General features: G+C 38.5%; 1 protein-coding gene and 2 non-coding genes across 3 annotated transcripts; 1 reads left to right on the top strand and 2 right to left on the bottom strand.

The window, feature by feature from the left end:
* Nucleotides 1–9,217: 9,217 nt before the first annotated feature.
* On the bottom strand, nucleotides 9,218–166,790 carry NLK (nemo like kinase). The gene is made up of 11 exons (XM_026016051.2): nucleotides 166,063–166,790; nucleotides 77,369–77,498; nucleotides 68,363–68,418; nucleotides 38,584–38,690; nucleotides 37,046–37,131; nucleotides 32,593–32,802; nucleotides 29,137–29,238; nucleotides 21,090–21,176; nucleotides 14,226–14,424; nucleotides 13,219–13,312; nucleotides 9,218–11,010 (listed from the first exon to the last, which is right to left on the bottom strand). The coding sequence occupies exons 1-11, from the start codon at nucleotides 166,518–166,520 to the stop codon at nucleotides 10,956–10,958; spliced, it is 1,584 nt and encodes a 527-aa protein (XP_025871836.1). The 5' UTR covers nucleotides 166,521–166,790; the 3' UTR covers nucleotides 9,218–10,955.
* On the bottom strand, nucleotides 43,866–43,972 carry LOC112933211 (U6 spliceosomal RNA). The gene has a single exon (XR_003237621.1). It is a non-coding gene; the product is annotated as a U6 spliceosomal RNA (small nuclear RNA).
* Nucleotides 79,100–79,202, top strand: LOC112933198 (U6 spliceosomal RNA). The gene has a single exon (XR_003237611.1). It is a non-coding gene; the product is annotated as a U6 spliceosomal RNA (small nuclear RNA).
* Nucleotides 166,791–252,318: the final 85,528 nt, after the last annotated feature.

The following is a 252,318-nucleotide window of genomic DNA, read 5'->3' as shown; positions in this document are numbered from 1 at the left end:
TCCTGCCATTTCACTAGAACACATTATATATCCTGCTTATGATTTGTGTTCTTCCTAAACCCAAAGATTCCCTATTATGACAAAATCTAGAAAATTTTCATCTATTTAATTTTTACTCTTTTATCTTTGGAACTCCTTTTTTTTTTTTTTTGAACTCCCATTTTATATGGATTTGATCTTTTTCACTATATCCCTCAAGTCTCTTAATATTTTTTATTATCTCCTGTGCATATTTGTGTGTTTCTGCTATATAATAGGTAATGTATTCTTGGTAATCTTTCACAAGTTTTAGTTTTTCCTTTGGCAGTGTTCAATCGAACTGTTTAACTGATTCATTCTATTTTTTTTCCAATGATTTTTTCATTTACATAAATTTATTAATTTTCAAATTTGCCTGGTCATGGTTCAATGACTTTTCTTTCTTGCTTGGCCTTTTTTTTTTTTAAGAGGAAAGAGTGGGGGGATCCCTGGGTGGCTCAGCGGTTTGGCGCCTGCCTTTGGCCCAGGGCGTGATCCTGGAGTTCCGGGATCGAGTCCCATGTTGGGCTCTGGCATGGAGCCTGCTTCTCCCTCCTCCTGTGTCTCTGTCTCTATCATGAATGAATAAATTTAAAAAATTAAAAAAAAAAAAAAAAAAAGAGGAGAGAGTGGGTTGGGAGTGGTAGAGGATATTAAGCAGGCTCCATACCCAGAGCAAAGCCTGATGTGGGGCTCAATCTAATAACCCTGAGATCCTTACCTGAGCTGAAATCAAGAGTCAGACACTTAACTGATTGACCCACCCAGGCGCCCCCCCCAACTGTAAAGTACAATATTATACCTTCATTTCTCTAAAAAATTTAAAGCATAATCATTTTGTATTTTGCATTCAGTACTTCCATATCTTTAGTACTTAGCATTTATTTATTTATTTATTTATTTATTTATTTATTTATTTATTTATGATCTTATTCATTCATTCATTCATTCATGAGAGACACACACAGAGAGAGAGGCAGAGACACAGGCAGAGGGAGAAGCAGGCTCCACGCAGGGAGCCGACGTGGGATTTGATTCCGGGTCTCCAGGATCAGGGCCCAGGCTGAAGGTGGCACTATACTGCTGAGCCACCTGGGCTGCCCCAGTACTTAGTTTTTAATGGTCTCTCCTATATAGTCGCTTATTTCTTTATGTTTTGTAATTTGGGGTTGTGAGCTCATATTTTGGTGTGTTTTATCTATGTTTGCTTTTGCCAGGCACTCCAGGGCACTATTAGCTGGGAGCCACTTTAGTATTTTGATTTGCATTTCCCAGGCTTTGATTGTAGCATAAATCTGAACTCTAAATGATGAGTATGGGTAAACTAAGTATGGTTTAGTATTCTTGTGGAAGACTTCTTTCCCACCAACAGCTAAGGTTGTAACAGATACATTTCCTTGTGACAGGCTGGACTTTGTTTTTTTCCTTTAACTGAAGGAATAGCTCATTGAATATTTCAGCTATATGTGGGAATCTAAATTTTTTTTTAAATTTATTTATTTATTTTTTATTTTTTTTGGGAATCTAAATTTTAATTCCATTTCTTGCTCAGGGTCATGTCTCCTGTCTCCCCCGTGCAGTATTACTAGTCAAGGTTCTAATATGTTCGAGTCTGTGTCTTCCACTGAAAGATGGGACTAAGAATAGTACCCACATTATGGGGTTGTTGTACAATTAATATTTGTATGTTACTTCGAGCAGGGCCTGACATATTATAATCAGTTGATAAATATTAGCTTTAATATTAGCTGCTATATATATATTTTTTTTTTATTAGCTGCTATATTTTTTACCAGTTGGCAAATGACCTTAGGGAAGCCATGGCTCTAGTGTTGTCTGGTTTTGGTCCTTAAAGATTTCCCTTCTTTCTAGAAGTTTGGCTACTTATTGTTATATTTCATCAAGGATTCTTAGGTGTTTGTTTCAGAGTTTTTTAGAATATCAAGTCATCTGTATTGCTGGAAATAAAAACATTTTTGCTGTACTTAAAAAGACATATGAACACAATTAGTTGCAAAACTCAACTTCCCCTGATTCTTGAGTTAGCTGAGAGCATGGATATTAAATATGTGGTCATTCAATTGGCCTTTATTTGCCATATGTATGATGATGTATGTGAAGACATGTTAATTTTCAAGGCCCTTGTTGTTGGTAAAGTAACTGAAGAACTCTTGAATGACATGAGTTTTGGCAAATGAGATGGAAAATGGTTTGTTTATAAAAAATGTGGCTTGAATATTGTCGTTTAAGAGAATCTGTAATAGGGACACCTGGGTGGCTCAGCAGTTGAGTGCCTGCCTTTGGCTCAGGGCATGATCCCGGAGTCCCAGGATTGAGTCCTGCATGGGGGTCCCTGCACGGAGCCTGCTTCTCTCTCTGTGTCTCTGCCTCTCTCTCTGTGTGTCTTTCATGAATGAATAAATAGAATAAAAAAAAAAAAAAAGAATCTGTAATAAAATAAGCAATGATGTAAAAAACATGTACTACTACATATATGCACAATGGCTTACCTGGGAGAAAATTGGGTTAGTTGGTTCTACCTTGAATTATTTGTCCTCATGGAAAACAAATGTCGTGACAAAGGATAAAAACATGGATACAGGATCATTAATTCAAGTTATTCATTATTTACCTTCATAATAAAAAATGTGGCTCAAGTTAGAAGCATTAGCTCTGTAGGTATTCATGTGGAACAATCTTTCACATATATCACATGGAAAAAGGGAGGTGGAAGACAGTGTGCAGATTATGCTATCATTCCTATAAAAATATATAAGCTTGATTATGCAGAGTGTCTCTGGAATGATCCACAGAAACTAGAAATGGTGGTTTGGCTTTAGGGAAAATGATTCCCTTTTCACGTCCTTTTGTAGATTGTGCCATGTGAATGCAATACTAACACACACACACTCTAATGTTTTTAAGAAGAACCTGCAATATTGTCTGTACAAGATTTTTCTTAAGGATAAGCATTCTGAAAGATTCTAAAGCTGTTCATTCTAAAAATTATGATATAGTTGCTACAATTAACAACTGGATGAAGGTAAGTTGGCTGTGAGGATGATGAGCTCTGAAAATTAGTGTTATTATCAAAATAAAAATCAAAATAAACTCAACTGGGTAGCCCGGGTGGCTCAGCGGTTGAGTGCCACCTTTGGCCTGGCGCGTGATCCTGGAGACCTGGGATCGAGTCCCACATCTGGCTCCCTGCATGGAGCCTGCTTCTCCTTCTGCCTGTGTCCGCCTCTCCCTCTGTCTCTCATGAATAAATAAATAAATCTTAAAAAAAAAAAAGTAGGGAAAACAATTATATACCAACAAGCTAGACAACCTAAAAAAAAAATGGATAAATTCCTAGAAACATACAATCTTCCAAGATTGAATCATGAACAAATTGAAAATGTGAACAGACTGATTAGTAGTAAGGAGGATGGAGTAGTAATGAAAAGTCTCTCAACAAACAGAAGTCCAGGACCAGGCAGCTTCACTAGAGATTTCTGCCACACACTCAAAGTTTTTTTTTTTTTTTTTTTTTTTACTCAAAGATTTAATACTTACCTTGCTCAAACTCTTCAAAAAAGAACCAAAGATGAGGGAAAGCTCCTAACACATTTTCCAAGGCCAGCATTACCCTTATACTAAAACCAGGCAAGGACACCCGTAAAAAATTACAGACCAATATATTTGATGAACATGGATGCAAAAATCCTCAACACAATATTAGCAATCCAAGTCCAAAAATACTTTAAAATGATCATATACCATGATCAAGTGGGATTTATTCCAGGGATGCAAGGATGGTTCGACACCTACAAATCAATGTGATAACTCCACATGAACAAAATAAAAGAAAAATCATATGATCATTTCAATAGATGTGGAAAAAGCATTTTATAAAATTCAACATCCATTTATAAAGACTCTCAATGAAGTGGGAATAGAAGGAACATATCTCATAAGGGTCATATATGAGAATCCTATATTAAATTCAGACTCAATGAAAAAAAATCATATTCAATGGTGAAAAGCTGAAAACTTTTCCTCTAAGATCAGGAATAAGACAAGGATGCCACTTTTATTCAACATAGTATTGGAAGTTCTAGCCATGGAAATTAGGTAAGAAAAAGAAATAAAAGTTATCCAAATTGGAAAGGAAAGAAGTGTAACTGCCAGTATCTGCACACATGACTGACTTTCTCTATATCTATATATCCATATATGTCTATATATCTATATCTATATATATAAATAAAAACTACCAAAAATACAATTAGAACTATTAACTTAATTCAGTACAGTTGGAGGTTATAAAATCAATATACAGGTATCTGTGGCATTTTTATACACCAGTAACATGACAGCTGAGAAATTAAGAAAACAATACTGGGATGCCTGGCTGGCTCAGTCAGTAGAGCATGTGATTCATGATCTTGGGGTTGTAAATTTGAGCCCTGCATTGGGTCTAGAGATTACTTAAAAAAAAAAAAAAATTTAAAGTCTGAAGCATTTACAATTGCACCAAAAAGAATAAATTACTTAGAAATAAATTAAACCAAGGAAGTAGAAGACTTGTATACTGAAAACTATAAGATGCTGGGATGCCTGGGTAGCTCAGTGGTTGAGCATCTGCCTTCGGCTCAAGGCATGATCTCGGTCCAGGGTTTAAGTCCCACATCAGACTCCCTGTGAGGAGCCTGCTTCTCCCTCTGTCTGTGTTTCTCTCTCTCTGTCTCTTATGAATAATAAATAAAATTTCTAAAAAAAACAACAAAACTATAAGATGCTGATGAAAGAAAGAAACTAAGAGTATACAGATGGAAAGATATTTTGTGTTTGTAGACTGGAAGACTTAATATTGTTAAAATGTCCATAATACCCAAAGCAATCTACAGATTCAATGCAATACCTATCAAAATTCCAATGGCATACTTCACTTTTATTCAAGAAATAAAAGTTATCCAAAATAATTCTAAAACGTGTATGGAACCACAAAAGATCCCGAATAGCCAAAACAATCTTGAGAAGGAACAATAAAACTGTACATATCAGGCTTCCTGATTTAAAACTATACTACAGGGAGACCTGGGTGGCTCAGTGTTGAGCGTCTGCCTTTGACTCAGGGCATGATCCTGGGGTCTGGGATCAAGTCCCACACTGGGCTCCTATAGAGAGCCTGCTTCTCCCTCTGCCTCTGCCTCTGTCTCTGCCATTCTCTCTCTCTCTCTGTCTCTCATGAATAAATAAAATCTTAAAAAAAAAACTATACTACAAAGCTATAGTTATCAAAACAGTATGGTACTGGTGCAGAAACAGACACACAGATCAATGAAACATAATTGAGAGCCCAGAATAAACTCACACATACATGGACAATTAATCTGTGACAAAGGAGCCAAGAAATACAATGGAGAAAGGATAGTTTCTTCAAGAAGTGGTGCTGGGGAAACTGGACAGCCATGTGCAAAAGAATGAAACTAGACCACTATCTTACACTATACACAAAAATGAACTAAAAATGGATTACAGACTTGAATATAAGACATGAAACCATAAAATTCCAAGAAAACACAGATAGTAAACTCCCTGACATTGGTTTTAGCAGCATTTTTGTGGATCAGATTCCAAAGAAAAGGGAAACTAAAGCAAAAATAAACTAAAAAGCTTCTGCACAGCAACAGAAACCATTATCAAGACAAAATGGCAACCTACTAAATAGAAGGTATTTGCAAACCATTTATGTGATAAGGGGTTATTAGCCGAAATATACAAGGAACTCATACAACTCAACAGAAAAACAAACAACACGATTAAAAAACTGGCACAGGATCTGAATAAACATTTCTTTGGAGAACACATACAGCTGGCCAACAGGCACCTGAAAAGATGTTCAACATCACTAGTTGTTAGGGAAATGCAAATCAACCTCGCAATGTGATATCACCTCAAATCTATTAGAATGGCTACTATTCTAAAAACAACAAAAATAAGTGTTGTAATGGATGTGGAGAAAAGGAAACCCTTGTATGTTATCGGTGGGATTGCAAATTGGTGCAACTACTATGAAAACACTATGGAGAGTTCTCAAAAAATTAAGAACTACCATATGACCTAGCTATTCCAGTTCTAGGTATTTATCTGACAAATATGAATACATGAATTTGAAAAGATATAGGTATTTCTATGTTCATTGCAGCATTATTTACAAAATGCCAAGATATAAAAACAACCTATGTGTCCATCAATAGGTGGGTAAAGAAGATGTGATATATTTATACAATGGAATATTACTCAGCCAATTAAAAAAGCGAAATCTTGCAATGGATGGACCTTGCATGTATTTATTACGCCAAGCAAAAGAAGTCAGATGAAGACGAATGCCATATAATTTCACTCATGTGGGATCTAAAAACAACCAAACCAAACCAAACTCATAGATACAGAGAACAGACTAATGGTTAGAGAAGGTTGGGGGGGTGGACAAAATGGGTGAAGAGGAGCAACCGTTCGGTAATTGATGGTAAACTTAACTTTTGCTGATGATCACTTCGTAGTGTATACAGATGTCAAAGTATAGAGCTGTACACCTGACACATATGTAAAAAAAAAGTGTAGGAAAAATGTCACTACTTATGGATTTGATTCTTAAACTACTTTAATCTTGAGAGAAGAAACAGGATGTTAAGTTCAGCAAGTATTATCAGTTTCTTCAATTCAGCCCTGATTCCCAAAATGGAAAGTTAGATTCAATAGCCTCTAACTCATTAACTAAGAAACTTATTTTTCTTTTATGGCATACCATTTAGAACATTAAAAGAATATTAAAGAATGGAATGCAAAATGTGCATGAATTCTGGAGGAAAGATGGGAGTGAGGAAGACTATGATTTCTGGCTTAAATAATGGGGTGGATGGTGAGGTCCAGGCCCAGGATTGAGGGGAAGGAAGCAGATGGAACACTGTAACTTGAGCCATTGTCTTTTACCTCCTCTTCCAGAAAAAAGTTAAATCAAGAGTACCACCCTGGCACAGGTCCTAACTTAATGTGAAGAGGGTGCTATAGCCTGGGCCAGCTCACAACTCTGTCACTCTTGCCCCCAAACATACAATTCCTTTTTCTTCCACAATTCCTCATGAATTGCTAAGGATGGCCCTAGTCTAGGATGGGGGAAAAGAGAACCAGTATGGAAAAGTGAGAATAATAATAAAGTTGTGTGAGAAACATTAATTTTTTTAATTAAAAAGATCTTATTTATTCATGAGAGACACAGAGAGAGGCAGAGACATAGGCAGAGGGAGAAGCAGCCTCCTTGCAGGGAGCCCAATTTGGGAATCGATTCCCGGACTGGGATCATGCCCTGATTGGAAGGCAGATGAGATGCTCAACCGCTGAGCCACCCAGGCGTCCCTTAATTTCATTTTTGACATGTCTGAAATGCCTACAAGATAACCAAGTGGAAATTTCTAATAGGGACCTAGCAGAAAAATCTGGGTATATAGGTAAGAGATTTGGGGTCATTCTCTTACACTCATTGAGGCCATGAGGGCAGATGAGGTCACAAGATGAGAGTAGTCAACAGTGGATTGTAATCTTAGCTGCACATTGGAATCAACTGGAGAATTAAAAAAAAAAAAATCTCACAACAAAACAAAACAAAACAAAACATAAAACTGATGCCTGACTTTCCTCTAGAGAGAATCTGATTTAATTGGTCTGGGGGTAGCCTAGGCACTAGAATTTCTGATAGTTCTCCAGGTGACTCTACCAAGTAGCCACATCAAAAACCTGTGGCTTTAGAAGCCAGGATTTATCCCTAGCCGAGGGAGCACAACATTATGAGGATTGAGCAGAAAAAGGAGCCTATATAGGCCCCCAAGAAGGGAGAAAAACAGAGTGGTATTATGGAAGACAAGGAAAGAGTATTTAAGGAAGGAGAGGTGGAGAGAAGACTCAAAGTGCTCATTTACTACCCATGGTGTTTAGACACTACTTAGAGCACAGTAGGAAATAGCTCCCCCAAAAGGGGCCTTTATTTCAAAATTCATGCAAATGTCGTATTCTATTATTTAATATATTTTTAATATAAGAGTAGTATTTTAAATGATTTAGCATAGAAGAAAAACAAAATTCCAAACTTTATGAACTATCACAAGAAATTACCTCCATCTTCTGGGTTCTTATACCTAAACTACAAACAAATTGGAGCTGATTAGAGCCCTAACTTATCTGTCCATACTGATTCCACTGACTGTAGAAATTCCACATTTTTGCAATTATCAACAATTTTAAATAAAAAAAAAAACCAAAAAACAAAAAACGAGACACACATCCTTGGTTAGCTGAGCAGGTTCCAGTGGGAACAGGTCAATATATTTTCTCTAATATTTGTGAAGAATTTGTTTCAAACTGTTATATATATGTGCAATTCATATTGTTCTCTTGTAAGTAATAACAACTAGTTTCCTTATTCAAGCTTATTGATAGTAAGTAATTCTTGTATTCAGTAGGTATTCAAAAGTTTATTGGATGTACAAACTAATATGTGTAAGTGTATTAATTTATACGAGTTAGAACAGTCAGTTCCCTCCATGTCAGGAAAAAAATCTATTTTGCTAAATCAAGAAAAGACAGGGGAAATACATGCCATCTACAAACTCAAGAGTCATGTTGCCTTATCTACCACAGGGAAGGTATTCCAAAGTTAGGTAGTCTGGTGTCAGGTCATAATTATACTACCACCCAGTCGGGACTTTGTCCTTCACTGGAATTACCTTTGGGCTGCCGGGGGAAGGAGGCAGAAAAGAAGGGAAGGGTACGGTCAAGTCCTCAGCAGTCTGCTTCATCCAGTTTATGTATTTAATGTTTTGGACTCCAATATATTGAAATTTGGTTTCACATGAAAATAGAGTTCTTTGCTCAAAAAGAAAAAAAAAAGGCTTTTAAACCACTGGATTAGACTCTAAGGTCTGAAAAGACTTTCAAATTATATATATTTGACTCATAATGTCTTTAAACATAAGTTTTTGATATATTTTTGGCAATGTAAAGATTCTGGGAAGATTTTTAAAAACCACAACTAATTTCCTCAAAGATCAAAATAGAAATATGAATAGGAAATGTCTTAAAACTGCAAAATCAGGAATAAAAGCTATACTCAAGAGAAAACAAAGGAAAAGAATTGAAAGAAAACAGATGACACATCTTTTTCGAATGTCACATTTAATGTTTTCACCACTGTACTTCAAATCTACATTGTACAAAGTGACCAGTAAGTGTGCCACGGTAATTGACCAACCTCTGAGATTGTACCTTTCACACCAGTGTCTTCTTGGGCTCTTTTGATACTAAACACGTTTCTCATTCAAGTGAATTGAAATGCTTCAGTTGGGTTGATTCTCAGGAGCCTCATAAAAAAAAAACAAAGATATTGCACCATCTTTGTTTAGTAATTCAATGTTTGTTTCTTTCACAGCAAATAATTACTTCATTGAAGTTAAAACTTCCAAACATAACTTATTAATAGTCTTCAAATTCAGCTCAGATCACTCAAGATGAAAATACTCTGCTAAATACAGATAACTTACAATAACTTTAACAGTTAATTGTCCATAACACACAACAAGGTTTTTTCCTAGACCAATTTTAAGACGATCCATTAGTATTCCTTGTACAGGTGAAAAACAATCTTCAATTTTCTTGTCTTTTTATTTTTAATATAAAAGTTGGAAGGGACATTCAAGTTTCAAGTCTCCACATTGAACTTAAAAAAAAAAAAAATAGTCATCATCAGCATGTGGAGGTAAACAAGCCAAGTTGTATAACTCCAGGAGGTAGAGGCCTTCAATTTTGTATTCATATATACATATGCACAGAAGAATTCAGTGTTCCAACAGAAAAAAGAATTTGTCAAAAAGTAATAAGTTATTTACTACTGTGACATTTCAAGACTCCCACAGCTTTGCCTAAGGACACAAACACATTTGACATAATTCCCTATGTGCCTTTTTTGTGGCTTTAAAATTTTTAAAAATTTGTTTTTGTCTTTATTTATTTATTTTTTTACTGTCCAGTGCAGGAAAAGTCTCACAAAATTTCACAGACCTAAAATGTGCAAGCTAGTTCTCTCTCTATACAGCAATGTTGGGATTCTTTTGAAATTAGCCCAGAAATGAATTATTTACACACATGAAAGATGCATGCTTCGGGGTTTCTTTATGTAAGAAAGAGCAGAAAAACTTCTAATAAAAATAGATTAAATATATATATATATATTTATACTGGGTAAGGAAAACAGAAGTTTCGTCTCTCCTAGTCACAAACTCATTCTCTCTACCCACAACATTGGATTTTAGACAGCACACATCACCGTCACGGCTCTAATGAGAAGCTAATTATAGGGCTTGATCATTAGGTGGCATGCCCCACCCCCCACCCCCCCAGGTGCAGCCACGATCAGCTCATGTGGCTCCATGATTGGTCGCAGGCAAGGTTTCTAGATTCTTTCATTTTAGAAAACCCCAAATTTTCAGGAATGGCTCAAATATCAAAATGTATGACTGTCCTTTATGTGTGTGTATATGTGTGTGAACAATCTCACTTCATTTTAAAAAAAGAAAAACAAAACAAAAACACAAAACCCCCAAATCCCAAATTTGGTTCAATTCTCTTTTGTTCTGAGGTGAGCCATAACAGCTGCACTAAATTCATAAAACATGTGCAACTCTGGGTAAAATATTTTTCTTCTAAAAGCACAACCACTTTACAAGATTAAAAGTCTAGTAACATTTCTAAATATTATTCATATCATACAAGTAGTGGTTGTTAATTTAAAACTTCATTAGTAAAATTACAGTACAAGCATGATTAACCTCCAGAATTGCAAATCCCAGACTCCAGTGGAAAGCTACATTACATCTTCAGTAGTACATTATCTTCCACCGTCACTCCCACACCAGAGGAGATGGGGGCATCTCAGACGGCTGGGCAACAGTGGAACTGGAAGAAAATGGAAATATGGTGAAACCAGCTATTGACACCACAAAAGGCAAAAGGGAGAGTCAATGCTGTGTGTTTTCCTCTCTTCCTTTAAAAAAAATTATAAAGTCCATTTCTGGATTTTATTTAACTTCTCCAAAGCTGTATTTGTTCCAAATTGTTCATTCAAGAATCTGTATCTATAAGCAAGGCAACAGTGATGGGCTTGAGGACGATGTGTCATTTACTTGTGGGACATCGAGGAAATGCCCTCATCTTTCCTCTTTTGGAAAGGGATAATGCCTGCCATCCACCTCATAGGACATTGTGATGAATACATGAGATAATGTAGGCAAAGTGCCTTCCACTGTGCCTACTTTGTAATATAAAGGAAGTAATAATGTCTACAATCAACCGGAAAATAATCTTACAGGATGCAGAATTATCCATTTAAAAGTAGCCTCTCAAAACACAATGACTTTAAGTGGAAACCTATGTGAATGACCCTTATAAGCACTCTTTTATCAAGTGCGAACTCAGTAGTAATAGATAATCATTTAGCATTTGTTATCCATAGATCAATTTTCTCAGTTATTTCATGTATCTAATTTTGTTAACTAGATTATAAACTTGAGGGTGTGTGTGTAACCACTTTGCTTCCCTGGGGCCTGGGATAATGAATAACTTACACCTGAAAGGTATTAAAACACATGATTGCCCGGGTCACTGACTCTTAGGGGAAAATAATAAAGTAATTTTAAACCACAGAGGAATAAACATACAACCTAATTCTTTCTTTCCACAGAAAAATACAAGGAAGAAATGAAAGTCACCCTGATTTAAAAAGTTCTAAACAAAAATTCGTGAAAAATGGATTCAATAAATTTAATCAATTTCAACACCATGTTAAGGCCAATTAAAAGGGAAGCAAGGGGAAGAGAGAAAAGGGAGAGGCAGAAATGCAGGTGGGGAAGAAAGAAGGAAGAGTGTGGCCTCTCAGATATCTAAATCCACCCTTCTCTGTCCTGCCTTGTTATACTGGAGCCACTTACTCACAGTTATCCTTTGCTACTTGGCTTGTGGTGGAAGGATACTGCAAGGCCAAGGCTTCCTAAGCAGCTTTCCTTCCTGGTTCTGGTGTCGGATTTTTTAATGTGGAAGGCCCAGTTTTGTTCTACCCAAATTTTCTGGCAAGTTTCTCTGGGACCCAGCAGGCCTCTCTGATAGACCAATTCCACCCACACCTTTTGAAAAGCATCTTCAGCACTCTCAAACTGTGTGTGTTCTTGTGGCAGCCATATCTTCTACTAAGTGGTCCAAATTTTATTAGGCTTGAGTGGAGGGGTCTCCTCCAAATTTTTAATTTCTTCCTTGTTCACTCTTCCTCAGTCTAAAGGGAGTACCTGCCTTCTGCCTTTGTTACTTTGGGACCCTTCAGAATCTTCTTATATACCTTTTAGAAGTTAACCATCTTTTCTAGTTAATGCTTCTATTAAATTTTCCCTCTTCAGGGCAGCCCCGGTGGCTCAGTGGTTTAGTGCCGCCTTTAGCCCAGGGCATGATCCTGGAGACCCAGGATCGAGTCCCACATCAGGCTACCTGCATGGAGCCTGCTTCTCCTTCTGCCTGTGTCTCTGCTTCTCTCTCTCTCTATGTCTCTCATGCATAAATAAATAAAATCTTAAAAAAAACCTTTTCCCTCTTCACATTTATGGGTGTGGTTTCTTTCTCCTTACTGGACTTTAATTGATGCAAGGAATTAGGGAAAAAGACATTGAGAAGGAAAGGACAAAGAGAGACACAAGCAAATGAGGCTTGTTGGGTTCCAAAGCAGCTATGAAAACTCTAGATAGGACACACCAGCACTATACCTATAAAATAATCTTGCTTGTAGTTATTATTAAGGTGGTGGGGATGGTAGTAGGAACCAAGAGGACCATGTTTAACTCGAGGGCAGTGGCTGCCATGCTGCTGTACGGTGATCATCTGCGAACACAACTGCCAAAGCACCACCCCAAATCAACCACTAAATTGGCATCAGTGTAAAAATGAATGCGTACATTTTTAATTTGCTTTTGACTAAAACCAAAACTTGTAAAAGAAGTTTTATCTATATTTATCTTTTTATCTGTATTATCTAATCTAAATAAAAACAAATATGCTGAACAACCAAATCACAATGGCACCCTTTCAATAATGAGAAAGTAAGAATTATATACATATAGTTACCTAATAAAGCTCTTAAAAGCAGCAGACTGCGGGTTGATGCAGAGAGGCACTCTGTTTCCTTTCTGCTGTTCCAAAATGAATTGGTGAATAATCTCTGTGGAGAAAACAAACATCATATAATTCTTGACAATCTGCAGGCATGGGAGCAGTGGATTCTTGGCTAACTGGCCAGCATTCTGAACAGCATTTCCCACTGATTTAGTTAAGATCAAACGTACAGATCATGTATCAGGCAGGATCCAGTGGAACTTTCCTGAAATCAAAATGACAGTGCCTGCTAAACAGAGGCAACCTCCCCATTTCACCCCACCGACCAAGTGGTGTTATATGGGTTTGAAACCCCATCTGAGGGAGGAGTAAAATGGTCTATAAACTTGAATGATTCCACAGGGTTGGCATTATGAATGAATCTTCTAAATTGTTGATAATTATTACCCTTTTGAAAATCACTTAAAAAAACCACAGCTCGTGTATAGGTACACAATTCTAGGCTGTTTATCTTGGGGACTACTCTCTTCTAAAATGTCTAAAATCATTCAGAATTTTGGATGTCCTTAACCTCCATTCCTACCCCAATAGGAGATCATGTCAGGAAATTTTATGAGTAGACTATCAGAAATTCCCCTCTCTTGTGATCAAAGAATGATTCCCTCACTGGATGTTTATTCTTTTTAAAATTTGCATGTTATATAAGACAGTCCAATATGTTTCAGTGAAATCACACTGAGTGAATACATATTATCTACTTTGAGTCACACTTACTAAGTAAGTCAGTTTGGAAAGCTCCTCTGCCTGACCTACACCACTGAATGTAATATTAAATCAGTGTTTTTATAACACACATAGCTTTCTTGGCATATATGCCCTGGACAAACAGCTATACACAAGGTTGTAAAATAAACGTATGGAGGAACTTTGGTCACCATCCAGACTCAGCTTTTCATGGCCACATAATGGAAAATGTTATTATTCATTCTGCCTGGCCAAGGGCCAAAAAAGATACTCACCTTTAACCTGTCGAACAGAACTGAGGTTCTTCTCAAAAGTGTCATCAAATTTGGGATTGGTGATGGGCTCAAAGTCACTGGTATAAACTCTTCCAGTAGAGGTGGAAAAGCAACATTTACACATACACGTGTGATATCGTAGTCGCCCTTCATCTAGGTAGGGGTGGGCTAAGGCATCCTTAGCGGATATTCTTTTGGACTGAAATCAAATTTGGAGACCAGGACATCAACACTACAGATAAACACGACTGTCCACACAGGATCTTTCATAAGACACAGTAACTGCTCTTCATAGCTTATCCTTAATTTATAATACATCTTGTATAAAGAGGAATGAGTGAATGTATAGGCAGGTAACATAGCAGCAGGGAGTATATAACTCAGGACAACCAACCACCATATACCACCAGAAAGCACTCTGCTAAGATCCTAGAGTTCCTACCTTGAAATAGTTAGATGCATGGTCAAAAGTGGCAAATACCATGACATTTAAATATGCAATGCTTCGAAGGGGATAAGTTTACATTTTAAATAACAGTTATATTTTCTAAATATGTTTCAGCATTTGGTAGAGATGTGATCACAGTGGCAATTTTACAAAGCTGCCTGAAACTTTTATTCTCTTAGAATGCCAAATGAACTTAGGGCAAAAGCCTATGGGGAAAGTGCTAGGGTTGGGCAGCAGATAAGGTCTGAATGCCATGTTGTGGTGGCTAGCACCATCTGAATACCAGTGGTCTGTGGTTTTCTAGCACTTTAGATCAAAATACTTAATGAAGTTTCAGATTTACATAAATCATAAACTCATTTCTCCATTAAGAAAAATTCCTCTTTTTTAGCTCTGTGGACATGTAGGTACATTTTAAAGTATTTAAGGATGGACTCAGTACAGAGCCAGAGAAAAATGAACACTCTACCTCATTTTGAATATAATCAAGCACTTCACATAACACAAATACAAAGAAAACCATTTGGTACTCAAATCAAAACTAACTGGGTCATCCTGACTGGTTCTGGCACCCCAAATAACAAAATGTTAAATATTTTCCATGAACCTGATTTCCCTAAAAACACTTATATCTCTGATTTTTATGCTGATGTTAAAAGGCAAGTCATAACTTTTCAGGATATGATAATCACAAAAGACAGTTGCTGTTTATCTACCACAAACAGAAGAATGTAAAGTTGACAACCTTGATTTTGTGTCTTTCACTACCTTTCATATGGTATATCTGGTGATCCAGCCCTTCTGAAGCCTGACTTGCTGGTACTCTCAGCAAGTAAGTTTCTTCTTTTTTTTCTAAGTGGGTTCAGCTATTCCCGGAGGTTCCACTGGGATCAAGATCTATTATCAGAACCAAAAGAAACAAGCTGGCTGACAGTACCCTTTTCCTGGGACTGGGTCCCTTGAAGGCCTCAGTGCCTCTGGCCAGTCTCATGTGAGGGACTGAGTTCCTTGGCTTTTGCACACTACAACTGGTTCCTGGCCAAGTCTATTTCTGTTTCTGATTGAGCATGGTCAATCGTGAACACACTTGGTGGCAGCAGTGGTTAAATCTGAGTTTTAATTTTATCATCTGACCATTAAGTCATTTCTGTCAGGTGGCAGATGTCAGAAATTGGGCCTCTCTCTCAGTTGCCATGAGCAGCTGGAATCTGGATTCCCTGTTAATTTTTTTGTCTGTGGATTCTGATATATCCTGAAATTTCAGAATACAGGGTTGAAAAGATTTTGGTATTATCCCAACTACTGATAGGATGCTCTGTGTTTGTATGTTCTGTGTGCACCAACATGGGGTCCTCTAAAGTGTCTTAACTAAGGGAAACCTTTGAACAAAAAGTAAATCAAATCCCTACCATGCAATGATCAACTTTCATTTCTCGAAACAAATTAATGTCTCTTTAGAACTTCTGAGACAAGGGTAAAGAAAGGAGACTGTCATTTTGTAAAGGGTATGAACACTTAAAAGAAAGACTGCCTTACTAAATTGAGAAAGAGATCACAAAATTACTCGATTTTCAATAATGTTCTTTGGAAGAATCTAGTGGTGCTTAATTATGTCCTATACTGCCCCCCAAATGATTGATTGATTTGAGAGAGAGAGAGAGAGAGAGAGAGAGAGAGAATGTGCACATGTGAGTGAGGGGAAGGGCAGAAGGGCAGAGAGAGCAGGAGACAAGCAGACTCTCTACTTGAGCAGGGAGCCTGACGGGGGCTCGATCCTAAGACCCTGAGATCATGACCTTTCATGAGCTGAAACCAAGAGTGAGATGGTCAACTGACTAAGCTACCCAGGCATCCCATATCATATATATTCTTAATTACCTATTGTATATATACCTTAACTTATCAACATTTATAATAGAAGTGGATGCTTGTTTCTACCCTAGATTTTGTTATCAGAGTTGGCTCTTTTAGAAGAGTCGATAAAACTTCCCTTTTTACAAATAAAAATATATTTTTAAAAATATTTTATTTATTCATGAGATACACACAGAGAGAGAGGCAGAGACATAGACAGAGGAGAAGCAGGCTCCATGCAGGGAGCCCGACGTGGGACTCGATCCCAGGTCTCCAGGATCATGCCCTGGGCCGAAGACAGGCGCCAAACCACAGCCACCCAGGGACCCCCTATTTCTTTTTTTAAAAAATATTTATTTATTTATTTATTTATTTATTTATTTATTTATTTATTTATTTGAGATACAGAAAGACAGGCAGAGGAGAAGCAGGCTCCTTGTGGGACCCTGATGTGGAACTTGACCCCAGGACCCTGGGATCATGACCCGAGCCAAAGGCAGATGCTCAACCACTAAGCCATCCAGGCATCCCAATAAAAAATATTTCTAAGCAAACACATTGATGTACTTTGTGTATTTCTGAGGGGAGTTAATATATCATGTTATGAGATCTCTTAAAAAGTAAATGTGGCAAACTCCTATTCCAACTGGCTTTTAGAACCAATATCAATATATTAAAGACACATGAAGAAATGAAAAGATTTTTAAAACATTATTCTCCTTATTTATTAAATATTTATTAAAACATTATTCTCCTTATTTATTAAATGGGCTACTGAAAATTTTTTTCATGCTAAAGTTATAAATCAAAGGGGCGCCTGGGTGGCTCAGTCAGTTAAGCTTCTGACTTGATTTAGGCTCAGGTTATGATCTCAGGGTTGTGGGATCAAGCCTTGCTTCAGGCTCTACGCTCATCATGGAGCCTGCTTGTCCTTTTTCCTCTGCTCCTCTCTGCTCTCTTTTTCTCTCTCAAATAAGTAAGTAAGTAAGAAAGTAAATAAATAAATAAATAAATAAAACCTTAAAAAAAAAAGCTATAACTCAAAGATTAAATAAAGCTTTAACTGTAAATTAAAAAGGTATTCTTGGTTAGTAAGTTATAGAGTAAGAAGCAAAATATTTCTCTTAACTTAAAACTTTTAATATCTGGTATACAATTGTGTAAGATAAAGAGGTCATGTGATATTCCTATGCAAGGTGACTCTTTGAACAAATCAGTCCAAGCCAATAGTCATAAAATTATAAATATCTCTGTTTTCTTCCTGATCTTACTGCCATGTACAAGTAATGCCACTACAGCATTCTAGAAGTTTTTGGTTTGTTTTCTCACAAAAAGCCTTATCGTCTTCAATTTGATTTTTTTTCTCTACTGATTTTGCTGGCCAGATAAACTAATATCCCTTTGTATAAGATTACAGAATTGCAAAATTATGTGTTCAACTACATTAGATGAATGATAATAGGTAATGTGCTAAAAAGAAATTAGTTTTTAGAATGCTACAAATCATAAGGACTTAATTTGCCAACTTAAATTTTAATCCGATTCTTAGTTAACATTAAGACCTTAGTAATAATTAATTTGAGTTAATAAACCATGTTTGGATATGTGAACAATATAATTTTAATATACAAAGGCTCTTCATTAATACATTATAGAGGAGCCATCAATAAAGAGTTAAAAAAGGGGTAGCCCGGGTGGCTCAGCGGTTTAGTGCCGCCTTTGGCCCAGGGTGTGATCCTGGAGACCCAGGATCAAGTCCCATGTCGGGCTCCCTGCATGGAGCCTGCTTCTCCCTGTGTCTGTGTGTCTCTCTCTCTCTGTGTCCCTCATAAATAAATAAATAAAATCTTAAAAAAAAAAACGAGTTAAAAAAGCTGTGCAAATTTCTTTGGGTCAATGTAATATGTATTTCTGTAAAAAGTGTAGAAGAGTATGTGATGATAGGAAGATGGGTATGCAAGGTAACAGTTATGTGTCTGGCAAGAGAAAAAAGTGAATAATTTTATCTAAATTCCGAATAATAATTATTATTTTTTAAAAATATTGCTTGTAACTGTTTATTGCATTTAGATAAATTAATGTCTCTGGAGGTTTGTTTAAGCCTTCACTATTTGAGTTAATAGTTAATTACATCTTTATAGACTGATTATTTACTACACCCCATCCTTTCCAATACTGTTGATATTATTGTAATAAAGAGACAGAGACCTTTAACCTTATCCTCTAGTGGTTTCTGCCTTCTCCTTACATTTGCCTAAAGGCTTCTACTTCAAGCTAAGGAATTAAGTTTTCCATGAGAAACATCACAAGAACCCCAGTAGGGGACTGTTAACACCAGATACTTCTGACTACCGAATTCAGGATATAAACATATGGGTATAGCTGATATTATCACCACAGACAGCTATCACCTAGACTACACCAAGTAACTGAGTCAGGATTTTCAGGAATGTGTCAGTCCAGGAGCAGACACGTGGCAGTAGACTGTTTAACCTAAGATAAAAAAAGTACTTAGATAATTATCTCAGACTAACTGGACTAAATAAACGATTTAATTATGGTTAATGTTCTATTTTTAATGGATACTTTTTAAAAACCTCATTTCTTTCTTCTTGCTAGCCCTCAATTTAATAGATTAAAGTCAGAATGAAACATTCTTTAAAAATGGTATCTAGGGGATCCCTGGGTGGCGCAGCGGTTTGGCGCCTGCCTTTGGCCCAGGGCGCGATCCTGGAGACCTGGGATCGAGTCCCACATCAGGCTCCTGGTGCATGGAGCCTGCTTCTCCCTCTGCCTGTGTCTCTGCCTCTCTCTCTCTCTCTCTGTGACTATCATAAATTAAAAAAAAAAAAAAAAGTATCTATTTCTAACTGAAATAGATTTCAAAATCCCTCCGAATTGGAAAGAATCCTTATATCAGTCATAATAAAGCATCAGGCCCATTTAAAAATGATTCTGTAAACAAATAATATATATCAATTGGCTTTGTTCTATAAGACAATGATAAAAATAGGTAAATATTACATAGGGTGGCTTAACAAATTCTTTTAAAAAAATTCTTAAATGACCATGTAGTTATTTACATAGGTCCAATAAGAATCTATCCTTTTTTACCAGATAAATCTTATCTCCTTCTTAGAGATTCATCTAATGTATAACTATAAGCATACCAAAAGTTTCATTTTAATTAGGGTGACAACCCCACTCTTTAGGAAAAAGGACTACATTTCATGTATAGAACTGATGTCTAAAAGGCATCTCAGGAAAACATGCTTGGTATCCACCATATGGCTTACAAAATTCCAGTCTTAGGGTTGTAAAGATTATGAGCTCCTGTCAGGTCAAGATCATTACTAATCATGTGATCTCAGAGAAATAGGACACTTTACAGCTTTAAGTATTGGAAGTAAAACCTGGTACAGGTGAATCATATGGTTCTTGGTTCCTAATCTAAACAGAATAAAGAGTGTAACATATTTCTAACACATAAAAGTAAAATTTAACCTCAGGGCCTTTATAACATCCTCTAGAAGTAGACAGAAATGACCTTGGAAGACTGAAGTTCATGTGGTTCTAGTTTTGTTAACCACAAAAGATATATAAAACATATGTAAAAGGTCATTATGTATTAACATCTCCTGTTGTATATATAGTTTAGCTATGTAGATAAACTTGCCAAATAAAACAAAAAAATCAAACTAATGACCTAAGTCACTAGCTCACTGAACAGGTTATATGGTGGAAACTATCCTTAATGATAGGAACTTGACCACAAAGAGGGAGTGTGGAAACGAGAAGTGCCACTCTGCTTTGTTTCCTAAATCATGAGGCACCTCACATACCAAAATAAACAAATGGAAGCCAAAAAGTAAACACTAAATGAACAAAAAATTCACTCTGTCCCTTGAGATGTAGCTGTTTTCTCATTATGAACATACCAATGTAAACATCACAAATGGTACTTTTGTGGGTTTTTTCCCCCCCTTTAAGTACCTATTGTGTTTTGTACTTGAGGACTTCCTTATACTCTTGGCAAGTAAGATGTTCTTTTCTAAATGTTGTCATTTTTGAGTCTTCTTTGGCAATAGCTACCAGCACAGAGATGAATAATAAATACTCTTTGGATGAGTAGATAAATGAAGACCTGAACTTTGTCCCAGAAGAGTCAAGTCTAGAAATGGCATTTGATAAAGCTACTATCTCAATCACCAAAAGAGTAAAAACAGCTTCTTATACAATATAATGGGCAGATTTTTTTCCAAGAATGTTAAAATTCTTTTCTCCTGATTTACCTTGGTGTCAAACTCCTTTTTCAAATCCTGAGATAAATAAGGATGGTACAGTTCCCCATCTCTCTTCACCTACATATCTATGTGTTAGAAATCAAACTTCTGTGCGATGAGTGAGCAAGTGAGCACGATGATACATATGAAACTGGGGACTGAAGTTTATCTTTGAAAAGTCCTTCTTTATATTGCTCATTTATTTAAAGCCAGGATGTTTTTCTTAGAACACATGTATTTTTAATTCATTAAAAAAAAATAAAAATAAATACTACTTACTGGATCAAAGACCAACATCCTGCAAAGGAGATGAACAGCTTCATGTGTAGCCTGGCTAGACAGGGTATAAAGTACAGGAAGAGATGGCTGTAAAAAAATAAAGGATTAAAATATGTGAGTTTCTGTGAAGATATGGAATACAGCCAATTTATTACAAGGTAAGTACCCAGCTCAAAAAACACGTGCACATATGTCTAACCTCAAAAGGAATGAGTATTCCCCTCATTAACCAATCTTCAGAAGCAACAACTGTCACTGACTTCCAATAGCATATTTTATATTGCAGGATTACCTATTGTAGGTTAGCACACAAAGGAGCCTACAAAAAATGAAAACTAATCCTGTAAATATGGTGCTCCTGTTAGCCTTAAACCATAAATGCTCTGGCAAGAAGGGAAACTAAACATGCCTGGACATGGGAGGCAAAAATATATAAAACCACAGCCACATGCAAAGTTAAGCATGTAAACTGTGCAAAGGAAGCATGTAAACTATGTCTTACATGTCTGCCTACTTTCAACAAAGCCACATAATAAAATCCAGTAAGAATAGCAGCAAGCCATCTCAAAGTCATCAGGAGATAATTATTCACCTCACAGAAGTTTTCTGCAGGATCAAGGACAGAGATGCCATGAGATGAGGGTTCTAATTCTTCTAATTCACTAATTAGATAAATCAACATGTCGGAATCCTTATATCCTTTAGCACAGAACAAGGTGGTTGGACTAAATGATCTTTGAAATTTACTTTAGTTCTAAAATTATATGAAACTAGATAGGATTATGACAGATAAAAAGCATTATGTGCACAGAACCCATTTATAATTGGCACTCAAATATTTGTTTGCAGATAGAGAAGTATTTCTTGTTAAAAATACTTAAGTCTATGGTAGCCTCGAAATGATCTATATTAGTCAAAATAAGGAGTGACGTGTGGAGAGTGAAGGCAAGAGGTTTTAATTTACAACTTAATTTACATATATTTTTTTAATTTACATATTTTCTATAAGAATTTATTTACTGTGTAAAATGAAGTAATTTATAGTTTTGAAAGATTCTGATTCTTAGTTTGACTGCAAATAGCTGGTCTTTTTCAATGGCTTATGCAGGTTGGCAGCCAAATTCCAGCCTATTCTTACTGACTAAAATATCTCACCATAAGCAATTCTTCCCTTTGACTTTTTTTTTTTAATTAAGATTTTATTTTTTAGTAATCTCTACATCAACGTGGGGCTCAAACCCACAAACCTAGGTCAAGAGTTGCATGGTCCATTGACTGAGCCAGGCACCCCTCCTTTCCATTTTCTAAGTGAATTCAACCTTTAATCCTATTTTTCTGGTGGAGGTGTGTTATAGCTTAGGGACAGGAATACTGGGATAAGTACTAGAACAGGTGGGTTCCAATTCTAACTTTGCCAACATTAGACTCAGGTAATTCACTAGAACTTCAGCTTTCTCATTTATTAGACTGTACTGGCACAGAGCAGCCAACTGATCCAAAGCATTGCTAATCATCTATCATCCACCAAATGCCAGGGTTTGGGCTAGGTGTTGGAGCAACAAAGATGAATATCAGGTCTCAGATGGGCAAGGAAAACATATGAACAAACAGTCTTAGAGGATGGAGAATAGAGAACAAATTAGAAGGCAAATTTTTTTGAGACTTGAGGATGACTGGATACATGAGGAGCTTGTGAAAATCAAATGACTGAATGTTAAGGCAACCTGAAATTTTATACCCTCTCCCATCTCATATTTCTTTGTAGAATTATACCCTAACAAACACATTAAAATTAAGGCCAAGTTTCACCACAGCGTGGAGCAGCTATCTTATGTGTTTTCTCCTTTTCTGTGTTTATATGCATGTTAAGAAGGGGGTCAGAGAAAAAGAAGTCAGTTCAGTTATGCCAATACCTCTCCAGAAGGAGCTAATAATTTAGTTCCTAGCACAGGCTCCACAGGAAAGATGCAATACTAGAGATGCTGGTATTTTCTTCCATTTTCTTCCCCTTTAATTCACCAGCCATTATGGTTGAAACCAGTTGGGCACAGGGTATTAGAACTAGACAAGAAGTTTATATTTTTCATGGAGTAAAACAGAATCAATTTGAATAATAAAAAAAAAAACCAGAATGCTTAGAAATATGCCCTAAATATTTCATTTGGGAGAAAATTTTTGTCATTTCCCCCAACATTCACACACATTACTTTTTTTTTTTAAAGATTTTATTTCTTTATTCATGAGACACACACACACACACACACACACACACAGAGAGGCAGAGACACAGGCAGGAGAAGCAGGCTCCATGTAGGGAGCCCTAGGTGGGACTCGATTCTGGGATCCCAGGATCATGCATGAGCCGAAGGCAGATGCTCAACTGCTGAGACACCCAGGCATTCCCATACACATTACTTTTTCCCCTTTAAGACACACCAGTCCATTTTCTGTTTGTTCTGCAAGTTTATAAGCCACTTAGGAGTGAGTGGGTGCCAGTGTTTAATCACGAGGACAGGAAGGGTTATAAAGAGTACTCCATTAATGACTAATGACTATTAGTGAAATGAAGCAAGGATGAGCTTCTGGACACATGAAAGGTGAGGGGTCCTAACTGATTATGTCACAGTCATCAGAAGCCAAGCGCAGAGTGCTCGTCACCACAATAGAGTTGGCTTGGCTGGCTCAGCTCTGTAAGTCCTGTCCTGTAAATTTTCAGCTAGTGGCAAAGAAGCTGTGATCATCAGTCAGCAACATTAATTAAGAATGCACAATGCACAGTGCACTGTATAGTGAGCACTCCGGGGTTATATAAAAGAAATCCCGACCTGAAAAATAATTGGTTTGAACTGAACGAACTCTAACATAATCTATTAAATGTAAGACATGGTTCCTGTCAGGAGATAGAACTATTTTCACTCTAGTGAACATATTACATCTATTTCTGTCATGACTGGTCAGGAACAATCTGAGAAAAAAAGAAAATCTAAACTTTAGACGAACAAAAGACTAAGGGCTGATAATAGACTTTTCAATCCTACCAATAGGTCAGTGCCCCAACAAGTATCTACTTTTTTTTTTCTTTTAAAGATTTTATTTATTTTAGAAAGAGAACAAGCAAGGGGAGAGGGTGAGAGAGAATCTCAAGCAGACTCTGAGTTGAGCACAGAGCCTGACATAGGGCTCAATCCCATGACCCTGAGCTGAAATCAAGAGTCAGCAGCTCTACCAACTGAGCCACCTAGGTGCCCCAACAAGTATCTACTTTAAAAGATACTTGGGCCATGGCAGCTAAGATTGCATTCATCCAAGATTCTGAGTTGTAGAAAAGAAACAACAAATAAAAAATACCGAACAGTGTTTTTGTCTACCCAGCATTCCTTGACTTTTGGGGAACCATTCCCTTTTTACTCATAAATCAAGCCAAGCCTGATTGCAATCTAACTCCAAGAATGGGCACCTGACCCAGGCCTGGCCAATCGAATGAAATATTCCCCTGAACACCTTGACTGGCTCTGGGAAAGACACATGTTCTTAAACATGGGAGAGCCAATGGAAAGGCTAATCCAACACATACCCCCCCATCCTCTTCTCCTATACCCACCTTTATCATAGAGGTTAGAAAACACTCATTTTTTTTAAGCTTGTCTTACATCTGGAAGGTTACATATTACACAGTTCTAGACAAGGACATATAAGCAGAAATTTGCTAGGCAGGCTTCTGGGAAAATAGCCTTTCCTGATAAAAGGGACAGACACCACTAGTGTTCTTTCTTTCCTCTGTTTTCTTGCTTTGAATGTGAATATGATTCCAAGCTATAGCTATTTTGTAGCCAGGAGGAAATAAGCAAGGGGGTATGAAATCAATATTCTACATATGGCAGAGCAGAAAGAAAGAAAAAAAATTAGGTCCTTGATGACACAATTGAGCTGCTGTACCAGCTTCAGGCTGCTTACCTCTGGACCTTCTTGATATGAAAAAAAAAAATGAACCCCTATTTCTTTAAACCATTGGAAGCAAGATTTTTTATTGCTCATAACCAAACATATTTATAACTGAATCAGAGACCTTCCACATATTTTCTCTAGATCTGTTTGAGAAAGCGCTTTCCTGAAGGACTGATATGCTAGTAGAATGTAGGCCTGGACTGCTGGTTCCATTTTTACAAACACACAGGGGAAAAGAAAGCCTGTCTGAAAATGAATCCTGTGAACACACAGGAAAACAGAACAGAGAAAGTCAGATTCCTGGCTCAGAACATCACTTGACTACTTGAGTCTAGCTAGGCCTGCGTCAGCTGTAGACCAACAACTTCATATAAAAAGTTCCATGAGCCAGTAAGTTCCCTTTTTTGCTTAAGCCAGTTTTAATTGAACTTCACTGAAGAGTCCTGACTGATAGAGTGTATGGAAGTATATTAACCAACCACATAAGAAAATTAATTTGAGACAGTAATCTGTGACTATATAATAATAATATATATAATATATATAATAACTATATAATAGCTAATTTGATTCTCCTTTTGTATATGTATGGTTATATTTTTTAAGAAGTCCCAACAAATAATAGTACATATTTCTGTTTGACAAATATGTATAAATAAATGCTTAGAAAAACATGTCTGGGAAGTTACTCTCAAATTAATCCAGAGGTGACAGGGATAGCATGGGGTAGTGATGGATGACAAACTGTTAAAATTTTTATTTTACATGTACTTGCATATTACTTGCATATATACAAATGAAACTAATAAAAAAAAAATCTGCTGTGAAGGTGTATTGTCAGGTAGTGTGCTGTAATCCTTCATTTCCTGTTTGTAAAAAGGAACAAACGGTACATTATAGTGCTATGAGGATTTAATGAACTAATGCGTAAGAAGTGGTTGGGACAGTGGCTAGTGTATAGCAAACTTCTAATTATTGTTAGAAATTATTGTTAGTGATAAAGAATGGTTATTTCCATCTAACTTTGAGTAGCTACTTAAGTGGGAACTACTTGAAAAAAGCTTAGTTTTTCTTTTTTATAGTCCAAACTCAAAAACTTTTATTGAAATTTTAGAAGTATTCCTCATGAGTTTAAATATAGTTCATCTAACTCCTATATCAAGTAATTTAGAATAAGTACCGTAAGGTATAACTTGCCCTGCAAGGGCAATAGACTAAGCAGCTTCATTGAGAATTCAGAGTCCTTTCTAAAAGTTACAGGCTTTTTCTGTGTGCATCCATTTTTATCTCATGTAATTAGTAATGTGTTAATACAGCTCATTCTGCCTTGTTCATGTACTTTTCTATAAATTTATCTAAAGTTTTTTTGTAAAGAACTTTCATCATGGTAATGCATAAAAAGGACCAAACCTACCTAATGCCCTTTCTGCATCAATTGAGATAATCGTGATTTTTCTCACTTAAAATGTAAAAACATATTAATAGATTTTCTGTAGGTGAAACATCTTTGAATCCCTGGGACAAACTCCACTTGATCATAATATTGTTAGTAAAAAAAAAAATCATCACACCCTATATCTAAAAATTTTAGGGTGATAACTTGAATTGTTAATATTTATCAAGTGTTTAGAATGTCAGATACTATTCTAAAGTGAGTTACCGGTTGAGGCAGGTTTCATATTCAGTCTGTCTGAAAACTGTAGCATACAACTCCTGGGACACCGTCAACATGCTGTGCCCTGTGGTGAGCCTGAGACTGCCACCACAGCCTGCACTCTTCATCACTACAGACCAAAGAAATATAAACAGAGTATATATCTGGTGTGGGGTGCTGAGCTAAGAACTATGCCCTTTGCAGAATAGTCATGATGTACAGAACTACACAAGCTATAGTGTATATACTAGACTTGGGACCAAATTTAGAGAGTGGGAAGGGGAAAAGTAGAGTCTGACTCATGGCTTTAAGTAAAGAGCTTCAAGGGTCTGCTAACTTCTAGAGAGAAGTGTTGTATAAAGATCAACTAGCAAATGTAGATGAAAACCTGAATTTCCATACTGGGGGAAAACTGGAACCAAGTAATACGCTAAGTTCATTTACATTCAATTATATATGGTAGATGTAATTTACTCTATACAAATCTACCTGGCTTAGTGTTCAAAGACCATGAACATCTGACTCAGGAGACAATATCTAGCATTGATTAAAAGCATCTAAAGATAAGACTTTAAAGTCTTGTGCAAACTGTATCTATATCTAGACTTTGAGGGAAAAATGGTTGGCTAATTTGTTTCCACTCCACCAGTCTTCTCTTCAAACCAAAATATTACAATAGCAAGGCTAGCCAGGTCTACCCCTAACTTTTACTGTGGTGCTCTCTTAAGGCCATCACTAAATTTAACGATAAGCAAAATAAATTCAAAGAGGCATTACTGTTAAGAGTCCGATTCATGTAAAAATGTATAGGAAAAAATTCTGTTTAACATCTTAACCTATTTTTAACTAGTCAAATAAATATAGGACTTTAAATTTTCCTTTCTTCCCTCCTTTGTTTTAGTTAATAATATGATACTTACTATTATTTTTTATTTAATTGAAAGTTCTAGGTTTTTATGACTAATAGATTTTTAAAATTTCTAGTAGGAAAAGGACTCACTGCCAAGAATATTCAAAGGAGAGCATAGTTACCTTTGGTGTAGTATGTTACATTTTTGAGCTGTTCTAGAAGGCAGGCAGGAAATCCTTAGGAAGCCTTGCTCTCTCGGTTGTAGTTTAGCAGCTCTGACACAAAGGATTAATTAGCTGGCAACCATTATCAATAGTTAAAATTCCTCTAGAGATGGAAGGGTGGCACCAGGGTATGTGATCTTAATCACATTTCATTACTGGCTACCTTTAGCCAGGAAAGATTTACTGACCTAAGATCAGTAAAAGAGGAAAGTTATTTTGCTAGTTACAAGGACACATTTACAATGAAGTATTGATAAATTACTTTAATATTCCTGATAATGGCCAAAAAATAGAACATAACAGATCTTTTGAGTTCTCTCCATTAATACAGAACCTTCCTCTAGGTTAAGACTTACTGTGTGCTGTTCTAAGAGAGTTGGGGCCTCAAATTATTTCATAGTTTATAAACTAAATGCAACAGAAGGAGGTAACTGGCAGGGGGTTATTTAAAATATCAGCATGTACATCTCTATTTTTCTAGTTTGGGCTGGTTTTAGAAGAGAACACACTTTACCTATACAGTATGAAAACGGAAGCTCTGGAGTCACACTGGAATTACAGAGAAAAGGGGAAGAAGACAAGGCCTCACCTAAACGTCTGGCTGGTAATTTGAGAACAGTGTCAAATTTGGTCTGTCATTTGGCCATTGAGATCAATCAGATCATCTAAATGCCTAATTTAAAAAAAAAAACAAGACAGAGCCCAAGAAAATCAGTTGCTGAGTCTTCCTGTTCAATCTTTCTCTTTTCTGTTTCAGTTTGTTGTTTTTAGGAAAACTATTTCCCTTGTTTTACTCTTCACATCATTAAGCTGTTCTGTCCAAAAGAGATTAGGAAAAGTGCTTCTAAAAAATGCTGCTAAACCAACAAGTAGAGATAAAAGCCATCTTGTCTTTCTCTGGTTACAAGCAATACTGTTCAGTGTAAATCTGGCTATCTCACTTCATACTTCTTTTCTATGAGCATTCACATCTGATTCTGTGTTAGTGGCAAGAATGCAACAGAAACAGCTTCATATTCTGAGAAACCAAGTGTTGGCTCAGTATTTAGAAAAGGCATTTTGATATACATGGCACTGAAGTGAAAGCTCCATCCCCAGTAACTTTTCCTAGACACATCAAAAACCAGGAGACAAAAAGCCAGGAGTCATTTCTTAGCAGCTGTGCTACAGAAGTATTTACTTTCTCCCACAGCACTGGGAATGATGATATTTTATTTGGTTTGACAAGTATCTAACATTTTATTTATGACCATGACATAAAAACTAAATAAAACCTGTCAGTAATGTTTTTATTTAAAAAGTCTCAAGGCATTCTGTTGGAAGAGAAGTCCTGCCCAGGTGGTTACCAGTTTCAAGCCCCGCCCTCTCATTTACCTGTTTATGAGGGCCCCTGAGTATGTGCGCCTTAGCGCCTTCACAAGCTGTCCTCATTGCTTCCAGCGATGGTGTGCCCAAAAGATCCGTAATCAAATCCAGCTGCAAGGAAACATGAAACACAGACAGATAGTAAGAGCTCGTAGAAACCACTTTCCATCACTCTTACATCACCACCCTTGGAGATGAGGACCAAAAGTGGGAGGAAAAACAAGCCCTTAAGGCGAGTTACCATGAACTGGTAGAAGCCCCTACTTTCACTTTGCAGACTTAAAGAAGCCAGGAAAATGTTTTTATTAGGAATCCACATGACAGAAATAAAATACACTCTGGCAAGCAGGGCATTCTAAGGCTACAGTAACTCAGGAGTCTGTATCTACCTGGCCTGGGTCTTGATTAGACAGTATCTGTGATCCTTGAAGAGGTGAACTGCTCTTTTGCTCATGGTTACCGACTGTTGTTTTCAAACGTTAATGAATTGATTCTCATGCTTCAGATGGATTTAGGCTCATCAAGGGGCTAATCCATAAACCAAGCAGCTGTGACTTAGTAAATAGTCTGAACATTCACATCTGAAATGAAAGCTAAGCAATTGATGTTTGGGCCAGGACACATTTACATTCTAGTTATGCTAGAAATCTCTTACACTGGTAGAAAATGGCAGTCCTTAGGAATATTGACACTGCATAAGACCACATTTAGTCAGCTGAGCACGACAGAAAACGGTTTTCTCATGAGTCTTGGTAGGTAGGAAGCCACCTTCACAATTTTCTGTGGTGTGAAAACTGCTCTAACTTCATAACCTATTTAGCAGTAACATGTCATTTGGATTCCTCCAGGATGGAAAATTCTTACCTACAGAATACTTCTTTTCCTCGTACTGGGATTGCCAGATACAAAGTACTATTTTCTGCGCTTAATCAAAACTATGAAGTTTAGATAAGGATCCCTGTCCTCCAGGATAATGGATGATCAAGTAGCTTGTTTTCCAAAGAAGATCTCATACAAAGCTTTTTGGGGCAAGTGTGTTGGTGATACTTTTGGACTTCTAACAACTACCCTCAAGGCAGAAGAAAATGACTGGCTCATGAAAACCAATGGAAACATTCAGAAAATTGTCTAAAATGGGTAAGATCCATGAGTGAGAAACATTTTTGTGAAGTCTGCTAGGAACTATAGTTCCTAGGGTTTTTATTTCTCAAAGATACAGAAAAAAATGCTACAGAAATAACTACTTCCATTTAGAAGTTATAGATTCTTTTAGCACTTTAGATCCTTGATTTCTCATCCTAAAATATACTGATGATAGAAAGATATGCATTCTCTGTCAGTGGCTACATCAGACTGGCAAGCTCAGACTTATGTATGCATTTCTCTAGAAAATAAGATATCTGAATCCTATGCCAGTTGCTTCATACTTTATTTATTTATTTTTTTAAAGATTTGTTTATTTAAGAGAGAGCGACTGAGAGCGAGGCTGGGGCAGAGGGAGAAGGAGAGGGAGAATCTTAAGCAGACTCCCTGCTAAGCAAGGAGGCTGATGTAGGTAGGGCTGATCTCAGGACCTGAGTTCATAACCTGAGCCAAACCAAGACAGATACTCAATTGACTGAGCCATCCAGGCATCCTGAAAAACCCCTTAACTTTCATTTAAACTTTTCTGTATGGCAGCTTCTTGTGTCCAGACATGATGGGTCTTATAGGTAAGTCCATTAAAATCTACTTTCTAAAGAAACTGAATAGTAAAGTGGATACTGCTAATAGTACCCAACACTGGGGCAGCCCCGGTGGCCCAGTGGTTTAGCGTCGCATTTCAGCCTGGGGTGTGATCCTGGAGACCCGGGATCCAGTCTCACGTTGGGCTCCCTGCAGAGCCTGCTTCTCCCTCTGCCTGTCTCTCTCTCTCTCTGTCATGAATAAATAAAATCTTAAAAAAAAAATAGTACCCAACATTAAAATTGTATATAATTTTTTGTCACTAAGATAAATTTTTAAGATGTAAACTTGATAAAAATAGAGTATAGCAGAGAAATAATTTCAAATGCTGATCATAGGAATACAGTTTCTAATGTACCAATTAATTCTTTGTAGATGAATATAAAAGAAATAATTCCATTTTGGGTCAAGTACATGAATTATTTACAAAGGTACACAGTAGTCAGGGTGATCTTTTAAAATGTAATCAAATCTTAACACTTCCTTGGTCAAAACCTTCATACAGCTTTCCATTATACTTTGGACAGAATAAAATCCAAAGTCTGCATCTGGTCACCATGCGCGTGTGCACTCTCTCTCTGATCTTGTCTCTTACAATCTCCCCCTTGATCATGCCATCCCTCCAAAGGCCACACCTGCTCTTGCCTCAGAGGCTTACTTATGTTGGTTGTCCCTTTTCCTGAAACATACCAAGTATCTCGCTCCTTCGTTTCACTTGAGTCACTCCTTACATATCGTCCTCTCAGAGAATCCTTTAGCACTGCTCTCTTCAATCATCATTCCCTATCCCTAACCTGGTTCAATTTTTCTTCACAGAATTTATCACTATTTGGATTTATATTTACTTGTGTACATATTTATTTTGTCTTATGTGAAAGTTTCACAAAGGCAGGAACTTTGTCTTCGTCACCACTGCATCCCTAGCATCCTGGCATATCACCACTATCACAGTTACTGATATTTGCTGAGTGCTTACTATGTGCCAGGCCTCATTTTCGTCTTTATTACTTCATTTGATCTGCACAATCCTCAAAATGGTTTAATTTGTTTAAGAATTAATAGATAGTAAGTGGCAGAGCTAGGATTTGAATCTACGAATTTGATTCTGCAGCCTGAGCACACTGTTACATTATTCTCATGCAAACACTATTGTTAAGATTTATGGATAAAAAAAAATACTTAGAAATTATCCCAAGAAAATATGTGGGGTAATGAATTAGCTCTTCGGGCAGATAAAGCATCATGAATGGTTTCCTAAAGCTACATTTTAATAAGCTTCTAATGTTCTCTGTTATATTTAAATATGTTAGCCCAAAAATAAAGGTTAGAAATGTTCCTAAATGTTCAGATTTAAGGAAATCAACACTCAAAATTTATGTCCAAAGCACAAAGTACATTAAGCAATCAAATACATTTTCAAGCCTGACCCATTCAGTCAGGAAGAACAGAGGCCCTCTAACTATGAAAGATGACACCTGTGCAAATTGTTACAGCAGAGTCGGCTGCTATGCATCAGTGCATGTAATAAAGTCAACACCCCCTCTAATAGGTTCGTAAGTTACAAAATGAATCTCTCTGTAATCTTCAACTTCCTAACTTTCTGAATTTTAAGTGAACCTCAATTTGCTGAAAGCAATTTAGACAGTACAACGAATAAGCCCAAGACATGTGTGCAAGACGTTTTTTCCTTTAAAGCTATAATAGAATTGAAAGTTATGAGAGCCTAAAGTAAAATCATACCTGCTGAATGGGACTTTGTGCCTGAAACAGTATTCTTCGTCCTAGTAGTTCTGCAAAGATACATCCGACAGACCAGATGTCAATAGCATTGCTGTAATGACGACTGCCCATCAGGATTTCTGGAGCCCGATAATACTGAGTAACAACTTCCTGAGTCATATGACGGGATTCATCTAATTCCTCCACTCTGGCCAATCCAAAATCACAAATCTAAATAGAAAAGATTATCAAAATATTGTTATAGAGACAAATATATTTACAAATGTAAAGTAAAACAAAATAAGCAAAAAATCAAAATCTTGATATATCTCTGAACTTCAAAAAGTTTTCAATGACACAGGTAGAGTATATTTGTGTCAATATATAATTTGATCTTATTTGCATAAGAGGGATAAAAATCTAAAACTTCCTTATTTTTATACAAAATGATGTATCTTAATAATATTCTTCTGACCTTTAATCTGTTTTCAATTGATAACTAAACCAAAAAGACAGCTCAATGCATATTTCTAGGTTTAATGTAGAAACCAAACTAACTATTTTCAAGGCTTATCGAGAAAGGTAGTATAAGGAAATAAAAATGGGGCCTATATTGAAGACCTCTTGAGCTATGTTCACTGTCTTTATGGGAAACATAATAAAATTTCCTTAAATCTATGGGTTTCAAACTGAATCCTAAACTTCACATGTTCCTCTCTATTTAAAATACTATTCACAAATGTGTATGTTAAAATGTAGCACACTGTAGAATACCAATGCTACTAGGTTCATTCATTTCTTCATGGTGTAAATGTTTAACTGAATGCCTCTTATGTTCTGCACAGTATGTTAGAACCTGGTAACACAACAGTAAATGAGAAAGATTGGTTAATTTATATGCAGACACAGGAATAAATCTTTTCTTGTTATTTCTGTTCAACTGAAAAGTATGCTGAGGTTGCAAGGTGAGCTGTTAGTAGACAGCAGCGGCACAACCACCAGCAACTTCTGCTTATTTTCAGGAATTAAGATTTTCTTAATACTGGGCTACCAAAACAAAAGGTGGGAACACTGGGGTTAAGATAAGAGAGCAATGGCTTTCTAAGCCCCAGCACTCTCAATGATTAATTTCATGAGTCAATATTATAAATAATGAAATAACATTGTTTTCTAAATTGAAGTCCTAGCATAAGATTTTATTTGAAAAAAGGGTCTGACAACTTAAAAAATCTTTGAAAGCCATCCTAAAAAGAAAAAAAAAAAAGCCCTATAAGTTGCTTAGCAAATTCTCCCAAAGGCTAGTGTTCAAACAACACGTATTTTAAAACTCTCTTCCATGGGCCTGACATTTTATGATACTTTTTAAAACAAAATAAAACCAGAGAACTTAAATCCATTTTCCTATATCTTTCTTGTGTTTATGGTAAAAAAACAAAAAACAAACAAACAAACAAAAACCAACCACCCACCGGACAGAAAATGTTTTCTGTTCTAAAGCAAGTCCTTTGTTTTTAAAAACATCAGTCTGTCTGGATTCATTTTTGGCAATTTATCTGGAAGAGAAGCTAAACCCAAAGTAAGAAGCTGATATGATCAGATAACCAAAAAGATAATGAGATATCCAACAAAATTAACAATTTTGTGCTTAATAGGAAACAAAATATATTCACAATATGAAAGGATACTAATTTTAAAAAATGTTTTATCATAATTGTTTTCGATGGATTTGTACATTTGAGAAGAAAGAATTAGTGTCTGTAGGTTGGCACTCCATTCTGGGTTTTAAAAGTAGGCTGCTAAGACAAGTCAAAGGAGTGGACACAATTTCAATTTATCCTGAGCTGTGTATTATTTATTCATAAATGACATTTTTCTCTAGTTACTCATTTGTATAACTATAAGTTACAATGCCATAACAGACAATTTGAAAACACAAACTTCAAGTAGATAATGGCATCAAGCATGACGGGTTCTAAATAAAATGCTTTGTGAAGTTCTCCAACCAAAAACCAAAATAAGAAGAAACTGACTTAAACTGCACATAAAGCTGATTTGGTCTGAACAGAATAAAGAACTCCTAAGGTTTTTAATTTTTTAAAAATTAAAATGAATGTTATGCAGATAGGTTGTTGCTCTCTTTAAAAAGTGGAAAGGTAGCGCGTAAATGAATTCAATGACCTATAGAAGGAGTATTTACTTTAGTGGATACTGGGAACAATTAATTTCTCTGTGGAAAGAGAGTGAACTACAACATTAGTTGTTTTCAGGGAAAATATGAAAGATAGTTTTATTTTTACTTAAAAAATTTTTTTTAAGATTTTATTTATTTATTCATGAGACACCGAGAGACAGAGGCAGAGACACAGGCAGAGGGAGAAGTAGGCTCCACACAGGGAGCCTGATGTGGGACTCCATTCCAGGACTCCGGGGATCATGCCCTGAATCGAAGGCGGACGCTCAACCGCTGGGCCACCCAGGCATCCCATGAAAGGTAGTTTTAAAAAAAATATCTTTCTAGGGTTAAACAGGAACAGTTCTTCAAGGCTATAATGGAGAATTTTTTTCACAGTATAACATACCAGCTTTTTTTTTTTTTTAATTTTTATTTATTTATGATAGTCACAGAGAGAGAGAGAGAGGCAGAGACACAGGCAGAGGGAGAAGCAGGCTCCATGCACCGGGAGCCTGACGTGGGACTCGATCCTGGGTCTCCAGGATCGCGCCCTGGGCCAAAGGCAGGCGCTAAACTGCTGGGCCACCCAGGGATCCCACATACCAGCTTTTAAAGAAAATTTGCCCAGAGTTTAAAGAAAGCATTTAAAATACAAAATGATCTTATTTATATACTTGCTTTTAATATTTAGCTTAACTGCCATCAAGCTAAGTAACAATGACCGCTTGATAACTTATAAAGCAGGCAACATCTAAAACCCAGTTTTCTTGGGGTGCCTGGGTGGCACAGTTGGTTAAGCATCCAACTCTCAACTGAGATCAGTTCAGGACATGATCTCAGGGTTGTGAGACTGAACTCTGTGTCATGCTCTGTGCTCAGCATGGAGTCTGCTTGGAACTCTCTCTGTCTGCCCCTCACCACTGTGCACTCTCTTTCTCTCAAATAAATCTTTATTTATTTAAACATAAACATCAATAAACTTTATTTATTAAAACAGAATAAACACCAATTTTTTCAAATACATCAGTTGGAACGTTAAGAATATTTACAATAGACTGAAGCACCATGTAATACTGCAGCCACTCATATAAAATAAATGGAAATTTAAATTTGCTTACACAGAAATGACAAAGCCCTAGGGCAGCCCTTATCTCTAATTTCTATGATGGGGAAAATATGGTGGGCCTCTCACTAGGAGTTCCACGAAAACATCTATAAATGCACATATGTGGATTTTGTGATTTGTGTGCCACTCTAACAAAAAACAATGAGCAGGGGTTTGGGTGGGTGGGTGGAAATACTAAGGGAAAGTAAAAATTGAAATTGATGGCTTTGAGATTTTGTAATTAAATCCTGTAATTCCTCTTCAGAGGGAGTAGAAGGATTGGCCACTATATATTGTCAAATACATCTGACGCTTTTCTGGCTATTTTCACTTTTAAGTGTTTCTACTTTGCTATCTCAGTCACACAGGGTATAAAAATGTTAGCTGTGTAAAAATATAGACAATCTTGGGGTGCCTGGGTGGCGCAGGATCTTAAGTGTCTGCCTTACATTTCAGGTCATGATCCCAGGGTTGGGATAGAGCCCTGTGGAGCAGGAAGCCTGCATCTCCCACTTCTCCCTCACACTTCTTGTGCGCTCTCAAATAAATAAATAAAATCTAAAAAAACCCCAAACAAACAAACAAACAAACAACCCCCAAACACACACAACAGGGATGCCTGGGTGGCTCAGTGGTTGAGCATCTGCCTTTGGCTCGGGTCGTGATCCTGGGGTCCTGGGATCAAGTCCTGCATCAGGCTCCCTGTGAGAAGCCTGCTTCTCCCTCTGCCTATGTCTCTGCCTCTCTGTGTCTCTCATTAATAAATAAAATCTTAAAAAAAACAAACCAAAAGCAACAACACACACACAACAAACCACAACACAGATGGTGTTAAAATTCATACTTCATTCTCATATAGATAACTTATTGGTCTTTCAGGATATCTTTTGATATATACTTCCTTTAGCAATGGATCAATCAAAAAAGAAATCACCTTCTCTACCTTCTTTCTGGTCACATCATAATTCCAATTTCAGTGTGTCTAAAACATGCAAACTATCATGAAGAAACCATGAGTCAAGACTACAAATTGGCTACTATGGCCATGACTAGCAATTTTGCTAGAGAAAACTCGGTTCTTTAATTTTTGGTAAAGTGATGAAAATAAATTTAACTCTTTCACAAAAACACCTTGTTCTTAAAACTGACTTGGCATTCTAAATTTTTCCCAGATATTTGAATAAACTGAAAACTACCTTTAGAACACAGTTGCTGTTCACAAGGAGATTCCCTGGCTTAATGTCTCGATGTAAAATGCCAGCTGAATGGAGATATTTCAAACCTGAAATAACAAATGGATTTAATTTCAGACATTTAATTCTTTTCAGTCAACCAATGATTTGGGGGAAACAAGAGAAACAGAGAATATAGGATATAAGATTATTCTCTAAATAACAGCATAATAACCATTATGAAAAGCTTGACTTAGTCCCACCTCGAAAAACTGTAATTTTGCAACAGTAAGATAAGTGTCATCAAAGGTTTGCACAACCTATAAATAATGCCTGTAACTCAAAAGATGAATTAGGTTTAAATATAGATAAGCTTTTCAGGCACTGGAATTAAAGTTGATCATACCAATATCCTTGAATGGCTCATAAATGTGGGTGGCTACTGGAGCTCTGCTATGGGTACTCTCAACCTGTGATTCTGGGCATGCTCCAACAAAAATAATTCTCATTACCCGATAGGGAGCCCTTCCCAAGGCAGATTTTCATGGATAAGACTAAAGTCAGCAACCTGCACAGGGTTGTCAGTAGTATTCACCACCCCTGAGATACAAGAGAGTAATCAGTGCCTTTAAAATATTTTTGACATCTTAAAAGACTGAGTTTTAGCACTGGTAGAAAAAGGCTACAGCTTCAAGGCTGAGTCTTTTGAATAAAACACAGCAAATCATATATATATTGTTACAGTGTAAAAAATATTCAATATCCAGCATCTTCATTCTGTCCCCCACCACAGAATATCAACAAATCAATGGAAGGTGAACATCCTAGTTTTAATATTGTGTGTTTTCATTCTGTTGGCAGATGCTTTTTAACCTCTATAAAGAATAACTGAATCCTATGAATCTTGGTGTGGGAGTGGAGCAGGGAGAGTATTTTACTAGATAAGAAAGCTGTTTCAGCCTTAAACAATTCTCCATTTGTAACGGTAAAATGATGGCCAGAAGAAGCTCCAGCAATGTCGGCTCAAACTGCCTCTCTATCAAGTCTCTTTAATGAACCAGTCTGGAGAATTATTTAGCTGGATGTTTCTCAATCTCCTCAATACTTTGGCTTTAAGAGTCATTTTCTTTTTCTAGAGTTGGACTCAGGTATACCAACCAGCCAACATTTTGCCCACACTTGAAGAATAAATGTCATCAATAGGGAACACAGTTACTTTTCAATGGAGTCACCTGATGCCAGCCATATATTTTTACTAAAAGCTGCTTACTAGAAACTTTGTGACAGACCACAGGGTTCCACAAACTATCCTGCTTATTTACCTCCCTAGATTAACCTACTTAATGGAGTAATGAATTAGAGCTCTCTCTTCTATGAGTGAAAATAAGAACCATTTGGACACCTTAAAAACCTCTTAACATCAAATAAATATTCCTTGGTCAAAAGAGAAAAGTCTTTAGGGAAGAAGAAAGCCTTGAAAGGTCAGATTAAAGTTCAAATGAAAAGTAAAACATTTCACTTATACAGTGACACCACCTTTTTCTTCACAAAGAAAAGCTTACCTCGCAAAATCTGATAAAGAAAAACTTTGACATGATCTGAGCTGAGTGGTTGAGGAGAGACGATAATTTTATGTAGGTCACTCTGCATCAATTCTGTGACAACATATCTTGAGGTTTTAAGTTAAGGAGAGTTTCGAGAATTCAGCCCCCAATACCCTCAAAGTAGGCACTAGGTCTAAAGGATAACTTCCATTCTTAGAGCTGGAAAAAGCTTAGGGAAAGGAAGCTTCTAGACAGTATGACATAAGTGAAAATTCCAGCCCTTACAAGATAAAAAATCGCCAAAATTAAAGAATTTACCATTTAAAAGTCTATAATTAGCATTATAAAAGAAAAATAAGGGTAAATATTTTTGAAATTAAATGTTTAATTCTAGGGTAGTTAACATACAGTGTTCAGTTTCAGGTGTACAATACACTGATTACAATACAGTGATTCAACAATTCTATACAGTATTCAGTGTTCATCATGATAGATGCACTCTTAATCCCCTTCATCTATTTCACCCACCCTCCCCCATCACTTCCCCTCTGGTAACTGTTCTCTATAGTTAAGAGTCTGTGTTTTTCCTTTGTTTTGTTTCTTAAATTCCATGTACAAGTGAAATCATGGTATTCGTCTTTCTCCAACTGAGTTATTTTGCTTAGCATTATATTCCCTAGATACATCCATGGTTGTTGCAAATGGCAAGATTTCATTCTTTTTATATTCCATTGTGTATATATGTACCACATCTTTATCCATTCATCTATCAATAGGTACTTGGGCTGCTTCCGTAATTTGGATATTGTAAATAATGCTGCAATAAACATAGGGGTGCATATATCTCTTTTGAATTAGTGTTTTTGTATTTTGGGGGTAAATACCCAGTAGTAAGATACTAGATCCAAGGCAGTTCTATTTTTAACTTTTTGAGGAACCTCCAAACTGTTTCCAGAGTGGCTGCACCAGTTTGCATTCCCACCAAGAAGGTAACAGAGTTCCTTTCTCTACACATCAACACTTGTTATTTCTTCTGTTTTTTATTTTAGCCATTCTGACATGTGAGTTGATATTGCATTGTAGTTTTGATTTATATTTCCCTGATGACAAGTGATGTTGAGAATCTTTTCATGTGTCTGTTGGCCATCTGTATGTCTTCTTTGGAGGAATGTCTGTTTATGTCTTCTGCTCATTTTTAATTGAATTATTTGTTTTTTGGATGTTCAGTTGCATAAGTTCTTTATATTTATTGAATATTAATCCTGAATTGGATATGTCATCGGGAAATATCTTCTCAAAAAGGATAAACATTTTAAATGAAGCCGGACCAGGAAGAACGTGAAGACCAAATAGTCTCAGGGTCTATTCAGACATGTTACTGGAGCATCCTTTGAATCCAAGCAAGAGAGGGTTGGTGGTCTCACACTAAGCCACCATGGCACCAATGAAAAGTATGACAACCTACCCATCAACTATGGGGTTTAAGTTACTTTATAAAGAACAGTACTCCTAGAAATGTGCAAAATGATTAGTTCAAACCCAGTCTATCTACCATCTTAATTCTTTTTTTAACTTTTTCTTTTTTTACATTTATCCTTCCCTTATTAAGTTTTAAGATTCCTAGGCTTTGTATTTTATACACTCAGGGTTTTGTTCATATAACACATGGAGATGATCAAAGGCCGGAGCCTAGGGAGCAATGAGATGTGGAATTCAGAACTCTTAAGAAGGTAACTCTTTTGCTATACCTAGAATAGGGCAAAATCATGCCTTACCCTGCCCACAAAGGACTCATTACAAGTTTGGGTGAATTTTGTGATTTAAATTTAACCTTCCTTAAAACAAGGGGAGAGTACTCTTAACTTTACAAGATGTCCACCAGGCTTCAAACTCTTTTAACACCTTGTGAAAGTTAGTTTCATGTTCTGAGTTAAAACACTAAAACTCCCCTAGCCCTGTACAACTGAAAGCAGGGAAAGGCAAAGCAACAAAGCAGAGATGTTATTGGGCTGCAGGGTTATTCTCCTTTCTTACACAGTTCTTCTGATCCTAACTTTCTTCTTCCAGAATGATATCATGGAATCTTTTGAAAGGACAACTCATCTGACAGCCTATAAAACACCTCTTACATCAGTATTGTCCCATAGCTAATCCTAGAAGATAGGCCATCGTAGGGGCAGCTGTAGTTGTAGGGTGCTTAGCATGAACTATAAATGAACTAAGAGGGTCCCAGGACTCTTATTTTAGCATTTACATTCTCGCTGTAAGGGTGAAGGCTAGGCATACAAAACTAAAGATGAGAAGGGGTTTGCTTTCAAAACTTAAATTTTTCAAAAGTGCTGTTATACTTTGGATTTTACTTTTATGAGCTTTAAAGACTCTTGTAGTCATAATCTGGGGTCATAATCTGGGGAGAATGATAGAATGATTTAAAAACTCTTCTAATTTAACATTCTAGCAAAAGTAAGTAGTAACAACTTGAGAGAGGAGAATTAATAATGATAACACCTGACACACAGTCAAAACACCCTCTGTGAAACATTTTCTTCAAATGGCTTCTAGAATACCCAACTGCTGGCTTTTCTTCTCTCTCACTGGTTGTTCCTTCTCAATCCTCCTTTGTTGTTTCTCTTTTCCAACCATGTAATGTTGAAATGCCCCAAGGTGTGGTCCTCTTGTCTTTTCACACTCAATTTCTTGGGTAATTGAATCCAATTCAATTGGATTGGACTTTAAACAACATATATGCAGATGACTCCCAACTTTTATCTCTAGTCAATCTGGTTTCCTTAAATCCAGCCTTGTTAATCAAATTGTATACTCATCATCTTCTCTGGATGTCTAATTGACATCTCAAAACTGTCCAAACATGTATTCTCCATCCTTCCCCCACCAAATCACTTATTCTAGTTGTAGGCAATGCCACAGCAAACCTATTTTTCCAGCAAGCTGCTTATACCACAAACTACAAACCCTGGAGTCATTTTAGATTTCTCTTTTTCTCTCTTACTCTACCTCCAATCCATTAGAGAATCTTGTTGGTTCTTTCAAAATTTAGCCACAGAATTAAGACTACTTATCATGGCCACTGTTACCTCCCTTGGCCCAAGACTAGATTTCTAAAACATAGCAGCCAGAATAAATTTTTGACTGTTACATTCCTATTTTGTCTACATATTGATAGTTACTTTATGATATAGAAAATATTATTTTTAATGTTTTTATATTCTTAGGTTACTTTTATTTTAGGTTTTATTAGTGGACTTTCTGAAGAATTACATTCTACTCCATAATGAAGGTTAGTGAGGACATGAGATTTTACATGTAGAATTTCCTAAGGACAGTCTTCGGTGATATGCTAGAATCATTCTATAAAATAATACATCTAAGTTAAATTACTATATTATTACCAGGGTTAGATTTAGATTTTTTTTTCTTAATGGCTTAACCTTTTTTCTTACAAAAATTTTTAAACACGTGGAAAACCTGAAAGAATTAAAGTGATCATCCATACACACACACACACACACACACACACACACACACACACCCTAGATTTTACACTTAACATTTTGCAATATTTGCTTTAGTACATGTTTATCCAAGGCTCTTGTCATTCTTCAATTTATCTTATTTTTTGGCTGCATTTCACAGGACATCTTTTTTAATAAAAGCCAGATTATGTCACTCTTCTGCAAAAGTTTCCCATTTCATTTATAGTCAAAGCCAAAGTCCTTAAAATGTCCTCATATGGCCATAAATGATCTGGTCTCCTTACTTCTCTGACCTTTTCTTCTCTGACTTTTGCTATTCTTTAAATATGCTAGATATACTCTGACCTTAGGCCTTTGCTTTAGCTACTCCCTCTGCCTGGAGTGTGTTTTTCTCTCTCACTTCCTTTGTGTTTTTGCTCAAATCTTATCTTTTGAATGAGGCCTATCCTGACCACTCTAATATTACATCTTGCATGCCTTATACAAAAACTACCCCCACGCACAGCTCTTTTTCTTTTTTCCTTTAGTACTTATCCTATGTAATTTACTTACAGTGTTTATTGTTTGTCTCCCCAACTCTGCCCCATGAGGGCAAGGGTTTTTGTCTGTTTTGTTTCCAAGTCTATCTCAAAAGCTCAGAAACAAATGCCTGCATGCAGTTAAGTCTCCTGTAAACATCCATTGAGTGAATGAACTAATACATACTGAGTACCTACTAGGTAAACCAGCACCCTAAGTATTTTAAAAATATCAACTCATTTAGTTTTCATGGCAACCCTACAGGGAAGGAGGTGGTATTCCCAATTATAAATAAGGAAATTAAGGTTAACAGAAGGCAGGTAACCTAAGGTTATACAGAAGTAAAACTGGACTTGACTATGTTGAGGACTGTTTCAATGGTTGGATTTTATCTTCCTTTGAGTTATAATTTTAAAAGCTGTAATAAAATATACTAAATGTTCACTGTATTTTTATAGAAGACTTTCAGCTAAGGGATGAAAGGGATAGACCGATCAGCATTACCTCAAATGACCACTCAACCTTAGCAACACTTAATGTGTGAAAAGACAGCATGTGTCTGTGATATTCACACCACTGCCCGGAAAATATTCATATCTTAAACAAAACAAAACAAAACCTTAATATAGGGGCACCTGGGTGGCTCAGTTGGTTAGGCATCCAACTTTTGATTTCAGCTTGGGTCACGATCTCAGGGTCATGAGATGGATTTCCATGTCTAGCTCTGTGTTGGGCTCAGCACTGGGCATTGAGCCTGCTTAAAATTCCCTTTGCCCCATCGCCTCAGAAAACAAAAAACAAACCTCAATATAATTAATCCTCTAGCTCTAATTACCAGTTTACTAGAAATATAGGGAATAAAAGAACAAGAGATGCCATGAAGAAGCAATCAGCTAAACACACAATGTGGATCATTCCTTAAGAAAATCTCTCCAATAAATGACAAAAAAGTAGGATGGGTATTTAAGAGGAAGGGAAAGTAGGGATGTTTGGAATAAGAGTCTTAAAAGATGTAATAACCAAAAGCAATATATGGACTTTGTTTAGAACCCGATTTAAACAAACTTGATTAAAAAAGAGATCTTTGAGGAAATCAGGGAATAGTAAGGAATTAGCTAATTTTACTAGGTATGATAATGACAATCATTAGGTTTTTTAAGTCCTTATCAGTTAGAAATGCATATTCAAGTATTTATAGGTAAAATAATTTGATGTTTGAGATCTACTTTATTTTTTTTTTCCTTTTTATTTTTTTCAAGATTTTATTTTTATTTTTTTAAGATTTTATTAAATATGGAACGCTTCACGAATTTGCGTGTCATCCTTGCGCAGGGGCCATGCTAATCTTCTCTGTATCGTTCCAATTTTAGTATATGTGCTGCCGAAGCGAGCACTGAGATCTACTTTAAAATAACTCCAGCCTTCCCAATAAAAAGGGAGAGAGGACATGAGATTGGCAAAATGATGAACAATTGTTGAATCTGTGTATTAGGTAAATGAGTTATTGTCTCTACTTTTCTGTATTTTTGAAAATTTCCAAAAAAGTATTAAAAAAAAACCCAAAACAAAACAAAACACTGTAGAAAACTAGGGAAATACAAAAAAGCCAAGGAACAGAATAATTACCCAGAATTCTACCTCTTTGAATGAACCTATAACATCTTTGTGAAAATGTTGTACATGCATATGTATATGTGTATTTAAAATTGGGATTATGGGATCCCTGGGTGGCGCAGCGGTTTGGCGCCTGCCTTTGGCCCAGGGCGCGATCCTGGAGACCCGGGATCGAATCCCACGTCAGGCTCCCGGTGCATGGAGCCTGCTTCTCCCTCTGCCTGTATCTCTGCCCCCCTCTCTCTCTCTGTGACTATCATAAATAAATAAAAATTAAAAATAAAAATTAAAAAAAAATAAAATAAAATTGGGATTATGATGTTACACATGGTGTTGCTACCTGTTTTCTTAACTTAATAAAATATAAGCATTTTCTCCTGTTATTAAATATTCTAATAAACAGAAATTTTGTGACCATAGTGTTCTACCATACAGAATTCATTTAACCAATCTACCATTGTTGAAAATCCAAGTTATTTCTTTTTTTTTCAAGTTATTTCTAATTTTCTTACTTTAAATAAATCTGAGATAAACATATCTCTATCCATATATTTATGTAAATTTGATTATTTCCTAATACATTCCTTAAGCAGAATTATAGTGTTGAAATAGAACTTACTACATATACTTTTTTTTCCCATTTAAAATAACTTGTGAAAAAAAAATAAAATAACTTGTGAACACCTTTCCATGGTATATGTTTCTTTTATATAATTTAAATAGTATTGTGTTATTGAATATGTCATGACTTAAGCAATCCCTATCATTGGATGCTTAGCTTATTACTATGTGACTGTAATGTAGCTCTGTGGGATGGCTTAGTGCTTTATAGTTTTGTTTCATGAGGGATCCTCAATTATGAATAGATGCTTTTCTCTTAAGTTAATCCATTTCTCTGGAGAAGAGTTTTCCAAACTTCTGTCTTAGAAGGCATGGGCCAGGCTGCCAGGGTTCTGTATGAGTTACAGAAGGGGTCAAAGACCCTATAGCTCACTCATGCTGCTTCCAGGAAATAAAGCTTTAGTTTTTTGAAGGATAGAAAAAGATCTGAGTTCTACTATTTCTTTCCTGTACATAAAATTAAAATTTTTTTACCCACTAGGAAATCTTAATCATAGAGACAGGAAAAAAATTTCTACTTGTACCATTAAGCCTTAATCAGAACTCCCAAAATTCTTGAGTTGGCTCCAGAAATCTCAAGGGACTAAAACACAGAAATATTATGAATAAACAACAACAACACAAACAGAAAAACTTTACAACTGCCATCACTGTATTAAGTGTTGTCAACTTGAGATTTTACTCAGGAAAAAAAAAAAATTCCCAAAGACAGTATAAATGCATTTATCTGGGATGTCAGTCATGTCTGCTGAGTCTGAGAACTTTTTGTTCCTGCAAGGATTGAAAAGTTGCATGGAAGTGAAGAGCAGGTTATATTCTATTCTGCCTTTAATATCTACAAACGGGCAGCCAAATTATGATGCCAGAATCCTTACTGTTAGCAATGACAGTTGGTACGCATGCAAGTAGCAGAGAGAAAACATCTTAATTTTCAAGTTATCAGGTTGAATTCATATTGCTGGCACATGAAAAATCTTGCTTTGACTTATAAAACGTATAAACGATACAGAAGCCCAAAACAGAGAGTAAGTATGAAATAACGTCATATGCTTTCTTCTAACAGAGACTACATTTTCAAAGAAAGGGGAGAAGGAAAAAAAAAAAAGAAAGGGGAGAAGGAAAACATTGGCTGGCTGGAATGGCTAAGATTCTATAACCAGATATTTTACAAATAATTATTCATTTCAGAAAAAAATTCCTATATTTCATTTAGCACTTCAAAACATATATTTCCAGATCAGGATGTTGTTCACCCTAAATCTATTGGATTTGAACTGGTAATACTGGACTATTACTGACCAAAAAAATAATAATTTCATATGGTTCAACCCTAACACGGAGCAAAGTGTATCAGGTACCAAAATGAAAAGCAAGGCATTCAAAATGAATATAAAGCATGATTTCAAATGGTAAAGGCAATTCTCTTCTACTAAAACTACATACATATGTGCATAATTTTTCATAAAATATAAACCGGCGGTATTCCCCGGGCTAAACACAAATGACTACATTACCATGTCACTGTCCTCAGGATCTGTGAACCTGAAAAACCTTTTATTCAACTGTCTGTTACAATACTTAAGAAAGGAGAGTGCTACTTTCATACCTTTGGTTAAGATGATGACAAGTTGACTTAAAAGAATGGGGATAGAGCACTAAGTGATGCAGAGAATTACTGAATCTCTATATTGCATACCTGAAACTAATATAGCACAATATTTTACCTACATTGGAATTAAAATAAAACCAATATATATATAAAAAGAATGGGCATAGGTTGATAAACTCTTAAATTAACCAGAAAGTCTAGGGCAAAACCATACAGAGCTTTGTCCACCTTAACCATTTTGCTTATTACCTCTGTGCAGAGATACTTTCTTCTCTTCTAAAATATTTTAAACACAAAAGACTGAAAAATGTTAAATGTATTATTTTTATAATGTGATTAAAACGGCGAATCTGCAGAGAGTAAGTTTTATCAACCTTTAGTTTAGCAAAGTAAATTCATTTACTTTTTACATTTTTCACTCCACATTGAGGAGTTTTTCTTCATAGGAAACAAGCCAACAAACAGGCCAACCTTTAAAAACTTGATTTCTCTGTACAAAGAATTCCTGAATTTGAAGACTTAACAGTACATCTTCAGAAATTTAGAAGCAACACACACCACTTTATGATAAGGTTTCTGCTTTGCTCCAGCATAAATCCTCTGAAGTCTCAATCCCCAGCATAATGTCTCCCAGATGTCTCAACTAGTTGCCATGCCAACTAAAGCAGCTTAAATTAAATGAGGGCCTGAAAAAGCACCTGCATCACTCCAGGTCTGTTGCGCATTAAATAAAGCTCTCTTGACAGGGACTCAGAGGTGCCATTAACTTGAACAGCAGATATCTGATTATTGTTTCTGAGTAATTTAATGAGGGTCTCTAAACAAGAGGGAAAACAGGGTATGCTTTCCCTCTCTTGGTTCTTCTAAATGGGACAGCCTCTCCAACAGCTGGTGTATCCACTAGGTCAATGACTTTGCTATGGCCTTTTAAGTTACCTTTGGCTAAAGAGAAAATACAGGATTAAAGTTATGGTTTTCAGGAGAGTTTTTAACAGATTAACCATTTTCCCCTATTAAAACTTGTCATTGAAAATATGATCATAAAAAACACTGTACGGTATGCCAACCTCAGAGTGATTTGAACAGCCCTGTTATAAAATAAATTGCTGCTGATTGCAGCAATTAGTTAAGTAGCTCCACGAAATATGGATTTCCAAATGTACTGATTTGCCTCAAAAAAATGAATGATGCAAATTAACAATTATAAATTCAAGAGTGGGGGGCAGCTCTGATGCCTCAAGTGCCCAAGACTAACAACAGTGTTTCTGCGTTGTTTAAAAGAGCATTCTGTTGTGGATCTTGTTATTGTTGCTAATGTTGACATTTTAGGAGCTTATTTTTTTTTAAATTTTTATTTATTTATGATAGTCACACACAGAGAGAGAGAGAGGCAGAGACACAGGCAGAGGGAGAAGCAGGCTCCATGCACTGGGAGCCCAACGTGGGACTCGATCCCGGGTCTCCAGGATCGCGCCCTGGACCAAAGGCAGGTGCCAAACCGCTGCGCCACCCAGGATCCCCTTAGGAGCTTATTTTTAACGGGGTAGAAAACAGTCCTTTTGCTGCTTTCTCAAATATTATTAGACACTGGGGGATATCACTTAATAGAAACAAACTCAGACCAGGATTGTTATGTGATTTACCCCAGGTCATATTCCTAGTCTGAAAAAAGCTAGAACTACCTTTGGTTTCCCAATTCCTAGTTCAGTGCACTCTCTACCCCACAAACCTGTTTCCCATAGGAGCCGGCCTATTCCTATTTCTTACCCAAATATCATCAGAGTATGCAGATTACTTTGAAATAAAGAAAAGCTGAATTACATTTTAATATTTTATTTTTAAGTAATCTCTACACCCAGTGTGGGGCTTGAATTTACAACCCTGAGATCAAGAGTTGCATGTCCACTGACTGAACCAGCCAGGTGCCCCCAAATTGCTTTAAATTATGTGCTATGAGGAGAAAAAAAGGAGAAAGGAATCTAACTTTTTGTTGAAGCTTCTATGTACCATTTTATATGTCACCTCATTTAGTTATCATAATAGCCAATTTGAAACTATTCCTATTTAAGAGATGAGCACACCGAGGCTGGGAGAGCTTAAGCTGTGGACACAGAGCTTGGATTCAAACCTAGGTTGTAATGATTCTGCAGTCTGACCTTTTCCATGAAATTTCCCTCACTTTATTTACTATTAAGAGAGAAAATGAAATTCATAAGAATGCCATTACTTGCATGATACAAAACCAAGTTTCTTTTCTTTTCTTTCTTTAAATATTTTATTTATTTATGCACGAGAGACACCGAGAGAGAGGCAGAGACACAGGCAGAGGGAGAAGCAGGCTCCACGCAGGGAGCCCGACGTGGGACTTGATCCCAGGATTCCAGGATCACGCCCTGAGCCAAAGGCAGACGCTTAACCGCTGAGCCACCCAGGTGTCCCCAAAACTAGTTTTCAAACAAAAATCAGAGATTCAATACTACAATACATAATTCATCTTTTAGGACCCCTCTCTTGCCCTGGGTTTTCAAATGGGAAGTCACTCTATTCTTCAACAAATATTCTGACTAGGAGCATGTGCCAGATACTGTTCTAGGCACTGAAAGTGCAATGGTGTGCAAGAATGTCACTGCCTTCACTAGCTTTATAGCCTAACAAGGGAGATGGACAATTAAGCAATTACAATAGATTTACTCAAAGATTACAACAATGCCATGGCTGTTAATCGCATAAAGCCCCGTAGGCACTGTTCTGCAATTGAATATGCCAGACTTGCCATCACATAGCCAACAGAAATAAGACAAACAAAATAGCACAACCAAGAGATGTCCTTAAAGAGAGAAATCGCTAAATTCTTAGGACTACTAAATTCTAATAACTACAGAGATTTAGACCTTTAAACATGTGAGAAAATCCGGGCATCTGGCTGGCTTAGTTGGTAGAGCATGTGGCTCTTGATCTTGGGGTTTTAAGTTCGAGCCCCGCATTGGATGTAAAGACTCCTTAAAAATAAAATCTTAAAAAAAATGTGAGAAAACCATTAAGATTTCTTCAGCTCCTACTGAATTTCTAAATTAGCTGCACATTCTAATTGGCAATTTACCTCTATCTGTAAAAACACTTACATACATTTGACTTCCTTAAAATGGTTCACCTAAAAAAATTTTTTTAAACACAGGAGAAATAATAAAAATAAAAGCAATGAACCACTTACTGAGTTCTTACTAGGCACCGGGCACATTCTAAGCACTTTGAATTATCTCAAAGAATTCTCACAAGTCATAGGCTATTATAAAGAACTAATTGTTCTCTTTTTGAGTTTGTCTTTCCTTTTGGAAGGAACTGAATCCGAAGATGTCTGAAATAATTGCCCAAATCCACACAAGTACTCTTATCATTTCTTCTAGCACCTGAATTAGTCTTAGTTCTGTCACTAGAAGGCCACAACCTCAAGTAAGAAATAACCCCACAATTTGCTAAAGGATTATCTCAGTTTGCTGAAAAGTATATGAGCCTCCAATATGCTATTTTTAAGACAAGTTCCCTTGTAACAGATCTAGACTGGGGGTGCAGAATGTCAGGCTTACAGGTTAAATAATGATTCTCCTTTTGCCATCAACAGAAAAATAAGACAGAAGTTAAAAAATCTCATAGAGGCAAGTTTTTCTACCTCGCATTCTTTGCCTCCGTCTCTTTCTACCTCCTGAATATTTCACTTCATTCAAATCTTACTCCTCTTTCCTTTTAGTCAAATTAAGCTAAAATTGATACTCAATAAACATTTCCTTGTACCTATGAATCATATATGCTTACTTGAAATAGCTTCTTGAATAGCTACATGTTCATTATTAACTTCTTTAAATAGATGAGAATTTTAAAAATCAGCATGTGTATATACGTTAGTATATATTCAATTATGTATTCATAAATATATAAATATAAAAATAATAGGGACCCCCAGCTAACATATTATGTGGGGATAGAGGGTTGGGCTAGCAGCCTTTGACAAGAAAATGGGAAGGAAAAAAAAGAGTCTTCACTCGAGATTGCTGGAATTATAGGATAGGCCTTTGGTAAGAGGTCTAAATTCAGAATATAAATCTGGGAATCATTAGATATGGTAAGAAATAATCTGTATTTTCTACTAAATGAAATCTGCCATAAACAGATTTTTTTGTTGGTTTTACTCTTGGTCACAATCTTTCTATTCTTTTGCACAAAAATTTTTTTAATTATTTTTTTTCATTTTTCCCCTTTTTATTAAAAAAACCCCTAGATATTGAAATTAGGGAAGCGCATCACCATTAGTGAGTTATAAATTCAACCTTAACATCTTAACATTCTTTAGAATAATGCACATCAGTGTCATTAGCAGTTTTTAGTGCATAGTGCCAAAATATAATATGCAGGGCATCCTGCTAGACTTTCACAAAAGTTGCTGAGAATGAAAATGTGTTCATGAAGGACAAACAGAGGGACCCCTGGGTGGCTCAGCAGTTGAGTGTCTTTGGCTCAGGGTGTGATCCTGGTCTGGGGATCAAGTCCCGCGTCAGGCTTCCTGTGAGGAGCCTGCTTCTCTCTCTATGTCTTTGCCTCTCTGTCTCTCATGAATAAATAAATAAAATCTTAAAAAAAAAAAATGAAGGACAGAGACGGAAGCAGGAAAAAAGCAAAATGACTCTTCTAAGGATCAAAGAAATGAGGTGGGAATATATTAAAGATACCAGAGAGGCAGAGAAAGAAGTATTTAGGATTAAAATCAGTTTTGCACGATTTTCTTTGATGCAAAAATGATTATGGGAAAGGCTAGGAAACTAATCTAGAGCCTGGCAGCCCAACATACTCTCAATGGTAAGCCTCCTCTGACCCCCTATTCCAATTAAAACAAATCTGTACTATGATCAATATTTGCTTAACTCACCTCTATGACACTGCATCTATTTTAGGAAGTAACGTAAGAGTGCATGATAATCAGCTTCATGCCAGAAAACCTGACTACTCCGACTGTCAAAGGTAATTCTGCAGAAAAAGTTACACAATCACCACAGAAACAAATGCTGACACCAGATTCTGACCTTCAATTATGAGTAAGATGATTGACTCTTTTTCTGTTCTTAGGAAGTCATGATTATTCAAAGCAGCCTCAGAGGCTGCAGGGCTGGTGCCAGCAGCATCTTTGTGTAACCATCATCATTAGCATCCATAAATACTGACTGGGCACCAAGTGGGTGTACAGCGCATGCCAACTCAATGACAAAATAGTGAAAAAAGATAGATGAAGGCAAGACAACATTCAAGAGGTTAGAAAAGACGGAGATTGATACGTAAAAATCAAGTAGAGAAAACAAGAAAGCAAAAAGATTTTAATGTACTATATATGGCCACAGAAGCTTGACTGGAAAAGAAAAATATTGAGGAAAAAAGTGCTGATATTTATTGAGAGTTTTCTATAGACTAACCATCCAGCTTTAAATTTATTTAGCCTCATGTACTTACTACTAACTACTGCAAGAAATAAGTCCTATCATTGCTCCATTATACAAACAAGTGAAGAGTTAGGAGAGGTAAAGGAACCAACCAAAGATCATAGCTAGTATGCAGCAGAACAAATACAAGATCCTGGCCTTTGTTCTTAACTTGTGCTCTCTTTCAAAGGATAAAGTAAACTTCAGGGAACATGGCTAAAGAAATAATTCTAGTTCAGAAGAGAGAAGACCAAGAGGATGGTTTTTAAAATGAGGAGTTTAACGAATTTAGGCAGTGGGAGGCAGTGTGGTGTAGGCTTTGGAATGAAATACCAGGTTAAAATCTCAACTGCTACTTACTAGCTTGATTACATTGGGCAAATTAAATAACTTCTCTTTGTTTCTCCATTTATAAAATAGGCACAAATGATATCTACCACACAGGGTTACTGCCAGGTTTTGGATGTTGTATGTGAATCACATATAAATGCCTGGCACATAGGGAACAAGAACTACTTGGTAGCTGCTATCATCATCATTGTGATGGGAGGGAGGAAGGGTACTAAATTTATTAAGTATCAATAAGCCAGGCATGGTGCCAAATGTACTACATACACTAATTCACTTATTACTGGAACAGTCCTTCAAAGAAAAATATCTCCATTTATCACTGAAAAAACTGGGAAGAGTAACATGTAACTCAGGGGAAGGTCAAAAGCAAATGGGAGTTCATAAGGATATGAACTCAGGAATGCCCAATATCAGAGTCTATGCCTTTGCCCAAATGTATGACCGTGTTCTTATTCTTTCCAACATTTCCCCCTCCCTGAAGAAAAGGCCAAAAGAATGCAAATACAAAAAAACCCAAAAAACAAAAAGTAGGGGCACTTGGGTGGCTCAGTGGTTGAGCGTTTGCCTTTGGCTCAGGTCGTGATCCCGGGGTCCTGGGTTTGAGTCCTACATGAGGCTCCCTGTAGGGAGCTTGCTTCTACCTCTGCCAATGTCTCTGCCTCTCTGTCTCTCATGAATAAATAAATAAAATCTTAAAAAACAAAAACACAAAATAGGCAACCAGTTTAAAAAGATCTTTTTAGTTACTGATCGTAAAAGGAAAGATCAAGGCAACCTCTAAAGGATATCACCGCTCAAGAGGAAATTTTTAGTCACTTATTAAATGGGGTCTTGTGGGTTTTTGGCACCAAACAGTATGTCAACGATAGTCACATTCCTTCATATGAGGACATAAAAACCTTTTCAGACCAAAAAAAGTTTTCTACAGGGCATATTATTTTTGAGAGAGATGCAGAGTTGGTTTCGGACAGATTGGAAACTCAAGGGAGCAATTATAAAAGTGCTAATCTCTGTGAGACTTTTGAGAACCTCCACACAGGGACCCTGGTTATGGTAAAGGGCTTCTAGTAACCTAATGGGTTTTCTGTCTTGAGCTCAGGGTAGTAAAAATTAGTAACCGATTAGTATTCCACATATCCAAAACAGTAAAAACATACACATGCAAAACAAAACTGCTCAGCTCATGCATAACATATTTCCTCTGGAAAAAAGCCACTTCAACCTAATTCTATTTCTACCATTTGGTTCTCCTGCCACCTTTATAAGTGATGTATCAATAAGAGGGAAAGACTATCAATTAAACATGCAATTATTAAATCCATTACCAACTGCACAAATCAGTGCTCTCAATACTTAATAATGGCATTCATATAGTATGCAGAGGGCAAATATAGTAAGTAGTACATAAATAAATTGTATCTGGCTAAAATACAGATTTGTGCTACTGTGCTGTAACTCTATGAAGTTCCCTGAAGTACTGCTCTCAAATAAATTGCGTTGGTAGCAGAGACTCAGCTGGTCTATGAAGTGGCTAAAAGCCCCACTGCTTCCCCACATCCTCCAATTAAGGCAGGTTTGATATATTTAGTGGCTTCTGAAACCTCTGGGTCTCCACATAAGACATGCCTCCTAGAATCTACCAACCTTAAAAAAAAATAGAAATAAAGTCAGAACAGTGGGATATACAAAAATATCAAATAAATGGTCCTATGAGTCTCCCTAAATTCTCACACTTGAATTAAATGTGTCAAGAGGCTAATAATCAGAAGGTTAAGCAGTTCAGGAGAATGATAATGGGGTTATGAGGCTTTTCAACAGCTCAAATTAGGTGTGGCTTTGTTGTCATCCAATATTACCCTCTAGTAGTTGGGAGGCCTGACAGCATTTCATTCCCACAGCTGGGAAGTTTTAGAGACCTATTTATTTTTTAATGGAGAGGTGAAAAGACTAGATTCAAGCTTTCTTTTTTTTTTTTTTTGCTTCACCTGGAACACAGGTGTTTCAAAGAGCTGGTATGAATAAGTTGGCTCTATCTGTAGCGATTCTCTTCAAAGCAGGGGGAAAAAATGCCAGCTGTGAGTTGGAAGTTTAAACAGTTCTTTAAAACAACCTCATGATTTGCTAATACACTAAAGCCTGGGTAAACTGAATGCAGGCAGGCAGGGGCACTACTAGGAGACGTAACCATGGGGCAGAAGAAAGGGAATGGTTCTTGGGACGTGGGCTAAAGGAGGAAATTGTCATATCTTTCTAATTAACAAGAAAGGTTTGGGAGAGGTACTGGAAAAAGCACTAAGAAACACATAATGTGGATTCAGTCCGAATGGAAGTCTTGGAGGTGTCAGTGAGTTGTACGCTGAATACATTTTTCTGGGAAGAGGAGACCAGGTAAAACATGAGGTACTGAGGTTAACAACCCATCGGTCATTAACAATTCACAGCTTATTTAAAAATAAGAATCCGGGATCCCTGGGTGGCTCAGCGGTTTGGCGCCTGCCTTTGGCCCAGGGCGTGATCCTGGAGACCCGGGATCGAATCCCACGTCAGGCTCCCGGTGCATGGAGCCTGCTTCTCCCTCTGCCTGTGTCTCTGCCTCTCTCTCTCTCTCTCTCTCTCTCTCTCTCTCTGTATGACTATCATAAATTAATAATAATAAAAAAAATTAAAAATAAGAATCCTCTATAAAGACAGGCTATGTTTGTTAATGGTAGGCCATTATGAAAGTCCATTTGTTTGTGATGAGTACTTGCTAATGCCATCTGTTGGTAGTTGGCTTGACACATTTTGTTTGCATCAGAAAATTCACAGCTACCATCTTTCAGCTTCAATAAGTTCTATCTCCTCTATAAGGCCTTCCCTTACAGTTCTCAGTCTGTCAATCTATACCAATTTAATCTTTAAAATAACTCTATGAGATAGGTCATTATTCTCATTTTATTAACCAGGAAATTGAGGCACAGAGAGGTTACAGGCAATAAGATCACAAAGTCACACAGGTAGTAAGAAGTAAAGCTGGAATTCAAATCTAGGTAGTTTGGCTCCAGACTCCACGCTCCTTGCCACTACAACAGATTTTTTCTATTACATCAAGCTAGCAGAATGCTAACTAGGTAGGCCCTGAACTAATCATAAGGATTTTGAAATAAACAGAGGATAAGGACCTCTGTTCTTGTTTCATGATGTGATAGCAAGTCATTAAACTCCAGACCATTACTGTCGGGCAGCAGAACGAAGGGATGATGAGAGTATGGCAGGCAGAAGGATGAGAAGGGTACTGATTATAGAGTGCTTTAAAATCAAGAATATCAACTTAGGCTCTAGTATTTAGTATTGAGGGAGCCATCAAAGCATTGTAGGAGAAGAAATGGAGACACTCAATAGTTTCCTAATATAACAAAAATATAGGAGAAAGTCAACATTCCACATTCCCATATTCAGGCCTGCCAGTCTAGTCTATGACTTAGAATGTTCCCACCTCTCAGACAAAAGAAAAAGAATAAAACCAATTCATTACACAGCTTCTATCAATAAACACTGGGGGAATTTATAAGCTATTAGGAATTAATGTTTACTAATAAAAGTGTACTAATGTCGTAAAAAAAACAAACCACTAAACGGAAACTTTAATATAATAGCGAATCATCCTGGACAGCTCACATTGTATATAAATGAAAATTTGTGATATGGTCTTATGTAAAAAGACTACCTATCAGGTTCAAAAACTCTCACCATCTGCAGTTCAAAACTACAGTGATTTGACCTGCCTGCTCAGTTGAACTCAAGTCTGAGAACACATTTAATGTTTTATGTGCAATGAGCAACTGATTTTGTATGAAAAATTATTAATGATATGTTAAAAGCTTTCAGAAAGCAAAATAGGGTATTTAACTGGTTTAGCTGGATTGGGAGAAGAAAATGGAGAATTTATTGTGTCAAATTATTTCCTACATAATGAATATGGACAGAAAGCTCTGAAAATACAATTTTAATCCCTAAACAGTCTTTATTGATTTCAGATAATGAAAACTGGATCATTCTTTTTTTCCATTGCATATTGGACAAAAATCAACACTAAGCCAGACCAAAAAGAAATCTTGCAACATTAAATATTTATCAAGTAGGCATCATATCGGTCAAAGGTTCTACAATCCTCCCCTTCCTTTTTTAAGAGTCTTCATCTTTGTGATACATAGAACAAACACCAATCAGGTGATTTTTCCAAAAAGACACAGTGAATTTGTGGCTTAATAAATTATAGTATGTAGTTAGTCCTGTCTAGCTCCTCTAGCCAAGAATTCTCTTATATGAAAAGTCCAAGAATGACAGTGAAAACATGCTTAAATTCACATTAAGCATTCATTCTGAAACCTTGCCATTCCTATTTGAAAGAAGAAAATCTCACAACCATAAATATGTGAGACTTAATAGATTCACATCCCACCCCCCCCCAAAATCAGGTCCATAGAGGAGGAAAATTCAACCTAGATCTCAGAATGTAACTGCCTCTGAAATAAAAATGAGGGCATTAAATAGCACGGATAATGAAAATCTAGTTTATGGATATTGTTGATTTCAAACAATGCTTTCCATGTGGAAGAAAAACAGCAATGCATCACAGAGAATTGCTTTCTCCTGTAACAAATGGTCAGCCCTAAATCTCATCATCTTGTTTGCAACAAAAAGCATGGGCGCCTTTGCAACTAGAAAAAAAAATCTGTGTGCTTCAATTAGAATCACTGACCTTTTCTGAAGCATGCCTGTGCTTCTCTATAGAAATCAATGGAATAAAAGGTCACGTTGTTAAAATGTTTGAATACAACAATCTTTCCCAGGCAATGACAAATTCCTTTTCTTTTTAAGGTAATTAATCTGTTGTGTATAGAATGTCAAAAATTTAAAAATTAAAAACTACCTTCAATTTGCAATTTAAAACTAATTAAAAATCAATTCTATCACCAGAAAAAAAGGAAAATCACTGGAAAGATACATACTACATACTTTGTTTTACATACTGTCATAGCCCAGAGGGTTCTGTTGGCTGAGTCCTTGTCACTAAGGCTATAAACACACAGGAATAAAACAGAAAGAGCATCCTAGAGAAAAAGAGGTTATTTCAAACCTCAGCTCTCTTCTTTCCAAAGTGCCCTGAAGAGGCAAGCTTGGTTTGTGTCAAATATAGATAGTAGGGCTTGATGATTTACTAATTTTCCATCATAACCCTCCAAAGTAAATGCACATACACGCAAAAATAAGAGATTAAGAGCCAAGATATAGAAGCCAAAAGAAATGACTGGAATAGTCATTTTTTCTGAACATAAAAAAAAAGATATCTGAAAGAAGAGCCTTCTCCTAGATTAGAAACATTTTACTTTCCAGTTTTTTTAATTCATGAAGAGAAAGGGCAAATTCTTCAATCACTTCTTAATCCATTCAGAAGATAAATGCATGTATCATATAAACTGCATCATGCTTCTTACTGCTATTACAACAAATCTTAATGCTTTCTAAGGACAATGAGCTTTCACATTAGACCCACCAACCTTTCTTAACAAGTCTAAAAAACTTACTTCTGTGTCCAGACAATCTGGTTTCAAATATCCTTCTGCCCAACAGAATTTGAGAGCAATTTATTCCAGTCTGATCTATTGTAAAGCTGCAAGAATGATGTCATTAAAACCTGAGAGCAGATTGCTATCAGTGGTATAAACAACCACAAAACAGCATTCTGAAGGGAAGACAAGCCTCTCAATGTGAAGCTACAGATGCTTCCTTACCTACCCAGTGTTACCCATTACTAATGAAATTCATTTTTGGTTAAAGATTTTAAAAGTCAAAGTTATCAAAAAGAGTTATGGAGGGCAGGGAGGATTCAAAATATACAGAGAACAAAAATCTCTAAGAAGAAAGAAACTAGGAGAGGTATATCAGAGAAGTCAGTACTTTTTATGGCAGTGAAGAAGAGATGAAATAAAATAGTGGTCCAATTAAAGGGGTCTGCTTCTCTGACAAGACAGATTTACTGTATGTCAATTATATCTTTATAAAAAAGTAGAAGATCTGATATAGTGCCTTATTCATCTGTTCAGATGCCCACTTTTTAACATTTATGTAATGAATGATCTAATATACACTTAGATGTGCCACCTATTAGCACTGTTCCACACTATTATAACAGCTATGCAGAGGGAGTTACATGGATTCACAAATATGAAATCAGATACTGCCTAAAACTTTGTGGGAAAATAAAAATTCAACTGGAAATACTAAAAATAGATTTATCCTACTAATAGATCATTGATCTTGTATGGCTCCTATAAGAGAAGGACTAGAGAAAATGTTTTATTCTATGAAATCTTTAAGCATCAGGTAAGTCTTCCAAACTAGTTTCTTGGGAAGGACAGAAAGGCAGAGGTTTTTTTCTGCTTAGAAAATTTGGTTAATTCTCTAGTGTTAAACAGATTACCCTAGTATTCTAATTATCTGAAAATCATCAATCATCCCCAATTGAACCATGAACCCTGTAAGGATAACAGCAATGGTCATTACACATCATACTACCCTACTACTACTACTACTACCTCTGTCTCGAGGGTAAAGTTCTAAAGTTAGGGCATAAAATGAACACTATCACAAAAAATTATCAGGGAAGATGTCATGTTGGAGACCAATATGTCAAACATTAAATTCAACAGTACTGTGTTCTCTGGCATTGAAACAGTGCTGCTTTCTTTTGACTGAACCCCATATGAAGCAGCTGGCTCTTGTTAAAGGGTCATACAATATAAAACTACCTCTCAAAGCATCATGCTCAGTTTGGTGAAATTCTCTCACTAGGGAAGCCTATGGGAGCTGAAATTACCTGAGGGAACAGCACGTTCTTGATTCCTAGCTCATGCTCACTCTGGAAAATCAGCTAAATGAATGGAACTGGACATAAATCAATTATCTCTTTTAGTCTGGTTTAAAAATTGAAAGAATATATGAAACAGATATTTTGGGTGATTAGTTCAAGGCCCCAAGTCAAAGACACATAGCCTTAAACTTCTGATACTTCACTTTAAATCCTTTCCACTGTTGTGTCAGAATGAAAATAAAGTTGGAACTTTTTTCCTAAAATAGAATATATCTAACTTTCTTAAAGATTAAACAGAAGATGAATTATGTCCTGAAGTTTTTAAAGATTGGTAGATCAATCACAGTTAATTTGGTCATCAAAAAGCATTTATGATGAATATATGTGGAGCACAAACATGATTCTGAAAGCAGTCCACATGTAAAGACCTAACAAGTGGAGACAGAGTAAGCTGCTTCCATCTCCCCCATTTTCCAGGCTATGGTTGGTCCCACAGCTATTGCTCAAAGACCTCCCCTTTAAAAAAAAAAAAAAAAAAAAAGAAAACCATACCAGAAATTAATTCCATAGTTTCTTATCCTTGTCTTTTCTAGCAGCTTTTATAACAATCCAGATCTTAGCTAGGTGACACAAACAGCTGGTTCACATGTGCACATTTAAAGTTCCTCACATAGTCACCGTACCTTCAACATTCGTGCTGATAATTATTCTGGTGCTTTAGCCTAGTGGATCCCAACCTGGAGGAGCACATTCAGATCACTGGGGACAGTTTTTCAAAAATACTTACTGATGCTGAGAACCAAACTCAAACCAATTAAATAAAAATGTAGGGTTTGAACTTTTTTTTTTTAAAGCTCCTTAGGTGATTTTAATGTGCAATCAGGGCAGAGAATCTCTACCCCTCAATTTCTCAACCATCTGAACCCTAAGGACTTTATTATTTTACTCCATCCATCTACCTTAAAGCATGGCTCTACTTTCTATCTTGAAGCAACAACTTGTTCTAACTACAATTTCCTTTCTTGGTATACAATCTCCACATTCTAACCACACTATTACTCCTGCTGAACCTGTTGATTGCTAACACCCCAACATCTGTCTTTGGATCTTGCCTCTCCTTTCTCGGAGTACACCAATTCCTCTTCTGATGCCAACTTCTCTGTCAATGTGGCCAGCCATTCTGTGACGTTCTAGGGACGTTCCTCCTGGTTTTTCATTTTCTTGCCAGGCCTCTATGAATATGCAACCAACCATCAATATTAAAGCCCAGGCTGTTGAGTACATGGCTAAAGAGGTCCCAATCAATTGCCAAGAATCCTTCTGTTCAGGGAGCCCCGGTGGCGCAGCAGTTTAGCGCTGCCTGCAGCCCGGGTTGTGATCCTGGAGACGCTGATTGAGTCCCACATAGGGCTTCCTGCATGGAGCCTGCTTCTCCCTCTGCCTGTATCTCTGCCTCTCTCTCTTTCTGAATAAATAAATAAATATTTTTAAAAAATCCTTCTGTTCAACTTTCTTGGTCTACACAACAGTAGCTGCCTCTCAGCCCTAAGAGTTGTGACTTTTTTTTTTATTTTTTTTATTTTTTTGAGTTGTGACCTTTTTAAGGTTTTTTTTTTCTTTTGTAATTGTGGTAAAATATACATAATGTGGTGTCCCACTCCATCAGATGCAGGCTCCCAAATGTGGGACGATGATCAGGTGGAAGCCGGTGGCGCGGGGAATGAAAGGATTCACCCAAGGCAGAACACGGGAGACAGAAGTTTATTGAATATACTGCAAAGTGGTGGAGGGACAGGACAGCAAAGACTGTCTGCAAAGAGGCAGTGAATGGGAGCTGTATTTAAAGTAGGAAGTGAGGAGGTATGGGGACTATGGAATTTTCTCCTTTTGGGTAATTGCACCTGGTTGTAAGTAGCCCATTGGTCAGTTAGGGACTATGGATTTTTTAAGCTGGGTTGCCTGATGGGTCTGTATGTATTCACCAGGTGGTCACTTGGGCCTTTTTACCTTGAGCGAGTTTCCATTACTCAAGTCTGTCGTCTAAAAGTGGCCTCTACCCATAACGTAAAATTTACCATTTTTACATGTACAATTCAGTGGCATTATGTACATTCACAATGTTGTGTAACTATCACCACTAATTCTAGAACTTTCTCATCATCCCAAATAGAAACTTTGTTAAAACAAAACAAAATAAATAAAAAGAGTTAAATTTATAAGTTTTTTTTAAACTTATAAAGGACATTTCCAGTCTTGTCATTCTCATTAAAAAATCTTTCATTGTGCCTTCAAATTCCTACTGAATAAACATAAATTTTCTTAGTTTAACATTCAAGGTCCCCTCCCCATGATTTGCCCCAACTGGTTTAATTTCTCATTATACATGATGCTAAACTCTAGCCAACTGGATGATTTGTCATTCCCTAAAAGATGCTCCTGATACTTAAGTCTCTCCATCTGGAATGAATATCCACCCTCCTCAATGCTACCTATCCAAATTCTTCTCATCTTTCAACCCTCATCTGAAATGCCATTTTCTTCATGAAGTCTTACTGTTTTTAAATTCTGCCTGAAAAATTCTTTCTTTTAAAGTTCCATACCGGGGATCCCTGGGTGGCTCAGCGGTTTAGCACCTGCCTTCAGCCCAAGGTGTGATTCTGGAGTCCCGGGATCAAGTCCCACATTGGGCTCCCTGCATGAAGCCTGCTTCTCCCTCTGCTTGTGTCTCTGCCCCCACCCCTTCTCTCTCTGTGTCTTTCATGAATAAATAAATAAAGATTTTTTTAAAATAATAAAAGTTCCATACCACCTGCCCATATTCTTTTGGCACTTTCTACTATATATGATGATTATTTCTTTACATCTTATCTCACTCCATAGACGCTATTTGTTAAGGAAAGCACTAATAGGCAGCAGGGAATTAAGAGCACTCCTGGTTCCCTGGATCAGCTGTGTCATTTCTTAGTGAATTTGGATGAGTTATTTACCTCTCTGAGCTATAGTTTCTTCATCTGTAAAATGGAGATAAGAGTCAGGTATTTAGAACAGTGCTTGATACATTAAATGCCAAAAAAAATAAATAAATAAACAAATGAACAATTTGTCTTTGTATCTTCCACAGAGATTAGTATAATGTTATGTACAAAGTATTGCTAAATGTTTGGCTGAACGAATAAATAAGGCAGACTAGATACTACATAAGTGACAATTAAAGTCAGGAATTCAACTGGATTTTTCTGGTACCTTTTCCTTTGTTTTGCCTTTCTCTGTTTCTGTCTAGGCTTCAGGGGTAAGGAGCCAGAATTGGTAAGATAGTGGGTAAGCAAGTTTTTGTTTCAAGTCATCAAATGCTTTTCAAGTAATCCAGCTTGGACACTAAAATGGGAATGAGTGAAAATCATACCCCCAATGCTCTCAGAATAGGCTAATTCTTTTATATTGCTATGCTTCCCAATCTATATTATAATTATTATTTATATGATTGTATCCCCTGCTAGATTACAAATTGAAGGGAAGACACTATCTTATTCCTTCATTTAGCAAACATTTATGTTGCACTTACTATATGTTAGGCACTATTCTAATAGTTGGGAATACAACAATAAGCATAATAGAAAAACAAATTCTGGTTCTAGGCACATAGTTGATGCTTAAGTTTACAGAATAAATGAAGAGGAAATTCTAACAATAAGGGAATCCTCAAAGGTCCTAGGATGTAGATTTCTGGTCCTTACACCAGTAAGTACCAACTGTCTGATTGGGAGTAAGAGTGCACTTACATATATATATATATACATATTTCATTTGGTTTGTTCTTTGCAATTCACAGACTCCTAGAATTCCCTGAGGGTTATAGAGCTATTTCATAGCACCAGGGTATCATGTATTGTGTATTCTTTAAATTACAAAATGTTTCTATAAAATACAGTATACAAATACTATCAGTTAAAATTAAATGACTACATCTGAGGAACCCCAAACCACATTACTGCTCACCAAGGATGCTAACTGGTCAAAATAGGCATGGAGGTTCCCCTACTGCCTTTTTGACAAGAGATTTCCCATTTAACAATGCCTACAAAGGCCAAACCTATTATCTGAATAAGGACACTTCTGAAAGTAAAAGGAGGAACTTATTAATTATACAGGACCATCAGGTAAAATCCAGGGGCCCTGACAAACCAGACACATGGTCGCCCATTACACTTCTCATTGCCACTGGGTTTTAGGCTGTAATTGCTTCTAGCACAGAAAACTTGTACTATCCATATTCTTCTCCATAAAACACTAAGATTATGTTTCAAGTCAAAAGTAAACTTTTCCCAAGGCAAGTCAAATTTTTATTTCCAATCCATCAGGTATCCTGTACTTTCTGGGAAAAGGCATGTTTATGTGCAGAATTCAGAATCCTGACTAAAGCATGATAAATGATTTTCAATCAAATAATTACAACTGGTTTCTCTTGGGTCAAATTTCAGTAGGCTCAAAGTAACTAAGTGCCAAAGTGTTTTCATACAGTTTTCCAAACAGAAACTCAAAGTGCAAAACGGATAATGTGATCCTCTAACAGCTAAAAGTTCAGTTAAAAAAATACATAATTTGGGGGGATGCCTGGGTGGCTCATCGGTTGAGTGCTTACATTTGGCCCAGGGTGTGATCCTGGAGTCCTGGGATTGAGTCCCACATTAGGCTCCCTGCATGGACCCTGCTTCTCCCTCTGCTTGTGTCTCCGCCTCTCTTTCTCTCTCTCTGTGTCTCTCATGCATAAATAAAGTCTTAAAAAAAATACCTTGATGGGTTGTTTAAGAAAAAAAATACATAATTTTTCCTACAGAATATATTTTCCAGGTTGATACATCAGATTTTAAAAATATGAAAATAGAAAAGTTACAAGATACAGAGATCATGGTAGATTATTGCTCCTTCCATATTGGACTTCTGCTAAATCTGTTGTACCCTATAGGTAGATTTATAAACAGTCATAATCTAGATAGTTTTTTCAAAAGCTGCTTAAGGAGCTATCTAAAGATGCATGGTCTGAAAACTCAAGCCAAACTTTTGGTGGGCACTGATGCAATCATTTTATTACAGCTTCAGGGAAAAATGTATGATTAACTGTATGATACTATATGCTTATACTCCAATTGTATATATGATTACATCAAAAATTCATAGACTTCAGGTTTTCTAAAATGATATTAACTGTTAAGTCAATGTAGAGAGATCTTAAAATGTTTCTGTACTAACAGTTACATATAGAATATAACAGCACAATTTTTTAATCTTAGAAAAAAGTGCAGTGATATGGTACTGTATATATAATGGAAGGTTACTTAAAATTATTTCTTTCCTTTAACAAATAATAAGATAAATATATATTCTTGACTCTAAAAACGGATTCTTTTATCAGCTAAGTAAATATTAGAACATCCATTAGATGCATAGCAACATACTTAGAACTTACCTAAAATGACAGAGCCTCAAACAGACCTCAAAGTTTCTTCAAAGTATAATTCCATGATTATACATTTAAAACTCAAAATATTATCCGTTCTAAAATCTGCAAAGACACAACAGTCTTCCAATTAAAAAAAAAAAAAAAGCCACAGTCTAAAACCGTGAGTAATGTGTATATGCCATGTTTTTGAGATACTACAGATGGAGCTGCTGACACAGATGAATAATACATTAAGTTGAAAATCAAATACTAACTTGAGGTATTATTAATCTTCAATATTTTTATATTTTGATAGTAAGTTTTCTTATTTCTCAGAGGGAAACTGAGGGAAAAAATTTTTTTGCATTGGCTACAACAAATTTATCTGTATTAAAAAGTACAGGACATAGAAAACTTTCTATTTAGGATATTAAAAGAATCACCAAAGGCAGAGCTTGTATGTAATTCAGGCATTTCTTACATTTCCATTTAATAGCTATTCTAAAACACAAATTTTTTGTATCCTATACTCCAAGCTAAGCCATGCCTCCCAACAAGTCTTTATAATCCTGGGGCAGCTATAGGAATAATTCCTTTTTATGTTAAAAGGATTCAATGTTTTCCAAGTAGCCCCACCCCTGGAAAACACCCTTTTTCTTGCATGATTTTATATATAGCTAAAAATTATACAACAGAAAACAAGAATAGTTGAGGTTTAGGTTTGAAAGACTCTTCTGTAGCTAATTATTATGAAAGCAACAGGTGTCAATTTTTTAACTGGAAGGTAAAAAAACTAAATAAGAGAATAAAACATTTATGTAAATGGTATACCAGATGGTTCCACAAATATTTTATGGCAAAGACTTTTAATTAAACATTCACAAACAATCCTGGGGAGTGGAATTGCATAGAAACATTATGCTAACTAATAAAATGGGCTGAAATCAGCCACCAACAGGTACTATACTACTTATGTCATTTCATGGTTTTTATTCATTTATTTAGTTTTTTTCATTCGTGGTTTTAAACCATAACTATGCTAACTTTCTCTTTGCAAATATTTGAAATAATAATCAATCAAGGATCTCTCAGACTCCAATTATGGTAAATACTAAGTGATTGAGAACTCCTAGCTTTTAGAAGCACAGTTTTTAAAGGAATGACAAACCCAAGTATACAAAATTAATGCCTGATATAAACAATTCATGCTTGAACTCTAAGACAGAAAATGAATATTATGAATTAGCTAAGTACTCAGTGAAGAGAATCTAAATATATCTGGCAGTTATTTAAATATATCCATATTCACCAATTAATTATTTGAAAACATTCTTTCCTCATAGATGGCCTACATGCAGGGGTCAACTCAGTAGCTCTAGGCTGCCCAAACCCCACATATTCCAAGAGTCTTTAGGACTGGCTTAGGACCAACTCCTGGGAAATAATCTTTGAGCCCTTGCAATGTTCTGCCTCATAAGAGTATCATAGTATACTTGGGGCTTTGGTCACATCAGACAGTTTATGCTAACAATATGATTTATGGTGACACCAGTGTTTGTATGCCTGGGGCAGTGGGCCAGCTGTATTAGTTTAACCTCTGGGTGGGGAAAGAGGAGGGCTGCTTGCTGAGTAGCTAAGGTCAGTCATGTAAGTGCTCTAGGCCTACCTGATTAACCTCCAATAAAAACCCTGGACACTAAGGCTCAGGTGAGCTTCCCTGGTTGACAACATTTGTCTGTGTTATCATACACTGTTGCTGGGAGAATTAAGCAAGATCTGTGAAATTCTACCAGGAAGCCAAGTGGAACTTTGCACCTGGTTTCTCCTGGACTTTGCCTTATGTACCCTTTTCCTTTGCTGATTTAATCTGTATCATTTTGTTGTAATAAACTAAAGCCATGATAGAACACATTTCCTGGATCTTGTGAGTTCTTTCAGCAATTTACCTGAGGGTGATCTTGGGGACTCCAACACAACCTATAATACAATAAAATTCTTATTTAATAAAGAAGATTTCTTCTAATTTCAAGGTTTGTTGTCAGCAACCTCATTTCCAAACATGTAGAAATAGCATTACACATCCATAGGAATACCTTCTAATATGTAGGTTCTTTTTTGGCCAACTAAAAGGATAACGGTGACTTGGCCAGGTGTAGGAAGCAACTTCTGATAAATGATGTAAGTATGGCCCCACTACCACTATTTCCCTTCTTCAACGAGGCCCTGAGGAATCTTTAGGGAGTCTTTGGAATAGAATCATCAATGCTTTCTCCTCAGTTGTTACTTCTGATCTGTACTTGAGGAGAAAAGAACTTTCTCAATTCTTCTATCCTCAGGGTAATTCTGTGCTTTTAAAAAACAAAGCATATGTCAAGAACCACCTGACTAGGCCCAAGATCTCAGGTATACAAAGATACTCTTATCAGCCAAAATCTAGTCAAGACACATCCTTTCTCTGGAAAGTGCAGGGTTGGAGCACCCCAAATACACTGAGCTAAGACTTTATTAATTCCATAAAAGATGCATGGGTTAAAATAGCACCAAGGATTACAGCATTCAAGAGCTTTAGGTTTATCAGATCACAACATCCCAGCAGTGTTGATCAGTGACAGTTCTATCACCTTATAACATTTCCCAATTCCCCCAGTCAGCTTCGCCATTCTCTTTCCCTTAGGGAAAGAGAATTATCAAAGATAATTGTGTAGTATAGAATTACCTACCACCTGTGTAAGAATGAGATTTTTATCTCACTGCTAAGTCAGAAAAAGTATCTTGCTTTTATACAGGTTTTCATTCTAAGTCATAGTCCTTGTGTTAATAAAAACCTAGAGTAAATAAACTATACTGTCATGAGCTCACCGAATTCAATGATTTAGGACTCCCTGTCTTTCACTTAAAGTTTTACCTAGTTAAATGCAGAATGGTAAATGGTAATGCTTTGCCTAGGGCTAACCTATGTCCCAATTTTTATTTTCATGCACAGTCCCAGGAACAAATACCAGGCATTATTTTACAGTTCATTATTATCCATGATAGCTACCATACTATGCTTACACATTAACAGTAGTAATATAATGTTAAAGCCTCTATCCTGAAAGAATCACATAGATAGGAGTTGAAACAAAGACCATAGCGTCAAACTGTCTGGAATTGAACCTCAATCTCAATACTTACTAGCTCTGTGATCTTGGTCAAGTTTTTTTTTTTTTTTTTAAATCTTTTGTGCCTCAATTTCCTCTTCTGTAAAACGGGAATAATCATAGTGTCTTTCCCAGCTGACTGCTATAGGGATTAAATAAACTCCTATGTGTAAATAACTTAGAATTGTGCCTGGTAGCTGATAAAAACTTACATAAGTAATGACTCTTACCAGCACCATCACCACCACCATTTTTCCAAAGAACTCGGGATTCGACTTACATTATCTCTTTAATTTTCACCTTACTCAAGTGGTAGAAAAAAGGGGCAGTATTAGACCTCTTAACTGATAGGCAGTTGGTATATAGCAACAAGAGTACTTTCTTGAGTTTCATATAACATAGCTGCCTCACTGGGTTCATCTGTAAAATGGGGGTGGAAATAACCTATCTCATAAGGCTGTGTGGAGATTAAGTAAAATATGACCTCCAAAGTTCTGTTTTATGGTATCACAATTCAGGATATATTGATAACACTGCTGTCAGATACTTGGGATTTCAAAATTACCTGGTTCCAGGTACTCAACCACTTCTGCAAGGATGAGATTTTATACACCTTAAAGCATAAACCCCAAAAGGTGCTAGAAGAATAAATTAACAAAAAATTGTCCCCTTCTTTCACATTCCCTGGTTAGGATACATTTCTTCAAAATAGTCAATGTGTGGAGGTTGGAGTATGTCAAGGGCAGAGAGTACCTAAGAAAAGGAAAAAAAAAAAAGTCAAATTTAGAGAACTAAAAAGGAAGCAAAATAAGACATAAATGCAAGTAAATACTATAAATCCTTTAATGAGCTAATAAGGCTTACTTACAATTGCCCACTGAGGTCAACTAAATTTATCAGTCAGGAAACAGTCCTAAGCATTCAGATGGATTTGTAAACTTACTATGTAAAAGACAATTCTATCTAAACTAAAATGAGAGGGGCAATTGGGTTCTACTACATGCTACCAGACACCTGCATGGAAAGTTTGTTGAAAAGAATTGCCCTATTTTTAACAATCAGTGTTGCTCTAAGAGCATGAGGAGACACACCTACCATTCATTCCTTTACTCCTTCCTCTATGTACTTAGAATGTTTACTAAGTATATTCTACCTGGCAGGCAATGTGGTAGGCTCTCTGGTTATACTGATAAACAAAAGTTTATCATCCTGCTTTCATAATTAGTAGAGAGGAAGGTATTAAACAAACAAGCCAACAGTTACACAATAATATAATTATGACACATATTATCTGAAGGGTAAAAGTCAAGAGGAATGGGGACAAAAAGTTTCCCTGAAGTAACACTAGGAGGTGAAGGCTGAATAGGAGTTGGTCAGGATATGAGTAGGTAATGTAAAGGCACAGAAGCAAGAAGGAACCAGGCAAATTCTAGAAACATAAATGCCAGTGCTTATGGAACATAGAAGGTGGGAGGAAAACAGACTGGGATAAAATAGAAGAGGAAGGCAGGAGATATATCACATAAAAATCTCTTCAAATTTTGTTAAGCATTTGGATTTTATTCCAAGTACAAAAAAAGAAGTCAGTCACCAGGGTAGAAAGACTTTAAGGCATCTGAAATTCAAGTCCTTTATAAAAGTAGCATACTAACAAAGTCACTTCTGCCTTTGAGACATAATAAATAGGCCTACTTCCCCTACCAGCTGCCCAGCTATTCTTTTAAGTTCCATCTATGATGTCACACTTAAAAATTTGAACATAATCTAACTAATGAGAAATCTGAGGCTCAAAGAATATGGAAGAAGTTATTTAATAGGAAATAAACTGTGTGGTACAAATTCAAATTTTCTATCTTTAGCCAAGTTTTCAAGAAAAAAAATTTTATTATGGAAAATTTCAAACATGTAAAAGTGGACAGAATAGTATCAGGAATGCTCATGTAATCAATACCCAGTCTTAGTAACTTACATATGGCCATGTTATGGCATCTATACCTCCACTCTATCTATATAATTCTGAAGCAAATACCAGACTTATTTCAGCCATACATCAGTAAGTATTGCTAAAAGATGAAAACTTTTATTTATTAAGTAACATGGGGCTTGAACTCATAACCCTGAGATCAAGACCTTAGCTGAGATCAAGGGTCGGACACTTAACCAACTGAGCCACTCAGGCACCCCAAAGATTAAAAACTTTTAAAAAATATAAATAGTGGAAGGGATTATAAGGCAAAGGAGAGGAACTAAGTGGGAAAAATTAGAGAGGGAGACAAACCATGCGAGACTCCTAATTCTGGGAAACAAAAAGGTTGTGGAAAGGGTGGGGTGGATGGGGTAACTTGGGTGATGGGCACTGAGGAGGGCACTTGATGGGATGAGCACTGGGTGTTATGCTATATGTTGGCAAATTAAATTTAAAAATGTAAAAAAAGTTGAAAAGAGATTTAAAAAAAGCTCACCTCAAATGCAAAAAAACCTTAAAAATATAGCTATCAAATTAAAAATTTTATGTTTTTTAATACTATCAAATATCTAGTTCTCAAACTTCCAATTTTCTTTCCTTTTTATAAGTTTTTTAGTTTACATCAGGAGCTAAATAAGATTTACATATATTATGGTTGATCTGTGTTTTAAGTTATAACCTATCGATTTCTCTTTTTTTTTTTCCCTTGCAATTTACATGTGGAAGAAAACCCTGCTCATTTTTTTAGCCAAGCATTTGTCACTTTAAAGTTCTAAATTAAGTTAAAATCTGTAATGAAAAAGCCTTTACTCACTTTAAAGCCAGTTACACATAAAAGTTTGAAAATAGTTTAGATGTTTTATAAAGAATCTTGATCTTTTCTTTCTGAATTAAAATGTTCATATGTAGAATCTTGGTATAAAGGAAAGATAACATATCTTTCAGTTTCTTCAAAAAATAATTTTTATCATATAAAAGATAAATTATTTCATTCCTACAAATTAAAAACCCTATAATTAGCTAGTGTCACAAATTCACGCAAGTTCATTTCTCATTATGCGATAGAACAATTTTTAACATGAATATTTGATGTTTGAGGGAGGCAGAAATTAGTGTTTTACTTGACATCTTTCGGACTCTCAACTCTGTATCTGAACAACATACATCCTGTCTTGGGGGAAACCAGAATGCAATGAGTGACAGCGTCCATTAGACAAAGCTATTTTACACTTCAAATCTATCTGCTATAATTAGAGGTTATCTAGAGAAAGTGACAACCATACATTTTAAACCTTGATGGAGAAGAATGAGGCTTTCTTATTCCAGATTTGATGAGGCTTTTTGTGGAAAAGGCATATAAAACAGGGTCAGACATTTGCACTAAAGCATTTAACTGTGATTGTTAGCTTTAAAGGTACAATATTTTAAACTCTGCTTCGAATTTTTTTTTTTTTGCTTAGAATTTTTTAAATGCCTGTTGTTTTATATTACTGTTATTTTATCTCAAAATGTTTATCAGAGGATGGCATTCCACAGTGTTTCCAGGGGGGCAAAAACAGTGCTTTTAGATCAGTAGAAATGATCCAGGAATCTCAGAAGCAATGTAAATAAGTGAGAAGGAATAGTACCAGTTTCAAACTCTAGACTTCATGCCTGACTCCCCATTTAAATCGCCTGAGTCCTTCTATAACCCCACTATTATTTGTGGGAATAAAGTGTGTGAGATTAGCCTTATGATGTAAATAGGAGACTCTTGTAAAGACTTTGACTTGTAAGGAGTCAGAGTAACCTAAAATACCACCAACTCTTCATTTTTTTTTTTTAAGATTTATTTATTTTGTTCAGAGAGAGAGAGGAGAGAGAGAGAGAGAGAGAGAGAGAGAGAGACTGAGAGGCAGAGACACAGGCAGAGAGGGAGAAGCAGGCTCCATGCAGGGAGCCCGACATGGGACTTGATCCCGGGTCCCCAAGATCACACCCCAGGCTGCAGGCGGCGCCAAACCTCTGCGACACCGGGGCTGCCCAACCACCAACTCTTCAAAGGATCTCAAATATAAAAAAAAAAAAAGCAAGCAGACTTGTCTAATTAAAAAAATGAAGTAAAACACTTCTGTAAATAATGGTCATAACCAAACAGTGTCTCAGCACTTTTCTCTAATCTTTTAAGAACTGGAAAAAAGCCGATTACGTGTTTTTAGAATTTTAACTTCTGTTAAAGTTAACAGAAGTTAAACTTCTGTGATGTTAAGATTCACTATAAATTGGTTATACAATGCATAGTGGCTTTTTTTCTTAGCCCTTTACCAATAAAACTACTGTAAATAATCTTAATCCTAAATATAAATACTAGAAATTTAACTGTTCATAAACACCAGTTAAATCCCATGTTTAGCAAAGGAGCTACCCCTTCCCCATTCTTACTCCCCAATAGATTTTAAGTTCTTTAAAGTAGAGACTATGTAATTACAATCATTTTCAATAGAGTTATAAAATAAAGTATGCCAATCCTATGTGTATATTTTGATTAATTTTACACAAAGTAGATAGTATGATGAATTTTTTACTCCGTGGTTAGAATCTGCATCAAGAAGTTAAATACTTCAACATCCTAGAAGGCCCCCTCATCCCTTTCTGGTCAAAACCCATCCCTGCTCAGAGGTCACCACTATTTTTATTTCCAACAGATTCGTTTTTCCTGTCCTTGAAATTTTTATTGAATTGAATCACGAAGAATTATGTCTTTTGTGTATATCTTTTTTCCTTTACTGTTATGCCTATGAGATTCAACCTTGTTGACGTGTGGATCAGTGGTTCATCCTTTTTATTGGTGTAGTATGCGAACGGAATGTAACACAATGTACTTATGCAGAGTACTACTGGCCGACATTTGGGTTGTTTCCAATTTCTAGGATATGAAAAAGCAGATATGAACACTCTTGTACATGTCTTTTGATGGATATATGATTTGTCTTGAGTATACTGAGGAACAGAACTGCTGGACTGCTGGGTAGGTATGTATTTACCTTTAGTAAAAACTGCCAGTTTTCTTAAGTAGTTTTACAAATTTACACTCTTACCAGCAATATTAAGAACTTCAGTTGATTTGCATTCTTGTCAACAGCAGGTATTGTCAATCTTTTTGATTTTAGCCATTCTGGTGGGTATATTAGTATCTCATTATGCTTTTAGTTTACCTTTCTCTGACAACTAATGACTTCAAGCACTTTGTCATATGCTTATTAGCTATTTGGTTATCCTCTTTTGTCAAATTCCTAAGTCTTTTACTAATGGGCAAAAGTTCTTAATTTGTAGAAGGTATTTGTAAGATATATGATGTTTAGATACAGAATTTATAATTAGAAAAATGTCAAGTAAAATACTTACTTCTAATGGTCTTCCTCAGATGCTAAATATTTATAATTGTCTATCACATAATATGTTCTGGAAACAAGTTTTTTGTTGAATATATGTCTGAGGTCTGTCCTTCCATTCTATTAACTTGATGAGCATTAGCTCTTAATGTTAATGCTGTCCAGTTTCAATTTTTTTTTTTTTTTCAATGGTTAATGCTTGGGGTATTAGGGTGGCTCAGTCAGGTAAACTTGATTTTGGCTCAGGTCATGATCTCAGGGTTGTGAGTTTGAGCCCTGCATCAGGCTTCATGCTGAATGTGGAGCCTGCTTAAGATTCCCTCTCCCTCTGGCTGTGTTCCCTGACTCAATCAATCAATCAATCAATCAATCAATTTTAAAAAATGGCTAATGCTCTTAATGAATTCTTTGCTTATCTCAAAGTCTTAAAGATATTTTCCTACATTTTATTACAGAAGCTTTATCATTTTACCTTTTACATTTAAGTCTACAATCTATTTTGAGTTAATTTATATATCTGTTGTGAAAGACTTTGTTTATTCAAGACTGTCTCGGGTATTTTAGGTCTTTTCCATGTCCATAAACTTTAGAATGTTTGCCAATTTCCTCACACACATACATACAAACACTGCTGGGTTTTTGACTGGGATTACACTGAATATAGAGCTCAACTTGGAGAGAACATACATATTAACCAAACAGAGTTTTCCAAGTCATGAACACAAGAATGTGTTATTTTAAATACACCAAGAATCTGCCCAGTACCACAAATTTTAGGCAGAGAGCCAGCAAAACCAAATTTATTGAAAAGCAATCTAGTCTACAGCATCCTTTGCCTTTTCACACTCCTTAGCAGCAGAAACATTAGCATTAATAATGTCTGCAGCTAAACAGTATGCCTGCATTCAGGGAAGGGTCCTATTGGCACCAAATCGGTAGGATTCTTTATCCTACTTATGAACTCAAGGCCCTGAGTTAGGTCAGACTATACAAAAGAAAGTGAATCATTTTTCTTTGCCTCTCCTACCTCCTCTTTGTCTTCTCTATTCTCCTAGAGTCTTTTTCAGAATTAAAAGATTAGAAAAAGTAACTCCAAGAGAGAGATCATTGAGGTTATCATTCCAGACTCAGAGATTTCCTTTTTCTCTCACTTTCATTTACTTACTCATTCTTCAAATAGACTGACTGCTTACTGCACACTTAGTGCTATTGCCTAAGGGCAAGAAAAAGCCCCAGATTTGTATTGCAGGGGATCTTTGTATGAATTAGTGGACCCTAAGGGGGTTCCAAGTGGGTTTTAGAGGACTAGTAAAAGTCTAACATGACATGAATATTTTGTGTATGTGCATCCTTCCAAAAGAGCTTAGCTTTTATCAGAGCTTTTATCAGAGATTCAAAAGAGTACAAAACTGAAAAAAAATCATGCCTTTTCCATGATGATAATATGACAGATAATATGACTGTTACATGTGTGCATAAATGCACTCACAAGTGCACAGGTGGGTGAAGTAGAGAATATTTTTGCCAAATTTTAAAATAGCTCAGACTTTGACTAGACTCTAGTGATAAGCCTAGCCAAAACAACCTATAGAAGGTTAAAACCATTACTCTTTTCCTAAGTTACTACATCAAGGTGAATCTATCCTTAAGATGATGAACCAAACGTCCTTTAAAGAAAAAAAAAAGTGTGTGTGTATATTTCAATCAGTCAGATCAACTAAAATCAATGAATTTGATACAGTGACTTTTTTGAAAACGCAAGCTGTATATACTCAATGTGGGGCTTGAACTCACCACCCTGAGGTCAAGAGTCACATGCTCTGCCGACTAAGCCAGCCACACACACCCCTTATGCTGTGACTTTGAAAGTTCCATTCAAAAGAAAATCCAAAGCCTCCCAGGGCTTTGTAGATATTCTCTGACACATTAAAAGCATCCAAATTAAAATTCAACTTTCCTACAATGACCAGGTTAATCTTTCTAAATGCCATTTTCATCATGACATTCTTTTCTTCTCCTTCTTTCAATCAAATCTTAATCTCAAAAGGCTCATCTTAAAGTTTACATCCTCCTCCATGTTTAAATGCATCTTTGGGCTTCTTAGGTCCACAACAATTTATCTTTTCCATCATATTATGGCACTTGTGTGGCAGTATTCATCTGAGCTTTAGAAATTAGAGATCCTTGGGCCTCAACCCCAGAGATTCCAATTTAGTGGGTCTGGAATGAGACCTATGAATTTAGCCTTTTAAGGATCACCTTGGGTGATTATAATATACTTCTAGGTTTGGTTCCCCACCTTTTTCCATGTACAGAACACAGACTATCTTGCATTAATGCTTAACCATGCAGGCAGTCCTCCCAGAGCACTGTAATCATAGTATATTCATTACATTACTAAACTCTTTAAGGATACAAAGCCCTAGAAGCTAATGTAGTTTAGGAATATAGGATGTGTAGAATAAGTGTTTATTGAATTAATGAACATGGTCTCTGAAGCAAGACAGACTCCAGTCTTGTGCCACCCTGACTTTAGGCAAGTTACTTAACTCAAAGCTTTGGTTTCCTCCTCTGCAAAGTAAGGATAATAAGCCCTATCTGACAAGATTTTTAAGGATTACATGAATTAATGTATGGAAAGCACCTAGCATACATTCTGACATAGAGTAACAAGTGTTAAATACATGATCCCTCAAGGACATTTTAAACCTTTTTTGTAACCTCCACATGACCTAGCACTGCCTCTATACAGGACACAATTAATAGACATTTGTTGCCTTAATTACATCAAATTCCAGTTGCTACTTAAGAATGGTATTCCATACATACCAGGTTTGTGGTCCTGAGATGCATCTGTAGATCTCAGAGCATAGCTAAATTCATGATATATAAAATAGTGGCACCATATTATCTTCATCTCTAACGTCTCACTTTTGAATATTCCCACAGAAGTCACAAGCGCTCACTTATGACAGAGCTCAGGAGCTCTAATTGATTGCTGTGTTTTGATAGGTATGATTTTCAAGAATTTAGTTTGTTTCTTTTTTACACTACTCACTGACACTATCTTTGTAACTACCTCTACCTATAGTTACTCCATAGAAACAAGTCACGAGCAATGATACCAATATATATAGATAGCAGCCTATTACACCATCTCTCCTTTATAAAAGAAGCCAAGATAGGTCTGAATACAATAAACCATTGAATTATTTAGTAAGCAAATTTCTAATGCCTCTTTCAAAAAATTTCTTCACCATAGATCCCTTTACTTGAGTCTCTAACAATGTAAATAAGGTTTGTCCTCTTTAATGTTGGGGTGGTACGCACATGTAAGAAATAACTAAGCAAGCACTAGACATCATCCTAAATCACTTACAAAATTGAGCGACTAGTCATAAAACAGCAACTCGAGTGGTCTTTTCAAAGTCACTGAAACAAACACATTTTTAGCCAGTTCCAATTGACTGAAAGACCGTAATAACTTTTTTAAAAAGTTAAGGAAAATGGAGGTCAGGAGGAGTTATCAATAAAATGAAATATGTCAAAGCAAGGAGTTTCAAGTAAACATTATCTGTTTGATATTCCTAGTTCTATCAAATACCTCAAAACTTCTACAAATTTCTTCTTAAAGTGAGACCTACACTTTGGCCAAAGTTCTAAAGGTTCCTGTGCAAAGGAAGCAGATTCATGAGGAAGCATTACATTTCTGAAAAGTTTTTATTTTAGCAATTAAAATAACATAGGTTGAGTATCAAATGCAGAACGTGGGCAGGTTTTCTTTTTACATGAAATCGAAAACTCAAGAATCCAATGCTTACATTCCCAGGCAAATTTTACATGTATCAAACATTTAATTAAGGATTGAAGAGAAGCTATAACTCAAATCACAATGATTCTATTTACCCATGAGTCTTGACATCTCTAAACATAGTCATTAATAAGCTAACCTATGTTACTTTAACAGCTATACTGTTTCTTAAGAGAAGAAACGGTTTTCCTACATCTTTAAAATAATCTCTGATTAAAAATATTAAAGGTTAAGAATAAAGCATTTAAAATCAGGGACCAATTATTTCCACTTAAGTCATTCATTCTACATATTATACTCTTTTTATGTTAAATAGTAGTATTGTTCCTCAGCTAACTATTAACATTTGCTTTACATCAATTAATATTATTTATCTGTTGATCAACACATCTTAGAATTCACTTAAACTTGCTCATTGTTCACAAAACAGTTTAATTTGTCTCAGGTTCCCAAACTTAATAATTTGCACATTTCCTTTTTAACTCTTTTGCTCTCTACTAACACAATTAAGCATGCGTAGGAAATAGCTTATCCCAAATACCCAATTAGACTTACATTATCATGTTTAAAAAAACACAACATCTTCAATTCCCGGAAGACCCTTTTGCAAGAGACCAGATTCTGGAAGACGTTGGGCATCTTTTTGAGTGCTACTCTCTTTCCATCTCTTGGATCTGTTACTGACCTAAAGAAGCAATATTTGGGGGAGAAGGAAAAAAAAAAAGAGAGAGAGAGAGAAATCAATTCTAAACTTTGTTCTTCAATGTTTCAGAGCAGGACAATTATCCTTATCTTAGACTACTCAATCTACTTAACAATGCTTAAGGTATCAGTGAGAAAGAATATTTAAAACAATTATACACTTAAAACCAAAGAGAATGTTTAGCTCATCCCACTTAATTGCCATCCTATTTTTTTTAATCCTCCTCTAAATTTCTATAAATACTTTCTGAGAGGTCACTTAGCAAAACATCTCAGGAGGATTCTTAATGATAAAGCCATTTTTTTTTTTTGTTTTTTTGATAAAGCCATTTTAAAGATGAGTGGGGAAGTATAGATTAATACAGCTAAAGTCAAATTAGTTTCATGCTTCATGTTCAGAACCACATTCAAGATGGAAAAGATGTTCATTCAGATACCATTACATTTAGTTCAATATGGAGAAAACAGTTTTATTATTTTGGCTTCTTACATAAATGAACATCTTTTAGTAATATGAATTTCAATCCCACTAGTAGCTGAACAGTGTCTCTTCCTCAGAAGTCCTGAGTGCCAGCTTAGGGCTGTAGCTTCTGGGTTATGAAGACCTCTTCCCTTTTGCTTCTTACAAGGCTCTTGGTATGTCAGTTGCCTCCCGTAATTTCTTTCTTTATTTTTTTTCTGTAATTTCTTTAATGTTCAATGCCCCCCCCCCCACTTTTTAATCTTTTAGTCTTCTAATACCTGTATAACCAATTTCTTGTATTAAATTTCCCTGTTTGACATACTAGTATGGTTTCCATTTTTCTGACTGGACCCAAATGATACATATAAAATCAGTTAAAGGAAACAAAGCACTAAATTTGTTAAATACGACCAACTGACCATTTTGCAAGTGATTATTCATGAATTATCTTAAAGAAAGCTGGTTTCCTTTCCACCCATCACCTATCACTGGTTGTCCCTGTAGAATTTATTCCTGTCAAATTTATTTTGTTGATTCCTGCCTACCATCTATCAGTTCTAGGTTCAGTCATCCAATGCTTTGGTTACCCCTCCCAGATCTGTGTCATTTAAAAGTCTAAAGGTCATCAATGACTTTATCCACGTTATTAAAATTTAGAACAGGACAGAATAGATCTCTGCAACAGTTACAATACTAGAAACCACCCATGAGTCTGGCATCAAATTATTATTCATTAATTACTTATTTAATATAGTATTATTTATATCAGTTATATATTATATCAGTTTATTTCTTCATCTTGCCCACAAGAAATCACTCATCAAGTTGCCTTCCTGAAAACGAAGCATTCCTATTATCTACTAACCTGTCTAAAAACTATACCAAACTTCTTTATAAATTCATCTTTGTGATCACTACTTCTTTTCCTTGTGAAAAGAAAAGTGCTTGTGAAACTCTTAAATGGTGTATTCCAGTATATAAACAACATGAGAACTCTATTCTTCCATGGACTCAAAATTTGGTAAAACAAGAATTGCAATTTTTAGATGTTCAGTGGCTTAAACTGCAATTCAACTAAGAAACCTAACCTTAGTGATTACTGCTTAAAAAACACCTACCCAGTGCTCATTTTGGCAACACATAACATAGATTATGAACATAACAAAGATTAGCATGGCCCCTGTCCAAAGATGACATGTAATTTGTGAAGTATCCCATATTAAAAACAAAACAAAATCAAATCCTAACCCAAATCCACAACACTACCTAAAAAATTCACATAAACTAGGTTAAGTAAAACAGGAAGGAAACTCGGTATAGTATTATATTCAGATTGTTAAAAATATTTTTTTCTATTTAATACACCACTTCTATAACTAACTACTAGAAGACAAAAATGTCAATGAAATGAAATAGCAACGAAGGAAAATTTGAACCACACATTGTGAACCACACATTGTGTTTAGCTGTCAATGTCTCTTGAGTCTTCCTTTTGTTTTTCTTGAGTCTTCCTTAATGCAGAATAGTTATTTAGCATCTTTTGTCTTTCATGACATTGCCATTTTTGAAGAGTATAGGCTACTTATTTGTAGACTGCTCCTCATTTTGGGTTTGTGTGGTGTTTTCTCATGATTAGATTCAGGTTATGCATTTTTAACGGGAATAACGCATAAGTGATGCCTTCTCAGTGCAACTTACTAGGAGGCACATGAATTTTCCCCATTTCTGGTGATTAATTTTGATAACTTGATGAAGTGTCGGTCAGGTTACCACATTGCAAAATTACTATTTTTTCCCTTGATAACTGTGTAACTGTTTATTCCTCATCAAACTCTGACCCATGACCTTTAGCATCCACTGATGATTTTTCTTGAGTCAACTATTACTGATGTTTGCCAAATGCTGGCTTAATTTTAACGTCTTCAAACAGCTAGTCTACACAATAAATATTCATTTTAAAAAATGAGTAAGTTGATTTAACACAAGGCCCTTCCCCCAGGCCTCATACAGCAATACTTCCCAACTTCTAACTTTTTTTTTTTTTTTTAACTTCTAACTTCTTATTGGTCTTGACTCTACTGTAGTGAGGAGAACTGCTCTAAGATAAACCCACTCCTGGCTCAAGGTTAGTACTGAGCCTTGCAATGTTTTAAGGTAAAATTCAAAAGCAGCATTTTATTATTCATGCAAAAGCCAGTCATGCCTGTGGCTGGTAACAATATAACTCTAATGAATGTGAATGGCTGTACAGTAATTTCACGCCATGTTGAGTTTGTTCTCTCTTAACCTGAGGTAGCAGATGCTTTAGTTCAGCACAAACAGTACCACAGAACACAGATAAGTGTGGAAGCCTGTTACACGGGAATTCTTTTATTTTCTTTGTTACTGAAAGGCTTGCTGTGCTTAGTTCCTCTGTGACAGCAATACCCTGGTTATTCCAACTGTACTTGTTAATGAAGCTCCAGCTGTAGAAGTAATAAACAACATTTAGGGCAACTTGCCTCGTTTTAGAAAAAAAAGGAGCCATCCCGTGATCAACAGTTCACTTACTGGTCAGTTACTTTCTCTACTAAATACTGGAAGCTCTACATAAAACAGTGCATCTGTCATTTCACCTCATTATCTTCATGAGGAATCAAGTTACACTAAAATAAGTATTTACTTCGTAACTTTTAAATCAATATTTGATTCTGTAAACTATATTAAAAATACAGTTCTAAGTGTTGTAAAAAAGAATCCTTTCTTACATCTGCCTGAAGAATATCAATCCTTCTCTAATACTGAGAATACCAGTTTAACTTTTTTTAAAACAGCCAGAAGAATCCACAAGCCATTCTTCAGAGAAATATAGTCAGCCAAAAGAGTGCAAAACCAAAACAGGAACCTTTTTAGATCTGGTGTGGTTGTTTTGTTGTAGAGCTTTCTTATTCCCAGGAAACTCTAACTACTTGCCACAAATCTGCTTAAATTACAGACAAGTAGAAGGATTGGAATGAAACAAGAATGAAGCTTATTGGGGATACATTCTTAGGCACTAGAACCTAATATTACAACAGCTTTAAATTATAGTATAACTTTAACAACTAAACAAGAATCTCCAAGAAATTAAATGTTCTTCATTCATTTTACATGTAGAATCTTTTCCCTACATGGTTTAGTAGTTTTTAAGTTCATGTTTCTGCTACAGGTTTTTATTCAAAGCAAATAAATAATTTATAATGAGAATGTTTCACTCGGATTGAGAAAATCAGGTTCTTCTATTCACATAAACTTATAATCAGCAATCTTCTATTTTTTTTTTGCTATACACACTACAATTACTACGTCAACTGTACCAATACAGTATGCGTCTCAGTAACAGAACCTCCTAACTAGATTCTAAATATTTAGATTATTGCCTTTGCATTCATTTCCTTAAAAGTTATTTTTACTTGTATTAAGTCAGCTTTCATAGTTAGATACTTTGTTCCATCAGTTAGGGTTTTCTGATATTTGGTTTTTCTTTTATGTTTATCCAAATTTGGTATTTGCTGAGTTAGCTTTATACATAAGAAAGAGATCCTTTTCCTTTTTTTCAAGATACTTCTACTAAACTGATACTTAAATTTGTTAATCTGATATTATAAGGAGAAAAGACCCTATATAACAGCTAAACCAAAGCAGTGAGATGGTTCATTCTTTTTCTAATATCCTAACATTCTACTATTGATCAGAAAAAGCAAAACATATACATTTAATTGAAAGAGTTACATATGAGCTTAAACATCCTCTAATTCTGTGATCAAACAAGTATAAATAACAATGATCCCGGCAGGTGAGGCATCCATGGGCCATCCATTCTGATCTGTAGTGAGATAATTAAAGGTCCTGATAAGGGAGGAGAAATAAGACACAAATTATCCAATAGCAGGTTGTCATATTCATTTTCAAATACTTGTTACCAATGGATAAGATCTAACTTTTAAGACCCCAACTCCCCATCAATAATCATAATTAAGTTAAAACATAAGTGCAAAATCCTTTTATACTAATTATTATTGACTCAAGAACACTTTTTTGTTCTTTAGACCATGAATTAATAATTAGCTCCATTCTTGCTGCAGATGCTGGGAAAGACATAGAGATTCTTACTCCTCACTGTCAAGTATCTTTGTGAGGAGTAGGACTTGCCTGCAGGAAAGTTTCCACACTGTCTTTTCAGTAGGAATTTTCTCATGTTGGAAAGTGAACATGACACAGCCTAGCCTGCCAAGTATAGGAAGTTTTCATGGCCCACTAGCCACAGTCCTCTCCTAGAAACAGATCCATGAATATTGTATGGGAAGGAGAACCACCTGCAATGAAAGACAGGTTTCTGTACAAAGCCACAAAAGAAAAAAATCAAAACTGTGCCTCCTTCTTACATTTACCAATTTGTGGCAAAAAAATTATAAAAGATAACCAAAACAAAACTATGTCACATAAAAATGTGCTTTTAATCCCAATGATGACTTCTTAAAAGATATGTGCTTAGGAAAAGGAAAACTGAGAAATATAAAGATTTCCTTTAAAGAATGGAGATTTTTGTTGCACATTAGGTTTATAAATATAGAAGATACCAAATGAAAAAAAAGGATGGGTTTGTTTACACAGTAGGTTTATAACACATGGTTTTGATGATATCGAAAAATTACAATGAATTCAGAAATGCAAAGTTCACATCATTGGAAAAAATTCGTTTTTAATTACGTATTATTCAATATTTTAGTGGCTAATATTTTAATAATTACTTAAAATATAAGTCCTAATATGCTGTTAAAAGCAAACTGAACATACCAACCAACATACCAGTAAAATGTAATTTTTGAAATAAAAAGAAAAATTTGAATATGGCTTCGAATTATGGTTATAAATCAAATGTCCCTATTTTTTAGGAATGTATACTTAAGTTTATCTATAGGTGAAATGACATGAGATTTAAGATTTGCCTTAAAATACTTTATCAAGGATTGTTGAAACAAATGAAGCAAATGTTGATAATTATTGAATCTGGTGGTTGGTATAATAAAGTAAAACTATTAAAGAATGAAGAAACCTGTCAAAATAAAAACATTGAAATAAAAAAAATTAAAGATACTATTTATAATATAAAAAAACATCCAGTATCTCGGATTAAAGTTAACAAAAGCTAAGTAAGCAAGATTTCTACATAAAAAGACTAAAAAACATTAGCAAGAGAAATTAAAGATATAAATGAACGGAGAGACATACCATATTCATGGACTAGAAAACTCAATACTATAAAAATTTCAATTCTCCCCACCCAAACTGATTTATACAGATTCAGTGAAATTCCAGCCAAAACCCCCAAAAGGTTTTCTCTTTGTGGATCTATACAAATCAGTTCTAAAGTCTTTATGGAAATGCAAATATGCCAAGAACTGCTGAGATACCCTTGAAGAAGGTGGGAAAAAATTGCTCTACCATATATGAAAACCTAACATAAAGCTAAAATAGTTTAGATAGTGCAATTTTGGAGCAAGATCAATGAAACAGAAATATGACCCCAAAACATTCTCACATATACAGACATGTGACTAATCATAAAGGTGTCTTTGTAGACAGGTAGTCTGTGCCATATGCTACTGTCTCACAGCTTCAAACCTATCTGTCTAAACACAATTCTATAATATCGGGACTCTGCAAATCATATTTTGGTTTTGCCAACTAGCTCCATGTTAGGCTCTGCTAATATGGGGCTTTAGAGCAGACTACAAGGCCAGAGGAAAAGGGAACTTGCCCCTTCATGTGGGCTTTCTGTCTGTCTCTTGTTTCTGTGTCACCCTAGCAATAATACTTCTTCACTCCCAGCAGTGGCAATGCCTTTCTATAACTGCAGTTGAACCCAGTTTATAGTTTTCCCACTTGCAGAACCAGCCTCACTGCATCCTCCACCTCAGACACCAGCACTAGTGAGTCTGTATCCTCTCCTTAGATATCTGAATTCCTGCTACATGGGGTTCTAAGTCTTAATAATTCCAACTTCTTCCATGATATTCCTCTAGCCATAGCTAGAGGTAGCTGTTACTTTCATGATATCTTAGTTTTCTATTCTTGTCTAACTACAACTTTAAACTTTACAAACAACTTTACAGCGAATTAGCATTCCCTTCTCCCCCACACCTTTTATTATTATTTAAAAAATATTTTATTTATTTATTCATGAGCGAGAGACAGAGAGAGAGAGGCAGAGACATAGGCCGAGGGAGAAGCAGGCTCCATGCAGGGAGCCTGATGTGGGACTCAATCCTGGGTCTCCAGGATCACACCCTGGGCTGAAGGCGGCGCTAAACCGCTGAGCCACCCGGGTTGCCCACCTCTGCAACTTTAAAATGTGTAGTTTCTTTCTCCTCATTGGACCCTGACAGATACAACATTCTTTTTAATGTATGGTATGGAACAACTAGATATACATAGGGTAAAACAGAATGAATCTTCACCCCTACTTCACTCCATACACAAATTCCAGGTGGATTGTAGATATTAATGTGTAAAGCAAAATTGTACAGCTTTTAGAAGATAATATGTAGTAGAATACCTTCAAGATATCAGGGCAGGGAAAGATTTCTTCAACAGTACACAAAAAGCACAAATCATAATGTAAAAAAATTTTGACTACTTTAAAATCAAGAACATCTGTTCATTATCTGTGTATTAAGAGTAAAAATGCAAGTCACTCAGAAGATGTTTGTAACACACATATAAGCAACAAAGTGTTTATCTGGACATGTGCAGAATTCTTACAAATCAATTTTTAAAAAGGGTTTGAACAGGCATTTTACAAAAAAAAGGATAAGCCAGATACCCACTAAACATATGAAAAGGAGCTTAAACCTTATTAGTCATTTGGAAAATGAAAATTAAAACCATAATGAGAATGATTATATAACTCTCAGAATGGCTAATAATAAAAGGTGGACAATACCAAATTTTTAGTGAAGATGTGGTACAATGGCAATTCTTATAGACTGCTAGTAGGAATGTAAATTGGTAAAATCATTATGAAAAACAGATTGGCTTTATATACTAAAATGAATATATGAATACAATGTGACCCAGCAATTTGACTCCAAGTATATACCCCAAAGGAATGTGCACACCCATCACTACACATACAAATGTGTTCACAGCAATATTTTTAGTACCCTTAAAATGGGAAAAAATCCAAACATCCATAAACAGTAGAACAGATTAACAGATTTTTGTATATTCATATAATTGAAAAACCCTACAGTGATTGAACTATTGCTACATGCAGCAACACAGATGAATCTCATACACCTAATTTCTGAATGAAAGAAATCAGTCACAAATAATGTAAGATTTCATTTCCATAACATTAAAAATATAAGCAAAGTTGAACTCTAATGTTTAGGGATGTATGCTTAGGAGACAGAAACTATTCAGAAAAGAAGTACTTACCATAAAAGTTAAGGTTAGTGGTTATCTTGGAGGAAGCGATACAAGGTGGGGGGGTGTGTGCGGGAGGGCCAGAAGGGACTTCTGTGTGCTAGTGATGCTATTTCTCACTTGAATGGTAGCTATAGAGGTGTGTGTTCTTTGTGATAAATCACTGAGCTATATATTTTATTTTGTGTACATTTCTGTATTGTGTTACTATAGAACTAAAAGGACAAATTTCTCAGTTAAAATTTTGAGGATAAAAACACACGTCAGGTTGAAATTTGTATAATGAGTAATTTTAAAGAGGACAATTCTTTTTATTATTTTTTTTGTAAAAAATACACATCCATACCAAACCAATGAATTTTGTCATATACTTCCTTGTGCCACTGATTTATTTTGTAGTGAGAAGTATACATAATATCTTCCTCATGTTTTGGTAGAATTCCAAAGGAATTTGCTTACTTCAAAAAAAAAATAAACGTTTTCTTCATCATTACACAGGAATATGCTATAAGAAACATTCCACAGGAGAGTGCTGTCAGCAGAATTAAAGCAGAACTACAGTCCCACCCCTAATCTAATCACAATCTCCTAACTTCTTCCATTGTAAAGCAAAGTGCTGAAGCAGCTACAATGCTTCAGGTTTTTTTAATTAGTTAGCCTTTTAAAAATAACCAAAACCAAAAATGCTGCAAATACAAAGCAGGAGGCAGGACTTCCAGCTGTGGCAAGCTGAAGAGGTCAGCAAAACCTTTCCCCTCAAAACAACTATAAAACTGGACAAAAATGTCAAAAACAACCATTTCAGGACTCCAGAAAACAACCCAAGTCAAACAATACATTCAAAAGTGTTTATGAAAAACTGTGGAACTTTGGGTAAGAACAATGAGAGTGAGTGATGTTATTGCTTGTCTGCTCCTTACCCCCACCTAAGCACAGTCCATGCAGTAGTTGGCCATGAAAATCAGCAGCTTCACTTGCCTAAGGTTGCTGATGTGATCTGAAGGGGAGGATGAAAACCCCACACTCAGGGGCACTGACTATAAAAGCATTAAACTCAACTGGAGAAGAAAAGAGAAAGCCTACAGCTCTGCCAGTCTGAGGTTGCTATCCTAGTTGGGAAGTGGGATAGAGCAACATAAATCCAGGAATTTAACAAGGAGATTCTGGAAATGAGAGCCACAGTGGGCTAGGTAAACTCCCATAGATTCCTGGCTAACTGGAGGCTGCTTATGTACTCAGAGCTGACCTGAGAGGGCCTAAGCTCTGTACATACCCGTGGCTGACTGAGAGGCTTCCCACATGTGAAGAGAAGAACTGAGAGGCTCAGCAGAAAATAAAAGCTGGGGCATAGTTGAAAATTAGATGAGCTCCCTAACATAGTCACAAAGGATAGAAGCCTCACTGGCTCAAGATGTTTGAGCACAACCTTTAACCAATCACTGGCTGACCACCAAGCGATACAGACACAAAGGGGAACTCCAAAAGGGCTGGGCTAAAAATTAAAATAATTTTTAAAAACCTGAGCAATTTGAACAGTTGTACTGAATGGACACAGAAAGATTATGCACATTAAGTCAAGTTACTTAAATATAAGCAAACACATACAACAACAATATGTCAATAATGACAACCTTCAGGTGGCAGGGAGGCTGGGGAGAAATCAGATCCAGAGCTATTACATTATTAAATATGTCCAGTTTTAAACAAAAAAATTACAAGATATGTAAACAGTAAAATGTGACTCATACTCAGGGGAAGAAGCAGTCAATAGAAATGGTTTCTGATGGGATCCCTGGGTGGCGCAGCGGTTTAGCGCCTGCCTTTGGCCCAGGGCGCGATCCTGGAGACCCAGGATCGAATCCCACGTCGGGCTCCTGGTGCATGGAGCCTGCTTCTCCCTCTGCCTATGTCTCTGCCCCTCTCTCTCTCTCTCTCTCTCTGTGACTATTATAAATAAATAAAAATTAAAAAAAAAAAAAAGAAATAGTTTCTGAGTGAGCCCAGATGTTGCATTCAGTAACACTTCAAAAGCAACTATTATAAATATGTTCAAAGAATTAAAAGAAATTATTTTTTAAAGAATGTTTTTAACGGTGACAATGACAACAAATAGGATACACAATATGAAAACAAACTAAGAAAAAAAGAAATCAAATTCTAGACTTGAAGAGTACAATCCTAGAAATGAAAAACTCAGTAGATTGGCCTAATAGTGGATATGAAATAGAATAAAAATCAGTAAACTGAAAAGCTCAATCAATAGAAATTATACAATCTCAAGAACAGGGAGGAAAGTCTGAAGAAAAATGAACAGAGCCTCAGAGAGTTATGCAATAACTCTGAGTGTACCAGCATAACACCTAATGGGAGTACCAGAAGAAAAGGTGAGAGAGAAAGGGACAGAAAAAAGTATATGAAGACATAACAGTTTAAAATTTCCCAAATCTGATAAAAATATACGATCCCCAATGCTCAAAAATCCCATATAAGATAGACACAGGAGTCTTGCACCTGGACATCTCAGGGTCAAAGATAGATCAAGTCAAAGAAACTCTTGAAAATAATGAGGATAAACAATAAAATTGTTGACTGATTTCCCATCAGATGCAATGGAGGTCAGGAGGCAGAAGAATGCCATATTTACAGGGGTGGTGATAGGCAGGCAAAAACTCTATATTCAACAACAAAAAGACCCTATCCTTCAAAAATAAAGGCAAAATGAAAGCATTCCAAAATAAGTAATGATGGACAGAATTTGTTGTCAGCAGATTTGCCTTAGAGGAAATAAACCCAGATGGTAACTCAAATCCACAGGGAAAAAAAGAAAAATGAAAAATGGCAAATATGTGGGCAGAAGATTATATATTTTTTTATTTTTTAATTCCAGTATAGTTAACATATACTGGAATTATATATTAGTTATATTAGTTATGTGTACTATATTAGTTTCAGTGTACAATAATACAGTGATTAAAAAATTCTTTTTTTTTAATTTTTATTTATTTATGATAGTCACAGAGAGAGAGAGAGAGAGAGAGGCAGAGACATAGGCAGAGGGAGAGGGAGAAGCAGGCTCCATGCACCGGGAGCCCGATGTGGGATTCGATCCCGGGTCTCCAGGATCGCGCCCTGGGCCAAAGGCAGGCGCCAAACCTCTGCGCCACCCAGGGATCCCGTGATTAAAAAATTCTATACAGGGGATCCCTGGGTGGCTCAGCGGTTTGGCGCCTGCCTTTGGCCCAGGGCACGATCCTGGAGTCCCGGGATCAAGTCCCACATCAGGCTCCCAGCGTGGAGCCTGCTTTTCCCTCCTCCTGTGTCTCTGCCTCTCTCTATGTCTATCATAAATAAATAAATAAATCTTTAAAAAAATTCTATACATTACTTAGTGCTCAGTATAATAGGAGTATTCTTTAATCCTCATCACCTATTTTACCCACCTCTCTTCAGGTAACTAGGTTATCTATAGTCGAGTATGTTTCTTGGTTTGTTTTTCTCTCCTTCCCGCCCCCCTCCTTTGCTTATTTTGTTTCTTAAATTCCACATATGAATGAAATCATATGGTATTTGTCTTTCTCCAACTGACTTATTATTTCACTTAGTATGATACTCTCTAGATCTACTTGTGTTGTTGCAAATGACAAAATTTAATTCTTTTTTACGGCTGAAAAATATTATACACACACACACACACACACACACACATATGGAATACTATTTCAGCCATAAAAAAGAATTAGTCATAATATACACATACTGCATTTTCTTTATCCACTCATCTATTAATGGACACTTGGGCTGCTTTCATAATTTGGCTATTATAAATAATGTTCCTATAAACATAGGAGTGCATGTATCCCTTTGAATTAGTGCTTTTATATTTTTTTGGTAAATATCCAGCAGTGTGATTACTGAATCATAGGGTAGTTCCATTGTTAACACTCTGAGGAACCTCCATACTGCTTTCCACAGAGGCTGCATCCGTTTGCACTGCCACCATGTATATTTTAGATACTACCTAGATACTAATCCTTTACCAGAAATGTCATTTGCAAGTGTCTTCTCCCATTCAGTAGGTTATTGTCTTTTAGTTTTGTTGATTGTTTCCTTTGTTGTGCAGAAGCTTTTTATTTTGATGTAGTCCCAATAGTTTATCTTTGCTTTTGTTTCCCTTGCCTCAGGAGACATCTAGAAAAGAGTTGATATGTCCAATGTCAGAGAAATTACTGGCTGTACTCTCTTCTAGGATTTTTATAGTTTCAGGTCTCACATTTAGGTCCTTACTCCACTCTGAATTTCTTTGCGTATGGTATAGGCCAGTGGTCCAGTTCTCCCAACACCATTTGTTAGAAAAGGCTGTCTTTTTCTAATTGCATACTCTTTACTCCTTTGTCAAAGATTAATTGACCACATAAATGTGAGTTTATTTCAGAGCTTTCTCTTCTAGTCCACTGACTTATGTACCTGTTTTTGTGCCAGTACCATACTGTTTTGATTACTACAGCTTTGTAGTATAACTTAAAATCTGGAATTGTGATACCTCCAGATTTGTTTTTCTTTTTCAAGATTGTTTTGGCCACTTGGGGTTTTCTGTGGTTCCATACAAATGTTAGGATTGTTCCAGTTCTGTGAAAAATGTTGTTAGTATTTTGGTAGGGATTACATTAAATCTGTTGATTGCTCTGAGTAGTCCCAACATTTTAGCAGTATTTGTTCTTCCAATCCACGAGTATGGAATATCTTTCCACTTGTGTTCTCTTCAATATCTTTAATCAATGTTTTATAGTTTCCAGAGTACAAGTCTTTCATCTCCTTAGTTTATTCCAAGGTATTTTATTATCTTTAAGTAAAATTGTAAGAGGGATTGCTTTCTTCATTTCTTTCTGTTGCTTTGTTATTGGTATATAAAAATGTCATAGATTTCTGTACAATGATTTTGTATCCTGCAACCTTACTGAATTCATTTATTAGTTCCATTAGTTTTTTTGGTGAAGTCTTTAGGGTTTTCTATATATAGTATCATGTTGTCTATAAATAGTGTAAGTTTTACTTCTTCCTTACCAATTTGGATGTCTTTTATTCCTTCCTCTTTTCTGACTGCTGTGGCTAGAACCTCCAGCACAATGTTAAATAACAGTGGTGAGAGTGGACATCCCTGTCTTGTACCTGACCTCAGAGGAAATGCATCTCATTGTGATGCTGGTGTGGGTTTTTGATATATAGCTTTTATTTTGTTGAGGTATATTCCCTCTAATCTTACTTTGTTGAGGGTTTTTATCATGAATGGCTACTGTACTTCTGTCAAATGCTTCTTCTCTATCTACTGAAATGATCACATAGTTTTTGTTGATGTGATGTATCAGTCTCATTGCGAACACTGAACCACCCTTGTATTCCGGTAATAAATCTCACTTGATGGTGATGAATGGGTTTTTTCACGTATTTTTGGATTCAGTTTGCCAATATTTTAACAATTTCTGCTTCTATGTTCATCAGGGATATTGGCTTGTAATTTTCTCTCTTTTTACAGTGTCTTTATCTGGTTTTGGTATCAGAGTAATACTGGCTTCATAGAAAGAATGAATTAGGAAGTTTTCCTTCCTCTTTGATTTTTTTGGAATAGTTAAAAAGAATAGGTATTAAGTCCTCTTTAAATGTTTGGTAGAGGGGACACCTGGGTGGTTCAATGGTTGAGTGTCTGCTTTTGGCTCAGGGCATGATCCCGGAGTCCTGCACTGGGCTCCCCGCAGGGAGCCTGCTTCTCCCTCTGCCTATGTCTTGGCCTGTGTCTCTCATGAAGAAATTTTTTAAAAATAATAATAAAAATAAAATAAATGTTTGGTAGAATTTACCTGTGTAGCCCTGTAGCCCTGGACTTTTGTTTGCTGGGACTTTTTTGCTTACTGATTCAATTTCATTGTGGGTGATCAGTCTGTACAAATTTTCTATTTCTTCCTAATTCAGTTTTGGGAAGTTATGTGTTTCTAGGAATTTATCCATTTTTTCTAGGTTGTCCAATTTGTTGTCATGTAATTTTGCATAATATTTTCTTACAATCTTTTTATATTTCTGTGGTGTCACTCGTTATATTTCCCCTTTCATTTCTGATTTTGAGTCCTCACTCTCTTTTTTTTTTTGGATGAATCTGGCTGAAGGTTTATTGATATTGTTGATGGTTTCAAAAAACCAGCTCCCCGTTTCATTGATCTGTTCTATTGGTTTTTGTTTTTGATTTTTGGGTTTTTTTGGGGTTTTTCTTAGCTTCTATTTTATTTCTGCTCTGATCTTTATTATTTCCTGCCTTCTACTGGTTTTGAGTTTTGCCTGTTGTTCTTTTTCTACTTCCCTTAGATGTAAGGTTAAGATGTTTATTTGGGATTTTTCTTGCTTCTTGAGGTGTAGGCCTGTATTTCTATAAACTTCCAAGAACAGATTTTGCTGTTTCCCAAGGACTTTTGGACTATTTTGTTTTCATTTTCATTTGTCTCCATGTATTTTTTATATTGTCTTTGATTTCTTGGTTGATCACATTCATTTAGTAGCACGTTATTCAACTTTCATGTATTTGTGTGCTTTCCAGGTTTTTTCTTGTGGCAGATTTCTAGTTTCATAGTATGGTCAGAAAAGATATATGGTATGACTTCAGTTTTTTTTTAATTTGTTGAGATTTGTTTTGTGGCTTAATACATGATTTGGGAATCCCTGGGTGGCTCAGCAGTTTAGCGCCTGCCTTTGGCCCAGGGCCTGATCCTGGAGACCCGGGATCGAGTCCCACGTCGGGCTCCTGGCATGGAGCCTGCTTCTCCCTCTGCCTGTGTCTCTGCCTCTCTCTCTCTCTAAGTCTATCATGAATAAGTAAATTAAAAAAAACTTTTAAAAAAATGCATGATCTATTCTGGAGAATGTTCCATGTGTATTCTGCTGTTTTAGAATGAATGTTCTGAATATATCTGTTAGACCCATCTGGTTGAATGTGTCATTCAAAGCCACTGTCTCCTTGTTTATTTTCTACATGGATGATCTATCCATTGATATAAGTGGGCATTAAAGTCCCCTACTATTATCCATACTATCCATTATTTCTTTTATTTGTTATTAATTGCTTTATGTATCTGGGTGCTCCCATGTTGGGTGCATAAATATTTATAATTGTTAGATCTTCTTGTTGGATTGTACTGTTTATGATTATATAATGTCCTTCTTTGTCCCTTGTTACAGCCTTTGTTTTAAAGTCTATTTTGTCTGACCAAAGTATTGCAACTCTGGCTTTCTTTTAATTTCTATTTGCATAATAAATGTTTCTCCATCCCTTCCCTTCAAGTCTGCAGGTGTCTTTATGTCTGAAGTAAGTCTCTTGTAGGCTAGAAGAATATGTTGTTGGGGTTTTTTTGTTTTGTTTTAAAGATTTGATTTATTTATTCATGAGAGACACACAGAGAGAGGCAGAGATACAAACAGAGGGAGAAGCAGGCTCCCTGTGGGAAGCCCAATGCAGGACTCGATTCTAAGACCCCAGGATCATGACATGAGCCCCCTGAACCAAAGGCAGATGCTCAACCACTGAGCCACCCAAGTGCCCCTGTTGTTAGGTTTATAACATATACAGATTATACATACTTATGTTTATTTTAATATATTACATTGTATAAATTTATGTATATACTTTATCATGTAATATATATATAACAATAACAACACAAAGGGGGAAGAAAATTGAGCTTTGGAGCAAAATTACTGAACTTTATCAGAATTAAGATAGTATTAACCTGAAACAGATTGTTCAGAAGTTAAGATGCATACCACAATCCTTAGAATAATCAAGGAGGAAATAACTAAAAACAAAGAGGATTAAAAAAATAAAGAGATGAATTTAAATGGTTAAAGATGTTTAACATAAAAGAAATATAATTCTGAAATACAAATTTAACAAAAGAAATATGAGATATATAGAAAATAAACAGCAAAATGCCATATGTAAATTCAATTATATCAATAATTACACTAAATGTAAATGGACTAAACACTTCAATCAAAAGACAGAGATTGTCTCAATTTTTAAAAAGCAAAATACAAACTACATGTTATCAATAAAACACTTTATATTCAGAAATAGAAATAGGTTATAAGTTCAAGAATAGAAAAGATATACCATACAAATAGTGGCCATCAGAGAGCTGGAGAAGGTATATTAATAAAAGGCAGGGGGAAAAAAAAGGGCAGGAAAGATTTTAAGATAAGAAGTATTACTGCAGACAATAAGGGACATTTCATAATGGTAAAAGAGTCAATATCAGAAGATAGAACAATTATCAATCTATACATGTTTAAAAATAGAACCCAAAAATTCACAAAGCAAAACTTGACAGAAAAGAAGAAACAGATAATTCAACAATTATATTTGGAGGTTTTAATATTCCACTCTCAAAACCAGAACAACTAGATATAAATTAAGGAAGGATAGAAAAAATATAATAATATTAACTAAGTTGACCTCAGTGACATTTATAGAATACTATACCTAATGAGAATAGAATACTTATTTTTCTCCAAGCACACTTAGAACCTGCTCTAGAAAAGACCAAAAAACAAGTCTCAATAAATGGAAGGGATTGAAATGAGTCCAACTATGTTTTTTTTCAGCCCACAACAGAATTACAAATAATATAAATAAAATTAAGAAATATTAGGACATTAAACAAAACATTTCTCTATTGACAAATGGTTCAAAACAGAAATCACAAGGGATATTAGAAAATATTTAAAACTGAATGAAAATTAAAACATAATACATAAAATTTATTGGATGCCTTGCTTAGAGGGAAAAATTACACCTTTAAACAGCTATAACAGAAATAAAGGACTCCACTCAGTAATATATACGCTTCTACGTGAAGAATACTGGAAAAAGAGCAAATTAAACCCAAAGCAAGCAAAATGAGAATGGAAACAATCACATTACAAATCAAGAAAAATCAATGAAATAAAAAGCTGGCCATTTACAAAAAATTTTTGGAAAAGACAAATTCATAGAGACAGAAAGCATTTCAGTGGCTGTTTAGGTGCGGGAATGGAATGCGGGATTGACTGTAAAGGGTTAAGTCTCTCTTAGGATGATGAAATGTCCTAAAATTGGGTTAGGGTGATAAATGCACAATAGTGAAACTTACTAAAAGTCACTGAATTATTATAGTACTCCCCCTTTATCTACAATTTCACTTATCTCAACTGCTATCTGGAAACAGACGACCCTCCTCTGACAAAATGTCAAAAGGTCAATACAATAGCTTAATGCTATGTCACAATGCCTATGTTCATCAATCATCAACATTTTTCAACACAAGAAGGATGAATACAGTACAATATTTTGAAAGAAGGGGAGAGACCACATTGACACAAGTATTAACAGTATATTGTTGTAATTGTTCCATTTTCCTTATTACTGTTAATCTATTGCTATGCCTAATTTATAAATTAAACTCTATCACCTGAAACTAGTATTACACTGCATGTAAACTAGAATTTAAATTAAAACTTTTACAAAAGCTAAAAACATTTAAACCTTATCATAAATACCTAACAATATCATAAGCATTTATGTATAGGAAAAAACAATATATAGAAGATTTGGGGGGCACCTGGGTGGCTCAGTTTGGGCAGCCAACTCTTGATTTCGGCTCAGGTCATGATTTCAGAGCCCTGGGATCAAGCCTCCTATTGGGCTCTGTGCTCAGCAGGGGGGTCTGCTTGAGGATTCTCCCTCTCTCTCCCTCTGCCCCTCCTCAGGTGCCACCCACATGTGCACCCTCACTCTCTCTATAATAAATAACTCTTTACATATATATATGATTTGGTACAATCTGTAGTTTCAGGCATCTATTGGAACATACCATTTCCCCTGTGGATAACGGGGGAGTGTCATATTCATAATGGGTGAATTTTATGGTATGTAAATTATGCCTCACGGAGGCTGTTAGAACAAAAACAAATCGTCACCTCAGAGTATAAACAGTTTACAATATTCTAGGCCCTATTCTGAATAATTTTATGTTGTATAGTTTCTTTCCTTCATATTTACAGTTTTTCCATTTACCCACATAGATTACATATTAATCACTTATTCAAAGAAATAGAAAAAATTGTCTTTCTCTTTTTTCTTTTAATATCAATGTTTTAACTCTTATAATGTATACAATGAGGTATTGGTTTATAGTAATATAATCCATGAATCAATTTTCAAAACTGCTACTTTGTTCTATGGCTTATTTTTCAGCCAATGTCTTACAACTTTTTCATATACACTTCATTGCCACTTTATCAAATTCTTTAAAGCAGCTACCATCAAATTTAGCATATCATAATCAACTGGTGGGCTTTAGAAAAAGAAACACAAAAGCCAAAGCAACTCTATTTCATTAAACTTGTGGCAGGCCTAAAAATTTGTATTTTTTAAAAAAATTTTATTTATTTATTTGAGAGAGAAAGAGTATGAGTGTGTGTGTGTGTGGGGGGTGTGGATAGAGAGAGAGGGAAAAGCAGATTCCCTGCTGAGCAGGGAGCCCTATGTGGGACTTGATCCTAGGACCCTGAGATCATGACCTGACCTGGAGGCAGATGCTTTAACCACCTGAGCCACCCAAGTGCCCCTAAAAATTTGTATTTTAAAGAGCTCCTAGCTGACTTTGACTTTTAACAAGATTCAAGAACTATTGCTTTAAACAGTGTATTTATAATTTTAAAGTACATACAGGTCACCTGTAATTCTTAAAATCTTAAAATGTAAATTGATTCACTATGTCTGGGGTGGGGAATTGAGATTCTGCATTTATAACAAGCTCCCAGGTGATGCTAGTGGCAAGCCTTTAAAATAGGACAGTATCTTATTTGGTTAAATATTAAATATACTAATATAGTAAACACAGAATTTCAGTACATTTGGCCTTCCCTTTAGCCAGGATATAACTCCCTATTTATTCAAACTTCTTTTCTGCTTGCCATTAAAGCTTTATTTTTCACATACATTAAGCTAAAGTATTTAATGTGTACCACTGTAAGTGTACATTTATTGTCATATAATCTATTGTTAAAATACAGTAACTTTCAATTTACAATTTGCAACTTTCCTAGATTCAATTGTTATGCCATTGAATTCTTGAGATTTTCTAGGTCTATAACTATCATTTACATTGCTATAACTTAATTTCCTTCTTGCATATATCTATACCTTGTTTTCCTTGTATATTTGCTGACATTCAATAACAGCATTATTTTCCTGATGCCTCTACTTTTTCATTTTGGTTAATGCTGACTTTTAGTTACAAATATATACAGAAACCTTTTTAATAGGGTAAATTTATTTCCTTTATGCTTTTCAGAGTTGTCAGAAATGGATGTTGACTTTTATAAAATATTTTTAGAATATTTAAAAATATTATGGTGACATCATGAATTACACTAACTTTGTTTTTAAATTTACTGGATTATAAGTCCCTGAGAGCAAGGACTCTACTATATTTATCTTTGAAACTTCCCATTGCTTAGAATAATACTTTCTCTTCTCTATCCTAGGTCAGTGAATGTTGGTTTAATTGATTTTACTGTTTCTCCTAATAATTACATGGATTATGTTAATAGTTTTCCTCACACAGAAGCAACCTTAAATTTCTAATTAAGTTTTACTTGATTGTGGTGAATTTTTTTTTAAATGTTGAATACCTTTTAATATTCATTCTATTTCATTATTTTATTTAGAATTTTTTCATCTGTGTTCATCAACAAGATTGGCTTTCATTTTTATGCTCTGGCGATATCAGGTACTATATCCATCTGCCTCACAAAATAAACCAGTATCTTTCAGCATTTAGTAGCTATTACATGATAGAGTTATCTGCTGAAAAATATTCAACAGTGATCCCAACAAATTTTCTTGTGTTTCCTACTGCAACTGACTTATTCAAAGTATCAAGTGTACTGTTCTAATTTTTTATAGTCTAGTTTCTAAGTTTTTCCCCCAAAAAATCAACCATTTCTATAGTTCTCAACTTAATTTTCATTATTACTGTTTTTGTAGGTCTTTTGGGGATTATACAATTAGTCAATTGTATTTTTCCTTGTTGAAATAGGCATATAGAGCTGAATAGAACTATAGCTTTGCCAGCTTTAAAGTTGAATAATTGGTGATGAGGGTTTTTTTTTATGTCTTTTTAGTAGTATAGCTTTTTATAATACATAGTTCCCTTTTTCATCTATTTGAAAATATGCTGTTTTGCTACTCATTTGTAATCTCATTGAACCATAATCTGAGGATGCTGTATAGAAAACTTATGCTGAAAGTATTTATGAAGAAATGCTGAGTATTTATGCTGAAAGTATTCAAATTTAAATAAAGTATTTGCCTATTTTCATTTATTTCAAAAATTTATTTCATTAGAGAGCAATTTTTGGTTCATTTGAATTGAAATTCTGATGGTGAGATATTGTCTTTTGCTCAAGTGTTCTTGGTGTATAGTTCTTACATTTATTAGCTTTCTTCCCCCATGTTTTCCTGTTATATAATCTGGAATACATCTGATGGCATATAAGCAGCACAGTGTATAAGATATATCCCAATTTTACAAATGAAATTTTGGGATAAATATGTATTTTCATTATATATGAATTGGTAATTATTTTATAGTAGTAATGTAAAGGAAAACAGTATTTTGCCCATATAAACAAAGCATTAGGGGCAGCCCGGGTGGCTCAGTGGTTTAGTGCCACCTTCGGCTCAGGGCGTGATCTTGGAGACACGGGACTGAGTCCCACATCGGGCTCCTTGCATGGAGCCTGCTTCTCCCTCTGCCTGTCTCTCTCATGAATACATAAAATCTTAAAAAAAAAAAAAAGCATGCTATTTTAGTTAAGGATAATTTCTGAATATGCAAAAACATTCTTTTTTTTTAAAAGATTTTATTTATTTATTCATGAGAGACAGAAGGGGGGGGGGGGCAGAGGGAGAAGCAGGCTCCATGCAGGAAGCCCGATGTGGGACTCGATCCCAGGTTTCCAGGATCACACCCTGGGCTGAAGGTGGCACTAAACCGCTGAGCCACCGGGGCTGCCCTGCAAAAACATTCTAAAAACTAAGAGTTAAGAAACTAATCTTGTTTGAGGTATGTTTTCAATAAACTAAGTACAGGGAGGTGCACAAATCATCATTCTACATACTTCATGCTAGGTTAACCACAATATGAACACTTCAGATAAAGGATAAATTTTGGAAAACATATTTGGAAAAATGCAATGGCAAATGTTATAATTTATTCTACCTCTGATTTTTAATTATTGTATGCAGAACAATAAAGGAAATCAAGTAAATCACCGACAATAGGAACACCAAACTTTTTCATACATTGGTGTTCTAACACAGGGCTCTACACAACCTTGGCTCTGTGCACTAAAGCCTGTTGGCACGATGCAGGTAGCAAAATAGCTCTAAATAAGCAAAGTGATCATAATTAGCTAATGATGTCTACCCCAGACCCACATGGGGAAACAGAGGTGGGCTTAAATGTTGCTGGTAAGAAATAATAAGGGCTTTCTTCTATGGTCCATCTACAGTAAATTACCAGATCTTCTTCATACCTCACTTAAGAAGGGGTAGGTAAGGGGAGGATTTGGCTGCTTAAACAGCTGGCAGGGATGTATCTGATGAATGAGACCTCACTTTTTCTCAAATCCATTTTTCACCAGCAAATGACACCTGCAACCCTTTGAAGGGTAATCCATATTTTCTCCCACTTGAAAAGACAGCTAGCTGGAGGAAAAGAGATAAAAACATCATCCCAAGTTTAGATCTGAGGCAAACCAGCCTTTGGATCAAATACACATTTAAGAATGCTATATTACCACTTTAAAATATATTTATAGGTTAATATAATATGGAGATTTATATAATTGCGAACTATAAAATCTCAGGTAAGAAGGGACGCATTTGCGTCAGCTACAGCTCATTAGCCATGTTAGAGAAGCCACCTGTTATACCACAGCTAGAATTTCAAGTGTGTATTACACGGTAGGAGGATTCCTCCTTTGGGATATGAATTTGAAAGGCTGCATTGGGTGAAAGGAGGTGCCTATTTCCTTTCCCTTCAGCTAAGACAGAAAACCTTGAACCAAGGTGAAGATTCAAGGTAGCAATCTGAGACAGACAAAATGTGGTTGAATACAAAAAATGGTCTACTATCTGGCATTCAAAGGAGATGAACACCTAATAAAACCACCAGAAAAGTGGAAAGTGATTAAATTCAAACAGAACTAAAGTGGAATTCAATGGTGCAATAGTTTCAGTAGTGGGAGTTGAGAGAAGGTAACCATAAGAAAACCATAAAATGGATTTAGAACTAGGGCAGCATCAAATTGTTCTTTGCTTTTCTTTTGCCACTTAAATCCAAAATACCATCTCAGGGAAAAAGAGAGGCTTTCCTTAAACCCACAGGGTTCCATGTAAAAAGATTTCAGGACTATTACTACTACCTCCTACCAAATAAATGCAAATTACTTCCACATGGATCCTGAATCTCTCCTTGAAAGCCTTGCTCTGCTTGTTGTTAGTTTTACTTGAGGAAAGACAAAACTACCCATCAAAGTCATGAGGATGAGAAATGCCAAGTTCGTTTGCCAGAAAAGTTTGTCTGAAAACTATCACTTACGAATGTCTAATAAAGGTAACCAAAACCTAGCCCCTGTCTCCCATTGATTGGAAAAGTTCCACTAAGGGGGGGAAAAGGCAGCTTTACATACTTATATCCTAAGACTCTTTCTCAAAATCCCTGTCTGTTTTTAGAGAATGCAGTAGTTTTGGTGAACAATGTAATGAAGTGAACACCAGGCAGGAAACATATTTATCAACAGAAAAGGATCAACAAAGAATTTCAAGTTGAAAAGGAATTCTGAAGTTTTTCACTAATTTAAGTAGCAACTACAACCGATAAGAAAAATAGAATAAGAATATACAATGTGAAAAACCTATGAGTCAAAAACCCAGCAGGTAAAGTGGTCGGAAAATTCTTTCAGGTGGGATGGACACCTGGGTGGCTTAGTGGTTGAGCGTCTGCCTTTGGCTCAGGGTGTAATCCCAGGTCCTGGAATTGAATCTCACATCAGGCTCCCTGCAGGAAGCCTGCTTCTCCCTCTGCCTGTGTCTCTGCCTCTCTCTGGGGTAAAGCCTGGACCGGCTGTGAGAGGACCGGACAAACAAATGGAAGAGACACTCCGAGATGAAGTTCAGCCCTTCTCACTTGATGAAGAATTTGATTATGACACTGTGGTGCTAACCCCCAAGTTCACTCCTGCAGAGATGGATGCGATCAAAGAGCTCTCCAAGCAAAAGAGAGACATTGCCTGCACAGGCTTAGAGGAACCCCATGACTGACTCACCAAGACATCTTTGTGTTAATGTGTATTTCGTTGTTATTCAAGCAACATTGGAATAAAAGGTAATCCTACCATAAAAAAATGAATAAATTCATATTTATTTATTCTCATGAATAAAATCTAAAAAAGTAATAATAGGGCAGCCCTGGTGGCGCAGCGGTTTAGCGCCGCCTGCAGCCCGTGATCCTGGAGACCGGGGATCGAGTCCCACATCGGGTTCCCTGCATGGTGCCTGCTTCTCCCTCTGCCTGTGTCTCTGCCTCTCTCTCTAGCTGTGTCTCTATGAATAAATAAAAATAAAAATAATTATTATATTAAAAAAAGTAATAATAAATAAAATTCTAAGAGCTTATCAATCTTAAAACTATTTCCCTTGGAACTATAACTTACAAACCTAAGCTTAAGAATATATTCATTTTTTGCCTGTTTTCCAAACTATTTATTCAGAATTTGGTTTCAAAAGTTCATCACTGACATATTTGCCATCACTGTGATAAACAGATAAATTAAAAATCTAAGCATATTTCCAAATCCATTATTATCTCAACTGTAAGTACAGATTAAAATTTCCTTTAATTAAGTCTTTAGGACTTTAAATATACAGTGACTAGTTGAAGCTGCTCTTGTTGAACTACTGGGGAGTAGAGGGAGGAAGAGAGGGAGAGAGAGAATCTCAAGCAGGCTCCAAGCCCAGCATAGAGCCCAACATAGGACACGATCTCACAACCTTGAGATCATGACCCAAGGCAAAATCAGGAGTCGGATGCTTAACTGCTTGAGCCACTGATGTGCCCTTGAAATATTTTTAATATATAGCTAAATATAAACCACCTTCAAAAAAATTTTTTTAACCTCAGAAAAGTTCTATAGTTCAGAAGAAGGAGCAAAGCATAATCTTAGAAAGTTGAGAGCAAAAAGATTTTAATTCACACTAAAAAGGCATGTGATTGCATAATCTCAATAGTGGCTGGTTTAGTAAACTTTTTTCCCTTCCAGAGAGCTACCTACAGGACTCATCCTTGTCACTCTTCTCACACATTTTTACACTTGATCTTAGCCAAAAGGCTGAGAAGCAATTCTCTCACATGTTTTTAATACTATATATAAGTTTGCAAGAAACAAAGTAGGAATCACATATTACAAAATAAAATTCACTCCACTTCACCATTGTTTAGGATGGAATGATAACTTCTAAGTTCCCTGATGCTGGACCAGAAGCCGAAAGTTCTATTTCCTTTCCAAATGGCAATTCTTAAAAGTCCTCTAGAGAGTTAGCATAGCACTTGAGGGTAAAATAAATTTATATAACATCAGAAATATTCTACTACTTTGCTTTGCTAAGACAGCCTTTTTTCAATGTCAAAATCATACTAAAGATGAAAATAATATTATGAAAAAAGATCCTCAATGATTCAAAATACACAGAAAAAAACCTAATAAGGGATGAAGGACAGATAGGTAATAGATGAATATAGATATATAAAAACATAACAATTTACTGAAAAATACAAAAGACAACTTGAATAAACAGTATTAACTGCCTTCCTGAAAGAGAAGGGGGTGACAGACTTTATCTTCCAAAAACAGCCACCAATTCCACATTACAAATGAAGTCTTCAGCAACTCACCATTCCTCTCATGAGAGATGGGCCTATCTTCTTCCCTTGAATCTGGGGGAAGCTTGTGACAAACAATGTTATTCAAGTGCTGAAATTTTCCCAAACATAACCCAGTCAAAATTCTCTTTTGACTTTTGGAGCTGAGCTACCATCTAAGAGGTCTGGCTCTCCTGTAGCCACCATGCTGAAGGGACTACACAGATACCAGAGGAGCTCTAGCTATTCCAGTCTAGCCACCATTTACACTGAGGAAGGAAGCTGACACCAAATGAAGCAGCAACTAACTATCCCCATTGAGTCTGCAGACTGTAGATTCATGAGCATGTTGTTTTTAGCCCTAAATTCTCAAGTGGGATTACACAGCCATAATTAAGTGGGAAAATATTATTAGCATGTAAATTACTGATTCATCTGTAAACTTAACAAAATTACAATTAAGACTAACAAAATTTTTTGAGAAAACCTGATAAATGACTCTGTGGGGCTCCTACTGCATTACATGTAACAACTAGGCCATAAAGGAGGAGATGTTTTGGGAACTACAATGTTGCAAGATTTTGATATTTTGAGACAAGTAATACATTAATTGTAGATGAGCTGTGAAGAAGTAAGGATGTACACTGCTATCCCCCGTGCAATTACTAAAAAAACAATGCAGATAAGTAAAGCCAAAAAGGCAAAAGGAAAATTTGAAATAGAATTCTAAAAATATAGTTCTAATGATCCCAAAGTGAGGGGCAGGCAAAAAGGAGCATGAAAACAAAAAAACCAAGAGATGATAGAAAACAAATAATAAAATGGTAAACCTAAACCTTACCATATTAAACATTAATGAACTAAAAATCCAATTAAAAGGTAAAGACTGCCAGAATGGATAATAAAATAATACCCAATCATATGCTTTCTATAAGACACAATTTAACCATCAAGAAAGGTTAAAAGTAAATGAATGAAAAAGGATACACCATGTAAACAATAAGCATAAGAAGTCTGGAATGGTTATATTAATATTATATAAAACAGATTTCAAGACAAAATTTATATAGGATATAAAAAGACATTTTATATAAAGTTCTTTCCATTGGGAGATATAACAATCCTAAGTGTGCATGTGCCCAATAACGTAACTTCAAAATAAATGAAGCTAAATTTACAGAAATAAAGAGAAAAGTAGACAATTTCACAATTAGAGCTGTGATTATAACCTCTCTTATTAACTGGCAGAACAGCTAGACAAAACATCAAAAAAGACATATCTGGGGATGCCTGGGTGGCCCAGTCAGTTAAGCATCTGACTCTTGGTTTCAGCTCAGGTCATGATCTCGGGGTTGTGAGATCCAGTCCCACATCAGGCTCCACACTTAGTGCAAAGTCTGCTTGAGATTCTCTCTCTCCTACCTCTGCCCCTCTTCTGGCTCGTGCTCACTCAAGCATACACATGTGTTCTCTTTCTCCAATTAAAAAAAAAAAAAGACTTATCTGGCTTTTCCTTAATTGTATTTATAGAACATCACACCTAACAATAGCAGAATAGATATTCTTTTTCAAGAGCATATGCTATGTTTACCAGGACAGACCATATTCTGACCCGTAAAACAAGTTTCAATAAATTAAAAAAGATTATAATCTTATATAAAAAATATTCCTTGGCTACAATGCAATTAGAAATCTGTAACACTAAGATCAAGAGAAAAACACAAATATTTGGAAATAAACATACTTTTAAATAATCAGTGAGTCAAAGAGAAATCACAAGAGAAATCTGAAAATATTTTGAACTGAAAAATAATGAAAATACCACAAAGCAGTATTTGGTATGTAGCTAAAATAGTATTTGCAGGTAAATTAGTACTTTGAATGACTCTATTAGAAAAAGAGATCCAAACTCAATACTGAATTTTCACCTTAAGAAGCTAAGTTAGAGAAAGAAAGAAAGAAAGAAAGAAAGAAAGAAAGAAAGAAAGAAAGAAAGAAAGAAAGAAAGAAAGAAAGAAAAAGAAGCTAAGCTTTAGAAAAGGAGGGATACCTGGGTGGCTCAGTCAGTTAAGCATCTAACTTGCATTTTGGCTCAGGTCATGGATCTCATGGGTGGTGAGATCACACCCTAGGATGGACTCCATGCTCAGTGGGGAGTCTGCTTGAGATTCTCTCCCTCTCCTTGTGTCCCCTCTCCCCCAACTCAAGTACACACACACATTCTCTTTCTAAAATAAACAAATCTTTTTTAAAAAGCTAGAAAAGGAACAGCAAATGAAATCTAAAAAACAAAACAACAACAACAACAAAAAACCAATTAAACCAGAAGGTGGTTCTTTAAAAAGACTGATAAAACTACCAATTCCCTAGCAATATTGATCAAGGGAGAAAAAAAGAGTAAAAGAGGCCACAATTTATCAGTATCAAGAATGAATAAGGGTATCATCACAACAGATCCTGTAGCTATTAAAAGTGTAAGGGAATATTATAAAAATCTTTATGCTCAGGGATCCCTGGGTGGCTCAGCAGTTTAGCGTCTGCCTTTGGCCCAGGGCACAATCCTGGAGTCCTGGGATTGAGTCCCGCGTGGGGCTCCCGGCCATGGAGTCTGCTTCTCCCTCCTCCTGTGTCTCTGCCTCTCTATCATAAATAAATAAAACTTAAAAAAAAAATCTTTATGCTCATAAATTTAGCAACCGAGATGAGCAAATTCCTTGAAAGACAGAAAAAAACAAAAGTGACCCAAGAAGAAACTTTACATCAATAAATTGCATTCATAATTTAAAACTTCCCTTAAGGAAAACTGAAAACACAGATGGCTCCCCTGGTATATTCTATCAAATGTTTAAGAAAATAACAGAATTCTACAAACTCTTTCAGAAAATAAAAGAGAAGGGAACAATACTTAATTCATCTTATAAGGTCAGTATTGTCTTAATACCAAAGCAGACACAGACATCACAAGAAAAGAGAATTACAGACCAATGTCATAGGTTGGTCTCAAGGTCATAGGTTGCAAAAATCAACAAAATGTTAGCAAATGTTAACAAAATTGAATCCAATGATTTATACAAAGGAAAAGTCATCACCATCAAGTGGGGCTTAACCTGGGAATGCAAGGCTGGTTTAACTTCTGAAAATCAATGCAATTTGTTAGACTGGAATAAAAGAGGAAATAAGCACAATCATTTGAATAAATGCAGAAAAAGCATTTGACAAAATTCAATACACTTTTCATGATTACAGGCAGATAACTTCCTCAACCAGATGAAAACTGAGAGCTAAAATCATACTCAATGATGAAAGGTTCTGTGCTTTCTAACATCAGGAACAAGGCAAGGATGCCCACTCACACCATTTCTATTTAACAAGATATTAGATATTAGAGTACCTAGCCAATGCAATAGGGGAAAAAGAAATAAAAGGCATATGGATGAAAATTTAAGAAGAAAAATTCTGTGATCATGCATATAGAAAACTGTAAGGAACCTTCAACAAAACTACCAGAATTAATAAATTAATGTAGCAAAGTTCCAGGATATAAGGTTAATTATACAAAATTCAATTTATCTCTATATACTAGCCATAGCAATTAGAAGATAAAAATTTAAAAACCCCAATGTACAATAAAATAGAATTAAAAAATCATATACTTAAGAATAAATTTAATGAAAGATGTGCAAGATCTATATACTGATAACTACAAAACATTATGAAGAGAAATTACAGACAAGCTAAATAAAGAGAAATATCATGTCCACGGTTTCACGTTCATTGGTTCCAAAAACTTAATATTATTCAAAGAGCAAGCCTTCCAAAATTTATCTTTAGAGGGTGCCTGGATGGCTCAGTTGGTAAAGTGACTGACTCTTGGTTTTAGATCAGGTCATGATTTCAGAGTCCTGAGATCAAGCCCTGTGTCAGGTTTCTCACTCAGTGCAGTCTGCTCTCCAACCCCCCACCATGCTTGCTCATAAATAAAAACAAATAAAAAAATAAATCTTTAAAAAAAAATCAATGCAATTCTGATCAAAGTCCTACAGGCTTCATTAAATCAACAACTATTAAAAATTCATACGATGGGCAGCCCTGATGGCTCAGCGGTTTAGCACTGCCTGCAGCCCAGGATGTGATCCTGGAGACCCAGGATCAAGTCCCACGTCAGGCTCCCTGCATGGAGCCTGCTTCTCCCTCTCCCTCTGTCTCTGCCTCTCTCTCCTCTCTGTATATTCTCATGAATAAATAAATAAAATTAAAAAAAAAAATAAAAAATAAAAATTCATACGAAAAAACAGAAGACCTAGAATATGCAAAACAGTTTTGAAGAACAAAGTTGAAGGACTTACACTACCTGATTACAGGACTTATTACAAAGTTACACAAATCGAGATAATGTGGCACTGGCATAATGATAGAGATACAGACATAAAACAAGAGTCAAGTCCAAAAATAGACTCAAACTTACATATCAACTGATTTTGAACAAAGAGGCCAAGGTAATAGAGTTAAAGTTTTTTCAACCAGTGGTGCTGGAACAATGGGATAACCACATGGAGAACAAACCATGACCCATATCTCACACTAGAGACACAATTCAAAGTTGATCCTAGACCTAAATATAATAGCAAAACTATTCGCTTTCAAGAAAGAAAAATAGAAAATTTTTGTGACTTTGGGTTAGGCAGGGATGTCCTAGGATACAAAGAAGCACAAGCTGGGCAGCCCCGGTGGCACAGCGGTTTAGCGCCGCCTGAAGCCCGGGGTGTGATCCTGGAGACCCGGAATGGAGTCCCACGTTGGGCTCCCTGCATGGAGCCTGCTTCTCTCTCTGCCTGTGTCTCTGCCTCTCTTTCGCTCTCTCTGAATAAATAAATAAATAAATAAATCTTAAAACAAAACAAACAAACAAAAAACAAAGAAGCACAAGCTATAAAAGGATAGAATGGATTCCATCAAGGTTAAAAACTTTTGCTCTTCCAAAGAAACCAGTAACAAAACGAAAAGGCAAGCCACCAAAATGGGAGAAAATATTTTTTAAAACATCTAACAAAAGACTTGTATCCAGAATATATATATCTCCTTCAACTCAATAGCAAGATTAATAATCCAATTAAAGATGGGCACACTTTACAAAAGAAGATATGCAGACAGAGAATAAGCCCATGAAAAAATATTTTAAGAAATGCAAATTAAAACTAGTGACATTCCACTACACACCCACTAGAATGGCTAACATTTAGAAAGATTGACATTTTGGGTACTAATCACACTATACTGTAATTATGAGTATTCCTCTATTCTGGTAAGATGTAAGCTCTAGAGGAAAAAAAGACTGACCACTAGTGCTAGTGAGGACGGGAAGCAACTTGAGCTCTCATACACTGCTGACGGGAATGTAAAGTGTGTAGACCCTTTGGGAAACAGTATGGCAGAATCCTAAAGACTTACGCATATACTTCATGTGACCCAGCAATTCCACTTCTAGGTGTTTATCCAGAAGCAATGAAAAAATAATATCCATGTAAAGACTTACACGCAGAAGTTCATAGCAGTATGATTCATAAAATAGCCAAAAATATGCAATCCAAATGCCCAGTTAAATACACTTTAGTGCATCCATATTATAGAACACAACGCAATGTTACAAACAAGTGAAGTATTATTCAACAAAACAATGTGGATGAATCTCAAAACATTCAGCTAAAGAAAGCTAAAAACAAAAGACCACGGACTGTATGATTTCATTTATTTGAAACTCTAGAAAAGACAAGACGACAGTGACAGAAAGCAGATCAATGGTTACAGATGGGGTTACAGATGGGGACTGACTGGAAAGGCATGGGAAGAAACTTCTTAGGGTTAGAGACCCATTCTGTTTTTTGACTGGAGTGGTGGTTGCACAATTGTATATAATTACCCAAATTCACCAAACTGTGCAATTAAAATGCATGAATTTTATTGTATGTAAATAAAGTTGTGTTTTTTTTTTAAGATTTTTACCTATTTATTTGAGAGTAAGAGAGAGAGACAGAGGGAGCACAAGCAGAGGGGAGGGGTAGAGGCAGAAGCATACTCCCCAATAAGCAGGGAGCCCAATGCCAACCTCCATCTCAGGACCTTGAGATCATGACCTGAGCTGAAGGCAGATGCTGAACCAACTGAGCCACACAGTTGCCCCAATGTAATTCTAATTTTTAAAAAACTAAAAAAGGAAATGGTGCTCTACACTTCACCAATAAAAGGAATGACATTAACATTGAAACCATGAGCCAGATTATTTTTTCTCCACAGACCTAGCAAAAATTACGCTACTAATTAGTACATTTCTATAGAGTAACCTGGCATTGTATACCTAAACTCTTGAAAGATGAGTGGACTTTCTGACCCAGCAGTTCTATTTCCAGGAATTTTTACTATAGAAACAATCAGACTAAGTAAGACTATATACAAAAATGGTATTGGGAAGTTTTTCATAATGGTGAAAAATAACTAGGAAAAAAGCCCTCATGTCTAACAATAGATGATTGGTTAAATAATTAAATGTCCATCAAATTAAAATAATGAGAACAATGATATATATATGTGTCTTTTTAAAAAAATTTATTTAAATTCAGTTAGTTAACATATAGTATATTATTAGTTTCAGGGGTACAATTTTAGTCATTAGTTGCAAACATATGTCCTTACTTATGTATGAGGATGTACTCAATATTGGTATTTTTCCCCTTTAATACATTCTATGCTGGTCGGTTCCTTTCACGTTTACCCTCCACTTGGACAAGTTATGATACAAACAAATAACTAATAACTACCATAAGTTAGATTTCTATCATTGGGAGAAAAAGAATTAATCACTCCTGCCCTGTTTTACATCACTTTGACATTTGAGGCTATATTTTCTGTTTAATTCTTATGATTACTAATGAAAAAAAAATAACTTCTAGATTCAGTATTACCACAAAATAGTACTATCACAAAAGATCTGACATGAGCAACTATTTCATTTCAAAAAAGCTCTGACCCATAAATTTAGTAAGTTATTTCAATAATTTACTGAGTAACAGAAGGTTCTAGTATATACTTTCTAGGTATTATTTGGGCCTTGGTTCCTTATCTATAAAAGGAAGATAATGGCTGAGTGTGAGATTAGTTAGGTCATTTCTAGTTCTAAGGAAGAGTACTCTATTAAAAATCTGTCAACGCTTTCAAAAACTACAGAATTGGCAAATGCAAAGTGCCAAGAAATAAACCTTTGTGAACGAGTCTGTAAATATTCAACTTTTAAAAAAAGAACTAGGATCCTTATTAAATCCTGATGAATTCAAACCTAGGGAACATTCACTATAAATAAAATGGAAATTCAATCTGTCAAAGAGACTAACAAAAGCAGGAATCACAACTGAAAAGTGATATATCCTCAATGGTTTTCTAGCTGCTAAAATTTATAATCAATTATCTTAATTGAAGACAGTGAAAATGTATGAGCATCTGTCATTATACCCATATCAGCATCAGGTAAGAAGATGTCTGATAGTCCCACAACCACAGGTAATTTCAAACAGGACAAAACAATATACTACTAGTTTATTGTGCCTACTTTAATAATGTTTTCCAATTCAACTACATTAATATATATAAATCAAGTAAGGATAATTCATTTATAAAAATGAAATACAACTGCTGCGTCTCCACCTAACAAGCAGTACCAAGTCTTAACAAATTTACCCTGCAATTAAGCAAATCTTAATTCAAAGAGAGTAAAAAAAACCTATGTAAAATGCTTGTAAACTGACTTAAAGAAAGAAAGAGAGATTTGAGTTTTACTTGTTTAATGCCAATTCAAAGTGAAATACAAGGGCGCCTGGGTTGGCTCAGTGGGTTAAGCATCTGCCTTCGGCTCAGGTCCTGATCCCAAGGTCCTGGGATTGCGCTTCACTCAGCAGGGAGTCTGCTTCTCCCTCTGTCCCTATCCCCTGCTCATGCTCTCTCTCAAATAAATAAATAAAATCTTTTTTAAAAACCCCAAACAAGTTAAATATATACATACACATATGAAATGTAACTCATTTATTAATCTTAATAAAGGAAATAACACTTAAGAGAATAGACAATTTTTCATTATCAAGTAACTATTTTGCTATCTGCACATCCTTCTGTGCAGTTGTCTTCAGAAGTTACACAAAGAAAATAACTTGTAGTATGGTCCTTGTACATTGGTGCCTCATTTTAAAGTTAAATTACAGCCCAGACCAAACTGAAATACAAGCAATTGGCCCAAGCAAAATCACATTAGATAGAAAAGAAAACTACCATCAAGTCTGGCTGGAGATACTGGTGATGAGATGTGGTGCTGCAACATACAAGACATGGCCAGATAATACAAAGCATGAAACAAGGGGAAGGCTCCATCCTACTGCGGTTTAGACTCCCCAGTGTCTCACTTATGTATTCTACAAAGCAACTGCTGGGAGAAGAATGCACCTCTTATTTTCTAGCTGAAAAGAAAATGATTCTTTATCTTCCAATAGTATGAGATTTCTTAAACAGTTTCTCTGACTCAGTTTCCCTCTGATTTGTAAAAAGTACAGTTTTATTAGGGTCTCATTTCTTTACTGAAGAAAATGAAAATGTTTCAACATTCTCCTTCCTCTTCTCTCTGCTGTTTGGAACTAGAGGTTGGAATGGGGAACTAGGGAAGTGTCTTCAAGATGTACGTAAGCTTTTTACCAATTTATATCAATGGCCAATTGAAAGTTTCTCTTTTGAAGCCCAGGTGTCAGGATTCCAATACTGAAGTTCAGATGACATTCTTAGTCCAAATGCAATGACTGATAGACATTTTCTCCTCCTTTAATACTCCGTTGATTATATCCTCTTAGGGCTAGAGATCTAAGGCTATACTCAGATTAGGAGGATTTAAAATATTTAAGAACACTACATTTTCAAAAACCCAACGTCTATACCAACTGAATCACAATAATAACAGTTCTGCAAAGTTTTGGTCAGCCTGCATTTTCTAGGTTTAATTATGTAAACTACACTAAAAGTAAACTATGATGTACTCTTGTCTCATATGTAAAATTATAATTTTACATAGTAGAATCAAGGACTTATACTTTTTGTCACCTTCTTCAAAAACTAATTCCTATTTTTAGTGAGTCAGTGTAACTCCAGAATGCTGTTTCAACTAGATTCTTCTGGGGATGCCTGGGTGGCTCAGCGGTTGAGTGTCTGCCTTCGGCTCAGGGTGTGATCTTGGAATGCCAGGATCGAGTCCTACCATCGGGCTCTTTACGTGGAGTCTGTTTCTCCCTCTGCCTGTGTCTCTCTGCCTTTCTTGCTTCTGTCATGAATAAATAATCTTTAAAAAAATAATAAAAAAATAAACTAGATTCTTCTGTAATGAGTTAGCTCTCATTCTTTTTCTTTTTTAAAGAGTTTATTTATTTATGAGAGACTGAGAGAAGAGAGAGAGAGAGGCAGAGACACAGGCAGAGGGAGAAGCAGGCTCCATGCAGGGAGCCTGATATGGGACTCGATTCCAGGTCCCCAGGATCATGCCCAGAGATGAAGGTGGCGCTAAACTGCTGAGCCCCTGGGCAGCCCTATCATTCTTTTTCAACTTTTTCAAAGGAAGCATATTCTTGACTTATAAAAAAATGCTAGTGGGCAGCCCCGGTGGTGCAGTGGTTTAGAGCTGCCTGCAGCCTGGGGCGTGATCCTGGAGACCCTGGATCGAGTCCCACGTCGGGCTCTCTGCATGGAGCCTGCTTCTCCCTCTGCCTGTGTCTGCCTCTCATTCTCTCTCTGTGTCTCTATGAATAAATAAATAAAATCTTAAAAAAAAAAAAAGAATGCTAGTGCTGACAATGTCTTGAATATTACTAATAAGTAAGGCATTATTGTAAACGTGCAACTATACTTCATTCATGAGAGACTTGTGGAGAAACAAATGAGAAATTTTGGAAAGGTTAAATTCTCCACTTTGCTTTTCTGATTTTAAGACAAGCGCAAGAGTTAGAACACACAACCAAGAAAAAAGAACAGGAGCATACTTGAAGGAAAGATGACTTTTCTATTTTAGAAAATCCTAGAATATATCATCTAGCTATACTATTGATGTAATTTTTTAATGTAACTTATGTAATGGGAGTGCCTAATGAAATAATCACTTCAACTATACTTATTTTAATTACAAAAAATTTGTAATCATATGATACTTTACATCCTGATCAAGAAAGTGAATATTACTGCCATTTTGCTTTATAATAAAGCCTCTGAAGATTAGAGTACATAGTTATACTACAATCTTTAGTAGTAGGATCCCTGAGTGAAAACTTGGATAGAGATGGATCTCTTCCAAAGAACTCTAAATTTCTTCCACAACTATATGAGTTATAGTCTAGGGGGAAAAAAGTAAAGAAATTCTATCACATGTAGAAGCTACTAATGTGATTTAGGAATGGCATGAATGAAATACACTGCCAGGTAGAATGGTCAACCAACTCTTCCCTAGGTCCAGGCCACTGTCCAAGTTGACTACCCTCCCAATTTGATAGGGGTACTGCACTGCTTAGAGAAGAGATAAGAGATCAAACAGGAGCACTAGGACAGAGAGGCAGCAACAGTAGTGTTAACAGTGTGGTGTTAACATGTAATCCCACTATACATAACACACAGTCTCTTCTCCCTTAAAGACCATCTTTACCTAGCACAGGTAGCAACAATTTCCACCAAAGATGGCTAATGGTTATCTGCACCTTCCCAAAGTTTTTTCTCATCTTATTCTGATAAACAGATCCATTCATCCTCTATTACACAAAAAGACTTCTTTGCAAATTTTAAAATTGAAGCTGGGAAAGATCTCCTTTCCTCTTTGGTTAAAGAGAAGATAGAAGACTAGGGTGCTGGGTGCCTCAGTCATTAAACATCTTAGTTTTAAACTAAACTCTTAGTTTTGGCTCAGGTCATGATCCTAGGGTCATGAGATGAAGCCCCGCGCCTGGCTCTGTGCTGAGTGTGGTTATGTGCTTAAGATTCTCTCTCTTCCTCTCCCTCTGTCCCCTCCCTCTAGGTCACACACTCTCTCTCTCTTTCTCTCAAAGAAGTAGAAGAAGAAGAAGATAACCTATAAGAATGTGTACTGATCTTGCCTTGTCCATGTGGAAAATATAATTCAAGAAAATAAATACAATTTGCAGAGAAAGAGAAAAGAAACAAGAATACAAGATAATATTCAAGTCTTACATTTCACATATACATAAGGCTAGATCTACTTTTATCTTCAAGTCCAGTTATGTGAGCCAACAACTCTTTTTTGCTAGTTTGAGTTGAACTTTTATATTTTATAATCCAAGAGACCAAGCTCATATACCAACCTTTACCAGATGCTCATTTTAATTATATAAAAATATTACCTTTTTTACCTTATCTCCCTCCCTTCCCATATCATAAACATTTGAATTTGCTCCTCAAACACACTCCTAGGAGATGCACTGTTTAAAATAATCCTTTTCAGTCATTTAATCTTTCATCACTGACCTTACTACCACAGACATAAATCAGTAGTAGTTCCTTTGTCAAGAACTTCCCTCATCTCTCCCAAAACTACTTCCTTTCCCTGGAACTTGGTCAGCAAAGGACAAGTGGTCATAGTTGGGTTAATAATGCACTATTTATAAATATATCCATAATAGTCATTTTGAAGGTGCAAAAAAGAAAGGCAGCCTTACAGAAATATGTTCCTTTTTTTTTAAGGTTCCTAGGACAGAAACAATCTAACATCAACTTTCAAGCTACCTGGATTTGAAACTACTTTTGGCTTTGTTTTGGTGGTGTTTCTGCTCAGAAATCTGAATAAAGAATCTAACCATTCCCTATATAGCAAATCTTAAGGAAGCTGTAAAAAATTATAGCCTTTTCAGAGAGTTTAATTTCACCACACATAAACAAAAATAAATCATTTTGCTTGTTCAGAAGTTATTAAGTATCATCTGATGAGCATATAACTGCTACTGCCAAAATTTGTGAATCTATCATATTCTAGTAAAAGATTACAGTTCCTTTCTGCTACCCTTGTTACTGAGCAATAGCCATTTTTTGCAATCTTTCTTGTCATTCCCTTTTTAGAGATGCTGGGTTGAAAATCTAATGTGTTCTAATGCAGACTGTATCCTGACTTAGGCAGTCTAACAGCTGAAAAAAGCCTGACACAATGTTCATCAATTATTAACACCAGCAGACACCATTAAAGAGTCTAGTACAACATCAATAAATTAGCTGAACAAATAAAATAAATGAATAGTGAGAGCCTTTGATGTGCAATTTTCATGGGGAAGATTGTTACCTTCATTTTTCAAAAAGGAAAATTGATACACAGAGAAGTTAACAAATTTGCCTTGGGTCACAGAGAATAAATGGGAGAACTGGGACTGGATTACAGTCAGATGGACTCTATGGTATATGCTCTTTTTTCTATACCAGGCTGCTCCCTCTGAACTCTGAAGTTCTATGAAGCAGCAATTACAAAGCTGTCCCTTTATACCTTCTAAGGACCCCTTTGACAATTACATTGCAGAGAATTCTCCTTTTTGTTATAAATCGGTCCTTTTGGCATGTCTATGGAGTAAGTTAAGGAGAATATGCAGTGAGGACATGGAGGGAGAGTTAATGGGGACCGCCCACAAAAGTTCTACTTTTAGAAATGCTATTCTATTATATATAGATCAGCCTACTTTAGGAGTGCTCAATTTTGGTTTCATTAAGTATGTATGTATTTCAGAGCCAGAACTATATTTAAGAAACCCATTGTATATTTTTCAAGCATCTGGTCACAAGAATATCTCAAAGAAACCAAAGTTCTTTGTTTCATTAATATATGTCCCCTCTTCCCCTCAACTCCCTTCCCAGCCAGCTATTATTCATTAGTTGAGGGAGAGTATTTCTCAGAAATCTAAGTTAAGGAAAACTTTAAGAATACGACAAAAATTACATATATAATAAAAGCCATTTTCTATACAAGGACAGGACAGTCTGTTTCCTTTCACTTCTATCTCCTTGCCACTTGTTACACAGTAGGTGTTTGTTGAAAGGGAGGGCTTTACTCATATAAACCTGGTTAGAAAACAAGTTTTAAAAAATATTGTCACTGAGCTCTAGGATAGAGTAACCTTAATAAAGGTATAAGAAATCCTAAGATAATGTTCCAAAAATATTTATGTAGTTAATGGGAACAAGAAGATTCCCATGCAAACTATAGCTTCCTCCAAAGAGAAGAAGAAGTATCACACAAATGGAAGAATTACCATATACTGATAAAATGGAGTGATAAAAAATGTTCTAGATCTGTTATTTGTTGTCAAGAAACATGTATATCCATTAAGTTTTCTGAAACAGTTAACATGCCAAATGTTGCATTTCAATGATCTAAAAGTCTTTTTTGAAGACAAAAATGCTGAGAAGCCTACCCATTCTCTTACCCTCTATTCTCCTTCATTCCTTTTTTGTGTTTTCCTAAGCTATGAGCAATACACCAATCTTAATGTGTTGAAACCAGAAGCATGACGCCAAAGAAAAGTTGGTCCTGACAAAGAGACATTTTACTTTAGAAATAAGAAAAAGCCACTGTGCAGGTGCTATATGTCACCAATACAAAGAGGTTTTGCTCTTTGGCACCACATTTAAGAAAATCTTGTATATTGTTAGTTATAATGATTTCTAGGTCTTTCTTGTTCAACAAGGAGTGCCTACCTGCCAACATTTTAAAGAATGATAAAATGACATCCAGGACATAGAAGACAGGCTAGTTGTCAAAAAAAAAGAAAAGATATCCGATGCCAACATGTCAAAGGCTTTTTATTTTGGAAGATATATAACAACCATATTACTGAAAATGAAGCTGAGAAGAGGACATATCCAATATAATCTGTTTTACTTGGATTAAATGCCATAAAACTTATGTCTTCTGGCATACTTCAAACTAAAATCAACAAGAAAAGGAATGGATAGTCTTATTTATAGAGTATAATTAGAACAGATAGTCTCATTTTATAGAGTATTATGAAAATTTTGGTCTACTTTTTAAAGGAGACTATTAGAAAACAGTTCTTATATCTATGGGAATAACTTATTTAGCAGACTACTGAAATGTAAGGTCTGTATAGTTCTTATAGCTTCTATGGCTTCATTTTATTAAATGTAAAATTAACTGCTACCACATAAATCTCATCCATATGATTAAGTAAGTACTAGAGATGTAACGTATAACAAGATAACTACAGTTAACATTGCTGTATGGTATGTTCAGAATTTAAGAATAAAGACATTATAGGGATGCCTGGGTGGCTCAGTGGTTGAGCATCTGCCTTTGGCTCAGGGCATGATCCTGTGGTCATGGGATTGAGTCCCACATCGGGTTCCCTGCATGGAGCCTGCTTCTCCCTCTGCCTACGTCTCTGCCTCTCTCTCGGTGTCTCTCATGAATAAATAAAATCTTAAAAAAAAAAAAAAAGAATAAAGACATTATAAACAGAAGAACAGGGATCCCTGGGTGGCGCAGCTGTTTAGCGCCTGCCTTTGGCCCAAGGCGCGATCCTGGAGACCCGGGATCGAATCCCACGTTGGGCTCCCGGTGCATGGAGCCTGCTTCTCCCTCTGCCTGTGTCTCTGCCTGCCTCTCTCTCTCTCTCTCTCTCTCTCTCTCTGTGACTATCATAAATAAATAAAAATTTTTAAAAAAATTTAAACAGAAGAACAAAGATAAGGATTATAGTATATTTCTTACTGAAAACAATGCAATCTAGAAGACAACAGAGTAACATCTTTATAAGTATTTATTTATTTATTTATTTTAAATTTTTATTTATTTATGATAGTCACAGAGAGAGAGAGAGAGAGAGAGAGAGAGAGAGAGGGGCAGAGACACAGGCAGAGGGAGAAGCAGGCTCCATGCACTGGGAGCCCGACGTGGGATTCGATCCCGGGTCTCCAGGATCGCGCCTTGGGCCAAAGGCAGGCGCTAAACAGCTGTGCCACCCAGGGATCCCCTTTTTAAGTATTTAAATGAAAAAATTGTCACTCTAGAATTCCATATTCAACAAAAATAATAAAAATAATTCTCAAAACTGAACATGATAGGCTCTTTCAGATATGCAAAAACAAAGTATTCATCACCAGTGTACTGTAAATGGTCAAAGAAGTCGATAAGCAGATGGAAAATGATACCAGATGAAAAAAACTTGGATCTACACAAAGGAATGAAGAGCACAGAATAGTAACATGGGTAAAGACTCTTTATTACTTAAATCTCCTTTAAAGATAATCAACTATTTAAAGCAAAATAACAATGTAGTGTGGGATTTAAAAACATAAAATAACACCACCAAGATCAGAAGGGGAGAAACAGAAATAGACGATATAAGGTTCTTAGGCTATCCATAAAGTAGCATAGCCTCAACTGAAGGAACACACTGTATTAAGTTAAAGATGTATGCTATAATCTCTAAAATAACAAAGCATAAATTTCCAGGTAAAAAGACAGCAAAAAAGATAAAATGGAGTAATAAAAAATATTCATAATCCAAATGAAAAGTTGATACACCAGAAGTCATCAAAATTAAGAACTTCTCTTCAAAAGACATTGTTAATGGAATAAAAAGATTAAGTCACCAACTGAAAGAACTTATTTGAAAACCACACAGTTGATAAAAGATTTGTATTGAGAATAAAAACCTCTTAAAAACTACAGTAAGATACCATATTAAAATATCTAAAATTTACATGACACTAAGGATCAGAAGAATGTAGAGGAACTAGAACTCACACATGGATGGATATGCAAAATGGCAAAACATTTTGAAAACCAGTTTAACTTAAAAAGTTATATATACACTTACCATATTACCTAGCCATTAACTCATGGGTGAAATGAAAACATATTTCCATATAAAGAATGGATGTCCATAGCAGCTTTACCTGTAATAGCCCCCAAACAGAAATTCCTCAAAACTGTGGTAAATCCCTACATAGATTACTACCAAGCAATAAAAACTAATTAATTATTGATTTGTAATATAATATGGATATATATCAAAATAAAAGGGTCAAGTGAAATAAGTTAGTTGGAAAGATTCCGTTTACACTAAATTCTAAAAAATACAAACCACTCTATAATGAACAAAACCCTAGACATGGTGGGAGGAGGTAATGAGCCACAGAAAGGAAGGATTAAAAAGAGACAAAGGAATCTTTTTGTGGTGATGAGCATGTTCACAATCTCAATTGGGCTGATAGTTTCATGAATGTATACATATATCAATCTTATATTGTACAATTTAAATAAGTGTAGTTCACTGTATATTAATTATACTTTAATAAAGCTGTTTAAACCTGTCAGAATGGCTAGAAAGACAAATTCTTAAGTATTGGCAAGGAAGTGAAGAAAAACAAATCCTTGTGCACCGTTGGTGGGAATGTAAATTGCTGCAGCCACTACGGAGTGGAAAAAACACTATGGCAATTCTTAAAAAAAACTAAAACAGAAATACCATATGATCCAGTAATTCCACTACTGGGTATTTATCCAAAGAAATGAAAACACTAAACCAAAAAGATATATGCACCCTTATGTTTATTATGGCGTTATTTAGAATAACCAAGATATGGAAGCAAACTGCGATAAAGAAGATGTGGCACGCATAGATAGATAGATATAGATATAGATATAGATATAGATATAGATATAGATATAGATATAGATATATAGATATATAGATATATATAGGTATATATCCATGGAATATGGAATGTCAGTCAGCCATAAGAGAGAAAGAGAGAGCCAGAGAGAATGCTTTTACCATTTGCAACAACATGGATCAACCTAGAGGGTACTACACTAAGTGAAATAAGTCAGAGAAAGATAAATACCACATGTGGAATTATATGTGGAATCTTAAAAACAAATGAATAAAAAAACAAACAAAATACAGAAACAGACAACAGACTGATGGTTGCCAGAGGGGAGAGGAGTGGAGTTTTGGGCAAAATGGGTAGCTTCCAGTTATGGAACAAGTAAGTCACAGGGTAAAAGGTACAGCATTAGGGAATATAGTCAATGGTATTGTAATAGCATACTGTAAGGTGATAGATGGTAGCTACACTTTTGGTGAGCATAGCATAATGTATAGAGTTATCAAATCATTATACTGTACACCTGAAACTAATTTAACTGTGCATCAACTATAATTCAATTTTTAAAAAAAGCTCTTTGTTATTGTAACCTGTTTTCTAAAACAGTACAAACTTTCTGTTGTAAGATGAATAATTCTGAGGATCTAATGTACTACATGATGATGCACTTGATAATTCTGTATTGTATGACTGAAATTTGCTAAGAAGCTTAAGTGTTTTTACCAAAAAAAAAAAAAGGGGAAAAAACGGTATATGAGGTGATGAATGTGTTACCCAATTGTGGGAATCCTTTCACAATGTATACATAAATCAAATCATCATGTTGTATATTTTAAATATATTACAATTTTATTTGTCAATTATATCTCAATAAAGCTGATAAAAATCTTCACCTGTTTTCATTAATCACATTGCCAGCACTGGTAGGCTGAGTTCTGCGCATGTACTGTGGAATGAAATAAATGCATATTTCTGTGATGTTTTACTTCTGTCATTTATATTGTCACTGAAAACAGGATTCTCAATGTGAGAAAGGAGATAAAGTCTAAGATCAGAGTTCATAATTTCAATTTGAAGTGTCAGTATGACCTCCTGATACTTTTTACTTTAAAAAGATCTGTCCACTGAAAGAGTGAGTCTTAGAAACAACTAATCCAAAAGGAATGAGTACCTCTATTACCCAGGGAACTCTGGAGAAATATATGGGATTAAGTTTGCAACATTTTATCATATCTAGATTACTAGACTACTAGGTTTATGTTGAAAGGACTCAGGAGCCCAGTGCCAAGATAGTATAATTTGTACAACAGTAAAGACAATAACTGCAGTGAAATGAAGATATCAAATATGTTTAAATCCATAAATTAATAATATTAATTGGTCACCGCTGGAGGATGCTAGTAAACCAACTCATCATTTTCTAAAACAGATAAAGGGAACAAATTATGCATTTATTCTACCTTTTCAATAACAAACTACATCAATCAACAGGCAATCAAAGAGAAGACAGGGTTTCACTTTATAAGAAGTACTTCAGCTAATAAATGAAGAGGGAATAATAGAATATCACCATTTTGCAAACCTTAGCAAATCAATGGATATAAGCACGAATCATCGATGTCTACTATTATCACAAAAGGTGAGATAACCCAATATTATGCACCTCTTAACTATACACAACTACCTAGGTAAAGCAGTCATGCTCAATCGTGAAAAGAAGAAAAAAAGAAGAAACAAACACAAAAGCGATCAAGCCTCTAGATCCAACTACTAATGAACAGAAAACAAAGCAGAATAGCATGCTAAATAAAACACACAGACACAAGTAGCAAATCTCAGTAAACTTTAAGACAAAGCCACCCAGACTCCTTAAAATTACATTCAATGGGGGAAAAAAAGGAGAAAGGCGGAGAAGAAACCACTCCCTTGATGTGGACATTCATTCTCAGAGTATTCTAACCTTTCCTCCTCGGTGACCTCATTCACTGTATTAAGCTATAAACCTTATGACTGATGACTAAAACTGACATCACAGATGTGACATGTCTATAGTCCAGCCCCATCACTGGTTATAAATTCATAGTACTAAATAAAAGGCATCTCAGGGATCATCCAGTCTAACCACTTACCTAATACATTCATCTAATGCAAAAAAATAATTTTCTTTTTTAAAAACTCTGAACAAACAAAATTGAATAAAATACACATTTCATAATTATCCTAACACTCAAAACCCAATCTGTTTCTACTTTTGCCTCTCTTCTTCTCTACTACATATATTCTTTGAGGCTACCAAACAAGGCAATAGCTACTCCCAAGCCTACATGCCCTTTGCCCAAATTGTTTCCCTGCCATAGCCTCACCTATGACTTCCATTAGCTGAAATATTACCATACATGAGACCATGAATGGTCTTCTTTTCTGATTTACATCTCTATATACAACAATAATGGTAAATGATTAGGATTTCTGTGGTATCTTTGATATTGAAGATACAGTATAAAACACCACTTGTTAATACCTAGAGAGCTCTAATTCATCTCTGACCCATATTTCCTGAACTATCTCTCATTTGGTACATATAGGGCAGCCTATACAAAGTTTAAAAAAAAAAATCAACCCAGATAATTTTTGAAGTTATAAACTCAAGGCAAGCTAGAAATAAGACAATAACTTTTCTTTTTTTTTTTTAAGATTTTATTTATTTATTCATGAGAGAGACAGAGACAGAGAGACATAGGCAGAGGGAGAAGCAGGCTCCCTGCAGGGAGCCTGATGTGGGACTTGATCCCAGGACCCCGGGATCACGACCACTGAGCCACCCAGGTGCCTCCAACAATAACCTTCATATACATAAATGTAAGATTATCTTTTCTGTCTCTGTGAAAAACTCACTTATTTTGCCTAAGAGCAAAAGATTCACCCATAATCCTTATAAGAAGTATTTTCCTTGCAGTTATATTCAATATTGACTTAACTCCTATTTTTAAATGAGGCGAAAGTATAACCAAGGTCTTCCTAACTTCCATCAGTCACACTTTATGCTGGAATTCGATTCTAAAGTTAAGGCAAAAAACTTAAGTTCTTTAGCTTATACTAATTCAATTATGCACAGTTGCTTTAAAAAGTAACAAAACAACAATACTGTAAACTCATACATTGTTGGTGAATGTAAATCAGAACAATCTTGGGACACCTGAGTGGCTCAGCGGTTGAGCGTCTCTGCCTTCGGCTCAGGGAGTGATCCTGGAGATCTGGGATAGAGTCCCATATTGGGCTCCTTGCATGGAGCCTGCTTCTCCTTTCTCTGCCTCTCTGTCTCTCATGAATAAGTAAATAAAATCTTAAAAAAAAATCAGAACAATCTTAGGCAAAGACTCCTGGCTGTCTGCCATCCAATACCATGTTCTTCTCCTTTTCCTAAAAAACAGAACTGCATCTTTTTTCAAGGGAGCAATGCATTCAGCTATAAGATTATTTTCCTTCTCTTCTGCAGCCAGTGTGTCCAGGTGATCCAATTTTGTCCAGTGAAATATAGATGGAATTATTGTGTTATTTTTCAGGAAGGATCCTTAAAAGGAGACTAGTAACATTGCCTCTAAGAGGGGTAATTGCCTCTAAGTGGGGTAATTGGGTGACTGGGGAGATAGATGAAGGAAAATTGTGTAAACTTCTGTATCTTTTTTGAGTGTTGAGACATGTAAATATCTTACTTATTCTTTTAAAAAACTACACATTAATTTAAAAAAGACTATAGTAACTTTAAAAAACTATTTCAGGTTTAGCAAAGAAAATGGCAATTTCAGTATTTTCAGAGTATCGGAAGAGATACTTGCTGTGGATGCCAACTAACTCAGTAAACCAATTAATACATCCATTCTATAAGAAGGCAGTAGTAATTTTCTAAGGCAATACAACACTTTAGTATTCTGAATCTTATGTGCTCTAAAAACATATTCTATGAGTATGAGAAAATTTGCTAACAGAATAGTGTCAATGCAAAGAAAAAGCATAAAATATATGATCCTTCTTAATCAAATAAAAATGTTGAATAGTTGAAATAAAATAATTTTCCTAGCTACATTTTTGATTAATCATACACTGAACTTTTTATAAAAAAGGATTTTATTTTTAAGTAAACTCTTCACCCAACATGGGGCTCGAACTCAGAACCCTGAGATCAAGAGTCACATGTTCCACTGATTGAGCCAGCCAGGCACCCCATATACTGAACTTCAATGCAGTGAAATTGATTTATCCAGCATGCACAATACTACAAAATATAATAAAATGCAATGATACAGAACTTACAGTCTTATTGACAATTCACAGCCCAGACAATTCAAAACCTAGAAGACTTTATGCTCCATCAATGCCTCTTTTTGGGACTGGCAGTTAAGTGGCTGGGTTCTATCTATTACTAGCTCTATCACTCAGCAGCTTTCAGACTTTGGGTTAGACATTTAACAAAACAATATTTTCTTATTTAAGCATCCTTATGAGCTAGTGAAGGCATGCTGCAACATTTACTGATACCTATCATTTGTCAAACTTTTTAAAATACAGGATCTCATTCAATCATTATGATAACCATGTAAGGGTTATTTTATCTTTATTTTACAGATGAGAAAACAATACTCTTAGGTATTAAAGAAGGTGCTCATAGTCACAGAACTACTAAATGCAAAACTTAGATATGAGCCAGGATGCTGCCTCTGTGTCCAGAGCTAAACCCACTATATGTAACCTCAGTGGGCTTTAATCTTCTCAAATACTGGCCTAATGGATCTTCTATACCATCTCAACCTACTGTGTCATAATACAATTCATTCTGTCCACATTGTTTTGTGCTCGGCATTGTGCAATAAGCAGTTCTCAAAAATGCTATCAACTGAGGGAAAAATCTAGGGACCACTTAACACATCCTAAATCTCTTCTCTGTTGCTACTTCTCTATATTCTTCTCATATCTGTATATTACTTAAAGGTCATACAAAGAATTTTCATGGTTATATGGTAATATGAAGTCCCACCTCTAGAAAACTGACATAATAATATCTACTAAATAGCCAGTAAGATTTAAAGCAATTATTGTGCTCATGACTTTTTTCAAATTCTAAATATTTGAAAATCTGTGCCACACAATGCAATATTTAATTGCTATAAAATCATCAAAAAAGGAACCCTCAAACAATAACAATATATTAGAGTTTCTGATAGAGCTTTTTAAAGAGCTTTAAGGGCACCTGGGTGGCTCAGTCAGTTAAGCATCTGCCTTCAGCTCAGGTCATGATCCCAGGATACTGGGATCAAGCCTCACATCAGGCTCCCTGCTCAGCGGGGATCCTACTTCTCCCTCTCCCTCTGCCTGCTGCTCCCCTTGCTTGTGCTCTCTCTGTAAAATAAATAAATAAAATCTTTTTAAAACTTAAAAAAAATTTTTTTATTTAAAAAAAAATGGATGTCTCTACTTCCAGAGATTAGGATTTAGCAAGTCTGGGCTGGGAAGTGGACATCTAATGCACATCCCTGGTTAATATTCACTACAAAGGCTTAGACTCTGTGTTTCATATTTATGTAATAATCTAGAACTGCAACCTTCTCCTTTCTGAATGTGATATTAAGGTAAATTCCTATCAATATCACAAAAAAATCAATTTTTTTTCTATTCCAAAAAAAATTTGCTTAATTAAAATCTTCAAACATAAATTCATGTTTAGGGGTATTATCCAAAAAAGGATAATATGTTAATTTATTAATTCAACAAGTATTTACAAATCACCTATAAGGTGCTGTTAGGCACTATCAACATACACAAAGGGAACAGACACACATCCTGACATCACGAACTTTTCAATCTAGTAATTAAACAAATACAATTAGATTCTATAAATCAAGCCTCTTCATTGGTGCAAATAACTCTGAAAATAGATGGAAGACTTCACACAAGACAATTTTCTACCTATCAAACAGCTCCAACGGATGGTATAGAAATAATACTATGAGGAAAGGTAGGTGTGATATACAACATAAGGACGTTCTTTTCCTCTGCTTATTTCTTTTTTTAAAAAAAAAAAAAAGATTTTATTTATTTATTCATGAGAGACACAGAGAGAGAGAGAGGCAGAGACACAGGCAGAGGGAGAAGCAGGGTCCATGCAGGGAGCCCGATGTGGAACTCAATCCTGTGTCTCCAGGATCACGCCCTGGGCCAGAGGCGGCGCTAAACCACTGAGCCACCTGGGCTGCCCTCTGCTTATTTCTAAACCATGTGGTCTATTATTTCAAATAGTCCTCCGAACACCATTTTTATGATCGACCAAAATAAAATCTTTTTTAAAAAAAAGTATTTATTTATTCATGAGAGACACACACACAGAGAGAGGCAGAGACATAGGCAGAGGAAGAAGCAGGCTCCATACAGGGAATCTGATGTGGGACTCCAGGATCATGCCCTGAGCTGAAGGCAGACACTTAACCACTGAGCCCCTCAGGCATCCCAGCAAAATACTTTTTAAGAAGAGCCACAAACGGAACTTTGGCATTAAACTACACAGTATAACCCATTCTAACAATTAAAATTTCCCTTATAGATGACTGCTTAGGTGTAACTTTTAGGATAAATTAGAAAATCTTAAGATGTGCACCTGCATATGTTATGTTACTTAGTCATTACAAACATGCTATTTCCTCAATGTTTACATTTTAAAGCTTTTACAGCCAAAAGCACTCTACTCAATTCAACAACTGACAGGCTTTCGTCAAGATAAATAGCCTTTTGGACTATCAACTTTAGAGGTCAACATTAAATTCCACTCTTCAATTTCATCTCACAATCCAAACTGATTGTACAAAAAGAAGAGCTACAGGAAACACAGGGGATTGTACACATTTCCCTTTTCCCAGACTCCTATTCACAAGGACAGGGAGGCATCCTGGTTTCAGACAAAAGGAACTGTTAAAAGACAAAATTCAACTGTTAGATGAATATATTAACAGAAACTCATAATAAGGCATCTGGGACTCGTAAAGATGCATTTTGCCAAAATATATTCTTATAATTCAGGTATCTTAAATGCATTTTGTATGCTATGCTAGCACTCTTCCCCCCAACCACCCTTTTTAACAGCCAATAATGTTTTTAAGATACAAGACTGCACAGAAAACTATTTTCTTTGGCTGAGCCTGTCAGAAAAAGCCAGTTCTAATGTGTTGCAGATGCAACATTACTATATAAAGAGTTACTTAAAAAAAAAAAAAAAAGCATGAATTTGAGGGCAGAAGGAAGCTTTCCCTTGTGTAGTTGACAAGTTTTCAGTGATACGTCGGGGTGGGGATGGGGGTAATAAAGTATTTCTAACAATGCTTCTAAAGAGTGAATTTGCTTGGAAGCATCCATCAAATGCAAACCTGATTAACAAGTAACTTTCTTTTTTTCTTTTTAATTCATGAGAGACAGAGAGAGAGAGGCAGACATAGGCAGAGGGAGGAGGCTCCCCACCATGCCACCATGAGCTTGATGTAGGTAGGACTCATCCCAGGGCCCCCGGATTGCGACCTGAGCTGAAGGCAGACACTCAACCACTGAGCCACCCAGGCATCCCAAACAGGTAACTTTCAAACCAACATAAAACCCACATACCTTTGCTCCCCCATTATATATATATTATATATATATATAATGGTCTATGTGAAGGATTAAAAAAAGAAGCCTCAGGATAAAGCTCAAAGATAAGCTTTTTTTAACCTTGCCCCACAGTGGAAGAGACTTTCCTCCAGTTCCTTGTGGTTTGTATTTGAATGTTTGGTTTTCTGTTTTCAAAAAAATTTCAGAATATTTGACAAGAACAGATGTGATGCCAACCAGGTCCATGATACTATAAACTAACTGAAAAACTAAAGTGCCTACAGATGGCTACACTTGATACTGGTCCCATCCTGCTTCTCACTAAGGCTCTCCACTTCATTAGTAGCCTGAACACACCTTGAATTCTTAAGTGTGCTATGTTCCAATGATAACCACAATTTTCCCTAGCCAGGCTCAATGACAAATTTACATTTAGATTATTACCTCTTTTAGACTTTCATAGTCTTAGCCTTGAGAGTAGAGGGGATCACTTCGAAATCTGATCAAAGTTAATGGATCCTCTTCTTAAAAAGTCACACACACACACACACACACACACACACAGAGTATTGCACACAATTTCAGGGATTCACAGATTTTCTGAAGCTGTTGACCTAAAGGTCATAGTATAATCCATTATATTGTGAAGATTGGACATCCATATACCTTATACAAAAAATTAACCCAAAATGTATTAAAAACCTAAATATAAGACCTGGAACTATAAAACTCCTAGAAGAAAACACAAGGGAAAAACCTTCATTACTGGATTTGGCAATGATTTATCAGATGACATCAAAACCACAGGTGATAAAAGTAAAAAAAGATGAATGAAACAATACCAAACTTAAAACTGCACAGCAAAGGAAACAATCAGTAGAGTGAAAAGTCAATTTACAGAATGGGAGAAAATATTTGCAAACCAAACATCTGATAAGAGATTAATATCACAAATATATTTTTAAAATTCCTACAATTCAACAACGAAAAAACTTGATTAAAAAATGGACAAAGGAGTTGAACAGACATTTCTCCAAAAAAGATACACAAATGGACAAAAAGCATATGAAAAGATACTCAATCAATAGTCTAATAATTCAGGAAATGCAAATCAAAACCACAAGGAGATACTACCTTACACCAGGATGGCCACTATAAAAAAACAAAGCAAAACAAATAAAACAAGTACTGGTGAGGATGTGGAGAAACTGGAAACCTTGTGCATTGTTGCTGGGGATGTAAAATAATGCAGCTGCTATGGAAAACAGTAGGGAGGTACCGCAAAAAATTTAAAATAGAATTATCATATGATCCAGCAATCCCACTTCTTGGTATATATACAAAGAACTGAAAACAGGATCTCAAAGAGCTATATGCACACCCATGTTCATTGAAACATTATTCATAATAGTCAAGAGATGGAAGATTCATCAACAGAACAGATACAAGAAAATATGTATATACATAATACTCCTTACACATATATATATGTAAAAAAGTTTCAAAAGGAGAACCTGTCATATGCCACAACATGAATGAACCTTGAGGGCATTATGCTAAGGGAAATAAGCCAGTCACAAAAATAAATACTGCATAACTCCACTTATATAAGCTATCTAAAGTAGTCAAACTCATAGAAACATAGTAGAAAATGGATAGTAGGGGTTAGGAGGGTAGGAGGTGAGAAGTTGTTCAGTGGATATAGAGTTACAGATTTGCAAGATGAAAAGTTCTAGGGATAACTGGGTGGCTCAGAGGTTGGCCTTCAGCTCAGGGCTCAGGCCGTGATCCCAGCATCCTAGGATCAAGTCCTGCATCAGGTTCCCCGCAGGGATACTGTTTCTTCCTCTGCCTATATCTTTCCCATTCTCTCTCTCTCTCTTGAATAAAAAAATAAAATCTTAAAAAAAAAAAAGTCCTAGAGATCTGTTAAAACAACAATGTGCATAGAGTTAACACTATTGTATTATACACTTAAAAACAGCTAAAAGGGTAAATTTTATGTCATTTTTTTTTACAATTAACAACAAAAAAGATAAAAAGAAAAGAATTCATAATAGTACAATAAATCTAGGAAGAGAGGCTGAAGTTGGTATTTAGGGGTTCTTTAATGGCATGCTAAGGCTATGGACGAACTTTTTTTAAGATTTTATTTATTAAAAAAAAAAGATTTTATTTATTTATTCATGAGAGACCGAGAGAGGCAGAAACATAGATGCAGGGAGCCTGATGTGTGACTTGATCCCAGGACCAGGGGATCATGGCCTGGGCCAAAGGCAGGCACTCAACCACTGAGCCACCCAGGCACCCCTATGGATGAACTTTATTAAAAACAACTGAGGGGGGGAAAAAAAGGGGGAAAAAAAAAGCCTGAGGAAATGGGGTAGAAAGGGCGCTACATCAAATATTCTATGACTACTCTGGCCCTGTACTAGGTGCACAATCTCTTTTAATCTTCCATTAAACCTGCAAATAAGGACAAAATAAAATGGAAAGTGGGTGAAACTGGCTATAAGGAGATCAACTATAAGAACACTGCAGTAATGCTGGCATAAGGAAATAACAGCAGTGATAAAATTTACTAGCACCACAACTGAAATGATCCTCAGAAGAGTCTTCAACAATTTCCTTGACCAGGTTTAATTTTGCTAGCCAGGGGAAGATTTTTATGGGGGTTTTATTTGTTCTATAGAATTTATTTTCTAAAAAATAGTAACATGGTCATATAATCCAGCAGTCACACTTCTTGACATTTACCCAAATGAGCTGAAAACTTATGACCAATACAAGAACCTGCATATGAATGTTTACAGAAACTTTATTCATTTTGCTCAAATTTGGAAGCAACCATTATGTTTTTCAGCAGGTGAATAGATAAACTATGCTAAATCCCTAAAAAGGAATATTACTCAACAGTAAAAAGAAATGAGCTATCAAGCAGCAAAAAACCAAGGAAGAACCTTAAATGCATATTATTAGGTAAAAAAAGACAATATGACAAGGCTGCATATTACATGAGTTCAACTATATGACATTTGGGAAAATGCACAACTACGGACAGTAAAAAGATCAGTGATTATCAGTTTGGGGAAAAGGATGAAGAATGGGGGGGAGGGCAGTGAAACTACACTGTATGATACTTTAAGCCTGGATATGTCATTACATATTTGGCAAAAACCCACAGAATACACAATGCAAAGAGTGAACTCTAATGTAAACTGTGGACTTTGTTGTTGTTGTTTTTTTTTTAAATTTTATTTATTTATGATAGTCACACAGAGAGAGAGAGAGGCAGAGACACAGGCAGAGGGAGAAGCAGGCTCCATGCACCGGGAGCCCGATGTGGGACTCGATCCCGGGTCTCCAGGATCGCGCCCTGGGCCAAAGACAGGCGCCAAACCACTGCGCCACCCAGGGATCCCTAAACTGTGGACTTTGGATGATAAAGAGCCAATGTTGGTTCATCAACTGTTACAAATGTTCCACAATGGTATGAGATACTGATGGTGGGCAGACTGAAGGGGAAGGTGAGAGAGATAGCTGGGAACTGTACTTTTAACTTATTTTGCTGTGAATCTAAAAAAAAAAAAAATGCTCTAAAAAATAAAGTCCATTAACTTTTTAAAATGACGTGATCTATTTTATAATATATTCAAAGATTTTACAGACATTTTTATTTCAGTGCTTGAAAAAAGGTATGTCAAGAAATAATCTAATAAATAAATTTTAATTTTCTTCTTTTAGATAGGCAATGATCTAAACTCCCATTCAGCTATCTTTAACAAAAATAATGACATACAGCTTCCAGGAAGAAAAAAATAATGTACAGAAACAGATTGAAGCAGTACTCTTTCATAATTTTAGCTGACTGAATAGAGGCATTAATAAGCTTCATTCAAGGCCATTTTATTTGCTTATTCGTTTCAGTGTTTAAATAACAACATACACTTTAAGGTAGAATGAACACCTTTTAAGAATTCTGTTCTACAGTCTGAATTATAAAATGCTTGAGGAAGACTGGAATTTCCTGTGAATTTATATTTGTTAAAAGGAATCTTCTTTCAAAGCTTATAGGAAAGAGACTATGATAGTAATGTAAGGTTAGTGTTATAAAACATGAATATCTGGAATTCATTTGTCATCTCTAGTATGAATGAATAGCACATCACTGACAAGAAGCAGCTTAAGTTTCCGAACATTTTCTTATTAATTCCCTCCATATTAATGAAGGTTTAATATAATAGTATTCTCTGCATCGAATTGATCAAGATGCCTTATTTTAATCTCTAGATTAATGTTTCAGATTAATTTACAATGCCAGATGCCTAATAGGCTTAGAAATAGTTATAATTTCAGTATTCCAAGACAATTCTCCGGAATGACTTTTATCCCCAAGGGTTGGCAAACAGGGGAAGAAAGGGAAAGAAGGTCTATATCCAATATAGAAAGAGAAGCGCATAGCAAAACAAGGTAAGAACGGGAGAAGGGAGGAAAGGGGATGTGAGTACAAATAACAGAAAGCACCGAGAGCAAATATTAAAATAAGAGAATTGGCATGACACAAAGCATTAGATTAATATAATTTTATGTATACCTTTGTCTATAATTCTCAATATTTCATGCTACACTGTTACTTTAAAGGCAGAATAGGGAGAAAGAGCAAAATATGCCAATGGTAAGAGGAGTACAATTACCTCTTTAGACTCAATTTGGTGAAAGAGACAACAAATGTTGGAATAGACTGTAGACACCAATGACAGCTAACCCTGTCCATCCCCATTTCTTTCCTCCCACTGTTTTAGAAACTAAAGGGTCTCTGTATTTTATTCACATAATTAACTCAATTTAAAACACATACCCACAGATGTATAGAAACATGGGTACTTCCCTACCTTTTCCATTCTCAGGCAAAATGCCATGAGAAAAGCACCTTTCCTAGAAAAGTATACAGCTCTCTCACATTATTTCAGCTAATCAATAGTAACTAACTTTAAAAGTCATTCAAATGTTTATCATTTCTCTAAAAATCCAGCCTCTAATTAGAAATAACTTGAAAGAATTCACCATCCCTTTTAGCCCCCAAACACTAGAACCATCACAAATGGTTCAGCAAAAACAAAATTCTCTTTTCCCCAAAACAACTCACCCCATTCAATACACATATAAGGAAAGGAAAATAGTAATGGACTTTCTGCTTCACCTGTTTCAATCTGCTATCTGACCATATGGAAAAAAACGTTTTAAAAGCTGGATTTGGGGGCAGCCCAGGTGGCTCAGTGGTTTAGCACCGCCTTCAGCCAGGGGATGTGATCCTGGAGACCCGGGATCAAGTCCCACATCGGGCTCCCTGCATAGAGCCTGCTTCTCCCTCTGCCTGTGTCTCTGCCTCTCTCTCTCTCTCTCTCTCTCTCTCATGAATAAATAAATAAATTCTTAAAAAAAAATAAAAATAAAAAATAAAAGCTGGATTTTATTTTTGGTGTTTTTAGCCTTTATTTATATTCCACCCATTCCAAAACAAATGAGAGGTACCTAAGAAACATACAGCATAGGATTAAAAAAAAAAAAAAAAAAAAGAGGAAATAAGTCTGGGGAAGGTGAAAAAAATGGGTAGGAAAGTTTTGAAGTGAGGATGAAGGGGGCTGAAGGTTGTCTCTATGCAAAACAAAGCTAAATTATTCTACATTCCTTAACCAAGAAGGCTGCACAGTTGGCTATGAGCTTTATAACAGCCAAAGCAAAAGAGGAAAACTTAACAGTTGTTGAGTTGAGGAATTTTCACTCAAATGCCCAATTCTGTCAAACAAGAAAAGTAAGTCCATGGGCTCAACAGTTCATGTCAAAATTCCAAAGAAATTCAACAATAAAATACAGAAATGAACTTGAGGCACAAATTGTATAAAGATGTTATTATCTAAGCAATGTCAATAAGAAGTTACAACACAAGTTTTTCTTGCCTAATAAAGAACAATTAGCTGCTGCAAGGAAACAGCCCCTAACAACAAGGATGGGAAAGGTTATTACTTTCATTTGTCTAGTGATTACTTACACTCGATTCGGAATTTCTGGCAATTATAAATGCAGCCTGTTTAGCGGTGGACATTTTGCAGAAGTTGCTCATTTCACATAAATCACCTTGGATAGAGATTTCTAGTGAAATAATACCAAGAGCCAGCTGTTTGAGTCAGTTTAATACTGCCAGTCTGTTTCTGAATGTTTTAAAAAACTGCTTTGACTGCCAGATCATATAATGTAAACAGGTTAATACAGCCAATATTCCTCCTTATAAGCAATGTAAAGTCATATTCTATTTCATTAACTGTAAGATGCCACTAATGGTAAACGTGCCAGTATTTTATGTACCACCAAAAAAAAAGCAAACATGCTGCTTATTAATCTATGGGGTAAGAAACATCTTGATTGTAGAGATGTTAAAACAAAAAGTGGCTATTAAAAAAAACATTTACATGAAAACACATTCCTTTGGGCAACATGAGCCACCTTGCTGTCCACTCTCCAACCTCTGGTACTGGCACTTCCTTTTGCCCTCTCTGACCTGTGCTTCCTCTATTGTTAAGTCATCACAACTTCTCTTCTAGCTGGTCTTATCCCCAACCTGTCTCTGTTTTCTATGTGTTCTTCCCATCTCTTTTTTTTCACACTACTACTACTTTTCCTCATCTATACATCTTCAAATATGAGAATGAATGCTAAGGAGAAGGGATATGTGTTTATAAAATCAGCTGCTCCAATGGACACCTACTTGCTTTTCTTATTATAGGATGAGTTTATAATAGCCACAAAATGACCATGTAATTTTCCACAGAAAAAGAGAATTAAATTCAGGCAACAAAATAACATCATACATGCCCATCCCAAACCCCTCAAAGTAATCAAAGTCATTTAGAAAACTTCCTTTTTTTCTTTTTTTTTAAAAATAGTGCCCCAAAGGCAAAATTCCCTTTGATGTTCCAGACACAAAGGCTGCTTCCGTTTTTTTAAGTTTTTGGTTTTTCGTGGGTTTTGTTTTTGTTTTTAGTCATCTTCACACTCAACATGGGGCTCAAACTCATGACCCCAAGATCAAGAGTTGCATGATCCTCCAACTAAGCCAGCCCAACACCCCTACATATTCCATAATTTTAAGATAAACCATAAATTAGAATTGGGATCTAAATATCCATTTGTTCCAAAACCATACCATCCCAGTCCCTCTGGAGATTGTAAGACAGATAACATTTTAATCACACTTTAATCTTTCCTTAAATATAATTAGCCCAAGCAATTTAGCAAACACCAGATAAAATTATTTTATCTCCAATATGTTAAATAAACTTTAACTGCTTAAAAAGTTATTTCCTAAAAATAAACAGTAAATTAAGTTACAAAGATTTTGAAAACTCAATTCAATAAACTTTAGGGAATGCCTAATACATGCTAGGGACATAGAAATAAATAAAATCCAGTCTCTTTCTTCATGTATACAGGGTATCTCCCCTTTTAAGAAAGATATATATATAAAGCAGGATGGAAACAAATGTAAGAGATTAATTCATTCTGTCTGGGGTATAGATGAAGATGGGAGTTGAGCCAGAAAGAGAGAATATCTAGAGAAAAAAAGAACATCTGAAGTGAGTGAAAAGCGTAGGATGCCTTTGCCACCATAGAAGTAGGGAAAGGCATTGCTGAATGTGAACTTTATTTTTCGCCTTAAATGATACCTTGTTGCTTGTCGTACTTCAAAAACAAATACAGGTAACTCTCAAAGACAGACTGGAATATAGGATAATAGGAAATCAGGGTGAAAAATATATCTAGAATGCTGGATAAAATCTATTTTAAAATAGACATGCTTTTAAATATATGGCTAACTTTGGGAGGGAAGCAAAGGAAGTCTTGAGAGCAGAAACAAAGAAGCATAAATCCATAAAAGTGAGGAACACTAGAGCTAGAGTTTTGGGGGGACAAAAGTATAGGTTTTAATGGGGGACAAAAGTATAGGTTTTAATAGACTACTGTTTGACATGAGAAGACTACCTTGAGGCCTACCATGGAGACAGAATGGATTAATACCTGTCTAATGCCAAGACTCCCCAAAAGCTGCATCCTTAGACTGTAAAATAGGAAAAAACTCATTCTGCAGAGGCAAATGATGGGAATAGGGTTTTTATCGGCTTTGATTCATGGTACAGCAGTTAAACAGAAACATGTCTTCACTGAGAATTATTTTTTTTAATTTTTTTAAGTTTTATTTATTTATGATAGTCACACAGGGGGAGAGAGAGAGAGAGAGGCAGAGACACAGACAGAGGGAGAAACAGGCTCCATGCACCGGGAGCCCGACGTGGGATTTGATCCCGGGTCTCCAGGATCACACCCTGGGCCAAAGACAGGTGCCAAACCGCTGCGCCACCCAGGGATCCCTTCACCAAGAATTATTAACCACACGTCTGTACCCCTGTGGTGCTACAATTCAGACTAGTTGTATGACCTAAAAAACTAAGGTCAAAAATTTACTTAAAAGTAGGTGATACCCCTAGACACTCAAATTATCTCTGAAAAAAGATCTGATTCTTAGCCTCAAAAAAATTACAAAAAAGTTCCAAAGGCCATATGTTCTTAATTTAAAGAAATCACAAGAATCATCTATGAATCTGAGCCAAAGAATAGCAAACTATAGAATTAGGCCAACAAAGACTAAAGATAAAAGAATGATTAGATGCATAATGTGAAATCAGTATTTTTAATAGGAAGAAATAAGATAGGGAGAAAAGTATGATATAGGAATAGGAGACTATTGAAATTGACCAGATTCTGGGGTTCCTGGATGGTTCAGTTGGTAGAGCCTACAACTCTTAATCTTGGTATAAGTTTGAATCCCATGTTGGGTATAGAGATTACTTAAAAATACTTTTTTTTTTAAGATTTTATTTATTTATTCATGATAGTCACAAAGAGAGAGGGGGGGGGGGGGCAGAGACACAGGCAGAGGGAGAAGCAGGCTCCATGCAGGGAGCCTGATGTGGGATTTGATCCTGGGTCTCCAGGATCATGCCCCAGGCCAAAGGCAGGCGCTAAACCGCTGTGCCACCCAGGGATCCCTTAAAAATACTTTTTAATAAAAGGAAAAAGACCAAATCTGAAAACAGCATTACTGCCTAGGGACTTTAAACATGCATTTTAAAATTTCTACAACAGGGGCACCTGGGTAACTCAGTTGGTTAAGTGTCTGCCTTTAGCTCAGGTCAAAATCTCAGGGTCCTGGAATCTGGCCTCAAGATGCTTCCTGCTCAATGCTCCCTGCTCAGTGGAGGCAGAAAGTCTGCTTCTCCCTCTTCCTCTGCTCTACCCCCACTCGTGCTCTCTCTACTTGCTCTCTCCCAGATAAATAAAATCTTTAAAAAAATAAAACAAAATTTCTACAACTGAAAAAAAAAAAAAAAGAAAAAAGATGAAACTTATTAGTGAAAGGGGATACGAAATCTCAAGCAATTCAAAAGCAAGTGAAGAAATACAAAAATAAGAAAAGCAGGACTGGGGCAGCCCCGGTGGTGCAGTGGTTTAGCGCCGCCTGCAGCCCAGGGCATGATCCTGGAGACCCGGGATCGAATCCCACGTCAGGCTTCCTGCATGGAGCCTGCTTCTCCCTCTGCCGGGATCTCTGCCTCTCTCTCTGTGTGTCTCTATGAATAAATAAATAAATAATCAGAAAGAAAGAAAGAAAGAAAGAAAAGAAAGAAAAGAAAGAAAAGAAAGAAAGAAAGAAAGAAAGAAAGAAAGAAAGAAAGAAAGAAAGAGAAAGAAAGAAAGAAAAGCAGGACAGATGGAAAATATAAGATGGTAGAAATAAATTTAAAAAGATCACTACTCATGCTCAATGTAAATGGATTAAATGTCTGTCTAGATAAAAAATTTAAATATATGTTGCTTTACCAGAGACAAATACAAAAAAAAAAAAGCAAGATCATAGTTTCCTGGTTGGTTGTATACATGAAAGTTAAGAATTCAAAGAAAGTAAATATATTCCAGCAAGATAAGTCCTTGCTAAGAGAGAAAACATCCAAAGCCCCTTGCACTCTGAGATAGTGAGAGAAGCAAACTGACCACAAAGGTGGCTAAGGAGAAAACAACAAAGTTTTATTTGCTGAAAGTGGATTGGTTTGATTGACTAGAAATTTGAGGATTTGCAGACCCAACATCTGTACCTTTTCTGACAATTTTTTCCATAAGGCCTTCAGTAGGATGAAGCAATAGGACAAGTGAAAGAGATCCCCTTCAAATACCACGGTGCCTTAACTGAATATAAAGTTGTGAAGAGGGCAAGAGGGCCTACAACTAGTCAATGAGATTAAAGAGTGAATTTTAAAATAAAAATACCATTTCCAATAGCACCAGAAAATATTAAATACTTAGGAGCAAATTTAATAAAATGTGCACAAGACCTATAAATGAAAACAAAACACCGCCAAGAGAAATTAAAGACAAAAATAAGTGGAGACATACCATATTCATGGATTAAATCTCAATTTTGTTAAGATGTTAATTCTCTTCTATTTGATCTATATATTCGACATCGCCTAATCAACACCCCAACAGATTTTTAAACAGTAATTGACAAGTTAATTCTATAATGGTATGGAAATGCAAAGGTTCTAGAATAGCTAAATAATCCTGAATGAGACCATGAAAGTTGGAGGACTTTCACTCTCTGACTTCAAGAGTTACTTTAAAGAAGTGTTCTGACTCAGGGTGATTTTTGTCCCCTAAGGAACACTTAGCATTCTCTGGAGACATTTTTGGTTGTTAGAACTAGAGGGATGCTACTAGCACCTAATGGGCAGAAGCCAGGGATGCTGCTAAACATCCTATAATACATAAGAGAGCCTTCACAACAATATGACATATACATGTCAATAGTGCTGAGGTTAAGAAATCCTGCTCTAAAGCTACAATAATCAAGACAGTAGGGCATTAACATAAGAACAGAAAAAGAAGGGGAGGTGGGCGGGGGGTGGGGGTGACTGGGTGACGGGCACTGAGGTTGGCACTTGACAGGATGAGCACTGGATGTTATTCTATATGTTGGCAAATTGAACACTAATAAAAAATAAATTTATAAGAAAAAAAAAAAACAGAAAAAGGCCAATGAAGCAGAATAGAAATACAGACTATACTATATTACACAATCATATGATTTTCCACTGCAGAGAAAGGCAATTCAATAAGAAAAAGAAAGTCTTTTCAACAAAAAGTACTGTAAGACCTGCTTATCAGTTTTAAAAAATAAAAAGCCTTCAAATCTTTATGTTATTCCATATACAATAATTGAGATGAAATATAAAAACTAAATGTATATAATTTCTAGGAAAAAAAGCAAAGGCAAGTACTTTGGGTTCAGACAAGCAACACTGATGAATTATAAAAACATGAAGAGTGAAATAAGACTGGCACAAAAGAGTACATATAGTATGATTCCAACTATATAAACTCTAAGAATGGGACGACTGGGTGGCTCAGCAATTGAGCGTGTATGCCTTTTGCTCAGGGCGTGATCCTGGAGTTCCGGGACGAGTCCCACATTGGGCTCCCTGCATGGAGCCTGCTTCTCCCTCTGCCTGTGTCTGCCTCTCTCTGTGACTATCATAAATAAATTTAAAAAAAAAATAAATGAATAAAATAAAATAAAATATAAGAGTAAGTTTTTCCTTATTCATCAAAGATGATAGCAACAAAAAAAGTTGTTGCCTAGGTCGGGAGGAAAAGAGCACATAGTAGTGAACTTCCTGGGGGTACTGAAATGATCTGTATCTTCACTGGGGTGATGCTTGCTTACTTGTCAGAACTCATCAAACTGGGGATCCCTGGGTGGCGCAGCGGTTTGGCGCCTGCCTTTGGCTCAGGGCGCGATCCTGGAGACCCAGGATCGAATCCCACGTCGGGCTCCTGGTGCATGGAGCCTGCTTCTCCCTCTGCCTGTGTCTCTGCCTCTCTCTCTCTCTCTCTCTCTCTCTCTCTCTGTGTGTGTGTGTGTGTGTGTGTGTGACTATCGTAAATAAATTTAAAAAAAAGAAAAAAAAAGAACTCATCAAACTATGTATGTTCTGTTGCATGTAAATTATAATTACAACAAAAATTAATTAAAAATAAATAAAGTGGTAGCTGCATTATTAAAAGATAAACTTTGTGGGAAAGGAATTTTTAGAGATAAGGGTGAATACATGTTTAGAGGTTCAATATGGATATAAATTCTAAACTTGTACATAATAAAAGCTTCAAAACATAAAAGCAAAGTGATAGAACTCAAAGAATAAAAATTCACCAGAGTAAGATTTTAACAATACATTCATCAGTACTTACCAACTGAAAGATTATGCATATAAAAAGTTTAATTGCATAAATATTTAATTACATAAAGCAATAACATTTAAATAACAATTAGCAAACTTTAACAAACATACACAAAACATTACACTAAATTACTGTAGAAGAAACATGTTTCAGACACAAAGAATATTTACAAAGAGTGATCACATACTAAGCCATAAGATAAATCTCAACAAATTCAAATAAAATGATATAATGCAGACCACATATTCAAATCATAACAAAATGTTACAAGGTAGTAAACTAAAAATAAGTATCAATTTTTAAAATTAAAAACACACTTCTAAATAATCTATCAGTTAAAGAAGAAATGAGATCTATACAAATACAGCCAGTAGATTTTTTTTAAAAGGTACAAAATCAAATCAATGGAAAAAGAGGATCTGCTTTTCAACAAATGGTGTTGGAAAAACTAGATATCCATATATTAAAAAAAAAAAAAAGCAGCTCAGCCTAAACATTACAACTTATACAAAAATTAACTCACACATGAATTGTTGATCTCAACATAAACCATAAAACTATGCAACTTTTAGAAGAAAACGTAGGATGTGCTCACTTCGGCAGCACATATACTATAAAATAGAAGAAAACGCAGAAGAAATCATTATTTGTACATAGGATACCAAAAGCAGGATCCATTAAAAAAAAATTAATCAACTGAACTTCACCAAAATTAAAATGTTTATATTATGAAAGACGCTGTTGAATTTTTTTAAAAAAGAAATAGAGAATAAGAGAAAAATATTTTCAAATCACATACCTAAAAGAGGACGTATGTCCAAAATATATAGACTATTCAAAACCCAGTATTAAGAAAATAAACAACCCAACTTAAAAATGAGCAAAGGAAAAAAAAATGAGCAAAGACTTGAACAGATACTTTACCAAAAAGTATAAAGAGATGGTAAATAAGATAGATACTCAAAATCATTACCCATTAGGTTAATAAATCATAAATCATAGGGCTGAAATGTGCTCACTGGATTTTGTACCTACTTGCTAGTTTGTCAGAGCAATTTGAGCTGTACAGCATGTACAAGAAAGGAGCATACAGTGGATTGGGAGAAAATGAGAAGTGGAGACAATAACTGAAAACTAATCTTTCAAGAAGCATGGCTATGAAAAGGAAAGAGAGAAGTTAGGTTGGTAATCTAAAGGACAATAAAGATTGAATTTAGGGGTGAGCCTTGAGCAAGTTTATAGGCTATCAGTAAAGATACTACAGCGAGGCAGAGGTTGAAAACCTAAATAAAAAGATAATAAAAGGAAAAAAAGCCCTGGAAAAAAATGGGAGAATAGGATCTAGAGACAACTTGAAAAGTAGAGAAAAGCTGAATAACATTGACACGCATATTTGTCTGTAGGTGGAACAGGAAGTTATCCTGTTCCTGCATCCTTTAGCTTTATTTTCTATATGAAATAGAGGATGAAGCCATCTGTGGAAAGTGAGGAAGAGCTGGAGTAGGAACTTGAGAGTGACAGAGGTTTGAAACAGCTGTTGCGGGGAGTGGAGAAAAGGGGCTGTCTTGAGACGAGTGTAAGACCTGCTAAAGAACACTCAAAGTTCAGCAGATTATAAACTTTGAACTACCTCAAGTTGCCACCAAGTTTCTAAATGACTAGGGATGAGCCTTAAGCAAGTAAGGAAAAAGGTACTTTCACCACTCCCAGACCGTAATAGTGTGGTCCATACTAGGAGTAGCACTGACCTAGACTACTATACTTGCCTTCCCCTAGTCTCTGGACCTGTCCCTATGGCAAACCATTCCCCCTCAGTACTATCAGGTACTGCCTGAGGACATTATAAAAATAAACCTGATCACTTAATCCTCTGTTTAACTTATCCAATAGCCTCCTAGATTCAGATAAAATCTGAAAACATTAAAATAACAAGGTCCTTCTTAATCTCATCTCTTAGCAATCACTTTCACCCATCCCATCTCATCTTTTTTTTTCCTTCCTTTTTTACAGATTCTATTCATTCATTCATGAGAGACACAGAGAGAGGCAGAGACATTCGCAGAGGGAGCGGCAGGTTCCCCTTAGGGAGCCTGATGCGGAACTCAATCCCAGGACCCAGGGAGCATGACCAAAGGCAGACACTCAACCACAGAGCCACCTAGGTGCCCTCATCTTTTAACCTTAGTCATAATGAAGTAATTCCAGGTCCCCAAACGTACAGGGTCTCACATGTCCCCATTACTCTGTAGATGAAATTCCCTCTGTTGGTCATCCCTTGACCTTTGCCATCAAAATTTAACTCAGATGTCCCTCCCCTAATTTGGACTACTACAAATAAATACACAGGGACTACCATTTATAATATAATAAGAAATGTCCCCTTGGAATTGTACAAACTGAGGACCTGGGTATCCCTCCTTATCTTCCCACAGTATGCATCCTGTGCCTATCTGTATGCATATCTTAACTGCAATTTGTTTACAAAGAGTACAAGCTTCTTCAAGGTAGTAATTTTGTCAGGGAAGTTTTCTTGGCCTCACCAATTAGACTAGGTACCATAATCACTCTATCTTCCTCCTTAAAAAGAGATGATAAACAGTAAGAGATAACCACAGAAACAGCTTTTATTGTTTACTTCGGGTAAGCATTATATTAAGCATTTTACATATATTATCTCATTTAATTTTCAAAAGAACACGAGAAAGGTACCATTATAATTCCTATTTTACAGAAGATGGAACTGAGAGACTCAAAGTGCTAAAGCAACTTGCTTAAAGTCACATGGCCAGTAAGTAGCAGAATGCTGGGATTGATATCTCAGGGTGAAACCTAAAACATCCCCCTTTAGTCTCTGTTTCAGTCTCTCTCTCTGTCTCTGACGAACAAATAAATAAATAAACCTTAAAAGAAAAAAAAAAAGATAGGGCAGCCCAGGTGGCCCAGCGGTTTAGTGCCGCCTTTAGTGCTATCAGGGGGTGTGATCCTGGAGACCCGGGATCGAGTCCCACATCCGGCTCCCTGCACGGAGCCTGCTTCTCCCTCTGCCTGTCTGTCTGTCTGTCTCTCTCTCTCTCTGTCATGAATAAATAAATAAAATCTTAAAAAAAAAAGATAACTCTACTTCAGACTTTTACTTTTAACCCTCCTAAATTTCTACTTGCCAATTTCTGCCTATCATTCTTAGAGTACTCTCCCTGAATATTTGTCATTTACTATGCTAGCTGTCTTTTCTAGCTCCTGTTGCTTTGGAAATCTGATAAACTTTCTGTTATTGTCAAAGTTAGCAATAAAAATGTTGCAGTCTTATATTTGTGTTCAGAAAATTATTTTTGACATCTTAAAAAAGTTTTTGACATCTTAAATCTGTACATTCGCCCAACTACTTAACTGAAATCAGTTATTTAAACTATTTAAAAGGTTAAAGAACAGACCCATTATTTTGATAGGGTTTTCCATAAAACATTATTTTACCTCAACTTTTCTCAAGGCTTGTAGTTTCTCAACAAGTAAATAATCACTCCTTCTCATTTCATTCAGTTTTTAATTATTTATTTGTCTCCAAATGCACCTCTCAAGGTTTCTCATTATATCATGATTCCTTTCTATGAACCCCCTATTTGTCATAAAAGCTCCAGAAAAAAGAGCAGGGAGTAAGATGTTCCACATTACTAATTGAACTTTTATGAGAGTGAAGGGATAAATCTTCCACAAGTTGACTCTACAAACAACATCTCTGGAGAAAGAATTAGGAACTTTCTTTATACAGACATACAGACAAAACACAAAAGGACTTTCATATTATAAAATTATCTCCTCTTTCAGGAGAGCATTTTAGCAAATACTTTTAAAAGAACAAAGTTTAATAGGAAAGATACAATAAAATATTTTGGCTTTACAACCCAAATCCTGAGACATCAAATAAGAAAATGAGTAGACTGAGGAAAAAATGGTGTATTTACATAAGTCATCTTCAAATTTATTTTTTCCTCTTGGAGGGTATATATCAAGCTTTATAACTGAAGTATATGTTCTCTTCAGACACTAATATTACTCACCCATTATGTTTATTTATAAATTATTCCAGTTGTGCTACTCAACTGAGAACATAACAAAAAAGGTAAGGGGTGACATGGTTATTATCTTAGTGAGAAAGCAGTTGTCAATCCATCATAATTTAATAACTTTTGCTGAAAGCATTTATTTCATAGTTTCCTGTGCTAATTATACTACACACATCTTTAATATTAAACTTTTCATCACTATCCAAAGGCATCACAGTATGTTTTAGTAAATTTAAGAATGTTTACCTAAAACACTGTACAATTCCAGGTTTGTTTGTTTTTTAGGTTTTATTTATTTATTCATGAGAGACACAGAGAGAGGAGAGAGAGAGAGAAGCAGAGACATGGGCAGAGGGAGAAGCTGGCTCCCTACAGGGAGCCTGACGTGGGACTCTATCCCAGGATCCTGGGATGCGCCGTGACTGAAGGCAGATACTCAACCACTGAGCCACCCAGGCATCCCCAACTGCAGGTTTTGATTTTAGTTAGGTAAGGATTTTTCTTTTAATATGGAAATTCTCTTTAAGAATCTTCATTCACCCTCACTTTTTAAGTGCTAAAAGAAGCTTAATAATGGTATTAACATTCAGTGAAAGAGAATGAAATGAAAGGAAATGGGCATAAAGTTAGTATTAGATACAGAACTCTTTTGAGCAGAAGGGCAAAAGGACAGTAACACTCAGAATTAAAGCCACTAAATGAGGACTATGTAGTTACTACCACAGGGATTCTAAGAAAAAAATGTTAAGACCTGCCTCATCTATAATTGTTTTCTCTCTCTCTGGAGTTTGAATACCCTATTCTAATTTATGCAGTTTCAACGGGCATCACGTTTCCAATCTTGCACACTAAATTACATGACATTATTTTCTAAAAAATTGATTTTATAATAATTTGAGAAATCCGGTCTATACCCCTGTATAGAAAAAAAATGAAGGAAGGAATCATCAATTACTAGAACACCACACGAATATACTGGACAAAATGAATTTTATATCTCGTCTACTTCTACAACCACAAAATAGAGCTTCCATGGAAATAAGCCAAATTTCTGGTTTTGAGGAAGAATGGGTCTCATTAGATACTTCCACAGAGACCCCACAAGCCATGTGACAACTTATATTACTCTCAAATTCAAGTTAGGAACTCAAGTGATATTGAAATACAACCCAAATTAGTTGGTGCTACTTTTGTCACTAGCACTGTTGAATGATAACTAAGGCAACAGAAAAATCATCTCTGGGATTGTGCAAAGTCATTTTTTTAAATGTCTTTTTTCAATTTTCTCAGGATAAGATTATGAACTCCTTTCACAAATACCTCATGGAATTACAGAATGGTAAAACATTGAAACTGGAAAAACTAGTACTTCAACCTTTCACTCTCAACAACTTAACGGGGGAAGTCTGTAAAACTAACCGTTCCTCCCACAATCTCATATAAACCACGTTCTCACAGCATTCTGCAAAGAATCAAATTATCTGAGGATGCAGCTGTTAAGTAATAGCAGCTGCTCAGTATTGAAATTCAGGGGTTATCCCTAAAATCAAATTCCTCAAAACTCAGATTCAAAAAACAACAGAATCATTAGTTTACGTAAGAAACCCAACTAAATTTATTGTAATGGAAAAGAATGATTTTTATTGCTAAGGCTAAAAGGTGGTGAGACTTATGCAAGTATCTTTGATGATATGGACACCATAAAAAGTTAGGTATAGAAAAATGTAAAGATATGCCTCAAAAAACCATTTTTATATTTAACCTAGTTTGGCATTTCCTCCGCTTTGAGGAGCTTGAATAAATGGGGCAACCATGCTCTAAAATATACAGATTCTGTATAAATCCTGATTCATCTGTTCCCTCAAAGATCCACTAAACTGTTGATGAAGAAAAACAAACTCATCTCAACTCTTTATCACATTTGTTAATTAGAAAAAGGGCCCCAAGTTTAAAGTTACTGTATTCTGTATTTATACTTTTCTGTAAGGAGCTCTAAGTACTCTAAAAATCTGTTTACCATTTGTATAAAGTCCCCAAATAAGCAAAACTAAATATATTGTTTAGTGAATTTTGGGGTGGTGGGGGGAGTGATAAAACTGTTTTAAAACTCATAATGGATGCATAATTTGTATTGTAATTGTAAAAATTCACTAAAATTCAATGAACTTTAAATGGGAGAATTTAATAGCATGCATGTTTCACCTCAATAAAACTCTTTAAAAATAAGGTATCAAGATAATGAGAAGACAAGACACAAACAAGGAAAAAATATTTGCAAGACATATCTAATAAAGGATTGTTACTTAAAATCTACAAAAAACCAAAAGGCCAAAGACCTTAACAGACACCTCACCAAAGAAGATATAGATAGCAAATAAGCATATGAAAAGATGCTCCAGGGATGCCTGGGTGGCTCAGAGGTTAAGCGTCTGCCTTTGGCCCAGGGCCTGATCCTGGAGTCCTGGGATGGAGTCCCACATGGGGCTCCCCCCATGGAGCCTGCTTCTCTCTCTGCCTATGTCTCTGCTTCTCTCTGTGTGTGTCTCTCATGAGTAAATAAATAAAATCTTAAAAAAAAAAAAAAGAAAAAGAAAAGAAAGGATGCTCTACAACCATGTCATTAGGGAAATGCAAATAGAAGATACCAGTACACACTGCTTAGAATGGCCAAAGTCGAGAACACCAACAACATTAACTGCTGACAAGGACATGGAGCAACAGAACTCTCATTCATTGCTGGTGAGAATGTATTCAAAATAGTCCAGCCACTTTGAAAAACAGATTGTCAATTTTTTTTTTTTTTTTTTTTTTTTTTTTTTTTTTTTAGCAAACTCAACATGCTCTTACCATACAATCCAGCAATCAAGCTCCTTAGTATTTATTGAAAGGAGCTGAAAACTTATGTCCACATAAAAACCCGCACATAAATGTTTATAGCATTTTAACCACAATTGCAAAAACTTGAAAGTAACCAACACACTCTTCAGTAGGTGAATAGATAAACTGTAGTACATCCAGACAACAGGGTATTTTTCAGCACTAAAAAGAAATGAGCTATAAAGTCATAAATAAATCTGGAGGAAACTTAAATGCATATTACTAAGTAAAAGAAGCCAATCTGAAAAGGCTACATACACTTTAATTCCAATTACATGACATGAAAAGGGAAAACTATGGAGATAATAAAAAGATAAATGGTTGTCAGAGGTTAGGGGAGAGGAATAAATAAATACATCACAGAGAAGATTTTTAGGCAGCAAAATTATTCCGTAGGATACAATGTCATTATACGTTTGTCAAAACCCATAGAATGCAGAACACCAAGAGTAAAATCCTAATGTAATCTATGCACTTTGGATAATAATGATGTGTCAATGTAGGTTCATTGATTGTAAAAAATGTTATCACTCTGGTTCAGGATGTTCGTAGTGAGGGACACTGCATATGCCCAGGATCAGTGCGTTTATGGGAACCCTCTGTACTTTCTACTCAATTTTGCTGTAAACCTAAAACTGCTCTAAGAAAAATTAAGTTTATTTAAAATAAAAAAAATAATAAAACAAGTCAATCAGGGTGCAGAGCAAGATCAATATACAAAAATCAACTATATACACAAACAATGACTAATCCAAAAATGAAATTTAGAAAACAATCCCAATTACAATATTGCTAAAAACAATAAAATACATGGAAATAAATTCAAGATGTGTAAAACATACTCTGAAACTACAAAATTGTTGAAAGAAATTGAAGATCTAAATGGGAAAACATCCCATGTTCATGGATTGGAACACTTAATACTGTTAAGAAGACAATACTCCCCAAACTGATTTATAAATTCAATATAATTTCCTATCAAAATCCCAGCTGGCTTTTTTTTTTTAAGAAAATGATAAGCTAATCCTAAAATTCATATGAAAATGCAAGGGACCCAAAATAACGAAAATGATCTTAAAAAAAGGGATCCCTGGGTGGCACAGCGGTTTAATGCTTGCCTTTGGCCCAGGGCGCGATCCTGGAGACCCGGGATCGAATCCCACATCAGGCTTCCGGTGCATGGAGCCTGCTTCTCCCTCTGCCTATGTCTCTGCCTCTCTCTCTCTCTCTCTCTGTGTGACTATCATAAATAATAAATAAAAAAAATTTTTTTTAATTAAAAAAGAAAAGATCTTAAAAAAGAACAAAGTTGGAAGACTCACATTTCCCAATTTTACACTTACTACAATGTTATAGTGATCAACAGTGTTGGAGTGGCATAAGGATAAATTTATAAATCAATGGAATAAAATTTCCAGAATCCAGAAACTGGAAATAAACTCTTACATTTAAGCCCAAAAGATTTAACATGGGTGCCAAGGCCATTCAATTGGGAAATAATAATAATTCTTCCAACAAATAGTGAAGAGACAACTGGATAGCCACATGTAAAAGAATGATACTGCACCCATACCTCACAATATACAAAAAATTAAAAGAGATCACAGACCTAAATATAAGAGCTAAAACTATAGGGGCATCTAGGTGGTTCAGTGGTTGAGCATCTGCCTTTGACTCAGGTCATGATCCTGGGGTCCTGGGATCAAGTCCCACATCAGGCTCCCCTCAGGAGCCTGCTTCTCCCTCTGCCTATGTCTCTGCCTCTCTCTGTGTGTGTCACATGAATGAATAAATACAATCTTAAAAAAAAAAAAAAAGCTAAAACTATAAAACTCTTAGAAGAAAATATAGGCGTAAATCTTGATGATTCTGAGTTAGGTAAAACCTTTTCAGATATGACACCAACGACCACGAAAGTGAAAAGACAAACTAAAGAATGGGTGAACATATTTGCAAATCATGTATCTGATAAGAAAAGCACTTAAAAACAAAAAGACAACCCAATTTAAAAATGGTCAAAGGACTTGAATAGACAACATACAACGAGCACACAAAAAGATGCTCAACATCATATTAATGGGAAATACAAATCAAAACCACAATAAAGTACCACTTCACTCTAAAATGCCTATAATCAAGAAGACAGTGTTGACAGGGATGTGAAGAAATTGGAACCCTCTTACATTGTTGGTGGTACTGTAAAATGGTTCAGACACTGTGGAACACAGTTTAGTGATTCCTCAAAAAAGTTAAACATAGTTACTAGATGCTAAGTGACTCAGCAATTCCACTCACAGGTATACACCCTCAAGAGAAATGAAAACATATGTTCACTTAAAACTTATATGTGAATGTTCATAAATAATACTGTTCAAAATAGCCAAAAAGTGGAAATAACCCTAATATCCAACTGGATAAACAAAATGTAATATATCCAAACAATGGATTATTATTTGGGCATAAAAAGGGATGAACCTTGAGAACATTATGGTAAGTGAAAGAAACCTGCCACAAAGACCACACATATCAAATGATTCTATTTTATGAAATGTCTAATATAGGCAAATCTATAGAAACAGAAACATTAATGGTTGCCAGGAGCATGGGGAACAGAGAGTGATTTGCTAATGGATAGGTTTATTGTGGTGGTGATGAAAATGTTCTAAAATGAAAATTTACTCTGTGAATATACTAAGAACCATTAAATTGTACATTTTTTAATTGTACACTTTAAATGGGTAAATTATATGATATGTGACTGTCATCATGAATGCCATTTCTTTTAGGCAAGTAAAAAACAAAATTCAGGACAGTAGTTTCTTCTTGGTGGGGCAAGTAAGGCAGAGAGATGGAATGGGGAGGTGTTTATGCACAGCTTCACAGCGTTGGTTTTATGTTCTATTTCTTAGGCTGGGTAGTGGATACTTTATTATTCTTAATCACCTCCATCACATATCTTTTCTGTATCTCTTAATTAGCTCTGAAGTCTTATCCAAGTCACTTAGACCTCTCTGAGCTGCAGCTCCCTCTCTAAAAGAGGGATACTATCGTACCTCCTTAGGGATATACTTTATAATAAAGAAGAGTCTTTCTTTAAAGTAGAAGTTACTATAAACTTCAAAGTGCAAATCTGTTATACTCTCACCTCACTAAAATAAGCACTATTGGTAGATACCCTTCTAGACTTTCCAGGAACATAAGAGTAATTTTTTTTAATATTTAAGGGGACAATCTTTGACACTGATTTTCACTCAATAAATTGTATCTTTCAAAGATAATCACTCCAAAATTCCTCTTTGCATCTATAAGTTCAATGACATCTCTAGTCAAAGGGTGTAAACAACTTTGAGAAACTGTTCTCCTAGAAAGTCTCTATCCATATACACTATCATCATAAGTTTCAGAGTGTCTGTTTCACTACATCTGCAACAACTGAAGGAGTCATCACTTTTTTCCAAATGTCAAACTAGTGGGAAGCCTGGGTGGCTCAGTTGGTTAAGTGTTTGACTTTAGCTCAGGCCATGATCTTGGGGTCCTGGGATCAAGCCCCGCTTCTGGCTTAGTAGGGAGTCTGCTTGTCATTCTCCCTCTGCCCCTTCCCCTTGCCGGTGCTCTTTCTCTCTCAAATAAATAAATAAAATCTTTAAAAAGTCAACCTAGCAGGTTAAAAGTGGTATCCTATTTCTGTATTTCTTTGTGAATGAAAATAAGAATCTTTTAAAAATGTTTTCAAGGGGATCCCTGGGTGGCTCAGCGGTTTAACGCCTGCCTTTGGCCCAGGGCACAATCCTGGAGTCCCGGGATCAGAGTCCCGCCTCGGGCTCCCAGCATGGAGCCTGCTTCTCCCTCCTCCTGTGTCTCTGCCTCTCTCTCTCTCTCTCTCTCTCTCTCTCTCTCGGTCTATCATAAATAAATAAATCTTTTTAAAAAATGTTTTTAAATGGGGGGACACCTGGGTGGCTCAGCATTTGAGCATCTGCCTTCGGCTTAGGGCGTGATTGGGGGGGGGGCGGGGGGAGGGCAGCTCCTGGGATCCAGTCCCGCATCAGGGAGCCTGTCTCTCCTTCTGCCTATGTCTCTCTCTCTCATGAATAATAAAATATTTAAAAATAAATTTTATTTCTTCCTGAATAGCCCGTTCTCTAGCTTTTGCCTATTTTTAGTTAGGTTATTCATCTTTCTTTCTTGCTTGCTTTTATAAATTTATTTTTTATTGGTGTTCAATTTGCCAACATATAGAATACCCAGTGCTCATCCTATCAAGTGCCCCCCCTCAGTGCCCATCACCCAGTCACCCCCACCCCCCGCCCACCTCCCTTTCCACCCCCCCTAGTTCATTTCCCAGAGTTAGGAGTCTCTCATGTTCTGTCTCCCTTTCTGATATTTCTCATTTTTTCTCCTTTCCCCTTTATTCTCTTTCACTATTTTTTATATTCCCCAAATGAATGAGACCATATAATGTTTGTCCTTCTCCAATTGACTTATTTCACTCAGCATAATACCCTCCAGTTCCATCCATATCGAAGCAAATGGTGGTATTTGTCATTTCTAATGGCTGAGTAATATTCCATTGTATACATAAACCACATCTTCTTTATCCATTCATCTTTTGATGGACACCGAGGCTCCTTCCATAGTTATTCACCCTTATTTCTTATTGATTTTAAGAGGTTTTTTAAAAATATTTATTTATTTATTTATTTATTTATTTATTTATTTATGAGAGAGGGGGGCAGAGACACAGGAAGAGGGAGAAGCAGGCTCCACGCCGGGAGCGTGACGCAGGACTTGATCCCAGGACCCCAGGATCACGCCCCGGGCCAAAGGCAGGCGCCAAACCGCTGAGCCACCCAAGGATCCCCCGATTCTAAGAGCTCTTTATGTATTAAAGATGATAAAAACACTTATACATATTTTCTTATTTTTGGCTTTATTTTTTACATTTAAATCTTTTTTTAAAAAAGATTTTATTTATTTATTCATGAGAGATACAGAGAGACAGAGGCAGAGACACAGGCAGAGGGAGAAGCAGGCTCCATGCAAGGAGCCCAACGTGGGACTCAATCCCGGGACTCTGGGATCACACCCTGAGCCAAAGGCAGATGCTCAACCACTGAGCCAACCAGGCATCCCTACATTTAAATCTCTAATCCACTTGGGACTTTGTACATTACAAATATGGATCCTACTTCATCTCTCTTCACCACTAGCTAAACCTCTCAAGCAAGATTTAATAAACCAATGGTGTGTTAGAGCTGGTTCATACTGGCTCCTGAGAGATTATAACATTTTCTAGTATTTTGCAAGCTGTGAAACATAAGCATTATTAAAAATTAAATTATATAAACTTACAATAAAGTAAATGATTACTAAAACTAAATACTCAGATATCATCACTTCCTAATTATTTTAATATGATTTATATTCTTAAGGTTAACATCTAGTTTAGAGTAAAAATACTTTATAATGGTGTGCTACTATGTTTCTTTTTCTACTTCAAGCGTTTGGTGACTTCACAATGGTAGCTTGCAATTGGCCACTACAGGAATATTTACACCACCGGAATATGGCAAGCCCTAAAAACCAGGACTATTTTATCTTTCAGAGATCCTGCAAAACATATAGCAGTACACCACTGAAATAAGCCATTCTTATTATTTTAAAGAGGATGGCTAGCACATACTAATCTGTCATTTATTCACAAGTTTATATAACAGAATGTGGAGATAGAATTCAATGTACTTTTTTTTTCTGTGCTACAATCAGGGATGGCTTTGGTATGTAGGAGATGAGACTTTAGACATAGTTTCTATTATTCTAACATGAGATCATGGCTCTGCATTGAGAATGTATTTTTTCCTAAACAACTCAACAGCATTCTTAACTTAAAAGTAGATTACATAGGGGTACTTGGGTGGCTCAGTCAGTTAAGCATCTGACTCTTGATTTCGGCTCAGGTCACAATCTTGGGGTCATGAGATTGAGCCCCATACTGGGCTATGCACTAGACGTGGAGCCTGCTTAAGATTCTCCCTCTCCCCCCACCCTGCCCCTCTTTGCCCTAAAAAAAAAAATGTAGATTATAGAAAGCAGTAGCAAAACAAGGACTATTTAGGGGATAGTTGGTTACTGTAAACTACTTTTAGATTAGGGCTCTCTACTCTAAAAAAAAAAAAAAAAAAAAATCCAAACCCCATAAAACAAAATCACTATCATAGAACAGTCTGAATACCATTCTAAGTGTTCCTTCATAAAAATTCCTACAGTGCATGAGGAAGTAGGGATCTACATAATGCAAGGACCAATGATAACACTCTTCTTTGATAGTCATCATCATGTCAAACTTCACACTAGCAACTTTCTCCATTAACAACAAACAATAAATACGCACCCAGGACCATATTCGGCTCTGGAGATACAAATAAGACATGGTCCCAGCCTTCAAAACCCTCATGATTTTCCAAAACTCTCATCATTTTCCGTGTATCAGTGGATAAAGAATGTGTCATAAGTGGTTATAAGTATTTGCTCTTATTAGCATTGAGAGGGAAAGAAGGACAGAAAATGATTTTGATTTGGTCAGGAAACAAGCATATACTTTAAAAGAAAAAAAAATCAAGGTATTAAAAACTAGTTAAAGTTTGACTCCCTACAAAGATAAGCTGATACATGCTGATAACCAGATCTTCAGCATCTATACCAGGTAACCATCACAGTGTCCCTATTTTAATGTCTTTACTGCTGAGGTACTTTAAGAAGTCAACAATTTCTTTGCAGATACTGACATCAACTGTATCAAGTAAATCAATATCTGCTGTCTATGCATTTCCTTACCTGTCATAAGCCATTCAGATTTGAACTCCAGCTACCTCATTCTAGGTGTTTATGTTATGAAACTATGTAATATAATAGCATGCTAGACTCAATAAAACCCTTTTGCACATAAACCGAAAAGATTTCACTTTTAAAGACTTGTCAGTTGGTTTCCAGTAAGCATAATATCTCATATTATAGCCTAGGGAGCAAACACAACAGCTGCTCCTTTCATAGACACAGTTGTGCCTTGATATACACAGAGCAATGATTTCAACCACTTCCAATCATTAACTAATATTTTAGACTTTGAAATCTATTTCTTAGGGATTTGTGCTATACATAGAAATAATCATTACCCTTTGGGAAACAATGGCTCATTTAATGAAAATGAGTTTAACAAAGGAATTATTTGGTACTGAAAAATACAGAGCAGTGAATTGGGTGACTCAAATCACAGCATCATCAGCTCATGTAACTAACAGGATAATTTAAAAAAAAAAACCTACAGTAACTTAAAATTTAGCTTCAACAATGTAATATCCTCGTCATGTCCCCTGAACAAAATTGTGAAACCAGAAATTATGTTATTTTGAAAATGCTTCTTTACTCCCAACCTGAGATGAATACCACAAAAAAGAAAAACTTTGCAGAATGGAATATTTCTATTCTGCCTGAAGCCTAGTTTTGACTGGTATGTGTTTCCCGTTACACATTTGATTCACACTGAATTTTCTTTTGAGTATTAGGAGAATAAATAGCATTCCAAAAGTCACCAGTTCGAAAACTTCCAGTTCCTTTTCTAGTTGGAGAGCTTACAAAACTTACTACATGGAACAGCAAGTTAATGCAGTGACCATTAACCCAACCACAGCAAATTCTATAGAAATAGCCTCCAACTAGATAAAGCAAAAGTCACAAAATGTTACTCTAGAAGAATGGTTTTATGGGGACATCATTGTTCAATTCTTTCGTATTTTCTGAGGTTTAAGATTTTTCAAAAAATAAAAGAGTAGTGCACAATATTCTCAAAGCAGATACACAACACAATTATATATAATGTGAAAAGATTGAGTTTTCCACCAAAAGCCTTGCAGCTTATGACGTTAAACTTTTACCAGAAACCTTAGAGTCATGGCACACAAAAAGCAACTGAGTAAATAGATTTTTTTTTTTAAGATGCACTGTTCCTGGTTTCATTCAGAGTTTTTGTTTATTTGTTTTGTTTTGCTTTTATAAGAACACTTCCTCCAGTTTCAATGCGCATTAGTTGAACAGGTATTACTGGTAAAACAGCAAAAGAGCAAAAGGTTCTGGCTCAGCCTCTAACCAGCTGTGTGACCTTGAACAAATCTCTTAGCTTCCCTGGGTCTCAATTTTCCCATTTATAAAATGAGGCAATTACACTGGATGCATTCTAAAGTATCTTCCAACTCTAATTCCTTTCAAGATAGAGCTCTAGGCTTGTGAAAATGAAAAAATTAGCGCTCTAAATAAATATCTTTGTACTGTTAGTGAAACAAACAAGATACAAAAATGTAAATACCCAATGCAATCATGATCTCAACTCATTGCACATACATACATACATTCCAGAGGCAAAACGAGGGAAAAAAATTCATCAAATGCTATCAGTGGCTATCTCTTGAGTTGTAGGTTATAACTTTTCTCTATTTTTCAAGAGTCCTACCATAAACATATTATTACTTTGATAATAGAATGGGAGGAGGGAGTTAAAGAGAAAGGAAAACCCTCCTTTTATGTGTTAAAGGGAATTTTACATTTGGAAGGCATTCTACAATTTGAATGATTTTTCAAAAACCATTGGAGCTAATCGGTAAAAAAAAAAAAAAAATCTCTGCGATAGTCAGCTGATACCTATCAAGAGTCAGACAAAACCTGTTGGGTTATTTATCCTCAATTAGTAAGCTTTAAGGAGATACTAAAATTTTTACTCAAACTGGTAATTTTATAAGAGTCAACACATACATAGGGCCAGGCACAGTGCTATGACTTTACATATACATTGATTCTTTAATCCATACAATAACCCTTATGAAATAAATATACTATTACTATCGCCATTTTACACATTACAATCCTGAGGCACAAAGAGGTTAAATAGTCCACAGCTAGTAAGAAGGCAGTCAAGATTCACTCATAAGGTGAATGTAAGAAATAGTGAAAGGGATTATAGGGGAACGGAGGGAAAATGAGTGGGGAAAAATTAGAGAGGGTGACAAAACATAAGAGACTCCTAACTCTGCGAAACGAATATGGGGTAGTGAAAGGGGAGGCAGTGGGGGAGAGGTGTGACGGGGTGATGGGTACTGAGGAGGGCACTTGACAGGATGAGCACTGGGTGTCATAGTATATGTTAGCAAATAGAACTTCAATAAAAAAATATATTTAAAAAAATATATTTAAATCCAGTCTATAATCATCCAGTACTACTGGCTCTAATCACTAACCCATAAAGTCCCTTTGTACTTAAATTTTGTCCTTCTCTGGTCATTCTTTAACTGCTTTTGTTCTCAAAGTTCTTCTGAACTACTTTTCTTTAAACTGAAAAGAAATATGTAAGTGCTAAGATAAAAAGACTGGCTAAACTTTTAATTTGCTAGCTTAAAATTATGATTCATAACTTCAAAGCTAAAAGGAGTATAATTTAATCTTCATACATATCACTAGGTAAATACTACTATAACATCTGAGGAATTAAATAGCATTAATTGCTAAGATTAATATTGGAATTTATTGCTTGAAAATATTGTTGAAAACCATTGTTTTACTACAAAGAAGGCACTTTGAGTCTTTGTCCTCATGAATCTTCTGGGAAAAGAGCCCCTTACACTAACTGTTGTACCTTTCTAATGTCTAACATATAGAAATGGTACTTTAAAGTATATTGTAATTAATTATTTTGATTTTTCAAAGAATATACATACTATTTATTCTGAACACTGGCTTTAATACCCACCCAGTTAATTTCATAATAACCCCAATGACTTCAACATGAAGAACCTGGGAAAAGGAAAACCGAGAAAGCCAACCAATTAAACGTGGTTGAAGTTCTCACCTAATTCTTTCTCAGGCAATTCAAACCCAAACCAAGTATACATGTGTCCCTCTTTCTGCACATTACCTACATTACTTGCCACTTTTTATGGCTTCTGGATTACTCTGAATAAAGCTCAAATTTCCCCATATCTGTATTACTACAGATTTTAGCCATGTAAAGATAAATATAGAAATCAATAGTTTCCTATTTTAAAAAACTAAAATGAGAGGGAAGTGAAGAAGAAAGGGAAAAAAACTTTGCACCAGGCTGCCTGTTAACTTAGATGTGCAATGAGATAATCACTCGATAATTGCACCCTTTGGGTACTTCTGTACTGGTAAAATAATAAAGTGAAACCAAGTCACCTGGTTTATTTCAATTTACTTACACAATTTGCAAATCTGCAGCTCTCTGCCATAGTACATTAAGGAAATAAGCATGTAAGAATAAATCACCTGCTTATGTAAATTGGAGGATGGTTTTTATCTATGCAGACAAAAAAAATAGCTGCAATCTGGGTCAAATGACTAATTTTATCTATTTGTTCAAATGTCTCTCTTTACCTTTTCTCTGTAGCTCAGAGCAAGAATTTTAGGTCAAGGAATGGATAAACCAAAAGTTTCTGTGTTGTCCATTTCCCTGTAAGGAGTTTGCTGCATGACAATACTGAGCCCTATACTACTGAAATTGAAAACAAGACTGAGAACTTTATCTAGATAACAAAACCACAACATTGAGAGAGGAAAAGAAATCAATGGAGTATATCTGATCTAACTGGGAAGGAAAGCAAACATGGCAAGGATCAGGTACCAATTTTATCTTCTGGTACCTTAGGCAAACAAGGCTTCAGAAAAGAAAAGGAAAATACTCCAAATAATTCAGGGCAGATAGGACAACTTCTCTAGAGAGAACATTATTCTACTTTGTTTTATAAACGCACCCAGTCAAGATCTTCTGAGTCTGATATAAGTAAGATGAATGCATTCTTGGTAATTAATGACTGCCTTCCCAGTTATCTATTGGGGGAATTCATCCTTACCACTTATAACTGATTCCATCTCTATCTCCACGCCCAGGTCCAGAGTAATCCTATCTCTACTGACATGATTGGTTCAGAAATCAGTATACAACCCAATAGAGGCCAAAGAGACTCTAGTACTGTGCTGGACAATAAGGTTTGTATGGGGGGGGGGGGAATGTAAAATACCTAATAATTTTTATTAAAAAATAATTTTTATAGTAATAACATGCTGAAATGACAACATTTTGGATAAATGCAGGTAAATAAAAATATATTACTAAAACTAATTTCACCTGTTTCCTTTCACATTCTTTAACGTGGCCACTAGAAAACTTAAAGTCATATATGTGGCTTATATATTTACTGGGCAGTGCTGCTGGTCGGCTGAGGGCTTCTATGAAAATGTTCCCTTCCAATTGTGGAAGGGCTTTAGGAAGTCACACTCCTGCTCTATCTCTGGGCATTGCATGCCCTAAACAACTACATCCTTAAAGCTGTGACACAGCTCATTTTGTGGGAGGTCGATCTGCAAACTAGTGAATTCCCTACCCAAATCCAGAATTTAAAAGCAACTCCTAAAAAAGAAGAAAAGAAAAAAAAGAAAGGAAAGAAAGGTAGGTAGGTAGGTAGGTAGATAGATAGATAGATAGATAGATAGATAGATAGATACTTAAAAACAAAACATTGGGGGAATCCCTGGGTGGCTCAGTGGTTTAGTGCCTGCCTTTGGCCCAGGGAATGATCCTGGAGTTCCGGGACCCACTCTCACATCAGGCTCCCTGCATGGAACCTGCTTCTCCTTCTGCCTGTGTCTCTGCCTCTCTCTCTCCTCTGTGTCTTTCATGAATAAATAAATAAATAATCTTTTTTAAAAAAATTGTAAATCAACTTGGCTAATGTAAGCACTGGCCCCCAAATCATCTTATTTGATTACACACACACACACAGACAAAATGTTTAATATTAAACTTTAAAATTTTTTAAATCACTCCAAATATTTAGGAAAGAAAATATATCTAAAACACTAAAAGGTAAAGTATTACCAGAAAAATAGTATCAAATTTACACTTAGGAAGGAATTGATTGCCCATTTGCAAATATGCAGGTTCTTCATAACTAAATATGTATAATCCTTACCACTAAGTCAATAGAAGAAAATAAATCTTAAGACAAACTACACATTTAAAATCTGATCCCAAATTTGAAAATTCTATGAAAGTCACCATATTGGAATAGGGTTACATTGTCTCATTCTTCCTTTAAACATTATAGAAGCTATTCAACATCTGTAATCCTGCAAAAAGATGTCATATGGTCACTAACAGACTTGACCACAAGTTAAAGCTATAATGCTTTATAAATATCAATGCAATTTTATAACTTAGAAACTTAGGAAACACAAAGTTTTATAAATAGGGAAACCAAGACCCAGAAAACTTAAATAACTTTATCAAGGTCTTGTTGGCAGCAAGGTAGGACCAGAACCTCATCTCCTAACAAGTTGAGTACTCTATTACCTCGTCATTAAAAAAAATTCTTTCCAAGGAAATGGCACCTTGAACACGATAAACACCAAGTTCTCTGGCTTATTAAACTAGAAATAAAAACTTAGGATTTGGGAGAATTTTATTAATAATAAAACAACATGCTACTAATACTTAAGACATTCTTTAGAATCAAATATACACACACACATATATTTACATATCAGAGAGAAAAAAAATCACACAATTATTCTCTCAAATGCCATCATTAGATCTACCTGCTAAATTCAATGGCCTTTTTTTCCCCCTCTCATTTTCTGACTTTTTTTTTATCTGTACCAAAGATCACTGCCATCTTCCTAACAATCTTCTGCCATGCATCGGTTGTCAATCACTATGAATATATTTTCCTATCTGACTGCCCTTTAGTTCTGCCTCCAACAATTTCTTCCACCTACAACTGAGAACATTCCCTAAGGCTCAGACCTCAACTACCTCCACATTTCTCTTTAACATCTATATATTTATCTCTCTGAACAAGTCACTCTCTTAAAAACTTTCAATGGTTGCTAATCCCAGTGTTTCAACTTTTTTCATTATTACCCCCTCCAAGGACCCTTTTTAAACATTTTTCCCCCAACTACACTCCCTGTGAAATTTTAATACCATAGATATGCTATACATCTGTATAGGTATATATGTGCTTTATTCATTAAAAGCGTAAGATTTTGCCCCTCTCCCAGTACCAGTGGTCTCTTCAGCTGGACACTCCAACTTCAGGATCCAGCTTTAGTTTGTGCCTCCACTCTATCACCTCCCACCTTCTCCACTACACTTAACTTTCAGCAACTCCAGCCCTATAGTCTCTTGCATCTGAGCCCATCCATCTAGAATGTTCTTCCCCATTAACTCTCATTCTTAAAACTCAGTTCAGGTATTACCTCTTCTAGAAAGCATTCATACCTTCCACAGAAATCTCTCCTTTATGTTCTCATAATATCCAGGGAATATCTCTATTGAATCATATCTACTACTATGTACCTGCTACTATTGCATTGATGGCAAATGGATAATAATTATCCAACTACAAGTCTCTTTCCTGCACCAGATTATATCTTTCCTGAATTCCCTCTCATCTAGCACAGGGCCTAGAAATAACCAATAGCCAATAAATAAGTATTGTTAAAGAACAAGTGAAAATATATCCTTATATTTTTATTTTAAAATTAGTTTCAACTCCAGATCAAAACTCCCTGAAAGCAGGGATATATTATTTTGCATACTGTTTACTTAACTATAAGCTACTTTAGGGCAATTATCATGACTTAAACATCATTATATGCCAGTACAAGCACAGAACAGGTAATAACAAAAGCTTGACAGAGTTTGTAAAATTATTTATAGAACTAAATATCCTCATTAGTGCTGGACTATAGCAGGTTGAAAATAAAAATACACTGACTAGTGAGTTCTAACAACATCAAAACCTTCTGTCTGATAGTAGATATGATTCAATCAGCCAAAGCAATTCAAAACACAGGTATGAAGCTAGGTGTAAAGACTGCCAATCATAATCAATGACAGATATCATTATACACACTCCCTCTACTCACACCATATAATTAACTGTTAAAGTACAACTCAACATTTTTTCCTTAGTTTCCTTTTCCTAATTCCAGAGTACTAGAATTCTTTCTAATGTCTCTTAGCTAGGTACCTTAGAACTACCACCTAAGTCTATGAGGATATGTCACAGGCTTATTGACAGTATTACAACTGTTGCCTCAGGCACTCTCTGTGTTACCCCTAAACAACTGGATCAAACTGACAAGCTATATTAGATGACCTAATCAACAAATAATTCATTGGAGTATTATGGATGCACATGGATTCATAAATAAAACCCAAATAGAACTTTATAATGAAAGAGCTTCTACCCAATGACTTCTGTTTGGCTGGATGACAAATGGAAAAGTTTCTTTGGCCTTGACAATTTCCATCAAAGAAATCAGATTAGCATAAGAAAGAAACATACATTACATAAACAGTTGATTCCTGAACTGCTAAGCCATCACCAAATCTAATAAAAATCACCAAGAATAGTCATTCTACAATACAGAAGTCAGTGAAAACTCTAATATGCCAAGTTGTGAAGATAATGAAATATTCCAATACTCTAGTAGAGGACAGCCTTAATATCATGAAATAACATTTCTATAATTGCTCATGCTTTGAGGGTAAAGCCCCAGAAACCTTAGAACTTACATTCAAACATATATTCAGTTAATACATTTTGCAAATATTCTTCTACTAGCAAACATTTGAAAGGTAACTTTATCTGCTCCCATCTTTTTTTCAAGGACATGCACCAGTGGTACTAAGTAATGACTAAAAAAAGTTGCATGTAATTTTGAGGGATGTTGTCGTTTTAGCTTGTCTGAAAAGGCAATTCTTTCTAAAATGTTTTTTCTTAATAAAAAATATTTATCTTCTTTCCTTCTAATAATCAATAGTATAACATAAAACTTCTGCCCAAGAATAAAGAGTTTCTTTTGTTGTATTGTGAATGAGTTCTTTTGCTGTATTGTGGTTTTATTTTTATTTTTTAAAAATTTTACTTATTTATTTGAAAGAGAGAGAAAGAGCAAGCACGAGCAGGGGGAAGGGAGAGAGGTAGAAGCAGGCTTCCCATTGAGCAGGGAGCCCTACACTGGCTTGATCCCAGGACCCTGAGATCATGACCTGAATAGACGCTTAATCCATTGAGCCACCCAGGCACCCCTATTTTTGGTTTTTTAATATAATTTGGAAAAATTTTGTCAGGAGCCTAAGTACAAAATGACTTCCAATGTTAAAGGCTATGGAGTTTGTATCACCAAGAAACCAGTTCAATATCATTAGATTGTGTTACTTTTATTCTCTCTCTTTGCCTTCTCTACTTTATGACCATGAACCTGCAGTTTCTAAAAGTAAGTCTGTCTGTAGTTAAAATTAACAATATAGATTTCCACATTTCCAGTTTCACACGGATGCTTTGTTATGTCTAGAAGAGCAACCGTTTCCTTTTTATGGTGCAGGCTCTGCCATCTTCAAAGCTCTTCTCACAAAGCAGCACCCCCATCGCCCCGCCCCAAGAATCCAGCTGTGGCAGTTAATCTTGGCTGATAGAGAAACTTCTCAAAACTACAAATTCTTAACCTGTAAAACATAGTTAATAGAATATACTCCAGTATACTACTCTTTCTGATGCAACTAACTCTAGGATTTTCCCCAAACATATCCCAAAAGCATTCTCCATTTTTCCAAATTAAAATCAGCTATTTGAGGAGGAAAAGGTCCAGCGAAAACATTAGAAAAAAAATGATGCCTCTAATTTTCACAAGATGAGCAAGCTAGATGGTATCTGCCATGCATGAGGATTTACACTGAATAATTTTTCATTAAATCACACATATTTCCCCCACCTCACTGGGATCTTCTTTAGCAATTCACACTCTTTCATCCAAACACAAGTAAAGGAGTTTTCACTAAAGCTGAACTTTGATGATAAGGATGTCCTTCATTTGTTACATTCTGAGAAGAAAAAGTTAATTTCCTTCCCACTATGTAAATCCACAACACTTTCTAAAACTGAGTAGATGAACTGACTAGAACACCTGCCAAGTCCATACAAACATGTACTTTATATATTTTAATGTTTGTTTTTAATTATTAATAGCAGATATATAGCACATAGCATAACTAAGGGGGCACTTTATGGTATTAGAAGTCATGCCTCCAAAAACAGTCTGCAGGTTGTTGGTTTCACCTGATAAATCTGGCCATACATGAAGCCACTTCTGCATACATTAACACAACAGATTTTTTCTATCAACAATAACTACAATAAAAACAGCTAACATTTATTGAATGTTTATTATATGCTAGACAGTATAATCATTGGTTTACAAGGATTACCTCATTTAATCCTCATACCAATCCTAGGAGAGGTGCTGTTATCATCCTCATTTTACAACGAGGAATGGAGAGGTTAAACAATTTATTAAGCTGTCGCAACTAGTAAGTAACTAAAGTATCACTACAGTGATACTTAGGTTTTGAGACACTGACATAAAAGTAATGGGCTAAAGGTATTAGAATAATAAAATTCAAAGTTCTCCAACTTTACTTGGAATACAAAGGCAACAGATCAAACGAATCCCAGGATCTTTGATCTTTCAATTAATCAGATAAATTAAAAACCAAAACACTAATATTCTAAGTAGAAGCTTTTCCCAGACTCATTATCAAGGTAGCATTGTGTGCCATTAATCCAATCAATATTTCAGATTGTCCATGTCAAAACTGCCTGAGTTTATTAGCAGGCCTCAAAACTCTCTCATGTGGTCAACTTCCTCCAACTTTAAAAAATATGCACTTCATGAGCCCCTGAAGCCTTATACTGTATTATTCTTTGTCCCAAGATTGTCACATTTTTAAGCACTGCATATTCACTTTCCTCTGGCAAATGTGAACTACAAACAAATAGAGATTGATATTATCCTCACCAAATGACTGAGGTTTCTGTTTGTGGGTTGTTTTGTGTTTTGGTTTCGCAATATGAAAATGTCCATATGGGCATTTGAAGCCTTGGCATCTGATAAAGAAGGCTCAAATTATATATGATGCTTTGATAACCCATGAACAATATTCTATCACTGGAATGAATGTATCTCAGGCTACCCCATGATCATATTTACCAGGTAAACCAGAACCCTTACTTTGAGATAAAACACAGCAGACAGTTGTTAATGAAACCTTAATTGAACTGTCAAAGCACCATCTTTACCAGGAAGCTAATAGGTAATTCACTACTTTTACACAACTGTCCAATATTGATAAGTTATTCCACTAGTTAAATGCAGCAGAGAGATAAATCAAGGCTGATCAACTAAATTGTTTAATGATAAATCTGACTGGTAAAATGCTATACTACTTCTACAAATATCTCTCCGTGTCTACACAGAGAAAAAACAGTATCTCTCAAAATTACATGCAATGTTTTCAGCCATCAGTTAGTAATTATGGGTGCATGTCCAGAAAAGGACATGAGTAAATAGTTTCCTTTTGTGCAGTATGCCAAAAGAAAAATACCTGCAAAATGCATTAAATAAATACAAGAATCTAAGTGAATCTTATGATGTCCAAGTAGTCATATGTTTTAATCGAATGATGTATCACTGGGAAAATATTTTGATGTCCCATTTTAATCATTTTAGAAAATAGTTTCAGGTTCATTAGGTGTTCTCTAAATTAAAAAGAAAAATTCTGGTTCAGCTAGTTAAAACGTAAAAAAACCTCACTAATATCTTTAGCTTGGATTTTAGAACACTAGTGCAATTCAGTCTGGTTTTGGTGTTCAAATCTCTAGTTTTAACAATTTTACTCAGGTCATATAGCAGTTAAATTCCAAATATAATAAGCAATTCAGACAGCAAGTCATCAATATGTAAATATAAAAATAGAAAAGCATTTGCATACTAAAACACACACCTGGAACTCTTCCTTTTTTTTCATACTGAATTGTACTTCACCTGTAACAACTGATTAAAAACACTCAATGCAGCTAACCAGAAAAACTTGGTTAAAGAAAAAAAGAACAGCCTGACCAGATCAAGTAATCAAGCAGCAAGGAGTCCACAGCATTGTGCTAAGTGCTGGGGAGAAAAAGGTGTACTCTGGTAACACAGTCCATACCCTCAAGTGGCTTACAAATACGCAGTCAGACAAGGCAAACCCAAAACAACTAGTGTACAACGGAAGATGGTATACAGAAGGAAGTACGCTTGAAGTACAAGGAATGAACTCTGATGGGGTCATCAATTAAAGAATCTAGAAGGGGTCAATCAATTAAAGAATCTAGAATGGATTCAAGTCAAAAAATCTTTTCCTTTAGCACTGACTTGAAGTGAAAACTTCTACAAGTCATATCACCATTTGAGAGAAATGTAGAACAGTTTTACAATATAGTCAAGAGTGCTGCAACCCACCTCCCCTTCAGTAGTTCTAGTTCTTAGTGTAGTATGTAAAGCACTAAAATGAGAGAGGGCATCCAGGTCTAAGAAAATCCAAACAAATTCTAAGTAGATGACAAAATTTAAACCAAGGAACAACCTTTTTCCTGTCCACACCCACTAAGCCTCAAGCTTTGAAATCCTCAAGGGTTAGGCAGAAATGGAAGTTCACAGTGCAATCCCTGGGGACAGGATATGGAAGAGACGAAGGCAGGAACAGACAGGTCCCTGAGCGGAGTGACTGAAGAGGCACCATTATCGGCTACACTCTTTCCCACCAGGAATCCCATACACCTTAGAGGGAGCACTGCAGCAGCAACCTCCTTGGAGAGCTAGCTGAGAAAACACTAGAGCCGACTAGTTAAAAAACAAAAAACAAAAAACAAAAAACAAAAAACAAAACAAAAAAAAAAAACAAAAAGCAGATCACTTTGTAGCTTAGATAATATCTGAAATATAAAGATGTCCAGATAGAATGCAAACATGACACTTATATCAATTATAGCCTGAAAAACAATGACAAAAGGAGACATTTACCAGGCTAGTTCCAAAGAATTCATTTTCCTGTGGTGATGGGGGCTTTTCTAGACATTAACAAGAATCTATTTTTGAATGCACTGAAAACATCAATTCATTTGTCCACACCAGAATACTTAACCCTTGAGAAAAAAATTCAGTTCATTCTAGTTGTTTTAGCAACAGGACCTAGGATGATAAATTCATTCTATTATAAACTACTAATCTTCCTAAGAAAAGCAAATAGACAAAATGTGGCATTTAAGAAGTGCTCAGACTTTTTAAAATACCCTAGCAAAAGTGGAGCAGTTTCATATATTTAAAAAGTATACTACTATAGTAACCAACCAAGGGATAACAGCAACCTAAGAGGCACTAAATAACATTATATGACACTAAAACATTACACTGAATGTGGGCCATGGCATAGCTACAGTCTACTGACCTCATTTGTGGTACTCATGTGTGATGCTATATTTAATGCATTCTTATCAAAAAGCTAAAGCTACATACTTCCCAACTGTAGCTTTATGGTTTAAAATAAACCACTTAAGGAATGACTTAACTGGTTCAAGTATGAACCCTATCTTCCTTCTGGGGATCAGGATCACAAATTAAGGAATGAAAAGGCAAAAAGGAGAGCAAAGTAGCTATGAAAAGTATGGCCCAATGACAAGACTATTGTAAGGACTCGAGTTTGGGTCATCCGTGACATGACATCTGCTGCAATTAGGCAAACTGACTCAAACTAAATCAAACCTAAGAGATGACCAAGGTTTGTATGAATACACGTTTCATACATCCATCTATTGGTCCTACATTCGGTGGCTTGCTGAGGTTCTAAACAAAAAGTTTGGGAGACAGCAAACCTGTGTGAGTCGTCTGAGGGTGTTCTACCAAAATCGGCCAGGCCTCAAAAGCATAAACCCAGCCAACCAACACACTGGGCCTCTGGGTGAGGGTGGCTTCCTCCAGTTGAGCTGCTCCACTTGGGTCAACATGGAGAACGCATGACAGATGACTCGCCCAATCACAACCGTGAGAAGAAATCACGAGAAGTTGTGTTCTTCTTTTGATACTCACCAGACAACACCAAAGGCTCCATATCCAATAGGTCTATCCGGCTCAATATCCAGCTGCTGTTGTGGATGATGCGAGTGTTGATGGTGGTGCGCCTTAACTGTAGCAGCTGCGGCAGCCTGTACCTGAGCTGGGGCTGCTGCAGCTGGTCCAGGAGCCTGACCCGGTGCGGGTGATGGGAAATATGGCTGTTGTTGCCCAGGGTTTAACATGGCTGCAGCTGCGGCCGCTGCTGCGGCTGCGGCAGCTGCCGAAGAGGTATGCTGCTGTACGGGGTGTACAGCCGCAGCCGACCCCGGATGAAGATGGTGTTGAGGGTGGTGGTGGTGGTGAAGGTGAGGAGGAGGGAGGTGTGGAAGGTGGTGGTGATGGTGGTGGTGGTGACCTGCTGCTGCTGCAGATGTACCGCCATTATAAGCCGCCATCATTTTTGCGTTGGCTCTTGCGCCACAAAGAGACATTCAAAAAAATGCCCTTTGATTGGAAAGCAAACTGGGTCAAGCTGTCATTTGGCCATTTAAAAATGAAGAAAAACCACTCACTCCACCTCAAAAAACATGGAGCGGAACTGGCTTTATGTCTTCATCAGTCAATCCAAACAAGTTAGAGGATCTTGGTGTTTGGTTTTGGGGTGAGCGTGTGTAGAAGGGTGTGGATTGCCAAAAAAAAAAAAAAAAAAAAAAGAAAAAAAGAAAAAAAAGAAAGAAAAAAGAAAAAAGAAAAAAAGAAAGAAAAGGAAAAAGAAAAAGAAAAGGAAAAAGGAAAAAGGGACCCCTTCCCCCCAGGTTTCCTGCCACAAGTGGGTACTAAAACTCCATCCTTAATTGGGGGGAGGTTCCAACTTTGAATGTGGGAATAAAGGCCAAACCTCCCGACCCCCTGAACTCCACACACGAAAAGGATCAGGTAACACGCCACCCTTGGAATCTTGTAAGAGGGTTGACTCATCTACCCCTTCCATTCCCACATCCTTTTCTAAACACCTACCACCTCCTCAAAAACACAACTGAAAAGAATTCCAACCACCCCAAAAAGATGGGGGGAAATTTTCAGGGAAACCAGCTTCCCCCCCCCTCGGATTCTCAGGCCTTCCTACATCTCCCCCTACTCCTAGTCAGGTTGACCTGATTGGAGGGGGGCACTAAACTTTCCAGAACAGAGAAGAGCCAGGGAAGGAGGCGGGAGGGATAGGGTGAGCAGAGGAGGCGACAGGGCAGGACGGAGAGGAGAAAGAGAACCGGGGCAAAGTGAAGGTAAGGAGGTGCAGGGAGGAATGAAAGAGAGGTGGGCAGCACTCGGACGCCCAGACAGGGAACCGCCCCGGGAGGAGGTTAGGGTCCCGGGGCCAAAGAATAGGAGCCCCGGGAGGCGGGCGGGGTGCAGTCGGAAGCGGGCTGACTCCTGCCCCCGCCGCTGGCTGCTGAGCCCTTCTGCTGAGGAGGGTTGGGGGGGAGAGCGGGTGGGTCCCCCCGCGCGACGGCCCCCGCAGGGCTCAAGGCTGCTCCGTCTCCCCCCCTCCCCCCCACCCGGCTTCCCGTCCCCGCGGCCGCTTTCTCCTCAGTCGCTGCCGGCCGCTTTCTCCTCAGCCGCCGCCTCCTCAGCCGCCGGTGCCGCCGCGGCCGGACTCACCTCCCCTAGCAAAGCCGGATAGAGCGGAGCCAGCGGCGGACACGCGCAACCAGCCACCGAGGCCCCGCCCCCGCCTCACACTGACCGGCTGCCCTAGCCAATCCACGCCCACCTGTCTGCGTCTGCCTCCAATCCTGAGCCCGGAGCTTCAGACAGGCGCACTGCTCGGCCAGTGGCAACAAGGTGTGGGTCTCCTGGGGAAATCCCGCCCCCGATCCGGGATGGGCAGATAGAAAGACCAATCAAAAGGCAGAGTTGGGCCTGACCGACAAGACTAAAAGCGAATTAAAACCCAAAGATCTCCGTGACATTTTCTTTCGCCTCTCTCCTCTTTTCTTTTTCTTCTTTTATTTTTTTTGGCAGGAGCAGGAAGCTGCGTGCTAATCCCGCCCGCAAAAGCTGGAAGAGAGGGTGGAATAAAAGAACCAATCATGAACCGGGGACCAAGAACAGAGGCAACCAATCCTTGGCTTGAAGACGAAGTGGGATGGGACTGGGGCCAGATAGACACTTGATTTGACAAATGGAAAAAAGATTGATCTCGGTCCCACCCTCCGGGTCTCCTATAGGTCAAGATCGTGGAGAATTCGCTGTCGTATCAGCGACGACCTCTTCGGGGGTGGGGCCAAGTGAAAGGGGTGTGGTCTAAAGAAAGGTAGGCGGGACTTCGAGGAAGAAGGCGGAGTCCCAATGTCGCTGGTCCATTGATAGGAGCCATGTCCTATCCATTTCTAAGTCATCAAGTGTGGAGAAGAAATAGAGAAAGCAAAAAGGGATGTCAAACTTCAGAAACTCAGTTCCAAGGTTACCCAACAAGACAATCACAGAAGAAACTCAGTAGACTCCTAGTTCACAGCCTATGGCTGGTCCTCCATGGCTAATCCGGCTAATCCTGATCTTGGCAAAAAGAGGTGCGGTCTCCAGGTCTCCAGCGTTCACCACTACACTCTCAAGGGACGAGAAGGCTCTCGATGCAAATTAAAGCAACAAAGATGATAAACTTAACCACGGAGATCGTAATTTTCTCTTGCATTTTTCGTTACTGAAATCTCACTGAAATAGCATCTTTCACTATCACATAACCTCACTTACTTGAATTTTCTTTTAAAATACCAAATAATAAGCTCACGTAATATTATCCTTAGGAAAACTTCACTCAGAACTCTGGAGATCATCTTTGATATCTGTCTGCCCACTCCTTCCCTTCTAATCAATCGTCAAGTCTTAGACATTTTAAACCACTTCTAAACACCCTCCTTCCTCCCTAGTTACCACAATATTACCCTAATTGATGTCACTACCATCTTTAGCACATCTCCCTGCCTGAAGGATAACACACCTCTATTCCATCCTCCACTGAGAGTATAGCAAGCAACCTTTTAAAAACACAAGTCTGATCGTGTGGACTTTTGAAAAAAGTCAATAATAGATCCGCTTGATCTGTTTCTCATATTGCTCAATGACCTTATCTATCACCTCCACCCTCTATACTTCATACATTCTGAACTTTCAGTTCCACAAATGGTTTGTGGCTTCCAGGCCTTCATGCTTATCTTTGGCACCAAACACTCCCTATCCACTCCTCTAATTTATTGTTCAGATGAATTTTACCTTTCACGTAAATTTTATCTTTTTTTTCTGGAAAATTTTTCCTAATTCTGTTGTAGAGTATGTACCTGCTATGTATTTCCATTGCACTGCCTCTCTCATAGCGCTGAGAACTCTATATTTTAATTGTTTACTGAGTTTGACCAGGATCTAAAACATATCTGCCACATGGGACGCCTAACTGGCTCAGCAGTAGAGTGTCTGCCTTTGGCTCAGGGCATGATCCCCTCCGGGGATCGAGTCCCCCATCTGGCTTCCTGCATGGAGCCTGCTTCTCCCTCTGCCTGTGTCTGTACCTCTCTCTGTGTCTCTTATGAATAAATAAACAGAAAATAAATAAATAAATAAATAAATAAATAAATAAATAAATAAATAAATAAAAACTTGTCTGTCGCACTCTATGTTGTATTCCCAGTTCCTGGGGCAGTGTCTAAAAGGTGGGGAGATACTTAATAAGGAGCTGCATGAGTTATTGAGTGCAGGAGAGGTAGATACCAATCCAAGCTCTGACGTTTACTAGTTCTGGGACTTAAGCCCTTTAACTATAACCTTCCTCAGTCTCAGTTGCCTCCACTGAAAATGGAGATAATAAAGTGTGCCTCATCAAGTTGAGTTGAGGATTAAATGAGGCGATGTATTCAAAAGTTCTTGAAGTAGTAAAAGTTCAAAATATGTTAATTTTCTTTCCCAACCTCCATCTTCACATGATATTTAAGATGCGCTTCCAGTTTCCCCATGCATATCAGTCTCCTCCAAAGTATAGTTTCTTAGAAGCTTATTAGAAATGCAAAGTCTCAGGTTTTACCCCAGATCTACTGAATCAGAGTCTCGTGGGCAGGAATCTGTTTAATAAGCCCTCCAGGGGATTTTTACACACACTAAAATTTGAAAAGCATTGGCCTAGAATAAAAGGGCTGAGTCTTAAACTTTGTTTACTTTTCAGCACCTAGAAAGTACTCAATACATGTGAAATAAGGAAATAGATTCAATCTACCAGAAATGATTGTGTGATAGGAACTGTTTATTCCTGCCACAAACATTTATTGAGCACCAACTATATCTAGGCATGATGCTAGGTTCAACAATAAGGGAGGGAAGATACCTGACCTAACAGAGCTCTACCATTAAAGAGCTCTAAGTCTGATTCAGGGGTTCCCAAAATGGTATGAGTACACCCTTAATGGCCAAAGGGAGCCATTAGGCACCAGGAGGAAATTAGTACAACTTCTATTTCTGCCTATTTTTTATTTCATCCTTTTTTTCCTAAAACTTTATTTATTTATTTGAGAGTGAGAGAGAGAGAGTATGCTCATATGCCTATCCAAGGAGAAGGGCAGAGGGGGGGAGAATCTGAAGCAAACTGCACTCACAACTGGTGATCATGACCTGAGCCAAAACCAAGAGTCAGTCTCCTAACTGACTGAGCCACCCAGTCTCCTAACTGACTGAGCCACCCAGCCCCTATTTCATCTTTGAAAATGTCTATTTTGGGGCAGCCCTGGTTGTGCAGCGGTTTAGCGCCGCCCGCAGCCAGGGCGTGATCCTGCAGACCCGGGATCGAGTCCCACATCGGGCTCTATGGTGCCTGCTTCTCCCTCTGCCTGTCTCTCTGCCTCTCTCTCTCTCTCTCTGTCTCTATGAATAAATAAATAAAATCTTAAAAAAAAAAAAGAAAATGTCTATTTTGTCAATGGTTTGTAATATACAGAGAGTGTAATGTATATAACTTATAAACAAAAATATAGTTAGGGATTTATGCTCAAAAAATTATATCAAAAATATTGAGAAATCTGGGGCAACTGGGAGGCTCAGTTAAGCATCTTTTTTTTTTAAGATTTTATTTATTAATTCATGGGAGACACAGAGAGAGAGACAGAGACATAGGCAGAGGGAGAAGCTGGCTCCTCACAGGGAACCCAATGTGGGATTCCATCCCTGGACCAGGATCACACTCTGAACCAAAGGCAGACGCTCAACCACTGAGCCATCCAGGCATTCCAATCAGTTAAGCATCTAACTCTTGATTTTATCTCAGCTCATGATCTCTGCATCCTGAGATCAAGCCCTGCGTCTAGCTCCACAGTCAGCACAGTGTCTGCCTACGACTCTATTTCCCTCTCCCTTCCCCCCCTCCCCAGCTTGCATGTACATTCTCTCTCTCTCTCTCTCTCAAATAAATAAATAAATCTTTAAAGAACACATTGAGAAATCACTGGCTTACAACCATTTAATGTTCATGGTTTAGATTAGCTCTCTGATAGAAATATGAGAGCCACATATGAAATTTTAAATATTCTAGCAGTGGGGTGCCTGGGTGGATCAGTTGGTTAAGTGCCTGCCTTTGGCTCAGGTCATGATCCACATCGGGCTCCCTGCTCAGCAGAGAACAATATATACAAATATATATTTGACAATACACCCAAATATGGTCAGGTTAAACATGTAATCAGTGTAAAAAATTGTACATATGTATAAATATTCTGATACTAAGTCTTCAAAATCTGATGTATATTTTTCATTTACAGCACATCTCAATTGAATTAAAAATTCTGTTTCCTCAGTCACACTACTCACATTTCAAGTGCTCAATAGCCTCATGTGGCTAGTGGCTACCATGTTAGATAGCACAGACCTAGATTATGGGTTTGACTCCCTGCTCTCTCCTATTTGTTGTGTGATCTTGGGCAAGTTCCTTAACTTATCTTAGTCTGAATTTCCTTGCTTATAAAATAGAGAAGATTCTTGGCTTCTACAGTTGTGGTGATTTAAATTGACAATCATGGAAAGCACATAGCCTGGCGCCTGCCTAGCTCCTCATCAGTGACACTGAGAGTGGTGGTTATTATTAGTATTACTATCCAAAGCAAAGTGTCCTTAGTGTCAGATGAGAAATACACTTTGGACACTGCTCAGTTCATGTCCCCAGCACTCCATCCACGTGGGGCTGGCCTGACAGACACCCAATTCCCCTTAAACACATCACCAGACAGTACAATATCCGGCCCTTTCCATTCTGTTCCATTTTCAGGAGCTGAGTATGATGAACGAGAAGTCGGAAGTGAGTCAGCAGGATAGCACTTAGAGCCTAAAAAAGCAAGCAGGACATCAGAATGCATAAGCAGGAATAGAATGTGCAGGAAGTGGGAGGTGATCTTCCCTTTCTTCCAAGAACTGGCTCCCCACCATGAGTTGTCTGTGGAGACTTTGTAGAACTTGGGCCAGGCCGAGAGGTGGGGGGTGGTGTTAAAGGACTACAGTGGGAGAAACTCACATTCAGCAGAGCTGGGTGCTTCAACTTGTGTTATCTCGTGTGATAAATCATCACTACACTCCATTTTGCAAATGAAATAGAGTCAGGAAGCCAAAGGAAATTACCCAAACCTCACAAAGTTAGGGAGTGGCCAGCTCCCTAGGGCATAGTCTTCCCACTGCCCCACACAGTTGGAGGGAATGGCCAAGGAAGTGATGCTATGAAGTTCAGGGAAGAATAGGCAGAAATGCTTCTGCTCAGGAGTCTAGTAGCCAAAGGCCTCCATCCCTGAATCCATGATACCTTTTCAACATTTGTTATCCAACCCCCCAGTGGCACACAGGTAGGACCACCCCCTGGCCTTTCAGCACACATACCTTCTCCATGCTCTTCCTCCTTTCCATATGCCATGAACATCCTTCTACTTCTTCTACCCAAGTTCTACTTACTTTTCAAGGCTCTGCTCCTGGAACCTCAGATTTTTCTTGAAGCCTTTCTCTTATCCTAGGCCCCCTTCCCTGAAGAACTTAGACATGTCTCCCTTCCCTGAAGAACTTAGACATCCAATGTCTGCAACATTTATTTGAAACAGGTGAACCTGTGAAAAATTTCTCAGCTGTGTGACTTCGGGCACCTAACACTTGTGAGCTTCAGTTACTTCATCTGTGAAAAGGGGGTAGTAATACTTACTTGAAGTATAAAGTAATACCTACTTTGAAAGTATATTGAGAGGATTTAATATGTTCATATGTTAACACAACAAAATACCTAGCACAGTACCTGAGACAGAATAACCACTCAATAGCTTCCTTCCCACCCCTATGTATTGTTGACTGGTCAAATTTTTTTTCCTGGTGTCTCCATTTCAAGTGCTCTTCAGTTTGGGGAGTTGGGGTTTGAGGATGGGATGTGATACTTAATAAATTGTAAATCACTTCTCCTGTTTCCTCTCATCTATTTTCCTGTAGCCCTTTATCAGCCTTGTGACAAGGCATACAGCGGTCAGTGCCAAAGTAAAGCCAGAGGCCTGATAAAAGAGAGTGTGAGCGAGGCTGTAAACCTTTGAGCATTTGATGGTACTGTGGGACATAGATCATGTTCACAATCAACAGCAGGGAGACATAGCAAGGGAAGCCAGACAGGACAGTGGAACAATCAGTCTGGACCACAGTATGGTGTCAGTAACCAATAGCAACTAGGAGTAAGATGGGGAATGGTAACAAGCTAGGGACTGGGGAAGGCCAGCCAAATTCAAGTTCATGTGTTGCCCAGGCCCTCCTCTGAAGGTCTAGGATGTTCTTTCCCTGAAGCTGGATCTCCATTCAACTCAACAACATAACTTAAACTCCACAGAATATCCTTTGCATATATCCAAGGACTTTGGCTTTATCTTACTTCCCTCTCCCCCTGGATGGAATATTTGTCCCATCTCCATACTCCATGACCAAACCTTAGCCCTGACCCACATCTCTGTCCAGGATAGCCAGGCAATGTCCAACACTTTTCCCCTTCCCAAATGAGTCAGTAATGAGTATTTTATCTTAAAATTGATTTTTAAATAAACTTTTTAAATATATTTTTAAATTATTATGTTTAACATTTATATGCACCCTTTATTCCTTTGACTTCTTAAGTCAATGGAGAAAAGTATAACTCACATGCATTGGACATACAATTAAATAAATCATGTTTCATAATGTTGTACAGGAAATATGCCTTGGATCCCTTTTCAGCTTGGACTCCAAATATAACAAGATAGCTTTCTCTAAAAGGCAATAATGAGCCCCACACAAAACTTCCACCTATACACCCCTAACACATCAATTTACAGAGCTCAGCCTCCAGAACAGAATAAAGGTTGCCCTCTTGGGAAGTTCCCAAAGACACTGGTCTCAGGTTAGAAAGAAGGCTGAGCCTTAAGTAGACATTCCTAGAGTTAGCAGGTGAAAACAAGTTCCCTGAGACTTCACTGAGCACAGTGTAGGGAAAGACTAAGAGAGCTACCCAAACCTTGCTGCACATTGGAACCACCTAGGTAGGCATCTTTACAAACTACTGATGCCTGGCTTCAGTGATGTGCTGGTAAATCTGTAACAACTGGCAAGAGGAAAGAAAAAGAAAGAGAGAGAGGGATGGAGGAAGGAAGGAAGGAAGAAAGGAAGGAAGGAAGGAAGGAAGGAAGGATGCTCTTATCTATAGCCCATTTCCGTGGTGTGAAAACTTTCACCACAGTTGATTTTAAGCTCCCAATATGACTTCACTGAAGCTGGAGTTTGGCAGAGATAGACAAGATAGGGTCTTCTGAGCCAGGTAGCAGCTAACCACTTCCTGGCACCCATCCTATCTAATTGGTATAGTGTGTGATCTGGACATCAGGATTTTTTAAACTTCCCAGTAGATTTTTATGTTCAGCAAAACTTGGGACTTCTGAGCTAAGGGGCCTCATAACAAATGTCCAGAAGCAAGAAACAGGGTACTTGATTGCCTTTGAGTGACAGATGCAGCTAGATGATAACACTTGCCTCCTCAAGTGAGTACATTCTCTTCCACTAGGCAAGCATTCAAGGGAAACTAGATCACCTGCAGAAGGTTGCTAAGTGGTCATGGTCTCAGAGCATGGGATGGCTGGCAGTATGAGCAGGGAGGGGAGGCTGGTAGGAGAGCAGATGAGCCAGGGTCATTGTGTCAATGTAACTGGAAATTCCTGGTGGCCCTGGAAACACTAATAAATTCCTGCTCCAGGACACCCCTCTAGGGATATCATGACCCTTCTGTTAAAACCAGCGTTATTCTGACCAGGTGGCAAGCACTTGGTTTAATTCTTAATTGTTATGCCTTCATCTGTGCTGATTAAACCCTAGTCGTTTCAGTTGAAGTGTACCTAAACCTCCACATTTTCTTCCTATGGCTGGCCGCATCTCTGGGTTCCTGCAGTCCCTTCTGCTTATTTCTGTCATGCTATCTATCACACAGCATCACAAATGTTTACCTGTCTGAAGCTCTGGAAGCTCCCTAAGGGTGGAGACTGTGTTCCTCTTTCTCCCCACTTCCCCTGTCTCTAGTGTTGGTTCTTAGCTGAAGTAAAGTGAATCTGTCCATCATGTTATAAAGTATGTTAAACTTACTTTACAAAAAAAAGATTTTATTATTCATGAGAGACACACACAGAGAGAGAGAGAGAGAGAGAGAGAGTGAGGCAGAGATATAAGCAGGGAGAGAAGTAGCCTCCATGCAAGGAACCTGATGTGGGACTCAATCCTGGGACTCCAGGATCACGTCCTGGGCTGAAGGCAGGCACTCAATCGCTGAGCCACCCAGGTGTCCCTAAACTTACTTTTAAGAACACAAATAATTCACAAGTAGATTTTTGTTTAAAAAATCTCAAAGTTTGGGCAGCCCCGCTGGCGCAACTGTTTGGAGCCGCCTGCAGCCCGGGGCGTGATCCTGGAGACCTTGGATCGAGTCCCACGTCAGGCTCTCTGCATGGAGCGTGCTTCTCCCTCTGCCTGTGTCTCTGCCTCTCATTCTCTCTCTGTGTCTCATAAATAAATAAATAAATAGGGGATCCCTGGGTGGCGCAGCGGTTTGGCGCCTGCCTTTGGCCCAGGGCGCGATCCTGGAGACCCGGGATCGAATCCCACATCAGGCTCCCGGTGCATGGAGCCTGCTTCTCCCTCCGCCTGTGTCTCTGCCTCTCTCTCTCTCTGTGACTATCATAAATAAATAAAAAATTAAAAAAAAAAAAAATTAAAAAAAAAAAGAACACATGCAATATTATATTAAAAAAATAAATAAATAAATAAATAAATAAATAAATAAATAAATAAAATCTTTAAAAAAAAAATCAAAGTTTGCTATTTAAGTGAAAATCTCACTTGACTCTTTCATCCTGTCCTACTCTCCTCAGAGGTAATCACTATTATCGGTTACATGTGCATCCAAACTAAACTGTTTTGTGTGTATTCACCTGCACACACATTTGGAAATATATGGGGGCTTTGATATGTTTTAAAATACATGTTATTATATTGTACTTATGGTTTTTATAACATGCATTTTTACTTGACAGTATGTTTTTGGTGATCTTTCCATAATAATCTGTTAATTGTTCTTTCAAAATGCTGAATTCGGAGGCATCTGGGGGGTGCAGTCAGTTAAGTGACTGACTCTTGATTTCTGTTCAGGTCCAAATCCCAGGATCATTAGATCGAGCCCCACGTCAGGCTCTGTGCTTGGTGCTTCCAGAGTCTGCTTGAGATTCTTTCTCCCTCTCCTGCTGCCCCTCCTGCTCATGCTCACTCTTACTTTCTCTGAAATAAATAAAGAAATCTTTAAAACAAACAAAAACCATCAACCAACCAAACCAAACCAAACAAAACCCAAAATGCTGAATTCGAAAGGAGACCCTAAGAAAAGAATTCAAGTACAAGTACTTCAAGTGAGAGGTGATTCCAGAAACTACTAATAGGGAAGTGGGAAAGTAAGACAAGGGAGAGAAAGGAAGCCAGTAAAGGGTGTTTCATTAAGCAAGTCATCACTCTAGATAACCAGAGTTCGAGTGCACTGAGGAACTCCAGGAGCCAATATATAATATGCATGTATAGAGCCCTCTATCTAAAGAGAGCTGGAATATTTATCCATTAATCCCCCATCTACCATTGGTTGCAGGCTGCTTCTGAGAAGTATTAACTCCCAAGGCTTACCATGTACCTGGGCAGAGAGAGCTCTGGTGGCCAGAGAAAGTCCTCAGTCAGTATACATAGGTGCTAGCAGTTGGAAGTCTGCCAGCATATAGAGATATGGTAAGTCCCAGGTTATATGGGTAAAATGCTGACAGGGTCTGCCTTACTTTATTAAATAATTTCCCATTTAAGTTGCTCACTTAAGCTTTACACTTTTAGCTTTTACAAACAAGAAATGAACAAATCTGTGATTGCTATTTCACTGAGTCCAGATTGAGATCAATCTGAGAAGAATTGACATCTTGACAGCACTGAATTTTCCAACTTATAAATACAGTATATTTCTCCATTTAATTAGGTTTTCTTTGATTCCCCTGAGCATATTTTTTAATACTTTTCAATGCATAGATCTTGAACATGTTATGTCAAATTTATCTGAAGTATTTTAAGATTTTTAATGTTATTATAAGTGTGGCTTTTAAATTTCATTTTTCACTGCTTCATTGCTGGTATATAGAAATATAATATTTTTTATTTTTTATATTTTATTTATTTATTTGAGAGAGAGACAGAGATAGCACAAGCAAAGGGAGGGGCAGGAGAAGAGGAGAAAAACAAGGATACTCCCTGCTGAGCAGGAAGCCTGCCCCAGGGCTCAATCTCAGGACCCCGACATTGTGACCAGAGCAGAAGTCAGACACTTAACCAACTGAGCCACCAGGTGCCCCTACAATAGATTTTTTTATAGTGACACTATATTCTGTGGCCTTGCTAAATTCATTTATTAGTTCTATTAGCTTCTTTTTTCCTAGATTTTGAAGATTTTCTAATCTTATTACTCTATAAATAAAAAATTTTTATCTCAGGGGATCCCTGGGTGGCTCAGCGGTTTAATGCTGCTTCAGCCCAGGGTGTGATCCTGGAATCCCGGGATCGAGTCCCACATCAGGCTATCTGCATGGAGCCTGCTTCTCCTTCTGCCTATGTCTCTGCCTTTCTCTCTCTCTCTCTCTGTGTTTCTCCTGAATAAATAAATAAAATCTTAAAATAAAAAAAAAAGAAAAGAAAAAAATTTTATCTCAGTGCCTGATGGCTCAGTTAGTTAAGCATCTATGCCTTTGACTCAGATCATGATCCCAGGGTCCCTCGATCAAGCCTCATATGTGACTCCCTGCTAAGGAGCTTCTCCCTCTCCTTCTGCCCCTCCCCCTGCTTGTACTCTCTCTCTCTCTGAAATAAATAAATAAATAAATAAATAAATAAATAAATAAATAAATAAATATTTTTTAAAAAAGATATTTTATCTCTTCTTTTTCAATATTTAAGCCTTTTGTTTCCTTTTCTTGCCTTATTGCACTGGCTAGGACCTCCAATGAACTCTTGAATAGAAATGATGAAAGCAAACTTCTTTGCCTTGTTCCCAGTCTTAGGAAATAGTGTTCTACCATCCAGTCTTTCAACACTAAGTATGATGTTATTGGTTGGTTTTTCATAGATAATTTTTGTGAAGTTTAAGACACTCTTCTTTAGTTTTAACCTGCAAGTAATTTTAGTTCCAAGTATTTTTGTTTACATTTCGCTACTCTAAAAGGTATTGGCTCTTGGTTCTGCTTTCTTTAGCATTGTGATATAGAAAGCATAGTTTTGGAGTTGAACAGGCTTGAACTCTTCCATTTTACAGTGATATGACCTATTTAAGTTCTTTGTCTTCCACTTCAGTTTCCTCACTTGTTAAACAATGATAACTAAGTAGGTTTTCAAGCTTATTGTGAATGATATTTGGTTTGCTTGCATGTATCTGACACATAGTAGACACTAAAAAAATATTATTACCGTCCTTCTATCTCTTGCCTTCTATTTGTAACATGTTTTTTACTTAATAATGACACTTATAACATCTGCCCAAATTTCACAATAGGTTTTTTTTTTTTTTTGGTGGGTACTGGTCACATAGAAAGGTCAAGATCTCATCAGTGGATGACAACCCTATGGGTCACAGTAACATGTGACATCCAACCAGGTACTTCCCTCTGCTGACTGCAGATTCCATAATTATTCCCAGACTAAGACTTCCTGGGATTAACATGTTATCCCAACCACTACAAAAACAAATGCACTGTTCCAAATGATGCCTAATTATATCACGTTCAATGCTTTTAATAGTATATCCAGAAAGAATGATTCATAAGTCTTGGCTCCAGTTCAGATGTACAGAGAAACTTTGTTAGTTCACACACACATCTTATTAGGCCTGGAGTTCTCCAGCTTTGAACACAGCAGGAGTTAAGGATACTAGGACAAAAAGTGTAAAAACGATGTTATAATTCCCAGAGCAGTGATTCCAAATGCCAGCCTTAGAGCAAGAGCCTGATTATGTGTCTACACAGTTCTACACAGACCTCTGTAGAACAAGAAATATAAGGATGATTTGTGAGTTCTTCATGAAGTTAAATGCCTTGACCCTTATTCTGAGATTTTATCTCTCCTATCCTTTTGGTGTGAAAATGTCCCTATATTGTTATTTTATGATGATGGTTATTCATTACCATTATTTGGTAAAATATGTTTGCAAACTTAAACTATCAGATACTAGTGATGAAAAAGATGTTCCTGGCCTGAGAATTAACAGAGAATATATAACCTCAGTATGCTTAGATTTGTGCTATGGTAATAGATTGTCTATTGTCATTATTACTTAGGGCAACTATGGACCTGCTTGGAGTCATTTCAGAATTCTAGCCTCCATCCTCCAACTAGAGGGTGTCAGCCCCAGGGACAGAAATGCAAGAGACTGGAGCAGAGGGCCTCTGATGCTCTAGTGGATTGAGGTCAACTTCACTTGACCTGAAAAAAGCACCATTGTCAATACTGTGGCTCTAAACAGGGGGATATATAGGACAAGTTGAAACAAATATAAAATGGATAAACAGCAAGAGAAAGGATCCACATCTACATGTTGAATATTGGGACGGAACCCAGGATTTGTGGGAAGCCTGGTGTAGGGCATTAGAGACTAAATCATGAGTGAGAAGAAGCTCAGCCAACTTGGCTGAGGCTTAACCTTATAAGCCTCCGTTTCCATAGCTGCTAAGTGGAAATGATCACCCTGCCTTGTCTCTCTGGAGTGTTTGCCTGTGGATTGAATGATAATGGATAGGAGGGTGCTTTGCAAACTACAGCGTCCCAGACAAATTTAAGAAATGACTCCCTTTTACTTTGTTGACAATTGAGAAGGCAATATTTCTAGACACATGATATAGCTCCAGGCAATCTCTTTACTGAGAAGGGATGCTGGAAATGTACATGGCCTGTAGGCTAAATACTGTCAGAACACGTTATCACCAAATAAATCTGGATAATTTTATTTTTAACGCCATGTCCCCAAACCTAGTAACTAGGCAGAGAGGCTCAGCTCTGGTGAGATGCTGGATGCAAAGTGGGGTCTAAAGTTTGCAATAGGACAGCTAGAGCCATCAGCTGCTCATACCTTCATATTCTGGGTAAACTTCTCAAACCGTATTTGGACTGCAAGGATACGCTGGTATAAATTCAGAAGGTTCACCTGAAGACCTATCCAAGCATGACCAGATTTTTCAACCAGCAAATTATTTTAAATGCCCTAACGTCCATACTATTAGAATATATTCAGATTATAGTAGGTTCTTTAATAATAAAGAGTTTAATAATAATCTATTAAAAGAGTTTAATAATAAATAAAGTTATTTATTCAGGCTACCTATGCAGGGGAAGTATTTTAAGTGTTTAATATATTACTTTATTTAATCTTCCTGACAACCCTATGAGGATATACTATCATTATCTCCATTTTTAAGACAAGGAAACTAGAACATAGAGAACTAAGTACCTTACCCAAAGTCATAATAAGTGACAGAGACTAGATTTGAACAAGGGAGTCTCACCCAGGTTTAACCTACACCATTCCTCTATTTTTATTTAACACATGCTCTATTCCAGGTACTGGACCAGTGAGCTACAGGGATTAATAAAATCAAACGTATGCCATCAAAAAATTCTCTATCAAGGGGTACCTGGGTGGCCCAGTCAATTGAGGGCCAACTCTTGTTTTTGGCCCAGGTCACGACCTCAGGGTTGTGAGATCCTGCACCCTTATGGGCTCTGCTGTGCTTAGTGCATAGTCTGCTAAAGATTCTTTCTCCCTCTCCCGCCACCCCTCCCCCCTCATATAAATAAGTAATTTTTTAAAAAGATTTTATATTTTTATTTGAGAGATAGGGAGAGAGACACCAGCAGTGAGGGAGAGAAGCAGGCTCTCCGCTGAGCAGGGAGCCCGACGTAGGGCTCAATCTCAGGACCCTGGGATCATGACCTGAACCTAAAGCAGATGCTTAACCTACAGAGCCACCCAGGCACCCCAATAAATAAATCTTAAAAAAAAATATCTAGTGGGGAAGAAGGAGGTACAGATAATTATAATACAGTGTATCAACTATCACAATAGACAGCTTATCCCCCTCATCCTGATTTATTTCCCTCCAAAGTATCCTTTACTGCCATCCAACAAATTCCATATTTACTTGTTTATTTGTTATCTTTCTCCCTCTACTAAAACTATAAACTCCATGAGGGTTTTTGTTTTATTCACTTCTATACTCCAATTTCTAGAGGAATGCCTGATAAGTTAATATATTTAGAAGCTGCTTTCAAGGCTCAGGAATGGAAGTTAAATAAAAATGTACAGAGATGGGCAGCCCAGGTGGCTCAGCAGTTTACAGCCGCCTTCAGCCCAGGGTTTGATCCTTGAAACCCGGGATCTAGTCCCACGTCAGGCTCCCTGCATGGAGCCTGCTTCTCCCTCTGCCTGTGTATCTGCCTCTCTCTCTCTCTCTCTCTCTCTCTCTCTCTGTCTCTCATGAATAAATAAATAAAATCTTTTTAAAAAAATGAACAGAGATGTCACAAAGTATCACAGAATTCTTCCTCAGTGATCTGGATTGACAAGATCTTGGTAGAATGGAACATGCTAAAAAGCTTCAGGGAGAAGAAAGGACATCAGTTAGAACTTAGGCAGTGAAGTTGCCCTTTAAATATCCTGGAGTTATTTTATGTGTATGTACATGTACATTCTAGTCCACCCCCCTCTACCCTCCTCATCCCCTCCAGCCATATTGAGCTGGTTGTCCTTTTCCACAAACTGACATGCCTTCACTCATTCTGTTCCCCTTCACTAGGCAGCCCGCCCCTTCACTCCCCACCCCCACTTTCCCTCTGCTTTACCAACACAGTTTAATCCTTCAAAAGTCCTATCAATTGTTGCTTCTTCATTAAGATAACCTACTTCTATGTTCCCATAGCATCCTCTAAAACCTTTCAGTACTAGAATCATAGGTTTTCTTGTCTCTGACCCTACACTGAAGGCTCCTTGAGAGCTGAGTCCATGTCTTACTCAGCCTGTATTTCCAAAACCAAACACTGTGCCTGGCATGAAACTAACACTCACGAAATGCTTTTAAGTGGCTAATGAAAGAATCTCTCTCTCTCTCTCTCTCTCTCTCTCTCTCTTTCCCTCCACACACATTGCCGGAACTCTGATCTAATTCCAGTACCCCTTTCACTAAGCTTATGAAAGTGTTCCACATGGAAGTTGTTCAATGAATTTTGAATAAAAACAAACAAATTATGAAGAATGATACCATGGGAGTACTTGTACTACTTGTATTTGTAAAACATATTACAAATCTATACAAGGCTACAAAATAAAGTAGTATGCTAATTGTGTAAGAGTAAACAGACAAGTCAATGAAACAGAAAAGCCCCTAACAAATAAAAGTTTGTATAAGTAATAGTCAATGAAAGTGGCATTTTCTGATCAATTAGGAAAGGGTGGATCATTCAGAAAATGCTGGGACAGATTGATTAAAAATGTAGGGTAAAAGGGACACCTGGGTTGCTCAGTGGTTGAGTGCCTCCCTTCAGCCCAGGGCGTGATCCTGGAGTCCTAGGATGGAGTCCCACATCAGGCTCCCTGCATGGAGGCTGCTTCTCTCTCTGCCTATGTCTCTGCCTCTCTCTCTCCGTGTCTCTTATGAATAAATAGAATCTTTAAAAAAAAGAAAGTACGGTAAAAAGAAAAGTTAAATCCCTACATAATACCATTTACTAAAATAAATAAAGATGAATTCAAAAATAACTCATATTATTGTTTACTATATGCCAGACCTGATACCAAGCATGTCACAAGCCTTTACTAATTTGAGCATCATGACAATTCTATGAGGTTGGTATTATAATTTTATTTCTGTTTTCAGATGAGTAAACTGAGGCTCAAAGAGTTTAAGTTGACCAAGTTCTTATAGTTAATAAGTGAGGGAACTACTATTCACACCCAGGGCCAGCTAACACTATAGCTCTTACTCTTAACCACTATATTAAAGTCCCTCTCACTAAAGAAATGTAAACACTTGAAACACAGAACAATTATCACTAAAAGAAAATGTTTTGGTGTCATATCTATTAGCCTCCTCTAGTCTGTGACAATTTCTCAGACTTTTCTTGTTCTTGGTGACCTTGAATGTTTTGAGGGGTACTGGTAAGTTATTTTGTAGAGTGTCCTTCAATTTGTGTTTGTCTGATATTTTTCTCAGTGTTAAACTGGAGCTATGGGTTTTTGGTAGGAAAAACTTACCATTGAGGTAAAGTGTCATTCTCTTCATATATCAAGAACACATAGTATCAAGATGACATATCACTGTTGATGTTGACCAGTCACCTGGCTAAGGTAGTGTTTGCCCATTTCCCCATTGTGAAGTTACTCCCTACACCCCTTCTACCACATCAGACTCTCTGAGTGCAAGTCGCCAAGTGCAGCCCACACACAGGGTGGAACACAGGTCTGTGTCCTTTTGACATAGCTTCTTGCCTTCCTTAGCAAAACCCTTTGGAGCCACCATTGTAAGACAGATCACTATGGGTTGGCTTTTGGAATTTTTTAGGACAGTGCTATTTAGAAGCCTTTCAAACCATACTCAGTTGTACAGGGCCTTCTGTGAACCCTTGAGATTACTAGTGGGAGAGAGAGGCTACCAATGGACAGACTTCCAGGGCTTGCTGATAACCCATCTGCATTTTTGTTCCAACTCTACCCAGCTAAGTCCATATCCTCTGTCTTGTGTTCACTCTCACAAATATGTGTATAATAGGGCTCAGTACATTTTGTAGCCTGGTGGATTTTTTAATTTGCAGGTACTCATTAACCCAACTGCATGATTCTCCAAGGCTTTATTTATGCTGGCACAAGTCTGCACTCTTTTTTTTTTTTTTTTTAAAGTGACATTGAGATATATTCACTTAAATAAATGAATGTACCTATCTCAGCATTTCCCTTTGGCTATATGCACAAGCTTACATTCCAAAACATGTGACCCTCACACTGAAAACACAATGCTTCAGGCCTGTGATGTTACATCTGCTGTGACCAATAGATGAGGTGCTGTAAAGCCTTTTATCCAGTACCGGGCACATAGTTTGCACTCAATAAATATTAACTATTCTTTTTTTTAAAGATTTTATTTATTTATTCATGAAAGACACACAGAGAGAAAGGCAGAGACATAGGCAGAGGGAGAAGAAGGCTCCAGGCAGGGATCTTGATATGGGACTCGATCCTGAGACTGTGGATCATGCCCTGAGCCAGGGGCAGGTGCTCAACTGCTGAGCCACCCAGGTGTCCCTTAACTATTATTGAGAAGCACTGAGTCTTTTTCTTTTCTTTCTCGGTATTTGTTAATTTATGCAATAGATTGACATTTCTCTGAAGAATATATATATATATATATATTCAGCAAACACATGAGAAGATGTTCAATAGCACTAGTCATTAGAGAAATGCAAATCAAAACCTCAATAGGTACCACTTCACACCTGCTAGGATAGCTATAATAAAAAAGACAGATAATAACAAGGGTTGACAAAGATGTGGAGAAATTGGAACTCTCTTACATTGCTGATGGAAATGTAAAAATGGTTTAAGTCACTGTTGCAAGCAGTTTGGTAGTTTCTCAAAAAGTTAAACATAGGATTATTTGACCCAGAAATTCCATTCCTAGGTATATACACAAATTGAAAACTAATACTTGAATAAATGCACATACATAAATGTTCATAGGGGTACATTCACAGTAGCCAAAAGGTGGAAACATCAAATGTCTATCAGTGAGTAGATAAACAAATTGTAGCATGGAAAGTAACATTCAGCCATAAAAGTGGACAAAGTACTAATATGTGTTATAATGTGAATAAATCTTGGAAACATTATGCCAAATGAAAGAAGCCAGGCACAGAGATCATATATTGCATGATTTCATTTATTTTCATTCATTTGTTTATTTATTTAAGTAGGCTGCATGTGCAGTGTGGGCCTTGAACTCATGACCCTGAGATCAAGAGTTGCATGCTCTACCGACTGAGCTAACCAGGCACCCTACATGATTTCATTAATATAAAATAGTCAGAATAAGAAAAACAGAGACTGAATGAAGATTGTAATTGCCAGGGTCTGGGGGAAGGGAGAGTAGGGAACAACTGTTTAATGGGTACAGGGTTTCCTTTTGGGAGGATAAAAATGTTTTGGAAGATAGAGATGGTGGTTGTACAACATTATGAATGTACTACATTATACTCAACTGTTCACTTTAACATAGTTCATTTTATGTTATGTGAATTTCACTTTTTTAAAAAAAAGAGAATAGTCCTTTTAAAAAAATAAGTCATATTGTATCATCTTTAGTGGTTTTAGATTAGGTTGAAGAGGCAGTTTGAGCCATGTCAGGCAGGGCCTTAGGATCAAGCTTCATGGGATGCCAGATCATGATTCACCAAAAGCCATTTACCATGAAAGCGTACTGTCTCAGGAACCAGAAATATAAATTAGCACCCTCTCTCCCTATAAGAGAGGAGGTCAGAGGGTTGCTTGAACAAACAAGAAATTAGCCCCACAGATAATAGATTAGAGGATGCCTACCAATAACTAATACCAGTCTCAGGTGGCCTGATCTATTCTTCTCGTGGCAGAGGTGGTTTTGCCAATGGTTCATGATGCTTCAGATCTGATTGTTTGAGGCTCCCTTGGGGATGGGCACTACCAACCTCTTGCTTCAGCAACTTTCTTTTGTCTATGTTCTCCAACTGACCAACTTTCCCTTACCTCAGTGTTACTCACCTGTTCACTTTCACACATTCTTTAGGCTTGTTAATTTCTTTAGTTATGCAAAGAAGTCACCCTGGTCTTTCAGGTGATTATGCATATGTCTAATCCCATCCATTATATTATTTAAGGTCCAAATTGTGTGTGTGTGTGTATGTTAATGGACACCTCATTTATAGACTCCATGTAGCCACAATACTCTCAAAGTAACCCAAGAATCTGGGCAATTCTCAATTCAATGATTTTCAATTAAATCCAGAGGTGAGGAGATCCCTGGGTGGCTCAGCAGTTTGGCGCCTGCCTTCGGCCCAGGACCTGATCCTGGAGACCCAGGATCGAGTCCCACGTTGGACTCCCTGCATGGAGTCTGCTTCTCCCTCTGCCTGTTTCTCTGCCTCTCTCTCAGTCTGTGTATCTCATGAATAAATAAATAAAATCTTAAAAAAAAATAAATCCAGAGGTCAGGATATTGTGGGAGTGGAAAGAGAAGTGAATCAAAGTCACTTAGGGAGATTTTCTGAACTTTACATGATTGACATTATACCTATTAAGAACTCTGATAGACCATGGGATTAGGGTGGATCAAGAGAATAAGAATGAATATTTTGGATAAGCTCCAGAGGTGATTCTGAAAATCTTTTTCTTTCTTCTCCATCTTTGTGGGAACTTTCATATATTTCAAGGGAGCCACTGATTGTGCTGGGAACTTGAGACACACAGACACTTTTAGCAAAGGAACTATACCTTTAATCTGCAATTCCAGAGCCCAGCTGCTTTTGAAGAGACAGGAAGATCCCACAAAACTTCCTTGGATACTTCTCCATCAGCCAGGTCTTTGCCACTATTTTTGTCTCAGAACCACCCACCTAGTTGAGGCTTTCTTTCTCAGGAAAAGCATTTATCCACCAGAGTTCTCACCCACCAGAGAGTGGGAAAGAAGAGGACTGGTGGAAGTGGGAGTTGCAAGGCAAGAGGAATATTTTTCTTTTGATGACTGATTCCCCACCACCACAACTTCTTTGTGACAGAAAAGACTGACTAAAGGGTTTTAGAAAGTGAAGGAAAATGAATGAATTCACAGTCATTTTGTGATGGTAGAAGGTAAAGAAGCAGATTAAATATTCTTTACAAATGGTCAAATACCCCAACTCACTTGGCATCTGGGTTGGCAAGATAAGCAGATTGTAATGCCAGTTTCAAATTGTTCCAGCTATAGAAGGTGGTGCTTGTCAATGGAAGTGATTCTTTTCCATGGGAGATTTGCAATATGTGAAGGAGGAAAAGGAATCGGTATAATTGTTTGAATTCTAACAGCTTTGAGTTGGCTATTTGATTTTTTGAGTCTGGACAACAGTAAGAGATGAGTGGTCTTTAGCAGTGGCATTTTAAGTCTATTAGCATGTCAGTAAGATGCTTCAGCACAATCTACCAGAGCATGTTTGGTGGTAGTAAGAAGTGACTCTGTCCCAGCCCTTCTCCCTCCTCTCCCTAAAACCAAAGGCTACCCTAAGAGCTTCATCCTGACAGGTGGCCAAATCAACACAGCAGTGACTAAGAGCTTTAGAATTACAGCTTCCAAAATGGAATTGATTCCTTTGGCAGACATGGCCATGTGTGGCAGCCTGCTCTCAAGCTAACCAAAAATCAAGAAGTAGTTGTCTTCTGCTGAGTTTGGTTTGTAAATTGGCCAGATGTGGTCTACAGAAATCCTTTGTTTATGCACTTGATATTTTTAAATTTTAATTCCAACCAACATTTAGAAATCCCTATTTCTGGCCTTATTTTTCCTAATCAGGTAATACTGAGCCTGCATTTCTGTATAACAAGGATTGACTGGCACTGAGAAGCAGCATCTCCCTTTAGACTGTTGACCTTAGTCCCCACTACTCACATAGAATATAGATGTACTATTATATCTATTTGAACTCAGACCTCCTTTGGTGTGCAGGCAGCAGGCAATGTTCCCAGAACACTCAAAAATGAAAAGGAAGCACCAGTCTCCTATATAGAAAAGCGTAAGAGGAATCTCCAAGTGCAAACCCCCTCGTGTTGTAATGGGGGAAACACATGGAAAGTTCCCCAGAGATTAATTAGAAGCCCTTCTGGAAGACATACCAGATGGTGAAGAATATAGTGGTTGCTCTGTAATAGTGCAGAAGAGGTTAACATTAATCCCTGAGGAAATGGTTATCTCTTTCTTCCAATAAGTTCATTTCTAGGCTCATTGGATAGGCAGTAGCTCTCAGATGAAATGAATATGTCGATGTTAAGGACATGTCCCTGGTTTTGACCCATGGCCTTCTGATTGAGAATCACTGTCCTGACCAGTCTTTAAGTGCTATGTGACCATTTCCATGAGAATTGTAGTTCCTTGTAGTGCCTTGGCTCTGAGTCCCTTGAATAGTGTTTTATAGCCAAAGGCAGAAAAGGAAAGCCTGAGGCTTTTAAGGTTGCCGGGAGAAGTGGTTCCTAAATCTGTGTTTCAGAATCCACCCTAGAAATCTTTTAAAACTAAAATTCCTGGGCTCTATTCCACACCTATTGAATTAGAATCTTTGGAAATGAGGACCATATATTTGTACTTTTAACATGTCCAAAAAGTGAATCTGCTGCAGTCATCCTAGCACCAGCTTGTGCTTCTAAGATAAACTTTTGAAAGACACTGGCTCACAGATGTGAAGGATGCCACTGAACCTCCCACATTCATCCTGGAACCATCAACTCCATGCTCAGCCCCTATTATGCCATCAGAGCCTTTTGCCTTCTTGGAGTCTCTGAAGTCATAGGTAGGTAGTATATTATGGTGTTAAGACTGAACTGTTTGAATCTTGCCTTTGCCATTTGCAAACAGCATGGTCTTGAGTAAATTATGACCCATCCTCAGCCTTAAGTTCCATCCACGTCTATGAAATGGGGATACTAACACTTACCTTCCAGAGTTGCTATAAGGACTTGTTGAGATAATATGGATAAAGCATCTGACTGAGATTTGGGTATGCGGCAGTAACACAGTAAATGCTGGCTCACCTTCCAGAAGTGGGATCATCTGAGTACTCTCAGGAAGCCTTTATCAGGCCTCCTTCTCCAAGCACCCTAATACCAGAGTGCTGATATCAGCTCAGCACTCGGGCGAAGAGAAGAAAAACCTCAACTTGAGGAGGCTTGAAGACAACATGGACCATTTAACATTTTAGTTTTATATATCAACATTTAAGTTTCTACTTTTTTTGTTAATGTATGTATGTATCATTCAGTTGAGTTCCTTTAAACAAAACAAACCTATTCCCTATGGCAACAGTTACTATTTTTTTTCTTTCTGTAGTCCATGCCTGTCTCTGGGGGAGAAGAGAGAAAAGAATTATTTAAGCAGTATACTCTCAATGCAAGTCTAGAATACCAAGTCCCCCCAGATGTGCCCTTAATCCCTCAATAATTTGTGAAAAGCTAAGGCAGCTATACAAGCATTTTCTTAACACATGGAAAACAAAGCCACAGAAAATGCAACTATGAAAGACATTAATTTGAACCTGTAGGAGATCATTTTAAAAACTTTTAAAAGTTATATTGTTTGCAAAACATAAGCTTTATGTCAGAATAGCCTCAATGGATAACTATGCAATATTTCCTAAACAGTTAAACAGTGGTACAGGTTTAGAAAGTTTGTCTATTTGAGCAATTTTGGGAATATGTTAGTTAATCTGGTTTGTTTGGAACCAGGTACTTTTTGGTATTACTAAATACTAAACCTATAGACTCTAATTTGAGTGCTTAAAGCTGTGGCAAGAGGGCAACAAAGCAGGGAAATCCTGATCAGAACCACGGGCAGAGGCCAGGTTCTGGAATTAAAGGAAGGAAGGCCTGAGGAAGGAGCTGTCCATGCCTTTGGTGCTGATACCCCCAGCAGGGAACCCATTGTGAAGCTACAAGCAGAAGCAATTTATGTGGAACAGTCTTGCAGTCCTAAGAGAGCCTTACCTAGTGAATTTAGGGGGATATGGGGATGGATATCCTGATCTGGGATGCATTCTATACCAGATCAGGATAGAATGCAACTGGATCAGATAAGGCTGTCAAAGCCTGATGGCCTTTGCTCTGCCCAAATGTAGAAATTAACCCACAAATACCACAAAGGCTTGGGGCGTAACACGTCCCAAGAATCTCACAAGGGGAAAAGGAATAGAACTGATATTTGTTGAGCACCTAATTGCTTCTGGTAGGTTCTTTACTTCCAATCACTCATTTTACCTTTAAGAGACAATTATCATTATTCTCATGTTCAACTGGGGAAACCAAGACTCAGAAAGGTTGAGTAAATTTACCCAATGCCACACAGTAATAAGTGGTGTGTCCCTCTACTTGAAATCTAGTCTTTGCATATGAATTTGTCTTACTTCCAAGCTTGTATCCTTTTACCAGCTGACATTTACCTAGGGCTGACATCAAGACCTAAGTGGAACCATGCCTATTACATGGAAAGGAGAGTGAGCCTGGGAAATTAAATTTAGGAGGCAGGCATTCAGGCCAGAATCTGAAGGCACCATGCTAACTCCATTGCCTCTTTTCTTTCTGATAGGGACACTTGGTAAAAATAACGCTCATCTTTTCCCTCAACTAGAAACCCATCACTTATAGCTACCAACGAGATGTTTAAAAAACACAAAGCTGGGCAGCCCGGGTGGCTCAGCAGTTTAGTGCCACCTTTGGCCCAGGTTGTGATCCTGGAGACCCTGGATGGAGTCCCACATCAGGCTCCCTGCATGGAGCCTGCTTCTCCCTCTGCCTATGTCTCTGCCTCTCTCTCTCTCTCTCTCTGTGTCTCTCATGAATTAAATGAATAAATAAATAAATAAATAAATATCTTTAAAACAATGCAAAGCTGACTATGTTAATCCCTTACATTTAATGTAGTGAGCATAGTGGCTAAAAGTGAAAGCTTTGAAACCAGACTACTGTGGTTTGAATCCCAGCTCTGCCATTTACTGTGTATCCCTGCACAAGTTACTTAATTTCCCATATCTGTGTCTGTAAAATAGGGCTGATAATTATGGCACCTTCTTCAAAAAGCTGTTATTAAGGATTAAATAGAATAGTGCCAGTCATTGCCTTATTTCTCTAGTCTCCATTATAGCAAAACTCCATGAAAGAAATATCTATACCCATAGTCTCAGTTTCTTTCTTTCCTTTAGATTTCTATTTTTCACAAACATTTTTGTACAAAATTTCAAACATATACAGAAAATAAAATGGTTTAATATATCCCCATGGGTCCATCACCCTATTTTAAATAATTATTAATTTATGGCAAATGTTGTTTTATCTCCCACCCCTTCTTCTAGATTACCTTGCAGCAAATCTCAGACAGATTATTTCATCTGTAGATATTTCATTATGTACCTTTAATAGGTAAAAACTCTTTACCAGAAACTTCAGTACTTTATCACATCCAAAAAAAAAAAAACCCAGCAATTACTTAATATAATCAAATATCCAACCACTATTCAAATGTTCAATTATTTCAAATGTCATGCTTTTTTCTCCCAGTTTGTTTAAGATCTAAATAAGGGTCATTCACTGTAATTTGTTGATTTACCCTTAAATCTCTTTTAATGTATAAGTTTCTCCCTCCATCTCTTTTTTTTTTTTTTTCATTTTTGAAATGTTTTTGTTAAAGAAACTAACCATTTTTCCTGTAGAGTTTTCCATAGACTGGATTTTCCTGATTGCCTTCCTGTGGTGTTGCTAAATGGATTCTTCTCTTCCTATGGTTTTTGTAAATTGATAGTTAGATCTAGAGGCTTAATCACATTCAGGTTCCTTTTTATTCAGGAGTACATATCTTTTTATAATGCCAGTGGTGAACACTGTTAAGATCCATTTATTCATCAGTCTGCAAAATAATGATATTCTATTATTCCTTCCTTATTTGCTAGCTGAATACTTCTGTTATAAGAAAATTCTTCTCATAAACTATTTGGTTATCCTGAGAAAAAAGAAGATAAATACTTGATTTTCCTTCTTTCTAAAACTAATTTTCATAATGATGAGTTGGTCCACTTTCATTTTCTTCTAAACCTACACTACTAAGGATTTCATAACCCCTATGACACCATTGAATCAACTATTGGTGAGGTCACCAATGAACTCTATGTTGATACATTCAAAGGTTACTTCTCATTCCTCATACTGATGCATCAGCAGCATCTAACATTAAGGATAAACCTTTCCTTCTCAAAACACTGTTCTCAGGCAGCCTGGGTGGCTCAGTGGTTTAGCACCACCTTCAGCCCAGGGCCTGATCCTGGAGTCCCTGTATCGAGTCCCACGTCAGGCTCCCTGCATGGAGCCTGCTTCTCCCTCTGCCTGTGTCTCTGCCTCTCTCTCTCTCTCTCTCTCTCTCTCCCTCTGTGTCTCTCATGAATAAATAAATTAAATCTTTAAAAGAAAAAAAACACTGTTCTCCTAATACCAGTTTTATCCAAATTTTCCCCCCATCTTAGTTGATGGCAACATCCCTTCAATGGCCTTGGCTAAAATTCTTGGAATAACTTTGGAGTCCTCCTTTTCTCTCACACTCCATATTTAATTTATGAGGAAATGGGTTGATTTTCCCTTCAAAATATATCTAAGATCCAATAATTTCTCATGCCCTTCAGTGCTATCGCTCTGCTATTACTCTAGCCCAAGTTACTATCATCTTTCTCGTAGATTACTGCAATAGTCTCTGGTTCATGCTCTTCCTGGTCCTTATCATCCACTTTCACTTGTATTGATACCTCTAAATATTTGAGACTCAGTCAATTCAGTCATCTCTTCTTCACATATAAGCCACAGTGATCCTTTTAGAATACATTAGATCATATCACTTCTCTCTTTAAAACCTTCCAAAAGCTCCCATCATACTCAAAGTCTGAGCCATGTCCTTACAATGGTCTACAAGGACCTGCATGGTATGCAATCCTTACTTCTTCTCTGATCTCATCCCTTACCAGCTTCCCCTCATTTGCCCAGTTCTAACCACACTGGCTTCCCTGAATAAGCCAAGAACACTCTTGCTTTAAGGCCTTTGTATTTGCTGTTTTGTTTGCTTGGAAATCTTCTCCTTACACTCGTACCTCTTACCTTCAAATTTTTGCCCAAGTCACCTTCTTAATGAGCCTATGCCTGACGTCTCTTTTAAAAACTACACTTATCCTAGCACTCTTATGGCCTCTTCCTACATTGCTTTCCACATCTTACTTATCACTATCTGTTTGCCTCATTTGTTTTGTTGGCTTGCTACCCCCAGGTGGAATTGTTATTTGTTTGCTTTGTTCAATGGTTTTTCCTATAGTCAGGAACAGAACCTCACACATGGCAGTATTCCAGGAACAGCTTCATGGGAACACAACTGGAGCACTTGCACAGGATCCAATTTTAGAATTGGGACCCTTTGGGTGCCTGTGTGGTTCAGTTGGTTAAGCGTCTGCCTTCAGCTCAGGTCATGATCCCAGGGATAAAGGCCTGCATCGGACTCCCTGCTGAGTCTCTCCTCTCCCTCTGCCCTTCCCCATTGTTCATGCTCTCTCTCTATTAAATAAATAAAATCTTTTTAAAAAGGGAATGGAGACCCCCATTTTTGCAGGTTAATGCTTTGTAGTCACCATCTTGAAATTCTTAATAATTTTATCTTTGAATTTGTATCTAAATATGGATTTTTAAAAATTATTTATTTATTTATTTATGATAGTCACACACACACACACAGAGGCAGAGACACAGGCAGAGAGAGAAGCAGGCTCCATGCACCGGGAGCCCGACATGGGATTCGATCCCAGGTCTCCAGGATCATGCCCTGGGCCAAAGGCAGGCGCCAAACCGCTGCGCCACCCAGGGATCCCCTGAATCTATATCTAAAAGTAGTATGATGGAACGGTGGAGCACACTCCAGGGTTTGGAGTTCAGGTTACACGTGATCCTGCCCCTATCATTCCCCACTTCTTTGAGATGGGATCTCAACTACCTGTTCCTCTGCCCTTACCCAGCAAACACTGCCACTCTATGTCTCAGAGGAGACTTCAGTATGAGCACAGGGAAGATCAGAGTCAGGTATATGTATGCCTCTGGTCCAAGTCCCAGGGCAGGGCACTGGGCACCTGTGATGTTTTATACTTGCCCTGCCAGTATCTCTGTGCTCCAGGAATGCAACATTAAAAACCAAATGTAAAGTACCATGACTAGTGGAAAGAGAGACTGCAGAAGAAAGTAAGAAGTTTTTTCTTGCTATTGAACAAGGCTTTCCACATTTTCACACTGTACTGAGCCTCACACATCATGTAGCCAACCCTGGAGTTCTCAATAAATATTTGTAGAGTGAATGAATGAATAATATATGTAAAGCTCTTAGAAGTATCTGGCATGTGGTAAGCATTCTATAGAAATTAGCTATTATCAGCTATTGCCTTATTAATGGCCACTTCTTGCTTCAAGTTTAACATTCACATTACATCTAATCATAGTTTTTCTCCCCCACTTCTTGAGTTTCTGGCATGTATACCTTTGCTTATTGTCTTTTCTGCTGGGAGGCTGGGATTTTTCTTCTTTCACTTTCTTTTCACCACTCAGCTGAATTTTCCCTTCTCTAGGAAGTCTTCCCTGCTCCTCCTGGGTCAGATTCTCACCTCTATGCTCCCTTTACACTTTCCATTCTCTTCCCCTATCATGTTCAGTTTTTCCAAGGTGGGTCTATGTCTGAACTCCATTCATAGGCCAAGGGCTTCATTGGGTGGGATTTGGAATGTGGTTGTGCCACTAACTAGGTTAAGTATCTATTCTTCCAGGAGTGAGTCCCCTTTCCAGCCCTCTGCCCCTGAGTTAAGTACTTGCTCTTCCTCTGTTTCTTGCCTTATTTAGAATCAGGCTGATTGCTCTGGCTTAGGCCCCAGGGTCCCAGGAGGACAGGAACTTCCTTGAACCACAGCCTTCCCTGGCTCCACACTCATCTTCGTTGCAAAAATAGACATTTCTTCTGGAACCATGATGCAGTTCTGTTTAACACTGAATTTTGTTGCATTTAGCTGTGCATTTTATTTTCATATGTGCTTTTTAATATCTCTGAGCCTTAGCATCTTCACCTGTGAAATGGGGATAAGAGTGTCGTTTTGGCAGGGTTGTTGATAAGTTAAAATAAAGATGCCAGCCCACCATAGGGGCTTGGAAACCATCTGCTCCCCCTTCTTGCCAGGTGTATCTACTAGTAAGGACTATTCCCATTGGCAAGGACATCCTGGTTTCCATGCTGCTGTAAACACTTCTAAGCCACCCTAGTTCCAGCCTGTATGTCATGCTGGTCCTACTTCACTGTTAGCAACTATCTCCCCAGTAGGTCCTCCTGGCCTCAGAGAAGGGAAAAGAAAAAACAAAACAAAACAGAAAAAAACATTGTTTTGCTTCAAGTGTGATAAACAGTGATTGACAGGCCTGAAAAAGAAGCTGTTGAATAACAAGAAAAAAACCCCTAATTATTCCTTTTAACCTGTCTGTTATCCCGTCTGTTCAATTCATTCTTTGACAACTGCCTCACCCCCCACCCTGCTTTAACTGTTTGTTTAGGAATAAATCATTTTGAAGAAATGTGTTTTCAAATAAATTTGTTAAAGCTAAAATGTTGACATTTGGGAGACTCTATATTCTGAATCTAAGCTCCCCTGTCCTCCACTGAGAGACTGGGAATCACACTTGCTGGGTAACCATTGGTGATGGCAATTAACAGGGGTGCCAAGATCCCAAAGGGGGAGACCAACTCCTGGTTCTGGATTCTTTATAATTAGCTGAGTGGCCTTTGGGCAATTTCTTACCCTCTTGAGACACAGATTCTTCATCTGTAAGATGGGTGCATGCCACATACCTCTTGGAATAATGGATATAAGAGCACATTGAAAATGAAAAAGATTATTGTTATTATTGTTATTATTACACTGGCCTTTCATTTACGATGAAAGAAAAAGAATGCCTGACTTTGCTCTGGTTGCCCCAGTTCCTGAGTTCTTGGGACTCAAGTCTCTGACCTTGGCCTCTCAGCCAGGGTCCTCTGCATAAGTCCTCACATCTCTGTAGTGAAGATGGCCAGTGAACCCTTCAGGGACTCTCTTGGGGCTGTGCTTGGAGCAGGCAGATGGTGGAGGAAAAGAAGAGGATAGCTTTTAGGAGAAAAAGATGGAAAGATCCACGATTTTACTGTGAGAATTCAAAGCCACAGGTTCCGTGGTCCTTATAATTATTGCTATCCTGGCCACATCACTTGCTCATCCTCTCTACTGTTGCTGGGCTCCTGGGACCCACAAGTTACTCTGACAGTCATTGTCAGTAACCTGGCCATGGTTCAATTCATGGAGTGGGTTCTCTTGGTAGTAAATCTATTATAGTCTGCCTGTAGTCCTGGTGGGTGATGCTAAGGAGGGGTCTGAACCAGGAGTGGGAATTCCTACCCAATCATAGAGTCCGCTGTTTGGAGGCTATTTAAATCTTCAAGGATAAATAAGCATTTTCCAGGAGGAATCAGAAGTGAGGATAGGATACTGCAGGCCAAGGAAACAACAGGAACAAAAGCATGAAGGTGTGAAAGAACATTCAGGAGGTGTCAGTACTGTGGCCTACCAGGAACATAGGGTATCTGTGGAAGGGTCATGGGAGGTGAAACACAGAAACCAGATCATGGGGGGCCCTAGGTTTATGCTAAGGAGATTTGATAATCCTGTAGGTGACAATGGAGGGGCAAGGATGAGTGTTAAGGAAAGGAGTGACATGATTGGGTTTGTGGGTCTGGCAACTATGAGAAGAAAAATCAAAGGGGCAAGTCCTCCTAAGTTCATCAGCTCTTTGCCTACTCACAAGCATAGCCTCGTGGATTCTTAATGTAGCCTGGAATTGCCTGTGGTCACCTGGATATTCAACTAAAGCAGCAAAAAATGAGGTCAATATGGACAGGGAAGCAGAGCTGAGGGATTGACCAAGAGAAAGTGGCAAAGTACATCAGAGATATTATTTGAGCCCCTGAATCCAGATGTACCTGAAGCTATCTCTAACCCCACTTCATTCCACCCCATCCTTCTGAGTTATATGAGCCAACAAATCTCCTTTTTTGGATTAAACTAGTTTGAGTTGGGTTTCTGTTCAAGCCACTGAAACTTTCAGTGTCTCAGTTTCCTTCTCTGTAAAATGGGGGTAATAATATTACCTACATCATAGGACTCTATTAAGAATTAAATAAGATTTTTTTCATACAGATAGATATAGATACAGATAGGTACACACAGTGTGTAGTACTGTGCTGGCACGTAGAAAGCACTCAATAAATGTTAGTTATTATTATAATAATTATTATCATCATCATTATCATTATCATTAAACTCCTGGGCTTAAGTCCAAAACCATCAATCTGAGCCTACACACCCTGTTGCTAGTAGAGGGACAGCTGTACTTTCCATCAGCTTATTCTCCAAATGCTCAGAATTTGGCAGTTGCTGGTAGAGCATTTTAATGTGGCTCAGTGTTTTCATTTCTGTCATTTTGTTGTACCTGCCCTCTGAGGTGGCTGAAGCAAAGAAATCCCAGAGAAGAAACAAATAAAATAAGAAGCTGCAATAAAGCCCCCTTGTTTTCTTTCAAGTTCAAATGGCTTTTTTAGGTATCTTTTGGTAAGCAAGAGAAGACTTTGAATCCAGCAGATCAGCGTATTGATTTTGGCCCCTGGAGGTGACAGATTATGTGGGGCTGGGGCCAGCACATGACAGGGACAGTATGGAGATGCTTGGCAGATATCAGTCAGGGCAACACTGCATTCTGGAAACAATAGTTTTCAAATTCATATAACAGCATGAAGATCACCCACCAATTAGAGCCATAGATATTCAGAAGCCAGCTTAGAAAACTCTAAAGATTATTTTTAACTACACATACCAGACAGCCAGGCTGTCTCCTCTGGCAGCTCTGTCAATCTCAGCAAATTTGAGTTAGAGTCATGGAAGGTGACAGCAGGGGAAATGGTGGACCAGGACATTCCTCCTGGGTGTGCAAATATTGCAACAATTGAAGAAAAACCTTTAGGCTAGGCAGACCTACCCATGAACCACACTAACATGGCAGATAAGAAGCCCCTTTCTGGAAAAAAAAATTAAGCCCCTTTCTGTTATCAGTGTTCATCTAGGCCTTCAATTTGCTCCTGTTCTTGACTAATGAAAGAATCTTTTAAGTTCCTGACCCACTGGTTTAATCTTTTGCTTTCAGCTCTGCTTCTGTTTTTTTTGTTGTTGTTGTTGTTTGGTCTTTTCTTTCTTTCTTTCTTTCTTTCTTTTTTTCTTTCTTTCTTTCTTTCTTTCTTTCTTCTTTCTTTCTTCCTGTAATTTAAAGATAGACTGCAGCATTTCTACTTTTTCAGTGGTCTCGAGAATGGTCTTGCATCTCCAGTTAGTCTGCCATGGATAACACTCTACCTGGCTGGAATGTCATCATATACGGTTATTTCCTGACCCTCTTCCCATCTTTCTACCAAGGGGGTACTGGACAGCTTTTCTACTCTTCCTCCTTCTTCTTCCCCAGAGAGTCTGATTCAGTAGGGCTAGGGTGAAGGCGTAGCCTCTAAGTTTTCACAAGTACCTTAGGTGATCTGGCGCAGGTAGTCTATGGATCATGCATGCATTCAGACACGCTGCTTCACAGCTTCCATAAACCTTCTATTCCTTATCTCCATTATTTGTATAAGGAATCTTTCCTCTTTAGACAAGGACTTTTAGGTCATACAGAAGAATTAATTCAGCTTGCAGAGATAAGGGAAATTTATTAACTCCATGAAGCCAAGAAGCCACAGAAGAATGAATGATATGACACCTCAAGTTCATTGATAAAAAGACTTTACAAGGATTCTACAGATAAGATTTTGCCACTATCTTTTCCATTTCTTCCCTATTCGGTCTCCTGTGTCCCATAAAAACCCCTACCCTACAATGAAGAGTAAGAGGAAAAACATCCAATGGTTGCCTTTCTGGCCCTTATGTTCTTTCACATTCCTCACAAGGGATGGCATCACTAATCTTGCCCTCAATTCCAGAGGTTTTTGTTGTTGTTGTTTGTTTGTTTGTTTGTTTTGCCACTCTTAAGACTACCACTATGCTTCAAAGATCTTCAAGTTATCTACATGCTATACATCAGATTGGACAGCTTGGATTCTAGCATGGCCATCAAACACTTGAGATGAAGAAAAGTTAAGTTGTAGTAGACTCGGTATGAAAACAAAAAAGATAAGAAAGTCACCAAGTGAACAACAGGTAATTCAAGGCCATACCATCTTGAAGCTGAGATTCTTGCTTTAGACACACAGAGAGAGGGGAGAAGGGTAGTATTCTGACTGTAAGCATGCTTTAGTCTATTTTTGATGTTCAGACCTTGATGTAGTTACAATTCTGTAGCATTAGATCTCTGTGACCTATAATGTTCAACTATCATGTTTGATTTTCACAACCTTTTGACATCATTAATTAATTAATTAATTTGCACATATTCATTAAGCTATCACTGTGTAGGGTACTCTGCTTTCTTTGATATGCACAGAAGTAATTACTTCAGACAAGATCCTTGTCCCCATGGGGTCTACGGTCTAGGGGCTCATTCCTCACAGGAAAATCAAGGATAAGAGAAGATAAGTGACCTGACCAGAATTGCAAAACAAGTAGTGGCAAAGTGACAACTGGAAGGCAAGATCCCCATTTTTTTCTGTTTTCTTGGTTACTTTCTTGGTTACTGAGATCATGGTTTCTTATCTTGATATCTTGAGATGCAAGTACAGAGACAAGAGCTTTGAATGGCTTTTCCTGCAAGAGTCATAAGGTCCTGACCACCCCTTCAACCCTAATTCCTTTGAATTAGTCACTGATGCTTTCTATGTGAAGTTCCAATTCCTCTGAACTTTTAAACCTATCGTTGGAGTCAAGGGTTTTCCTCCATCTGCTGTCTCAACCCAATGGCCAATGGAGTCTGGAATTAGTCTTACTAATGAAGATCTGGATATGACATGCTTGGAACCTTAGATTCCTGAATTCTTAGCAAAATGAAATTTCCATTGCCTTCCCTTTCTTTTCTCTCTTTCCCATCCTTCCACCCCCAATCCCACCATGCTGGTACTGTTATGATGACTCACCTTCTGCCTGAGGGACCTGTGGAGGACTCTAGCTCTCTCTGGGAATGCAAGCACTGCCCTAAATCAAGCTTTTTTGGTTGGGGTCCTAACACCTTCATTCTTGGAAGCTCTATTTCCAGGATGGGGAAGAGGGATACTAAGTCCTTCTGGCCTGATTTTTGCTGTGAAGAGAAAGTTACGTGGAGCCAGGAAGCCTGATTTCACTTGGATTCCTTCTGCCATACCCTAATCTACAGATTGGGAAACCTTGGTGCCTGTGCTAGCTAAACCACAGGTGAGCATGAACTGCTCATTTTGCATCTGGGTGTGTCGTTATCCCAGGACTCAGGGATTCAATCAATCAGGGATTCAGCTTCCCCAGCTTGGTCCCTGTCCATTCACACTTCTGCCTGCTGCTCACCAGGCATGTGGCTGTGGTCCCAGCTCACTGTATGGCTGAGCCTGCCTGAATGAGGTCCAAAATGGATTTTCCCTGACCCATTCTTCCTCTTTTGCCTTGTGATCAAGTGCATATGTGTTCCCTGGGGGAGCAGAATGAAACCATCTAGTTTATACTGGGGTCACTTCTAGAGTCACATTGCCCTTATTATAGTGATCATTTCCAGCTGAGCCACCTCAAGATGATGTATGCACATCAGCAGGAATATTTGTAGGAGTTAAATGACCCAGTGTAGGTAAAACTCTTTGCATGATGTCTGAGGTACAGGGAACAACCAATCAGCAGTTTGTTTAGCATTGACCCTGAGATCACAAGTGGATCTAAGTTTGTGGGAGCATAGTTTAGGAGCCTGGAAGAGAAGTTTTCCTGACAACATTTGGCTAGGAATTTTCATTCTAGCAAGGGATTCCAATGGATAATTTTCTCTTCCATATTCAATCTATTACTATACTTGGAATTTCTGTGGGACTTCCTGCAAATCTAAGCACTCACTTTTCAAATGTGTCCCCTCTACCTTTCACAGATAGGTTGGGAGGATCCCTAAAATGAAACATATCTTCCCTTTGCCTAAAGTATCCTCCACCTCTTCCAAATTATAGAAGTCATAGTCACCATAAAGTGGGAATAAGCAGAAACAAAAATAGGGACTCCTGGGTGGCTCAGTGGTTGAGTGTCTGCCTTCAATGCAGGACATAATTTCAGGGTCCGGGGATCAAGTCCTGCATTGGACTCCCTGCAAGGAGTCTGATTCTCCCTCTGTCTATGTTTCTGCCTCTCTCTCTCTGTCTGTCATGAATAAATAAATAAAATCTTGTTTTTTTTTTAACAAAAAGCAGGAATGAAAATAAAGGGTGTGCATGGACAAGCATAGTAAAGAGAACAAAATTCTGGAGTCAGATTTTTTTTTTTAAAGATCTTATTTAGGGGATCCTGGCTGGCTCAGTGGTTTGGCGCCTGCCTTTGGCCCAGGGCATGATCCTGGAGACCCGGGATCGAGTCCCCTGTCAGGCTCCCTTCCCTGCGTGGAGCCTGCTTCTCCCTCTGCCTATGTCTCTGCCTCTCTCTCTCTATCTCATGAATAAATAAATAAAATCTAAAAAAAAAAAAAAGATCTTATTTATTTATTCATGAGACACACAGAAGGAGAGGCAGGGACATAGGCATAGGAAGAAGCAGGCTCCCCATGGGGAGCCTGATGCAAGACTTGATCCCAGGATCCCAAAATCACGACCTGAGCCAAAGGCAGACACTCCACCACTGAGCCACCCAGGCATCCCAAGATGGTTTTGTTTTTAAATAATATGCCTGATCTTTACAAGCTATGTGATCTCGGACAAGTTACTTCACCTCTCAAAGCCTCAGTTTCTGCATCTTTCAAGTTTAAGATGTTTGACCCAGCATCTAAAAGATGCTAAACATTGACAGGTGTCAACTATTATACTGTTTTGTTGTAGGAGACTCCAAAAATCAGTCAGAAGAGATTGTAAAAACTACTATCTAGAGAAAAAATTAAGATAGAGAGGAATAAAGTTAGTTGCATGTTTTTTCTGAGGGCCGATGGCAGTAAAGAATTAGTTCCATTAATGCTCTCTAGTACTCCAGTGATATCCATCTTCTGTATTCATGCCCTTGCATAATCCCCTCCCCTTGGGTGACTAGGACATGCTTCTAGCAAATAGAATTCATCAGAAGTGACAGAGCACTTTGAGATAAGGTTACAAAAAGACTGTGGCTTGCACCTTAGATGGGCTTCCTCCTTGCTCTCTCACTTAGCTCACTTGTGTCAGAGGATGCAAGCTGCCATGTAAATAGTCCTATGGACAGGTCCATGTGGCATGGTGAAGAATCAATATCCTCAGTCCAACAAACTTGTGAGTGAGCTTGGACTCCTTTTTTCTAGTTTAGCCTTCAGATGAGACCACATCCCTGGCCAACAGCTTGACTGTAAGTATTCTCATGAGAAAACTTGAACCAGAGGCACCCAGTTAAGCTACATCCAGATTCCTAGCCAATTGGGGACTATGAGATAATAAATGTTTTAAACTGCTACACTTTGGGGGATAATTTGTTATACAGAGGGATAATATAGCATCTTTGCCACCTGGGCTTTTAATTTGGTTCTCTTCTTCCTCGAGGCTCCTTCAGGGTCCACTCAGCCTGGTGATAATTAGAACTGGGATACTGGAGTGTGTTGAGGGCACTGGAGTTGCAAGAGAGTGCCTGGAGCAGCAAGAAGTAATTTCATCACGATCCCATCCATCAGAGAATGGCTGTGGAGAAGAAGCTGGAGAGTAGTTCTTTGTGGTACAAGTCCAGCTGGGCTGGGCAAGGCCTTAGTGCCAAGTGTGGGCTGCAAGTTTTAAAGACTATGGGTTTACCCTTGGCAAGGTTGGGACTTCCAATAGGTCACAAGGGACACAACCAAAGTGAGAGGGATTTTAGGCAGCACTACAGAGATTGGAAGCACTGCCATTAGCGTCCAAAGGACTAGGCTCTGCTACTTACTAGCTGTGTCACCTTGAAGAAGTTGTTTAACCACTCTGAAAAAAAAAAAAAACACTCTGAACTAAATATTCAAAATAGGGATTATAATAGTGTTCACTTTGAAGTTTCATTTTAAAGATTTTTTAAAAAGATTTTATTTATTTATTTATTCATTAGAGAGAGAGAGAGGCAGAGACACAGGCAGTGGGAGAAGCAGGCTCCATGCAGGGAGCCCGACATGGGACTTGATCTCACAACTCCAGGATCACGCCGGGGGCCAAAGGCAGCGCTAAACCGCTGAGCCACCCAGGGATCCCTATTTTAAAGATTAAATGGAATAATGTAGGTAAAGCTTTTAGCAGAATGTACATGAAGAGTTGATATTGCTATTATTCCTGGAAGGAGACCAAACTGGAAGTCCTGCCTTGATTATTTATGCTGGGGTCTAGGCAAGTGGTAGGAACCAGCAGGGTCTTCCTAACCAGTGTTGTGGAGGACAATTTGATGAGCATCTCCCTGAAAAACAAATAAATAAATAAAAGGCAAAAAATAAATAAATAAATAAATGGCCACTGGAGATACCAAGAGACTACCTCAAAAAGTAATTAAAACTTAAAGAGAATTCATATGAAAAAGCCCTGTTGTCTGTTGAACATGGGATAAGTTTTCAGATATAGCTCAACCCTCATATGACATAAGAAGCTCATCTAGACAGCTTATTTTAAGAAATCAATGAGCAAAAATAGACAAAGGTTTTCATCTAGAAGTCATGACTCATGGTTCTCCAGAGAATTCATACAGGAACAAAACCCAGGAGAGTGAATTCACACCTCACTGATGTCAGCAATTTTACACTGAGAAGAAAGTATCAGTCTAACGAGTTGGAAAACCAGATAATATTAGAAGAGAAGTGGTGTTTCAGAAAGGATACTAGAGTATTTGTAGAAAAGATTGCAAAAAATCCATAATAATAAAGGATAGACATGATTGGTCATGCTTGGGTGTAAAGATTTAAAAGGATGAATAAACTGAGTAATAAGAACATATATGACCACTTCCCAAAATATACAAAGATTGTGTTCCCAAGTCTGCTACATTTTGAAAATTTTACAAGTGTTGAATTGTAAATGAATTTAATGTAATTATGAAGGCAAAATATTGTATGTAATATATCATGCTTGACATGATAATGTCCATATATGGCCAGGCTCTAAAGTCTTTGAAACATTAGTAGGTAGAAGCAGAGGAAGTGCTCATTTGAAATTTACAGATCATCATTTTTCATATCTGGATTTAGAGACCTTAATTCACCTTTGGGGAAGATTGCTGTTTAAGAAAAATCTCAAAAAAAAAAAAAAAAAGAAGAAGAAGAAAAATCTCAGAATAGTCCTTTAATTATCCAGGTGTAAAACATTGTACTCACTTATTGTTCTTGAAGAAAATAGTGACATCACTGTTAAACTGATGATCGATATTGATAAGTAAATTACAACTCTATAAAGCTACCATTTGTTGAACACTTATGATAAGGACCACTTGGGATGCTTATTAAACATATAGTTTCTGAGTCCCTCTCTGGAAATCCAATTCACTAGGCCTGGGGAAAAGCCCTGGAACTATTAGGCAGGCTAATCATTATTAAAATGATGCTGTGGCTTCAGGCCACAACCCCAATCCTGAGGACCCTGAATTAGAAAAAACAAATTGTTCAAGGTCACACAGCTAGCAGATGGTGGAGTAGGGGGGCAGAACCCAAGTCTGTCTGATTCTCGTTCTACTCTAGCATGAAAACCCCTGCTCAGTGGGGGTATGGAGTGTCCTCCTGGATTGAAAAAGCATGGAGCTTCTAAGGGACCAAGCCTATTGACCACCCATAGGCCTCTGTCTTCAGAAGACAGGGGCTAAGGTGTCCCAGTCTACGAGTACCTAGGCACAGGCCTGGCTGGTAGAAGACAAGCCACCCATGTTACTGTCCTCTTCATCCCACTGTAGGTATCAGAAAATACTGATTGAACTGATTATTACTACAAAGAACCTGCCATCCCAGACTCAAGAGGACTTCATATTCCCCAGTTCCCCTTCTCCTTCTACCAAGAAAGGAGCAAATGCAAAGTGTTGGATGACTTGGTTTCTAGTGCTGTCTTCAGCCAATGACTTGCTATCATCTCAGTTACTTATTTTGGCCTCAGTTTCCTCCCATTTTCTTAGGCATGCAGCAGAGAGGCTCCTCAAGCAAACATGACTTAAACTTTTTGCCATTTTTTTTTAAAGATTTTATTCATTCATTCATGAGAGACACACAGAGAGAGGCAGAGACACAGGCAGAGGGAGAAGCAGGGTCCCTGTGAGAGAGCTGGATCTGGGACTCAATCCCAGGACCCCAGGATCACCATCCGAGCCGAAGGATGCTCAACCGCTGAACCACCCAGGTGTCCCTTTTAGCCATTAAAAAAAAATATTTTGTTTATTTATTCATGACGCACACACACACGTACACACACACACACTGAGAGAGACAGAGACAGAGACAGAGACAGAGACAGGCAGAGGGAAAAGCAGGCTCCACACAGGGAGCCCAATGCGGGACTCGACCCTGGGAATCCAGGATCAGGTCCTGGGCTGAAGGTGGCGCTAAACCGCTGAGCCCCCCCCCCCCCCCCCCCGCCCCCGGCCCCCCGCCCCCCCGCCCCCGGGCTGCCCATTTGCCAAGTTTTTTATTTCCACATTCCCGGAACCTAGCGTGGTGCCTGACAGAAGGTAGGCAACCAATGATGGTTTGTTGACTGCATGAATGAATGAATCCGTGATGATTCAGGAGTGGGGGAGACTCATAGGTACCTGCAGCTCTGCCCCCTTAAGGCATCCCGCTCTCTGGTCTTTAAAAAGTCCCTTACTGTGTACCTGATGTCATTAACCAGGACAATGGGGGTAATTTTGGCACAGATTATCTTCTGCTTAAGGGAAGCCCATTGTGTGAAAACTTACAGTTATTGGAATAATAAATTATGATGATGGTGGTTTTTTTAGACAGACATCTGTGAGGAAAGATAAGCAAGATCTCACCACAAAGGCCTTACAATTGTGGGTAGAGCCTGTGAAAGGCTGTTAAGAATACAAACAATGAAGGGCTATCATAAAAGACAGAAACTTGTTTCGTATAGTCATGATTATGCTTTAAAAACCCTAACTAACATTTGGTATGTCTTCCTTTGGACATCTCTTTCTTGTAGAAATTGTAATGCATATGTATTTTTTGAATCTTGCTATTAAAAATTCTCTAAAACAGAAACATTTCCCTGTGTTCTTATAAACTCTTCATAAATATCAGGTTTAAAGGTTGACTAATACTCTATTTTATGGATGTACCATAATTTATTTAACATTTCCCCTGTTGTTGATCATTTAACTTCCATTTTCTTCCCTATTATAGATAAGGAATTCTGCAAAGATGATCTTTGTGCAATAAAGCTGTTTCATATTTAAGATTATTTCCTAAAGATAGGTGATCAAGGGTCAAAGGCTTAATCTCAGAGAGGGATATTTCTTGAGATTCTTGAAAGTACGTCATTGTTAATTTGGGGGATTCTCTCATTTTCCTTGAGAAACCAGGCTCTGGATTCAGACAGGCTGTGCACAACCCTTGCTCAGGCATTTACCTCTGTGAACTCGGGCACCCTGGCAGAGCTTTCCCATAAGTCTTGGTTCCTTAGCTGTAAATTAGGGGTGATTGAATCCTCTACATGGGGACTTTGTGAATATGGACAATCAATATACACAAAGCCCAGTGCTTGCAGAGTGTGCTCCATAAATATTAGCTACAGTTAATTGGTCTGATTACCCACAAGGATGGACCTTTTGGCTTATGTTTATTGTTGTTTTTATTTGCACGTGTGCATGTGCATGTGTATGTGTGTATAAATTAAGATATATTATTTTAAAGCCAAAACCACTACACCATAAAGGACTTGAAAAGAGCGTACTTCTCAAGTAACCCATTGCACATAGGGCTCTTTCTCTGGGCGACATGAGCCCAGAGAAAAGCAGCCACTGCTGCTGTATATTTTCTACTGTCTTCTCCTTTTTTGCTAGTTTTAAGGTCTATCATTTACTGTCATTTTTCTCTTGAAGTGATTCCTTTAAGACTGACTCCATTCCTTTTTTTTTTAAAGATTTTATTTTATTTTTATTCATGACAGGCATACAGAGAGAGGCAAAGACATAGGCAGAGGGGAGCTCTGCGGGAGCTCCCTGCCAGGAGCCTGATGCGGAACTCGATCCCAGGACCTGAGCCAAAGGCAGACGCTCAACCACCGAGCCACCCAGGGGTCCCTGGATTGACTCCATTCTTAAGAATGGTGTTTATTACGTTGCGGAATCCTGTGGGAACATACCGCCAATGGTGTAACAAAATCAGAGGGAAAACTGGATTTGATTTCTAGAAATCTGTGGCACTGCCGACCCCTCCCGAAGCACACTTTTCTGTAAAGCGAGAACTCCCAGCAGCAGAAGCGGAGCCTGCTCCCAGGCAGCGACCAGCCCTGTAGAGCACAGAGCATCCCCAACCGCCGCCGCCCCGCCCACTGACAGTGTCTATAAATCCATTTCCTGTCTTGTAATTATGTTTCATGTAGTAATTAGCCCCTTCATATCAATGAAGCCAAATTTCCATGTGTAATGGAGTGAAGCCTGAGTGTGTGAGACAAATGGAAACGCAGCTTTGGCAGGTGGGGGTCTCCAAGAGCTCCCTGGGGGCAGGGAGGACCGTCCTCTGCATGCAGAGTCCTACTGCGCATCAGGCTCGGCGCCCGGCCCTTTGCACAGCCTATTTCCTATAGTCCTCACAATGATGTCTTTTCTGCAGAACCTTCACCTTTGCCTCCATCGTCAGAGTGCAGCTTCTGCACCCCTCAACCCAATCTTCCCTTCCGGAATCGCCTCTGTACCACCCGCCCTTCACAGCCCGGAGCCAGGTAGCATGCACGGAGCTGGCAGCAGGGTGGGCAAGAGGCTCAGAAGACATCCCAGGGTCCCAGGAGCCCAGAGACCCCGCTGTGGGAGAAACCTTCGCGGCATCCCCGTAAGCCCTTAGGAGGAGGCAGGGAGGCCGGCAAAGACGCGAGGCTGGGAGTGGGGCAGGCAGGGGGGAAGGGTGCTACCCTGGCTTTGAGGAGGGGACCGGGGCTCAGTAACTTCACCTCACCCTCCTCTGACATCCTCTGCTTTCCTTGTCTTCTCCCCTCTTCTTACATGTCTCCTCCTCCCCATAACCAGACTGTGGTTTAGGGGAAATCCATATCCTATTGTTTGAAAAAGAATTTGCGTGGGAGGGGGAGGTGGGCATAAATTCTGAGGAAGGCTAAGAAAAGGGTAGAAGGGACATTGGATTAGCCTTGAATCCTTGAGCAAGCTTCTTAGATACTGCTGAGTCCCTTAGATTCCTGATCTCGAAAATGGGGTAATAATCTCTGTTTTGCCCAGGCCCCACTGGACTGAGGAGTAGGAAGGCTGTGCCCTGTTTTGATTCAAGCATGTGTTGGTATTCAGTTCCATATCAGGGGAAACGTGTATCAATGCATTTTATGTGTATGTATGTACACACCCCTGACTTGACACACACAGTCAACCAAGTATGCAGTTTTGTCTTTTATTTTTTATCCTGTACCCCAAATCTTTATTTAAATTCCAGCTAGTTAACACACAAGTGCAATATTAGCTTCAAGTGTAGGATTTAGTGATTCATTGCTGCTCATTGAAAGTGCCCTCCTTAATCCCCATCACCTATTTCCCTCATCCCCTGCCAGACCCCCTCAGTTTGTTCCATCTATACTTAAGAGTCTGTTTCTTGGTTTGTTTGTCTTTTTCTTTCCCCAATGTTCATTTGTTTTGTTTCAGTGTTTTGGTCTTTCAGAAATTTTAAACCACCATATATAACAATAACTGGTTACAATTTATTAACCATTTACTCTGTGCCAGACCCTACCTCGGCTCTGTACAAATTCTCATATTTAATCCTCAAAACCCTATGGGAAGGTATTGTTAGCCCCACTTCACAGATAAGAAAACCAAGCCCCCAAGTTAAGCTATCTCCCAAGGTCATGGATCTAGTGAGTGTTACAGCTGAAATAGGCCTGAGTTCTGAGTCTTTAGTCTCAATCATTATGCTGCTCCTAAGAATCTGGGCTTTTCCATAGCCAGACATTTTTGGACTCAGAGGGAGGATATTTCCAAATACCATTTTCTCCGGTCTGACTCCCACTTTCCAGTCCCATTGTGGCTCTGGTTCAAAGTGATCTAATGCTTGAAATGAAAAAGGCTTTGGGAGTGTGCCTTGACTTTCATCTCTACAAAGACCTAGGATGTCTCTCCAGCCCCCTCCCTACCACGCAGGGGAGAGAGATCCTTAACTAAAGCTTCAGGCTCAGGACAGGAGTGCTGGGGGCTCTGACCAGGTGATGGACTTTCCACACCAGAAGGTGGCTGCCTGCCGAAGGGATGCCACTGCCTCTTTCTCTCCTCTCTCTCTCTCTGTCTTTCTCTCTTTCCATATTGCATTGTGAAAGCACTGTGTCCCCTCTATCTTCTCCTTTTCCTGCTTCTTCCTTCTTGACCTGGTGCCCTCTTTTTCTCATTATACAGAATTCTGGAAGGGTTCACTACAAGTACAGCTTCTGTGCCAGGCAGGAAGACCCCTTCTCCATCTTTGCTAGTTCAAAAAGTGAGCTAGCGATAGCTGAATGGTAGGAGTGAGAGCTTGGGCTCTAGAGCCATGGGTTCAAATCTTAACTCTGCCACTTTGCGTGTACCTTGACCTCTCAGGGTCTTCAGTTTCCTCCTTTTTTTGGTGGGTATGTATTTTTTTTTAAGATTTTATTTATTTATTCATGAGAGACACACAGAGAGAGGCAGAGGGAGGAGCAGGTTCCCTGTGGGGAGCCTGATGTGGGACTCGACCCTAAGATCCCGGGATCACAACCTGAGCCGAAGGCAGACGCTCAACTACTCAGCCTCCCAGGTGCCCCTTGTGTGTGTTTTTTAAAGAGGGGACTAGTAACACCTATGCTGTAAGGCTGTTGCTGGTGTTAAATAAGTGCACAGAAAAATTGTGAGACAGTGCTGATATATATGAAGTGCTCAGCTTTATATGAAAAGCTCTTACTTTTACCCCATGTCAGACATGTCACAAAGTGCTTTGTACACATGATGCTCATTTAAATCACACTGCAACCCTATGAAATAGATGTCATTATTATCCCCATTTTACAAATGAGGAAGCTGAGTCTCGTAGAAGCTAGGATCACATAGGAAGTAAGCAAGACAGCTGGGATTCAACCAGGACTGCCTGATTTCCAAGCTCATGCCCTTAACCTCCTCACTGCACTGTCCCTAAAAGACCTCCTCACGAAAAAAGTCCCCAAAGTCTTCCTCATACCCTCTCTGGGGCTCCCCAAAGGAAACATTCCAGTCCAAGGGAGGCTGCAGCTGGCTCACGTCATGTGAGTACGGCAGTGCGGTGCCGGTGACCTGTGGTGAGCTAGATTAGACCCTATGACTGCCAAGGTCCCCTCCAGCACTAAGGCTGGGGATACTGTTACCACACTTGCTTGTAAGGGGCTTGTGGGGGGAGTCTGGCAGAGTCAAGATGTGATTTGAAGGATCTCAAGGGCTGAGAACAGACAGGGCAAAAATAAACTTTTGCATTAATCCATTATCCTAATGATCGTCCTAAAGATAAGCTTGATCAGATATGAGCATTGCTGAGATTGATTTGCCTAAAATAAGAATCTCATTTGCATTTTTCTGATTTTTCCCTACTTCATTTAGCCACATCAAGACAGCTGCAGCTCTCACCAAGGACAGACATTTGAAATAGATGGATATCGCCTACGTGTATTTATGGGGCACAGGATCCTTCCCACCCACCTGTGTGTGTTGTAATCTTTTTGACAGAGGAGAGGAGGACAGTTTCAGGAACTTCAAAGTGACAGCTTCGACTTGCTAATGGAAGGTCAGCGTTTTCAACTTACCTTTGATCACATTTTTAACTTATATAGAAGATATATATCTGTGGACCAAAGAATATGTGTGGGTAAAGTGGATTGGAAAATATCCTAATAGCCTCAAATCTAAGTTACAAAAAGTAATTTCACACATATCTTTCCATTAACTATTCACGTCAACCCTGAGAGGTAGCTAGGGCAAGCATTTTTATTCCCATTTTGCAGATGAGAAAACTGAGGCCTGGTGAGGTTAAGGTATATGATTTATGTTATATGTTTTGTCAATAAAGACAAACCTCAACTCCCAACCCTGGGTGTCAAACCTCGTGACTTCCAGATCAGGGTTCTCTACTGTTGGAACCAGCACTCTGTGAGAAGCTCTGGGAAGAACCACTTATCTCTCAGAGAGTAAGATTTGGTCCTAGTCCTATAGACAAGACTACACCTTTCATCCATTTGACCTTCAGTGATCCTTCCTAGGAGAGACAAGGCCACTGAAAATACCGGAGTGTTGATGATGAGCACCTGCACATGCTCCCTGGCAGAGCAGATCATGAATAATAAAGATCCATGAGACCATAACATCTAAACTTCAGATCCTACTGATCCCATTCCCATCTTCACCCTGGCGGCTGTCTTGAACTTGATTGGGTGATTAACTTTTGGATCAGAAAGGGCATGGCCTGTGGAATCAAATCATCGTGGGTTCTGCCTCTCTCTCTTTGTCTCTCATGAATAAATAAATAAAATCTTTAAAAAAAAAGGGGGGGGGGCGGGGGATGCCTGGGTGGCTCAGCAGTTGAGTGTCTGCCTTTCGCTCAGGGCGTGATCCCAGAGTTCCCAATCAAGTACCACGTCGGGCTCCCTGCATGGAGCTTGCTTCTCCCTCTGCCTGTGTCTCTGCCTCTCTCTCTCTCTGTCTCTCATGAATAAATAAATAAATAAAATATCTTTAAAAAAGAAAAAAAAATCATCGTGGGTTGAGTCCTGGCCTTGCCATTTATGTCAACAGGGGGTTCAGAAGGGTGCTCTCCATGCAGAATTTCATTTATTACATTATTTAATTTAGTATGTTATTTCATTTCATCACACAGCACTGCCATGACGAAGATTCATTCATAGATGAATAGATAGATTCCATCCCATAGATGGAAAACAGGTTCATAGAAGTAGAGGCTAAATAACTTGCCCAAGCTAAATAGGTAATTCTGATTCCAAATCTTATTTTATTTTTAAAAAACTTAACTTAAAAGCTTAGGTAAGGCTTTCATTTGACTCAAAATTCAAAAGAAGCCAGATGCCTGACTGGCTCAGTCAGTAGAGCATGTGACTCTTGATCTGGCAGTTGTGAGTTCAAGCCCCACATTGTGGGCCGAGCTTCCTTAATAATAAATAAATAATACATAAATACACAAAACAGTCTTATGTTTAAAAAAATCCAAAAAAGAAAACTGAAAAGTCTCTCCTTCCTGCCTGGTCCTCCAGCCAGAGTCCGCCTTCCTGGAGGCAACTGATTTTACCAGCTGCATGCGTTTCTTCTAGAGACTTGTTACACATATAGGAGCAAAGAGGCAGGTCTATTGTTTCTACTTTTTTTTTCTTCTTGTGGGTGCATACTTCTTTTTAATTGAAGAGCTATTGTTAAATTTCTATATATAAGTCAACAGTACAGTATTGATTTTGGTAATTTTTAATACAAAAGTAGTATTTTTAGTTAAACATGCTATATTCTTTCAAGTTTCTTGCCTTTGCTCCTGCTTTTCCCTCAACTCAAAATGTGTGACTCCTCACACTCCTCATCTGGCAAGCTGCTGGGCATCTTTTGGGCTATAGCACAGATGTCATCTCCTCTTGAGAAATCTTCAACTACCCCCTCTCCTGGCTTACTGTTATTCATTTCCTTCTTCATATCCTCACATTTTTCAGAATATACTATAATTATTTTTAAGCTAATTTTATTCCCAAATAGTCTGATAATTCCCCAAAAGATATTCATTCATTCAATAAATACACATCTGTGTGTATATATACATATACATACATATATGTACATATACATACACATATATGTATACACACACACATATATAATATTTTGTGAGGGTCTGCTCTTTTTACTTAAAGTGGCAGCATATTAAATATACTACTCTGCTTCTTGCTTTCTAAAAACTTTTTATTATAGAAAAAAATCACACATATGCAAAAGTAGAGAAAATAGTGTGAACCCCCATATAGCCATCAGCCCACTTCAACAGTTTTCACACATGGCCAATCTTATTTTATCGACACCCCCACCCTACCCCCGATTATTTTTTTTAAGATTTATTTATTTATTTGAGAGGGCAAGTGAAAGTATGAGCAGGGGGAGAGGCAGAGGGATAGAGAGAATCTTTGAACAGACTTCTCACTGAGTGTTGAGCCCTACTTAGGGCTTGATCCCAGGACCCTGAGACCATGACCTGAGCTGAAACCAAGAGTTAGCTGCTTAACCAACTGAACCACTGAGGTGCCTCCCTACCCTTGATTATTTTAAAGCCAATACCAGACATCATATAATTTCTTCTCTAAATAAATCAGCATATATTGCTTTTAAAATGACAAGAAAACATAACCACAATATCTATTACATGTAAAAAAATATATACCATAAACCATCCAGTCAGCATTCAGATTTCCCTGATGGTCCCCCCTTCTCCCTTTTTTAAAAAAAGATTTTATTTATTTATTCATGAGACAGACAGAGAAAGAGAGGCAGAAACATAAGCAGAGGGAGAAGCAGGCTTCCTGCGGGGAGCCTGGTGCAGGACTCAATTCCAGGACCCTGGGCTCGTGCCATGAGCTGAAGATAGACACTCAACCACTGAGCCACCCAGGTGTCCCTCTCTCTCCCTCGTATTTAACAGATGCTGCTTTGTTCAAATCAAAATTCAGGCAAGGTCTACACATTGCATTTGGTTGATTCCTCGTTTTTTTATCACCTAACCATACTCTTGGAGATCATTTCATATCAGAACATAAAAGAACTACTTCATTCTTTTTTCCATTGCAGAGAATTCTTCGTATGGCCATACTTAACCAGTCTCCTGTTGGTGGGCATTTAGGTCATTCCAAACCTTTCAGTATTACAAACAATGCTGCATTAAATAACCTTGTTGAGTACGTCACCTTGCACATGTGGGAGTGTGTTTGCAAGACAATTTTTTTGGAAGTGGAATTTCTGGGTATGTGCACTTGAAATTTCAAAAATTATTGCCGGATTGTCCTTCATAGGGGTGGTACCCAAGCAATCAACTCTCTCAGCCATGCAGATGAGAACTCCTTCCCTGCATCCTCCTCAGAAGCACCATCCCCTCTCAGACCTCTGACTCTGCGATTCCCTTTCCCCAGAATGTCTGGTCTCATCTGTCGATCTGGTGAACTCCTATGCAAGGCTCATCTTAAACCCCACCCAACTGAAATTTTGAGTTGGTGCTCCCTCAGCGGGGGATTTGTAGCACACATCACAGTTTATACTGGGTCTCATACTGGGTCCTCTTTGTTGACTCATCTCTGTCCTCTGCTGGTTAGTGAGGTCCTTAAGGCTGTAGCCTGAGACACACATTAGGTGGTCTACACAAATTGGTCCATGATCTCGGAGTCTTGTCCAATGGGAGTTTAGGGGTTTCTGCTGTTTCCTTGGGTAGAACGAACCCACACGGGTGCATCACCCCCTTTGTAGCCCACTCTTGCCCAAGTATTGGAGCCCAGAAAAACCCCAAGCTCCCTGTTTGCCCAGCCTCAGAAGCCTGCAGCAGATGGCACCGCATCACTGAGTCTGGGAGGTCTGATTATCCTAGACCTGCAAATTGTTTGTGGATTCTGACCTTTCAAATTGCTTCCTATTTAATCTGGGCTGGAAGACCTGGGTTTTTGTTGTTTTAAAACCTAGGCTCTCTTCCCACCCCACAAATGAAACTGTCATCCTCCAAATTATTATCTGGATGGGCAGGAGCAGAATTAGGCCCCGCAAAAGCAAGTTAGGCGGGGCAGGTGGGAGTAATCCCATGTGCCCGAGGTGGGGGAGGGTGCAGCAGATGGCTCCCCAGGCAAGCCTTGAAAGCCAGGATTAAAAAGTAATTTTCAGCATGCTGAAAATGGGACTGCAGATTTGGGTCACCACAATTAACTCTCTCCCAGCTGCAGGCCAGAGCCTTGGAGTCAAAAGGAAGTACCCGGTCTAGGAGAGATGCTAGGTGAGAACCCCTTGATTTCTCCTCCCAAGGCTTCATGAGAAACATATTCAGGGCCTCTTCTTGAGGAGGCCCTGGGAGAGAGTCAGCCTCTTCCCAGAGACAAGGCTTTTACTTCCTCTCTAAACGTGGACTCATGTCACAGGAAAGTCCTTCCAAGGCTTTGGGAGGCACCATACCTAAAGAGAGGAGTGCTTATCAGAGACCACAAGTGGCATCTCATCTTGTTATCAGAAGTACCTCAGGCATTTGTCCCACAAATGGTGAAATACTGCCTTACCAATTACTTCCTGGGCTAGAGTTGCCACCGTTCTTTCCCACAAACAGAATCTATCTCTGTCTCTGTACCTGTCCCACCTCTGACCATAATTCCTTTATCTTTTTTTTTTTTAAGATTTTGTTTATTTATTTATGAGAGACAGAGAGACAGAAACATAGGCAGAGGGAGAAGCAGGCTCCCTGTGGGGAGCCTGATATGGGACTCGATCCCAGGACCCTGACCTGAGCCAAAGGCAGACTCTCAACCACTGAGCTACCCAGGTGCCCTATAATTCCTTTATCTTAAAGGCATTAATTGTTTTATTTTATTTTTTAAAGATTTATTTATTTATTCATGAGAGACAGAAAGGGAGAGAGGCAGAGACACGGGCAGAGGGAGAAGCAGGCTCCATGCAGGGAGCCCTACGTGGGACTCAATCCCAGGTCCCCAGGATCACGACCTGGGCTGAAGGCAGGCGCTAAACCACTGAGCCACCCGGGCTGCCTGCATTAATTGTTTTAAATTCTTTTCGCTGAGGAATGACATTCTGCCTCCCACCCCCGCACCCTGGAATTGTAGAACTACAATTAATGCAGTTTCCCTTTTTTCTGTTTACCAGGAAACTCAGAGCCAAATTCAAAAACTAATTTCATGGTCTCCACGAATGCATTTTATTTTTCCACTTATCTTGTTATTCCATTCTCAGTTCCGTATTCCGTTGGTTCTGATTTCATTTTCCTCTACATATTGCACTATATTGCTGGATGTATGTCCTGTATGTTATATCACATCCTTTGTGCAACCAGGTAAAATATAAATAATTAAATGCAGAAATAATCCACTTTCATTCATTAATGGAACTTCTCTACTGCGTATTAGATGCTTAATACCGAAGGAAGTGAGTGGCTGAAACAAATAAAATACATTTAAGCATTTAGCACCTATTACAGCCAGGTACAATGCCTCAGACCTTTTATGTCATCTATTTTAATTTATGTCTAACAACCATCTTAAGACATAAATAATTAAGTGAGTTGGAATACATACAGCACTTAGCCCAGTGCCTGGTACAGTAAGTACTAAATAAGCGGTAGCTATTCTTCTTATTAGATCTCATTATTCTCATTTTAAAAGAGGAAACTGCAGTTCTGAAAGGTTAAATTACATTGTTGTGAGAGTTTGATGAAAATAATGAACCAAGGGCCTGGCAGAGAGTAGGCAGAGTGAGCATTTGGTTGTTGCTGTTATTTAAGATTTTATTTATCTATTCATGAGAGACAGAGAGAGAGAGAGAGGCAGAGACACAGGCAGAGGGAGAAGCAGGCTCCATGCAGGAGGCCCGACGTGGGACTCGATCCCGGGGTCTCCAGGATCACATCCCGGGCTGAAGGCGGCGCTAAACCGCTGGGCCACCCAGGCTGCCCCCAGAGTGGGCATTTGATGCCATCTTTTCAGCGCTCCAGAATCCACTGCCCTCGCTTTCGGGAACAGTCCTCTGTTTCTCTTTGAGAACTCTCTCTACTCGCTGCAGCATTTGTAGCACCTGGGCTCTGGGCGGGGCTTCATCCCCTCATGTGACCCATGCGTGGCCAATCAGTGCTCTGGATTTATCTCGCCGCAGTAATTGGCTCAGAGGTACAGCACGTGACTGAGATCGGTCCAATCCAAGCGAGTCCCAGGATTCCTGTGGGCGTTACTGAGAAGAGAGGTAGTCTCGTTTCCACCTGGCCTGAGCCCCGCGGGGGGTAGGTCTGGAGTTTGGGCGGTCACTTACCTCATCTGAGTAAAGAGCCTGTTCGATAATAGAGCCAAGAAGAGAATGGGAACGCCAGAGACGGAGAGAGTGAATGTGGGTCCTGAAGAAATCATTCCTCTGGGTCCGGCCCCATCTGAAGTCTGCGAGATCTGTTCCAGGATTAGTGGGGTGGCTGAGCCAGTAAATTATCTTTTTTGCTTAATCCTGTTTGAATTGGGATTCAACCACAACGACAGAGATCCTGACTTCTATAGGCCTTCAATGAATTTTTGTACCTTTACTTTAATCGGTATGTTGGACTTGCCCAATGTCACAGCTAGTAAGTGGCAACAGTGATATTTGAAACCAGTTCTGACCCTATAGCTCATGTATGTCATGTTCTCTGCATATGGGAACTTGCATTGTTTTGGGGGGGCCAGATGGACACAGACACAGATGAATCAGGTGGATGATGAGCCAAGGTGGGGACGGCTTGGCCGTTGTGTAAAAGCCCTGGGCGTCGTGTTTCTGGAGCACCCTCACCCTGCACTCTCCTTCCAGAAGCTGTAAATGGTCTGGGAGAAGCACAATTGCTGGTTCATAGACATGCCAGCTGGCTCTGCGTGTTTCTATGCAAGGAGCTGATGCTTCTATTGCTTATTTAAAGGAGAATTCTTGCCTAGAGCAGACTGGATGAAACAGAGACGCATCCACAGTGCTGGACTCTGACTCACCATGTGACTCCTTTGGTTGAGTCATCTCTCTCCTGAGATGGGCTCTCTTGTCTGCAAAATGAAGCTTGACAAATGTACAAATGAGGTCTCTTGAGTCGTGAAACTGGAAGGCTGCTGCTGGGTAGTCCCACCTGAGTAACTGTAGGACTAGGCTTTCCCTCTCTAGCATATCTGGGAGTCCCCAAGGGTATTGGTGAACAAGTCCAGGTGGTCTGACATTATCTCCCCAGCTCTGGAAAGACCCTCTGCTCCCGATGGAGCTCAGTGCCTCCTTTTGCACAACAGTCACCCCTGCCCAGAGTGCCCTATTTCTGTGGCACTGCCTGCCTCTGGACTATCCTCTTAGCATGCTGCCCCACTGCCCTGGACCTCTGATGAGGAAGGAAGCTCCCTTCCCCAGTCCTGTTATCATGGAAATACTCTCCAGGGAGTTGTCTCGTATGTGTGTCATGGTAAACTTGCAGGAAAAGACAACTATTGGAAGGCTGGGTGTGGCTCCGGTTCTGCAAGTTTTGTTACTTTCAGGGCATCCCCCTGTTAGGGCAAGTGCACCAAGCTATGCATATAAGGATGAAAGCGCCAGTGTCCCCACTCAAGGACAATTGCAACAAGTATGAAAGATACTATTGTTACAGACAGCACATTCAAAAGAAATAAGTCTGGTGAAACAATTCTTTTTTTTTTTTAAGATTTTATTTATTTATTCATGAGACACACACACACAGAGGCAGAGACACAGGCAGAGGGAGAAGCAGGCTCCACGCAGGGAGCCCGATGCGAGACTGGATCCCTGATCCCAGGATCATGCCCGGAGCCAAAGGCTGATGTTCAATCACTGAGCCACCCAGGAGTCCCCTGGTGAAACAATTCCGTAAGGGAGCTGTTCACCCAGTTTTGCTTACTCTGGGTGACAGAATCATAAGCTTAATAATCATCTAGGGCCCACCCTATTCAGGATTCAAAGATGGTTAAAATAGGGTGGTAGTAAATGTTTAAAAACCAGCTTTCTGGGAGGACACCTGGGTGGCTTAGTGGTTGAGCATCTGCTTTCAGCTTAGGGTGTGATCCCGTGTCCAGGGATCCAGTCCCACATTGGGCTCCTTGTAGGGAACCTGCTTTTCCCTCTGCCTATGTCTCTGCCTCTCTCTATGGATCTCTCATAAATAAAATAAATAAAATCTTAAAAAAAACAGCTCTCCAGAAAAAAATGTTTGTCATAAACTTTATATAATTTATATGTTTATTATAAAATTTTATAAATTTTATAGATAGAAAATGAATGTAACACACAATTTACAAATAACAAGATACACAATGCAGTATTGTAAATCCCATACAGGCAATTGATTCTCATGATGCCTGACCTTTGTTGAACTCTTATGCCCATAGCCAAACTATGGCTGCAATTCAACCATGATTTGACAAAATCAGACTATGAATAAATGCTTGATTACTATTCTATTCAGCAAAGAAGGCACACATGTCACTAAATAAGTGAGTATAATTCCAATGTGAGTATGGGTTGACATTTTCGTTTCTGTTAAGGAGTAATACAGGAGAGAAACACCACCGATGTCTATTGGCTCATTTGTTCACTAATGACATAGTGACTTCTTTGCTGAATCAAGTAGTAGTTTTTGAGCTCTAAAAGAACATTTCCTGAATTTTCTTTGCCAGTCACAATGTAGCAAGTAGAGATACAACATGTGTTTAAATCGAGTCTGCATTATTGACATTTCACCATCATTTTCTTAAGTTCTTACAATCAACAGTATCCATGATGGATACTCCCACTGTGGCTGATTTCAATCTACCACCTTTAAGTCATGGAATGTGGATTTGGAAAGAGATGCATAGCACAACATTACATGTAGTATTTCTACCGCACAGACACAATAGATGTAAATAACCTCAAGAGCATACATAGTAATAAAATGTAGTAAGATAATTGAAAAGTGAGGAGTTCTGAGTATTTACCTTTTTAAAATGTAATGTATTCATTATAGTGTAGATGTCGAATTTATTCTGTCCTATGACAGTGACTCTGATATAAAGTTAAATATTATTTATACTTTGTAAATTAGCTAAAGTAATAGAAATGCTGGCTCAAATGGGCTTAAACAATATGTAATTTTATCATTTTTCATAGCTGAAATCCGTGGGCTCTGGGGTTGGTTGGTTTAGAGACTTGGCATCAGCATTGACCTAGTCTTTCATCTTTTTGCTATGCTAACCTCCATACTAATTCATCCTTAGGTCGTTAGCAAAATGGCTGCAGTGGTTCCAGCCATCACAACCAGAGAGTATAAAAATCCAGAGCAGGAATTTTCTGAGCTCCATGGATAAACTCAGGGATGCACAAACCTCAGTAGGAAAAAGAGTCACAAAACCAACCTCTAACAAAAATTTGGTATTTCCTTTGATTATGAATGTAGGCAACAAACTACAGTAGTAGTAGAATAGTATGAGTTTGCCACCAATAGAAGTTACATGTATTTTTAAGTAACATTATAATTGTGAATATATCATGAAATATATTTTATGCTTAACTCCACTTTGAAATTATAGTAGTTATTAGACCTGCCACTAGATCTTGATATGGAATGTGTTAATAAAGTATTAATACTTTATTAATTAGTTAATACTTTATTGGTTAGTAAAGTTAATAAAGTAAAAGTATTTATGTTTTCATATTTTAATAGTTGTGTGACATTATAATTGTTTGCACATAGTTTATTTGATATATCTAAAAATATCATTCCCGTGGCACCTGGGTGGCTCAGTGGTTGGGTGTCTCTCCCTTTGGCTCAGGTTGTGATCCCAGGGTCCTGGGACTGAGTCCTGCAGTGGGCTCCCTGCAGGGAGCCTGCTTCTCCCTCTGCCTGTGTCTCTGCCTCTCTGTCTCTCATGAATAAATAAATAAAATCTTTTTTTTTAATTTTAAAAATACATAAATAAAAATATCATTCTAAGAAGGGGTCCATAGAATTCACCCAACTGCCAAAGAGATCCTGACACCAAATATATATCTGATATGAAGGCAGAAGCAGGGACATCTCGCACCTCTCTTCTGTTTCTTTCAAGAAACAGCATATTTCATTGGTCAGAACTAGGTCACGTGACATTCTTGAGCCAGTTCTAGTGAAAGGAAGTGCATTTACCCTTGGACCAATCAGATGTGGTCAGCTTTCCCTGAAGCTTGGAGCTTCTTCGGAGAGAGTGAGTACAGCAAAGTGGGGCTCCCTTATGGTAGAGGAAAGGAAGGATGAATGCTATGGGTCAGGCATTACTCAGAGATCTGCCTCACTTTGTGTCATATACCAGAGGGTTAAGAAACAACAACAGCAGCATGATTTTATGTGAACACTTGGGAAGAGTAGGGAGGCAAGATGGGCTTTTTACCTCTCTAGAAAGTTTTCCAGAGGAAGTTCTGCAGGAGATGAGTCTTGGAGAATGGAATGGACTTAGCTGGGAGAAAGATGGAAACTTGCTCCAGAACGTGGAAACAGTATGTGCAAAAGCTAGAAGCATGAAAGGCATGATGTGTTCTGAGAACTACAATAGTTTAATATTTGATAAGAGAAGGGGTACAAGGGCAGCCCTGGTGGCTCAGTGGTTTAGTGCCACCTTCAGCCCAGGGTGTGATCCTGGAGACCTGGGATCCAGTCCCACATCGGGCTTCCTGCGTGGAGCCTGCTTCTCCCTCTGCCTATGTCTCCGCCTCTCTCTCTCTTTGTGTCTCTCATGAATAAATAAATAAAATCTTTGGGAAAAAAAAAGAGAGAGAGAGGGTACAAGAAAGGAAGCTGGAGAGGTGGCCCCAGACACCAACAGGAAGGGTATTAGGTACCATGATGCCAACAGGAAGGGTATTAGGTACAAAGGTCAGAGTTTGAATTTTGTCCTGGTGAATGCAGGAAGTTCCTGAGGGGTTTTAAGCGGAGCAGTGACCTGATCTATTTTGGGTTTTATGTTAAAGATTTTCCTGGCTGTGGTGTGGAGAATAGAGAAAAGGGAGCAAACCTGGAGGCAGGGAGATTGCATAGGAGCCTGTTGTTAAACCAAGGAAAGTGGTGGTGGTCAGAACAGAGAAGGTAGAGGTAAACTTGAGAAGAAACAATAGTCCTGACAGGATTTAGGAGATTGGGTGAATCTGGCATGGGGATAGTGGCAAGGGAAATGGGTAAGTCCCAGATGACCGCCATGTTGGTGACTTGAGCCAGTGGTGGATGGTGGAGCTGTTCACTGAATAAGAAGCAGGAGAAGGGGATCCCTGGGTGGCGCAGCGGTTCGGCGCCTGCCTTTGGCCCAGGGCGCGATCCTGGAGACCCGGGATCGAATCCCACGTCGGGCTCCCGGTGCATGGAGCCTGCTTCTCCCTCTGCCTGTGTCTCTGCCTCTCTCTCTCTCTCTCTGTGACTATCATAAAAAAAAAAAAAAAAAAAAAAAAAAAAGAAGCAGGAGAAAATGCAGTGGGGGGCAAGGAGAGGTCAGGGTAGACAATACCACTGGTTCAGAATTGGACAGATTGTGATATAATTTTGGCTCCTTTTGGTCTTAGCATTTCCATTTCTTGTATTTTCCCCAAAAGCTCAGAACCTCCACAACTTGTCCAGGAGAACCATGAGGCTGGGTCTGAGGGCTGCAGGATCTCTGCAGAAATAAGAAGACGTGGTGGAGAAGGGATGACACCCCGTGATATAATCTTTGGCCCACTGCTCCAAAGATGCGCTAAGACAATAAAACCACTAATTCTGTCTCCTAGTATACCAGGAATGGAAGCTTTGCAGGAAAACCAAGTTGTATTGTAATTACAAGCTTTTAAATAAGTATCATGGGTGATATTTAGCACCAGACAATGAACTGTTGAAGACTTTATTGTTTTTTGTCCTGTTCAGAGAGTGAAATCAGACTCAGCAGAATTCAGGGACTTTTAAATAGATTTGGAAAGTGACTCTGAGCCAAGGTGCCTGCCACTTTACCAAGTAAATTATCAAGGCAGTAAGAGGCTGGAACTTCAGCCTAGGGAAGTGGTTAATTGCCTTGCCCTCTAGCTGCTGTTTCGGTTCTACGCATGCTGTAGACTGTAGCAATCCAAGAGAGGCACTATAAATTTCACGGTGGGGGAACCCACTGGGAGTGGGGGTAAGGCGGGGAAGGTGAGCAGTTTATTGATGCTGAAGGTAATTATCAATCATGGGAAACATGGACCTTTTAAAGGCAGTGCTAACAGAACCCTTACATTTTGGCTTCTTCCTGTGTTCTTGAGTTCCCTCCCCTACCCACACATACACACATGAAGCCATCAGCATTGTTTTATTTTCTTTCTTTATTATTTTTTAAAGATTTTATTTTTTATTCATGAGAGACACAGAGAGAGAGAGATAGGCAGAGGGATAAGCAGGCTCCCCGTGGGGAGTCCGATGTGGAGCTCCATCCCAGGACCCCGGGATCAAGCCCTGAACTGAAGGCAGACGCTCACCACTGAGCCACCCAGGTGTCCCTAATCCCAGTGCTTTAAAAAGAGGATGCTTGTCTTGGAGAAGCAAATTTCGTGAGGAAGTAGACAACTATATTGATTTCACACACCCCACATCCCCAGACCATCCCATCCTGGGATTCTCACTATTCCTTGACCTGTGCCCTCAGCTCTGAGCTGGACAGAATATACCAGTGATGCTGGCCCCCAACTTTAGGAGCCGACGGGCAAAGGCTGGTAGTGTTCGCATGACTTTGGCAGTCGGGGGTGGAGGCGGTGGCAGTGGCTGCTGCCGGTGTCACCTGGTGGGTGGGGTGCTGGAGAGGCAGGTGGGTTCTTTCACACACTGGAAGTTTGTGAAGGCGTTTGGAGCTTGGGAGCTGTTTGTGTCTTCGTCCTGCAAGCTGTCGGATGCCTCTGCTTAAACACAGGCTGATTCCCCAGCACAGGGCTCTGCTCAAGTGCTGCTCAGGGGGTCTCTACCTCGTGGGTCAGGCTTGTCACCCAGGCTTTCTTCCTGGCGGGTCCTCTCAGGCAGGGATCAGGCATGCATGCTGCGGGGGCTGTTGTGACAGGGCTGGCACTGGGAGTCCAGGAGGCTCTCCCTGAAGGCGGGGGATCAAGTCAAGGGAGGTCAGCCGTGGGCTGGGCTGGCTGCGGGCTCCGGAGTCTAGGGGTCTGAGAGGCAGCCAAGGGGCCCCTCTGCTAGTAGTGGGAGCGGGAGCTCTGCTCCACGGGCCCAGGCCACGTGCTGCTGGCCTCGTTGGCACTGCCCGAGGAGTGGGTGGTTATAGCTGGCAGGCTGATGATCTGCAGATGAACCTGGTCTGATTCAGGCGAGGGTGGAGATACCAGAACAGCATTTCCCAAAGTCTGTTCCACTGAACACTGATTTCATGGAACCTAAAAAGGATAAAAGGATTCTGGGATTATATAAATTGAAGAGGTGCTGAGTTAAAGAAAGGGAAACAGATCTCTTTACTGAAAAACTTCTCAAACTTACAATTTGCTAAGGAGTGTAGTAAACCCTTAGGCAGGAACTAAAGTATATAGAGCCTCTCAAACCTGTTTAATTATGGAACTGAGTTTTTTGGCATTTTTGTCTGTTTGTTATGGTATAGCATCTCTTGGGGTAAGGGTTCCATAGGACAGACTTTGGGAAGCACTGCTTATGCTTTCCTCACATACTGAGTCTAGGTGACCATGCTGAGGTGCTCAGATCTGGTACCAGGATGGTGGATTTTGAATACAGCTATTGGTGGGGCTACTCTAGGTTTTCAACTTTGGTATTTTTCTTTCTTTCCTTTTTTTTTTTTTTTTAAGATTTTTGACTTATTTATTCATGAGAGATACAGAGAGAGAGAGGCAGAGAGACAGGCAGAGGGAGAAGTGGGTCCCTGCAATGAGCCTGATGTAGAACTTGATCCCAGAACCCAGGTTATGATCTGAGCTGAAGGCAGATGCCCATCACTGAGTCACCCAGAGGTCCCTGGTATTTTCTTTCTTTCTTTCAATTATTAACTTTTTTATTTAAAACATGATGAAAATTTAAAATGTTAACCATAACAGGGATGATTATATCATAATACCCACCTAGGTATCCATTGCAAGATTTCAGCATCTTAAATTATTTTTTCCCATTCATTTGTTTTTGAAGATTTTATTTAGCTATTTGAGAGAGATAGTGAGCAAGAGAGACAGAAAGAAAGAGAGTACAAGCAGGGGGAGGGGCAGAGGGTGAGCAGGCTCCCCACTGAGCAGGGAGCACAATGCAGGACTCGATTCCAAGATCCTGAGGTTATGACCTGAGCTGAAGGCAGACACTCAACTGACTGAGCCACCCAGGCTCCCCTTTGCCTATTCATCTTTAACTTTGGTATTTCTCGCAATGACAGTTAATGAATATGTTGTAGAAAAGTCCAGGAGCTCAGACCTCTTGATATTAAAACAAGAGAAAGATGGGATGCCTAGGTGGCTCAGTGGTTGAGTGTCCTTCTTCGGCCCAGGGCATGATCCTGGAGTCCCAGGATCGAATCCCACATTGGGCTCCCTGCATGGAGCCTGCTTCTCCCTCTGCCTGTGTGTCTCTCATGAATGAATGAATGAATGAATGAATGAATGAATAAATAAATAAATAAATAAATAAATAAATCTATCTTAAAAAAAACAGAGAACAAAACAAATCCTGGCTCAGCTGTTTGTTCATTGGATGTGAAATCTAGACAAGTTTCTTAACCATGCCGAGCCTCTGTTTCCACCTCAATAAAATGGGTTTAATAATACTACTTACCTCACAGGGTAATTATGAGGAACAAATGAGACAGTACCTGTTGATCACTTAGCACATGACCTGCTACAAATCAGGAGCTCAGTGAGTATCTTTTTAAAAATTCTGATATAGGAGGTAAATACATGTCAGCTGACAGAAGGAACCAGGGAATGAATGTGTGCTGCTATACACATGAGGCAGGTGGACAGGGTGCGTGGGGTTGCCTTGGCGATTCGGGATGGCTGCATTGAGAAGCCTAACAGAATTAGTGTTCTGCTTCTACATCTTGGGCCAACCTGGCTTCAACTTGACTTTGCTATTTACCGGTCAGGGTACTGATGGGAAAAAGCCACAAACACACTCAATAAACTCTAACCTGTGCCATTTAGAGTTTAGAATCCCTTGATGTGCCGGAATGGCTCTGCACCTGAACTTGGGGGCTGGGGGCATGATCTCTGCCATTGAAGCCTGGCATCAACTCATCAAAGGGAATGAAAAGGTCACTGGCATTTTGGGGATGCCTGGAACTTAGTGAAGGGAGCAGTGAGGTCACCACTTCACCCTCGGGCTGTAGAGTCCTCTCTTGTGAAGTGATTCATATCCTAATGGAGGGGAGGAGGCAAAAATAATGAGCAGCTGTTTCTCCTGCTCTCTGCGTGGGGCACTGCCTCCAGGCCAGGCACAGGCAATTGGAGGAAATGATCTGAGGGTTCAAGGTGAGGCCTGAATGTGGTGAAGCAGTTTGTGCCACATGAAGGGAAAGAAGGGTGCAGCTGGCTTGTGAGTTATGAAGGCACACCTGGCCAATTTCAAAGAGCATCCTTCTTTATGTGGAAAGGCCTCCCAGCCAGTCCCTGGCTGGCTCTCTGATGGGTGATCGGTGGGGTGAGGGGGCCGGCAGGGCTGTTTCATTTGGGCTTTGGAATGGCATGCTGCAAGCCCTAGAAAGTGTTCTTTCTGGGTGTGGAGGACGTATGCTCAGGCAGTGTTTAAATCAAACCAGAAATAGCATTGGTAACCAACTTCCTATGTGATAAGCCTTTTCAACAAGCTAACTCACAGTCCTCGGGGGTGAGTTTTCCCTCATTAGCCCCATTGTGCAAAGGGAGAAACTGAGCCAAGATCAGGTTGAGTAACTTGCTAGAGGTCATATTAGTATTAAGAACCAGGATTTGAACCCACGCTGTTTAGCTTCCTGAGCCTAGGTGTTGAATCTCTATGCCGCCATGGGATTCAGCAGAAATGGAGTTCGGTGGTGGGTTAGGTCAGCTACGTGGGGGAGGCATCTGGCCTGGTCTGAGCTCTGGGAGGCAGGGTTGTGGCAGGTTGTGGTAGTTGGCTGAGGGATGAGTTCAGGCCAGAACTAAATACCTGAATTTCAATTGTCTTGCAGACAGAAGCAAAGAAGCTCAGGGGCAGCTCAGATTTATTTTACTGAGTATCGCGCTTGTGATCTTTGCCAGTGTTTATTGCCCCAGCTCCATATGTGTGTGACAGAGATGGGATTATCTCCTGGTCCCCTAATGGTCCTATCTGCCTCGGGGGCAAGAGGACTCTCATTCCTGGGAAAAAAGAAAGGAGCTTTAGATACAGACTTGACAGGGCTTGAAATCAAGTTCCAAATCACATAACTATGTGACTTCAGGAAAATTACTTAGCCTCTCTGAGCCTCACTTTCTTCGTCTGTAAAATAAGGATAATAATATGTAGCTTGTAGCCTTATTATGAAAATCAAATGAGATGATTTGTGCACATTATACAGTGCTTGGACATGGTCAGTGCTTGGTCAGTGTAGCTTCCTCTGCATGCTTGCCTTCTCCCCCTTTCTGGAAAAAATGATTGGGATAAATAAAAAATGAACAAGGGAAAGGCAGTGCAGCCACAGGACCTGCAGCCCTCTCAAAAGCCTGTGGCAGTGGAGAAAGTTATTTCTGATTCCAGCTGTGCTTGGAGAGGACAAGGGTGCACAAAGAAGCCCGCTGGCCCTGCATCTGGGAACTGACACCAGATACTGCACACACAGGCAGGACAACCAGGAACCCAGGCAGGTAGCTGAACCTTCAAGAGAGCTGAGACCAGAGGAGGTAGCCCCGAGGCCCTGGCCAGAGAGGGAGGGAGGGATGGTGACCATTGCCCAGCAGGAAGGCCAGCCTGTCTCCATGAGACTAGCCACAGTGCGGTCCTGGGTTCAGCTCACACCCGTGTCCTCCCTTCTCTTCCCCTTCCTAGGAAAAGTAAATCAGGTGGGTTGTCTGATTGACTGTTCAACTTGCCTTCTGAGCCACCAGGAAAGAGAAAGGCCGGAGAGAGAAGGCAAGCAGAATGCATTCATTCATTCATTCATTCATTCATTCAACTGATATGTATTGAGTATCTCTTTCCTCCACACCTGTGTTAGACCATAAGCTACTTATGCAGACCTCGCTTCACAAACAGCACACGTGTTAGCAGGGTGACCTCATGCAAGTCACTTAACTTCTCTGGACATCAGTTTCTTCATCTGTATAATGGGCAAGAAGTCACTTTCCTCATATATGGCAAGCACTAAATGGATATAGTTTCTCTTTCTTCCCCACCTTGTCCTCCTTTTTTATTTATTCATGATAGAGAGAGAGAGAGAGAGGGAGAGGGAGAGGCAGAGACACAGGCAGAGGGAGAAGCAGGCTCCATGCAGAGAGCCCGACGAGGGACTCGATCCTGGGACTCCAGGATTGTGCCCTGGGCGAAAGGCGGGCGCCAAACTGGTGAGCCACCCAGGGATCCCCCCCACCTTGTCCTCCTTTCCAAGCATCTGCTAAGGGAGGACCAGAGGCTGCCAGCACTCGTGTGCATGTGATTTTGCATAAAGATGGGGTATCTTTTTTAGCTGGGGAGGTGGAAAAGCTGCCAGAGGCCCACTTTTGTCTTTACTTGCTCTGCTCACCAGGCCTATTTCAGTTATCTATTGCTTTGAAATGAATCATCTCCGTAAGCAGTAGCAGAAAACAACAACATTTTATTATTATCTCTCATGGTGCTATAGACTACCTGGCCTCAGCTATACGGCTTTGGTTAAGGATCCCTGGGGTCAGACGGTAGCTGGAGCTGGAGACATTTCAAAGGCTTCCTCGCTCACGGGACAGGCCATGATGCTGGCTGTCGGCTAGGATCTCAGCAGGGACTGTCACCCAGCCACCTGCACGGAGCCTCTCCATGTGGTCTGGGCTTCCCCACAACAAGGCAGCTGGGTTCCAAGAGAACCAGGTGGAAACAGAACATTACTTCTGCCCCAGTCACATGTCTGCCTGGATTTGAGTGGAGGAAACTTAGACCACGTCTCCGGATGGGAGAATCATCAGTGTCGCAATGTGAGGACATGTGGGATGGGAGACCTTGTGGCAGCCATCTTGGAGAATACAAGCTGCCACACTGGCCCACCAGGAAGAGTTTCTAGAAGTCTAGAAGGAAGGCTGTGGCTGGACTGCCAGACGTGAGGTTGCTAGGGCACAGAGAAGCACAAGTCCCTTGAGGAGAGGCTTTGGGTACGAGGTGTGGGGAGGGGTTCTATCACTGCCAAGGTAGTTCTTGGAATCCTGGGACTCCAGAATTGGGTGAGATTCTCACAGTAGCCAGCAGGGCAGAAAACTGGAAAAAGGGGAGAACAACAGAGTCTGGCATTGTGAGAATTTGTTAGGCTTAGGAAATAGCACTTAGTCTTTCTCTGGTGATGTTCTGGTCTTCTTCCAGGAGACCTACTTAAGCTACTTGAGGAGGGCCCTGGGAACTTAGGGGATGGGAGCGAACACCCGCCTCAGAAGTCAGTGGGCTGGGCAGCCCCGTGGCTCAGCGGTTTAGCGCCGCCTTCAGCCCAGGGCGTGATCCTGGGGACTCAGGATCGGGTCCCATGTCGGGCTTCCTGCATGGAGCCTGCTCTCTCTGCCTGTGTCTCTGCCTCGCTGCCTCTCTGTCTCTCTCTCTCTGTCTCTCATGAATAAATACAATCTTTAAAAAAAAAAAAAAAAGTCAGTGGGCTCCCTGGTGCCGAGTGAGTGTGGCTTCAGCCTTCTCCCAGCATCCATCTTCCAGCCCCAAAGTAGGTGGTCATTTCTAAGCATCAGGAGGGGACAGGGTGGGCTCCCCTCTGATCTGCCTGTGATGAACCCACCTCTTGCAGAAATCGAAAAAAAAAAAAAACACATATGTGGCCACCAGTCCACCTAGTCCTAAAAACTTAAGGAAAGCAAGCTTGAAATTAGTCTTACAAAAATGATTCTCCAGGCGGAAGCAGAATGAAATCTATGGAAATATACATGATCACTCACCATGAAAAATAAAAGAGGGAGCTCTCCTTGCCCCACCCCCTGGTGAATGAGGCAGAGATTAATCTATTGAAATCAAATGTATAAATTATACATGGATGGGAACTGGCTCAGGCGTAAGGTGTCTGATAGGGTGCTGATGGAGATGAAAATGAGGCTTGAAAGATCATTTCTGCTTTTGAATCAGCTGCAGTATTGCCGAGGCTCCTGGGCCTGCCTGATAGAAACACCCTGACTTATCAAATTAGAAAAGCCCCCATCCCCATACCGCTAGAACACGCAACTTCAAGTAATTGCGAATGTTTTGGATGATGTTTCTGTGCGTCACCAGGAATAATAAAAAGGCAATAAAAGTTTGAAGGCCCATATTTTTGCTGCCTGATGGCTGATGTAAATCAAACCCACCTCTTCAAAGGGATAGACAGAAAGTTTTATGGGGTGGCTGCTGCCTGCCAAGAGAAGAAGGGTGGGCCTGAGTCTGGGCATGAGTGTCGCCTGCAGTCATGGCTGTGTGACCCTCGGACCCACTCTGGACTTGCTAATCCTCTACCCAACTCACCGATCCATTCAATTAACTTTGTGAGTATCTACCACGTGCCAGGCTCTGCGCTCTGCACATATTTGGCCCTGGATAAATAGAATCGACACCACGATGGAATATAGCAAGTCCCTTTCTTCCAGAAGTTCCAGGTCAAAGACACAAAAGCAGATAAACTGCAACACCATCCAGTTAGAGTTAAACCAAGGTGCTTTGATCAGAGGGTTTGAGGAGTAACAGGTTTATGAAGGAGTAGAGGTTGTTTTGCCTGGCAAAGAGGATTACTCCCTACTAATGATCATCTGGCCAGAGCTTCACCATGTGCCCTCAGAGAGTCTTTAAGGTGACCTCTGCTGAGAGGACAGGAGAGGAAGTGAGTTGAGATTGAGCAGGAGCTTTTAGGTGGGGTGGCACAGAACCTGGTCATTCATGTTGTAGGTGGGTGAGGGAGATAGCATTGGTTGATGCAGCTGCATGAGGTTAGGGACCCTTTCAGCATCTGCAGGGACTTATACAGGGCCTGGCTCAAAGAAGGTATGATTTTTCTCTCACAAATAAATAAACAAATGGTCCATTACCTAGCATTATTTCAGGATAGGACAAATCCTGCCCTGTTTGTACAAGCAAGGTATACACTCACCTAACAACCTGACCAGGGGAAAGATGTGGCCCTTCCCTGCCTGTGATGTTGTTATTTTAACCATTTGAACTCATGGCTCACCCCCTTTTTAAAATTATGTTATTTCAGGTATAATAAGCATACGGCAAAGTGCATAACTTGTAATTGAATAGCTCAGTGAACGTTACATACGTCCACACCCTTGTAACTGCCAGCACATCAAGGTATAGGACAATTCCTGCTGCCCACGAGGCTCCTCTGTGCCCTTTCCAGGCCTGTGAGGAAACCATATTCTGATTTCTCGGGTCTTTCTTTCTTCCTTCCTTTCTTTCTCTTTATTTTTTTCTTTTTTCTTTCTTTCTTTCTTTCTTTCTTTCTTTCTTTCTTTCTTTCTTTCTTTCTTTCAAGATTCTTTAGTTATTCATTCATGAGAGACATAGAGAGAGGCAGAGACATAGGCAGAGAGAGAAGCAGGCTCCTGTGGGGAGCCTGATGTAGAACTCGATCCCAGGACCCCAGATCCCAGCTCTGGGATCATGCCCAGAGCTGAAGGCAGACACTCAACCACTGAGTTACTCAGATGCCCCCTCCCGGGTGTCTTTTGATTAAGAAAATAATAACCAGGGTTGCCTGGGTGGCTTAGTCAGTGAAGCATCCAACTCTTGATTTTGGCTCAGGTCATGGTCTCAGGGTTGCGAGATCAAGCCCTGTGCCGGGCATTATGCTGAGAGTGGAGCTTGCTGGAGATTTTCTTTCTCCCTTTCCCTCTAAACCCCTACCCCCCTAAAAAAAAATAAGAAGAAAATAATAACCAGTGGTTACCAGGGGTTGGGTAGAAGGGGAATAATGGGGAGTTAGTGTTTGATGAGTAGAGTTTAAGTTTGGGAGGATGAAAAAGTTTTGGAGATGGATGGTGGTGATGGTTGCACAACAGCTCAAATGTATTTCATTAATGCCACTCGACTGTACGCTTCTAAATGGTTGAGATCGTCTTATGTCATGCATATTCTGCCACAATAAGAAATTTAAAAGATAAAGTCTCATCAAAAAAGAAAATAATGGAGACACCTGGGTGGTTCAATGATTGATCATCTGCCTTTGGCTCAGGTCGTGGTCCTGGGGTCCTGGGATCGAGTCCCACATCAAGTTACCCGCAAGGAGCCTGCTTCTCCCTCTGCCTGTGTCTCTGCCTCTTTCTCTGTGTCTCTCAAGAATAAACACATAGGGCAGCCCCGGTGGCGCAGCAGTTTAGCACTGCCTGCAGCCTGGGGTGTGATCCTGGAGAACGTGGATCTAGTCCCACATTGGGCTCCCTGCATGGAGCCTGATTCTCCCTCTGCCTGTGTCTCTGCCTCATCTCTCTCTCTCTCTCTCTCTCTGTGTGTGCGTGTCTCTAGAAATAAATAAATAAGTAAAAAGCTTAAAAAAAAAAACCTTTAAAAAAAAGAATAAATACATAAAATCTTAAAAAAAAAGAAAAGAAAAGAATGACCAAAAACTCCTGTGAATTCAGTGACTGCCTTAAAATGGAATTTTATTTTATTCATAACCATCAATTTGATATTCCTTTGAAAAAACAATAGTACATGTGAGTGTGAGGCTTTCCTTTCCCCACCCACAAACATGTGTGTACAGGACATACATGAAGATTCCTACATCTCAGTAATGGCTGCAAGACCCCTGCCTCCTCTCAGTGTCTGAGACCCCCAGATTCACATCAACTGGTCATTTCAATATCAGAGAAGGGAAGGACTGGTCCAGGGCCACATAGCTCGTCAGTAGCAGAGCCAGGATGAGACCTCTGGGCTTGAGTAGCCTCTGGCAGGTGCTCTTGGCTCTATGCCAACGCTGTTCTGCACCAGCTCAAGACCATATGTGTTCTTCTGAGCTTCTGTTTTCTGTTTCCTACAAGCACTTAACTAGATGTGATTACTAACTTGGGGACTCCTCACTTGCCTGTTCCATCAAGGCAGGAAGGAGGATGTTAGGCCAAGAGATGGGGCCTCCCGATTCCTTTGTAATTTGACCCTGAAGCTCACTGGGGAAGTGGGGGGCTGGTACAGCCTCATTCTTGTCATCAAGGCTGTGTTGTGGCTCTTGTGAACAAGGACAGGTGCACCTGGAGGCAGTGTTCAAAGCTGAAGGCTGGGAATCCAGTTTCAGAATAGAGGTGCTGTCAGAGGCAAGAGTGGGTGCCTTGGCTATTTTGGCAAGAGCTGACAGTAAGGAATTCTCTCGCACAAGCTGTGCAGCGCATTTTGTATTGTGGGCTGTCCTGCCTCCGCCTCTCTTTTTCCCAAGCTTGGTGGATGCTGCTTGCTCCCCAGCCCCCTCCCTGACACTGCTAATGACAACCAATTAATTCAGCATAATTTGGTTCATTATAAGCCCTTAGATTGGTAACAGTGTTACCAGATTGCAGCACAGCCTTCCTGAACTTTCTCAAAGGGACATAGATCTGAGCCTGGGAGGGGAGAGAGGGTGAATCCTGAGTTATCTGCCCAGTTGGGTATGAGGAGCTGGTGGGTGCCTGAGACCGGCTGGGCTGTGCTCACTCCAGCAAAACACATCTTTCCTGGTGCCCCCACAGCCCTGGTTAAAAATATGTTGGAGATGGAATGTGGTAAGACACCCCAGCAGGAACATCAGGCCACCCTGGGACCTACCAATAGGCACCATCCTTGTTGGGCTAGAGATGTACGTTCTGTGCTAAGTGGGCCTGATTTGATGACCGTGGGAGTCCATGTAGGGACCAGTTGGGATGGAGGCCCTGGCTGTGGCTGAGACCCAGTGAGGCTACATAGGCTACTGGCAGGGTCTGCTTTAATGGGCCTGGTCATCAATAGGGAGGAAATGATTAAGGGAGACCAGACTTGCCCAGAGTGGGGCCAGAGAAGGAATATTGGGCCATGGGAACAGGCTGGGGCAAGGGACCAGGAAGGGTTTCAGAATTGGGCAGGCCAAGATTAGACTCAGAGACTGTTCTGTCCCCTTGGTGTGATTGTGGCCTCCTTGCTTTTTACCACGTCTGATTAAGACAGTATGATAGCTCATTCACTGGGCTGTGGTCTGGCGCCACCCCTGTGTGACCTCAGGCAAGTCAATCCTCCTCTCCAAATCTCCTTGTTTGTGAAATGGGTATACAAGCCATGCATCATGAGAGCAGCAAATGAGCACTTAGAAGAGTCCTGACACACAGCAGGTAACCCATATGGGTGAGCTGTGACTGCTTTTACTAACCATGTGTGTACGGCGCCCAGCACCCTGCCTGGAAGGAGCTCATGAAGGCTCTGAGATCGTTTCTCCCATCTCTCTCCCTAATGACTTCAATTCCTTCTTTTTTGTTTTGTTTTGTTTTGTTTTGTTTTGTTTAAGTAGCTCCATGCCCAACGTGGGGCTTGAACTCATGACCCCGGAGATCAAGAGCCACATGCTCTACCAACTGACCCGGCCAAGCACCCTTTGATAGGGGGACAACCACACACCCACCAGGATCCCAATCCCGCCTCTTTCCAAGACACCAGAGTCTCTGAAAGCCCCAGGACACAGTGGAGGACAGGCTTTGGATGGACCAGAGGGGAAAATTATGCCACCATCCTATCCCTGCTCATCCCCCAACCCTCCACCTGACCCCCCACTCTTGGTTAATAATCACCTCATCTGCAATGTTCAAATGTTCAAATCCCTCTCCGGGGGAGCTGTTACAAATCTGGAATGCCCAGGCCTCACCCCAGACCAATTAAATCCGAAATCTCTGGGGGTGGGACCCAGGCACAGGGATTTTTCTTGTCAAATCCTCAGGTGATTCCGGTGTGCCGCCAAGGTTAAAAATACCAGATCATCTAGGGGAAGACTCTATTTCAGATTCTCAGGAACTGCTGGATTGAATGATGTGTCTCAGCAGCCCCATCGATTCAGATTTCCAGCACTGCTGTCTTAGAGGGGAGATAATTACTGATACTGGGCAACTGCTCTGTGCAAATCCCCCGGCTGGGTGCGGAAGGGAATACGGCAATAACCCACAGCAGAGATCATAATAACAACGCTTATTGAGTGCCTCTTGTGTACCAGGTACTGAGCCGACATTTGCTAATCCTCTCAAAAAATTCACTTTATTTGAACCCCCATTTTAGAGATGAAGCATGTAGCAATGCAGGCAACACCCTACCCATATTCACCCTCATGCACCCGGGACTGCTGACTACCAACATCTGTGAGTTTGGGGGTTTGGTTTTAACTAATTAATTTATTTTTTTCTGGCCAAGAGAGCGTGCTAAGACCACTCACAGAATAAGCTGGGAAATATCTCTTCAATTGACAATGAACATAGTAGCTAACATCTCACTTTTTTCACCCCCCAACTCAGCTCTGAGGTGCACCCTACACTAGTGATCTTGAATTTTGCTGTATGTTCAATAGCCTGGGGAATATAAAACAAAAGCCTTTGATGCCCAGGCCACACCCAGACCAATTATTTCCAAATCTCTGGGTAGAACTGAGGTATCTGTACTGACTGATCAGCCAAATTGTGCACTTATATTCTCCTTTGTCTCACCAGGTTGCCCAACAGGATTAAATTCCGGGTGCCCAGTTCAGTAAATTGCTTGGTAATGCACCCTATTTGGGGTTCCTTCCTTTCTTTGTCTCACTCTCCCATTTGCCTTCTGGCACTTCCTGGAATCAACTCCCAATAAACTTCTGATATTAAATCTTGGTTTGCAGGAATCAAAGGAAGCAGAGGTCTGGAAAGTCTGTCTTACCTAGAGCTTCACAGCCAGGACATCTGAAGTCCTGCTCTTCACAGATCTTGTGGCGTGAAGGAAGAAACAGGCAATTAGAAAGCTATAATATAAAACAAAAGGAAATGAAAGATCAAATAGACCTTCAAACAAATGCCAGCTGAACAGTAAAAACAAAACAAAACAAACAAAAAACCCCCAAACAAAAGCCAACCCAGCCCAGCAGTTAAATGTGATTTGAGTCAATAAAGTCTACACAGGGACGCCTGGGTGGCTTAGCGGTTGGGCGTCTGCCTTTGGCTCAGGTCGTGATCCTGTGGTTCCAGGATCGAGTCCCACATCAGGCTCCCTGCATGGAGCCTGCTTCTCCTTCTGCCTGTGTCTCTGCCTCTCTTTCTCTGTGTCTCTCATGAATAAATAAATAAAATCTTCAAAAAAAAAAAAAAAAAAAAAGGAAGGCTACACAGAGTCAGAATCATTTATGTTAGGCAAGTGAGAAGGATTTCCCTAAGTGGAATGAGGGCAGGGTCATTGGCAATGTTAGGCCAGCAGGAACAGAGGCCCAGACAGAACCTAGGGCAGATCTGGATGTGCAAGTGGTGGGGAAGTTCCCCATGGTCCTTTCTGAGCCTCCCATTTTGGATCTTTCTCTAAGGCATGGTGGGGCAAGAGTCATCTTCTTTCTCTAACCCTTTACCCAGATTACAAAGGCAAAGGGCCTATCAGAAATCGTATCTGGGAATGTGGATGGGAGGAGGAGAAAGGTCCATCAATGTCAAGTCCTGGTGGTGAACTTGGGTTATTTTTGAAGGATAGCCATCCCACAGGGACAAAGCACCCAGGGTTGGGAGTGTATCTGCTCCCACCCTCCCTCCCTCACTCACCACCTCCTTCTCTGCCGTTCATAGCACTGATCTTCTCCCAGTCAAAAAAGACTGAGTCTGCGCCTGCCACAGGGCCTTTGCCTCTGCTGTTCCCCTGCCTTGAAAACTCTTCAGATCTCAGAGTTGTCCATTTTCCCCAACACTCAGAATTCAGCTTAAATGTCACTTCCTTGAAGAGACCTTCCTGGGCTGCCTTCTCCCCGCTACAGCCCCCAATCCCTCTCACCTCACCCCATTTTATTTTCTTTATTGCACACAACACATCTGAAACTCATGTTAGATATGTATCCGTTTCCTCCTTATCCTGCCAGTCTTTCCTTCCAGGCTGCAGGAGAGTAGGTGGAGCCATTTCTGTCATGTGTGTCTGTCCCTCCGGCTCATAGAGCAGTGAATGATTGAACTGGGCAGGCCCAGAGGGCCATGCAAGAGGGAGTCTGGGTGGATCCTGGGGGTGGGAGGCAGGGTGAGCTGTCTTTGCTCTTGTGCACAGCATTTGTGATGACGAGCTGTGCTCAGGCAGCCAGGCTGATCTAAGTGAGCAGTTCTTAACAGTGACCAATCAATACAGATAGAGGAGCTAAATCAGGTTAAGACCCAGCTCTCCTGGGTTGGTGTCATGCTATAAATGGCTTCCCAGCAGCCCAAGGTCAAGGGTGCAGCTCTCACCAATGCCCCCCCTCCACTCTCCTCCCCATCCCCCACTGCCTACAAGGGGCCCCTCCCCATGGTCCAGGATGCCTACCAGCCCGCACACATGTGTGCTCCAGGCCATTGCTCTGCTGTTGCCCAGACTCCCTCTCATCCCTGGCATTAGAATGTCCTTTCCTTCTGCATTTTATTTCTGTGCCCAAGGTCTGAGATGGTCACGCACACGCTGACATTTAAAGACTCAGCCGAGAAATCAATCAGCATGGTCTGTCCTTCAGCACCTCGGGAACCTGTGTGGCTGAGCCAGGCCTCATCTGACTCACTCCCTATTGATCTGTCATGGTATCTGTGGGTTGCTGAAATTGCATGTGGGACGTGCTTTGAGAAAAACAAGAGGCAGTGCAGCAGAGTGTCGGGAGCCTCTGGAGTCAGACTGCCTGGACTTGAGCCGTAGGCTCCGTCATTTGCTTGGCTGTATGACCTGGACCACTTGCTCAACCTCTCTGAATCTCAGTCAAGAGAGTCATGTGGAGTATCTACATTATAGGCCTGCAGTGACAATAGAATGAGTTAATAAGCATTCAGCACTGAGAGTGACCCCTGCTACCTAGTGCTGTATAAATGTTAGTCATTGCCTTTGGGCTGGGGATAGAAACAGAACCCACCTCCCAAGATTGTTCTGAGGACAAAATGAAATAATTCATGTATAACTCACTTAGCATGTTGTAAATGTTCCATGGATATTAGTTCTGCCCCACATCTTAGGCAGATACAGTCTGGTGAATGTAAGCCAAGGCCAAGGATCCCTTGAAATAATGACGATCATTAGGAATACAAGAGGGTTTGATTTATGAATTCAGGTAAGCCTGCCATGAGGCTAACCGGGAATCAGGCAGTGGGAAGCTGATTTGTCCCAAAGAACTTGTCCAGTCTGCAGTGAAATGGGGGACCATCTGGGCCCCGGTGGCGGGGGGGGGGTCACATGTCCCCACGTGACTCCCCAAGCCTTATTAGTGAGCCGTGGGAGGTAGAAATCCACCCCCAAGGAGCTCCAAGCTCCCTGTCTCAGATACAATGTCCTTTTTATATCTACCCTGCGTCTGGGCCAGGACCTGATCATATGCCTGTTTGGATTGAGGGCAAAGGGGAGAGAGGGCCAGGACAGAGAGGATTAAGAATTACCCAAGTCCCATAAACATGACCGGAGACAGCCCTCAGGACTGGAATGTAGCAGAAGAAAAGAGCCTGGAGGAATGCTGTGTCTGCAGGAGGGGAGGGAGCTAACACCAGCCCCCTACCCCCATCCCTCCCGAGAGCTTTATACACAATCTTTATGCAGGAGACATCCTGGACGGTGGAGCAGAAGTGAGACATCTCAAGTCTGAAGTCACGTGACTGATAAATGGAGGAGCTGCGATTTGAACTTAGGTCCATGGATTGGGCTAGTCCGTACGTAGATGGAAGAGAGAACAGGAATCTGCCAGGTTTTACCTAACATTCTGTAAGGGGGGGTGGGTTCTCTGTGATGGGGAAGTGCCAACATTAAGTCCAGTAGAGATGAGAGTTCTTTGTGGGTCAAGATTACTGTGTCTGTAGCTTTGTGGACAATACTTCTAGCTGCTCTGTTCCCTTGACTCTCGTTTTCAGATTATAATTTAGTTCCCAGGGACTCACCAGCAGGAAGGGCTCTCCTAGATGCAGACATATTTGTTTCCATTCCTAACTAGACCCATTTTTCCCATATTTCCTGGCATCATGACTGCCAGGCTTTGGACCGTGTGGCAATGTGGACTAGAAGAAAGAAGATGGATTTTAGGGTTGACTGGCCTCCCCACTTCTTAGCCTGCCAGCTCCTTGACCTTTTAAAGCTGCAGTTTCCTTCCTTCCCTGTAAAATGAAATTTAACAAGACCTACCCTGAGGGAGCTATTGTAAGAAATGCCTAACCCCATACCCGGCACATAGTAGGGGCTCAATGAATGGTAGACATTTTTGAAACACATTAACATTCTGATTTGTCAGTCTCTTGTGAGTCTCTTGTCTTAGCCATTCGGTAGGAACAGAGTCAAGGTGAGAATTCCATTGGGTTCTAGAGATCTAGCCTCCAAGATGCTGACCCTGGATGATGGCCTGTGAAAAGCCAACAGGCAGGGCCAGACTGGATCTTGAGGAATCTGGAGCCTCACAGCCCACAGTGGTTGGGACCCCTGGGAGCCAAATCCTTGGAAGGGTGGAAGGTGGTCTGAGGGAGATGGTGAGCACAGAGGAGTATTTAAGGAGGAGAACTGAGGGCCAGGGATCATATGCATTGCCAGCACTAAGAAGACCCCAGGAGGCCAACCAAGCTGAAGGCAGGAGGCCTGGGAACTCAGGAATGCAGTGAAGCCACAAGTTGGGCCAGCCCATCCCCACCAACCGCTTGCACACTCACAGCCCCTGGGAAGCTTTGTAAAAACAGATCCTGTGCCCATCCTTGAAAATTCTGATTGCATCTGGGTTAAGGCCCATGAAATTATATTTTTAAAAATTCTCCACTGCAGGGATGCCTGGGTGGTCCAGTCGGTTAAGTGTTTGACTCTCGTTTTTGGCTTAGGTCATGATATCAGGGTTGTGAGATGAAGCCCCACGTGCACGCAGAGCCTGCTTAGGTTTCTCTCTCCTTCTCCTTCTGCCCCTACCCCACAATGCACGTGTGTGCACACACTCGCTCTCTCTCTCTCACGCTCAAATAAATAAATCTTTAAAAAAATTTGCCACTGCAGAACAGTGTGCATAGTGTGCTTCCATTTTATATATATATACTTGCAAAAGCTTAAAATATCTCTGAAGTGAACATAAAAATCTCTAGAAATTGTCAGATCTGAAGGTCAGGTATGGAAGGGAGACCTATCTTTCATTTACACCCATCCATGAGATTGGAATTTTCTTTATCATGTGCATGTATTAAAATAAGTACATTAATTAATTACAAATAATTCACTGAGGTAAAATTCATATAACATAAAATAACCAGTTTAAAGTTAATAATTCGGGCAGCCCTGGTGGCACAGCGGTTTGGCGCCGCCTGCAGCCCAGGGTGTGATCCTGGAGACCCAGGATCGAGACCCATCTCGGGCTCCCTGCATGGAACCTGCTTCTCCCTCTGCCTGTGTGTCTCTGCCCCCCTCTCTCTCTGTCACTCATAAATAAATAAAATCTTAAAAAAATAAAAATTAAAAAATTAAGTGAATAATTTAGTGGTATTTAGTATTTGTGTGATGTTGCACAATCAGCAATTCTATCTAGTTCCAAAACATTTCCACTATGCCAAGGTAAAACTGCTTTCCCATTAAGCAGTTTCTCCCCATTACCTCTTTCCCTAACCCCTGGCAACTACCAATCTTCACTCTGTCTCTGTGGATTTGCCTATTCTGGATATTTCATTTCATTTTATATATTTCCCAAAAAAGGAGTTGTGTCTTTTGTGTCTAGCTCCTTTCACTTAGTATAATGCTTTGGAGATTCATCTGCATTGTAGCCTAAGTACTTCATTCCTTTTTATAGCTAAATACTTTTCCGTTATATGGATATACCACAGTGTATTTAACCATTCATCCAATGATGGACATTTGAGCTTTTTCACCTTTTGGTTGTTGTGAATTGTATTGCTATGAATGTGTGTGCATGTACTTGTTTGAGTATCTCTTTTCAATTTTTTTTTAAAGATTGTATTTATTTATTTGAGAGAAAGAGGGAGAGAAAAAGAAAGATCACGAGCAGAGGAGAAGGGCAGAGGGAGAAGCAGACTCCCTGCTGCTGAGCAGAGAGCTCCATGTGAGGCTTGATCCAGGCCCCCAGGTCACAACCTGAGCCAAAGGCAGATGCTCAACCACTGAGCCACCCAGGTGCCCTCTCTTTTCAATTCCTTTGAGTTTATTTGCCAGGAGTGGAATTGCCAGGTCATAAAGTAATTCTGTGTTTAACTTTCTGAGGAACCACCAGACTGTTTTCTACAGCAGCTGAAACATTCCGTATTCCAAATGGCATAACTATAAAGTTTCCAAAGGTATTGAGTGAAATAGAAAAAAGAAGTAAGCTCTTACACTCCCCCCACCCTCAAACTGGAAAAATTAAATCATTCGCCTAAAATCTAAACGGGCTCATGGTGCACAGCTTGACTGGACTTTCTATTTCACAGCTGGCACAAAGAGTGGGGGCTGACTCCCCACGATCCTCCTGCCCACCTCTCGCCTGCCCTGCACTCAAGCCGTCCCTGGTAACTTATTGTTACTGTGAATAGAAGCTTTCAGTCAAATCATTATTTTTCTTTGTGTTGAAGGGCTGTCAATGGGATAGGAATTACAGCCTTAACTGCTCTTATCTGTGTTGTCTGACTAGCTGGCATGTTACTGGCTGCACTTCCCCGGGAATGAATTCCCTAAATGTGCATGGTAAATGATGAAAATCTGGCACATAAATAAGGAGGCAGGCAATGCTCCACTGACTTGCCGGAGAAGTGATTGACTTGGCTCTGTGTGCTGTACCCGGTGCACCCCCAAGCTCCAGGGCTATTTATCCACAGGGAAACAACCAGACTTCCTGCCTCCCTTCCTTCCTTCTTTCCTTTCCTCCTTCTCTTCTTCCCCCTGTCTCTTTTCTTCCTTCCCTCCATCTTCCTTCCTTTTTTTTCATTCAACAAACATGCATAGAATGGAGTGCCTAATCTGTGCCAGGCACTGTTCTAGACATTTTAATATGAGATATATTGTGTAAGACTCATAAGAGTAAGGTGTTGTTATCCTCAATTTGGGATAAGGAAATGGAGATCCAGAGAAATTAAGAGATTTTCCTAAAGCCACTCAGCTAGTAAGTAATGGAACCAGGGCTTGAAACTGGGTCTCCGCATGCTCTAGATTATCTAGAATTCCTTTGCCTCTTCTTTCCTTCCTCCCTTCTTTCCCCTCTGCCTGCCTCCCTTCTGCACTATTTCCAGCAGGTTCTGTGTGCCAGGCACCCAAGGTAAACACTGAGGATGTTACAGTAAACAAGACAGGCAAGAGCAAACCCTGTCCCCTTGCTCCTTCAATGAGTCCTATGACCCCTGGGCATCATCTCCAACCTATTTAATTTCTTCTCAAATGTTCTATCTCACGTAATGAACAAACATAGCAGATATAAGAACTTCAAGAATGTTGAAGATGAATTAAATTCAGACCCTGGGGTCATGTCTCCTTTGACAGAGCCCCAAAAGCTCATGCCTTCAAAATGGGACTAGCAAATCTGGTCATGCCCCTCCCCTGCTCCCAAACCTCCCTCAGTCCGGGGCCCTACAGAACATCTCTGTGCCATGAGAAATGGTAAAGACCCAAGTGAGGCTCTCCATGTGAGCTGAACCATGCGGAAAGGTCGGGGAGAGCATTTTTAAAAGTGCTTTTCTTTGCATAATTTGAAATTCATGGATGGAGTGGCAGCTGGGCAACAGGCCATGGAGACATTTCTCCAAACTGAAAAGCAAGGCAAGGGCTTCAAGGCTGAAAGGCCACCTCTCCTTAGAAGAAGACACTCCTTAAGACACACATACACACACACACCCTGTTCCTCTGCGTGTGGCCCCTTTCCCTGCCTTTATCATCATGGCTTCAGGTTTTGCATATTCAGGTAAGCGTGTGCCTATGTTATGCAAGTAAACATATGCTGAGGGTAGCAATGTTTATTTTAGTGGAAGCATTTATTTTAATAGTTGTATAAATCACACCAGCATTGTATTTATAGCATCATTAAAAATCTAAAGAGGTCACTTAAATGTTTAAGTTAGGCTTTGCTGCCGCAGTTTATGGAAGATATTAGATGCTCTCAAAGGTCTATTGTAATTCTGCACAAGGCAGAAGGGTGGCAAGCTTGATCCCACCTCCCTGCCTGCCCCCACTCAGTAACTACATTTTCAAGTGAGGGATTGTAAACAGTGAACAGACAGACTTCAGCACTGTCCACTGTACTCCTTCCAGTACCCTCTTGTGGACTAAGAGGTCAGAATTTGGAATCTAGAGATCCAAATTCCAGCCTCTATGCCATCCAGTTGGGGGACCTTGGACAAATCACGTAAATTTCCTGAGCCTTTTTCCTGAGCTGCTGAAAGAAAGAAAGAAAGAAAGAAAGAAAGAAAGAAAGAAAGAAAAAGGAAGGAAGGAAGGAAGGAAGGAAGGAAGGAAGAAGGAAGGAAGGAAGGAAGGAAGAGTAATAGCACCATCTTCCTAAGAAACATCACAAGGTCATGGTTAGACCCAAGTGAGATAAACGTGTGCTTGGTAGACCAAGTGGCTTTAGTAATTCCTTGTGCTTGGTATGCCTGGATGGATCCGTGGTTGAGTGTCTGCCTTCAGCTCAGGACTTGATCCTGGAGTCCCAGGATCAAGTTCGACATCAGGATCCCGGTGAGAAGTCTGCTTCTCCTTCTGCCTGTGTCTCTGCCTCTCTCTATGTCTCTCATGAATAAATAAATAAAATCTTTAAAACAAAAATAATTCTTAGTGCTCACTCTGTAGCTAAGGTTCAGGCTGAGTTGAACCAGGATCCCTGAAGGGATATATGTTTGCTTCCTGTAGCTGCCATGACAAATGGACACAACCCAGGGGGTGGGGGTGCTTAAAACAACAGAAACTTATTCTCATGGTTCTGGAGGCCAGAAGACTGGAATCAAGGGATCCACAGGGCTGATTCCTGGTGTTCTGAGGGAGAATTTGTTCTGTGCTTCTCTCTGAGCTCCTGTGGGTCTGGTAACCCTTGTTTTTTCTTGTCTTACAGATGTCCGACTCCAATATCTGCCTGCGCTCACAGGCTTTCTCCCTGTGTCCCTTTGTTTCAAGTCTATCCTTTATCTTATAAGGACACCAGTTTTTGGATTTAGGGCCCACCCTAAATCCAGGATGATCTTATCTTGATATCCTTACCGTAATCACATTTGCAAAGACTCTATTTTCAAGTAAGGTCACATTCACAGGTGCCAGGGGTTAAGACTGGGACATATCTTTTTGTGGGGGACACAATTCAGCCCATTACAGGAAGGAAAGTTTAAATCCTTTCCAAAGGAGGAGGCTAAAACTAATGGCAAGGGTAAGAATCAGATTGGTAAGGGCGGAAGGGTGGTGGTGGTAAAGATGAAGACTGTGGAGATGGGGCAGGCGGCTGGCTTTTATATGGTGTGATCTGTGTGAGTTGTGTAGGCAGGACTAGCATGTCCAAAAACCCAAACTGAACTCGTTTGTCTAGTAGTAGAATAGAGGTCCAGAATTTGATACCTACTGGTATTAGTTGTTCTACCAGAGGCGTTAACAAGAGCATGGACTCAGGGGGCACCTGGATGGCTCGGTGGTTTGATGTCTGTCTTTGACTTGAGTGGTGATCCCCAGGGTCCTGGAATTGAGTCCCGCATCAGTCTCCCCCGGGAGAGCCTGCTTCTCCCTCTGCCTGTGTCTCTGCCTCTCTATCTGTGTCTCTCATGAATAAATAAATAAAATCTAAAAAAAAAAAAAAAAAAAAAGAGCATGGACTCTGGAGTCAGCCAGTCTAGGTACAAATCCAGGCTGCATAACTTTGAGCAAATTACCATTAGTTAATTTGGTAATTTGCCTTAGGTTGGGTTCCCTCAAAGCAGAACCTGGAACAGGATTTCAGTACATTTGATTTATTGAGAGAGTGCTCTTAGGAGAAAAGGGATGAAGGAGGCAGGTGAGGGGTGGCAGACAAATCTAAGCAAGGATGCAATCCCACCTAGAGTTTTTCACCTGACCCCACAGGTAACTCTAGATAATAAATTGTGCCATAGAGTTGGTCCTACATTATATAGTCCCATCCCACAACAGTTAGTCATTGATTAATGGTTGTCACAGTAGGGAAAAAGGCTAGGTGAGACTATTCCTATTCAGCCAAGTATATTTCTCTGGAGAGGAGAAAAGCTGTGAGTCACTAAAAGCCAACAAAAAAAAGATATATATATTTTTTCTTTTTTTTAGAGAGCAGGGTGGGGGAGGGGCAGACAGAGAGGGAGAGAGAGTCTCAAGCAAATTCTGTATTGAGCATGGAGCCTCATGCAGGGCTTGATCTCACGACTCTGAAATTACAATCTGAGCCAAAACCAAGAGTTGTACACTTAACCAACTACGCCACCCAGGTGCCCCCTAGAAGCCAACACTTTCAGCTTGGGGAGTGGGGACACCTACCCAGGAAAGGGGACTAACAGTATCCCTTACATTTAACTTTGAAAATCTTGGTCTCCTTATCTTTAAAATGCTAATAATAGTAACTACGTCATAGGATTGCTATGAGGTTTAAGTAGGTTAACATATGAGGTTAAGTATGTTCACATATATGTGAACATATAGAGATGTAAATCCTAGCTATGATTGGTGTATTCTTTTTTTTTTTTTTAAGATTTTATTTATTTATTCATGACAGACACACAGAGAAAGAGGCAGAGACACAGGCAGAGGGAGAAGCAGGCTCCATGCAGGGAGCCCGACGTGGGACTCAATCCCGAGTCTCCAGGATCAGACCCCAGGCTGAAGGCGGCGCTAAACCACTGGGCCACCAGGGCTGCCCTGATTGTTGTATTCTTTATTGCTGAGTAACAAATTACCCCCAAATTTAGCAACTTAAAACAACAAATATTTATTAGATAACTTCGTTCCTGAGGGTATCAGCAGGGGCTCAGCTGGGCTGTTTTGGTTCAGGGTCTCTCATGAGGTTGCAGTCAGATGGCCACTGGGGCAGCATCATCTGAAAGCTTGATTGAGGCTGGAGAGTCTACTTCCAAGATGGCTTCTCCACATAGCTGTGGGTAGAAACTCATAGTTCCTCACCACATGGACATCTTCATAGGCTGCTTGACTGTTCTCATTACATGGCAACTGGCTTCCCCCAGAGTGAACAACCCAAAACGGAGAACAAGGAAGAAGCTACAATGCCCTTTATAACCTGGCTTTGAAAGCTTCACACCATCACTTCTGCTATATTCTTTCTGTCTATTAGAAGTGAGTCACTAAGGCCAACCCACACTCAAGGAGGGAGAAATTAAGTTCCAGCTCTTGAAAGGAGAAAATGATTTGTGGCATTTTAAGTCCACCACAATTAGCTATTCTTAATTACCATAGCAGGCTTGGAAACTTGGGTTGCCTTCCAAGGGAAACTTATGTTTGACAAATGAACACCCAAGTGGGCAATGAATGAATCTTAACTGATGGATCACTGGACATTTAAGTATAGTAGCTGTCTTTGAAAAGGAGAGACTTCCAGGCCCCATCAGATGACACCATATCTTCCACCTACGCACCAGCAGTCCACCCCTGCCCCCGAAATTCCACTTCTTTTGGTCTACCAGAGGAGCCCAAGAATCTGTATTGAAAGCTCAGCAGGTGAATGTGATGTACAGTTGGGTTTGGGAACCTCTGGTGTAGACAGTTGTTTTACCCTTCCTAAACACACACACACACACACACACACACACACACAGCTTCTGATCTGTTTTGCTTGGTCTTCCAACTTCCTGACTTTCCACACCAAACCCAATCCCCTTCAGGCTATATTTCTGATTTGTTGGGCCTTGGTTTTAGCTTTACCTACTTTCTTGCCACCCTCTCCAAAGAACCCTCCAGCTCCTGACTGCCCCAGCCTCTGCCCACCATCCTCTAGGAGGCCAGGGGTATTCAGGCTTAACCAGCCTCCATTTGTCTCTCTCTGCTACTCACAGCTTCCATTCTTTGCTACTGGGTCCATTGGCCAGGTCTTCAACACTGGATCAAATAAAGGGTGGGAATAATTATTCAGAAAATTCAGACACTTATTTAAGCAAAAATGATTCTTTTTTTTCCCCTCCTGAACAATCCAGATAATTGTTTTAATCCCCAGCTTCACTTTGTCTCTGGAGCCCTGGCCTCTTCATTCTATAACTCTAGTTAAGATTTGATCCCAGTGATAAATATTTCTGATCTAATTGTTTTCTCTACTCATGTTCCACAGGGGGGTATTTTCAGGAAAGAGGATCTGTAGGTAAATGAGAATTAACTTCAATCGTAGGCAACATTAGAATCAAAATGAAGCTGTCATGGTAGAGCCGCCATCTAAATTTCACTTTCTGGAAGGCCCCGCTCTATTTCATCCCTTCCCAACCCCTGACATACGCAGCAGCAAGGAGCAAATTACCATTTATTAAACTCTAATTATCTTTCCCGTTTTCAATACCATTCTCTGTGTATGTGTGCAGCACGCAAGCCTGTACTCCACTGCCATTAAATTAGCAATAAGTCTTGTTAGCATAGCATCCATATTTATAGACAAGGCTGAGTGATGCTGTGGTGACATGGTGCAAAGTCGATGTCCTTAATAGAAGGTTAGGAACATATCCTCATCCTGCAGCAATCAAGGCACATGGCAGATGTAGGGGATTTGAGAGGACCTAACAAAGACTTACACTGTTTTAATATCATTTCAAGCCTTTCATGGGTCTGTAAAAATTCAAGCAGAGGAGTGCCTGTGTGGCTCGGTTTGTTAAGTGTCCTACTCTTGATCTCAGCTCGGGTCTTGATCTTGGGATTGTGAGTTGAAGCCCTGTGTTGGACTCCACAAAGGGTGTGGAGCCTACTTAAAAAAAAAAAGGGGGCAGCCTGGGTGGCTCTGTGGTTTAGTATCTGCCTTCGGCCCAGGGCATGATCCTGGAGTCCCGGGATCGAGTCCCACATCGGGCTCCCTGCATGGAGCCTGCTTCTCCCTCTGCCTGTCTCTGCCTCTCTCTGTGTCTCTCACGAAAAAAATAAATAACATCTTAAAAAAAAAAAAAGTTCAAGCAGAGACTTCTCACCTTTGGAAAAAAAAGCCCATGTTTCTTTATTTGGGTGTCACAGAGATCGGGAGGCTGACAGGAAATGGTGGTGTCCTATTCTGTTGCTCACTGTTGTTCAACAACAGTTGGAAATGCATTGCAGATCTTGGTTGAGCTGGCTGGGTTTGTACCATTCCTCCTGACCAGGATGTCCAGGCTGGGCATCTACATGAGCAACAGAAGTTTTTCACAAGATTCTTCTGTAATTGCCTCCTATGCTGGGTAATCGTCAAGTGGTTTCAGGACAGTAATATGGGACAGGCCACATATTCTCAATAGGGGAAGGTCAGCTGTGCACCTAGTCAGCCAGGGCCCATGGATAAAACAGATCTAATGGATCAACAAACCCAGGTCTGTTTTATAACAAAGTCCATGCCCTTTTCAATAATGCTGAGCATCTCACCCTAGAAATCCAAAGCAGACTCTTTTCTTTCCTGTTTCCCACTGTAAAATTTTGCCCTGACTTCTGAAAAGCAGGTGGATTCCCAATCACAATCTTTTAGCCAAGTGCTGTCCAAAGAGACTCCATGGGGACTGGCTTCTCCTGCCCCAATTCCACCACACCTGGCAGGCAGTTCTTCCCGGCTGAGGAAGCTTCATGTTTCACTGGCTGCCCATCTTCACTTCTTGTCACAAGTCAAGTTCAGTAGCTTCTGGGGCAGCTCTCTGATGAGACACCAAGTCTTACCTGGTCTCCCACTTCTCATCTTAACCTATTAGGTTTAGAATCTGGGAGCTAGAAGGAACCACTTTGATTTTGCAGACAGGTCTGTGACATTGAGGCAGGGGCGGGGAAGGTGTTCAGAATAATCCATTCCCCCCTCGCAGACACCTGGTGTCCCTTCACCTATTGTTCAGCGGGGCTGGCAGCTCCCCGCAGTGTAATCACTCTTGGCTCATTAACAAGCTGTGCTCATTTGCATATCTAAATATCCCTGTACATAGAAAACAGAGCCAATTCCATCTTCCCCTAATGTATATACAGGAAAAGGGCAGGGAAGAGCAGACAGGAAAATCAGATAGTACTCTCCTTCCTCTGTCCTCACATTCACCTGTTGGTCAGTGGGGGTTTTTTGTTGTTGTTAAATCAGCTTGTTCTTCCCTTGCAGATGAAGCATTGATAAACTTTATCTTGTGTTTACTCTCTCTCCTTGTCATTTGGAAAAGCTGTGATTCTTCCCTATTTTTGCCTCCCTTGTTTCCACCTCTCCTTCTCTGGCTCTACTTCTGAGAGAATACCCCATCCCCTCTTTAAAAAAGCAATGTGAAACACCATAGGCCTCTACATCCATCAGCTTTATGCAAATGTATAAACACACCCACCCTCATTCAGTGTGCTCAGAAACAGGAGCTGTCTATCTATAGATCACCCTGATTACAGTTCATTTTTATACAGCTTGAGAAGCGTGAAAAGTCACAGGCTGGGGATAAACCAGCCCTAAATCGTCATACAGATGATCGTGATACATGTAGATCATTTATTCCAGAAGTGCTTCGATGGGCCCCCGGGATCCACCCTACAGATTTCTCTTCAGTTTATAGGAAAGGCTGCTGCTCTAATGATGTCTTCTAGGGCAGGGCCATCTTAATCATGAAGGGTGGAGAGCACCCATCTCTGCCCAGCTGCCACTTGCCTGGGAAAACAGCTTCTCAACAACAGACCCCAGGGCAGGAGGGCCAGCCCTAAAAGATGAAGTGGCTGGGAGAGAAAATCGAGATAGTGGGACTTCCTGCCAGCTCTGTCGCTCACTCCATTCGTTCTGTAGGCATTTATTGGACCACCTGCTGGGTGCACAATCCTGCACTAGTTCTGATCACATTTATTTGACAAACGGGTATAAGTGCTTGCTAAATGCCACTCTTCTGCTTTACAAATGCTAACTCCTATCATTCTCATCATGCTCCTATGAGACAAGTAGTAGCATTACCCTCATTTTACAGGTGAGGAAACTGAGGCACAGAGAAGTTAAGTAACTTGCCCAAAGTCACACACTGCATGAGCCTGGGGCCAGGATTCTAACTCAGGTTGTTGGCTCTGGTTTGCACTCTCAGCCATGTAACTGGGACAGGGATAGAATGCAGAGATGACCATTTGTTGCTTCCTTCTCTAGTATTCATTCACCCTTCCTTAGCCAACAGCATCCCTATTTTCTCTTGGGGAATTCACCTCCCACCTCCAGGCGATTGGGGTGGGTGTGGCCCAGAGGGTGGATCTTTAACAGTTTAGGCTAATTAATATATCTTAACCCCAGTCACCCTGATCCATCAGAAACAGGTACTTGGCCACAGAGGCTGAGTCCTCTGAATTCTGAAGTAGATATCCAAGGGAGACTCTCTCATCTACAGGACAGAGTAATGTGAGGCTCCTAGTGAGGAGCTCCTGGATGAGAAGTAGAAGTGGAATAACTAACCTGTGGAGCTTAAGAGCCAACAGATGGAAGGCAGAGCCAAGAGACAGAGACAAACCAAACTCTTGATGAAACATTTTAAGCCACTGGATCAAGCTTTGCCTGAAGCTAATACTACCTCCAAATGTTTCAGTTTCCTGCCACTACTGACAGTAGGCTGTCCATAAACATTTTTTGAGTAAACGAACTAATAAAACCCCTTTATTGGTTATGCCAGTTTATTTTTTTAATAAATTAATTTTTATTGGTGTTCAATTTACCAACATACAGAAAAACACCCAGTGCTCATCCCGTCAAGTGTCCCCCTCAGTGCCCATCACCCATTCCCCCCCACCCCCCCGCCCTCCTCCCCTTCCACCACCCCTAGTTCGTTTCCCAGAGTCAGGAGTCTTTATGTTCTGTCTCCCTTCCTGATATTTCCCATACATTTCTTCTCCCTTCCTTTATATTCCCTTTCACTATTATTTATATTCCCCAAATGAATGAGAACATACACTGTTTGTCCTTCTCCGATTGACTTACTTCACTCAGCATAATACCCTCCAGTGCCATCCACGTTGAAGCAAATGGTGGGTATTTGTCGTTTCTAATGGCTGAGTAATATTCCATTGTATACATAGACCACATCTTCTCTATCCATTCATCTTTCAATGGACATCGAGGCTCCTTCCACAGTTTGGCTATTGTGGACATTGCTGCTAGAAGGTTATGCCAGTTTAAATTGGGTTTTCTGTCATTGGCTACTGAAAGATTCCCAACTGGTACACACACACACACACACACACACACACCGGTGACAAAATGAAAATAAGAAAAATGTGGTATACATGTACATGGCACACTGTGATGGAAGTTAGTTGTGTTAAAACAATATTCTGTAAGACAAGAGATGGGGGGTTTTGCCCTCTTTAACTACCAGCATCTTGACCCTAGAAGGCATGGTTCTGTGGGTCTGGGTGCCCATTTGTAATAGGAGAAGGTTTCTCTAAGCTGAGACTTTTTGAAAGTGACAAAAGGATTTGTTAAGAGTAAGTGAGCCCACACTCTGAAGTGAAACTGAGATGTAGAGTGCAATACATATTTATAGGCTGTAAATGATCAAGCCTTGAAGTGGCTCCTGCAGCAGGCACCTCTC

Source organism: Vulpes vulpes, chromosome 2 (assembly GCF_048418805.1).
Source record: "Vulpes vulpes isolate BD-2025 chromosome 2, VulVul3, whole genome shotgun sequence".
Classification (NCBI taxonomy): Eukaryota; Metazoa; Chordata; class Mammalia; order Carnivora; family Canidae; genus Vulpes; species Vulpes vulpes.
This window is presented reverse-complemented; position numbering and strand designations above follow the sequence as displayed.

Bases quoted from the DNA above. Each gene is read 5' to 3' on its own strand.
- NLK (XM_026016051.2), bottom strand. From the start codon at position 166,520: ATGTCTCTTTGTGGCGCAAGAGCCAACGCAAAAATGATGGCGGCTTAT. The intron at 21,177-29,136 runs GTAAATGAGAGG...ATTTTTTTACAG, and splicing joins TCAGGGGCCCTCATAAACAG to CCATCTCTTCCTGTACTTTA. The intron at 11,011-13,218 runs GTAACTATATGT...ATTTTCTTCCAG, and splicing joins GCTTTTAAGAGCTTTATTAG to TTCCACTGTTGCCCAGCCGT.